The sequence below is a fragment of the Acartia tonsa genome, chromosome 9, assembly GCF_053477335.1.
Source record: "Acartia tonsa isolate MP-2025a chromosome 9, ASM5347733v1, whole genome shotgun sequence".
Taxonomy (NCBI): Eukaryota; Metazoa; Arthropoda; class Copepoda; order Calanoida; family Acartiidae; genus Acartia; species Acartia tonsa.
Window position 1 is genome coordinate 50,188,550 of NC_137268.1, and position 269,023 is coordinate 50,457,572.

Sequence of the window (269,023 nt, forward strand, 5' to 3'; positions counted from 1 at the left end):
TATAGAGTTGCTTAGCTTAAAATACTGTTCTTTGTTGTCCCAGGAATCAATATACCAAAAATCAGATCAAATGGATAATTAGATCACAAAAAAATTTGTTGTTAAAAAAGTAGAAAAATCAACATGTTTAAAATGGAGGTACGGACATTTTGGTAATGATTATAGAGTTGCTACGCTTTCTTATTTGTACCTAACTACTACAGGAATCATCATGCAAAGTTTGAAATCGATAGGACAATTCTAACATGCCTAAATTAACGAATAAAAGCTATCTGTCTCGGACGTACGGACGGACGTACGGACCGACCCTAATTATAGAAAAGCTTCGCTTTTAAAAATATAAAAAGTTTACAAATTTATCTGTACATTGATGCCTTAACCTTATACAAAACAGCCAGAGAAAGGGGACAATGGACTGTTTATTACACTAGTCTTCAAAGTTTTATCATAACGCTTCCTTTTTCTTTGACTTAACAACTTTGGGGACTTTAGTTGTTTATATTAGTTAATTTAGTGTTCAAACGTTTTAACCACTAATTTAATCTAGAGAAGGGGTAATTTTGTGTATCATCATTGGGGATGTACATTAATTTATTGGCCATTGTCTTATCCCTTTAGATCCCTCCACTACATTCAACGAAAAGATTTCATAGAGGGATTTTGTATTAAGATTTCTTGTATTGCGTGCATACAAACATACACATCAAATATATTTATATTATAGACATCTTTCCCCGGATATTAAAATGATAATTATAAGATTAAAATTAGTTTTGTTAGCTCCGAGGGGCAAAAAGCTTGGGCTAAAAATACTTATTAATTTTATGATTTCTATTTTAGTACTCGTGAAAAATTGTTTGTAATACGATGCTATACATTATTTTTTAGTATGGCTGAGAAACAGTTATGATAAAGCGAATATTAATCAGATTCAAAGCCATACTGGAAAGTTTTTTATTATTTTTCATCATTTTGTATCTTTTTATAATGAAAAACTGAACAAAAAATTGATTCAACAACAATCTTCGGACAAATTTAAAGTTTAATTTTAAGAAATATATTTTTTTTCAATTGTATTTGAAGCAGCAAATAGTGCCTATTAAAAAATGATGTCATACAATACAAATGACCATTTATAAGCCAGTATATATTTATATGGACCAATGGTAAAATATATACTGGCCTATTATTTGTCATTTGTATTGTATGACGTCATTTTATTACAAGGCAATATTTGCTGCATCTCGTATTTGTCATATTATCATTTTATTTTGCTATGGTGAAGACCTTTTTTTTGGTTGTTTTGTCAAGTAGATTCTGAGATATTAAAGTAGAAGCGATAATTGAGTAATGTCATAGTCCCAGATAGACAGATATTAACTTTGGATAGATGGATAGATAGATTATTAGATAGATAGAAGGATGAATGTTTCATGAATAGATAGATGAATAGATAGATGTATTAAAAGATAGAAGGACAGATAGATGGATGGATGGATAGATAGATGGATGGATGGATAGATAGATAGATGGATGGATGGATGGATGGATGGATGAATGGATGGATGGATGGATAGATAGATGGATAAAAAGATAGATGGATAGATGAATGGATATATGGATGGATGTATAGATGGATGGATGGATAGATGGATGGATAGATAGATGGATAGATTGATTAATGGAGGAATAGATAGATATATAGATGGAAGGATGGATGGATAGATAAATTGATGGATAAATAAATGGATGGATGGATAGATAGATAGATAGGTAGATAGATAAATAGATAGATAGATAAAAAGATAGATAGATAGATATATGGATAGATGGATGTATAGATAAATCAAAAGATGAAAAAATGGATAGACATTAGGGTGGGTCGATTTTGGACATTTTTTTTCTGAGGCCAAAGCGGGGATCTGCACTCAATTTATATAGATATAATACACCTCTGGATGATTTAAAATTTATCCTAAGTCTTAAAACCGCTGACGACCAGACATTCAATTGTAAAGCTATTTGTAAATGGGAGTCAAAAATTTATTGAATCAGAACTATGGCTTCGTGGTGCTCCCTGGAAAGGCCTTGAGGAGCTGAGTCAGGAACTTTTGTCCGTTTCAAAAAATCTCGTTCCTAGCCTGAGAAAATCTAAAAAACCTCTAAAAATTGGACAATTCTCAATAAACCTTAAAAAATTGTGGTTTTTTAGTGATTTCTAAAGCTAAAACGAGATATTTTGAAACGGACAAAAGTTCCTGATTCAGCTCCTCAAGGCCTTTCCAGGGAGCACCATGAAGGCATAGTTCTGATTCAAAAAAAATTTTGAATGTCGTCTTTGCATACTAATAAGTAACGAATTATATTTTTAAGTGGTCGTGTTCTAAAACTCAATTTTTTTAAATTCTTTTTCGGTCAGAAATGTTTGTAAGGTTAATTTTATCTGTTGCATATCCCCGCTTTGTCTAATTCCGATATGAACCCGCCCTAATAGACATGGATGAATTGCAAGATGGATAGATGGATTTCAAAATTGATTAGACTGGTTCTTTTTAGTTTATAAATATTAAACGCAGAATTTGTATGTTTGTTTTTTGGGCATCTATTAATATTTTTGTGCTTCTCTACTTGTGAATGTTACCATCCTTGTTAAATTACTAATTTATTAATACACTAGCGGCTGCTCCCCTAGCATCTAGGAGCTCTAAATTCGAAAGGATATGGAAGGGCAGAAAAATAGGTTAAAACCATACAAAGACTTAGTTATAAAAATAAAAAAATAGCCTAAAACCATCTAAGGGCCAATACGAAACTTCCCTCTAAGGGAGAACCATATCGGTTCAGTGGTTAGCGAGATCCTTCGCTACAGACAAAAAAGGTTAGTACTTTATATAATAGGATGGAAAGACAGATAAATAGATAGATAGATTATTTCTTTTTAGCTTCTAACAATTATAATGTGTTAAATTAACTGCAATGCTTTAAAAATTTGGTACTTTTACACAAAATGCTGGTTAAGCACTAATAGACCTTATTGAAATATTTATAATAATAAAAATATTAAAATAATTAAAATAAGGGGAATGAAGCAGTCTTTTCCCTTTATAAATTAGGCCTATAATCCATAGGCCTGCTATGGCCCTAAGCCTGCCTGGTATATACCTACGGTAAAAATTTACTCTACAGGGCTTCCCAGTACCCAATATAACCTAACCTAATCTAGATTAAGACACAAACAAAATATAGGGGGGGGGGGGGGGGGCAATAATTGCTCACAAGAATACTTTGTGCAAAATCATCAAAGTTTTATTAAAATTAAATTGTGAAAGTGTTGTATTTCTGTTCTAGATAATTTTTATTACATATCATTTGTGATTATATATTCCTCTAATATTGATCTTTAATCCTTTTTAATAAAGTAACAGGATCTGTGTCTGTGTGTCTGTCTTTCTGTGTGTGTATGTACTGAAGGATCCCGCAAACCGCTGAAACGATATGTTTCTCCTTTACAATGTAGCTTCTCATTGGTCCTGGGAAGGTTTATAACTATTTTGGTGAAGGGTAACACCAATCTTCCAAGAAAAATTTTACCCTTCCAAAATATTTTTTTCGCTAAATTTTTCTTTAAAAATATAAAATTAAGAAAAACTAGGTCTTCATATTCAATCCTCCCCCCTCTTTAAAGTGCTTCTAGAAGTATCTGGGGTCGTAGCTGCTATTAATATAAGCATTTGCTCAAGAAACCATTTGGTCCGTTGGTTAGTCTGTAATACTCTAGAAGACATTAAATATCTTTTTGGAAAAATGTTTTAATTAGTAATAGACTGTTTCAGTTTAATATGTTACATAAAAAAAAACACTGCTTTATTTTGATGTTAAAGTAAAACGGTGGTTTTCTGTATGTCTATATTTAGATTGATTGTGATCTGGTGTGAGGATATATACCTATTGGAAGGTTTTAAGCTATTTTAGATTATACAAAAGGGAGTTGTAATCCTTGTTTAAATTCAGATACAATGTTCCTGTGCCTTGTGGTAATATCTTTCGGTAAATGTTTGGATCTAGTGCAGTTCACGGTGAAACGATTATCTCTAAAAATCTATGGACTTTAGGGGCTTTAGCTGCCAAACGACTGAACGTACATGTCATACCCACAGAAGATGGTCTATAAATAATCTGCATAGCCACTATCCAATTATGCACAGGGAAAGCTTCACTGAAGAAAAAGCGTAAAATAAGCCTTTTTCGCGCATTTAGGTCCACTGTGAAAGAAAGACTATTCCAGATTATTCTTCTTTCTTTTGGTTAAAATTTTGTGCGAGCATAATCTATACGTTCTACCGTTTGGCCGATTACAGCCATGAAAGTTCATTGATTTTCGTAGATAATGATTACCATGAACATTTCACCGTGGATTACACAAAAATAATAGGATTTATAAAAGTAAACATCGAATTCACTTTTTAAACAGTATTTTAATGGTTTTATGTCAATATTAAAGTAAAAGAATAGAGGGGGCACAAGCTATATGTAACTCTAAGGAGTGAAGATCTTGTGCCAACTGTACACTTACATGTGTTATGCCAATGTACTTTTTAGGGTGTCTGTATATAAACCTAAACTATTTTTAATGATTATAGCCAGGAGTATATTATCAAATCTTTTTCCAGTATCTCTACGAACAAATTAATATCCAATGTATTGGAACCGGTTCTCAGCCATACTGAAAAATTATGTACAGCATTTTATTATATCCAGTTTTCTATGTAAATATGTATATAAAAATGTACAATCTTAAGATTAAAACCAGTTTTTTAGCCCATGCCTTTGTCATCTCGGGGCTAAAAAAATGGATTTCAATCTTATAATTTACATTTTTATTTCCGCGGAAAGCTGTTTATGATACGATGCGATAAGTAACTATTCTACCCCTGTAGGTTGTGCGTTTAGTACTACAGCCTATGGATGCTATGATATTTCAGTACGGTTTAGAACCGGTTCTAATCCAGCAGATATTAATCGATTTCGAGGCCATACTGGAAATCTTAATCTACTCCTGTAGGTTGTGTGTTTAGTACTTCAGCCTATGAATGCTATGATATTTCAGTACAAATTAGAACCGGTTCTAATCCAGCAGATATTTTTCGGTTTTGAAAGCCATACTGGAAATATTAATCTACTCCTGTAGGTTGTGTGTTTAGTACTTCAGCCTATGAATGCTATGATATTTCAGTACAAATTAGAACCGGTTCTAATCCAGCAGATATTTTTCGGTTTTGAAAGCCATACTGGAAATCTTAATCTACTCCTGTAGGTTGTGTGTTAAATACCTCAGCCTATGGATGCTATGATATTTTAGTATGGCTTAGAACCGGTTCTAATCCAGCGGATATTAATCGGTTTGAAAGCCATACTGGAATTCTTAATCTACTCCTGTAGGTTGTGTGTTAAATACTTCAGCCTATGGATGCTATGATATTTCAGTACGGCATTGAACCGGTTCTAATCCAGCAGATATTAATCGGTTTCGAATCCATACTGGAAATCTTAATCTACTCCTGTAGGTTGTGTGTTTAGCACTTCAGCCTATGGATGGAACCATATAGTTTCAGCGGTTAGCGAGATCCTTTAGTACACACACACACACACACACAGACAAACATCCTGTTACTTTATTATAAATCTTTGTTTACCCCTCTAGGTTGTGTGTTTAGTGCCTCAGTCTATGGATGCTACGATTTTTCTGGATACAAGTAGATTATTTTTTATTAGAGGAGCTTTTCTATATTACTGTCGGACCGTATGTCAGTCCGCCTGAATGAATAGGCAAGTTTGAATTGTCCTTTTCGAGTAAAACACTAGAGGGGCTAAATAACTGTATGTCCCCTTTTAAGGAGCTTATGCCGACTCTCAATTTTATCATTGAAAATTAACCAAACTAGTTAGCCAAGTAGCGGAAAATAATTTGCTAGCAGACGAAAAAGATCCTTGGAAAAGGTGGGCATGTAGTATATTCTATAGATCTATTATTGTCCTAACGATTTTAAACTTTTTTTTATATTTTGAATCCCGTAATAGATATTTGATTCAGAAAGCCCAGCAACTCTTTGATCGTTACCCTCCCCCCACCTTTCCTATTCTTGATATTATATTGAAATAGGTAGTTTCAGTGCTCAACAAGGCACTTTGAAGGAAAACATCAACCACATTGATATCTTATTAACATTTTATCAGGGCTCGGCAGCCGCGCGTAAGACTCATCAAAATCTTCATATTATAACTTTAAAATGCATTTGCATGTCAAAACCTTTTTCTAAACAGACAATCCATCTTTTTGAAATTTTTTGTTTGTACACAAGCGTATAGTGTCCAATAAAAAATGACGTCGGTCAATACAAATGACCAATTATAGGCCAGTATACAATTTACTATTGGTCAATTACATTGTATATATACTGGCCTATCATTTGTCATCAGTATAGTATTAATTCATCTTTTATTGGACACTATACGCAGTTTCTTTTTGAGGCTTATGTGAGACTTGTATGCCCTTATCCATCCTTCCTATTAACAATCTTTCCGTACCTGTATGGTTTTATCTAATGCCTATTATATTTTTGTCTTACTTATATGGCCTGTATGAAAACAATGTGTGAATAAACATTACTGCATAGTTCCTACCCTCTAAGAAACTGCCATATAAATGTATAAAATATTTATTCAATTAATTTATTATTGTTGTACACTTTAAAAGCAAAGCTTTTCTATGATTAGGGTCAGTCCGTCCGTACGTAACAGGTAGCTCTTTATGTTAATTAGGCATGTTAGAATAGTCCTATCGTTTTCAAACTTTGCATGAAGATGTCTATAGGAGTTAGGTACAAGTTATAAACCAAAGAAACTCTAATATCGTTACCAGAAAGTCCGAACGTCCATTTTAAACATGTTGCTTTTTAACTTTTTTTACATAAAATTTTTATGTGATAAAATTATCCGATTAGTCTGAATTTTGGAATACTGATTTCTAGGACAACAAAGCATATTGTTATAAGCGAAGCATCTCTATAATCAAGTCCTAAAAATGTAAGTCCTTAAACAATTTCCTTTATTTACATTTTAGGAGCTGCGGACGTGCAGTTTCAGACCTGTGTGAGAAAGCCCCGGAGGGGAGGGCCAGAACAACATGTCTAATCACCAGAGACATTGTCTGCAACAAATATTTCTGTAAAGGTACCAATTACAACATGGATAGAGGGCTGTTAATTACACCAGTCCCCAAAGTTTATAACACGTTTTCTTATTCAATGGCCCAACAACTTTGGGGAATTTAGTGAACATTTCAACCACTAAATGTAACCAAGAGAGGGGTAATTTTCTTTATCATTCATGGGGATGTACATAAATTTATTGGCCATTGTCTTGTCCTTTTAGATTCTTGCAATTACAAACACAATTTGTACAGGGTGTTTTTATATGTATTGCTTAATTTAAACCACTTACCAGTGACAGAAACTAATAATCAATATCTTATTTTCTTCGTTGGCTTTGGGAGAATGTATAAGAAAAAATATTTCAAACAAACATTTCATTTCATTTTTTTCCTTGCAGACAATGGAAGTAAAAAAGAAGGTTCAGGTAATTGGTTCTAAAAGTTTTATTTTCTCTCATTTGTTGGCTTAAAAACTTTGGAGACTTAAATCTTAATTAGTAGGTATAAAATAGCAGTGTCTAATTTTTTTCACTGATTTTTTAAATCTACTGAAGGGAAATAACATTAATTGAACACCTTTTTAAATATGCGCAATTTTGCAACAAATTTATATACGATTTGGTTTAGACTTATTCTAATTTATACTCTGCTTATTAAGTTTTGACACCCTACAATTGTTAATGTTTTAAAGCTTTGCTTATATGGATGTTTTCAACCCTGTTTTATCTAGAGTTTGTGATGTACCAAACTGTTAACGGAATCTTATTCCCAGGTTAAATCAAATTCAACACAAGCCCACTATTTTTTTGTGACTGTGACCTTAACACCCCCTATAGGCTGTTTTATGCGGATGATGACCCTTATGAAGGGGGTTTAGGGGGTGGACACATAGGGGAGTATCCTACCCTTATTTCTTTAGGTCTGGAGGTTGGATACACCCCCATCCTCCCTAAATTCTCTTATGTCAGGAATAAGATATAGCCAACAAGCGAAATTAATCTATTATAATATTTGGGGAGCAGATAAAAAGGTCGTCAATTCTAATAAATGTTACCCCCCCAACGACAGCTTAAAATCACATCTAGGTTTCGTGATTTTTTATCTAATTAATTTCATTGTTGGTTTTAGACATCGTGACATCGTACCTTAAGAGGCGATTTGTCGTATTTTTAAAATGGCTTTTTATAGGTTATTTTAGGTTAGGTTAGGTTATATTGGATTAGGTGATTGCCCCATAGGGTTAGGTAATTGGCCTCGCAGGGTTAGAGCTCCCCGCAGGAACTAGAAATAGGAGAAAACCTACTGTGAAAAATATGAAGAATCGCCCCTTAAGGTGCAATGTCACTAAAGGGACTATACCCGATGATTCTAAGTACTTTGTATATATCAAACTGCTTAGATTAATGAATAAATCAACTACAACCTAAAAAGATTATAGATTTTTAATGCATTTTGTTTTTGTTAGCCCCTAAGGGGCCAACCGTCAGTGCTAACCTAACTGTTAATCTTTTTCTTTCATATTAATATTCATATTTTTTGTAAATTAGATACATGCGATGATGCTTCTAAACCCATGGTAATAACTAATTTTATTTTCTAAAATTGTGGGCGGGGCGGATCTAAATTTTTGTTGATAAACCCTGCGGGGGAGTTCTAACCCTGCAGGGCTACCATACGTTCAATATAGATTGAACTAATCCCAAGAATAAGGAGACAAATAACACCAGAAAGAACAAAGCCCACCTCCTATTTATCTTTATTTTTCTTCAAAATAACTAGGGGTGGAAGGTAGGTTTCTGACTAGGTTTTTTGAGGGAAGTTGCCTATGATCCCCCTGAAGCATCCAAATTGCGCAACCCCTAGAATCTAGGAGCGCAGCCACTAGATAATATAAAAATTACTGATTTTACTTGAATAGATTATTCCACCAACAATGATGACATGTACTTCTTCTTCCGTTTATAGTAGGTAGTTATTTTCACTTTTGCCGATATCTTTTTACAAGCAAATCTACTCTATAATTTAAAATGTTCACCTGTCCGTAAGTATGTCCTTCTAGAACAGTTAGCTCTTTTTGTTAATTTAGACATGTTTTCGATTGATTTGAAACTTTTCGTAATGATTATTAAAACAGTTAAGTACAATTTAGGAAGCGTAGCAACTCTATAATTTTTAATTCTTCTTCGGTTTATAGTAGGTTTTTAGTTGTACTTTTATGGATATCTTTGTAAAAGTGAAGCATTTCTATAATTAGGGTTGTTCTGTCCATTCGTTACTGTTTGCTCTTTTTTGTTAATTTAGACATGGTAGAACTTTTCATGATGATTCCTATAACAGTGAGTATGATTTAGGAAGCGTACCAACTCTCCTATTGTTACCAGAATGTCTCAACATCCATTTAAAACATGTTGATTTCTAACCATTTTGTTATAATTGTCCTTTAAATTTCAAGCTTTGCATGATAAGTCCTATAATAGTGAGTACAATTTAGTGTAACAACTCTATAATTGTTACCAGAATGTCAGTACATCCATTTAAAATACAAAACAAAGAATAGAACTTAAATAGAGGAGATATTTCATAATTATGGGATATTAACATTATCACTGCGCTACTTATTTATATAATTATATCATTGTTTTAGTGTTTATACTTGTAACAAAGCTCTAAGTGGATCTTTATATAGAGGGGATACTACACAATTATGGGATATTAATAGTATTACTGCGCTACTTATGGATATAATTATATTATTATCTAGTGTGTATACTTGTAATAAAGCTCTAAGTGGATCTTTATATAGAGGGGATTCTTTACAATTATGGGATATTAATATTATTACTGCGCTACATATGGATATAATTATATTATTGTTTTAGTGTTTATACTTGTAATAAAGCTCTAAGTGGATCTTTATATAGAGGGGATACTTCATAATTATGAGATATTAATATTATTACTAGGCTACTTCTTAATATAATTATACCATTGTTTTAGTGTTTATACTTGTAATAAAGCTCTAAGTGGATCTTTATATAGAGGGGATACTTCATAATTATGAGATATTGATATTATTACTAGGCTACTTCTTAATATAATTATACCATTGTTTTAGTGTTTATACTTGTAATAAAGCTCTAAGTGGATCTTTATATAGAGGGGATACTTCATAATTATGAGATATTAATATTATTACTGTGCTACTTATGGATATAAATATATTATTATCTAGTGTGTATACTTGTAATAAAGCCCTAAGTGGATCTTTATATAGAGGGGATACTTCATAATTATGAGATATTAATATTATTACTACGCTACTTCTTAATATAATTTTATCATTGTTTTAGTGTTTATACTTGTAATAAAGCTCTAACATGATCTTTATATAGAGGAGATACTTCACAATTATGAGATATTAATATTATTACTGCGCTACTTATGAATATAATTATATTATTGTTTTAGTGTTTATACTTGTAATAAAGCTCTAAGTGGATATTTACATAGAGGAGATACTTCACAATTATGTGATATTAATATTATTACTACGCTACTTCTTAATATAATCATACCATTGTTTTAGTGTTTATACTTGTAATAAAGCTCTAAGTGGATCTTTATATAGAGGAGATACTTCACAATTGTGAGATATTAATATTATTACTGCGCTACTTATGAATATAATTATATTATTATTTAGTGTTTATACTTGTAATAAAGCTCTAAGTGGATCTTTATATAGAGGAGATACTTCAAAATCATGGGCTACAAAAGTAAGAATTACTTTTTATACATATATTCGTGATTGTTTTGCAGTTAATAGTTTAAAAAAAAGACTTACATTTCAATGAAATGGCATTGTGTCCAATTCTTAAAGTAATACCCTTCCAAAATAAAGATGAGATAAGATAAGATATGTAACTCTGCACACAGGGTGGAGACACTATCCTGATTAAGTATTGCATTGTTAAAATCAGCCAATAGCATCAAAAATATAAACACAGCCAAATTCATATAAAAAAACAGATAGCAACTAAAAGGTCACCACCACTTGGGTCAGGTACTTGACTATACATCTATACTTATACATTTATTGTTTATTAAAATTAGGGAGAAGGAGTAAATGCATGGATAGAATTGAAGTTTACCTCTCCAACTCTTATTAAGGTAAATTATAAAAGTAATAGGATGTTTATGTCTGTGTCTGTCTGTATAAAGGGATCTTGCTAACCTATGGACCGATAGGGTTCTTCTTTGCAGTGAAGCTTCTGATAGTTCCTAGGAATTATTTTTGAGGAACTTTTTAAAAATGAAAATAACAGATTTTATTCTTTAAATCATAAAAAAATTGTCTACAATACAATACGCTACATGATATTTCAGTATGGCTCGCAATGGTTGTAATCCAGCAGATATTATTAAGTTTCAAAGGCATACTGGAATAGATATTTATCGCATCTGCAGATATAAAAATTTACAATTATAAGATTTAGATAAGAATTATCAAATTTAGTAAATTATAACTTTTTTTTCTTTAATTAGATGGTCAGATTGATGCAAAAATATTGGGTTAACGAAAATGTCAGGTTATAGTTATTAATGATTTTATTTTTTTCTAAATTCATATTATTTGATAAAAAATTTTGTAAACCAATATTTTTTTTTTTTAATTTTAATTTTTTAGGAGAGTCAGATTTGATTTTGATGATGGAAAATATGAAGTATTTTTTTCTAGTTGCAAAGTTACTCTAATAAAATCTGAAGCTCTTTATAGTTCCTATTTAGAAGGGGGTAAATTTTAAAACTTTTGACCAAAAAAATTCCTTATGACTTCATATTAGAATGATGGACTAATCTAATATGTCGTCATTAGGGATACTTCAGTCAAAGGTACTATAAAGCTTCATAAAATTTGACTGTTTATACATCTGTATTGACTTTTAAGGAAATGTGATATTATTCTTACTTTACTGATTTTTGTAAAGTTTTCTTTAACCAATCCACTTGGTCCTTGAGTCATGCTAGAAAAGGCATTTCTGTACTGATACAAAGGTTTTGTGATTATCTATTTATCTTTTATATGTTAATTTTCGGCTATACTATTAGCATCTAAAAGCTCTGAGAACCAAACTTAGAAATAAGAATTGATGGCATAAAACCATTTAGGTACCTAGTACAAGTTCTCATAAAATGACTACAGACAAAAAAACCTTACTTCTTTTTTTCAATAGGATTTAACCAATAATGTGGTATTTTATTTGTTCAAATTATCTATTTCACTAAAACTAGGATGTGGATTTAGATCTGATGACTACATATGATTGGAATAATATCAGGTTAGCTTAACAGGGATCTAAAGGGATAAGACAATGGGTGATAAATTGATATAAAGTGTGTTACTTTATTTTATGTTTTATTATTATTTGGCCACAACTTGATCAAAAATGCTCACAAATCAGACCTTTTTTGACCAAAGATGCTCAAATAGTCCCTTTACAAGCCCAATCAATCAGTTTTAAGATATCTTTATATTTCAAGGAAAATTGATGAAAATACTAAAAAACTGCAAATTTAGGTGTTACCTTTTATATGCACAGATAACATAAAATCAACAGAAAAAATACTTATTTTTACTTTTCTGTCATTTTTAAAGTTTGATTCTGTTAAATTGGCTATTCTTGAAGGGATTTATGCATTGATTATACTGAAACATAATATTGGACAGAAATTAATGTATTTCAAAGAAAGAAATTTTGGAAAATAAGAAATTCGACCTCTATCACTTCAGAGGATAGCTGCAAACCTCCAGTTGACAGGATGTAGTTAAATACTTGTTAGCAATAATAATTAGCCCAAAAAGTAAAACAATTTTTTTTTTTTAATAGTGTAAAAAAATGCTAATCTAAATCTTAATTTTGGGGATGATGATCTTAAAGACCCTCTTGCTGTTGGTGATGATGACCCAGATGGTATTCAAATACATGAGCATTATGACAACTTATCTATTGAACTATGGTCCGATTTTTGTATTTGTAGCATTCTCCAATCAAGAGAAATCCCAAAACATACAATCATGGTTTTTAAATTCTCCAATTCATAAGGTAAATATAGTAGTTTTTAAAAGATGGTTATATTTCTTGTTACAACTTTTAATTGGAGGCTGCTACAAATACAAAAATTGGACCATAGTTCAATAGATGAGTTGTCATAATGCTTATGTACTTGGATACGATCAGGGTCATCATCACCACCAGTAAGAGCGTCCTTCAGATCATCATCCCCAAAATTAAGATTCAGATTATCATTTTTTTACCATATTAAAAAACTTTTTGTTTTACTTTTTGGGCTAATTATTATTGCTAACAAGTATTAAACTATATCCTGTCAACTGGAGGTTGGTAGCTGTCCTCTGAAGTGATAGAGGTCGAATTTCCTATTTTTAAATTTTCTTTCTTTGAAATACATTAATTTCTGCCCAATATTATGTTTCAGTATATTTGAATGCTTCAAGAATAGCCAATTTAACAGAATCAAACTTAAAAATGACAGAAAAGTAAAAATAAGTATTTTTTTGTTGAATTTATGGTATCTGTGCATATAAAAGGTAACACCCAAATTTGCTGTTTTTTAGTATTTTCATAAATTTTTCTTGAATTATAAAGATATCTTAAAACTGATTAATTGGGCTTGTAAAGGAACCATTTGAGTATCTATGGTCGAAAAAGGTCTGATTTGTGAGCATTTTTGACCAAGTTGTGGCCAAATAATAATAAAACATAAAATTAAGTAACACACTTTACATACGTACCCTTCTGTAGATTACTATACGTGGTTAAAAGGTTTGGACATTCAACTAAATGAACCAACCATTCAAATTCAATTGAAGTCCCCAAACTTGTAAGCTAACAAATATAAAACTTTTGGGACTAGTGTAAGATACAGCCCAATATAAGCATTGAAAAACATTGAAAAGCATTAAAAACAAAAAAACCTTGACAAACATTTAAAGCAAAAAAGCTTATGAGAACAATAAAAACATTGAAAACTAATCTCCATAGTAATTGCTAAATCTTGCTAGTGCTTGTAAAAATGTTAATGTTTCCACTATTAACAAAAAAACATTAATAATATTAATTCAAAGATTACAAAAATGGCACGAGCATAAACTCAATGTTAGGATATCCCTAAATATATCTCATTATTTCAACACAGGTTAAAATTGTAGGATGCATCGCTTTCTTCCAACAAAATCATTGAAGATAATCATTTTAGAGGTAAACTTTAGTTATTTTAGCCAGCTGCTACCATCACTTTATTAAAGTACATGAAAATATTTCATAGACATGACTTCTTAGATTTAACTAGATTTAAACACAGAAAGGCATGGCTTCTCTAAAATTAGTTTGTTCCTGATGATTCTAGCCTCTTCTTACCTCCCTCTTAAGTATTACTAGCGGCTACGGCTAGAGGCATCTAGGGACACGTAAAATGTTTTTTTTTAATCTATGTTAAAATCAGCTATTTGGGGCTAGTTATATTTTTATCCAATTGCCAAAAATATCCCCTAGTCAGCGTTTTTTATTTCTTTTTATTTTGGCGATTTCTCTTGGGAGGGTGGTGGAATCATCCCCCAAAGCAGTTATAAAACTTTCCATGATCTATGAGAAGCACCATATCGGTTCAGCGGTAATTGAGATCCCTTGGTACAAACTGACGGATAGACATCCTGTTATTTAAATTATAAGGATTTATATTTTTAGTTAGCACCATCGTCCTTGGGTAGCAATGTTGGATTTAAAGGAATTCAAATTGTGGGTTGCATGCATGTTAATGGAAATAAATATTGATTTTCTATTTGTAAATGATGAATTTAATTTGAAATAAATCTTTATTACACTAGTGGCTATTTATAATACAAAGTAGATTGATGTCTCTCCGTCCGTCCGTCTGTCCCTTAAGATCTCGATAACCACTAAACCGATTGGATTCTACTCTTTGGGATATACTCCTACTGGTCCTGTGGTGGTTTGTTTTAGGTTATTTTCTTGGGGGGTGGGATACCCACAACCCCCTGAAAAACAAAAAATCCCCCCCCCCCTCCCCAATTGTTTTAGGAAGTCAATTTAAAATGTGGTGGTCGCAGCACCAGAACTACTTCATTTTTTTTTTAGATTACCTCTTGGGGCAAAGCCCCGAGAGTCTAGGGGCGAAGCCGCTAGTATAATACAAAGCAAAACAATGTCTATGTGTCTGTCTCAAGCTTAAGATCTTTGTAACCGCCAAACTAATTTGGCCCCATTAATCATAAGCTTAAAACCAGCCCTTCAGCATCTCGAGGCTAAAAAACTGGTTTTAATCTATAAATTGTACATTTTTTCATATCCGCCGAAAGCTGTTTATAATGAGATGCGATAATTTACTATTATTTGTTTTTGAATATAGATTATTTTGAATATACATTTCAGGGACCTAAAGAGATAAAACAACGGCTGATTGATTAGTGTGAATCCCCAATGATGATACATAAAATTTCCCTCTGTAGATTACACTTAGTGGTTGAAACGTTTAGACACTTAATTAAATGAACAAACCAAACAGAATTTAAGGTAAAATATCATAAGAAAAAGCAGCTCTATAATCAAATCCTAAATTTTAAATTATGTCCTGATACAGTATCCTGTTTTACCGCAATTTTGCAAACTTTTGTTGAAATTACAAATTAATGTTCTGTTTATTATAGGAGTTACGGAAAGTGTCATGTGTGGCGTCATAAAAATCCGTCTAAATCCATTTCTGTTTTAGGGGTTTTCTTTCCCACTTCTCAACTCATCCTTCCTTTTTAGACGTATTTAGGCATATTAACCGGTTTGTGGTTGAATAATTAAACATGCTTCTTTTATGAAAAATAAAATACTTTGAGTTTCTTTTCTTTAATTGCGTCTATTTTGCTACTGTATTATGAAGAAATAAAAATATGAAGGGTGGGAACAATGGACGGTAAACTATATTAGTATCTAAAGTTTTATAGCTAAAAGACTTACTTTTCTGAAAGCTTTATTGATTGGCTCAAAACTAGAAGTGTGCAAATCTTTAAAACCAATAATTATAATCTAGAGAAGGAGTAATTAAGTGAAAAGCTAAGGTTACAAGTGGTAATTTCGTTGATTAAAACCTACGAGTAAAACAGGGAACCAGGTTATCTTTTTAAATTACTCTTATATTCCAGAGTAAAATAAAGAAATATATGGTGGGTAGCAAAAGTTTGGTCTGACCCAAATTTCTCAAGCTTTTTAGAAAAGTGTGTTTATTCAAAAATGATTGAAAAAAGAAAAATTATAAAGAACAGTTATTTTTCGCAACATATTATAAACAGCTTTCCGCGGATATAGAATGTACAATTATGAGATTAAACTCGCAGTTCCAAAAAAATACGTATACATTATGACCAGGGACTTCAAAGGATAAGACAATGGACATTATATTGATGACAACCCAGCACTTTGACAACAATTTCTATATAAAATCGGTGAAAAAAGTTTGAACATTGATTGTTCCACCCAATCATGAAGTTATAAAGTCCCCAAAGTTTTAAGTCCTTTTGTGGGAACACTTTTCTCGGTATTTCTGATTCAATTGCCAAAAATAATTGGAGTAATCATATGAAGAATATAAATATATTCAGGGAGGGAGGGGACATTGGGCAGTTTATTATACCATTCCCCAAAAGTCTTATGATAAAGTTTTCTTATATGTGGCCTGACAACCTTGGGGGCTTTTTGAATTTTGATTGGTTAGTTTATTTAGTTTAGTGTATTAACGTTTGAATTACTAATATTATAATATTTGAATTGTAATATACAGAAGGGTTAATTTTATGAAACATCATTGGGGATGTACATCAACCCACATCCAATGAATCAACACGTCTAAACTGGTCATTTAACCCTTTACAGTCGGGCCCCTTGCCGCACCTTAATCGGTCGGGGGAAGGGGGGGGGGGGGTGTTCAATGCCCCCCCTATTATCTCAGTTCCTATTAGAGCTAGAGGGCAAAAATATTTTGTGCAAGTCCCCTGTTTGATAATGAATTTCCGACCTTAAATAAGCCAGAGTCAATTTTCGCTTCCTTCACCCTTTTATTTAACAACCTTTGTTTTAGGTCCTTTTTTACTTAATAATTTCAAACGGCTGTAATTTTCTTATTTTTGAAGCTAGAAGAACAATTTTTTTTGCAGAAATTGTTTATCTTTATGTTAATTTTATATAAGAATTATCAAAATATAAATTTTAGCGGCCGCAGCTGTACTTGGCAGCCGCAGCCGGCGGGAAAAAAAACTACCTAACTGTTTCAGGAATCATTATTATGCAAAGTTAGATCGGAAAATTGTAACATAACTTACAATCAGAGCTATCCTTTACGGACAAACGGACAGTTTTTAAATAATACAAAAGCTTAGTTATAAAATTTATATACACTCTTCAAATATTTACTCTGTGTCTAAACTCACTAATTCATTTTGCAGACGATATAAAAATGTGCACATATATTCAGACTTTATGCAATAACAAAAATATGTCTTCATCTCTTGTTGGGTTAAAATATAAAAATGTGCACATATATTCAGACTTTATGCAATAACAAAAATATGTCTTCATCTCTTGTTGGGTTAAAATATAAAAATGTGCACATATATTCAGACTTTATGCAATAACAAAAATATGCCAACATATCTTGTTGGGTTAATAGAATGCAAAAAGAAATATTTCTTTTAGAAAAGATCTAATAACAAAAATATGACAATATCTATTGTTGTGTTAAAGATATGTTAAAATAATTATTCAGAAAAAAAATAGATAACAAATATAATATGGTTGTCTACAGAAAATCCTTATTTTGGGGAGTGGGTCATTTTCACCCTCCCTCCCAAATCTCAAAAAATAATATCAAACTGTACCTTTTAAGCTACTTTTTCTTGCATGCTCAAAATCCTTAGAGAGGAGAGCTTATCACCCCCTCAGGGGCTTCAGCCAATTAATTCCATTTGAAATGGCCCAAAATTTATTATTTTGTTGTTATAGAGATGGAGTAAAACTTGTTTTTTGTTGTAGTTATGGGGAAGTAGGTAAGAAGGGAAGAAAAAAGAAAAGAAATTGTGGGGAAATTTTCACTTATAATTGTTCGTAAGAATCACATTTCCTTTTCCTAATAGTACTTTTCCAATTTCCAAATGTTTACTAATACTCCAAATTAAAATGTGGAACAAAATTAATTGTCCCAACACAAGCTGTCGACTGTTTTCAATTTAGAATGAGCTAAGGAGTATCTCAGTAATAAAGGGAATAGAATTAATAATTTTTTCTGACAACTGCAAGAAAAGAATTGTTTGTAGATTAATTTCCCTTAAAGTACCCAACAGTACTGAAACTTCCTCCTAGCTTCTTTTGAAAAATGATTTTAAAACGAAAAGGAGGGGGGGTGGATGGATAGGGTTAGTTTTTTGATTGTTTGATTCTTTAGGTCAGGTTAGTTGAGGTTATATTGGGCACAGGATGTCCTAGGTTTACCAATCAGCCATGAGGCGTCATAAAAATGAGGAATTACCCATTTTTTTTTTAGGGATTTTCTTTCCCACTTCTACTCTCATTCCTAATTTTTTTGACGTCACATCGCTGATTTTTATAAGACACTTTGTAAAGCTTCTTTGGACCCCCCTACCGATTATTTTTTTGCTGTGACACTATCCCCTCCCTGGGGACATCCAGACCAAAACAAATTAAATTTGTTTCTAATCCTAGTGATGGTTACCGTTTCAGTAAGAATATTTCATTTAATCAGGGACATTAGGCCGTTTATCACTCTGGTCCCCAAAGTCTTGTAATAACGTTTTCTTAAACGTTGGCTTAACAACCTGGGAGACTTTAATTGAATTTGAAACATTATTTGAGGATAATCGATTTCAGGAACATTTTACCGTGAACATCACAATATCCCTTTTTAATCCTTATAGTAAAGTAACAGGATTTTTGTCTGTGTATTTGACTGTGTGTCTGTACCGAAGGATCTCGCTAACCGCTGAACCGATCGGGTTCTCCTTAACAGGGTAGCTTCTCATAGGTCCTTCATCAGGTTAGGTGTACAAGCTTTTTAACCACTAATTGTAATTTTCAAAAGGGGTATACCTTTAGGAATGTATAACAATTTATCGGCCATTGTCTTATCCCTTTATAACAATAAAGATCAATCCCACCCAAAAATCATTTTGATTAATTTTGTATCAAATTAACTGTTAAATTGCCAATTAATGGTCGGTAAAATTAGTAAAATGATCATTTGATGATAAATTAAATATCTATTTAATAAATCTTCATTTTTAGTAGCAAAGCTTCACTACAATTATTTTAGTCTATCCGTCCGTCAGTCCGTCTTTTATAAGGGAAATGTGATTTTCTTGGCTGCTAGTTGAGATAGACATCTCACTTTTTTTGTGAAGTTCCCTTTATTAAAAAAAAACAGTGTTTAACTTACTTGGTCTGTCATTCCGTTTGTCTACCTGCCCCTCTTTTCCAAGAACATTTTTCGTCTGCTAGCAAATTTTAGACGCTCATTTTATTTATTTTAGAATGATCGGAAATTTTAAATAACCTAAAATAAACAAAAACTTCATAAGAATATACTAAGGTAGTACATTAATGTTTGGAGATTTAACGCCCCTTAAGGAGAGTTTTTTCGTATTTTTGCAGTAACTTTTCTCCTATTTCTAGACCGTGCGGGGTGTTCTAACCCAGCGGGGCCAATTGTCTAATCCTGCAGGGGGAATCACCTAACCCAATATAACCTAACCTAACTTAAAATAACCTATCGAAGGCCATACCCAAAATACGACAAATCGTCACTTAAGGGGTGTTGCCAGTAAAGGGACTAAACCAGAGCTTTTTTATGTAAAGTTTACATAAAGATAAACATTTTCTGAAAAAAACTGTTCTTCTAGCTTAAAAAAATAAGGAAATGAATGCCTTTTAAAATTTAAGTAAAAAGGGCCTAAAAACAAAGGTTGTTAATTAAAAGGGTAAAGAAAGCAAAAATGACTTTGACACACTTACAGTCAGAAATTCATTATCAAACAGGAAACATGCACAAATTATTGTAGCACTCTAGCTCTAATAGAAAACGAGATAAAATGGAAAGGGGAGGGGGCCATAAATTTTGATTGGTTGGTTTATTATGTTTAGGTGTTTAAATGTTTCAAACACTAATATTACGCTACAGAAGGGGTAATTTTGTGCATTATCATTGGGGATGTACATTTATTTATTGGCCATTGTCTTATCCCTTTAGATCCATGGGCTCAAGGTGTGTCTTATAAGCAGATATTAGATGTAAAATTTGAAAGAAATCACGCAACCTTTCCAGGTTACCACTTTAATCTACTACGTATTTTTCAAAAACTAAATCAGTCATTATTTTTTGGGGAGGTGAGTTTTTAGTCTCTTATACTTCAGTTTATATAATGAAAGATGTATAATCCATACAACTACCTGCCCTAAGTGATGGAGATCCTTTACGTCTGCTAGAAAATTGCTTTCTGTTTTTTTGTAGGGACTCTGCTGTGTTTATATTTCCGACGTTTTAAGCCGGTTTCAAAGACCCAATACCAAATTCAGGACAGGGTCCCCGCCCTGTGAGCAGAGTTACATACAGCTCATGTTTCCTCTATTCTTTTACTTTAATAAGAACTCCATTGTTGACTGAATGCAACACAGGACGAAAGGACATCTAAAGGGATAAGACAATTACTAATAAATTGATGTACAATGTACATCTTCAATAATGATTCACAAAATTACCTCCTTGTAGATTACAATTAGTGTTTGAAACGTTTAGATACTCAAATTAATGAACAAACCAATCTAATTGAATAAAATCACACAAATATTATTGAGAGAAATCACCGACTTTTGTGACAGCCAAAAGACCATTTTTAATTATAGAGTAGCTTCGCTCTCGAACAATATAAAACAAAACAAAAACATAGCATATTTTATTTTAACAAAAATGGCACATAAAAATTATTATTTATATCATTATTATTTACATAAAAAAAAGTTTTTTAACATTAAAATCTCAAAAAAATATTAATTTTCTAAAAAAAATCCTTTTAATTTTTTTTCATAAAAAACTAAATGATTATGAAATAATGAAAAAAAGTATATACATAAAAATAATATATGATTTGTGATTTAAAATATAAGAACATAAAAGGTAACATATTAATAATTTTACATAGGTGTAAAAATTTAAAATCAATAAAAAACAAGGAATGATTTAAATGGAATGTTAGATAAAATAAAAATTTTGGAGGGTAACAAAAAAGTAACTTTAAGTTTAATTGGTAACATAAACAGTTTTTTTTAATAAACAGTTTGAAAAATCTAAAAATATAATTAATAAAGAACTTAAAATAAAAAATTATGATGTTTATATATGTACATAATTTAATTTTTACACACTTTTTACATAATAAAATAATAATTGATATAAGACTAGTAAATTCAGTGGTTTAAAGTAACAAGAAACAAAATAATAGTGTTCATAAAAAACCTATAAAAAATGTCCTTTTTAGTGATTTATTGGCACTTAATAAAAGAATAAAGGATAATTTGAACACTTACTTAAAAAATTACAAAATATATAACATTTATTTATCGTATCGTACAATAGACAATTTTTCAAGGATAGTAAAATAAAAGAATTTATGATCAATTCCAGTTTTGTGGTCCCAAGAGACTGGGTCAACAAAACAGGGGTTTTATTATTCGTAGAAAAATATCTATAATTTAATACTATACACGAAGATTTAGTGTGACTTAGAACCGGTTTTATTCTAGCGGAAATTAATTGGATTCCAAGTCATAATGGAGAATCAGAGAGTTTCTATTTACTCTTCCTCTAATTTCTTCCAAACAACCTAAAAATAAAAAAAATAATTATTAACGTCAAAGAAAATAGACCATTGATGATCAAACAAATTACCCCATCCAGCTTGCATTAACCAATTAAGGTGTTTTATAAATATAAATATTAATTAAATTGTCTTATAACGAGGTTTAATATCCCGTCGATAATATTCGAAATCTTGAAGAATAAGAATATGGACTTCACCAATGCTGATAATCAAAATTACACCGTCTGTTGATTGAATTATTGAATTGTTGTATTGTAACATTGTTTTTGCCTTTTTTTTGCTTTTGTTAAGAATATTTATAAACAGACATACAGACAGAAATTTGTAAAGAAAAAGTCAAATATAATAGTAATTTGAGCGCATCGCATTATAGACAGCTTTCTACGAATATTAAAATTTTAAGATTAAAACCAGTTTTGTTAGCCTCTAGGGGACAATGGTTAAAAAAACTGATAATGCTTTTATGATTTTTATTTGAATATTGATGGAAATATTGTATAGCTGAGAACCGGTTCTTATCCAGCAGATATTAATCGGTTTCGACGCCATACTGCACTGGAAAGATACTCACATAACACAGCGTATAATAGACAGCTTTCCACGGATATTGAAATATTAAAAATACTTACATTACACATCTCCCTGACAATGGCCCTCTCCCCCTCTCCCAGATCTGTGTCTGTATCAGTATCCAAGCTATCCATAGATCTGTCTAGTATCCGTTCCTGGATACTTAGTACCTAGATAGATAGATAGATATGTAGATAGGTAGATAGATAGATAGATATGTAGATAGGTAGATAGGTAGATAGATATACAGATCTGAGTCTGTATCAGTATCCAAGCTATCCATAGATCTGTCCAGTATCCGTTCCTGGATACTCAGTACCTAGATAGATAGATAGATATGTAGATAGGTAGATAGATAGATAGATAGGTAGATAGATATACAGATCTGAGTCTGTATCAGTATCCAAGCTATCCATAGATCTGTCCAGTATCCTTTCCTGGATACTCAGTACCTAGATAGATAGATATGTAGATAGGTAGATAGATAGATAGATATGTAGATAGGTAGATAGATATACAGATCTGTGTCTGTATCAGTATCCAAGCTATCCATAGATCTGTCCAGTATCCGTTCCTGGATACTTAGTACCTAGATAGATAGATAGATAGATAGATAGATAGATAGATAGATAGATCTGTGTCTGTATCAGTATCCAAGCTATCCATTGATCTGTCCAGTATCCGTTCCTGGATACTTAGTACCTAGATAGATAGATAGATAGATAGATAGATAGATAGATAGATAGATAGATAGATAGATAGAAAACAAAATAAAATAGATAACTAATATATAGATAGATAAAAATAAAATATACAACGAATCTAACCTTGAAAGCATTAGAAACGGCCTCCGGCCTCCGCCAATCGTCCTTCTCCATGTCCCCATCACATCCCTCGCCATCGCCGACACTCTTGTCACTAGCGACATGATGGTCCGCGGGATTGTGGTCGGTTATGCCAAGACGGTCCTCCAACCGACGGATGTAGTTTAATACATCATCTGAAATATAAAAAAAATCTTTTAAATAAAGTGTTTTATTTGTCTGAAGCTTAAGTTCCCGGATACTTTTCCGAATAGGTTGAAATTTTTAGGGGAGCTTTGAAAATATATCTTGGTGGTTTAAGGTTATTTTCCTGACCTACCACGTCTTCCTAGCGGCTAGGGGTGAAGAAACTAGTCTAATATATAAAGTAGTAAGGTTTATTTGTCTAAAGCATAAAATTCAATAACTATTCAAGACTGATTGATTTCTCCATTTTAGAGAAACTTTACACAGGTCTTGGGATAGTTTTAGGCTATTTTGTTTTTAGATCAGAGTATTTAGAAGTTTTTAGGCTATTTTTTTGCTCTTTCCTAAAACAACCGTCACAGAGCCCCAGGATGCTAGGGGCTCAATACTATTTAATAAGTTACACAAAATTAGCCCCTCTGAAGGTTCAATTTATGGTTGAAACGTATGAACAATGGAACGACTAATGAAAATTTGATAAAAGCACCCATAGTTTTTGATCCATTCAATATTATAATAAGGTTATAAAACTTTGGGTACTAAACTTAAAATTATTATCATTTTTAAGGTTTAAGACGTAAAGGAGGGTATTTAATTATTATGGAAAACCCAAAGAAAGACGGACAAACATATCAACTCATTTTTTAAATGTATAGCTTTATAGATTTCCATATATTAATGAATGGTAATTAGATGAATAAAGAATAAATTAGAAGATTTATAGTACTGTTTTACATCAAATTAAATCAAAATGGAATATAATTATTTCACCTTTTCAATGAACTTTGCATAATTTTATTCAAATCAAATTATCAATCTATGGGGATCATAGGGGATAAGACAATGTAACATTTTGTAAAATAAAATGTATGGTATACAAGTTTGAACATTATTAAATCGGAACAAACCAATCTCAGTGGAAACAAAGTACCCAAAGTTTTGGAGCAAACCAAAAAAATGGGGGTTTTATAAAACTTTGGGTACCAGTGAAATTTTAATTTAAGAAGGTGAAAGAACAATTATTGAGCATGTTAATTACGTAGAGGCTAAGATGAAGGGTTTTTATAAAACTTTGGGTACCAGTGAAATTTAAATTTAAGAAAAAGAAAGAACAATTGTTGATTTAAATTTTCAGGTGCGCTTTACGCATCCCCGTTGCAAAACCCCTTGCATGCTATAGGCTACCATGCTTTAAATAAGGTACCTAACTGCTACAGGAATCATGATCAAGGGAAATTGGGCTGTTTATTACACTAGTCCCCAAAGTTTTATATTATAATTTTCTTATTCTTAGGCACAACAACTTAGGGGACTTTTATGGACTTTAAATTGGTTGATTTATTAAGTTGAGTGTTTAAACGTTTCAAACACTAAATGTACTCTACATAAAGGGTATTTTTATATCATCAATGGGGATGTGCATCAATATATCGCTTATTGTCTTATCCCTTTAGATCCCTGAGTCGTCTTATTTTTTTTGATCATTTTTTTGTAAAAACATACTGCTAATAAACCTAGAACTCTGATCTTATGAATCCAAAACAGAATACAAAAACTTTTAAATTACATCAGAATTGCGTATTCATTTCAGGCTAATTAAATGTAATTATTTTAATTAATATTTCATATATCTACAAGATTTGTAATTTGTCTCAGGGGGTCTTAAGGGATAAGACAATGGATGATAAATTTATGAATGTACCCAGTTATTTTAGACGCAAATTGTTGTTAAAAAGATTGGGCACAAAAAGTTTGGATTAAAGTTTTGAATTAACAAGCGTGGTTAATAGAATTTGGGTACCAGTGTAATTTACAGTCCAATGTCCCTTCCTTCCCTTAGTATATTTGTACATATTACACCCCCCATTATAATAAACTAAGTTACCCCTAATTACGATTATTTCAAATAAAGTTTGAACACTTCTAGTTTTGAACCAACCAATCAAGATTCAATAAAAAGTACCCAAAGTATTTAGGCCAGCGAATAAGATAACGGGGTTTAAGAATATTATTTACAGTTCCTCTTTGAAGACTTGCTCAATGTACTTTTTCCCAGCGTTTAATTGTATTTTTAGCATTCCTCTTTATTATTTCTTCAAGGTCACTACCGTACTTAAAATAACCCGCAATTTCCCCAAGAGCTAAAATGGACCATAATAAAAACGGTTAAAACATGTAGCAATGGATATATTATTACGTGGATTTTACACCAGATTTGCATGTGCTCTAATACAGTAAAAGTAATAGCTGGCTAAAATAGCGATACATACCATACACCCCCTTTATCTTGAGAACTATTGTGTCATTATATCCCCATATTTTTTTAATGTCAAGTAATAAGGGGTATAATTTTTCTAATGGCGATTTATATTGGGAGGATGGAGATACCCTCTCTCTTAATAGTTGAAAACCTTCCCTAACCTATAAGAAGCTTCACTGTAAAAGAGACCCATATCGATTGAGCGTTTTTTGGTTAAGGGGGGTGTGTAGTACAATGCGGAGGGGGGGGGGGGAACGATTAGGCTAGAAAGTAAAACTTTTTAAATATCAGGAGGGGTGGGGCCTGAGATCCACTTATAACATCAAGGGATACTGCCAAACAACTATTTTTACACTTAACTTTAGGAAATTAAAAATGACCGTTTGACCCAAAGATAACATTTACACACAAGTATTATTTCAAGAAGGGAGAGGACATTGGACTGGAAATTACGCTAGTACCCAAGGTATTGTAACCACGTTATCTTATTCACTGACTTACTAGTTTGGGTACTATACATAGAAGTGTGAATGGTTTGTTGTAAAAATTAGTGTCTACATTTTTCAACCAATAATAAATACTATAGATGGGGTTAGTTTATCATAATTGGAGATGTATGTATATCAATTTATCGTCCATTGTCTTATCCCTTTATATCCCTGATCAAAGTTAATGTAATATATATTTCAAATTTTATAATGTTCTATAGACAGATGTCTGCGGATATAAAATGAAATATAAATAAAACTCAACAATAAACAATGGCGTGCTAACGAACGTACAAACCTCCCATTACTCAAAAACCATCAGACAAAATAAAATTAAGTTTTTGCAAAGCGCGATATAACCCATTAACCCACACGAGTTGAGATTCGGTTCTAGGGATCTTAACTGGCATAAAATAACAATAGATTATGCACTTATTTTAACCTAAATTTGTGCTGTTATAACATTGTAAAATAATGTATTTAGAAATGGAACTCTATAGTTTCATGTGTCCTCAATTAAAGACAAATTAGGTAAAAGTAATCCGACAAAAAATCATCAAATTTTCAAAAGCAAATCTTTTCTTTATTTGTTTTATGTTATACTAGCGGTCAACCAATAATAATAATGTTGAAAAGGTGTTTTGTTTATCATCATCGGGGATGTACATAATTTTATCATCTATTTTTTTTCTTTATTTGTAACATTGAATAAATGTCTTAATTGGAATTAAAGTAGAACATTGGTGTATTTAAACAGGGATCTTAAGTTATAAGACAATGGGCGATAAATTCGTGTACATCACTATATGATGAACAACAAAATTACGCATTCTGTAGATTACAAATATTGGTTGAAAAGTTTGGAATCAATTTTATGAAATTATGCAAACTTTTTGAGTCAACAAATAAGATAAGGTGGCTAAAAAACTTTGGGTACAAGTGTAATCTACAGTGCAATGTCCCTCTCCCTCCCTAGGTTATGGGATGATGTTAAATATTTATTAATGAGTCAACATTAATCTTAATTGCGGGGCCCACACAATTTTTAATTGTTGCGAAGCTCACATTTTCAGTAGCGAAACTACTCTATAATTTACTTTGGCCGTCAGTCCATAACGCTGTTGGGGAAATGTAATTTTCTCAGCTAATATTGAAGATAGACAGCTGATATTTTTAGCAAAGATTCCTATGACATTTGCGCATCTAATCTATACATTGCTTTGTTGGTATGTCTGTCGGTAATACTCTAAAGTACATAAAACTAATTTTTTGATGGTTTTGTGATTTCAGTTGAGTTTTGCTTATTTTCTCTCTTTTATTATATATGAGAACTGAACAGATGCTTTATAAATTACTTTGTCCGTTTGTCCATTATACGATTTTGTATGCTTCGCTATTTATGAATTTTGTCATCTTTGTCTCCTAAACTTTAGAACTTTTCTAAAAATTTAAAAATCTTTAACAACAAAAAAGGAAATCTTAACAAATGACCAAAAAGGCATTTTAAGCCTATAATATTAAGAGGGATAAAAAAAAGATGTTTAAATTGATAGATAGATAGATATGCCTACAATAGATAGATATACAATAAATAGAGAGGGAAAGGGTGATATATAAACAGTCAAACATATTTGATAATTTAGAAAACTAGGTAGATAAATAGATAGATTAACAGATTACATGGAGAGATAGATATAAAATAGAAATAGATAAAGTAGTAGATAAGTAGATAGAAAGTCACGGACAGATAGATAGACAGATAGATAGATGGATATATAGATAGATAGATAGATAGATAGATAGATAGATAGATAGATAGATAGATAGATAGATAGATAGATAGATAGATAGATAGATAGATAGATAGATAGATAGATAGATAGATAGATAGATAGATAGATAGATAGATAGATAGATAGATAGATAGATAGATAGATAGATAGATAGATAGATAGATAGATAGATAGATAGATAGATAGATAGATAGATAGATAGATAGATAGATAGATAGATAGATAGATAGATAGATAGATAGATAGATAGATAGATAGATAGATAGATAGATAGATAGATAGACAGATAGATAAGGAAGCTATAACATACACTTAAGAGAAATAAATTTCTTAGAATTGCTTGAAATTGTCATTTTTTTGCCAGTTTAAACGTTGAAGGACTTTTTCATCAACAGGGTCAAGTTTTCTACAAAAAAAAATATTTGACTGAGGAAAAAAATCATAAGGGAGGGAGGAGACATTGAACTGTAAATTATACTGGTACTCAAAAGTTTATAACTATGCATGCTATCTTAATTGTTAGCTTTAAAACTTTGGGTACTTTAATTGCATTTTGATTAGTCGCCGTAACAAACTAGTTGTGCCAAAACTTTTTAACCAATAATTTCAATATGCAGAAGGGGTGATTTTGTTTATGATCATTGTGGATGTAAGTCGATGTTATGTGTTCTAGTTTTCAGAAAATTTGTATCCTCAATTTTCTTTTACTTTGGACTTAAGCCGTTAAAATATAGGAGATTGGGTATACTCCAACATAAAAATATTAAAAAACATAAAAATCCCTAGAATTCTGGCAAGGATTTAGGCTATTTTACAGAAAGACAAAAAAGGAAACCTATCTTTCGACATCGAAATAGCAGAGTCTTAATATATTGCTAAGGCAATAGAAATAAATTAATATATACATCCCCAATGATGATTCACAATTGCCTTTTCTGTGTATATAAACTGTTGGTTAAAAAGTTTGGACTCTAATATCTATGTGCCATCCAATCAAGCTTCAAGAAAAGTACCCAACGTTTGTGAGCCAACTAATAAGATAACACTGTGTTAAACCAGTGTAATTTACAGTCTCCTCTCTCGCTGGCTGTTTGTAGTTGGCTGTAATAAACCCACAACCCCTCCCATGAAAAATGTTAGTTTACGCTCAATACGCATTCATGTTCCCTATATAGGTAGGATGCGTCACAAATTCTGCACTGGGTATATTTAGCATATTTACAGGTTTTTTTCTGTTATTTTAACAGCAAAAGGCCATAGTTCTTTTACACAAAGTGCTTTTTAAGCAATGATAACCCCCTTATATTTTATTTTCCATGTCAAACCCCTGCAGGAGTTTCCTTGTGGTTCTAACAAGTACCGGATAGAACCTAACCTAATCTGACCTAAAGTAAACAAACAAACAAAATTATCCCCTCCTACCATACAAAGATAGTGTTATACATAAGAATGTTGGTCAGCTATAGTTAAAAAATGGCCAACAACATGAACATTTAAGAGTTGATCCATAAAGGTCAAGTTTAAAGCTATTTTCTTTAGTTTTACAATAATATTAAATTCATATTTTGTAGATAGATTGTAATTATAATATTTAACATACTGTAATGAAGGTAAAGACTTAGTCTAATTATAGAGTAGCTTCGCTACTAAAAAAAAACATTTGAAGCTCCCTAGCTAAGCTGCTTATGTTTCAAGGGTCAAGAAAAATTATTTTTGTTGGTTTAGTGAGGGGAGAGAGAGAGAGAGAGGAATAGGGAGAGGAAGAGAGAGAGAGAGAGAGAGAGAGAGAGAGAGAGTAGAGAGAGAGAGAGAGAGAGAGAGAGAGAGAGAGAGAGAGAGATAGAGAGAGAGAGAGAGGGAGAAAGAGAGAAAGAAAGAAGGAGAAGAAAAGAAAGGACAACAATACCTTTAACAAAACAATTCTTTGGGGTATTTCAACCAAAACAGAAAAGCTTTTTGTCTACAACTTTTCCGACGGTCAAAAATATCATTAAAGTGAGAATCTTCAAAGACAGGACAATGGAAGATAAAGCATTTATTATAATAGACAAAATTAACCCTTATAAAGATTAGAATCATTGTGGTAAAGTTTAGGCAATGTTTCTTTGTACAATCCAATCAAGATACAATATCACCACTGACTGACGAATGGTAGAACCAGTTTAAATAATAATTGTCCCTTCCTTCCCTAATTCGAATGGTAAAATTAAGCTATTCAAATTATTTTGTTATTTTATAGAAACATAATCTTGGAATTTTTAGGCAAAAAATGTAAATTTTGGTGACACCAGAAAAAATTTTCTATTTGCACTTTCAACTATCTATCTATCAATTTAATGTTTTAAGAGCTTTATATATATACATATGTAATAGAGGTTTCGCCCCTAGAGGCCTCTTGTGGCACTTAAGGTAAAATTTAAGGACTTTATGCTCGAAAGTGGAAGATTATGATAGAAAAATAGCATAAAACTAACGTGGGACCTATGTAAAGCTTGCCAAAAATGTAGAAATCAATTTGTTCAATGGTTATCGAGATCTTAAAGGTATTAACATCTTTAGATATTTATCTATGTATTTATCTAATGTTTCAGAAGTTCTACCTAACTCTATTTATCTATTATTCCTCCTGTAGATCTATCTATCTATCATTTCTCCTATAAATATATCTATCTATCATTCCTCCTATTGATCTATCCATCTATCATTCCTCCTATAAATCTATCTATCTATCATTCCTCCTATAAATCTATCTATCTATCATTCCTCCTATTGATCTATCCATCTATCATTCCTCCTATAAATCTATCTATATATATTTCCTCCTATAAATCTATCTATCTATCATTCCTCCTATAAATCTATCTATATATATTTCCTCCTATAAATCTATCTATCTATCATTCCTCCTATAGATCTATCTATCTATATCTCCAACAAAAGAAATATTTGTGTTTGCGCTTTTAAAACAAATTTCTATTTGCATACCCCATACAATATCAGGGAGCTAAAGGGATAAGACAATGACCGATATATTGATATACATCCAAAATTTTGATACACAAATTTACCTTTTATATCGACTAAAATTAGTCGTTGAAACGTTTGAACACTCAACTTAATGAGCCAACCAATCAAAAACCCCAAAGTTGTTAAGCAAACGAATAAGAAAACATTATTAAAAACTTTGGGGACTAGTGCAATAAATAACCCATTATCCCCTCCCTCCTTGAATATATAACCCTTTTTTTCACAGTACAAATCCAAGAATTTTTAGTTAAACAATATTTTTGGTCATTTTTAGTGTTTTATCTTTTGCAAATATTTGAACTTTAGGGGAAAATACTGGAAGGGAGGGGACATTGGACTGTAAATTATACTGGTATCCAAAGTTTTATGGATACATTATCTAATTCATTTGCTTGTATACTTTGAGGACATTTTTAAAAAATGCATTTGTCATTTAACATATACCCAATAGTTCTAGGAATCATGCAAGTTTTGAAATCCTTTTGCTAGCATAAAAACAAGCAAACTAAAATTTATTTTTATTACATTAAAACATGAAAATTTTTAACACACACGTACTATTAGTGATTTTAGCATTAGACTGTCTTTTTCCAGGTAATATAATCTAGCTAAATGTAATGGAGGTTTTTAGAGTATTACGTCCATTAGCAGTTAGCTCTTTTCATTAAATTAGACATGCTAGAATTGTCCTATCGATTTCAAATTTTATATGATGATTCCTGTAATATGTAGGTACAATTTACAAACCGTACCAGAAAGTCTATACGTCCATTTAAAACATGCTAATTTTTTAACTTTTTCAACAACTTTTTTTATGATATATTCACCCTATTGATCTGTTTTTTGGAACATTGATTTAAGATTTTGATCGGTTAAGACTACTAGACAAAGGTCGTGAAGTCAACTGATTAGTTGTCTATTGGTTGTTACTTGTTATAGATCTAATTTTAGAATCAGATATATACAAAGAATCCAGAGCGAGAGGGGAGAATGGGCTGTTTATTACACTAGTCCCCAAAGTTTTACAATAACGTTGTCTTATTCGTTGGCTTAACAACTTTGGGGACTATAGTTATTTTTTATTGGTTGGCTGTTGAGTTTCAATCGTTTCAACTTATAATTTTAATCTAGAGAAGGGGTAATTTGGTTTATCATCATTGGGGACATACATCAATTTATTGGCCATTGTCTTATCCCTTTAGATCCTTGCAAATAATCAAGCCTCTCACTACTTTACTAGCTAGCTCTAATGATTGATAATAAATACTCTACTAGATAACTCTAATACTTGATAACAGACAGGGTAAAGAGAAATAAAGATTTCACTGATACCACATAATATTTATGATATAGTCAGATTAACCTTCAAAATAAAAATCTATCTATCCTTCCATGTTGTGTTATGTCTATCTGTTTGTCTATCTATCTATCTAATTGAAGATTTTGTTTAAATCATAATATTTATGATATAGATGGATTAACCTTCAAAGTATCTATCTATCTATCCTTCCTCCTTCCATTAGGTTTATATATATGTATCTTTCTATCTATCTAAATGTCTATATATCTATCATTTTTTCTGTAAATCTGTTTATCTATGAATTTGTCTATATGGCTTTCTTTTAGATATTGGTTGAAAACTTTGAACACAGCAAGTTTGAGCCAAAAAATCAAACTTTAATAAAAGTATCCAAAATTTTAAGTTAGTGAAGAAGCTAGAGGGATTGTTTTTAAAACTTTGGGTACCACCATATTAAATTACAGTCCAACTTTTTTATCTTATGTCTTATTATCTATCTTTTTTTCTCTCTATCTATCAACATTTTATCATTATTTTAGCTGGGTAAAAAATACTCAACTTTTACTTTGTTATCTAATTCATACGTACCAAATGATTATAAAAAAATGCACCCTTTTGTGGGATAAGATAATTGGTTGATAAGTTTGGACACTATTTTCACATAACAATTAATTGTCTCCTCCCTCCTTGCAAAAACCACAGTAAATAGAGAGATAGTCTAATGGATAAATGGTTAAAATAGATTGATTGATTGAAAGTTAAAGATAGAAAGCCAAAATAAACCTTCTATGTATAGACAGATATATAAATGACAATAATATTAAAATATAGATGAAATGATTTACAGCTAAAGAATGCGATCCTAGCATCTAAGGGCTCTGTATTCGAAAGGTGGAGAACAAAATCCTAAAACGATTTAGATACTTAAAATCTTAAAATTAAATACCCTAAAACCATTGGGGTCTATGTGAATTATCTAAAATTTGGCTTTATGGTTTAGCAGTTATTGTAATCTTAAGATACACACAAAAATCCTTACTACTTTAGTAATTAGAGATATAGATAGATAGACAGCAAAGACAATATAAAAACCTCCAGCTTGCAATGATGTTTTAAATTTCCATTGCCCCCAAGATATAAATTTTACTCTCATCATTTCTAGATTGGGAAAATAGAGATTTAAAATAGATAAATACAGAGAAAGTTAGGGATAAAGAAAGATAGACTTAAAGTTAGATGGATAGACAGATAAAAAGATAGCTGGTTAAATAGATAAGGCTTTAGTTGGATACATAGATAAAAAGATAGCGAGATTGCAAGAAAAAAAAGATAGATAGCTTGTTAGATAGACAAGACCTTAGTTGGAAAGATAGATAAAATGATAGCTGGATAGCTAGCTAGATAGATAACAAAAAAAATAGCAAGCTAAAGAGATAGTTAAAAAGATAGCTGGATTGTAAGAAAGATAGATAGATAGATAAAAAGGTTCATGAATAGATAGATAAATAGAATGATAGAAAGATAGATAGAAACCTATTTGATGAAATTGATGCCCCTTGCAAGGCCTTGTTTCCTAACTGATTGGCTAAATGGTAGGGCTACTAAAACCTAAGGAGTGAGGGAGGGGTTTATTAGTTGTCTAGACTTAATGTTATAAACTAGCAATGTCTTAACTATTTCACCTATAAATTTAGTTTAAATCAGGAATAACTTTGTTTATCATCAATGGGGACGTATATCAATCTAACATTCATTGTCTTATCCCTTAAGATTCCTGAACATTAGGTTTTTCGTAACAGCCTTACTGATTGGTTTCGAGTGGAAGCCAATTCATTTTATATATTTTGCAATATGAGTGCAAAAACAGTAAGCCAATACAGACAAGGGTGTAGAGACATTTTTCATAGGAAAAATAGCTTAAAACCATGAAAAGCAAAACCGGGAAAGCCTTATCGGTTCAGTGATTACTAAATAATGATTAGTATATCAATAATACAAAGTAGTACGATGTCTGTCTGTCTGTCTGTCCGTCCGTCCGTCTGAAGCTTAAGATCTCGGTAACCACTGAACCGATCGGATTCTACTCTTGAGGGTATATACCTATTGGTCCTGTGGTGGTTTTAAGCTATTTTCTTGGGGGGTGGGACACCCCTAGACCCCCCAAAAACAAAAAAATCCCCCCCTTATTTTTTATTTTGCTCTGCAACAGGCTGCCGCAGGCTGCATTTTTTTTTTTTTTTTTTTTTTAACCTTTGTGGAAGGTTTCCACACTTTTTTTACCATCTCTTGGGGCAAAGCCCCTAGAGGCTAGGGGTGAAGCCGCTAGTTTATTAATATAGCAGTAAGCCTAGGCTAGGGTGCTGAAACAGTTTTCCTATGAAAATGTTAAGATTCTTTTAAAAGCTGACCCTTATCGGTTCAGTGGTTGTTAAGACAGGTAGACGGACAGACAGTCACAGACAATGATAAATACTAAAAATATTAAATATGAAATGTCTCTTAATATGATTTTCTTAATATGATTGCTAATGCTAAAAACAGTAAATCTTGGCTAGGGTGCTGGAACATTTTGTTATTAGGATTTTTAAAATCCTAATATATAAAGAAACAAGTTTTTTTTTGTTGTGTTTTAGGCTATTCACTATTAAATTTGAATTTTGGGATGGTTTTAGACTATTTTTCTATCCTTCCGCAAAAGATCCCCTAAATGATAGGGACTCATAAAGGCATACTTTTATGAAAGATATCCCTAACATTAAACCAGTTATATTATCGATTTCGCTTTTTACTTACCAACCAAGTTTTTTTTAAAAATACCAGATTAAATTGATTTATGAACTTACCTAAAAATATAATTAAAAATTATTAGTAATTAATAAAAAAGATACTTTTTACTTTCCAGTTATAATATAAAGTACAATAAAATGATGTACTTACCCAATAGTTATAGTCAAAATTACCCCTTCCGTAGATATAAATGTTGGTTATAAACTTTAAAGATTTTGGGCCAACGAATAAAAGTTGTTATAAAACTTTAGGTACCAGTGTAATGTACAGTACATTATTACCTTCCTCCCTGATTACAATTGTATTCATAATGAAGGATGGACGTACGGACATATACTATATATAATTTAAATAGCAGGTGCGCTACTTCAAAAAGTTGATTGATGCGAACTTGCTTTTCAGATTTGAAGCCCAAATTGCAAAAAAAGAAATTTTGCAATTTTTCGGCCATTGGAAAATTTTATCTTTCAATATTGATCAGGGAGGGAGGGGACAATGGACTGTAAATTATACTGGTAATAGCTTGTTACAATAAACAATGTCCAAACCTAACAACCAATAATCTTATTAGAAAGAAGGGGTAGTTTTGTTTGACCATCATTAGGGATTTACAACAATTTATCGTCCCGTGTCTTATCCCTTAAGATCCCTGGTGTATAATGTTTGGTAATTTAAGTGGAAGTAAATATAAATGAGCTGGAAATTGAGTCTTTGTAGTGTGCCTTAACATCCTCCAGAAATAAGTTACAGGATGTCTGTCTGCCTGTTGGTTGATTAAGATCTCCTAAACCGTCAAGTTGCTCCTTCTTGTAGCTCCAAAAATTATATATAATATTGTTTTTAAAATAGAAACATCATGAATATAAATTGACGGTTTTGCTAGTATTCATTGTATCAACCAAATTTTCTCAGGAATCATAATGTCAAGTTTGAAATTGCTAGGACAATTCTAACATGCAAAATTTACGTCACAAACGGACAAATCCTAAATTCACAAAAGCTTAGTTTTTATGTGAAATTGATGTCTCACCGAAAATTAGCTATTTATGATTTACAACTTAATTTAGATAGTATATCTTTTAAAAATGCAACCAAATAATATTTTCTAATAATCAAAAGCGAAGCTTTTCTACAATTAGGCTGGTCTGTACGAGTGTCCATCCAAAGAATATTCCTATCAATTTCAAACTTTTTATAAATCCTGATATAGGGAAAATCTAAAATCCAATATAGTTTAAACCACAAGCTTCAAATTTGCCAGAGATTTGATTTCTAGGGCAATAAGGCACGCTACAAACAATTTCAAAACTCTAACACTAAGTTTAAACTTATGTTTTTTTTATCTATCTTTGTGGGTTTGGTCATCCTTGTTATTATATACCAATCAATCAATCATTTATAAAACTTTTTTCTTTAGTTATTTCGACTAAAATGTAGTATCAAATTAATAATTGTTCACTTGACTGTGTTTTAAAATGCAAAAACAAATCCTTTTGAGTTTTATCAGGGTGGGAGGGGACATTGGAATCTAAATTTCAATGGTACCCAAAGTTTTATAAACACATTTTCTCATTGGATAACTTAAAAACGTTGGGTATTTTCAATAATCAATAATTGTTTCATTCTAGTAGTTTCCAAACATTTTAAACAATAATTTAAATCTACAGATGGAGTAAATTTGTTTATCATCATTGGGGATGTAAATTAATGTATCGTTATTTGTCTTATCCCTTAAATGCCCTGCATATTAAGGAAAAATATTTTCTATAATTATGGCCTGAAGGTCAAAACGTTACTTTGACATGAAATGTACAATTTAATATTTAGCGTTTTTTAGTGATGATAGAATAGTCTAATTATTATTCAACTTTAATTTAAGTAGCAACCTTTGTAGCTTTTGATATTGGCATACTTGTTATTTATTTGTTTTATTTAAGGTCTAGTAATCTAAGCTCTTTTTGTATATGAGCTTTAAGATATTAAATATCATATGTATACTTTTTAAGAAGCTTCCCTTAGAGAATAAAATTATATTTATATTAATTTGTAGAAAAAGAGGGCGGAGGGGACATTGGGCTATTTATTACACTAGTCCTCAAAGATTTATAATAACGTTTTCTTATTCGTTGACTTAACAACCTTGGGGACTTGGTAAAATTTTATTGGTTGGTTCATTTAGTTAAGTGTCCAAACACTAATTGGTTTATACAGAAGGGGTAATTTTGTGTATCATCATTGGGAATGTACAAGAATTTATCAACAATTATCTTATCCCTTTAGACCCATAAAAAGGATGTCTATCTATCTATCTTGATATCATGTTGCCTATCAGGGAATTAATCTTTGCAGTGAATTAGTTACAACATCAATTCCGCAATTTATTTCATAGTCGTAAAAAGTCATAATAGCAAATAATTTAGTAAAATTTAACCCTATTTTAATTTTATTTTTATAATTTCTATTTTAATATCCGTGACAAATTGTCTATAATACGATGCTAGTAATGCTCAGAACCGGTTTCAATCAACCGGATATTGATCGGATTTGAAGTCATAATGGAATGATAATTGGCGATTATACTGAATTCATACTATATGGTGGAATTGATGGTCACAACAGACTTAATATGCAGGGAGGGAGATGACATTGGAATTTTTTTTACACTAGTCCCCAAAGTCTAATGATAGCGTTTTCTTATTCGTTGTCTTAACAACCTTGGGGACTTTTATTAAATTTTGATTGGTTGGTTCATTGTGTTGAGTGTTCAAACGTTTTAACCATTAATTTTAATCTAGAAAATGGGTTATTTTATGAATCATCATTGTAGATGTTCATAAATTTATCGGCCATTATCTTATCCCCTCCCTCTCTGCTTAATATGTGATGGTGGCTGGCCTTCTCTGCTAATTAAAAACATTTATTCATATGTTAGTTGTATCAGGGATAAGACAATGGACGATAAATTGATGTTATACTTTTGGTTTGAAAGTTTGGAACCAACCAATTAAAATCAAATTATGTACCAAGTTTTTTAAATGATAAGACAAATATAAAACTTTGGGCACCAATGTAATTTACAGTCCACGGTCCACTCCCTTCCAATATGGGTAATTTTTCTGGGAGGGATGGGACATTGGGCTGAAAATTTAACTGGCACCCAAAATCTTATGATTACGGTCTCTGATTAGTTGGCTTAAATCTTGATTGGTTGGTTAAAACTAACTGAATGGGCTAAATCCTCCATTGTCTTATCCCTTAAGATCCCTGAGTTGCGTCAGATTTTGAGGCACAGATTTTCAATGAAAATTGCTAGCAGAAAACATAATTTTTGTTTGCCACCGGGGGGCCGAAAACCCTGGCAAATATAACAAGTATTAATTCTAATGATTTTTATTTTATTATTCATGGAAAATTGTCTGTAATACGGTTAAAATTGATCGGTTTCGAAGGCTTACTGGGAAACATTTTTTTTAATTAAAAAAGTCCAAGAAAAATAGCATAACCGATATGGTTCTCCTTTACATTAAACTTTTTCATGGGTCCTGGGAAGAAATACCCCTCAAAAAAAAACTCTTTCTTAATCTAAAGTTAAAGGTCCTTCCACCGTCCCCTCAAGTGGTTCTAGTGGCCTCTAGGGGCTTAGCCGCTAGTTTCGAAGGTGATATGTAACTTGAAGATAATTTAATTTTAACAACTGAAAATATATTCTAGACCATTGTGTGAAGGTTACTACTTAACAGGGAGGAGGGGAACATTGGACTATATATTACAATGGTAATTAAAATTGGTGTAAATCCCCAATGATGATACACAAAATTGTCCTTTCTGTAGATTACAGTTAGTTATTGAAACGTTTAGACACTCAACTAAATGAACCAACCAATCAAAAGTCATTAAAAGTCCCCAAGGTTCTCAAGCCAACGAATAAGAAAAAGGTTCCTATAAAGAATTTTGGGACTAAATATAATAAACAGCCTAATGTCCCCTCCCTCCCTGAAACGAGAACACCCAATTAGCATCTGAAAACAAGGTGTGATAAGAAAACAACTAATAAAGTAAACCACACAGCAGGCTTTAATAACGCCCCCCCCCCCCTCCGATCATCCACTTATCTCCTACTGGATTAAGGTACTGACAAATAAATGATAGGGGAAATAGCAACCTTTCCCTGACATAATATCAAGTATATTCTACGTACATTACTAAAATAAATCTTGACTGCGCTACTGAAAATTATAATTACATGTAACTTAAGGGATAACTTAAGGAACGATAAATTAATGTACACCCCCCAAAAATTATAACCAATGATTTATCAAAGGTCATTAGTTGAAAAGTTTGGATAAATAGTTTGGTCCAATCAAATGAGAATTATAAAAGTCCTCCTCAAAGTTTATAGGCCATTTAAAGCTTTGGGTACAAATATAATTTATAGTCAATATCCACTCCCTCCCTGGTCATACACTATTTATAGAGAAACTGCGCTACTTTTAAATAGTTTATAATGTTATAGGCACACTCACAAGACAACCGCAATGGAAATTTAGTCTAAAAATATGGAAATATTTTTTTTTCCCGTTGGCCGTAGGGCAGTTTTCGCAATGTGTCGTTTAAAACTGCAAAATTAGATACATTAGCAGTAGGATGTATTTTTGTAAAACTGTTGATCTATCTATATTCATATTTATTTATCTATTTTTAATCTGTTTTTTCATATGGATACCTTTCTATCTATATTTATTTTAAGTATTTATTTTTAAGTATAAATTTATCTCTCTATGTATCTATCGAGCTATTTACATGTTTTCTTGCATATCATAAAAGCAAAAGAGTAGATTTGCTGTTTTGTATTCTCATATATTTTTCTCTGTTATTCAAACTCAGCATCGCTCATGAATAATATTTTTACAATTTTTCTTTTCTAGTTTAGTTTTAGTAGAGCAGCTATTCCCAGTCTAAGGGGTAAGCCCCCCCCCCTTAAAAATATATTTTAGGTCGAGCCTCCTTAAACAAATGTAAGGGCGCTTGGCGCAATTGTTCGAAGCCCTAGGTTTTTATAAATGTGATTTTTTTGCACAACACTCCTACCAAAAGAAAATACAAAGTTTGAGGGGGGTTATTATCCCCGGAAATATCTCATTCCACCCCCCTCAAACTTTAACTCCCCCCCTCCTCCCCCATAAATATAAGAAAATTTCATTTCATAGGAAATGCATATAAACATTTTTAGATATAATGCCTATATATAGAATTTTTAAGTTCTGCAATTTTTTTGGTTTTGCAATAATAAGTAATAATTTTTGGAGTTATTCTTATAAAGAAATTAGCAGTGCTCGGCAGCTAACTTATAAGTCATAGTGACCTAACACAGGGAGCTAAAGGGATAAGACAATGGTCGATAAATTGATGTACATCTGATGATTTACAAAATCCACCATATAGTCACAGTGGTCCTCAAGGCAAAAGAAGTTTGACAAAACCTACCATAAAAACGGACTATATGGCCATCAAATATACACATTGGAGGGCCAGGAACTGATTTTCTTAAAATCATAGCTGTTCCTTCTTGGGGTTTATTCCATTTTAAAGTTAACAGACCAAATTTCCTAAAAAATCAAGGTTGTTTGTCGCGATTTTGTTGCTTTGGATTCAAACCTATATAACTTTGGCTGTATGAAAGACTCATGAAAGCTAAACCTACCATTAGAAAGCCTATTGAATGACAATTTCAGACATAGCTTTAAATTTTTTGTAGCTTTTTTACTTTTTGCTCTACAAGGAAAATTGTAACCAAAGGGAGAAAATTTATTGATAAATCTATTCTCAGAATGGCTTTCACTAGGGTATTTTGATATAAATTTTTCAGGATTTTTCTTATGTTCAGTGATTCTTTTGATGACAAATGCAAAAAATACACTTTCATACATTTAATTTGGTATATTTGCATTTTTTCTACCTTGTGCCAAAAATTTTTTATAAAAATTATAAGTTGGTGTATATTTTTTTGTCCAAAATTGTACATAAATTTCAGGAATCAATATTAAGAACCATCAATTGCTACATTTTACATGTGTAGTTTTAAATTTCCTATATTTATGGTTGTGTAGGAGCCTCAAAAATGCTAAACCTACCATTGTAAAGCTTGTTGAACACTCTATCCAAATAAATCTAAGACTTTAAAAAAAATTTGACATAAAAGGCTTGCACAGGATTTATGTTAGGTGTAATAAATTTCACCAAAAATGTTTTCTTTCCTACAAAATTTGGAGTAGAAGGGAGGTTACAAACCAGTAATAGTTATCACATGTCCTGTTTCAACACCAATCTATGGAGGGGGTGTGCCCCCCCCCCCCAAAAAAAAAAATGGTGCAGGGCTTAGGTTCCCCCCCCCTTTCCCCACCTAAAAAGGGAGGGGGGTAACATTTTGATAGTTGAAAATAATGCAAAATTTAAAAATTAAAAAAAATTTTTTTTTTCCAAAACTCAACAAGATATAATATACCCCCCATCTGGACCCCCTCCCCTATCCCATATCTATGGGGAATAATTCACAGTTGGGGGAGAGGGGGGGGGGGGTGTAAAAAGTGCATGAAGAGTCATCATCATTGCCTCTTAGGCCATGCACAATGGTTCTCCAATCTTCCTTTGTTTGGGCACGTTTTGAGGCAATGCTGAAAGATGGAATTTTTAAATCTTTTAGTTCACTTAAAGGGACTGTAAATGTAAATTTTTCTCATCTTAATATCAAATCTTAACATTATCTCATTCCTAATATCTCACAGATAGAGCAAAATGTGCTTTTGTTTGGTTAAGAAACGGCTTTTTCCGACGATTATTATAAGGTACAGGGAAAGGAAGAAATTTTAATTATTATATAAAATGTGCATTAAATTCTTTTTTTCTCCCATTATAGCTAAAATTAAACTTTTTCACATAGTTCTTGATTTTTCCTAACAGTTAAGCTAACTTTTAACATAATCCTTGCTTTAAACCAATGTATAGTTACTTAGAAATTAATAAAATAAGCAATATTTTTTATTGAAAACCAAATACAATAACAAAGCTAGAAACTGTTTTTTTTAGTATCCAATTAACTTTAGATGGCCCATCTCATGCCCACTAAAATTACAAAATTTGTAAATAATAAAGATGCAATATTTCTTTATAAACAGTCTGATAAAAGTGTAAACTAATTCTCCAAAGTGGGTTGTTTATAGTCCAACACAATAAAAAAGGATATTATCACTTCAAATAATCTCTGAGATTCAACCCTTTGTAAACAGTAAGGTATTTTTTTGTCAATAATACGAACTTAAAATAAATCTTTATTACTTAATTTCTACGTTATTACAGCATGAATTACCAATTTTATGTCATAAAATAAATGCTTAACAGTAAGTAAATAGTTTAAAGTATATGTGTTAAATATCCCTACAAACATTTTAATAAAGAAAAAAGTTCAGATTTTCCCTGTTTTTCCAGTTTTCCCTCCCAAAATACCAAAAATCAAGGCTTAAATCCTTGATATTTTTGTTAATACGACGTTTTTAGTTGATCAGTTTATTGAAAGGTGCTTAGAAAATGTTAAGATTTGATAATATGATGAGAAATTTTTACCTTTACACTCCCTGTAAGTGTTCCCTCCTCCAGGTTGTTTTTGGTCTACCTGGTTTCCTCTTTCCTATTTGGGGGTTCCAAGTCAAGGCCTGGATTTATCATCATGCCCTCTCCTTAGTGTGTGCCCCAACCATCACCATTTCCTCTGTTTTATTGTCAGTTTAATGTCTGACATGTCACTGCGCTCTAGAAGCTCAGCATTAGTGATCTTATTTGGCCAAAAGATCTAGTGGATTCTCCTGAGACGTTTATTGATATATGTCTGTAGCTTGGAGACCACTGCTGTGTTTAGGAACTAAGTTTCAGCCCCATACAGCAAAACAGAGAGAACATCTTAACTTGGTCTTTATGGAGATGTTGCTGGAATTCCAAATTTTGTTCAGGCTGGCAAAGGCTGTCCTAGATTTGTTAATTCTAGCTTTAACATCTGTTAAAGTGCATCCAGCTTCATCAATTTTACTTCCAAGATACTCAAAACAATCTACATCCTCAAGAATTTGGTCTCCATTAGTAATTGGTTCTTGGGAATTTGCATTTAATTTGAGTATTTTGGTTTTAGGAACATTAATTTCTAGTCCAATTTTCTTGGAAGTTTCAGCTATCATGTTAGTCCTTCTTTGCATTTGACTTCTATTGCTTGTTAACAAAGCAATATCATCAGCAAAGTCCAGATCGCCTAAATATTTGGGATTGCCAAATAGCTCCCAACGAATGCCATCATTACTTTCACAGTTCTTCATGATCCAGTCAATGGCAAGGAGGAAAAGGAAGGGAGAAAGAAGGCATCCTTGTCTGACGCCTGTTACAATCTCAAAAAAGGTTGATAGTTTACCTTTATACATTACATTTCCACCTCCTTTATGAAAGATAGCTTTAATGATATTGATTATCTTTTCTGGAATGCCATAGTGTCGGCAGATTTTCCAGATAGATCTTCTGTCTAAAGAATCAAATGCTTTTTTGTAGTCAATGAAGTTTACAAAGAGCTCAGAGTTCCATTCCTTGGATTGCTCTATGATGATTCTTAAAGAGGTTACCTATCAATATTGGAACGGTTTAGTCTAAATCCAGCCTGATTAGGTCTTAGCTTTTCATTAACCTTTTTCTTTATTATATTAAGAAGAATCTTACTAAGGATACGGCTAGGTACTGAAAGAAGCATTATCCCTCTGTAGTTTCCACATTGGGTCAAGTGTCCTTTTTTGGCTAATAATGAGATATGTCCATTCTTCCAGTCCTCTGGGCATAACTCATCATTCCATATCTTTGTGATCAAAGGTAGGAATGCCTCAGCTGATGTATCTAGGTCTGCTTTTATGACCTCAGCTGGTATGTTATCAGGTCCGGTGGCCTTGTTATTTTTCAAATTTTTAATGGCCTCTTTGATTTCCAATAGATTTAGCGCTTGACAGTCAATGTCAAGTGCATCTAAGGGTGGAATCTCAGTTTCTTCCTCTAGAACTGGAAGATTTAGCAGTTCAGTGAAGTGCTCTGCCCATCTATTTGGAATATCTTCATCAGTTTTAAGGAGTGAACCATCCTTGTCCCTGATGTGTGATCCTGATTTGTGTACTTTACCTGCAATGCTCTTAGTAATCTCATAAACATCTTTCATTCTATTTTGATTAGCAGCATTTTCTCCTCGCATAGCAAGGTTTTCCAAGTGTTCTTTTTTGTCAATTCTGACACTTCTTTGGATTTCCCTGCTGAGCATCTTATACAGGTCTTTATCTTCTGGAAAGTTTATAGAAAGTGTCTTTTGTCTTACATCTCTTCTTTGGTCCATGAGATCAATGGATCTTTTAGTGATCCACGGCTTTTGGTTAGCCTTTTTGAAACCTAATTATTCTTGGCTAGTATCATTATAAACTTTTTTGATACTTTGCCCAATATCTTCAACTCCATCTTCCTCTTGAAGAGTCAACAACTCAAATCTGTTCTTTTGAGTGAGCTTAAACTCTTGTAGCTTTTCAGAGTTTTGACGGGTTGTTAAATTATATTTCTTCCTGGGGTTAGGGTTTGAGTCCTGCTTTTTAAATCTAAGCCAAACTTTAGAAGATAGAAAATAATAGTCTGAATGGTCCTCTTTCAACCCTGACATCAAGGAGAGAACCTTTTATACATCTAGATATACAGATGTGGTCTATCTGTTTAAAGGTTCTTTGATCTGGTGATCTCCAGGTGGCAGTATGAATCTTCTTGTGTTTAAAGATGGTTCCACCAATAACAAGTTTGTTTCAGTACAAAAACTTACAAGTCTATCACCATTGTCATTTTCCTTGCCATTTCTTAAGCCTAGGCCATATTTGCCCATGACTTCTTCTAAATTCTCATTATTACTCCCATCTTGAGCATTGAAATCTCCTAGGAGCATGGTCAGGTCCTTTTCTTTATGACCATTCTTAAATACAGAGTCAAGCTGGTCATAAAATTCGTTTTTGACCTCTGTATCTGCTTGTTCTGTAAGAGCATATGCTACTATAATTCTCATATTGATGTTTATATCTGAGGATTTGAAGTAAGCCTCCATGATTCTTGGACCATGGGGTTGGTAACTGATCATGGCCTGCTCTCAGGGTTGTCATTTTGGGCGGGCGCTTTTGGGCGGGCAGTTTTGGGCGGGCACTTTTGGGCCGCCCAATATAAGGTCCTTTTGGGCAGTTTTGGGCACCCCTCCTTTTGGGGGGAGTGAAAAAGGGGAGGGGGTGAAAAAAGAGAGGGAGGGCGGGCCTATTTTTTGGGTGATATTAACTATTATATAAATTAGAAAGCTTTTTTTTGTATCTTGAGAAGGATTTCGCTAACCGCTGAATCAATATGGTTCTCCTTTTCAGTTAAGGATCTTGCTAACCGCTAAACCGATATGGTTCTCCTTTACAGTGGAGCTTTTATAGGTCCTGAGATGGTTTTAAGCTATTTTATATAAAATAATAAGTTTCGGTATGATTTAAGGCTATTTTGCTGCCTTCTCATAACATTAAAGAAAATTTTCGAGGAGTAAAACTTAATATAAAATATAAATACTTATCCAGGGTCCAGGGAGGTTCTGTACTGTCATTGTTAATCAAGGTTGACAATATATTTTCTGAGTACGGTCCTCTTGGGCAGATATAGGCATCCCCCGTTTTTGGGGGTAAAAAAGGGGAGTGGGTAAAAAAGAGGGGGTGAAAAAAAGGGGAGTTGGTAAAAAAGAGTGGGGTGGGGCGGGCGTATATTTTCGGTGATATTAACTGTTATATAGATTAGTAAGCTTTTTTTTGTATTTAGAAAAGGATTTTGCTAACCGCTGAACCGATATGGTTCTCCTTTCTAGTGGAGCTTTTATAGGTCCTCAGATGGTTTTAGGCTATTTTATTTCTAATAATAAGTCTCAGTATGGTTTTAAGCTATTTTATATCCTTATTATATGCTTTTTACGACATTTGCCCAAAATCACTATTGGGCGCCTAAAACCCGCCCAAAACCCTTTTGGGCAATTGGGCCGCCCAATATAAAAAAAAGTGCCTAATTCGACAACCCTGCTGCTCTGCTTGCTTGGTCAGCATAAGAGCCACCCCTTGCTTATGTCCTAGATTCTCATTCATATGGCCTGAGTAACGTATTTTCAAGCCAGAATGATGTTTAAACTCTCCATTATTTGTCCACCTTGATTCGGTAGCCAGGATATCAACCCTGGCTTTAAGCATTTCTCAGCAATTGTTTTCTTTCTGGCCTGACTGAAACATTGTCCAAACATTCCAGGTGCAAATTTTTGCTGGTCTGTGGGAATTCAGAATCATCTGCCTGACTAGTCCTTTAGCAGTTTCCCAGCCAAACATCATATTGTTGTTTCTAACCTCTACTTCATCCCGAGCCCAAAGTTAAATTGGTCTTTACTTTGTGCAGATTGAACGTGAGCAGGTTTTTTTCTATGGAAGGATTGTTAGCCCCACCCAAACCCCTGAACTGGGGGAAGTTACCAGAATTTAGAAGGGGAAGAGTTAAAAAAGATGAAAAAAATTCCCAGAGATGTCTAAGGAGGTGGGGGGAGAGGTTGAAATCACCCCCCCCCCCAATTTTTTTTAAAAGATATATAGCAGATAATACCCCCCCACCCCATAAAAGTGTTACCCCTGGGGTAAATATATTTTAGGAAAATAAAACAAATTTCAAAACTTTTCATGCACTTTTTACACCCCCCCCTCTCCCCCAACTGTGAATTATTATCCATAGATATGGGGTAGGGGAGGGGGGCCGGGGGGGGGGAATGTTATATCTTGTTGATTTTTGAAAAAAATTATTTCTTTAAATTTTGCATTATTTTCAACTATCAAAATGTTACCCCCCTCCCTTTTTAGGGGGGGAAAGGGGGAGGGGCACCTAAGCCCTGCACCATTTTTTTTTGGGGGGGGGCACAACCCCTCCATAGATTGGTGTTGAAACAGGACATGTGATAACTATTACTGGTTTGTAACCTCCCTTCTACTCCAAATTTTGTAGGAAAGAAAACATTTTGGGTGAAATTTATTACACCTAACATAAATCCTGTGCAAGCCTTTTAAGTCAATTTTTTTTTAAAGTCTTAGATTTATTTGGATAGAGTGTTCAACATGCTTTACAATGGTAGGTTTAGCATTTTTGAGGCTCCTACACAACCATAAATATAGGAAATTTAAAACTACACATGTAAAATGTAGCAATTGATGGTTCTTAATATTTATTCCTGAAATTTATTTACAATTTTGGACAAAAAAATATACACCAACTTATAATTTTTATAAAAAATTTTTGGCTCAAGGTAGAAAAATTGCAAATATACCAAATTAAATGTATGAAAGTGTATTTTTTGCATTTGTCATCAAAAGAATCACTGAACATAAGAAAAATCCTGAAAAATTTACATCAAAATACCCTAGTGAAAGCCTTTCTGAGAAAAGATTTATCAATAAATTTTCTCCCTTTGGTTACAATTTTCCTTGTAGAGCAAAAAGTAAGAAAGCTACAAAAAATTTAAAGCTATGTCTGAAATTGTCATTCAATAGGCTTTCCAATGGTAGGTTTGGCTTTCATGAGTCTTTCATACAGCCAAAGTTATATAGGTTTGAATCCAAAGCAACAAAATCGCGACAAACAACCTTGATTTTTTAGGGAATTTGGTCTGTTAACTTTAAAATGGAATAAACCCCAAGAAGGAACAGCTATGATTTTAAGAAAATCAGTTCCTGGCCCTCCAATGTGTATATTTGATGGCCATATAGTCCGTTTTTATGGTAGGTTTTGTCAAACTTCTTTTGCCTTGAGGACCACTGTGTAGTAGACTAAAATTCGTTGTTGAAACATTTGAACATCATTATAAAACTTTGGGGACTAGTTTAATAAACAGCCCGTTGTCCCCTCTCTCTCTCTCTGTAATAAAAGAGAAAATAAAAGAAATAAGATAAAGCCAAAAAAGCAAATTTTTTATCGGAACAACATCGTAACCTAAGAAGCATGCCTTACAAATATCTATAAATATGCTTTTAAGCTTATCTTAATTTTAAACAACAAGAATGACAATATCAATGTTAGCAGAGCCCATAATACTATTAATGAATCTTCCAACTAAAGTTATAACCTTTTTCTGTCATTAGTGGCTAAAAATTCAAGATACTTTAAGATATGGGCTTAAAATGTAAATTTTCTATTCTTAAAAAAAACTAGTTCATGAAAATAGTCTAAAAACATTTCAAGACATTTATAAAGCTTCCATGAAAAGTGCAACCTATTCGGATCAGTATTTTCCGAGATCTTTAGCTTTAGAAAAAAGGTTTTTTACTTTATATAATGTTAAATGAACTAACATTTCAATGAAAGCCATATTGAGATTCATATATTTTGCATATCGTTCCAGAAATCATAATTGAACAATTGTAGATAGCTAGACAAAGTGTTTTATAAAAAAAATCAGCCACGTGACGTCATAAAAATGAGGGAGATGAGAGGAAAAGTAGGAAAGAATAAAAAGAGATGAACGTCAAATGGCTGATTTTTTGAGACACTTTGTCCAGCTACAATTGTAGTAATTGTAACATTAATGTTATCTGGTATGACGGACGGACAACCATAAATGCATAGAAAATCTGTGAATGAGAAAAAAAACCAAGATAGAAAATGGGCGTCACCAATGTAACTCAAAACAAGTTCGTGATACCCAAAAGGGGCGGGGACATTTATTCAAAAACTCAAGACTTTTTAAAAACATTAGATAAAAAATCATATATCCTATCGTATTATAGACAGTGAACATTAAAATATTTACATTAATACTAGTTTTTTAGCTTAAGTCTTCGGTTCCTCTGGGTGCTTAAAAAAACTAGTATTAATCTTATAATTTTTCAAAGCTGTCTATAATACGATGCGATAAATAACTATTAACATTGTCTACAGTGTTCTATAAATTTGTCTTTATCTTATAAATTAAAACAGAGAGGGAGGGGACATTAGCCTGTAAATATAACCGTCCCCAAGTTAAACAGACTAGCAGTATCTAAACTTTTCCACCAATCTAATATATATGAAGGATAATTTGTTCATCATAATTGAAGGTTTAAATCAATTTATCATTCATTGTCTTATCCCTTAAGATGTCTGTATAATCCCAAAGTACCCTAATGATAGCTAAATTATGGTTTAATTTGTGTCCTAATTAGGTTGAGATCAGAAGTAAAGCTACTCTATAATTCACTTTGTCTGCCCGTCAGTCAGTTTGTAACGCTAAGGGAGAAGTATGATTTTCTCGGCTGATATTAAAGATAAAAAGCTAAACATTTTATAACATATACTTTGTTTTGTTCTTTATATCAGATGTACTGAATTTTAGTTTCCAAAAGTTTTGAATGTATAATGTATAAATCGTTTATGCATTATACCGCTTTTCCCTTTGACCGGAGTAGCTGAAAATAGTGTTTGCAATAATTGGGTTATCTGCTGTACAACTTTGGAAATTAGGTAAGAAATAGGCAATCCATTTTCAGCACATCTTATATCAGTCAGACTACAAAAACAAGGATGACAACATCCATAAGTAGCGAAGCACAAAAAATCGTAGATGGGAATACGTACTGCTTAGATTTAAAAGGTTTTTACTAAAATCAAGAATAAATTTATTGGATAAAATAAATATGAAACCTTGTTTTATTTTGTATGATGACGATGGTCAAAGTAAATTATATTAAAGATGCTCATAACAATGGGAAAAATTATTTTGATACTGATATCCCATAAAAGTTTGAAAATTGGATCAAAATAAACAAAGATCTTGGGAAATATGTAAAACATATAAAAATAGCCAAAAACCTGATAAAAGGCAGTCTGGCCGCCATGGTTGTTTTCTTAAAACGACAAAAAATTTAATTTTTAAATCCTTAAAAACTTAAAAATTTGAAAAATCGGACCATATACACTGAAGATATGGAAAAAAGTGTTAAATATATTTATAAATAGCCTAAAACCTGCCAAAAAGGCAGTCTGGCCGTCATGGTTATTTCCTTGAAAGACGGGAAATTTAATTTTGATATCTACAACTGAAAAAATTTTGAAAATAAAAATGTTAAAAATATAAAAAAACAGCCTAAAACCTGCTGAAAAGGCAGTCTGGCCGTCATGATTGTCTTCTTTAAAAGACGGAAAATTTAATTTTGATATCTATAACTGAAAACATTTTGAAAATCGGACCATACACTGAAGATATGGAGAAAAATGTGAAAAATATAAAAATAGCCTAAAACCTGCTAAAAAGGCAGTCTGGCCTTCATGATTGTTTCTTTAAACGACAGGAAATTTAATTTTGATATCTGTAACTGAAAAAATTTTGAAAATCGGACCATAAACACTGAAGATATGGAGAAAAATGTGAAAAATATAAAAATAGCCTAAAACCTGCTAAAAATCGGTCCGACCGAAATGATGTCTTATAGTCAATTGTGCTCCTTAATAATGGGAATGTTGTCAAAAATTTTTAGCATTCTATCTTTTATAGGAGCTGAGTAAATCCCATTTCCCCCATAGCGTTACGGACTGACGGACTGACTGATGGACGGACGGACGGACAACGTGAATTATAGAGTAGCTTCGCTACTAAAAAAGATAAAACTATATAAAAGATTTCGTGATTTTTTTTGACTTCGCTACTTATGGATGTTGTGATCCTTGTTTTGTTATCATTTGTTATTACATTGGACTGTAATTTGCACTTGTACCCAAAGTTTTTTTTACTACGTTTTTTAATTTTGTCTCTTTATTTCTCGCTCGTTTCTCTTTTACTTTACTCTATCTCCTTTTTACTCGTTGATCTCTCTTTTTCATTCACTATTTTCTATCTATCTGTCTGTTTGTCTTTATGTCTGTCTATTTGTCTGTTTTTCTTCCTTTCTGTCTGTCTTTCTATTTGTCTATCCGTCTGTCTGTCTATCTGTCTATATGTCTAACTGTCTTTCTCTCTGTTCGCTTTTCTTTTTAGTTTTATCGTACTTACTATATTTATCTATCTATCTATTTTTATCTCTTATTCATCAATCTATCTTTCGTCATCTTTATGGCATATTATCAATCTATCTCTCTCAAACGTTTGTATATAAACATCCACCTATCATAAATGACATTTTAAATGACACGAAAATGAGGTCTAACGATGTATAGGACGGGTTCTGAGATCTTATAGTTATAGTAATATAACAGCATTTTTCAAAGCTACAATAGGTTAAGATTGTAATGTCATATTTTGTATTTTATAACTATAGGATTTGTAGATGTTTACATGTATATATAAACCAAGCCATAAAGAGGAAAGCTTTTCTTTAGACCCTAAAAAGATGTTATTTTATAAATATAAAATGTTTAAATTTCATGCATTTGTTTATGTTAAATTTGGGGAGGGATGAGGATTCCTGTAGCAGTTAGACACAATTTAAAAAGCGTAGCAACTCTATAATCGTTTACTGAAAGTCCATTTAAAATATGATAATAATTTTTTGATAACATTTTTGTATACTTTGATTATTCTATTAAATCTAATTAGTACTGATTCCTAGGATAACAAAGTACAATGTTATGAGCAAAGAATCTCTATAATAAAGTTCTAAACATAGACGTCCAAGCTTTTTTTTGGGGGGGGGGTAAAATTTTTTTAAGGGGGGGTAAAATGGCGTGCGAAGCACGCCGCAAATACCCCCCCCCCCCTAAAATTTTTACCCCGGGGGTAAAATGTGCTTGGGGGGGGGGGGGGGGGGGGGGTAAATTATCCCCCCAAATTTGTTTGGAGGGGGTAAACACCCCCTCCTAAATGGTTAGGGGTGCCTACGGCACTCCCAGAATAGGGGTAAATTTTAAATGGGGGGGGGGGAGGGGTAATCGTCCATTACCCCCCCCCCCCATGGACGTCTATGGTCGTAAAAATATAAGTATGACCTTAAACAGTATCTTGCCTTTAGACTTAATTTTTAGACTTATAATTTTATATTCTTCATATAAAGTGTTAATGTTTGTTTGTTCTACCTTCTGATTGCAGGGCATCGCTTTTATGGATGTTGTCATCCTTGTTCTAACATATATATATCATGCTCGAGATCGGCCTAGTTTTGATTAGATAGATAGACAATCTTTGGGTGGGATACATCAAAATACGTTTATACATTCAAGCATAATACAAATCAATCAATGTGAAAATTAATATTTTATAACAAAAAATGAGGTATTTGCCGCTTGTATTAGATTAAGTTACATCCAACAGACATCCAATCCTTTGATTGCACGACCTTTGTCTAAAATGTCCTAACTGTGTATGGCAATGAGTTGCGCGTGATTATGGGCCAAGGCATTCCCCTCTACTCTAACTATTTATGTCGCGCACCTGACATAGCAGCAGTAATAAAGTCTTTAGTTATGACGTGGTACCAGTCGCGAGTTAAATATCCCCAAATTAACTATTAATAAGAAAAAATCTACGGTTTTATGGAAATTCCTAATATAAAAAGCGTGCTCTTAACAACGAACCATTTGACTCTCTCAACTATAAAGCACAATTTGTTTAAAGGACTTTTTAGGAATTTAATATTTCCTCAATAACAAATTTAAATAGGTTACTATCATAGAATAAGGATCTTCTTTGGTTACTATAAGCGAAGCTATTCTATAATTAATTATACTTTCATTGTCTGCTAATGTTATGGAAGTAAATCAATTTACTTGGATGGTATATAGGATAGAGACACAGTACTTTGGAAAAACCTACTCCATAACTCACTTTATCCGTCCGTCCGTATATTCTAAACATTTTTAGAAATAACTTGATTTTATTGGCCGTTATATAGTCCTTATTATTGAATTTATTTTGGTAATTCCTCCTACCGATAATCTACTCTAAAACTCAATTTATCTGTTAATTTATCTATGCTATAAGATAGATTATAAATATCTAATGGCATAAAGACAAAAAATAACAACTTTTAGCGTTTGAAATAAAGACTTATACAGATGCTACGCTTTATAAAAACTGACCCAAAACGTATTTCAACATTTCCCAACCATTTCATTTTGTATTTAATCATCATGTCATTTTAAAATGTCGGTGGTTCTTTAAAACTACAAAATTTTACACTAGATAATATAGCTTTATATATATATATTATATGCTTATGGTTGCATCCTTAGAGGCCTCTAGGGGCACGTAAAATATTTTTTTTTCAATCTATGTTAACAAAAAATAGATTTTTAGCCACTAGATGTGGATAGTTTATTTTGCAAATTTTCCTGGGAGGGTGGTGGTGCCCTCCCCCAAATTAGTATAAAACTTTCCCAGAATCTATATGAAGCTTCACTGTAAGGGAGAACTATATCAGTTCAGCGGTTTGTGAGATCCTTCGGTACACACTAACAGACAGATAGACAGACAGACATCCTGTTAATTTCATAAAAGTATTAGTTGGATAAATTACTTGAAAACCATTACAAAACTTTGCAAGCTATGAAAGGCAGAATTACTTGTTACTTACCTAAAATAAAAGAATAATATGATATTAAATGATAAAATTGGCTGGGATAACACAATGGACGATAAATAGGTTGAAATGATTGAACACTGCTATTTAAAAACAAGCAATCTAGATTTGATAAGCCAACAAATGAGAGAGCGTGTAAATAAAAACTTTGGGTACCATTATAATTTACAGTCTTATATCCCTTTCTGTTAATAAGAGATTACAATTCATTGCATAAAACAAACTTACAAATCATTAAAAAGCATTATAGGTAGGGACGTCCAAGCTTTTTGTTTTAAGGGGGGTAAAATAAGGGCTTTCTAATGTATTTATAAAAAAATTAAGGGGGTGAAATAATGTATTTCAAGGTTAGAGAGGGGGTACTAAACATTCCATACATCTACCCCTCCCCCCGGAACGTCTATAGTTATAGAAAATCACAAGTTTAATGCTTTTTGCTTCAATTTTTAACCTTTTTTTAGCTTTTTTACAAATTTAATTTTGAATTTTTGAAAGAACACTTTTTTGAAATGCACAAAAGATTATAAAAGTTAATTGAATCTTTGAATTACATGAGAATCAGGAAAGATAATATTTAAAAAAAACAAGGATGACAACATCCACAATTGAAGCTCTGAAAGGGTAAGACAAAGGAACATTAACACTTGTAGAGTGTTAGAACTAATTTAATTTAAGTATGTATCAGTATATATATACAAAGTTGTATATTAACTTTTTTATGATATAAGATTCTTTTAAGGGGCATACATACATTTTTAGGACTTGATTTTAGGAATGTTTCGCTAATATTGTATCTTGTTATTTCTGGAATCACTATTCCAAATATAAATGAAAAAAAATAAGATAAAGTTCCCTAAGGTTTTAAGCCAACGAATTAGTCCTTTCCTTCTCTAGTAAAAATTACATTACATTTTTCTGCTTGTTTTATGTTTTTTTTTGTCTGCAACATTTTATTACATAAATGGGAGGGTGAAATGGTCAAGAAGGAAATAATTTTCCATATGCCAGCATAATATGTTCACACATTTAAGAAAATAAAATAATAATGAAAAGAGCAAAACAGACATACGGACAAAATTAATGATTGAAGGTTGGGGGGGGGGGGGGACATTTGACTGTAAATTATACTGGTACCCAAAGTTTTATAAACACATTTTTAAAAAGTGTATTACATACTTTTCAAATGACAAGTTTTTAAAGGAGTGATCAATTTATCATCCTTTGTCTTATCCCTAAAGATACCTGACTTTGACGTATCCTACATACAGACAGAAAGACAAACGACCATTTAGAACTATACAAAGACTTCGCTACAAATAGAAATATAATTTAGCTGTTTTGTAAGTTAACTGTAAAGCAGAAAAATAATTTAAATTCTTTGGTCTTTTCATTAAATATTTTTGCATAAATTAATTTGCCTAAGAAGGATTTAAATTATATCAAGGACAAATCTATTCAAAAGTATTGTAATTCTTATGGAGGGAGTGAACATTTCAGCCAGAAAGAGTGAGGGGACAATGGGATGTTTATTACACTAGTCCCCAAAGTTTTATAATAACGTTTTATTATTCGTTGGCCTAACAACATTGGGGACTTAAGTGAATATTGATTGGTTGGTTTATTAAGTTGAGTGTCCAAACGTTTTAACCACTAACTGTAATCTACGAAAAGAGTAATTTTGTGTATCATCATTGGGGATGTACATCAATTTATCGGCCATTGTCTTATCCCTTTAGATCCCTGCATTTAAGCTGTAGTTCGTACAGGTACCCAAACTTTTCACCCAATAATTTTAATATACAGAAGGGGTAATTTTAATATAATTAAAGAAGATCATTTATCGTCCATTGTCTTATCCCTTAAGATCCCTGATTATTTTAGGGTAGTTGAAATATATTTGATTGTTTAATTTGAATTCCAACTAATGATTTAAAGTTAAAATAATGATATTTCAAAAATATTAAAATTCATCCTATAATCAAAATCTTTACAAGAAATATGGGTCAATTAAATCATTAAAATTTTAAATATTTTTATCAGCGTAACTCCTCAACAATTTTGGATGTTTTTTAAAAGTACCGAATGATGTATATAAAATTAACTCTTCTATAAATAAATATTATACGTTAAAAAGTTTGGACACTGCTGGTTTAAATAAAAATACCCATTTTTTAAAGCTACATAATGAGAATACATGTTTGCAAAACTTTGGGTATCAGTATAATTTACAGTCCAATGTCCCCTCCCTCCCAGTTTCTTTTTTCTTATTATTGAATATATCATTCTCTACTGCCCATTTAAAATTCAAGGTTAAAAAGAAGCTCTTTAATTATTTAGATATTTTTTCTTAATAACAAGGATGACAACATCAATAAGTAGCGAATCACAAAAAGACAAACAGACAAAGTGAATTATAGAGCTAAATTCAGATTTTACTAAAATTAATAAATTCAAAAACCTTTTTTAAATAAGTACTTTGAAGAATAACCCACATACCGACGGGCCAAGAAAATGATAATTTAGTTCATCGTAATTGGGGGTGTACATCAATTTATCGTCCACTGTTTTATCCCTTAAAATCCCTGGCAATTTTATATTTCTTAGAAAACTTATCTGTTTAGCTGACCCATTAATATAAGAAAACATAATAAATATATAATACGTGGATATTGTAAAAGATTCTCACATACCCTGAAAAATGTATCTCTTAGCTTATGACTTAACACCAACCCTTCCCCTTGGAACGCCTGACCAATTAATGAGGACTATATTTGTAACTTAAATTGACAACAAAAATTTCCCCTTTCACAATATCCGCGTATTCTATATCCATTGAAGAAAACTTTTTACAGTCATCGTTTTAAATAAAATTTCATTGCTAGAATAAAAGAAGAGATATATGTATACAGACCAAAGACAAACATTAAGCATTATTTTTCCTGTATTTATAATTTAACCAGGTATCTAAAGGGATAAGACAATGACCGATAAATTAATCTACGTACCCAAGGATGATACACAAAATTACCCCAACTGTAGATCAAAATTAGTATTTAAAATGTTTAAATACATAACTTAATTAACCAACCAATCAAAATTAACTAAAGTCCTCAAAGTTGTTTAGCTAACATATAAGAAAACTTTGGAGACTAAATAGCCCATTGTTACCTTTCTATCTCTGAATTTAACGATATTTTAACAAGCCATTATAGAATCCATGTCCCAACTTGTGTATATAATAAGAATGGACATAACAACATATTTTAATTGCATTTATGTTTTATTACAGAAAAGCTACTCTATAATAAGCATTAGGCGTTGGTCTGTCCGTCATTTTGATAATATGTAGGGCATAAAAATACATTCCTATAAAATTTGGAGAAATAAATTAAAAATGGGGCAGGGTGGAATTTCAATTTATTTCACTATACATGTCAGGAGCCATATAAGGTTTTCTAAACATCCTATCATATAAAATAGTAAAGTTTTACTGGTTATCAATTAAGATCTTTTAAACCACTAAACCTTTTCAGTTCTCCATTTAATAGCATATTTATATAAGTTCTGGGATTATAATTGACTTTTTTATTTTTGAATCGAAAGTTTAAAGCTATTTTTCAACCCCTTCACCTTACAGAAGCTCTAAATTTAGGTTTTTAATTGTGCAGAAAAATTAATTTATGAGAAGCTTTGCATCTTAAAATGGCATTAAAATTATATTAATTGATGCCCAATGACTTGCGCCCCTTTTTTTAAACCCCATAGAATCATTTAGAAAACAATAATAAAAGAATTACATTTTCAATTTATAGAGGGGACTGTAAGTTTGCTCAAAACTTGTATTAAATTCTCATTGTTTTGTTCCAAACATAAAGGGCCCAAACTTTCCAATAATTAATTCAATCTTAAGATTGTATAACATCATTGGTAATGTACATAATATTATCGTTGATTGTCTTATCCCTTTATATCCCTGTACATTAGCAGATACATGACCTTTTATCTATTTTATTTGTTCTGTGTTTTTTAAGCACAGGCCTTTAATAAGCAGGGATCTAAAGAAATTAGACAATGGCCGATAAATTGATGTACATTCCCAATGATAATACACAAAATTACACCTACTTTAGATTACAATTAGTGGTTGCACACACAACTTAATGATGCAACTAATCAAAATTTAATGTAGTCCCCTAAGTTGTTGAGCCAACGAATAAGAAAACGTAATTATAAAACTTTGGGGACCAGTGTAATAAACAGCCCACTGTTCCCTCCTTCCCTGTTTAATAAGACTCCAACTTACTTTCCATTAATTTTTTATTCTTTTAATTTGATACAAGTATTTTCAGGGATATTAAGGGATAAGACAATGGAGGGAACATTTTCCAACCTCCCTAATGATAATAAACAAAATAACACGAACCCTTACCACTTTAAATTAAAATTATTGGTTCAAAAGTACCTAAAGTTTTTTAGCCATCGAATAAGAATCGTTATAGCAGGGAGGGAGGGGAAATTATACTAGTCCCCAAAGTTTTATAAACATATTATCTCATTTGGTTTATTTACACACTTTAGGTACTTATTCTTAGGTACATATCTGGAGTGTCCAAACATTTCCACCGATAATTTATTTTCATAAGGGCTAATTGATTTATTATAATTGAGAATAAATCCACTTATCATCCATTGTCTTATCCCTTAAGATCCCTGCGAATTAGCAAATTTTTTTTTCTGTTCAAACATATCATTTTTTATGATGTATTCAAGACATTCTCTTATTAATAGCAAATAAAGAGGTTTTTAAAAACATTTTTTTGTGAAAAATCATCATCATTTTATCAGAGAGGAAAGGGACTTAGAACTATAGTTCCCAAAGTTATCTAATAATGTTTTCTTATTCTTTGGCTTAACAACCTTGGGGACTTATATTGAACTTTGTTGGTTCATTTAGTCGAGTGTACAAACAAAAAAGAAATAATTTTGTGTATCGTCATTGGAGATGTACACCAATTTAACAGCCATTGTCTTATCCCTTTAGATTCCTGTCATTTTATAGCAACCCTCATGATATAGCTATAAAAATTTTACGAAAAAATTTACTATTTGTAGTATAATTTTATATGTTTGAAGATTGGCGATGTAAAATAAATATTAAATATAAAAATTCATACAGCTTTACTATCATATATGCTATAAATGGACTTAAAGGATAAGACCTTCTAAAGATCAAAATTGTTGTAGTCTGCTGTTTTGAAGGGATCTGAGGGGACGAGACAATGGCCGATAAATTGATGTACATCCCAAATGATGATTCACACAATTACCCCTGCTGTAGATTACAATTAGTTTGTTGAAACGTTAATGAACTTAATGAACAAACCAATCAAAATTAAATTAAAGTCCTCAAGAATAATAAGCCAACGAGTATGAAAACGTTATTATGAAACTTTGGGAACTAGTGTAATAAACAGCCAACTGTCCCCTCCCTCCCCGACTTTTTTTGGCCATTGTTATTACGACGTTTGACAAGTCATTACGTGTAAAAAGTGCTTAATAACTTTCTTTTAGCTTTGAATTATAATATTTTATTTCATTTCTTTTAATTTAAGTAATTTTTCTTTTGTTTTTACTATTTAATTACTAGCGTCTTCGCCTTTTATCTTTGTTTTAAATCTAACTAAGTAATAACAAGCAACTATTTTCTATATGACCCTGATTTTGTTACCCGAAGTTGTTCAAGTCTCTACGATGCCTAGCTATATTGCGTTAGAATCTTCTAGAGTAAAAAATTGATTGTGATTTCTCTTGGGAGAGTGGTGGTACCCTACCCTAAATTAGTTATAAACCTTCCCGGGATCTATGATATGCTACCCTATTAAGGAAAACCTATCGGTTCAATGGTTAGCGAGATCCTTCGGTACAAACATACAAACACACAGACAGACAAAAAGACAGACATCCTGTTACTTTAGTATATGGTTTTCAATAGCTGTACGAGAAAGAGAGAGAGAGAGAGAGAGAGAGAGAGAGAGAGAGAGAGAGAGAGAGAGAGAGAGAGAGAGAGAGAGAGAGAGAGAGAGAGAGAGAGAGAGAGAGAGAGAGAGAGCAAAGAGAGAGAGAGAGAGCAAAGAGAGAGAGAGAGAGCAAAGAGAGAGAGAGAGAGAGATAGAGATAATAAGAAATTTAAAAGAAAGAGAGAACAAGATGTATATTTTAGCTATAAAACTTGCTACAAATATCATGTTAGTAAAAACATCTTTCCAAAATGAAGAAATGAAAAAAGCCGCACAAAAACTTTTCAGGATAATATATATATTGTATATTTTCTTTGGATAGGATAATATTTCAGGGAAGGAGGGGACATTGGACTGTTTATTACACTAGTCCCCAAAATTTTATTATAACGTTTTCTTATTCGTTGGCTGAACAACTTTGGGGACTTCTACTAAATTTTGATTGGTTGGTTCATAAAGTTTAATGTTCAAACGTTTTTACCACTAATTGTAATATGTTTTTTTTTTGCGTAGCATCATTTTATTTGTCATTGTCTTATCCCTTTAGATCCTTGATAATATTCAGAGATAAAGCCATAGCAAAATCAATATGTTTGATCATTTGAAAAGAATTATATCCTTAAGAAGCGCAGCAATAACAAGCATATTTGATGAAAAAATAATAATAATAATGTATAATACAGCTTGAATAGTGAAATTTCAGATAACTATTCTACTTAACTCAATGATTTTAAATATTTCATACTGGAACAATGCCCCAAGAGGCCTTCCCTGGACCTATTAAAAGCTTCACTGTAAGGAAGAACCATATCGGTCCATGCAGTGGTAAACGAGATGTTGCGCCAGATGCACAGACAGACTCTTGTGACTTTTAAGGATTGTCCATAAATAACTTAAAATATTTGTTCTTCTTTTTTTGTGGAATTTTAACTAATCTTTAATTTCTGAAGTTGAATTGAGATGTTTTTAATTTTACAAGGAAATTAAATTCAACCTTTGCTTGTTTCTCCGTAGTGTCTAGGGATAGTTCCAAGGGATAAGACAATGGCCTTTAAATTTTTGTATATCCCCACTGATGATATATGAAATTACCCTTTCCAATTAGTGGTTGAAACGTTTGAACACTCAAATTAATTAAACAACCAATCAAAATTCAATAACATCCCTAAGATTGTTTAACCAACGATTAAGAAAGCATTACTATAAAACTTTGGGGACTAGTGTAATAATCAGCCCATTTCTCTCTCTGGTAGTTCTCGTAGTTTTTTTGTTTTTAAGCAAAGCTTTTTAAAAATTAGGGTCGGTCCGTTCGTCCGTAATGGTTAACTCTAATATTTAATTTAGACATGATAGAAATGTCCTATCGTTTTAAAAATTGGCTTGATATCTATCTTTCATTCCTCTATCTCAATATTCAACGTTAAACTCTCTTCTTAAACTCTACCTATCTACCTATCTAATTATCTATCTATCTATGTACCTAGCAAATAAGGAAATGAGATGTAGTAATTGTACAAGTTTTTATGTTCTAAGTGTTTAAACAAAATTCATGGCCTCTCGTTTCTTGACGTTCCCATAATGTAAATATTTTTATTTATCTGTCCGATTTTACTTTTTCTGTAATTTCAATTTCTAAATTTTTTTAAGGCAGTTATCTGAAGGGATAAGACAATGGCCGATAAATTGATGAACATCCCCAATAATGAAACACAAAATTAGTAGTTGAAACATTTGAACACTCAACTTAATAAAACAGCCAATCAAAATTCATTTAAGTCCCCAAAGGCATTAAGCCAACCTATAAGAAAACGTTATTATAAACTTTGGGGACTAATTTAATAAACAGCTCATTGTTCCTTTTCTCTATCAAAATTATTACACGAAAAATTTGTATAAATGTATCAGCACTTGTGCTCATTTCTCTGCTTAACACATTACTTTTATTTAAGCACAAAAGTAGTGTTCAAACATTATCACTTAAAATCATATAAAAGAAATTTTACAGCATTTAATGCGACGTTTTCCAGGGATCTTAAGGGATAAGACAATGCCAAATAAATTGATGTAAATCCCAAATGATAATATACAACGTTTTCACTTATGTATATTACAATTAATGGTTTTTACGTTTTGACGCTCAATTTAATGAACCTGCCAATCCAAATTCTATGAAAGTCCAAAAAGTTACTAATCGAATGCACAATAAAACGTTATTTTAAAACTTTGGGGACGAGTACAATAAACAGCCCAATATCCCCTCCCTCCCTGACGTTTTCCTCCTTTAAAATTTATGTATTTCAATTAAATGTTCTTTTTACTGCTATTATTGATGCTTGTAAACTTATGGATATACTTTTTAGCTGTTTTATTAAAATAAATTAACTGTTTTATTAAAATACTGTACAAAAACAGCAGCATATAGCCGACCTTCAATTGAGTAATAGGCTATGCTCTGAATAATACTTTTTGCTTATTTTTCTATCTATCTATCTATCCTTTTATATGTCCATCTATCTATGCATTGATTTATCTAGTCATGAATTGAGATAGTCTATGCTGTAAATTACACTAGTTCCCAAATTTTTTTTAATCACATTATCTTAACTAGGTATCTTTATCAAATCTTGATTTGCTGGTGTTCAAACTTTTCCACTAACAAATTTAATCTATAGAGGAGGCAATTTTGTTTATCGTCATCAAGTTATCGTACATTTTCTTACCCCTTAAAATCCCTGGGTTCGACATCACCAAAAAGTATATTAAGTAAGAAAAGGTCTTACATGCTTTTTGACCCCCATATCGATCAGCTATGAGCTTGTTATGGCTTGTAAAGCTAATCTAACCTTAATTATATTCTAAAGGGATAAGACAATGGACTTTTATGTATTCACTCAATTATGATAAACAAGATTACCACTATTCTGTTGATTAAAATTGTTGGTTTAAAATGGTCCCATTATAATTCTCAGTCCAATGTCTCCTACCACCCATAGTTTGAAAGATTCTATATGATAGAAAAGAATTTTGATAGTTAGATGGATAGATAGATAAATTTATGGATGTATGTATTATTGATTCAAAGATTGTTAGATATAATATAATTGATTGATAAAATGTTTTTGAAAAGGTATTAATAGGGAGGGAAGGGACATAGGGCTGTTTATTACGCTAGTCCCCAAAGTCTTATGATAACGTTTTCTTATTCGTTTCTGCTTACCAATGTTGAGGAAATTTAATAAATTTTGATTTTTTGGTTCATTTAGTTGAGTGTCCAAACATTACAACAACTATTTGTAATCTACAGAAGGGGTAATTTTGTGTATCATCAATAGGGTGTACATCAACTTATCGGCAATTGTCTTATTCCTTTCTACCCTGGGTATTAACGTGTTTAGAATTGAATAATTTTTTGGTTAGATACTCAATAATACAAAACAAACAAATAAATATACAAAAATAAACAAACATTTATTCAAAGATTTAATAGTTATTATCGCATCGTATTATAGACAGCTTCCCGCGGATATCAAAAGGCCGAAGGCCTGGCCTAACAAAACTGGTATTTTTAACTAGTTTTTTTTTAATTTTAATATTGAATTTAAAGTTTCTGTACTACGATGGTATACATAATTTGTCAGTAGATCTAATTCACTGGATATTAATCGTTTTCAAACCCATATTGGAAATAATTTGGGGTGTACATAAATTTATATTCCATTGTCTTATCCCTTTAGATCCCTGCTTAAAATAGAGAAAGTAAAATTAATTTCTCGATAAAATAGATTTTAAATTAAAGAAAATAAAAATGTTTAAGTCATAGAATCGTGTTATGATTAAATTGATATATTTATTGATTGTGAAGTTTTTCTATATTTAGTGTATGACAGTTTGTTGTTATAATTAAAATAGCTCTAAGACTTAAGGGAGAATTCAGAGATTTAAAAGGATAAGACAATGAACGATAAATTGATATACATCCCCAGTGATGATATACAGAATTATCCATTCTAGAGATTACAATTACTGGCTGAAACGTTTGAACACTCAACTTACTGAACCAACCACTTATATTCTATAAAAGTCCTCAAAGTTGTTAGACCAACGAATTAGAAAACATTATAATATAAGACTAGTGGGGACTAGTGTAATAAATAGCCCAATGTCCCCCCCTTCTATTTTTTCATAAATCTTGTCACTCTTGTTTCTATTAGTTTTTTTTGTGTTACACAGAGAGGGAGGGGACATTGGTCTGTAAATTTTATTTGTATTCAATGTTTTATAAATACTTGCTACTGCTATCCTAATTTGTTGGTTCAAACTATCAGTATTCAAATTTTTTAATCAATAATTTTTATGTACAGCATAGGTAATTTTTATAATCATTATTGAAGATTTACCTCAATTTATCGTGCATTGTCCTATCCCTTTAGATTCCAGGTGTTACCCAAATGTTTATATTTCTATTTCACGGTAATCAAAATAAAAAAATATATTTTTATTATTATCAAATTGGAGAAAATACTTACTTTTCCATCAATAATTGTAATCTTTATAGAGGTTAATTTTGTTTATCATGATTGGGGATGCAAAACTACCATTCTATGAAAAGGCTGCCTTAATATTTTGGTGTTATTTGAAAAACCCCAGTTTACTTTCTAGTAGCTTTTATAAATAGAAAACAAATATTATAAAAGAATATGTTTTTCCAATAAAGTAATTTTTTTTATTTTATTTTAGCAACAAAAAATTATGAATAAACTTAGCTTGAACATGGAAAGAAAACGAAGTAGCGGATTTGTCGTATTTTCACAGTAGCTATGGATAGGTTATTTTAGGTTATGTAAATGTTAATGATTGCCCAACATGGTTAAGAAATAAGTCCCAAAGGATTAGAGCCCCCACAGGGGCTATAAATAGGAGAAAAACCATTTGTAGGATTTTTAGAAAACTGCCCAACAAATGAAAAGACGTCTGCTTAGTGTCAAATCTCTTTTCAAAAGGTTATTTTTGTCGTTCCAGTAAAGTAACACAAAAAAGTCAAAAAGCTATAAAGATATTCAATTGTCTTTTATTATTATTATTAGAAGCAGCACTGCATTACTTACATCGTTTTATAGACAGCTTTCTGCGGATATTAAATTAAAAATTATAAGGTTAAAACCAGTTTTATAAGCCATGGAGGGCCGAAAGCTCAGGCTAACAAAACTATTATTAGTTACATGATTTTTGTTTTAATATTCGTGGAAAATTGTCTATAATGCCGTGCTATGAATGATTTTTCAGTATGGCTGAGAACCGGTTCTAATCCAGCGGATATTAATCGGTTTCGAAGCCACACTGGAGAATACATTTATATAAACACAATTTTAAGTTAAGCTTTTAAATTACCTAAAATTAATTTAAAAGCTAAGGTTTCTTAAAAGCACAAAGGCATTTAAAATATAAAACCAAAAAATTGGTTTTAACACCATAAATAAATATTTAATTATATCAATTATCTAACCCACCAAAAAAATTTTTAAAAACAAAAGGTTTTGTTAAAACTTAGCATAATCAAAACCAAAAATTTCTTAAATAAAGTGATTAAATTAATCTTAACCCCAATTACCCACCCATATCTTCAAAGACTCAGGAATCTAAAGGGATAAGACAATGGCAGATAAATAAATGTAAATCCCCAATTATAATATACAAAATTTCCCCTTCTTTAATTAAAGTTAGTGGTTGAAACATGTGAACACTCAATTTAATGAAACAACCAATCAAAATTCACTGAAGTCCCCAAAGTTGTTATACCAACAAATAAAAAAACTGTTTTTATAAAACTTTGGGGACTAGGGTAATAAACAGCTTTTGTAAACTATCTCTATCAAAAAACCTACTTTTAATTAGATTTGTCTCAACTACAAATTCACAAAAAAAACTTTTTAATTGTCACGAGATTCATGAGATTCATTATTTGATAAATAAAAGAAAAACAAAAATTTAACATTTTGAGAATAAAAAATTAAGTACCCTTTCTAGCAATGCTATGATGATATAGCAAATTGTTTCGAGAATCCTCGTGAAAGATTAATAGGAAAACAGCTTTGATATAACGAACGTACGTAAGGACAGAAGGACAGACAAACGTTAATACTAAAAAAAATCTTACCGTTGAGACCCGAATATTTGAGTTTTATAGTTTCCTTTGAGTAGAAAGATTCTCGGGCTTCCAGTAAATTTAGTTCCTAAAAAAGAAATAAAAATTATGTTTCTCGGTTGATTGAAATAACAGTATCTATGTGTGTCTGTCTGTTTCTACCAAAGGATCTTACTAACCGCTGAACTGTTATGATTCTCCTTTACAATGTAGCTTCATATAGGTCTTGCAGAGGTTTATAACTACTTTGGGGAAGGGGAATAGATTATAATTCTTGTACTAATTACAAAAGGCGGTTTAAGAAACCGTTCCCTATAATTATGAGAAAAAAAATTGAAAATAGTTTTTTATCTAGTCTTAACCCCCTGCGGGTCTACAAAATACCCGATATATACTAACATATTCTTACCTACCGTAATTAACAAATAAATGAAAATTTATTTCGAAGTAAACGAAGGGGAACCAAAAAATTTTAATTTATCTAGGAAACTTGAACGGTGAAGAAGTAGACATCGTAATTATAGATAAAATATAGCTTATTACTTTTTGTCTTATTCTTTGCAAATAAATAAAATGTGAGATAGTCAGGATTCCTAAGATCATCCATTGTCTTATCCATAAATCCCTGATATATTTATCAATAGGAAATTATTTTTAATTTCATGCCTCTCTTTCTTTCGCACATTCATACATAAGCAGGGAGGGGACATTGGATTAATTATTACTCTAGTACCTAAAGTATCCTATTATAGAAAGTCTTTTGTCTGTACCGAAGGATCTTGCTAACCACTGAACCGATATTATTCTCCTTTATAGTGAAGCTTCTTCACTCCCTCCCTCCAAAAAAAAAAAATATTTTCTCTTTTGAAATTCAAATATACAATGGGATAACGTCGACTTTTCACTATCCTACCTTTAGAGCCCCTAGAGGCTTCTAGGGGGCGTAGCCACTAGTAATAATATATATAGTATCTTATATGAAGACCCATAAATCTAGACCCAAACTAAAAGTGCCTAAAATGTTCAACTAATAAACCCTTTAGTAAAAGTTTTTTAATAGAGTAGCTATAGTCCTTGCTATCATAAGTATTAACTGTTAATTTTGATGAGATGCGCCTGTTTTAAGGCTAAGGCATTCTGTAATTTGTTAGATTATTTTTTATTGACTTAAATTCAAGAGCTAATATATTTATTTCTTTTTCCCCTTTTAATAACGGGCCTTTTTTGATATCGTTATCATGTATAGGGCCTATATAATGTATTTGTATACGGTTAGGTAAAAGAAATGTTTTCTATGAATTGGAACCCACAGAAGCTTTACAATAAAGGATGCCCATATCGGTCCAGCGGTTAAACAAACAATAGATATAATATTTTAGCTAAATTATGTACATTATGTCTGTGCATATACCAATACATAGTAATCCAATGCTGTATCTAACCGATACATGATCTAAAGGCGAATAAATTGAAATTTCTCTTTTAAAACAATGGAGGCCAATTTTATGGTATTTAAAGCTATTTTTATCAATGACTTATTAATATTTTTATCTATCTATCTATTTATCTATCCTGTAAGTATATTTATTGTGTAATAATCTATCTGTCTATCTATCAATTTGTCTTTCTATATCTTTTCCTAGTAGTCTCTATCTATACATCTGTCAATCTATCTGTCTATTTATCTATACATCTGTCAATCTATCTGTCTATCTATCTATACATCTGTCAATCTATCTGTTTATCTATCTATACATCTGTCAATCTATCTGTCTATCTATCTATACATCTGTCAATCTATCTGTCTATCTATCTATACATCTGTCAATCTATCTGTCTATCTATCTATACATCTGTCAATCTATCTTATCTATACATCTGTCAATCTATCTTTACATCTGTCAATCTATCTGTCTATTTATCTATACATCTATCAATCTATCTGTCTATCTATCTATACATCTGTCAATCTATCGATCTATTTACCTATACAATATCTTTACATCTGTCAATCTATCTGGTTATCTATCTATACATCTGTCAATATATCTGTCTATCTATCTATACATCTTTCAATCTATCTGTCTACCTATCTATACATCTGTCAATCTATCTGTCTATCTATCTGTACATCTGTCAATCTATCTGTCTATCTATCTATACATCTGTCAATCTATCTGTCTATCTATCTATACATCTGCTAATCTATCTGTCTATCTATCTATACATCTGTCAATCTATTTATACATCAGTCAATCTATCTATCAATCTGTCAGTCTATCTATTCTAACTGTCCATCTATATATCTTTATGTTTGCCTCTCTTTCTTTCTTTCTGAATTTCTTCCTGTCTGTCTTTATGTCTGCATGTCTATCTATCTATATTTTTATCGGTCTATCTAATTATCTGTCTGTCTGTCCATCTGTAACGCGCTTACCTCAACTAAATTGGAGCCAGATATTTCAGATTCATCATTATTAGTGGATGAGGAGCTACCATCCCCCTCATCTCTAGTCCCTGCATCAATGATGACTAGTAATGCGATGCCGTTTCTTGCGGTCGTACGTGTTCATACGCAATGTTGGGAGGGTTACGCAAATTTCGGATATCAGACTTAACGATTTGAGATATAGTTTCTTTATATTTTAGCGAGTAAAATAAACTTGCAAGAATCGTTTTTTTTCTTATAGAGAAAAAAGTAAATCAAAAAACGAAACGGAGGTCTGACATTTGTGTTACCATTCCAATATTGCATACAGAAAAAACAGACAGATAGAAAGACAAACAGACATACAGACAGAGAGAAAAACATACAGACATACAAACAGAAAGACAAACAGACAGTCAGACATACATACAGAAAAAGACAGACAGATAGAGAAAGACAAACAGACATACAGACAGTAAAAAATAGACAGACAGACATACAAACATATAGACATACATACAGAAAAACAATGAGACTGACAGACAGAAAAACAAACAGACATAGAGACAGAAAAACAAACAGACATAGAGACAGAAAAACAAACAGACATACACACAGAAAAAAGACAGACAGACAGAGAAAGACAAACAGACATACAGACAGAAAAAAAAACAGACAGACAGACATATATTACTAGTCATCCCTGTCAACAGAGAAACTCCTCCAGAGGGAGGGTGGGAGGGGAGGGTGGGGCCTCCACACTCACAACACAGGAACCTGCTGGCTCCCCTGGCCCCCACCCCCTCAACATCCAGCTCATCTCCGTCCCCTGTGGAGGGTGGCATAGCCCCCCCACCACCTCCCCTTTCCTCATCCAAGTACAAGCATAACTCCTGAAAATATAGATAACATTTAAAATCGGAAAATTAATAAGTAACTTTACAAAGTGTCTCAATAATCAGCCATGTGACGTCATAAAAGTTAGTGATTATCCATCTCTTTTTTAGGGATTTTTTTTCTCCTATTAACTCCCTTATTTATATGACGTCACATGGCTGATTTTTGAGACACTTTTTAAAGTTACATTAATAAAGAATAAGACAAATTATTAATCAGGAATCTTAAGGGATAAGACAATGGATTATAAATTGATGTATACCCCCAATAATGATATACAAAAATATAATAAAATCATTGTACTAACTAATTGTAATAAAATTTTAGTACTAACATATTAAGATGTATTATGGTAATATTAGTATTAATAAAACTTTGGGTAGCACTTTAATTTACAGTCCAATGTCCCAACCCTCCCTCAATCTGATTAATATAAATTTCTTTTATAATGATAAGATTCATATTTTTGATTAACTATTAAGGGGTAAATATTATCGCATATTTTGGATAAATTTTACGTTATAAAAAATAGGGATCTACAGGGATAAGACAATGGCTAATAAATTAATGTACATCCCCAATGATGGTACACAACATTCTCTATCGTAAGATTAGTGGTTCAAACTTTTTAACACTCAACTTAATAAACCAACCAATCAAAAAAGTCCCCAAATTTATTAAGACAACGAATAACAAAACGTTATTATAAAACTTTGGGGACTAGTTCTCTGATATAAAAAATACTATTTATGTCTAATAAAAGTAAGAAAAGCAAAAATATTTAACTATAATACAGTAATAACAAAGAAAATGACAAAATAATGTTAATAAACATAAACACCCCTGAAAATATTTCCAATATGAGTATTTAATAAAATCTGTCCATCTTACAAAATTTCTCTATCTCACAACCAGGGAGAGAGGGGAAATTGTATTGTATATTATACTGGTACCCAAAGTTTAGTAAATATATTCTCTCACTCCTAAACTTAAACACTTTGGGTACTTGTAGTGTGTAAAATTTCCAAACCATAAATCTAAATATACACAAGGGATAACTATGTTTATAATAAATGTGTATGTACATATGGATCTATAGGGATAAGACAATGGCCGATATATTGATACATCTCCAATGATGATTCTCAAAACTACCTTCCCTTTAGATTAAAATTAGTGGTTGACACATTCAACTTAATAAATTTAACCAATTAATATTCTCTAAAGTCCCTAAAGTTATTAAGCTACCAAATAAGAAAACGTTATTATAAAATTTTGGGGACTAGTGTAATAAACAGCCCATTGTCCCCTCTCTCTGGTATGTACATTATTTATTTTTAATTGTCTTATCCCTTGAGATTCCTGCTGACAACTGATTTGAGTGGTTTCCAAGAAATATATGATACACTATCACAGTAACTGTAGGTTAATAATCTACTGTAATACTCTAATATTTAATAGCTATAGGATCTTTAGGTTTTAAGTTAACCCTTCAAAATTGATAAGTTTTTACAATAATGAAAATTACACATAATAGCAAAAATTAAAAATAAAAAGAATTATATAAATTAGTTTTCAGTATGGCTTGGAAACCGATTAATAACCGCTGGATTATAATCGGTTCTACGCCATACTGAAAAATCCTGTATCGTAACGTATTATATCTAGTTTTCTGCGAATATAAAAATGTGCAAACAGTCTTATGCCTTAAGATCCCTATACAAATAAATATTTTGGTATGTTTGATAATAAAAATTTTTGGCAATATTATAGAAATACAAAAATAAAAATTCTTACAGAAATCAGATTTAACAATGGATACAGAATATACGTGGATATTATGACAGGGGAAATTTTTTTTGTAAATTCTAGGTTGCTAACATGGACATCCCTTATTGGTCAGTTCGTTCATCAAGTGGGAGGAAAGGGAATAGGGTTGATGGAGGGTATCGTTATTTTAGCCAGCTGTGAGCATCGTTTCTTTAGAGTACATGATAATCTGGAGCAACATCCAAGAAATAATATATCCATTGATTTAACTCATTCCATCTAGGTCAAAATTAAGTGTTTATATAGAAATGCTATCAAATAAAATAATGAATTATTGGTTTGATTTACAAATAAACAAAATTACCCTAATGTAGGTTGAAAATATTAGTCGGAAAGTTTGAATTAAAAATAATTTTACCCCAAAACTATTTTATTTTTACCAAAATAGGACAGTGAAGTGTAATACAGTGAAAATATATGTTTTTAAAAGCATTGTCTATAAAACAATAATGAGGTTTGATGGCACTCTTTATTTAAAGAATTAAGTTCTTTAGACTGCATGATATAGTGTAAAAAATCTGCCATTTGTTGCTTATGATTAGAGGAGGGAGGGGGTGTAAATATTAATTAATCTAACATTGTCCCCTCCATCCCAATTACCTCAATATCAACTCATTTAAACAAACATCCATCAAAATTGTCAGGGATATGGCGGGATAAGACAATGGATGATAAATTAATGTACACCTAAAATATTGATCAACAAATTCACCCCTTTTCTAGATTTACAATAATAACCCAAATTTTCAAACAAACGTAAAATTTAGGGTGCTTATTAAACTTTGGATACCAGTATAATTTACAGTCCCCAATGTCCCCTCCCACCCTAAGCATTTAACCCAACATCAATCATAAACTTAACATTCAAATATTGAAAATTAAGCCGGGGGATGGAGGAAAAAATACACAAAAATTGACAAAGATTATTAAGATTAGAATGTTGTTTTTTTCATTTTGGGGGCTTTTTTAGTTGATGCAAGGAGGAAGGGGACATTGGACTATAAATTATACTTATAATTAAATTTGTATAAACACATTATCCTATTCGTTAGCTACAAAAGATTGAAGAAATTAAGATTGTTTGATCAATAATATAGGCTTTAAACTTTTTAATACCAATGAAAATTGATTTACAGACATACTGGAAAATCATGTATTGTATTGCATTACAGACAATTTTCCAAGAATAATAAAATAGAAAACTGTCTATAACAGGATTCGATAAATATTTATTCTATATTTTTATTCTATGAAAAAGATAGTAAATTTTTGTCCTAATTATGTGATGGGAGTGTTTTAGTGTTCTTCCTTTAAAATCAAAGTGTTCAAAAAATACAGTTTAAATTAAATTTTCCATTTTTGGGTAGCTTCACAGGGGAACCTGATTGGTGTTAGGATGTTAGATTTCTAAATTAAAGTTTAGCAGTTTAGATAACTGGATTTATTATTACTTGGATCTTACACCAAATTACCTCCCCTACTGAACGAACTGACCAATAAATGAAATAATAAAAATAATATCCCTTATTATATAGTGAATGAGCTTTAATTATTTTGCTGTTTTCAGAAAAGTTTTGTAAAAAAAAGATGCCTGAAAGCATTTTAGAATTATGATTGAACAGTATGGATGCTAACTTTTTTTAGACAGACACACCTTTTTCAAGGATACAAGTGCTAGGATGTGCGTCTGTTTGCAGAGATCTATAGGGATAAGACCATGGCTGATAAATTGATATTCATCCCAAATGATAATAGAAAAAGATTACCCTTCTAGTTATTAAAAATAGTGGTTGAATCGTTTGGACACTCAACTTTTGAAATAACCAATTAAAATTCATTGAAGGTCTCTAAAATGACTTGACAAACAAGTATCAATAGGTTTTAGGCTATTTTTCTGCATGTTTATATATATTTTTTCCGAGGATATCTTTAATATCTCTAAATTTTGTTGCATATCTAATTATAAAATTTGACCTTTGAGAGGTAGCTTTGTATATTGGTTATGTGAAGGTTTTAGGCTATTATTGAGAATATGTAAATCTTTTTTTGTTTAATTGATTTGAGATTTATGGTTAAGGTGGCTGATATATAGCAAAGCCTTGTAATAGTGAAATACAGGTTTTTGACTATTTTTGGTTAAAAAACGTTTTTAATCGTTTAAATAATTCATAAGAATGGACAATTTTTTTTAACTTCTACAACAAATGTTTATAATATATAATTATCCTATTCATCTGATTTTTGTAAGAATTATTCTTTGGACAACAAGGTACAGTATTATAAACGAAACATGTATTTACATCTTTGAACTTTTTAAAACTTGTTTAAGAGTGGCTGCAAGTACTTTTGCGAAAGAAAAAAAATTGCGCCTTAATGCGATAATAATTCTGTTTGTTTAGGAATGACAAACATATTTTATTTTCCGTAGATAATAGACAAATTTTAGACTGTTACACTTTTTAAAATTTGTCAGTAAAACTACTAAAGACCCAGCGATCTAAAGGTATAAGGCAATGATCAATAAATTGATAAACACCCCCAATGATGATACACATAATTTCCCCTTTTGTAGATTACAATTAGTGGTTGAAACGTTTTGACACTCAACTGAATTAACCAACCAAAAAAAGAATCAGTAAAAGTCCCCAAAGTTGTTGAGCCAAAGAATAAGACAACGTTATAATAAAACTCTGGGGACTAGTGTAATAAATAGCCAATTGTCCCCTCCCTTCCTGGTAATGAACACTTTTTTGTAATCACTATAATCGACTTAAGTTGTTAGAATTGCATATGGCTTTGATTTTAGGGAGGGGACATTGGACTGTTAATTATACTGGTCCCCAAAGTTTAATAAACATATTCTACCCTTAGTTGGCTTCAAAACTTTGGTTATTTACTTTAAATAAACAGTGTCCAAACTTTTCAACCAATATTATTAATCTATAGAAGAGATAATTTTGTTTATCAACATTAAGGATGTATATTAATTGATTGCTCATTGTCTTATCCCTTAAGATCCTTTGATAAGTATGTCTAAACTAACTCTAATGAAACATAGAAAGTTGTTTTTAATCCTTCAGCATTAAATCAAATAAAGTGAAAATTAATTATCGTCATTTTTAGGGTTATTAAACATTTTTCCAAGTATGGCTTCCAAACAGATTAATATCCGCTGGATTAGAACCAGTTTTCAGTCACACTGAATAATCATGTATAGCATCGTAGTACAGAAAAATTTCCACTAGTATTGTCTTATCCCTTAAGAAACCTAATGAAGGCACAAATATATCAGCCAGTACCACTTTTACATATAGTTATTAGAGTCGATTAAAAATCCATTTAAAGTTGAAATTATTGGTTAAATGAAAACCAACCGATTAAAATAAAAGTACCCAAAGTTTCTGAGCTTATAAAGAAGGAAAAACAACTTTTTAATAAAACTTTGGGTACCAGTGCAATTTACAGACCTATGTCCACTCCGTCCCTGATAAAATATTTATTACTAGCGGCTACGCCCCTAGAGGCCTCTAGGGGCACTTGAGGAGGAGAGAGTCGAATTTGATAATTCAATTTCTTATTTTAGATTTTAAAAGAATAAGTTAAAAAATATTTTACGTTTGATGTTTGTTTTTCGTTGAACTCTCTTTCTAAAATTGGGAAATTTTAAAAAAAATTATTTTCTCTAGGGAGGGTGGTGGTACCCTCCCCCAAAATAGTTATAAACCTTCCTGGGACTTATGAGAATCTACCCTGTTAAGGAGAACCCGATCGGTTCAGCGGTTAGCGAGATCCTTCGGTACACACAGACATACAGACACACAGACATCCTGTTACTTTAGTATAAGGATTGTTTTTTTTCAAAGCATTTTTCTTTGAGGTAACCCAAAAATTGTCCAAACGAGGGAAAATCTGTCAATAATTTTTGCCGAAGGCGCTTTTTTTATCAAGCAAAGCTTATCTACAAATAAACCCTAAAAGTCCATTAATTTTGATAGAATCTTTCTATTTTGTAGGATGATTTTTGTAATAGTCAGATTTAAGGCATAAAACATAATAGGGCTTCGCTTTTATGGATGTTGTCATCCTTGTTTTAATATGATAACAAAAGCAATATCCCAATAACCTTTAGAAAGTTTAGTAGCAAATCTTTTGGACTATATTACATAGTTTTTCATAATGTGAATTATTAAAATTTTAAACGTATTTTCACAAAATGATTGTTGGTCCCTAAGTTGAACACTGTAATAGTGTCTGACTGATTATGACGTAACAAAAAAAATTAGCCAATGAGAGGCCGTTATTGACCAATATGGTAAAATTTTTTTGTTACGTCATAATCAGTCAGACACTATTACTGTGCTCCCCTAAGTTGTAAAGCCAACGAATAAGAAAACGTTATCAATTACCTAAACAGTCTCTTCTCTCTCTCTGGGGATTAACTATCTATTAAAAATAAAAATGGGGGGTTTTACATTAGGACCTAATCAACCCAAAATGATATTGCAGCTTAAAAAACAGTTTTCTAATTTGGTTTACACAAACCATTTAATGTTAACAATACATTTGACAGCTTTGGTAGCTAGTATCTATCTTTCTATCTATCTGTCTGTTTTCTACCTAATTATGATAGCTTGGGTAGCTACTAACTATCTTTCTATGTATTAATCTATTTAATGTTAACAATATATTTGACAGCTTGGGTAGCTAGTATCTATCTTTCTATCTAGCTGTCTGTTTTCTACCCAATTATGACAGTTTGGGTATATAGCTACTATCTATCTTTCTATCTATATATCTAAAAATATATCAAGTAGCTTTAATGTTAACAGTAGATATGAGACAGTTTTGCAACTAATATCTATCTATTTAATAGGATCTAATTTTCTATCCTCTAAAAACTAATGTAGTAGATAAAAACACAATTTTTGAGGTAGATCTAAGAGGTAGTATAACTATCTATAGATAAAGATAGGTATACCTAAGTACATACTTCTAAGTAATATGGAAAGATAAATAGATTAAATATAGATAGTTAACGGCCTATTTTTAAGCCTGCCATAAAAAGACAATGATTTGTTTATTTTGCGCCAGGGATCTCCCAGGATAAGACAATTGACAATATGTACATTTCCAATGATGATAAACAGAATTAATGGTTGAAAATTTGGACGCTAATAGTCTGGAACCAATCAATAATAGTACCCGAAGTTTTGGGCTATACTGGCTATACAAGTTTGGGTACCAGTAATTTTTTTAGTCAAATGTACCCTCCCTCCCTGATTTTACCCTAAATGGAAAGAATCAAAAATTTCTTGACATGTAAAGTAAAAGATTTTCATCTTTTAATTGTCATCTAGAGCGCAGCTACTTTATAACAAAATATGTTCACATGTCCGTCCGTAAGTCAAAGTAACATACACACTTTCGCAGAAAATGACCCAAGACTTATATATGAAATAAAATAGCATAAAACCATCCCGGAACCTTTGTAAAGCTTTCCCTACAACGTAGATCTCAATTATTTAGTGTTTTATGAGATCTAAAAAGATAAACTACCAAACAGTTTTCAAACGGTTTTGGACAATGGACATTTCATATTATAGAGTAGCTGCTACCCGGAAAAAATAAGTTAATTTTTGGTAACTTTTCCTATTTTGTTTAACTTTTAAACAGATGGCTTTTTTTCTAAAAAAAAACTATGTACGGAAAGTAATTGAACTGATGAAAAATAAATAAACATACTTAAAATTCTAAGATTTTATGGTTAAATTATAATGCTAGCAATTTGGATATTCTTAAAAAGCAAAGTTGCATTGCATAAAAATTTAGGAAAGTTGAAATATTTTGTAACACCCTTATATATATACTTAAAAAATAAAAATTGCAACATAGAAAATTTTTACACATTTTTAGCAAGACTTATTTTAAATTAAATTCAAAGTTTTAATTTTTAGAGTAGCGTTATCAATCCGTTTGCCCAAATAAAATCATTTACCAGAAAAATGGTTTTCTAACGGTATAATTATAAACTATTAATTATCTCAAATTAATTAAAATTTTTAAGGATAAAAAACACCTAGGAGATAAGACAATAGAAAATAAAATGATGTACAACCGTAATTATGTTAAACAAAAATACCACTTCTATAGATTAAAATTATTAATTAAAATGAAAGATAATGTTTATAAAACTTTGGGTACCAGTATAATTTACAGTCTAATATCCCCTTCCTGACTATTCAACTAAGACAAGAAAATAAATGAATGCATATCCCCAATAGTGATGATAAACAAAACCAACCCCTTTGTAGATTACACAACTAAGTTCAAAAGGTTTAAATACTGTTAATTTGGAGCAACCAATCACGAGTTAATAAAAGTACCTAAATGAATAAATAAGAAGTAAAGAAAAAGTCACCTTGAGTTCTAAATTGTCTTTAACCAAAGCTTGCTGCTTCCCGTCTAGATCCCTAAAATTATGAGAAAAGTTAGTTTAAAAGTTAGTTAGTTAGTCTGTCTGCCCGTCTGTCTGTCCGTCTGTCTGTCCGTCTGTCTGTCCGTTTGTATTTCCGTCTGTTAGTCTGTCTGTCTGTCCTTAACTTAGGTAAAGTAAGTCATACTAAACGACTAAATACTAGCAATCCATCTATCTATTTATATCATAATCTATCAATTTATCCATCTATCTAAACATATCATAATCTATCTAAATATTCATCTTATAAACAACTCATCTTTTTAAAAATCTATACATCTGTCTATCTATTCATTCATACATCTATTTATCTGTCCATACGTCTATATATGTATATGTCTATCTATCTATACATTCATTCATAGTTCTATCTATATGTCCATCCGTCTGTCCATCTATCTATCTATCTATCCATTCAATTTTATTTCAATTATCAGTCCATCCGTCTGTCCATCTTTCTATCTATTCATTCATATTTCTATATATTAATCCAACCGTCTGTCCATCTATCTAACTAACTATTGATTCATATTTCTATCTATCAGTCTATCCGTCTGTCCATCTATCTATCTATCCCCCTAGCATGCTGTTTTTCATCAAAATGTGCGAAAAAGTTCGCAAAAAAAACTATCTTCTCAATTTAATTTCACAGCTTGGAAATTATTACACTCCAGAGTTCTAAAGGGATAGAACAGTGGCCGATAAATTGATATACATCCCCAATGACGATACGTAACAAAGATGACCCGTTTGTAGATTAAAATTAGTGGTTGAAACGCTTAGACACAATGTATTTAATGAATCAAACTTCAATAAAAGTTTCAAATGTTGTATAGCCAACGAATAAGAAAATTTTTGGGGACTAGTGTAATAAACATACCAATGTTTCCTCCTTCCCTGATTACATTCCATCTTTTCATACATATCATAAGTGTTTTCATAAAAAGACCAATTTTTGACCCCTAAAATATCCAAAATTGTTGCTTATTTTGAAGAAAATCATATATTTTCACCTTTTTATTGTGTGTATAGTTTTTTTTTCTTCGTAATAACTCGACGAATGCAATAAAGTAAAGCAGTTGTGAAAGTTTTAGACTATTTTATATTGTATTATATCAATAATAGGTCAAATACTACAATAGTTATTTATCGCATCGTATTATAGACAGCTTTCCGCATATATTTAAATGAAAAATTTTAAGATAAAAACAGTTTTGTTAGCAACGAGGAAAAGAAGGCCCAGGACCTGTAAGTAAGGAGTTTCTTAGCTATAGACAAACGTATAGACTTCCTATTTTTTTGCTATGATGAATTTTAAAGCAACAATGTAGGAATACCATATATGTTGAAAATGTATTCATTCTTTCAGTTTTTCGTCTCTCCCCTTTCCTTATGCACCAAAAAATGCAGATTAAGGGTAGAGTTGGGTAATTTTCCTATGGACATTAAAATCTAGTTTGAGTACTGAAGCACCTTGCTAACCACTGAACCGATATGGTACACCCTTAGTAGGTTCTAATTTGCTCTTATTTGGGTGAGGGTACCACCACCCTCCCAAGAGAAGTCGACCTTAGAAAAAGTCGCCTAGATGCTGCAAGTTTCACTTCTTTTTTATAATAAACCAAAGAATGTGAAAAAATAACATGTTAATTTAATGTCTTTCATTTTTTTCAATTATACAAAACATTAAAATTTAAAACTTTTTTCGGTAGAAATTGTAATTGAATCTCAGAAAGTCGCCTTTCTATTTAAATTTTATTGTATTCTAACTGTCTAACTAACAATCTTGCTGTCTTTCTGTTTATCAATTTCATATTTATCAATCGATCCAGCAAATCATCCATCTATCAATCAATCTATCCATAGAACAATTTACTAATCTGTCAATCTATCCATCTTTGTTTCTATCTAGGTATTTATCTACCTATCTATTCATCTATATATCTATTGATATATTTATATCTTATCTTCTATCAACCTATTTATCCATCCTACTTTATATCCAACTTTCTATATTTATCTTCCCATCTGTCTATCCATCTATATGTATATCCATTATCTATACAAATATGCATCCATATATATATACATCTATTAATTCATTTGTCTATATTTTTGTCTATACATCCTTCTAACAATTAAATAAACTTTCTATCATAATAAATGTTTACCTCAATTTAGTTTGATAATTGGAGACCTCTTGCCGCATAACTGACGCGGTATATCTGCCAAACCGCTGCCATTCGCGGGCCAGTTTGCGACCCTTCTGGCGGTCGTCGTCCAGGAAGCAGCACAGGTCTCGCAGCTCCTAGATAGATAGATAGTTAGGGAGATGGAGGGGTGAATAGATAGGTGGATGGATGCACAAATAAATAGATAAATATGTATACATAGATAGATAGTAAGATACATAGTTAGAAAGATAGTTGGATGTATAGATAGATTAATAGATAATTAGTTAGATAGATAGATAGATAAACATATAGATAGTTAGTTAGATAGATAGATAGATAAACACATAGATAATTAGTTAGATAGATAGATATATAAACAGATAGATGATTAGTTAGATAGATAGATAGATACACGCATAGATAAATAGATAGATAGACACATAGATAAATATATATATAGTTAGATAAATAGATGAATGGATAGATAAATAAATATAACGTTATATAGGTAAGAAACATATAGAGTTTGATAAATAGATTTTAAAAAACTTAATTACATCAACTTATGTTATAGCATATAAACCAAATAAACAAATAGGTCATTTAAAAAGAAATTAAAACGACCATTTTATTATCAAAACAAAAAAAATTTTAAAGCAGCTATTTTAATAGAACTAAGACAATTATATCCATTAGTAGCTTATAAAACAATACATTTGAAATATTAATAAATTTTGATTGGTTGTTTCATTAAGTTGATTGTCCAAACGTTTCAACCACTTATTATAATCTACAGAATGGGTAATTTTGAGATGTAGTTCAATTTATCGGCCATTGTCTTATCCCTTAAGATCCGTGAAATGGATTTGCATCTATTTGAATCATAGCATGCTGTTACTGTTATAAACAAAGGAAAACATAGTGATGATTAAAAATTAACTCCAATGTTCCCTCCCCAATTATGATACACAAAATTACCCCTTCAGTATATTTAAGAAACGTCTGAACACTCAACTTAATGAGTCAACCAATCAAATTGACTAAATTCCCCCAAGTTGTTAAACCAACAAATAAGAAAACGTTATAATAAAACTTTTGGTACTAGTATAATAAACAACCCATTGTCCCTTCTCTCTCTCTGGTATTTAATACTAAAATCATGCTCTTAGGATTTAAAAACAGAGAAAGTAAAATAAATTTAAGATAGACAGATATCTTATTACATAAACAAAATTTTGTCTTTTCAGCTAAAATAAAGATTCCCCCTTTCCACCCCCTTTACCCCAACCTCACCCTCCTAGTAGATGAATAAACTGACCAATAAATAAGGTCTATATAAGTCATAATGAAGAATATAATAAAGAGGGCTAAAACCTTGCGGGGGCTCAGAAAACCCTAACTAAGCCAATGCAGATACCACAAATTTGCACATTTAGTTATCTTCCATTGAATAATCGCTGTATATGATGCAGAAACCCAGAAACCACTCTTAAAGATAAAAATCTTAGTTGTAAAGTTTTGATAGTGTAAACCCACAAATTAAATATTCGTCGCCAATGTTTCAAAGCTAACGAATAAAGTAACGTGTCTGAAAACTTTGTGTACCAGTAAATTTTTGTTCCAATGTAACCTCCCTACAAGGAAAAGCCTTAACCTGACCTTGTGTTAAAAATATTACTAAACTGCAATCTTTTATGGACATATTTTACACAGGGAGGGAGGGAACATTGGACTGTAAATTAAACTAGTACTCAAAGTTTTATAAACACGTTTTCTTATTGGCAGGCTTGAAAACTTTAGGTATGAATTAATTTGCAGTGTCCCAACAAATTATTGTTATCTACAAAGGGGGTAATTTTGTTTAACATCATTGGGGTTGCATTAGTTTACTTTTCATTGTCTTATCCCTTTAAGTCCCTGCATTTTACATCCTATGTTGTAAGACATACAGACCAACAAATATATTTATTTAGCGTAGCAAAGCTATACTACAATTTTGTGTAGTTTTGTAAGTCAGTTGGTTTAGAGGATTCTAAAAAGGTCAGAGGGGAGGGGAGATTGGCATGTTAGTTACATTGGTTCCCAAAGTTTTAGAAACATGTTCTTTTATTTGTTGGCTCATTAGAGTAAAACACTAGAGGGAGAAAGGGTTAAATAACTGTATCTACCCATCACAACCACCTTGTGCAACCTTTCTATTGGGTCATTGAAAATCAACCAATGGTGTCGTTTTTTTAACACAGCCAAGTAGCAGAAATTTATTTAGAAGCAAACGAAAGAGGTATTTGAAAAATAAAGCGAGGTAGTTGTCTGTATATATGTACATCTATACTATTGATCTGTTGTAGCAGTATCCAAACTTTTCCTTCAATAATTCTAAACTACAAAAGGGGGTAATTTTGTTTATCATAATTGGGGTTGTACATCAATTTAATATCCATTGTCTCATCCCTTAACATCCCTGGTAGTTTTAGTTTTTTTTTACTAGGAGCTCTGTTTCCGAAGGGGATGAAAAAATAGCCTAAAACCAACCCAAGACTTTTAAATAAATATGGCAACATTGTTGAAACACTGCTACGCTCATTGTGCAAATATTTCGCGCAACTTTTGCGAACTTTTTGCGTGCAAAGTTGCAATATCATTGAATTTTTTAAACTTAGGGGCTAAATTATTATAGTATAGGGTATACAAATTTTTAAAATAAAAACAGCCAATTATAATTTTAAAACTATAAAGTAAACTATATTATAGTAAGGATAAAAACTTATATTTTTGATGTTTAAAATAAATACAGTAAACTTATTCTTAACAATCTTTGAAAAACAAAAAGACAGACATATATTGTAGCTTATTATAAAAAACTAGCAGATAAGCTTCAGAGCCTAAAAATAGTCTAAAACCACCCCAGGAGAAAAGTTTATAAAATCATAGCTTAAAACCATCATGGGATCTTAACCAACTTACAAATAAAAAACCTTACTACTTTATATATTATGATAAGTATGGAATAAAATAAAAAAATATATATAATTCATATAAATTCAACAAAATTTAAGAAAAAAGATAAATAGTAAAAAAGTATGAAGGAATCAGGATTTAGGGAGGTAGGGGACATTGGACTGTAAATTATACTAGTTTTATAACCATGGAATTTTATTCGTTGGCTTAAAAACTTTGGGTAATTTTATTAAATTGTTATTGGTGGGTTCCAACTAATGATTATAATATACATGTTGTTTATTATATATCATTTAGGATGGACATCAATTTATCGTCCATGACTTATCCTTGGAAGAATCAAAATATATAATAAGGACCACACTTTTTGTTAAGTTTCTTATTAAGCATAAATTGCATAACTTCTTTATTTATTTTCATACTCAATGACAATTAACAAAATTACCTATTATGTAGCTCAAAATTACTTCTTCTGGAGATTAATATTAATGATAAAATCAAATAAAAGTAACAAAGTTTTTAATGCAATTAAAGAGATATTAAATAAAAAAACTTTGGTTACCAGTATAATACAAACCCCCATACAAAATAAATTTTATAGGGAGGGGGGGGGGGGGGATGGATGAAATATGTTTTATATTCCCCTTAATGGGGGGGGGGGATTAACAAACTCTTCCCCACCCTTCCGAAGATTTTAAGATGGTATTTATTATCATTATAATGTGGGTTTACTATTTAACTTTCATTTTAACAAGATTTTTAAAAATGGATCTTTCTTCAAAACAGCTAAAAATCTAACTTCATCAGGTAGTTTTTTATTAAACCATGATTGTTTGGTTTACTAGCATTGTCCAAACTTTTCAATCAATAATTTACTCTAAAACTTTGATTTATTAACATTGGGGGTTTACATCAATTTCTTTGAGAATCGAACCCGACACTCTCTAGACAAAAAGATAAACGTGTTGTTTTAAATAAACACCGATTAAAGCGCTCATAGGCTTAACTTTTATGACATCTATAAATTAGAAAATCTTCACATACAAGATAATATGACGTCCAATCACTTCTGCAAATGAAACACATTATAAAAATAGACTTTTCTCTTTAAAAATGAGATCTGAAGTGATTATACAATGGATGATAAATTTATATAATCCTCAAACAAAATTGCCCATTCTGTCGCTTTAAATTACTGGTTGAAATAATTGTGCAACCAAAATTTTAACCAACCAATCATGATTCAATAAAAGTATTTTATACAATAAAAAAAACTGAACTTCTTTGTATTTTAGCGACTATAAACCTAGGGATCTATGGCCGATAAATTAATGTATTCACAATGATGAATGATGATACACAAAATTACCCTTCCTGTAGGTTACAATTAATAGTTGAAACATTTATACTAAATGAACCAACCAATCAAAATTCAATAAAAGTCACCAGGTTGTTAAACTAACGAATAAGAAAAAAGTTAACATAAGACTTTGGGGACAAGTATAATAAACAGCCCAATATCCCCTACCTTCCTGCCTTAAACCTGATGTGTTAATTTGCGGAAAGCAATGCACCCCAGATGTTTCAAAGGGGAATCAAAGTCTTATGTATTTGCTTTATATATCAGCCATGGATCTTAAGGGATAAGACAGTGGATGATATTTATCCAATATATGGTAAAACTTAATATAATGTCCAAACTTTTCAACCAATAAATTTTTTCAACAGAAAGGACAGTATCATAATTTGAGGTGTCAATCAATTTATCATTCATTGTCTTATCCCTTAATATCCCTGCTTATTTACAGAAATTCCTTTAGGGCTATTAGTAACCCTAAATTTTTATTGGCGCTATAAAACTATTAACTACATACCCAAACTATTTAATTTACTAACAGCCATTTGGTTTGTTATCAAATAACTTTTACCACTTTCCCTTATAAAAAGGTTAAAAGAGGTCTGATTTAATGGATATAGAATATACATAAATATTATGACAGGAGAAAATTAGTGGTCAATTTAGATTGATAATATGGACTTCATTTATTAGACAGTTCGTTCATACAGTATGAGAGGAGGGGATAGGGTAAAGGGAGTAAATGGGGGGTATCGATATTTTATCCTGCTGCGAATATTACTTTATTAAAGCACATGAAAATGAACATCCACGTAATAATATATCTATTTCTGTTTATTTATTTTTCTTTAAAGTATTTTAATAAAAAACGATGGAGGTCCATATTTTAGGGAAGCATCACAAAGGTCCTGGGATAGTTACAGGCTTTTTTATTGTCCTACCTCATAATGCTAGAGGCGCAACTGTAGTTTTCTACTGTTTTATACTGAATTTATATTAACATACATTTAAAAGGTCCAAACGATCGAATAGCTTTAATTTTAGAAAAGCATAACTTTTAAAAATCTCAAATCAAATTTGAAATCTGAAAAAAGTATATGACAGCCATGCTTAAAATATCAAAAAGAAAACAAGAATATGCTTAATATTATCTTCATAAGTAGCGGAGCTATGAAAAAAAAATAAAATGGTACCCATCTGGCTGATAGTCTTTTGGGTACTTTAAATAAAATCTTCATTGCATAGTTGAAACGAGCATTGTCTAAAATTTTATATTATGCAAAGGGTAATTTTGTTACTCATCATTGAGAGTGTGCATCAGTTTATTGTCCATTGTCTTATCCCTTAAGATCACAGATTAATAACTGTTATTTACTAAGTATATTTGCGATAACTTTTATTTAATAGATTCTTCCAATTTTTCACATTTACAAAAGGGCCTGCTTTATTGCTTCAAGATCCATGACAGATCTATATAGGAAATAAATGTCTATAAACGAGCTCAAATTTTCCAAGAAATAATCGTTTAAAACTCATAGTGCTCCCATAATCGATAATAAACTCTCATTGCCCAGAACGATAAGACCCATTATTTACTTTATTAAAAATAAATTCATTTTTTTCATTTCATGTTGCTATTTACATTATATTGATGTATTTAATTTATAATCATAAAAAAGAAAATAAAAATTAATAATATAGTAAATTTAAGAAAACTCTGTTTTAAAAGAATTCTATTGTGGCGACACTTCCTGTGTGTTCAAATATTGAAACTAAAATTTTAATCATATTAACCCTTTGATGATGGTAAACTGAAAAAAATATAATTGAAGAAATCTTAAAATCATTTAAATTATTAAATATTCACTACTTTCTTTTAGATAGTAATGTCGGGGGCTGAAATTTTTTTTATTGAGAAATAGATAAATAGATATATACTTATAGAACACTAGCCAATAGCGAGAGAGTTATATCGAGCCAACTCTAGTATTTTATAAATGATAATTTTTTTAATTGACGAACTTACAACTAATTATAGAGTAGCTTCGCTACTAACATGTAAAAATCGGAATGTAACACTTCTAAAAAAGGGCATTTTAATTCTACACGTTAGAATTGTATATATAGGCTTTGAGAACCCCGCATTTTCTTGCCAATGGATATACAATATACGTGGATATTATGACAGGGGGAAAATTGTCGTCAATTCAGGATGCTAACATGTACAGCATGTATTGGTAAGTTCGTTAATCCTGAAGGAGGGGATCAGATGGGTTAATTCTATTTAGGCCAGCTACAAGTTTCACTTTACTAGAGTACATGATAATTTGGTGTAAGATCCATTTAATACTAAATCCATTTTCTTGGCCGATAAAGACTTTTTTCTGCATTCTTTATTATGGAGAAATAAATGGATAATTAAATATGTTACAAAATGTCGGCTTGTCCGTAAAAAAATGTAAATTTTTCGGCAACTTTTTAAGATATTTTAATTGAACAATTCGTATACCAATGAGCATCAATAAGCCTGTCAATTTGTCAATAATGCCATTAAGGACTTTCGACATTTTTTATTTACTCGGCTGCTATTACTGATAGACGGCTGATTTAAGTGTGTGATGATTCTCTAGGTCAATGAGAATCTATTATATGACTAACATTCAAAATTAATGTAAAATAATTTAGGGGGCATGAGTTATATGTAACTCTGCCCACAGGGCAGGGACACTAATCCGATTTTGTATTGGGTCTTTGAAATCAGCTAATAGAATTGGGAAAAAATATACACAGCTTAGAAAAAATAGTTATTTGCTAGGAGACAGAAGGATCCACACTACTTGGGCTAGGTAGTTGTCTGTAATATACATCTTATATATTTATACATTTATGTCATTGGAATAGATATAGTAGATTTTTTAGCTATTTACATACAAATATATTCCAGTGATTTGCTATTTAAACAGTTCTTAAAGTTAGTAGTAATGTAGTAACACAAAATTCTTATATCACGAATCTGTGAATAAACAAGGATGACAACATCCATAAAAGCAAAGCTTAACAGAACCTTTGGACAAACGTGTATTAACAAAAATAGTAATCTATATACAGGATTCTTAATTTGGACATTTTAAGACATTGCTTTGATTCTTATATTGTGCCAAGTTGTTTAGGGAATCCCCATTAAAAAATTAGGATAATCTATCTCATAAAAAAATCAAAATGAACTTTACGGATATTCTCTTAATGACAAACATAATGAGTTGCTACGCTTTTTAAATTATTTCTTATTGTTAAAAGAATCATAAAATACAACAAAAACGATCGTACCAACGGACCGACCTTAAATATACAATAGGTTTAAAATCTTTATAAAAATTGGGTTAGCCCTCTTTTCAACAAGTGCCAAATACTTTTCCTTTAAATCATTTTTTTCACAGAGAAAAAGGAATCAGAAAAGTAGTTTTTAATTATTTAATCGTAACAGGATGTGCTTCTGTAAGCTATAAAAGATCTCGCTAACTGTATAAGAAAAGAGTCTTATTGGTCCCGGGAAGGTTTTTAACTAGCGTTGGGGAGGGTACCCCCATCTTCCAAAGTTAAATAGCCCCTATACACCCACCCACTCCAATTTTACACTTTTCAAATTCAAATAAAACATTTCAACCCCCTTTCCCTCTCCCATTTCAAGACTCTAGGGGCGTATCCGTTTGTAATAAAAAATACTTTGATATCCATTAAACCATGGTTTATGTGAAACATTTTTGATGAAGCTTTTTTGAAGCATTGAAAAGCATTTTTTCCACATGTCACAAATATAAAAGAAACTTGGAATGCAGTCGTAATCAAGGAGGAAGGGGATATTGGACTGTAAATTATACTGGTACCCAAAGTTTTGTAACTGCATTTTCTTAATAGCTTTCTTAAAACTTTGGGTAAATTTGATATGTTTACTAAGTTTTTCAACCAATAATTTAAATCTACAGAAGGGGTAATTTTGTTTTTCACCACTTGAGATGTGCACCAATTTATTATCCATTGTCTTATCCCTGAAGATCCCTAAGTCGTAATATATTTGTAGAAAAAAATGGGTATTTAAAAAAAATACTTGATAAGTAGATATAGATATATGAATAGATAGATATACAGATAGATAAATAGATAGATATATAGATAGATAAATAGATATATATATATATAGATAGATAGATAGATAGATAGATAGATAGATAGATAGATGGATAGATAGATAGATAGATAGATAGATAGATAGATAGATAGATAGACAGATAGATAGATAGATAGATAGATAGATAGATAGATAGATAGATATATAGATAGATAGATAGATATTTAGATAGATAGATGGATAGATAGATAGATGGATAGATAGATAGATAGATAGATAGATAGTTAGATAGATAGTTAGATAGATAGATAGATAGATAGATAGATAGATAGATAGATAGATAGATAGATAGATAGATAGATAGATAGATAGATAGATAGATAGATAGATGGATAGATAGATAGATAGATAGATAGATAGATAGATAGATAGTTAGATAGATAGTTAGATAGATAGATAGATATCGAGATAAATAGATAGATAGATATAGATAGATGTATATAAAGATGGATAGATAGATAACAAACCTGGTTATCTTCAGTTAGCCTATGGTTCAAATCCTTCAGATTTCTGATTTCAGTTACTTGATCCTAAAAAAAACAAAATCAATTTAAAAAGTAATGTCTATAAATCACAAAAAAATGATATTTTGTTGATATTTTAAACATTTCAACCAATAAAAAAAGAATTAAAGACATGCGGACTTTCTAAAGCTATATGGAAGCTAAAAAATATCAAAATATAAAATTTATAAATGAAATCGAACCCAAGGCTTTTAAATTAAAAGGATTTCTGTTATTTGACACTTTTATATCTATTTACAACAAAATATTAAGAAAAATAGCTTTTAAAACCTTTATTTTTAATTTATATCTAAAGTCAAAACTATCGGTAAATATTTGCTTTTCGGGATAGCTTTGATATTGTCCTTGACAGGTTTTAAGCTATTTATCAGGAATGAAGAAAAAAGGGATATAAGTAAATAATATTACTGGAAGCTCTTTAATATATGACATCACATTTCCTCCATAGCTTTACATTCCGTCATTCAGTTATGTACAGACAAACAAAGTAAAGTATAAAGTAGCTTCGCTACTAGATTTACATATTGTACCTGAATCTTTTTATTCAGCTCCGACACATAGTTGTTATTCTCCGATGCTAGCTTCTTGAGCTCTGTCTTGCTGGCAATGAGCCTCCGGCAAAGGTCAGGATGTGCTACCATGCTCAAATCCTCGCCCTCGTACCGTATGGGCTCTCGAGTTGGCGGCGGAGCTGCCGCAACCGCCGTTGTATTTTGCGCATTTGCGCTAATCGGGTTTGGCGGATTTATTTCTAGATTGGATGGAGTCGGGGGTGGGGGTTGGTAGGGTGGTGGGGTAGGGTGGGCGGGGTGCTGAAGAATATGGCCGTTGTGTGTGGCTGCCATAAGAGAGACGGCGGCTGAAAGAGAGGATGGCGGGTAGGGCTTGGATGGTGGTAGACCACCACCGGCCGACTTGCTGTAGGCCGACTGGGGGTAGGACGTTGATGTGGTCGGTTTCATCATTGAGGATTCATTAGCCTGGGTGAAAACCGGTTTGCTCTGCATGTTACCTGCACCGGCCATTGTAGAGCTGTTGTTGTTAATAGATGATACAATTGTAGGTGTGGGAGCATTGCTGTTGCTATGATGCTGTTGCACATAATTGCTGGGGGCAAACGGATGGTGTCCCCCGTTGAGGCCAAAATTGGGAGCTCGATAAGTTGGCCCTGAGTTGCCAGGTTCAACACCCATTTTACTATTATTATTATTGTGATACTTTTGCTGTTGGGATGGGTATTGCAGGTGACTTGTGACTTGCTGTTGGTTATTATGCCCATTGTGTTGTTGATGTTGTTGAATTAGCTGTTGCTTATTGCCACTTGTCGGCAGTTGACTAGGTGCTTGAGTTTGGGTTCCCGATTGACTTTGTAATGTCATATGATTGTTCGACGACGACATATGATTATTCGTAGACGACATATGATTATTTGAAGACGACATATGCGTGTTGGAATACGACATTTGCGTGTTTGAAGACGATATATGACTGTTCGAGGACATAACTACATGGCCGCTGTGCGGGGTTTGATACACTGACGATTGGCTGTTATTGGGCGCTGATGAAGGTATCGACTGCGCATGATGGTTATGGTGGATTGAATTATTCAAAAACTTCCGACTGCCGTTTATATTGTCATTGGGATGACCAATTTGTTGACCGCCATGATTCATAGTCATCGGCATGTTAGGACCGTTGTGATGACCATTGCCCCCCGTTGAATGCCCATTTTGACCGTTAGAATTATAGCTAGGCCCGTTGGGGTAGGACGCGTGCTGGGGAATATTTCCCCCATAGCTACCCCCGCCCTGTTGGGGGTATGGGGAGGGTTGGGAGGAGGGCGGGGGTGGTGGATTGTGGGGGTGGGTGTTGTTGTGGGGGAAGGGGTGTTGGTAACTGGGATGCGGAGGATTGTTGCTGGGGGTGGGGTTGTTGGGGGGTGAGGGGGTGCTTGAGGTTTTCATTATACTTTTTGTCGTTGGACCTGAAACAAAAATTTCATTTTAATTTTTCTTTAAACTAATATACAGCGCTCCTAGAATCTACGAGCTCGAAATCAAAGGGACTGGGAATGTAAAAACAGCCTAAAACCTAAAAAAATTGCCAATAACATTAACTATCCCATATTTAATCAAGTATTCATTTAAAGATTGCTAAACTTATTAAGTAATAAAAAAATATGCATTTTATGATGGAAAAATTAACTAGTACTAACTACTTAACTAACAACTTACTATGAGAAAATTTAATTGAAAAAAACTTTTATTTCCTTTTTAATATGTTTAATAGGTGCCGAAAGCAAAATTAATTTATTTTTGCGTAATTAGATTACGCGGTGTTCCTATAAAAAAAAGAAAAATAAGTTGTTTAATTTCTAGTTGAAATCAGGGAACAATGGCTGGTAAGCTGATGTACTTCCCCAATGATGATATATGTACAAAATTACCCCTTCTGTAGAATTTATTAGTGGTTAAAATTTTTTAACATAAACTTAATGAACCAACCAATCAAAAATAGTCCCAAAAGTTATAGAGCCAACGGAAATACTGTTTTAAAAAACCAAGGATCTTAGGGAATAAGACATTTGACGATATATTGATTTTAATTATTATGTAAAATTTACCCTTTGTGTAAATCATAAAAGCAACACAAGTTTTTAATCCAACAAATAAGAGATCGTATTTATAAAATTTGGACACAATTTAACAGCAAAATATCTTCCCCCTGTCTAAATCTGACACCCAGTTTAAAAAAAAAAGATAAGTATCCTTTAATATAAAGTAGTACGTTCTTTTTGTCTGGAGCTAAAGATCTGGAAAAATGCTGTTCCCAATTAGCTGTACTTTGTATGGGAAGTTTCTTGGGATGGTTTTTGGCTATTTTCTGACTCACCCCTAATGACCAAGAGCGAAGCAACTAGTTAATCATAAATTAATATCTGTAATAAAATCATAATCTGTATTTTGCTAATATGAAAATTTGGTCTGCAATGAATAAACATAAGTTTGCTCTACTTTAGCCTCGCGAGCCATTTACAGCGTTTCTGCATTTTCGCCAAATATTTGTATTGCAGAAAAAAAGCAAAAAACAGCATTTAGTTCAACGTTCATTGATGACATATTATCTTAATGTTGCTAAAAGAGATTCATCTGATATTCATATTGAAAAATCCCTAAACCCTTTTTTACTTTTGCTTTTTAAACTAACATGAAAAGTAGAGGGTTGACTCCCACTTCCCCCAAATCTCTCAAGGAGCCCGTAAAGGCCTCTAGGGGCTCTGCCGGCACTAAGAGAAAAATACAATTGTATAAAAGTACAAATATTCGACCAATAATTTTACACTTTACCTAATTTTATAAAGTGTAATAATACACAATCTAGAATAAATTACTATTTTTAAATGGTGGAAAACATAAGGGAAAAAAGCTATTTTGTAATTTCAAAGAAATACTAAATAGCATGCAGAGTTATTAATAGGACTCCGTTTTTATCAGCATGCTACTTTTTAAATACCATCCAGTTTATCTATCTATCATTTTGAGGAGGGAGTAGACTGTTCATTATAGAAAACTTTGGATACTTTTATCAAATCTTAAAGGTTAGATCCATCTAGTAATAACAAAACAATTTTACCAATAGTTATAATCAACAGAAGATGTAGTTTGTTTATCATAATTGAGGATATACAACAATTTATCGTTCATTGTCTTATCCCTTAAGATCCAAATATCAAATTAAATTTGCATTTTTTTATTTAAATTTTTTTTGAATTGTCCTAATATACCCCCATTACAGTATAAACTGAATAGACTGCACACGGTTGGTTTTTTATTAAATGAATAAGTTAGGGTACAATGTTTGGCACTTTCGATATAAGTAAATGATAATAACAAAGCCACAGAATACGATAATACCTTCAGAAAAATCGATGAAAATAGTTTTCATACTAAATTTTGGTTTTTTATATTTTTTCTAAAATGTCATGACAGAAGATGCAAAATGTCGTCTTAGTTTTTTTGAAAGGATTAATCTTCTCTGAAATCTAAATTATCAAAATATTTTTTTGGTAAATGATTATACGATATATGTCAAACATTTTATCAGAAAGAAATATTTAAAATTGTGAAGTAGAAACCTGAATAATTTTTCTTGTGGAAATAGTTTTCTGCAAATGTTGATAAACATATGTCTGCTAGCATTAAGATGATTGTACTGTCAATACACGTTGGGTTTTATTTAAAGAATTTCTTTAAAATGTTTTTTTTTTACATTGTATACCAATAACGCAATATTTGCTATCAGAAAACCCCCGACTAAGACTCGCCTACGACCCGATCTTTTAGGATTGCTTTGTAATTTACATTTTTGAAAGTCTTTCAACAGTATACACAGCAAATTCTCTCTTTTTTAACTAACTTTCCGAATAATATACCTAAAGCATTTGAATTAACAAAGGCTATGCTAATATTTTTACCATTCAAGTTTATTTAATATTCTAATAAATAGCGCAACCCTCCAAGTTTATGACTACTTTTCATGAACATATGATCTAAAGAATAAGCTCTGACACAATGTCATATAAGGATATTATAATATTCAATAAAAAAATTGTTATTTTTGCATATATGTTACATTTTACAGTGTTTTGTGGCTCAAAAGAAAGACAATTAAAAATTATTTCATATTATATAGTTTAAATTACATAAGATAACCTAGAAATAGTAAAAAATTCCCTTTCTTTTTTTGTCGCAAAAGAGAATTCAACAAAGATTTTCATTAAAAAACACCTTAGTGTAAAAATTAAAAAGTTTAAACATGGTCACAAAAAGATTCAATTAGTTTATTAAATGTTTTATTTTCAGCAAATGACGATTAATCTCTATTACAAAGAATAAAGTGTAAAAAGATATTCTCGTTTTAATTTTAAGCAACTTAAAATGCATTTTAATACCTTTTAATGATTTATTTTTTAAAACATCATTTTATAAAATGTTATTGATTTTTAAAGTTATATATTAGAATGTTTTTAAATTTTGTTAACATTTTGTTTTAAATGTAGAAAATTGGTAATTCTAAACATTCAAAAAATGATTTTATTAAATTTTCATCACTTAAATTGCATGTTTGATGAAATTTTCAACTGATAATTCAAGAAAAATCGTTTAAGTTTTATTATATTTTACTTTGAAATGTTAAAAAAATATATTATTATCAAAAATGTGGAAGTTATACTTTCCTCAAAAAAAGACCTAAAACATGCAAATTAACACGTGTAATGAGATTTTTTTTTTTTCAGGTTTAATTTTAAGTAATTATTGATATTTTTTGTAAAAAGGATTTTATATAAAAAGTTTTAAAACTCGAGTTATGTAGTGGTTCTAAAAAAGGTTGCGAATTTATGCAATTTTCTTGCAAAAAATTTTTTCTAGGATTTTAAAAATAGCAAAGGGTATTATTAGACGTACTTACAGATACAATTGCTAAGTCATTTTGGCCAAACACTAAAATAAAGTTTTGACATCTGAGGGTCCAACCGTGTGCATAAATTCGTTTGGGAGATTTTTGGGGTTATTATATTTAGTTTTAGCACAGCATAATTCTTGTAACAAAGTAGAAGGATCTCTGTCTGTGTGTGTACTACTGAACCTATATGGTTCTCCTTTACTGAGTAGCTTCATATTGGTCCTGGGAAGGTTTGTAACTATTTTGGGGGAGGGTACCACCTCCCATCTAAAAGAAATCAACAAAAAAAATTCCCCCTTAAAAAGATTTTTTTCTTCGCTTTTTCTTTTTATAACTACACTTCCCCCAAGAGCCCCTAAATGCCTTTAGGACTAGCTTCTTACTTTTATATAAAATAGCTTGTTTTTCTGTTGTGATACTATTGTAAATGATATCTTTAGAACCGAATAAGATTTACATACATAGTTTATTTAGGCCCATAATTCACAAGTTATGCTTTTAATGTACTGTATCTTTAATGTATCAGTCTCAACTTACTGGTACCCAAAGTTTTTTTAACATGTGCTTTGGGTACTTTTATTAATCTTGATTAGTTGGTTAAAAAAGCAGAGTATAAAATTTCTATTTTAGAAGGGTATATGTTGTTTATCATCTATTGGGCTGTAATATTGAATTTTATGTGTATAATGCTACTTAGGTTATTATCATCCTTGTTAATTCATTCATAAAACTCTAAAGGTAGCTATCTATAGTGACCTAGCAAAATGGATATAGATGTCACTGCTTTCGGCTTACCTATTCAATTGACGTCAGGAAATACCCTATATTCAATCTCTTTTCTAGATGGTTTATTATCCCCTTTATCTTCTCTTTCCTTCTTACTATGACGTCAATAGAATAGGAAGGTCAAATGCAGTGACATCTATCCCCATTATCCTAGGGCACTAAACACAGCTACATCAAAAAGAAATAGTTACCTAAAGAGGAGCTATGATAACCATTACTCAAAGATCTGTTAGAATAGTTACAATTTTGATAGGTAGATAAATAGTAAGATATTAACATAGATAGATAGAGAAGAAGATAGAAAGATATAGTTAGATGGATGGTAAGATAGTTAGAGAGTGAGAGCAATAGACAAAGTAAGAGCGAGAGAGAAATGCTGAGAAAAAGCGATATATAGATTATAGGTAGACAAATAGATAGAGAGAGAGAGAGAGCATAAAAGTATCTAAAAAAGGAAAAAAGATAATTGAAATCATTTCAAAATTGTAGCATTCCTTGAAGATGGGGCCGAACTGGCCGTAGTTGTTGAAGTAGACGTGACACTAGCAGTATTGCCACTAGCAGACGAGGAAACATGGTCACTAAACCTCACACTAGAGGTCGTCGTTGTACTCTGGGAAACAACTGACTTGCTATTGTTGCTACTGGAACCGGTTTTCAGTCTGAAATAACAAATTTAGTTTAGGAATTAGTCACTAGAGGGCAGTCAATTCAACAATCCTTAGTTCAATCAAGTTATCAAATTAGTAATAAATCAATGTATTTAACAACCAATTCATTAGGTAGGTAGAAGAAAATAGCCTAAAACCATCCAAAGACCTTAACTTTAAATCAAATAGCCATCAACATCATGGCAAAGCTTTATTCAATTAATAACTCAATTTATCAATTAATCAACCAATCAATCAATCTATTAATAACTGTTTGTCCCCTTCCCGAGGACCTTGTGTAGACTCTCAATTGGGTCTTTAAAAATCAACCAATAATGTCGGGAATATTAACACAGCCAAGTAGCAGAAAACAATTTGCTAGCAGACCATAAATATCCTTGGAAAAAGGGGTTGAGGTAGTTATTTAAATACATCTATACTATAGATCTGTTAATTTATCAATCAATTAATCAATGGATGATTGATGTGAGGGTATGAAGCTGAGAGTTTGAGACCTCTGTTGGGAGGGCTAGTGCTGAGTATTACTACTACTGCTATCTATCTATCTATCTATTAATCAATGAATGAACACACCTGGATGATTGATGTGAGGGGATGAGACTAAGAGTTTGAGGCCTCTGTGGAGAGGGCTGGTGCTGGGTATTACTACTATTATCTATCTATTTGTCTATCTGTCTATCTATCTATCTATCTATATATCTATCTGTCTATCTGTCTATCTATCCATCTATCAATCTAATTATATATCTATCTATCTATCAATTAATCTATCAATCAATCAATCAATCTATCTATCTATCTACCATCTACTTATCCATCTATTTATCTATCTATCTGTCTATCAATCAATAAATCAATCAATGAACCGACCTGGATGATTGATGTGAGGGTATGAGGCTGAGAGTTTGTGACCTCTGTGGCGAGGGCTGGTGCTGGATATTACTACTGCTGCTACGTTGGGGAGATGACGAGCGGAATGCCAGGTTTCTGAAAAAAATAAAAATATTGTTTGAAAATTAAATTTTGAATATGTTTATTACGGGATAAGAAAATGCATAATTAATGTACACCCCCCCAATTATGCCAGGTTTCTGAAAAAAGATAAAAATATTGTTAGAAAATCAATTTTTACCATGGATTTTTTTTAGGGATAAGACAATGGATGATAATTCAATGTACATTCACTATAATAATAAACAAAATTACCCTCTAGTAGATTATATTATTTGTGTAAAAGTTTAGATACTGTCAGTTTGTACTTTTAATATATTTCTCAAAAGTCTTATAAGCCAACAAATGAGAAACGTGTACTTTGGGGACAAGTATAATTTACAACAATCACATCTCTGATTAAAATTGGGTTGAAGATTGATTTAACATCCATTGTCCTAAATCCCCAAGGAGGTTGGGGACATTGTACTGTAAATTATACTGGTACCCAAAGTTTTTAATAAGTTTACACTTTCGATGACTCAAAAATTTGGCTTTTTGATTTAATTGTAATTGGTTGGTTTAAAAGTTTAAATCCAAAGAAGGGATAAATTTGTTTATCATCATTGGGGAAATAAATCAATTTATCAACCATTGTCTTATTCCTTAAGACCCCTGTTAGAGTAAGAACAAAAGGCGTTGTCGATAATAAAGAATACAGATCTAAAATATTCATGCTTGATAGTTATTAGGTAGAGTTGAAATTAAGTTGTGCAACAATACAGGGAGGGAGGGGTCATTGAGCTGTTTATTAAACTAGTCCCCACAGTTTTATAATAACGATTCTTATTAAACAACTTTGGGGATTTCATTGAATTTTGATTGGTTGGTTTTTTATGTTTAGTGTTCAAATATTTCAACCACTAATTGTAATCTACAGAAGCAGCAATTTTGTGTATCATCATTGTGGATGTTAATCAGTTTATCGGCCATTGTCTTATCCCTTAAGATCCCTGGCAACAATAACATATAAAAGGGCCATAAATTGTAATACAGTATGAAAATCATTCATTTGAGAATTGTCTATTTATCTATCTAACCCTCTATTTAAAGTATATCTAATATATAAAGTAAAAAAGCGTGTTTAATTGGATGTATACCATTATTATGGCACGCATCATACCTATCTGTCTGTCTATCTATCTGTCTTCCTAGATATCAAAAAAGCATAGTAAATTGAACGTATATTATTATAATGGCACGCATTATACCTCTCTGTTATGAAATGCAAGTTGCAAAATATTTTTTTTTTGCAAGGAGGCTAATTTTATATATCGGTACTTTTCAATAAAATAGTTATAAACCTTTTATAAACCTTTTTTTGAACCTATTAGAAGCTTTGATGTGAAAGAGAATCATATCGGTTCAATGGTTAGCGAGATTCCTTTGGTTCAGACATCCTGTTACTTTATTATATGGATCATTGGATATGTATTAGTATAAAGTTGACATTGGAACTGTTTCCCAAAGTTTTTTTAAACATGTTCCATATTTCGTTGGCCTTTTTTTAAAATTTGATTGGATAGAGAGGTTATTATGTGTATCATCAGTTGGAATGTACACTGATTTATCGTCTCTTAAGGTCACTGATTTTTTCTTAAGAACAACTAGTAGTATGCAAAAACGTAAGTAGGAATGAGTAAGCCATGGTATTTCCTAAAACACTTTGAAAGCTTTTAAATACTGCCCTAAAAAGCATTTGTAGGTATGCTTTTAAATAAGTATATTCAAGGCCATAAGTAGTACAGGTTTTAAATCAAATAAGTTTTGAATATTTTTTTGCATAAAACATTTAATATAATAATCATATTAATGTAAATATCCTCTAATGAATAAGGAACAGTTCTGACTGAATAACATACGGACATAATTATAGAGTAGCTTCGCTACTAAAAAGTATTTGACTTTATATTTATGGCTCTAAAAAAGTTAAAGTTATGAGTCACTTTAGTAAATACTTGGAAGGGTTGAATCATATATCTATCTATCTATTTTTCTATCTATCTATTGATTTGTTTATCTATCTATCTATTCGTCTATCTATCTATATATCTATTTTTCTATCTATTAAAACTATAAAGAAGACTAAATACATAAGATATCTTATTATGTTGTATGCTTACGCCCTTAGAAGTGTTTCCCACCTCATCGAAATATAGCCCAAAATCACCACAGGACCAGTAGATATATTCCCTGAAGAGTAGAATCCTATCGGTTCTGTGGTTACCGAGATATTAAGAGACAGACGGACGGACAGACAACAAGCTAATTTTAATTAAAGATTATGTATCTAAAAGTTCTTTATTCGTACGGGGTAGAAAAATAGACTTAAACCATGCCAAGACTTTTATAAAATGGAGCGCTGAATCAGATCAATGCAAGATTTAAAGAAAACATTACTACTTTATACAATATGATTTTACAATAATATATATTTCTAAAAACATATTAGAATTGTTATCAAAGATTTATTGAAGATTTATTACTACTGCTCGGTGGGGTGCATGAATTATTTAAAATCAGGGATCTAAAAGGATAAGACAATAGATGATAAATTTAAATACATCCTTAAGAATCCCGTAGGGCCACTTTAGTAGATTAGTTGCAATTTTGGGCACTGCTAGAAGAAACCATTAAGTTCCAATAAAAGTACCCAAAGTGTTTATAAAACTTTGGGTACCCGACCAAAATCACCTTATTTTTTTCTACAATTTATTTTCCAAAAAAAATAATCCCCTATTATATCTATTCTTCTGGGCATCTAATCCATTATCTATCTATATGTCCGTCTGTCTATCCATTTATTTATTACTACAGCACAGTGGGGAGTCTTAAATTCCATTTATTTTAGAATTAAACTTGATATATATTTATTTTAATACAATCAGACTCGCGGTGTAAGAGATAGAGATATATTAAAGTAACAGGATGTCTATCTATGTGTGTGTTCGTCTGTAACCGCTGAACCGATAAACCGATATGGTTCTTCCCATTCCCCCCTCCACCTTCTCTCAAGTGTCATTAAAGGCCAAAAAGGGTTTGGTTTAGATATGCAAATTTAGGGAAAAATACTTGATCACCCATTGTCTAATCCCTTAATCCAAGAAGATAATTAATATCAGAGAGAGACGGGACAATGGGCTATCCCCAAAGTTTTTCTTATTTATATGATTAACAACTTTGGGGACTTTAGTGAATTTTGATTAGTTGGTTAATTTAGTTGAGTGTACAAACGTTTCAACCACAAACATTAATCTAAAAAATAATTAATTTTTGGATCATCATTGGGCATGTACACCAATTTATAGGCCATTGTCTTATCGCTTAATCCTTGAAGATAATAAATATACAAGATCACTCTATCAATGTTTATAAATGTTAATCTATCTTGATATCATAATAATAAGTCCTTGAATTAAATCATTAGGATGTGAAGGAGGTGACTTTGCACTGTGAATTGCAATAGTACCCAAATTTATAAATAAGTGTCTTTATACGTTATCTTAAAACTTTTAATGATGGTTATTTCAAAAAACAATAATCAGTCAAAAGAAGGGGTAATTTTGTTTATTATTATTGGAGAAGTACACTTATTTATCATCCATTGTCTTATCTGGATGCTAATTGATACAGGGAATCTTTATAGAAAAATAGCTGGCTTTCTTAATATCATCAAAGAAAATAACGCAACGGACGGACAGTCGGACAAAGAAGTAAATTGTAGAATAGCTTCGCTGCTTAAAAGTATTTTACATTTACATTTTACAGTCTCCTAGTTTAAAAATACAAGGAAAATTGCTACATAATTGAATATATGCACTTTTTAGTAGCGCAGCTACTATATATATTCATTCATGTACGTCTGTACGTCTAGCAGACAGCATTACATGTAAGAATTGTCCCATTAATTTTAAACTTTGTATGAATATTCCTGTGACAATAATGTAAGAAGTGTAGCAACTCTACAATCGATATAAGAAAGTCTATTTTCGTGATTTATAAATTGATTAGGCATAATCCTTAAAGCAAAACAATTATATAATACTAGGCTATAAAGGTAAGTATGGTAATGTTAAGTTTAATTATCTTTAAGTAAGATTTTGTAATAAATTTTCTTTGCTTTAATAGCTTGAACTATTAAATTTTAATTTGTTTGTTTCTCATGGATTTTGTAATCCTTGTTATATAAACATCTTTTACTGCGGTGCACACTGCATTTAAGTAAACACGCCCCAATCCCAACAATTTGGACAAGAATAAAATATATTTCATAGCTTTTGATTCCAAAATTTATTTATAAATCGAACTATTAGTGTAAAACACTAGAAAGAGAAGGGATTAAATAACTATATTTTTCTATCGCAATGACCTTGTGCCGACTCTCAATAAAGTCTTTGAAAATCAACCAATGTTGTCGAGAATATCAACAGTAACACAGCCAATTAGCAAAAAACAATTTGCTAGCAGACTAAAAAGGTCATTGGAAAAGGGGTGCTGGGCCGATGTAAATTTCATTTACAGTGAACCTTAAACATTTTGAGGACTTATATAGAAGCTTCACCCCTACTCCATTCACAAAATAAACCTTTGGGGACTTATATAGAAGCTTCACCCCTCCTCCATTCACAAAATAAACCTTTGGGGACTTATATAGAAGCTTCACCCCTCCTCCATTCACAAAATAAACCTTTGGGGACTTATATAGAAGCTTCACTCCTCCTCCATTCACAAAATAAACCTTTGGGGCCTTAATTTGTACAAACAAAGATTAACTCACGGATGGAGATACTTTTTCTTTTAAATGATTAATATATGTTTTAGAGATCTTAAAAAAACTTTTTCTCGTATTCATTCGAATCCGATTAGGAAATATCTAGTGGATTAGAACCGGTTCAATACGAAAAAATTATGTCTAGCATCGTATTATATCAAGTTTTCTACGAATATAAAAATGTGATGATACGATTAAAACAATTAAAACAATTTAATAATATAATTGTACATTTTATATCCGCGGTAAGCTGTTTATAGTTCGATGCGAGAAATAACTTTTCTTTTATCTAAAGAAAAACTTCCACCCCCCACCCCTAACTCAAGCGCCACTAGTTTATACATATTTTACTTAAATTTTCATATATAATGTTTTACTACTTATTTTTAAGATTTTAATTTCATGTTCTTCTTTTAGAACAATTTCAAGTAAATAAATTGTTAAAAATTGTGAAAGGATTTTTGAATGTAAAGTTTCTTTAGTAAATCTAGGGCAGCAAAAAAATTGCACTTACATTTAAGTAGCGAAGCTTCTCTATAATTAGGGTATATGTCCGTACGTCCTACGGAAGACGTGTCCATTAATGCAGGGATCTTTAGGGATAAGACAATGGATGATATCTTTTTGTACATCCTCAATTCAGGAAGGGGACATTGAAATATTAATTATACTGGTACCCAAAGTTTTATAAACATATGTTGGCTTAAAACTAATGCTTTCATGAGATATTGATTGGTTGGTTTAGGTTAGTAGTTTAAAACCTTTTAACCTATAGGTTTAAAATCTCGAGAAGGGGTAAACTTGTTTATCATCATTCCTTGAACAGAACTATGCCAGATGTAGATTTATTGCATAATAAATTCATAAATTTGTCCTCTAAGATTTCTTATCAAAAGCGTTGCTATAAAACACAATATATGTTTGGTTTCAGATTTATTTTTGGTTAATCGGTAACCCCTAAGAAAACATCATTAATTGGTCAGTTCGTTCAACAAGCAGGAGGAGAGGGGATATGGTAAAAGGGGTGAATGGAGGGTTGGGGGTCGTTATTTTAGCCAGCTAGGCGTTTAACTTTATTAGAGTTAATGATAATTTGGTGTAAGATCCAAGTAATAATATATACATTGTCAAGCAAACCTTTGATAATGGGACCTTTTTATATAAGATATGGTAATAAATTGCACCCGTTTATGGCGAATACATTCTCCCTATTAAGCAGTTGATGCGATGTTTACTTTTGCCAGGAAGGGGAGGGAGGGGACATTGGGCTGTAAATTATACTGTGACCCAAAAGTTCTCAATTGTGGGTTTTGGGACTTATAAAAAATCTTGATTGGATGGTATAAACACCACATAAATGTGAGTCAAATGATAACAAATAATGTTATCTGTAATTTTATCTCTGAGGACAAATTCACTACAAATTAAATAATTACTTTAAACCAATGAATATATAATACGTGGATAATGAGACAGGGAAATTTTGTCATTAATTTAGGTTGCTAATATAGTCATCAACTATTGGTCAATGCGTTTTTCCATAGGCAATGTAAGGGTTGGGGAAAAGTCATAAGCAAAGGGTGGATGGGGGGAACTGATATATTAGCCACTTGAAACTATTAATTTATTAGGGTAGGCCAAAATCTGGTCCAATATCCAAATAATTATATATCCATTTTAAAACCAAACTATTTATGAGTTCATTATAAGCAAAGAATATTCTCTTTAGCTAGAGAATATTTGAATATATCAAGACAATAGCCGATAAATTGATGTACATCCTAAATAATGATACACAAGATTACCCCTTCTGTAGATTTAAATTAGTAGTTGAAACGTTTGAACACTCAACTTAATAAAATAAACAATCAAAATTCACTAAAGTCTCCAAAGTTGTTAAGCAAACTAATAAGAAAACGTAACGATAAAACTTTGGGGACTAGTGTAATAAACAGTCCAATGTTCTCTCTCTCTGGGGATTTCTTTAGTCAAAAATTAAACACCCATTGCTTGAAATCAAATGAGCAACCTAACAAAATTGTCATAGTTAGTGATTTATTAACAATACCTACTTTAAGTTTCATTTTTAAAAAGTAAAACTCTGTTTAAATTAAATCAAAAAAATAATTTAACACTTAACTTAAAAACCTATCATTTTATTTTTGTAATTTCTAAAGTCTTTTTATAACTGAAATATAATCTATAAATTGAAGTTTGGGTTAGGTTAAATCCCTACTGTAATTTTAAGGCTAAGTTTATGGGGTGTGTCCTCTCCCCTCCCACCCACCCTATCATTATTTTCACTTTGCTACTTATCACTTTAAGCCAAAAAAAAGGTGACTCCCTTGTGATTTTATTGGTATTTTCTTTTCTCGTATTCATTCGAATCCGGTGGATAGGAACCGGTTCTCATCCATACGAAAAAACTATGTCTAGCATCGTATTATATCCAGTTTTCTACGAATATAGAAATGTACAATCATAAGATTAAAACCAGTTTTTTTAGCCGGTGCCTCCGGCACCTCGGGGCTAAAAAAACTAGTTTTAATCTTATAATTGTACATTCTATATCCGCGGAAAGCCGTTTATAATACGATACGAGAAATAACTATTCTAGTATGGCTTCGAATCCGATTAATATCCGCTGGATTAGAACCGATTCTTAGCTATAATGAAAAATCATGTACAGCATTGTTTTACAGACAATTTTCCACGAATACAAAAATAAAAGTCATAAAATTATTACCTGAGTTGCTGAGGCACGGGCTAACAAAACTGGCTTAAATCTTATATTTTTCATTTTAATATGCGCAGAAATCTGTCTATAATACGTTGTGATAAATAAATATTACTTTTTTTATGTCGATTGATATCGTAGAAACAACATTTCTTTCAATGGGTAAAAATTTGGAATAAGACAATGGACGATAGTTTTATATAAAACCCTAACGATTACTAACAAAATTACCCCTTCTTTAGATTATCAGTATTAATTGAAGAAATGGAAATCTAACCAATCAAATTTCAATAAAATACCCAAAGTTTTATGAAACATTGGGTACTAGTATAATTTACACTCTAATGTCCCCAAAATACGATATAACATTTTTTAAAGAAGTTTATATTTTAAAAAATCTAGTCAAAACAAACATTTCTAGCAGTCTAAACAATATCAAAATATATAAACAATAAGAAGTACAGTAAAGCTTAGAGGGATGGAACATGGACTGTAAATTACACTAGTACTCAAAGTTTTTAAAGTTGGATTAAAACTTTGGGTACTTTTATTCAAGCTTGATTGAGTCATTCAAAATATCATTATCCAATATCCCCAATAATGATAAACAAAAATTACCCCTTCTGTTGTTTAAATTTATTAGTTTGAATATGTTAGTAACTAATAATTTGGAATCACAAATCAAAGTTTTATAAAAGTATCCAAAGTTGTAGCAAATAAAAAACATTTGGCGAATGTGAATTTCTGCGGATTTGAATGAACATCATAAAATTTATTAGGTTTCCATTTAAGGCTTTTCAATTTATTGATTCGCGCGTTTTTGGCCGTGGTATATTGTTCAGGGTTTTATTAGTAAAAGTTTATAAATTTTACGGTTTGTTAGCACATTCTTAAAGTAGTAGCGTTTTCTGTCTGAAGCTAAATATCTCGGAAATTGCTGGTCTAAAAGTAAAAAAGGTCATCGGGTAGTTTTAAGCTATTACCTCCCCCGCCATCTCCTTGATGCTAGGGGCACAAAGAATAGCCTAAAACCTTCCCTGAACAATGAACATATATGTACCTTTCATAAAATGGAGCAGTTATTGAGATCTTAACATACAAACCTAAAAACTTACTACTTCAAATGATATAGGACTTCTAAACAAAGTTTTTACAAACAATGAGTTGGTTGTCTGTTTTATAACTTTTAAGTAATTATACTAAATTTTCACCCAATCGATTAATTTCATTTCTTTTTACACCTTTCCTTTATTTATAGGCATCCTATTAAATGTTTCATAGGTTTCATTTCTCAAAAATTAAAAGTTTTTTTATTTTTATTATTCAATACGAACCTAGTAAAGGTGTCTGACTCTGATTATGACGTACAAAAAATTAGCCAATGAGAGGCCAGTATACACTGTAATTGACCAATGGTAAAATTTATAGTGGCCTCTGATTGACAAATTTTTTTTACGTTATAATCAGAGCCAGACACTTTTACTAGGTTCTTTAATACCTATATTTGCGACAACTTTTATTACACAAGAACTTCTAATTTGAAACATTTATAAAACGGCTAACTTTATTGCATCAAGATTTATTTCAGATCTATATCCTATCATATAAAGTAGTAAGCGTTTTTTGTCTGTCCCGAAGGATCTCGCTAACCGCTGAACCGATATTGTTCTCCATTACAGTGAAGCTTCTTATAGGTCCTGGGAAGGTTTTAAACTATTTTTGGAGAGGGTGTCTTCACCCCCCTCCCCGCCAAAATTTTTTTCAACTCTTTTGAAACTCAAATTTAAAATGGGCTGAGATCGACTTTTCCCCCTCCTACCAGTGCCCCTAGAGGCTTCTAGGGGCGTAGCCGCTAGTAGAAAATAAACTAAAATATGGTTGAGCTCGAGTTTAAAACTCATATTGGTTTATATTGTTAAATGTTGGTTAAATTATAAATTAAGTTTCACAATCGTTGACTGCTTAGATAGAAAAGCTTTGGTACGACTAGTTGGGAACCAGTCAATTAGAAGTACCCAAAGTTGTTGAGCACACAAACAAAGTGTGATTATAAAAATTTTGGTACCACTGTAATTCAAAGGCCAATGTCACCTCCCTCCCACTAATCAAACAAAATAACTAATAGTACAAATTAATTTATTATTATGTAATATACTATAAATTGTTATAAAAGATGTTTAAATAAAGGAAATTAAGTATTTACATTTTTTACAATTAATAACATAAGAAACAAGGATGACAACATATATATGAAGCGAAGCTTAAATTATTTGGACTATTTAAGTAAACAAATTCTTATTGACACGGGGAATATTCACAAAAAATAGATGTATATATCAAATGGCAGCTAAGTAAATCCAAAATAAATTCTAGTGTACCTTAAGACGAAAGGACAGGTAAGTTGTCAGAAAGAGAGGGGACAATGGGCTGTTTATTATGCTAGTCCCCAAAGTTTGATAATAACGTTTTCTTATTTGTTGGATAAACAACTTTGGGGACTTTAGTAAATTTTGATTGGTTGATTTATTAAGTTGAATTTCCAGACGTTTAAACAATTAATTGTAATATACTGAAGGGGTACTTTTGTGTATCATCTTAGGGGATGTTCATAGATTTATCGGCCATTGTCTTATCCCTTTAAATTCCTGAGGAAATGCTAATTGACACATTGAATATTCATAAAAATGAGATGCCTATATCAAATAGCAGCTGAGTAAATTCCAAATAAATTATAGTAAAACTTTAGATGAAAGGACAGATGAATTGTATAGTAAATGATTATTAATATGAAGTTTTATGTCAGACGAACGGACAGATCAAAGCAAGTTACAGAGTAGCTTTACTTTAAAAAAAAAAGAGCAAACACAAAACGTATTAACTTTTAAAATTAGTTTCTCCTCAACCTTGAAAATGAACAGGCTGAAAACTTTTAGAATTCTAGGAAAGTCGAAAATACAAATAGGCGAATTTTTTGGTCAAATGGTCAGTGCCTTAAAATTGTAATAACCACGTAATCTTATTCATTAGCTCAAAACTTTTATTGAATTTGATTTGTTGGTTAGAAACTAGCAGTGTCCAACAATTATACAGGGGGGGGGGGGGTAATCTTGTTTATCATCTTTAGGGATGTATATACATGTATCCCCCATCCCATAAGATTCCTAGCTATTCCAGATTATTTTAGGTCTTTTTGAGAAAAAGCTGTTTGACAGAAGGGAGCTTTTAAAAAACATAATTTCATAAATAGGTTTCATGATATAATATTATAATATAGGTTTCTAATACTCTGTAGCTGGCTAACGAACGAACCAATACTGATGTCTATATTAGCAACCTCAATTAAAGACAAGTTTTTCCCTGCCATAATAACTACGAATATTCTACATCCCTTATTTAAATTTCTGACTTGATACAGTATTGGTTGTGTCTGTTTGTTTCTTTCTGTATCAGCTGAATACAGCTACCCAGCTGTTGATGAATAGACCAATAGTGGATGCTACCCAAGATTTGGTAAGCTTTTTTCACAAGGATCTAAAGGGATAAGAAACATCTAATTGGGAGGGGGGGGGGGGTGTGATAACCCTTCTCTAAAACAATTTAGGATTGTCTTAGTTTATGGAAGGGTTAAACCACCCAAAACACTTTGAAATCCCAAATATTTTACAGAATTTGAAGACGTTGTTTATGAGTTTTTAATTTACTCCAATGCATATGAATTTTTATTAATTATTCAAGTAATAAACTAAATGTATTGGAGATGCCTAGTAACTTATTTTTCTCTTAGCAGATGAAAGAACAATTCTCAAATTTCTATTATTTTTATTTTCTTTTTAGGACATTGGGGACCTTGAGTTTCCAACAATTGTGTTATGTCCTCAAGATCAAACTAAGGAGGTATGATAAAAACTTTGGGTACATGAATTCGGGAATTAAAGTTATTGGTGAGAATTTAAGAATATTATGTAATGTAATTTGATTTAGGGAAAAAGTATTTTTGATATCATCAAAGTCTTTGCTGGAATAACCGATAGAGGAAAAATTGCTTGGAGTGATGAAAAATTCAGTGCTATTGTTCCTTACCTGGATTTTTCTGTTCTTTCTAGGAAGGATATTGATAAGGCAGAAAAAAGTAAAATTTTGAGTAGCAGTATAGGATTTAAAGTTAATACAATATACAATTCAGTAGTTACTCAATTCTCATTACTAGCCAAAACTCATTCATTACAGTGACTTTATTTGGGTAACCTGCTATAATTGCCTATAGAAGAATTTCTCTGTAGACAGCCTAGTGGCAATAAAAAGTGTAAAAATAGAAAATATTTCATTAATTAGTCCATTACAAAATATTTCTGGCCCTTATTTGATAACCTTTCAAAAAAGTGTTCAGGCTTCAAAAAAAGAAAAAGAACTTGAAACCATATTCTTACCAGCTATTGGATTTTGTAATATTCTGCAAAAACCAAGTAAGAACACAGTGACGTTAAGATTTGATAACGGAAGAAACAAATCTATGGGCATATACATAACTGATCCTACTTATAAGACCAAGTACAGTATTGACCATGGTTCACATATTGGTTCTGTAATCAATGTAAGTATTACAGCATTTACAGATAAACACAGCAAAAATGGTCAAAAACATTATTTTATTTCCAGAATGTAGAAATTTCATATATTTCTCAGGGATGTATATTCATAAAAAGGATGCGTACCAACTTTACAGTTTCCCCAACGGACAAAAAATAATCAAAACATAAGTCACCTCAGAGACCAAAGAAATTGCATCTACTTTTAAAACATAATTTCAATTATTTGTACCTATTTGAATGAATTAATATAGTAAATATTATTTATTACAGATACCATATGACACTGAATACGGACTAATATATAAAGTCAATGTGGAGCAAGTAAAGCATAATATAGAGGAAGAAAACTCAGATGAATGTGAATACTATCTTGAGAGGAGCTATGCTGATTGTGTTGATGAGGCTCTGTGGAAATATTTCAAATACGACGTTGGATGTGTACCACCTTATCTTTCGGATCAGTAAATATGCATTATTTTCTATATTACTAGCCTCTAGGGGCTTCTCCTATAAGGGATATGAGTAGTCCCCCAACTATAAAGAATTTTTCTAAATTATATTTATAACAACTTAACAGCACACTTTTTAGGAATATGTGTAGTGGAAAGTATACAAACGAGTCTCAATACAAGTTTCTGGAGAAACATATTAAACAGGAAATATTAGATGCATTGTGGGGCTTCAGGTGACCAAATACATTGATTTAATTTTTGTTGTTAGCAAATTGGCTTAAAAATATCTATCAAATGTTCTAAATCCAACACTATTTGTGTCTTATTTTTAAAAAAGACAAAAAACTTTTTAATATTTTTCCAAATTAGATTCAGTTTCTATGAATTAAAACCAGTTTTGGACTATAATGTATCATACCATTTATATAGAAATTGTGTCTCTTTGGGGCAAACAAATTTTTCTTAAAAGTTTCTATTTTCCTATCCACAGAAAACTATCTATAATAACTTTGAGCTAAATAACTATTATAGACAAATCCCAATTGTCAATTCAATGTGCAAGAAATCCTGCCTGGAAACTAAATACTATGTCAACACCCTGGCTTCTTACAGAGCAAAAGTAGCATTAAATACTCAGGTAAACAGAGAAAAATATATAAACACAGCTTCAAGACTGATAAATATCCTGTTGATTAACCATATTGAAAAATTATGGCGTTCTCCTCTTAAAATTTTTTTTTCAGTTTTGAAAATTTAAGCTAGGCAGGCTAGGGGGCAGAGCGCTGTGGCTAGAGTTCATAGTCTTGTTGGGGAAAATTCTAAGAGACTATTAGCATTGTATTATATCCAGCTTTCAATGAATATAAAAATTTACAATCATAAGATTAAAACCAGTTTTTCAGCCCATGCCTTTGGCATCTTGGGGCTGATAATAACTTGTTTGAATCCTATACCCGCGGAAAACTGTTTATAATATGATATGACAAATGACTAGTATTCAATGCAGCAATGAAAATTAGTCTGATATGTAGTTTTCATTGTCAATTAAATTTATTTTTATAGGTAGTTTTGGAAATTCAACCAAAAGTTGTGCGCCATGTTAAGCTGTATGGATATGATATGTTCAAATATGTGATTGATGTCGGTAATGCTTTAACTTTACAAACAGATACCAATTAACACATGTTTTATTTAATTTCGAATCAGATTTTCATGTACTCAAATAAAGTGATACTCCCAGCCGGCTAAAATAGCATTTCCCTCCATGATCCCCTAAAAACCGTCCCTTCCCCTCTTTCTGGATTAACAAACAGACCAATAAATGATATCCATATTATCAACCAAAATTGTTGGCAATTTTTCCCTGGTAATATTTCCCTTTATTCTAAATTCATGAAGGTACCCTAGTGTAAACCTTATAAGTTTGTAATGCCACCTATTTTATTTATTTAGGAAGCAGTCTTGGGCTATGGATTGGGTTATCTGTCCTAAGCATTTATGACATTTTGGCTCAATTTGGAACCATCATTTGCAACTGTAGAAAATCATATTTTAAGTAATTTTTTAGAAAACAAGGATGACAACATCCATAAGTAGCGAAGCATAAACAATTAAATAAGAATTTAGATATTAGTTGACAAAAGCATGCATATTAGGAAAAAATCACGAAACCTTTTCAACATTTGTTAATTTCTTAATATTTATTTATATTTCAGTACTATGACTAACAGACTGACGGTCAAAGTAAATTACATACTGGATGCTCAGAACAACGGGAAATTTAATTTTGATATTTTTAACTACAAAAATTTAAAAAAAAAAACGGACCATAAACACCAAAGATATGGAGAAAAATGTGAAAAATAAAAAAATAGCCAAAAACCTGCGAAAGGCAGTCTGACCGCCATTAATGTGTTCTTGGACGAAAGGAAATTTAATTTTGATATCTATAACTGAAAAACTTTGGAAATTGGGCCATAAACACCAAAGGTATGGAGAAAAATGTGAAAAATAAAAAATAGCCTAAAACCTGCTTAAAGGCAGTCTGACCGTCATAGTTGTTTTCTTGAAACAACAGGAAATTTAATTTTGATTCTATAACTGAAAAAATTTTGGAAATCGGACCATAAACACCAAAGATATGGAGAAAAATGTGAAAAATACAAAAATAGCCTAAAACCTGCTAAAAAGCGGTCCTATCGACATTGATGTTTTATAGTTAATTGTGCTCCTTGATAATGGGAATGTTGTCAAAAAAATTTAGCCTTTTATCTTTTACAGGAGCCGAGAAAATCACGTTTCCCCCAAACTAAGACGGACAGACGGACATACGGACAGACGGACATTTCAAATTATAGAGTAGCTTCGCTACTAAAAAGGTAGCAGCTAATAAAATTTGACGTCATACAATACAAATTACCAATGACAGGCCATTATACATTTATTTTGACCAATTATGAAATGTATATTGGCCTATCATCGATTATTTGTATTGCCTGACGTCATTTTTTATTAAGCTGCTTCAAAAAAAAATTTATTGTTTAAAAAATTACATTTCAATAAAAGGAAATATATGCATATATATACAGAAAATGTCTTTTTTCGCCAGACTATCTTTATGTTATACTTTTTTAATTACTTAAATCCTATAACAAACATTCAATTTTGACAGACATACCCATGGTTATAGAGAATCTGTGCTTATAATATCATAAAATTAATTACATTAATTGATTACCAAACATGTATTAACCATTGTACATTTGTTAAAATTTTTTCAAGGTTTTTTCAATGCAATACATATTTGCTTAAGATTTATAAATGACTTTTTTGCTATTTGTTTTTTACATTCCCCATTTTTTTCCTTTCATATAAATCTATCAATTTGGTAAATATTAAGTTGTATTACGAAGCAGGCGTAGGACAATTGGTGATACATTTTCTGGATACCAAAGGTTTAAAACTAATAAGACAATTCTAACATTAATACTTTTATTTCTAAAAGGTGGTAGGGGCATAAAGGGAGGAGTAGGTTGCGCTAAAAATCCGTAAAGGTTGTGAGTTTTAAGTTAAATACAGAAGTAGATCGAAAAAAAATTGTATAGGGTTCTTTTCAATAAAAAATACACATATTTAGTGAATAATATCGTTCTACTACTATTTCTAAGCCTTACAACTTACACCTCTAGGGGTTTTTAGCGCAACCTACTCCTCCTTTTATCAAAACCATTATTTAAATTTTTTGAATGAAATTTTGTCATGGGCTAATTTATGTTGTAAATGAGTGAAGGGAGGGGGGCGGTGACACAACTCCTTCATAAAACTTGCAACCGCCAACAAAAGTTTTTACCAATTAGGCTACTATGAAAAAAAAACCTGAACCTTTTTAGAGTTATGCTCATATACTTAAATATATACTTAAAAATCTGTAGTAAGTTTAAATCTTATTGGACACTTCTAACATTAATGTCTTTAATTTAAGGGGCAGTAGGTTGGTCTATCATTAATAAAAAGTATCTCTGTGTGTGTCTCTGTCTGTACTGAAGGATCTTGCTAACCGCTGAACCGACATGGTTCTCCTTTACAATGTAGCTTCTCACAGGTCCTGGAAATGTTTTAGGGGAGGGTACTACCACCCTCCCAAGAGAAATCGGCCCCAGAAAAGAAATACCAAAAAATAAATTGAAAGCCACCGTCCCCCCCTTCCTACTGAAGGTTTCATAAAAATCAATTTAACTTTTTTAGACTCAATATGCTTAAAGATAAGATATCTTTTTTAGACTTCTAAATACCCCTTTTCTCTTTAGAATTTGCAATTTTTAAAATGGTTTTACCGCTAAGATTATGCTTTTTCAATTATTTTTAAGTAAAAAGAGATAAAAGAAAAAAAAATAAGGGATCTTAAGGGATTAGACAATGGAAGATAAATTGATGTACATCCCCATATTTATACAAGGTTCTTAAGGGATAAGACATTAGAGGGTGAATTTGTGTACACCCCCAAATATGATGAACAATATTAACACTTTTATTAAACTTATTGGTGGAAAAGTTTGAAATCTGCTTGTTTTTAAGATTTAATATGAGTCACCAAAGATTTTAAGCCAACGAATGAAAAAAACGTGTTTATAAAATATTGAAGTTATAAAAGATTAAGATGATATTTGGAAAGCAAGAAAGAATGCGCTAAGGGGGGGGGATAGATAGATAAAGAAACAGAGAGAAGAGGATATATAGATAAAGACAGAAAGAGAGAGAGAGAAAGTAATAGAAAAAGAACAAGAGAGAGAGAAAAAGAGAGAGAGAGAGCGAAAGAGATAGAAAGGGGGGAAGAGAGAGAGAGAAAGCGAGAGATGAAGAGAAAGAGATTTTTTATTAATGGATCAAAATTGATAGGTAGGGCACCTATTCATTATTAATAGACATATAGATAGATAGATAGACTAATAGGTATAGATAGATAGATAGATATAAAAACATGCACTAATCTATAATTAATTGCACTATTAATTAGAACCATCCTTTAATAGATAGATAGATAATAAGATTGATTAATTTGACCAATTATGAAAAGATAGATAGACAGTTAGAAAGATAGATAGCTAGCTAAAAAGATAGATAGATAGATATCGTATTACGTTTTTATGATAAATTGGACCTATAATTAAAAGGATAAATAGACAGTTAGATAGATAGCTAACTAAGAATATAGATAGATAGATATCCTATTACTTTGCTATGATAAATTGGACCTATAATTAAAAGATAGATAGCCAGTTAGGTAGATAGATAGATATCCTATTACTTTGCTATGATAAATTGGACCTATAATTAAAAGATAGATAGACAGTTAGATAGATAGATAGCTAACTAAGAAGATAGATAGATAGATAGATATCCTATTACTCTGCTATGATAAATTTGGCCTATAATTAAAAGATAGACAGTTAGATAGATAGATAGCTAGCTAAGTAGATAGATAGATAGATATCCTAATACTCTGCTATGATGCATTGGACCTATAATTAAAAGATAGATAGACAGTTAGATAGATAGATAGCTAACTAAGAAGATAGATAGATAGATATCCTATTACTCCGCTATGATAAATTGGACCTATAATTAAAAGTCCGACCACGCGTCCCTAAGAACCAAGATATAGGCAGTGGGCTGGATTTTTAAACATTGGTTGATAATTTTGTCATGCATGTTTTTTTAAATAGAGGGGAGAGAGAAAGAGCAAGAGTGAGAGAGCGAGAGCGAGAGAGAGAAGAGAGAGAGAGAGAGAGAGAGAGAGAGAGAGAGAGAGAGAGAGAGAGAGAGAGAAAGAGGGAGAAAAAAATAAGAAAGAGAGAAAGAAAAAAGAGAGAGAGAGAAATTGAGATAGATAGATGGATAGAGAGAGAGAGAGAGAGAAAAAGAAAGAAAGACAGTAAGTGACAGAAAGAGAGAGAGAAAGAGAGAGAGAGAGAGAGAGAGAGAGAGAGAGAGAAAGAGAGAGAGGGAGAGAGAGAAAGAGAGAGACAGAGAGACAGAAAGACAGACAGAGAGAGAGACAGAGAGAGAGAGAGACAGAGAGAGACAGAAAGACAGACAGAGAGAGAGAGAGAGAGAGAAAAAGAGATATATAATAAGACAGAGATAAATAGAGAGAAAGAAAGAGAGAGAGATAAAAAATTTTCACAAAAAAATAGCTTAATTAAAACATGCTGCTAAAATATTGTATATGGTCCAAAAAATTAATTCGCTATTTTCTAATGTAAAAGTTTCCATAATTAATGAATACAAATTTTCTCTTCTACAAAAATATATAAAATTATAATAAATTAAATAAGCAATTAAAAATCATCCTAGAAAATTGCAAAAATATTTATAATTATGTTAATTTTCATAGTTATTTATCCGTTTTCCGCGGATATTAATATGAAAGCTTAGAGCTTACAAGACTAGTTTTAATTTTATGATTATATTCATGGAAAATTGTCTGTAATACGATGCTTTACAAGATTTTTCAGTGTGGCTGAGAACCGATTCTAATCCAGTAGATATTCATCGGTTTTGAAAACTTACTTTAAAAGATTTTCTAAATTTTTAAACCAAACTTAAGGTATAAGACAATGAACTTTAAATTAATGTTTAGATCCAATGAGGTATGAGGATAAACAAAATTACCCTTCTTAAGATTAAACATATTATCAATGAAATCAAGTTTATTATTTTTATTTTCATTTCCGCGGAAAGCCGTCTATGATATGATGCGAAAAATTTTTTTATGTTTAAAATAAATGTCCTACCTGTTAGGATAAAGTTTATCGTTGACCAACGTTTTGCCGCCTTTATACACTAGCCCCGATGCGGCTGAACTGCCGCCGTACCGCAAACTCGTCTCGCCGCTACCGCCGCCATTTCTCATCTCCCCGCTGCTATTTGATGTAGAGCTTCTTGAGTGGTGGCTCCCACCGTTCGATTCATGCTTACTACTGCCGCCCGCTAACAGCTTTGTATTAGTCCGAACCGCCAATTTTGACGGTGAATTTGTCATGTGGGGGCGGGGTATACCCCCGCCGCCGTTTGTCGCCGCCAATCCCGACGAACTTTCGCGCCGTTCACCACCGCCGGTCGAACGGTCACGGCTCGAACGCGATTCCGTAGGGTTTTTCATTTTCACTATATTTTTCTTCTTTTGGTTAAAAATGGTTACTTTTTATTTCAAACCTTTTTTTAAATCACTAATTTTTTTTAATTCACATTATTTAATATTTTTGTATAACTTTTTAGATTTCTTTTTCTTATGGTTTCACATTATAACCTGAAATAGAGAAAACAGAATTAGTTTTTATGATATTAAAATAATAAATGTATAAGTATAGATGTATAACCCAGACAACTAAATAGTTCCAGTGGTGGGCGCCTTTTTCGTCTGATAGTAAATTGCTTTCCCTTTTTGTAGCGACATGGCTGTGTTAATAATTCTGACGCTATTGGCTAATATTCAAATATCCAATTGAAAATCGGCACAGAGTCCCCCCAACCCATGAACCTAATGTTATAACCACTACCCGGTCCCCTCTATTCTTTTACTTTAACATTAAAAGCTTCCCTAAAAATACAAATTAATCACATTGATTAAAAACTACCTAAATTTTTCGTTTAAAAGTTATGGGTTCGATTCTTGACACAACTGAAAATATGAATATTCTGCATTAACAATAAGAGTAGAGGGATAGAAGGCCTATGCTCATTTTAGAAAAAGGTCTTATAATAAAAGAGTTGGTTGTCTGCAATTGTAAGGATGTTATTGCCTTTGGACCTACATACATTTTTAAACTAAACAAAAAAAATTAAAAATCAATTTTCGCTGTTTCATGAGGACATGATAAATTGTAATCTCGCTTCTCTCTAGTAAGAATTTCCAGGGATCTAAAGGGATAAGACAATGGAGGATAAATTGATGTACATCCCCCCAATGATGATACACAAAATTATCCCATCTGTAGATTACAATCATTGGTTGAAAAAGTTTTGGCGCTTACTTAATAAAGTTGTCAACTCAACAAATAAGAAAACGTTAATATAAAACTTTGGGGACTAGTGTAATAAACAGCCCATTGTCCCCTCCCTCCCTCCCTGAATAATTTCTCAATGGCTAGTATAAAGCGCCCCTTTATGTTTAAACAAAGATGTTTATAAAATAATGATAATATTAGAATTTAGCAATTATAATTTTTTAGAAGAACATGTAATATATAATTGCGTATGCATTATACGTTTTTCTGTATGCTTTGTACGTTTTTATGTACGTTAATATTATTATTCAAAATAAAACTTTATACTAAAAAGCTTTAATTTATATTTTACAAATAAATCTATTAATATCATCATTATTTCAGGTGGATTTGAACCAGTTCTTAGCCATAACGAAAAATCATGTTCAGTATTGTATTACATAAAAATCATAAATCAATACTAGTTTTAACAAAACTGGTTTTAATTTTTGTAATTGAATTTTATTTTAATATTCTCGGAAAGCTGGCTGTAATAACTATTCTTTTTTTTCCAATGGAAACCTTTTTTGCAGTAAAATAATTCAATTTAGCTTTTTGAAATGTGGTAGTTTTATAAGAAAACTAAGTTAATATTTCTAGTTGGCCTTGAGAGTATATAATGGCACTTATGCCCATATACAAGGTGTTCCAACTTTCCAACCAATAATACTAATAATCTTGAGAGTATATAATTGCACTTATGCCCATATACAAGGTGTTCTAACTTTCCAACCAATAATAATAATAATAATCTTGAGAGTATATAATGGCACTCATGCCCATATACAAGGTGTTCTAACTTTCCAACCAATAATAATAATAATCTTGAGAGTATATAATGGCACTTATGCCCATATACACGGTGTTCTAACTTTCCAACAAATAATTCACTAATCCCTAGCTGTAAGGGACAAAACAATTTTTTTTTCTCCAAATACTACTCCCTCCCCCCGTTTATCTCTTACCCAATGATAAATTGAAATTTAATTGAATACATAGAAATTCTATACTAGCCATGTGTCAATGTAATAATACAATGATAGATTGATAAATTCATAGTTTAATGGATAGATGGATAGATTCTTATTTTAAGAATAGATAGATAGATAGTTAAATAGTTTGATAGATAGATGAGATAGATTCATAGTTTATTAGATAGATGGATAGATTCATAGTTTAATAGATAGATGGATAGATTCAAAGTTTGATAGATAGATGGATAGATTTATAGTTTAATTGATAGATGGATAGATTCATAGTTAGATGGATAAATAAGTAGATTCATAATTTAATAGATAGATTCATAGTTTAATAAATAGATGGATAGATTTATAGTTTAATAGATAGATGGATAAATTTATAGTTTGATAGATAGATGGATAGACTTATAATTAATAGATAGATGGATAGATTCATAGTTTAATAGATAGATGTATAGATCATAGTTTAATAGATAGATGGATAGATTCATAGTTTAATAGATAGATTGATACATCCATAAATTAATAGATAGATGAATAGATTCATAGTTTAATAATTAGATGGATAAATTTATAGTTTGATAGATAGATGTATTGATTTATAGTTTAATAGATAGGTGGATAGATTCTTAGTTTAATAGTTAGATAGATAGATATATGTAGAATGTAGATAGATATATAGACAAAGGTCTAAGCATCCAATGATATATTACAATATAATTGAAAGTATAGAAATTCTTAAGTATATATCAACTAACAACAATCTCCCCCCCCCCCCCCTCAATTATAAATGACTCCAACCCCCATTTTGACTTGATTTACGCCTATGTGCGTATATACGTAATGCAGGGGTTTTAAGGGATAAGACAATGAATGATAAATTGATATACATCCCCAATGATGATAAACAAAATTACAAAAATTTCATACCAACCAAACAAAAATTACCCAAACTTGGATAAGAAAACGTGTTATAAAACTTTGGGTACTAGTGTAATTTCCAGTCCAATGTCCCCCCCCCCCTCTCTGGTACCTATATTGTATATAAGTAATGCGTGTTTCTGCTAATGATGCCCTTATTAAGAATTTATCTTTCTATTATGATGGTCTATTCACAGAGAGAGAGAGAGAGAGAGAGAGAGGAGGGAGGGGACAATGGGCAGTTTATTATACTAGTCCTCAAAGTTTTATTATAACGTTTTCTTATTCGTTGGCTTAACAACTTTGGGGACTTTTTTGACTGAATTTTTATTAGTTGGTTCATTAAATGTTCAAACGTTTCAACCAATAGTTTTAATCTACAGAAGGGGTTATTTTAAGTTTCATCATTGGGGATATACATCAATTTATCGGCCATTGTATTATCCCTTTAGATCCCTGGGTCTATGGCCATCCAAACATTTGTATAGTTGATTTACAGAACTTTAACTGGATTATACTTTATTGGTCTTTTTCACCCAAAAAACCTTTTTATTGCTAGAATTAAACTCATAATGTATAAACTTTTCAACCATTAATTTAAACCTACATAAGAAGTAATTTTGTTTATCATAATTGGGAGGTATACATCAATTCAACGGCCATTGTCTTATCCCTTGAAATGGAACAAACGAAAGAAAAATCATTAAAAAGATTTGAAGAAAAAAGTTCCAAGTCACTTTTTCTTTCGTATGAATAAAGTCTTAATGGTCAAATAGCCTTAAATTTACTAGTCGCAAGATTTTGTGTTTGGGCTAAAAATATTTATTTTAAGGACACTTATGGCTTTAAGTAGCGAAGCACAAACAAGTTCTTTTTATAAAATAATTGCGCATTTAGTTCAAGAAAAAAATCTAGGAATTTTTAACCCATTGAAGAGTAACAGCGGTGTGTGAAATCTGCCTGTTTTTATGAAGTTTAGAATTCAGGGTTCCTCCCTTTAGATGGATAGGTAGATATATTTTAAGGATATATTGTGAAAGATGTTTTGAAATAGGTAGATAAATAGATAGATCGATGGGTATTTAAATAGATAGATGAATAGACATATTAATAAATACATAGATATTTAAGTATGTATATACATAGATAGATAAATTGACATTTAGGTGATAGATAGATAGACAGATAGACAAAAAGTAGATTGATAAATGCATGTATAGATATAAAGCTAGATAGATAGAGATGGACTGATAAATAGATAGACATTGGGATAGATAAATAGATAGAAAGATTGATGAATGGATAATAAGTTTTGGGTGCCACCCTTTCTTTTGGTCATTTCATTGTTTAATTGAAAATTTGATGGCCATTACCCGGCGGTTTCTCATTGTTTGATGTTACAATAAAACCGTCAAAAAACTGGATTTTATCAAAATTAACAACAAATGAGCATTTTTTCTTGGAGATCTTTACGGATAAGACAATGGACGATAAATTTATGTTCTTTTTGATTATGATGAAAATAATTACCCCTTCTGTTGATTAAAAGTTTGAAATGTTTCGACAATCATAATATGATAAAGTACCTAAAAGTTTTGAGCCAACTAATAATAAATCTACTCCCAAAAGACTTACAAAAGTGGTTTCAGAGATCTTAATAGACAGTCACACACAAACACACATCTTGTCACTTTCTTGTAATATAATTGCAATATCATTTGAATACTTATTCATGTTGATTTTCTTCATTTAATATTATAGACGCATTAGAAAAGAACCCTCATAAATATATTCATTAATAAGACAAAGTGTCTTCTTTTAGTTTGATTTGGAAAACCTTTGATGTCTACACTTTTCCGCCAATATTTTCAATATACAGGTGGGGGTGACTTTGTTTATAGTATTTTAGGGTTTTCATCAATTTATCGTCCATTGTCTAATCCCTTAAAATTCCTGGCTTCGCTTGTTATAAATTTACCTTTTTTTATCAAAAATTTGAAAAATGCTATTGCAGTATTGCTTTAAAACCGATTAATATACATTGGATTAAAACCGGATCTTAGCCATACTGGAAAATTATATAAAGCATCGTATTATAAACAGCTTTCCGCGGATGTAAAAATGTACAATCATAAGATTAAAACCAGTTTATTTAGACCGTGCCTTCAGCATCTCAAGGCTATAAGAACTGGTTTTAATCTTATTATTGTACATGTTTATATCCGCGGAAAGCTGTTTATAACACGATGCGATAAAAAAACTATTCTAGTATTTATACCTCAATTATTTTAAAGCTATAAAAGGTGGAGCCCAAAGTAAAGGCTAAGTTGAATTATATTCAAATCAATTTTATTATTAATTATAGATAGAGGGATAGATAGATAGCTGGATAGATAGTTAGATAGATGGGTAGATACATATAAGAATAGCTAACAAAACTAGTTTTCATTTTATGATTTTTATTTTGTTTATAGTTAAAAAGTGTCTCTAATACGATGCTTTATATGATTTTCCAGAATGTCTAAGAATCGGTTTTAATTCCAGCGGATATTAATCAGTTCCGAAGCCACACTGGAAATATATATGGATATGTACATAACTTTTAAATAATTTATCTAGATTTCTTATCTTTTTAATTTCTAACTCTTTAGACAAATTTTAATAAATTATTGATTGAATATAAAAATTAAATTGGATTTTAAAACTTCATTTGAAATAACGACAGGCAATAAATATATGTAAATATAAATAAAAACTGGTATTATTTTTGATACTATGCTAAACATGATTTTTTAGATGAGAACTGGTTCTAATCCTGCGTATATTATTCGGTTTCGAAGTCAAACTTGAAATATAAATACAGTTAGGTTGTAGATAGATAGATAACTGTCGGCCTATGTGACGTTTTCTTTAGGATAGTTATCAGCAAGGCTCGGCAGCCGCGACTAAGCCGCAAACTCTTGATAGGTTATTTAAGGTTAGGTAAATAGTAATGATTGCCCCGTAGGGTTAGGAAATTGTTCCGGTAGAGTTAAAGCCCCCCGCAAAGGCTAGAAATAAGAGAAAAAAAAAACATGTAAAAACATGACAAAACTCACTATTTTGTTTCTTTTCCTGATCCAATTTTTAAAATTGTAAAAGGGATGTGTTTCCTGAGGCTTACAGGCGGCGGACGATGGGCAGCTGCCGAGCCCTGGACTTATCAGTGGTTTGAAAAAGTCGTTGGTGACATTTTAAAGTCATTTTCTTGGGGGATACAAATGTAGGACATTGTTAATTCATTAAAGTCGATTTATTTCAGAAGGGAGCGGATATGGCATTGTAAATTTCACTGGTTTTAGAAACGCATTATCTTATTTCCATGAAACTTACAGGCGGCTGACGCGCAGCTGCCGAGCCCTGGACTTATCAGTGGTTTGGAAAAGTCGTTGGTGCCATTTCAAAGTCATTTTCTTGGAGGATAAAAATGTAGGTCATTGTCAATTAATTTAAGTCAATTTATTTGGAGGGAGAGGATGTTGAATTGTAAATTTCACAGGTACCCAAAGTTTTAGAAACCTTTTATGTTATAAACTTTGTGTACTAATATAAACTTTTTAAAAAGTAGTTTCCAAGCTTTTCAACTAATAACCTTAATAAAATATCAATTTATCGTCCATTGTCTTATCTCTTAAGATCCCTGATTTATTTACATGGCTGGGAAAAATATACCATTGGAATCATTGGTAAAGGGAATCTTTACAAAAAAAAACCAGCTTTATATCTTTAAGAGCTAAGAAAACCAAGGGATCTAAAGGGATAAGACAATGGCCGATAAATTTACGTACATCCCCAATGATAGCACACTAAATTATCCCTTCTGTAGATTAAAATTAGAGGTTGAAACGTTTGAACACTCAATTCATAACCAAGCAATCGAAATTCATTAAAGTCTCCAAAGTTGTAAAGCCAAAGAATAAGAAAACGTTATTATAAAACTTTGGGGACTAGGGCAATAAACAGGCCATTGTCCCCTCTCTATAGAGAAAATCACGTTATCCCCAAAACTATATACAGACTTACATACGGACATTTCGGATCATAGATTAGCTTTGTTACAAAAATTCTACCACTTTATTTTCTTGACTGTGGTTTTAAATGTATGAGATAAAAGTGTGTCTCATAGTATTGCTACAAAATTACCTAAACATTTTTAACATCAATAAATACTTTTCCATTTAGGGAGGAGAAATTGAAGAGTAAATTACACTGGTACCCAAAGATTTATGTATAGACACGATCTTAAAAATTTGGGTACTTTTATTGAAACTTGATTAGTTGGTTAAAATTAGCATTATTACTACTTTCAATGAATTAACAAACTCTTTATTTTGCACCATTTTTGAGCCAAGGCATTCTCCATAATCAAGCTATTTAAGTCGCCCCTCTTGCATAGCAGCTCTAAAAACAATTTTTAACGTCTTTACTTATGACAAGTTGTTGGCCCAAGATTCGAATCTATCACCTTCTCGACAACGAGCCGATTTACTTAGTGGTATTCCACAATTGCAGGTTTTAGGCTATTTTGTGGCCCAACCTGTACATTAGTATCTTATTTGTCTCTATCCACCCCTTCCATAGAATTCTAATGTTTTTAAGACAATATATTAGAGCTTGTTTTAGACCCCCCCTTCCATAGAATTCTTTTTTTTAGACATTATATTAGAGATAATTTTAGACCCACTTTCCACATAATTATAATGTTTTTAAGACAATATATTGGAGCTAATTTTAGACCCTACTTCCACAGAATTCTAATGTTTTTAAGACAATATATTAGAGCTCATTTTAGACCACGTCATAATTTGAGACGTTAAAAAAGTAACTACTGCTGCTTTGTCAGATTCGTCTCTTTAATCAGGATGGGAGATGATATTGAACTGTAAATTACACTGGTACTCAAAGTTTTTTAACCTCGTTATCCTATTCGTTGGCTTAACTACTTTTGTTGAATTTTGATTGGTTGTTTAAAAGTATTTTTATCCCAACATTTTAACAAATAATTATAATCTACATAAGGAAATAAAACAACAGTTAAGACTTTCAGAAAAAAGGTATGCAATGAAAGTGTCAATCTAGTAATGTTGCGTCTAATGTTTAAGTTACAAAGATATAATCATTTAAACAAACTACATGTCTTTACTCAGAGTGATATGCAGAAATAAAACAGGGATCTAAAGGGATAAGACAATGGCCGTTTAATTGATGTACACATCCCCTATGATGACACACAAAATTACCCCTTTTGTACATTTTTAGTGCTTGAAAACTTAAAACGTCTGGGCACTCAACTTAATGAAACAAAAAGCGTGTCCTACCAAGAGTAATATGCAGAAAATAAAACAGGGATCTAAAGGGATAAGACAATGGTTGAAACGTCTGGACACTTTACTTAATATACCAACCAACCATAATTCAAGAAAAGTCCCTGTTTAGACAACGTACAAGAAAATGTTGTTATAAAGCTTTTGGTACTAGCGAAATAAACAGGCCATTGTTCCCTCTCTCTGAGAAAAAATACTTAACTCTATTTGAGTGGGAATGGTCATACTTTTTACCCCCAAGGGTTGAGGGTAAAGGGGTGTTTAGTGTTTACTTTGAAGCCCGTCATTTTACCTCTCTAAAATTTTTAAAAATGCATTAGATTTGTAACTTCTCAGTTTACCCCTCCTCAAAATAAAAAGCTTGATTGGTTGCTTTTTTACGTTAAGGGTCCAAACGTTTCAAACACTAACTGTAATCTACACAAGGGGAAATGTTGTGTACCATCATTGACGATGGCCATAAATTAAGAACCCAATCGGTTCAGTGGTTAGCAAGATTTTACATAATATGATGTAAAGAAAAGTCCAATTTTCATTGACCTATCCTTGTTTGCTAAGCTTCAGGGATATTGAGGGATAAGACAATGGGCGAACAATTGATATATGTGCACGATTATGATAAACAAACTTATCCTTTCTCTAATGATGAAAAGTATGATACTTCAAATTTTTTACCAACTAATCAAAACTCAACAAAAGTACCCAAACTAAAAATATGTCTTTGAGTACCACTGTAATTTACAGTCCAAAGTCACCTCCCTACCTTGAGAAGCATTCAGTTTGATGTGTAAAAAATGAGCGATCATTTTTTTTCTCATTCATTTGTATGATGACAACTTTTAACCCTTTAATTATAGGCATTAACACACAGAGATAGATAGATAGATAGATAGACAGATAAATAAATAGATAGACATATAGAAACATAGGTAGATTGACTTATAGATAGATAGATGTTTGAATAATGACAACTTTTAACCCTTCAATTATAGCCATTAACACATAGAGATAGATAGATAGATAGACACATAGATATATATTTGAATTATGACAAACTTTAACCCTCTAATTACAGACATTAACACATAGCAATAGATAGATAGATAGATAGACAGATAGATAGATAGATAGATAATTGGATAATTAGATAGACAGATAGATTTTAGAATTATGACAACTTTTAACCCTCTAATTACAGACATTAACACATAGCAATAGATAGATAGATAAACACATAGATAGATATTTAAATTATGACAAACTTTAACCCTCTAATTACAGACATTAACACATAGAAATAGATAGATAGATAGATAGATAGATAGATAATTAGATAGACAGATAGATTTTTAAATTATGACAATTTTTAACCCTTTAATTATAGGCACATTATATTAACACATAGCAATAGATAGATAGAAAAATGGATAGACATATTGATAGATAGATAGATATTTTAACACTCTAATTACTGACATTAACACATAGAAATAGATAGATAAATAGATATATAAACATATTGATAGATAGATAGATATTTGAAATATGACAAATTTTAACCCTCTAATTACAGACACTAACACATAACGATAGATAGATAAATGAACTGTAGATATGTATATTTGAAATATGACAAAATTTAACCCTCTAATTACAATATTAACACATATCAATAGATAGATAGATATATGGATTGATACATAGATAAATAGATTGACATATAGATAGATAGATAGATATTTGAATTATAACAAATTTTAACCCTTTAATTATAGTCATTAACACATAGCAATAGATAGACAGATAGATAGATAGATTGATACATAGATAAATAGATTGACATATGGATACATATATATAGATATTTGAATTATGACAAACTTTAACCCTCTAATTACAGGCATTAAAACATAGCAGTAGATAGATAGATATATAGATTGTAGATAGATAGATAGATTAATAAATCGTAGGAGGTAAAGATATGAAAATAAATAGATAAAAGCAAATGCAGACAGATAGATAGATAGAAAAAACAAGTATTTAGAATGCTAGATAGATAGACATACAAGCTCAAAAGTATATCTTCCGCAAGTTTTAAGTGTCAAAGCAGATTCAATTTTGCACTATGGCCTAAAAACAAAACAAAAAATTGTTTGCCCGTTAAGATCTCGCAAACTTCACTGAATAAATTAAATTTCCATTTTAAGCAGGGTTTATAAAGATGGTTCTAGGCTACTTTATTTCTGTATTGAAGCCATGCAATCGATTTAGTCTACAATAAGAGTTTCCAAAGTTTTAAACATACAATAATGGAACATGCTTATAAAACTTTGGGTACAACTTTAATTTACAGTCCAATGTCCCCTCCCTTCCTGACTATAGTGTAAAAGCGCAGATGAAATGTAACATACATAAAAAAACGATTCCTAGCGTCGATTTGACAACAAAATATTGGCTTCAAATACTACAAATATGCTCTCTTACAAACAACTACGCCACTAGATGCCTCTAGGAGCACAAAAGAAAATTTTAACATCTACTATTTTAATTTTTGGGGGAGGGATGATTTCTCTTATAACTTAAGTTTTACTGTAAAAGAAAACCATATCGGTTCATGCAGCGGTTATTGGGCTACATAGCTATAGACAGACAGATAGACATCCTGTTACTTTTATATAAAGAATAACGTGAAAAAATACTAAGGAACCAATGCTATAGAAATACAGGAAAAGGTCGTCAAAGGTGAAACATTAATGGATATATTATTACTTGGATGTTGCACCAGATTTTCATGTATTCTGATAAAGTGATACTCGCAGCATGCAAAAATAACAATACCCCCATCCATCCCATATACCCCATACCCTTCCCTCCTAATGAATAAATAAACTGAACAATAAATAAGGTCCATATTAGCAACTGTCAATATATCCATGTATTATATATCCATATTAGTGAAACAGTAATGGCTGTTAATAGGGTTAAAACATGTCGTTGCATTGTCTTTCTACATATCTATCTATCTACATATCTACATATTTATAAATCTATCTATCCATCTATCTGTTAATAGGGTTAAAATATGTCATAGCATTGTCTTTCTATCTACATATCTATCTATCTATCTAGTGATATGTCTATCTATCTATCTGTTAATAGGGTTAAAACATGTCATTGCATTGTCTTTCTATCTACTGTCTATCTATCTATCTAGTAATATATATCTAACTATCTAGTGATATGTATATCTATCTATCTGTTAATAGGGTTAAAACATGGCATTGCATTGTCATTCTACATATCTATCTATCTACATATCTATAAACCTATCAGTATATCTATCTTTCTATCTGTTAATAGGGTTAAAACATGTCATAGCATTGTCTTTCTTTCTACATATCTCTTTATCTGTATATCTATCTATCTACATATCTATAAATCTATCTGTCTATCTATCTGTTAATAGGGTTAAAACATGTCATAGTATTGTCTTTCTACATATCTATCTATCTGTATATCTATCTATCTACATATCTATAAACCTATCAGTCTATCTATCTATCTATCTATCTGTTAATAGGGTTAAAACATGACATAGCATTGTCATTCTACGTATCTATCTATCTATCTACATATATATAAATCTATCTGTCTATCTATCTCTTAATAGGGTTAGGAAATGTCATACTATTGTTTTTCTACATTCTGTCTATATGTCTATTGTCTATCTATCTATCTGTTAATAGGGTTAAAACATGTCATTGCATTGTCTTTCTATCTACGTATCTATCTATCTGTATATCTATCTAGTGATAAGTCTATCTATCTATCTGTTAATAGGGTTAAAACATGGCATAGCATTGTCATTCTACGTATCTATCTATCTAGCTACATATATATAAATCTATCTGTCTATCTATTTGTTAATAGGGTTAAGAAATGTCATACTATTGTCTTTCTACATTCTGTCTATATGTCTATTGTCTATGTATCTATTTGTTAATAGGGTTAAAACATGTCATAGCATTGTCTTTCTTTCTACATATCTACTGTCTATCTATCTATAAATATATCTATCTATCTAGTGATATGTCTATCTATCTATTTGTTAATAGGGTTAAAACATGTCATAGCATTGTCTTTCTTTCTACATATCTATCTATCTGTTTATCTATCTATCTGTATATCTATCTATCTACATATCTATAAATCTATCTGTCTATCTATATATCTATCTGTCAATAGGGTTAAAACATATCATAGCAATGTCTATCTATCTAACTATCTATGATCTAACTATAAATCTATCTCTCTAAATAATAAGAGTCGACACCCTCCCAATTTCAATTTTAGTTTTAAAAAGAAACCAAAATTATTTAGGGGATCTTTTTTTATCAGGGGCTACTTCTCTTGGGAGGGTGGAGGTATCCCAAAAAATAGTTATAAACCTTTCCTGGATCTATAAGAAGCTTCAATCCAACGGAGAACCTTATCGGTCCGACGGTTATTGATATCTTATTCTAAAGAAGACAGACTTCCTATTACTTTTATTAACAATTTGTTAAGATGGAATTTTTTGTTTTATTTAAAATGCCATAAAACTGAAATATATTTAAATTGCGCGTTTGGTGCATTTTAAATTGGTGTCTTTTTATTGGTTTATTCATTCTTAAAAGCGAAGCTTTTCTATAATAACTATTCATTTGTCTGTTTGTCTGTCCAATAATCATTTTGATTTACCATTTAAAATCTCCAAAAATACCTTGGAGGAAGAGGACTTTGTACTGGTACCCATAGTTTTAGTTGATATTTTCCTTTCTAAAGTTCTATACATTATGGCAGGGATCTTAAGGGATAAGACAATGGACATTAATGAAAAAAGAAATTACTGCTGTATCGTAAAATTATTGGTTGAAATGTTTGGACCAAACAATCAAGATGTATTAAAAGTACCCAAAGTTTTTTATCTATGATACACATGTTGTATATATAACGGAAAATTTATATTCCATTGTCCCCTCCCTCCCTGTATTAAAATGCAGGGATCTTAAGGGATTAGACAATGGCCGATAAATTGATGTACATCCCAAATGATGATAAACAAAATTACCCTTTCTGTAGATTAGAATTAGTTGTTGAAACCAATCAAAATTTACTATAGTCCTCAAAGTTGGTAAGCCAACGAATAAGAAAACGTTATTATAAAATATTGGGGACTAGTGTAATAAACAGCCCATTGTCCCCTCTCTATAAGATAAATATGTATGAAGTAAGTTTTAGATTCTTTTTATTATCGCTACATGTCAAGATTAGGGAAAATCAGAACTTTTCAAATTTTAGGGGGGTGGGGGAGGGGGCCAAGGTCATTATTTTGCCTTATTTTACATGTTTTAATGCCCCCCCCCCCCCCTAATCAAATGATGTTAAAATTCAAGCAAGAATAGGTATTTATCGCATCGTATTACAGACAGCTTTCCAATGATATCAAAATTTAAAAATTTTAGATTCGGTCCCTCGGGGTTAAAAAAAACTGGTTTTAATTTTACGATTTTATGGGGGGGGGGGGGGCTTTTTAAACTAATGGGAAATTATGATTAAGAATAAAATATTTGGAAATGGTCAACGAGACCCTTTTTGTATGATTGAGAGGGCGAGAAAATTAGATAACAAAATAGAAAAAGAAATCTATAAATATTTCTATTTAATATTCTATTATAAAAGTAGCAGGATGTGTATGTAGCAAAGGAACTTACTGTCCGTTGGATAGTTAGGGTTCTCTTTTACAGTGAAGCTTTTCATAGGCCAAGAAAAGATTTACAACTTATTTAGGGGAGGGTACCTTTCACCCTCGAAAGAGAAATCCCAATTTAAATTTTTTATTAAAACTAAAACTAAGAACGGAGCCTCTAGTCCTATTATATAAAGTAGTAAGCATTTTTTTACTTTAGCGAAGGATCTCTTTAAACGTTTAACCGATATGGTTCTCTTTTACAGTGAAGCTTCTTACGGGTCCCGGGATGGTTTTAATTTTATAAAAAGTCTTGGTATGATTTTAGGGCTATTTTTCTAAAATTCCATATCCTTTCGAATAAAGAGCTCCTAGATGCTAGGGGTGCAGCCAGTAGTATATCTATCTATCAATATTTCTAAATTAAGATAACAAATAAAGTTCCTGAAAAAATAGTCACAGTAGAAAAATAAGCTTAAGTAGGTTAAACCTACTGTAAAACAACGAACTTTTAATATCTTTAAAACCAACTTCAAATGAAAAATGTTAAAAATTTAGAGAGTTAACGACTCCACATTACTTTATATAGGCCCTAGGGGCGCACTATTATATTATATAAGTAGCTAGTAGTAGACATCTATTTATCTATCTATCTATTTTTCTGTCTATTTATATATCTATCTATCTATTTATATTATATCTTTGTATTTATAGAAAAAGTTTTTTTTTAAAAATTCGTACCGGTATAATTATCAGTCCAAAGTACCTCTCCTGCTTTTTGCTCAGAAAAAATGAAAATAGGGTGAATTGATGACACATCGACTTTTGATATTGCCTTGGGGGCAGAGCATGTTTAGAGAAATCTCCGCGAAAATGCGCTTTTTGCCATTTTTTGGCGGGTGTTGCTACGAAGTAGCAACTTGTACAGTTTTAAAAAGCGAATGTGAATATATTCTATATTAAAGACTGCATAATGCTGAAAGTTTACTGATTTTACTTTATTTTAGGTTTATAAAAAACAATGTTGGGGGGATTCCTTGGCCCAAATTAGATATGGTATTACAGTGAAGGTTTTCTATTGAAAGTTTTCTAAAACGACCAAGCTAATATTGCTTGATTGACTTCTACAAGAGACAAGATGAATTAAAAATGATTGCAAAAATCGAAATATATCTTCATGTCTTAAAACAGTGTATTTTTTTTAAAAAGGTTGAAAAACATAACTTTAAAATATAAAAAAAAAACTATTGGATGTTACAATAGAAAAAAAGAAAAAGCTTTGGCCAAAAAAATGGTATAATAATTTTGATCCTTCAGAAAAAGTCGTGCAATCAAAGTGTTAGTTTTCTATTTATAGTAATAAGAATAGCCTAAAACCATCTAAAGACTTAAATATAATCAAAATGGCTATTAAGAAGAAAAAAAAAATGCATTGGTTGAGAAAAAAAACGGCATAGCAATTACATAATATAAATGTACACCACTTCCTGAGTATGTCTGAGCTTTTTACTCACATTTTACCCAGGGATCTAAAGGGATAAGACAATGGCCGATATATTGATGTTCAGCCCCAATGATGATGCACAAAATTATTCATTTATATATTACAAATAGTGGTTGAAACGTTTGGACGCACCATCAAAATAAAATGAAAGTTGTTAAGCCAACAAATTAGAAAATGTTATTATAAGACTTTGGAGACTAGTGTAATAAACATCGCAATGTTCCCTCCCTCCCTGCATTTTACCCAACCAGAACATGTATACACCAGGGAGGGAGGGGACATTGGGCTGTTCATTACACTAGTCCCCAAAGTTTTATAATAACGTTTCTTTATTCCCTGTTTCAACAACTTATGTTGAATGTCCAAACGTTTCAACTGCTAATTGTAATCCATAATTACCGTTAAGTCGTTAAAAATAGCATAAAGCAATATAATAGCAGACAAAAAAGGTCTCCATCATTTGGGCCATGTAGTTGTTTGGGTTATAAATTTATTATATACATCTACATTAAATGCCAAATAAAAACATACCTAAAAAAGATAAAAAAATATAAGATTTTTAAAGAATTACAATTTAAAAAAAATTAGATAATAGTAAACTATTAAACAGTGAAAAAATGGTTATGATTATAAAAGGATATAATAGGGTTTAACCATTCTACAACTAATTTTAAATTATTCTAATTAATAACTATATAAATTCTTTCGATTTTATTCTGCTTTATTTTATGGATGTTATCATCAGGGATCTAAAGGGATAAGACATTTGCCGATAAATTGATGTACATCCTCAATGATGATATCCAAAATTACCTCTTCTGTAGATTACAAATAGTGTTTGAAAGGTCTTAACACTTAACTTAATGATCTAACTAATCAGGATTCAACATATTCCCCAAAATAGTTGAGCCAAAGAACAAGAAATAGGTCTTATAAAACTTTGGGGACCAGTGTAATAAACAGCCCAATGTCCCCTCCCTCCCTGGTTATCATGCTTGCATAGAATTAAAAATTAAAAAATCTTGTAAAATTTTTTTATTAATTTTTAAGTTTTCTCTTCCGTCTTTTACTTCCTTGAATTGAAACCACCAAATTTTGTTTTTATTTTAACCAAAAACTTTCTTAAATTTTATCCAATTTTAAATCAATCAAGCTTCTTTTTCCTTCTTTCTTTTTTTAAACCAGCGGCTACGCCCCTAACATTTATATTGGAGGGAGGATAGTAAAATAGCATAAAACGATACCAAGACCTAAATTTAAAAACGACATGGGACCAATGTGAAACTTCTACAAAATGTTTTAACGGAGAAACAAACAAAACCTTACTACTTTATATAGTAGGTTGAGTCAATTATTTTTTGTTTCATTATTAACTTGTTATTGCTGCGTTTCTAATGGATATAATTATCCTTTTTGCAATCAGGGATCTTAGGGGATAAGACAATAGACTATAAAACAATGTTCATCCCCAATAATGAAAAACAAAATTAATCCTTCTTCAGATTAAAATGATTGGTTTGAAAGTCTGAAATCAACATTTAAAGACCCATTGGAAGCACCAAAAGTTTATGCGCAATACTAATAAGATTAATGTGGTTAAACAACTTAGGATACCAGTGTAATTTCCAGTCCAATGTCCCACCCCTCCCTGGGAATTAGAATTGAAACATAACAAACATCCTTTCTCAAATTTATGCCCATTAACCTTTCATGGCAGGGGGTGTACATACGATGTAGATAATACAGAGAGGGATAGAGGGGACAATAGGCTGTTTATTACACTAGTCCCCAAAGTTTTATAATAACGTTATATTATTCGTTGGCCTAATAACATTGGGGACTTTTACTAATTTCGATTGGTTGAATCTTTAAGTTGAGTGCCGAAAAGTTTCAACCAGTAATTGTAATCTACAGAAGGGCTAATTTTGTGTATCCTCGTTGTATCAGGTGTATCATGTATATTAATTTATCTGACATTAAATATCCCTTTCGATTAGCAATGAATAAATATATTTTTTTTTAGTCTTATAACCATTTAAAAAGGCACCTAAAGGTGCAATGGATGTAAAATTAATTCATAATTTTTAGTTCTTAACATCTTTGCTTTTAAGTGTCTTGATATCTCTTATAGTTTCTGAGAAATAAGGTGGTGGAGGGTGCTTGATAAGCCCCACCCCCTAAATGAAAGATCAAAGGGCACATTGGACTGTAAATAAATTATAAGCTACCCAAAGTTTTATAAGCAACATCTCTCATTTGATGGGGACTTATTAAATCTTGGCTGCTAGTGTCTAAACTTTTTCATCAATAATAATAACATGTCGCATTGATAATTTTGTTTATCATAATTTGGGGTATACATAAATTCTCTATTGTCTTATCCCTTACGATCCCTAAGGTCAGCTGGATATTGCTGCGCTACATATGAACATAATTGTCCCAAATCTCAAATATATTAATTTTGTAGTTTTTCGGGGACTGTTACAAATTTTTTTGGTGCCACCTCCCTTCCCTTTCTCATTTTTCCTACTTCCTCTCTTCAGGGATCTAAAGGGATAAGACAATGGCCCATAAATTGATGCACATCCCCAATGATGAAACACACAAATATCACTTCTGTATATTGAAACAACAAATTAAAATACAGAAAAAGCCCCCAAAGTTGTTGAGGATACGATAAAACTTTGGGGGACTAGTTAAAAAAATGCCACCTCCCTTCCCTTTCTCATTTTTCCTACTTCCTCTCCATCAGGGATCTAAAGGGATAAGACAATAGCATCATAATTTAATGCACATCCCCAATGATGATACACAATTTGCCCTTTCTGTAGATTGCAATTAGAGGTTGAAATGTTTGGATACTCAATTTATTGAACCAACCAATCAATATTCAGTAAAAGTCCCCAAAATTGTTGAGGATACGATAAAACTTTGGGGGACTAGTGTAATAAACAGCCCAAATGCCACCTCCCTTCCCTTTCTCATTTTTCCTACTTTCTCTCCTTCAGGGATCCAAAGGGATAAGACAATGGCCTATAAATTGTTGCACATCCCCAATGATGATAGCCAAAGTTACCCTTTCTGTAAATTCAACTTACTGAACCAACCAAGTCCCCAAAGTAGTTAAGGATACGATAAAACTTTGGGGGACTAGTTAAAAAACTGCCCAAATGACACCTCCCTTCCCTTTCTCATTTTTCCTACTTCCTCTCTTTCTTAAACTTCACCCATAGAACAAAAAAAACTGTAGAATAGTTATTTATCGCATTAGACAGCTTTCCACGAAAATTAAAATTAAAAATCATAACATTAAAACAAGTTTTGATAGCTCAGAGGGGCTGAAGGCCCGGCTAACAAAACAAAGGCAACACATGATTTTTCAGAAGCTTTATGTAGTGCCTCAAAAACAGCCATATTACGTCATATAAATGATGGTTGAAAGGAGAAGTAGGAAAGAAAACTCCTAAAAAAGCGATGAATAATCCTTCATTTTTATGACGCACATGTCTGATTTTTTTAGACACTTTGTAAAGCTTCAATTTTTCAGTATGGCTGTAACCGTTTTTTAATCCTGCAGATATTAATCGGTTTCGAAGCCATACTAGAAAACAATAACAAAATAACTAAAAACGTTGTTATTCTAACTAATAATTGTCTATGTATAAAATATGAAACTATGGCTTATTAAACAACCTATTGTTAGAAATTTTATTGTTTTAACTAAAAGCCATTTATGAAAAGAATTCTTTTTATTATTATTTTAAATTTTAATAGATTTTTTTATTTTATCAACCCAAAATCTTATTCTAGAATCTTAAGGGAATTTAAGGATTACAAATTGATGTACATACTCAATAATGATAAACAAAATAACCCCTGCTTTACATTAGGATTATTGGTATAAACAAACCAATCAAGTTTTTTTTTAAAACAACCAAAGATTTAAAGACAACAAATGAAAGAGAATTTGGTATAAAGTTTGGGTTCTAGGTCCGAAGATGAAATAAGACTTTAAATTCCACTGGTACCCAAAGTTTTGTGAATGTAAAAATCTGGGTACTTTTATGAAATCTTGATTGGTTGGTTGAAACTAGCAGTGCCCAAAGTTTTCATAACGGTAAATTTTATTCATAAATGGGGACGTACATTAATTTATCATCCATTGTCTTATCTCTTAAGATCCCAAATTTTCTAGCGAAATTCTCCTGCACTGCGGAAGAAGGAAATACAGTTTCCGTAGATTTACTAAACTTTCATACGCGTTCAGAGATATTGGGGATAAGACAATCGATGATAAAATAATGTGTACACTCCAAATTATTAACTCTTTCAATTGCCAAAAATTATTGGTTGAAAAGTTTGGATAGTACTAGTTAGTAACCTAACTAATTAAAATTAAATTAAAGTCCCCAAAGTTTTATTGCTAAACACTGAGAGATGTTGGGTACCAGTGTAATTTAAAGTTCAATGTACAATTCTCCCCCCAAACTAATACATTTTTTAAAAGAATATCTCTCTTTTTTGTATTCTGTATGAAGTACTATTCTAAAATTGAACTAATAAAGTTGTATATTTGTGTCTTAGTGGGGTTTTTACATACTTAATCTGTTGAAAATATTATAGTTTGTTTCAATAATGATTATTTGGCTGCCTAAAATAGTTTTATTCAGTTGCTATTCTCTCTTTTTTTTTGTATTATGTATGAAGTTCTATACTAGAATTGAACTAATAAAGTTGTATATTTGTGTCTTAGTGGGTTTTTACATACCTCCATCTATCTATCTATCTATTTATTCATATAACTTTATGCATATTTACTTGTCTATCTATCAATCTGTATAGGTTTATCCATCTTTTCATTCGTCCATTTATCTCTTTATTTTTTATCTATCTATCCCTTAAAATAGGATTAAATATTTTTATCTTTTTATCCATCTATCTATGTTTATATACATCTATCTACATTCTACCTATCTATTCATTCCTATATATGTCAACATATCTATCCATCTATCTTTCTATCTCTCCATCTCTATATCTGTAACTATCTGTCTAAATATCTATATCTTACTAACTATCTATCTATCTAACAACTATCTATATATATATCTATCTAAATGTCATAATATACTGAAGAGGTATGTCTATGTCCTGCTGTCTATCTATCTATCCATCTATCTATCTATCTATCTATCTTCCTATCTATATCTATACATCTATCTATCTAAATGGCATAATATACTTATGAAGTATGTCTATGTCCTTCTGTCTATCTATCTATCCATCAATATTTATATCTATTTAACTATCTATCCATCCATCAAAATGTCTATCTCTCTATCTAAATGTCAGAATATACTGATGAAGTATGTCTATGTCCTTCTGTCTATCTATCTATCCATCAATATTTATATCTATTTAACTATCTATCCATCCATCAAAATGTCTATCTCTCTATCTAAATGTCAGAATATACTGATGAAGTATGTCTATGTCCTGCTGTCTACCTGTCTATATATTTTCCTTTCTACAGTCTATCTATCCATCTTTATGTCTATCTATCTATCTAAATGTTATTCTATACTGATGAAGTATGTCTAAGTCCTGCTGTCTATCTATCTATCTTACTATCTATACAGTATGACCCTCGAAAAAGTATTTTTTAGCATCTGCAGCCCTTATTTCTCAATGAATCATCAAAAAATGTATATGTCCTTGTTCTCTATAGATTTCCACATAAGTAGATATAAAAATATTTTTTTTACCTCCATTAACACCGGAGATTTTTAGAGCTAAAGTTTTGAAAAAATGACTGAGGAAAAAGTAACTTTTAACATGAAACGACTTTTTTAGCAAAATTAAGGTAGAAATCCTTTTATTTTTGTTACTAGCAGAAACTTTATACAAAAATGAAATAAAAAATTTAGGTTTTGAGAAAAAAGCATTTTTTACACATTTTTTTGAGTCTTTTTAGTTTAATGATATTTTGAAAAACTTACTTATTAGGCAAAATTGTTTTAGATTAACAAACCAAACAAATCTTTATGAATATAGCAGGAAAATTGTTTTTGTTTCATAATCCTAACTTTAATAACAAAAAAGTTATAACGAAAATAAAATTACAATATAATGATTTTTTAGTATAAAAAGCTTAATCAACCCCCTATTAAATGATTGAGATGTCATAAAAGGGGGCGGAGCAACTGTCATAATTAATCCTTTTCATAAATCAGGGTAAATAAATAACCTAAAATTTGCAAATAATCAATTCATTTAGCAGTATTTTTTGCCATTAAAAATTGAAATTTTTTGGTGTAATAAAAAAGAAATAATTAGTTAACTTGTTTTTCTTTGTGTATCATTATTCAGTTGCCAGAAAAACATAATATAACCATCCAATAATAATGAGAAACAAAAAAAAAGTCTTTTTCTCAGTCACTTTTTCAAAACTTTAGCTCTAAAAATCTCCGGTGTTAATGGAGGTAAAATTAAAATTTGTATATCTACTTATGTGGAAATCTATAGAGAACAAGGATATATACATTTTTTAATGATTCATTGAGAAATAAGGGCTAAAAATACTTTTTCGAGGGTCATACTGTATACCTGTATCTATCTATCTATCTTACTATCTATATATCTGTATCCATCTATCTATCTAAATGTCATAATATACTGATGAAGTATGTCTATGTCCTGCTGTCTTCATATCAATCAATTTTTTCACATCCATACAAAAATCATAAAAGCTGTCTTTTTAAAATAAACTAAACAAAGTTTAAGTTTTTTATTGTCAAATAATGTCTATAAACCATTAAAAATGACAAAAAAGTGTTTAATAAAAAAGCTGACTCCAAACAGTTGAATGACAAAAAAATCGGTAAGTTTCATAGAAAGATGGATGGAAGGGAGATATGTCAATCTTTCATGAGAACGCCAGGAGTGTAAGGGATAAGACAATGGGTAATAAATTGATGTTAATAAACAAAATTCCTCTTTCTAGAGTAAAAACTTAGAGATATAGAGAAAGGAAGAGAAAGAGAGAGAGCGAGCAAGTGAGAGAGAAAGGTAACAAAAGAGAGTGAGAGGTAAAAAGAGTTAGAGAGAGACAAAGAAATAATGAAAGAGAGAGAGAGAGAGAGAGAGAGAGAGAGAGAGAGAGAGAGAGAGAGAGAGAGAGAGAGAGAGAGAGAGAGAGAGAGAGAGAGAGAGAGAGAGAGAGAGAGAGAGAGAGAAAGAGAGAGAGAGAGAGAGAGAAAGAGAGAGAGAGAGAGAGAGAGAGAGAGAGAGAGAGAGAGAGAGAGAGAGAGAGAGAGAGAGAGAAAGAGAGAGAGAGAGAGAGAGAGAGAGAAAGAGAGAGAGAGAGAGAAAGAGAGAGAGAGAGAGAGAGAGAGAGAGAGAGAGAGAGAGAGAGAGTGAGAGAGAGGGATAGATGGAGAGAGAGAGAGAAAATAAAAGAGAGTGAGAAATATATATTTTCTTGCTAGACGAGCAATCCCTCTAACATTTGAATAACATATGTATATGGTAAAAATATTTGTTTTTCTGTTTCAAAACATCATTAATACATTTTTTTTAAGTAGCGGAGCTACACTATCATTAACTTTGACTGTCTGTAAGTGCGTGAGTTATGCTAGGAGAAAAACGCAATTTTGCTCAGCTATTATTTAAGATACATAGTTGAATTTTTTTGTGAATATTCCCTGTCTCAATGAACATCCAGAATAAGCTTGATTGGTTGGTTTAAACTAGTGTGTCTAAAATTTTCCCTTTTAATCTATTCTTAATCTACATTAAAAATTACATCAATTTATCGCCTGTTATCTTATCCCTTAAGATTCCTGCTAAATAATGCTGCTTCTAATCTGCTTCTAATTCAATTGTAAGAAGTTTAAATTATTTTGAATATTTAAAATATCTAGAAAATTAGAGAAAACCATAAAATATATATCAAAAACTAACGCATATGGTTCACTGCCATTTTCAAGGAAATTTGGGAAGGCAGGGAAATTGGGCTGTTTATTACACTAGTCACAAAAGTTTTATAACAACTATTTTTTATTCGTTGGCTTAACAACTTTTGGGACTTTTATTAACATTTGATTGGTTGGTTCAATAAGAATGTCAAAATGTTTCGACCACTATTTGTAATCTACAGGAGTAACTTTGTTTAAATTCATGGGGGATGTACATTAAGTTATCGGACATTTTCTTGTTCCTTTAGATTCCTGCTATCATATGCATCAAAAACACAAATAAAAATACTAATGCATATGGTTCACTGCCATTTTCAAGGGAAATTACCCCCAATGTTTTGATAATGATTTGTGTTGACAATAACAAGTTGGTCCCCAAAGTCTGGGGCCAAAAATAGTCCCCAAAGTTATGTTAATGATTTGTGTTGACAATAACAACTTGGTCCCCAAAGTCTGCGGCCAAAAATAGTCCCCAATGTTTTGTTAATGATTTGTGTTGACAATAACAAGTTTTACCCAAAAGTCCGGGGCCAAAAATGCAGCACGATTTTTTTAAATGGTGTTTTTACATTATGAAAGAATTGCACTAAGATTATGAAACTCTGTTATTGAACTACATAGTTGCATTGAGCCTCTAGGTGCGCTTTGCCAACAGGAGGTTTGAAAAATGGCCTAAAACCAACTTTTACACAACTAACTACTTTATGATTTAAAACTAGCTGCTGCGCATCTAGGAGAAGGAAAATAGCCTAAAACCATCAAGGGACCTATAAGAAGCTTACATAAATGAAGAACTTAATCAGATCATTAATTATCGAAATCTTAAGCTACAGACGAAAAAAAACATACTACTTTATTTGATAGGATAATATAGAAAATTTTTATCAAAAGCTCAATAGGCTAATCAAAATTTATGATAGAACGTACAAACGCTTTGCGACGTCTTGTAGATTTGACATAAAATTTCTGAATTTCATAAATCATCAAGTTTGTCAAAGATTATTTACTTAAAACCTGAAAACTGTATTCCTCCCCCCCCCCCCCCCCCAGCAACCCCACAGTGAGGGAGGGGACTTTCAGATATCTAAAGGGATAGGACAATGGCTGATAGATTGGTGTACATCCCCAAAATTATCTCTTCTGTAGATTAAAATTTGTGGTAGAAACGTTTGAGCACTCAACTTAATTATTTGTTAAGCCAACGAATAAGAAAACGTTATTATAGGACTTTGAAGACCAGAGTACTAAACAGCCCATTGCCCCCTTTAAATTGGACTGGTACCCAAAGTTTTATAACTGCGTAATATTTTCCTAGGCTTAATACTTTGGGCACTTCTATTAAATGTTTATTAGTTTGTTTTAAACAACTGATGTTCTAATATCTCAAGATTTTTTTCCTCTACAGAGGGGGTAATTTTGTTCATAATCATTGGGGATATATGACAATGATCCATTGTCTTATCCCTTAAGATCCCAAAATACCCCATGTTGTTTATCAACCTTTAAGAAAATCATTAACAGTCTAAATGAAAACGAATTTACATAAATAATTTTTCATTTAAAAATTTTGGAGAATTTTTTTTCTTCAAAATGATTATAATAACGAAAATCTAACTTTTGACCTTTAAAAGGTATGAAAACATCTATAAAAAGCGAATCAGATTAAGAACGCAATAAATATTTAATATTGTTTTTAAAAAATCTGTAAAAATCTATCCCAAAATAAGAAGTTTAATAATATGCACATACTTACATTTTAAGACTTGAAAATATATAGGGATGCTTTGTCCATAACATTATAACTAATAGTCCTAGGAATCCATATTAAAATATCAAGTTTATCGTATGCTTACAATGCTTTCTAAATGATACCTTTTTGTTACAGGAATCATAATGTTAAGTATAAAATCTACAGGACAATTACAACATCCATAAAAAATATTGATAAACCTTTCCGGAAACTATAAGAAGTTTAACTGTAAATGAGAACCATATCGGTTTAGCAGTTAGAAATATTATAAGCTACAGACACTTAGAAAGGCGTACATCCTATTACTTTATTTTAAGGATATAATTTTAGTTTAGGTCAGTGCTAAGAATTAAGCAAAAACATAAAACATAACAATAAATAATATCAAAATTTTGGGCTATTTGCAATTTTAGGTGTGCTTTGACTTTCGCAAATATACTTTTGCAGATAAACTTATAACAGAGAGGGAGGGAAGGGACATTGGACTGTAAATTACACTAGTTCCAAAAGTTTTAAAACCACAATATCTTATTTGTTGGCTTAAATACTTTAATTTAATTGTTTGAATCTAAATTAGTTATGTTTAAACTTTTCGACAAACAATTTTAATCTACAGAAGAGGTATCCTTATATAAAAATAACAGGATCTCTATGTGTCTGTACCGAAGGATCTCACTAATCGCTGAACTGATATGCTTCTCCTTTACAATGTAGATTCTCATAGGTCCTGGGAAGGTTTATAACTATTATTTGGGGATTTTACTTTTTCATTTTTGAAAATAAAAATAAAATGGGTAAGGAGGAAGGGGTCGAATTCAACACTACAACCTCGAGTGGCTGTAGAGACATCTAGGGGAGTAGCCGCCGCTAGTGATTTGATATGTAATTTACGGTAGAAAAGCTGCACACTAAAATTTGACCTACATACATTTGTTTCAGAAAGGGAACTGTTATCTTTGAAATAACATTTTGCTGTTAAAATATCAACATAAAACTGGGATCTAAAAGGATAAGACAATAAATCGATGTACACATCCATTGATGATAAACAAAATCACCACTTCATTATATTAGAATTGTTGGTTGGTTGGAAACCCAAGTTTGAGTACAAGTGTTATTTACGTTCCAAATGTCTCCTCAAAAACAATTCATTATTAATTATTATACAAACTATTCTTTTCCTAAGAAAATCTAAATCTTTTAATATTATTATCTAGTATTTATTTTTCAGTATTTAAGTCTCTTGGTCCGTAAATATGTTCCGTAATGAAATGCTAAAAACTTGAAATAGTTAATTTAAAGTATGTTCATTTAAAACATACTAATTTCTTTTTTTAAGAGTAGCATTTAACTAAAACAAAAAGGCCTATTAGGGCTAACAAAACTAAACTTAACTCTGTGATTTTAAATTTTACTATCAGTATTATAATATCTAAATTACAAAACGATCTATGATTTTTCAGTTTGGCTTAAACTCAGTTTTAATCCAATGGAAAATAAAACTTGTCCGAAACTTTGGGTACTATTATTGAATTTTAATTGGTAAGTTAATTAAGTTGAATGTCTAAACATTTTAACCACTAATTGTGATCTACAGAAGGGATTATTTTGTATATCATCATTGAAGATGTACATTAAATTATCAGTCATTGTCTTATCCCTTTAGATCCCTGGTCATACTATTTTGCTACATTTAATGACAACCATTTAAAATTTTAAATTCAGAATGTTTCTTTTTTGTAATTAGCTAAAAATTTAATCCGCCCTTTATTATTTCACAATATCAGGGGTATTAAGGGATAAGACAATTTGACAGTTAAGACAGTTATTAAACGTTGGGTACCACTAAAATTTACATTGCAATGAACAGTCTAGTCCCTGCCTACATAATATTATAAAACAATTTTACTACTTTCAATTAAGGAAGGGGGGGGGGGGTACTTTTGAAAATGATTATTGTAGTACCCAAAGTTTTCTAATCACGCTTTCGAATTAGTTGGCTTAACAACTTTGGGAACTTTTGAAAATTTTGGTGGTTCATTCATTAAGTTGTGTGTTCAAACATTTCAACCACTAATCTACAGAAGGGATAACTTTGTGAATCATCATTTGTGAAGTTTATCAATTTAACAGCCATTGTCTTTTCCCTTTAGATCCCTGTAGATATATAGTTGGATAGACAATAATGTTAATATACTGATGAAATTAGCTATATTAGGAGGGAAATTTTATATTAAACCTTTATGCAATACAACTAAATTTATATTATAGCCAGATATCTTAACAATAAAAGATAAATTGATCATAATAAACAAAGTACCAATTTCAAGGATTAAAATTATTGGCGGAAAAGTTTGGGCACTGCTAGTACCCAAAGTTGTACTGTGCAATTTTTAACGTTTTTGAGAGGACGTCATTATATTTTATAACTTTGACCCGCCCCAAAAATTCTTAATTATGTTTTGAAATGGTCAAAAAATGGAAAGGGGCGAGGTGAAAATTTGTAATGAAACTTTTTGATAACATCATAGTGTTATCAAAAACTATGATAATAAAATGAATGTAGATTTGATAGATTTTTATATAGACAGATAGAAGGAAAGGCAATGAAAAAATATCTATAAATAAGGATGACAACATCCATAAAAGGGAAGCTCTGAAATCGATAGATCAATTCTAACATGCCTGAATTAACAAAAACAGGAACACAGTAATAGTGTCTGACTGATTATGACGTAACAAAATGAAAATTAGCCAATGAGAGGCCGTTATTGACCAACGTAAAATTTATAGTGGCCTCTCATTGGCTAATTTTTTTTGTTACGTCATAATCAGTCAGACACTATTACTGTGTTCCAAAAACAGCTAACAGTGACGGTCGTACGGACGGACTGACCGACCCTAGTAATAGAAAAGCTTCGCTTTTAAAAATAAACAGATGGATAGCTTGAAAAAAAATCATCTTACCTGATTATAAAAATCCATATAATAATAGATCCAATATTCTTTTTTTTATACAAAATCACTTTTCAACTATTCTCACTTTTTTTCATTAAATATTTAAACATTATTTAACTATCATTTTATATCATTGTAGAATAAATCTGAAATACATTAGAATTATTAATACAATTTTAATTTTATGATTTTTTAAAACATTATTGAAAGTCAGTCAGATATATGTAAATTTTAGGTATATTAGCAGCTACGCCCCTAGAATTTAAGGAAGGTTGGGCTCTGGGAAGAAAAATAGCCTAAAACTTTATAATAACGAATTTATAGTTACTTCACTTTCAAAATCGTACCTAACTGTCATAAGAATCATCATCTAAAGATTGAAATCGATATGACAATTCTTTCTAGCATGCCTAATGAACGCAAAAATACTTGTCAATTTACGATAGCTTTTCACTTAACGTTAAATTTACTAAAAGGGAGAAAGGGGAATAGGTCACTTATTACATTGGTACTCAAAAGATACAAAGCCAACGAATAGGATAATATGTTTATAAAACTTTGGGTACCAGTGTAATTTACAGTCAAATGTCCCTTTCCTCCCTGAAATAAAGTCCATTATTAGATGGATAAATTATACACTAAGAGGTGTCAAAAAAGGAAAAAAATTATCAAAAATGAAAGTTTGGAATATTTTAGATAAATAAAGGACTGGAGATTTTTAAGCTATAGCCTAATGGTCAAAATGTACATTTTTTTTGCAGGAAGATAGGGAATGAAGCTTAATAAGTAATAATAATTATAATAATTATCAATAATACAAAGTAGTACGATGTCTGTCTGTCTGTCTGTATGTCTGTCTGTCCGTCCGTCCGTCCGTCTGAAGCTTAAGATCTCGGTAACCACTGAACCGATCGGATTCTACTCTTGAGGGTATATACCTATTGGTCCTGTGGTGGTTTTAATCTATTTTCTTGGGGGGTGGGACACCCCTAACCCCCCCAAAAACAAAAAAATCCCTCCCTTATTTTTTATTCCAGCATTTATTTTGAATGAAAGAATAGCAACATTCTCTCACTAAAAACAATAAATATTATTTTTTTTATCACCTCTTGGGGCAAAGCCCCTAGAGGCTAGGGGCGAAGCCGCTAGTATATGTATAATCCAGACAACTATCGGGCCTAAGAGGTTGATACCTTTTCGACTGATAGCAAACTATTAAATATTTTGTGGGGACTCAGATGTGTTAATATTCCGACGCTATTTGATGATTTCAAAGACCTAATACAAAATCGGAATTGGGTCCCCGCCCTGTAGATAAACTTACATATAGCTCATTCCCCCCTTCTCTTTTACTTTAATGTGGTAATGTAGGTTTTTAAAGCTATGTCATATCTTTTAATTTGGAATCGTTCATCTATCCCCCGATTCCTGAAAAAATTGTGTATGTGAACAAATTATTGTTAGATTATTTATTTATGCATACAGAGGTGTTTCCTCCTTTCAGCTAAGTATCTTTACAAAGTGCCTAAAAAATCACCCATATGACGTCATCTTTCATCTCCCTCATTTTTATGACGGCACATGGCTGATTTGTGAGAAACTTTGTAAAATTACGTCAGCTATGATAATTTATTTTTTAAAAAGCAGCTACTTCTATATAAATTAACTATGGGTTATACGTCCGCCTGTTCTTCTGTCTTACTATACATTCCTTATTACTCAAGGAGGGAAGTGGATATTAAACATTACAATAGTCCCCAAAGTTTTAAACACGCGCTCTCTCCCTTTGAAGGCTTCTACCCAATATTTTAATCTACAGTAGATGAGTAATTTTGTTTATCATTATTGGGGGAAAAACTGCTGAATTGAGGCAACGTTTGCATATTTAGTTGGACCTTGCTATGTGATTAATCAAGAGGGTATTCAACAATACCCAGGGAGGGAGGGAGGGAGTGGACACTGGCAACTGGTAAATTACACTGGTACCCAAAGTTTTACATGTTATTAATCAAGAGGGTATTTAACAAACACAACTGCAAAATCAAATGTTGTTTTTTTACAGAAGGGGTAATTTAGTTTATCATCAATTAGGATATACATCATTTTTTTTGAATCCCTAGCAAAATATGCATAAATAGTTGTCGCGCAAGGAAACCTATTTTAAAGGATAGCATGCCCGTACGTTTGTCTGTCCCGAGTTCTGTAAATATAGACGAAAACTGCGACAAATATGGATAAAGTAAAAGTCATTAATTTATCTCTATTATCTTATCCCTTAAGATACCTGCGTTTGTAAAAGTAACAGGATCTGTGTCTGTGTGTGTGTGTGTGTATTGAAGGATCTCGCTAACCACAGAACCGATAAGATTATCATTTACAGGGTAGCTTCTTATAGGTCCTGGGGAGGCTTAAAGCTATTTTGAGGGAGGGTACCATCCCTCCCCCCATAAAAAATCTCCTACCTAAATTTTTTCCTTTTTAAAAAATGGGAAATTGAATTTTAAATTCAACCTCAAGTGCCCCTAGAGGCCTCTAGATCCTTACCCGCAAGTTTTTGATAACAGACCATCCAAAAAATTGGCTGTATTGAACGAATACATGCGTATTCAAAATATGATAGTTTAACAAAGGCGAGAATCGCATTTTTCAAATGGTCTTCAAAAATGACCATTAGAAAATCCTAGTATGTAAATATTTTTCCAGTTTGGCTTCGAAACTGATTAATATCCGCTATATTATATCCGGTTCACAGCCATACTGGAAAATCATGTATAGCATCGTCTTACAGACAATTTTCCACGAATATTAAAATGAGAATCCTAAAATTAAGACCAGTTTTGTTGGTCCCGACCTTTCAATGCATTGCTATCAGGGATCCTAAGGGATAAGACAATAGACAATAAATGAATTACATTCCTAATGATAACAAACAAAGTTTTCCCTTTGTATATGAAAATTATTGGTTGAAAATTTTGGACACTGCTAGTTTGAACCAACCAATCAAATATCAAAAAAAGTACCCAAAATCATTAAGCTAACTAATAACGTTGTTTATCATAATTTGCGGAGGGGAAAATAAATTTTCGTTCATTGTCCTCTCCCTGCCATCCCTGCGGGGTGAATATTTCTTAATCAAGTTCTTTTCAACAAAGAATTGACATTACCACCTTGATTTCTCTATTCACAACCAGGGATTTCAAGGGATAAGACATTGGAGGAGAAATCTATGTACATCCACAATGATAATTAACAAAAGGACCCTTTCTGTAGATTAAATTTATTGGTTGAAAAGTATTGAAACAACCAATTAAGATTTTCTCTATTCATAGTCCAGGGATTTTAAGGGATAAGACAATGGAGGATAATTTAACGTACATCCACAATAATGATAAACAAAATTACCCCTTCTGTAGATTAAATTTATCGGTTGAAAAGTTTGAAACAACCAATCAAGATTTTCTCTATTCATAGTTCAGGGATTTCAAGGGATAAGACAATGGAGAAGAAACAATGTACACAAACAATGATGATATACAAAAATACCCTGGCTGCAGATTAAATTTATCGGTTGAAAAGTCTGAAACAACAAATCAAGATTTTTAAAACAAGTATCCAATGATTACTCTATTCATAGCCCAGGGATTTCAAGGGATAAGACATTGGAGGAGAAATCTATGTACATCCACAATGATAATTAACAAAAGGACCCCTTCTATAAGTTACAATTATTAGACATTGTTATTTAGAACCAACCGACAAAGAATGATTTAATAAATACCCAATGATTTTATTTCAGCGATATTTTGGGTACCAATATAATTTAGAATCCAAAGTACCTTCCTTTCCTGATTTATAAATAGTGATGCACAAATTTTTATTTTTGTTTGTTTGTCTGTAAATCTGTCTGTTTTTCCGTCTGTATGTCATTATATCTTTTGAATAGTTGTCTAGCAGTCTGTCTAACTATTTGTCAATCTATATTTTTGTTATTTTAGTTCCAAACTTTTTTGCTGGTCTAAAAACCTTTTTTATGGTCTAAAACCTTCCCTCAACCTATATCAAGCTTCCCTTAATTGGAGAACTCAATTGGTTCATTGTTTAATAAAATCTTATTTTTTTACATAAATATATACATAATTTAAAAAGTATGAATTGGTCAGTTTTGATTGGTTGATTAAAGTATCACCACCTATACTTCTAATCTACAGAAGGGGTAAATTTGCTTATAATTATTGGAGTTATATTCAAATTTATCGCCCATTGTCTTATCCCTTAAGATCCTAATTCAAAGTGAACAATAATATACGTATTTTAAATGAAATATAATTTTAAGGAATTTGGAAAATTTAAAACTCCGCCCCAGACTTCTTAGAAATTAGGGATAGATAAAAGGATGGATAGAATGATAAATATAAAGATGGATAGATAGATAGATGGATAGGCGAATAAATAAATAATAGAAGGATAGAAGGATGGATAGATAGGTAATTAGGTTAGAAGATGAACTGAAAGATAGCTAATGTATAAAGATATAGATAGATAAAAAGTTAGACAGACAATTGGTAGCAAGTTAAAGGATAGATAGATGGATACATAGACATAAAGATGGTGACAGATAGATAATTAATAGTAATTTAACAGACAGACAACAGATAGATATACAGACAGACAGATATATATCAAGATAAACGGTAGCAAGTTAGACAGAAAGATATATACTTAGATAATGTATAACAATCTAACAAACATATAAATAGACAAACATTGTATAGATGGACAGACAGACAAATAGACAGACAGACAGACAAACAGATAGACAGACAGACAGACAGAAATAAAGACAGAAAGATAGATAGACAGCCCAGAAAAACAGACATATATAAAGATTAACAGACAGATAGGCTGACAGACATATAGATAGACAGACAGATAGCAGGTTAGACTGAAAGATAAATCTATAGATAATGGATAGCAATTTAACAGACAGATAAATAGACAAACAGGTAAAAAGATATACAGACAAATAGATAGATAATTAATGGATAGCAAGATAGACGGACAGATAGCAAGTTAGACAGAAAGATAGAAAGATGAAAAGAAATTTTCTAGCCATCCCAGACTTCTAGGAAATAATGCAGGCAGATCAAAATTTATCAGGGATCTTAAGGGATAAGACAATGGACGATAAATTAAAATATACATAACCAACCAATGATGATTATATGTAAATTTTGGACACTTCTAGTTTGAAACTAACAAATCAACTTTCATTAATAGTACCTAAAGTTTTTATGTAAACTTTGGGTACCAGTATAATTTACAGTCCAGTGTCCTCTCCCTCCCTGAAGTTTCTAAACCAAATCCCGACAAAGTTCCTTTTTTTCAACCAAAACATTTATTTTAGCGATTTTTTGTGTTTTGATTGATTATTTATTGGTGGATAAGATTGAGCATTGACTCAATCTTTTTTTTATAAAAGTACCCAAACTTTTATCCGACGAATCTTAGAACCTGCATATAAAACTTTGGGGAACAGATTGTAAAAATATATTTTTGGGGTGGATTGTGGAAATACCGACCCCCCATACAAATGTGCATAGTCCTATATCATATCTATACCCCCTTGAGCGTTTTATACATTTAAAAATCCTTTTAAATTTTAAAAGCTAAACTATTCTAAATTAGGTCCAGTCTGTGCGTTCGTTAAGGTTAGCTTTCATCGTTAGGTTAGTCATGTTAGAATTGCCCTATCGATTTGAATCTTAGTTAGGTACGATTTAGATAGCGTATCAAGTCTATAGTCGTTACTATGATACTTCTAAGAATTTTAAAGTATACAAAAAAAACATTCATCTGGTTTTTGGAATATTGATTCCTAGTATAACAAGGTACAATATTAAAAGGATTAAGAGGGATAATAATGACCATTTCTAGCGAAGCAGGAAAACTAAAGAAGATTGATTATACATATCTCATAGTTGTAAATATAGATTTTCAACTTCGCCAGGGTATGTCTATAAATATCTATGCATGACATTTTAAACTATGCGTCAAATAATCTGAAATTCTATCTCAAAAAAGAATATTCGTTTATTGAAGAGGTAAAAGGTTATCTAAAATTTCATAAACGGCTTGACCTCGTTCATCGTTCATTCGTTGGATCAAAACCTTTGTAGAAAAAAAAGTGTCCTAACTTTTCCATCAATTTTAATGTAAAAAGGGGGTAAACTTATCTTTCATAGTCTTATCCGTTGAGAAAATTGGTTGGAAACTTGTATTATTTTTACCTAAGAACAATAAAAATAACTCTACCAGCTGGACAGACGGAATACATTTAATAAAGAGTAGCTGCGCTTCTTATAAAATGCTTGGAGTCAATTGTATAAGAAATATCATATGAAAAGGAATTAGATATCCATTCAAAACTACAAATATAAAAATAAGTTTGCTACTAGTTGGAGAGGTAGGTTCGAGATAAAGGATAAGACAATGGATGATAAATTGATGTACATACCCAATAATGATTAACAAAACTATCTTTGTGTAGATTACAATTCAATAAAGTACCAAAGGTGCTTTAAAGTGGTTGTAAAACTTTAGGTACCAGTGTAATTTACATCCAATGCCCCCCCCCCCCCTCCCTGCTAACATTATAGCAATTGGGAATGCAATGGCTGATAAACAGGCCCTGGTTAAATCAAATATCCCTAAAATTTGCGACACCCAAAAAACACGCGAAAGGAATTTTAGATTCAGACATTGCTTGGTTGAGAATTGATTGGTAAGAAATTTGGCATCCACTCACATATATATAAACTCATTTTTGGGGGGGATACAATTTTGTTAAAAATTGAAAGGGGAGACATATGACATTAGAAATTGCAATGGTACCCAAAGTTTTATAACCAAATTATCTTAATCGTTGCCTCAAAAACTTTGGATACTTTTGATTCAAAACTGGTAAAGTGTCTAAACTTTTTAACAATAATTTTAATATAAAGAAGGGGTAATTTTGTTTATCTTCAAATAGGATGTATATTGATTTTTCGTAAATTGTCTTATCGTACATTGTCTTCTAGTTTGGAACCAACCAATCAAATTTAATAATAGTACCCAAAGTTTTTAAGCCAACAAATAAGGAGACGTTAGTATTTGGGGACTATTGTAATAAACAGCCCAATGTCACATCCCTCAATGTATTTAAAATCAAGTTAAAATCAATTATTTACTTATTGAAATCGGTCAATAAACAAAAACTGCTCTACTATTCAAAATTGCTAATTTGTAGCACTTTAATAAAAACATTTTTGATAGTCTGGAATTTTTAAAAGTTAACCCATTTTTAATTACTTCATCTTGATTTCTACAATTTCTGTTTATTTTGAGAAAAAATTTGAAATCGCTATTATGAATTTTAAAACAATTTTATTGATAATTCATCATAGTAAATTTCAGAGATCTAAAGGGATAAGACAATGGCCGATATATTGATGTACATCCTTAATGATGATACAAAAATTACAACTTCTGCAGATTACAATTAGTGGTTGAAACATTTGACAAAATTCAAATAAAATTCCCCAAAATTGTGAGACTAAGAAAACGTTATCATAAAACTTTGAGGACTGGTAAAATAAACAGCCCAATGACCCCTCCCGCCCTGCTAAATTTGAATATGTAATAATCGCCCCATCTGTTTGAAACCTTAAAATATGTTAAAAACGAAGCTTTTACATAATTAGGAGAAGTTCTTACGTTGCGTCCGGGAGGGGACATTGGTCCCCAACGTTTTATAATAACATTTTCTTATTTGTTGGCTTTACAACTTTTAGAACCTTTATTGAATTGTGATTGAATGTGCCATTAAGTTCCTAACGTTTTAAATCAATAACTGTAATCTATAGAAGGGATAATTTTGTGTATCATAAATGGGGATGTACATCAATTTGTCTTATCCCTTTAGATCTTTGGATAAAGCTAAACGTTTATGGATGTTTTATCCTTGTTTTCATGTAATTTTACTAAAAATTACCCAGAAATTTCAAATAATCAAAAATACAAACAAATTCGTTGACCTTTGTAGAAAAAAAGCAAATAATTTTTCAACAATTTTTCCGTTTGAAATTACTGGCACGCACTTTTGAATCAAGGATAAGTTTTCTAAAAAAAATAAAATTCCGAAAAAAAACTACTTAACACTTCTAAAATAATAGATATTTATCGCATTATAAACAGCTTTCCGCGGATATCAAAATGAAATATTAAAGATTAAAGTCATTTTTGTTATATCCGAGGTGTCGAAGGCACTCGCTTACAAAATACAATGGAATACATGATTATTCAGTATGGCTGAGAACTGGTTCAAATCCAGCGGATATTAATGAATTTCGAAGCCATACTGGAAACAAATTTACCCCTTCTGTAGATTAAAACTATTGTTGAAAAGTGTGTACACTTTTCAACCAACCAATCAGGATATATTAAAAGTACCCAAAGTTTTTAAGCTAACGAACAAGAAAACATGTTTATAAAACTTTGAGTACCAGTGTAATTTACAGTCCAATTCATGCTCAAAATCAGTTTTTTAGGATATTTTACCCAATTCTAAACAGTCAATTTATTTAGGAAAGCCAAAATTTTACTTTTAGGGTTTATAAGAAAAGCATTTTTGGTATAGGGGCAATTTTCTGGAAGGGTATAAACTCATGGAGGGAGGGGACATTGGGCTGTTTATTACACTTGTCCCCAAAGTTTTGCAATAACATTTTCTTATTTGTTTGATCAACAACTTTGGGGTCTTTTATTAAATTTTGATTGGTTGGTTCATTATGTCTGCTGTTGAAACGTTTCTACCACTAATTGTAATCTACAGAAGAGAATTTTTGTATTATTAGTTATTTGTTTGTTTCCAAACATGAATTTTTTATTTAAAAACTTTAAATCTAGATTGGTTGGTTCAAACTAGAAATGTAAAATCTCTTAAACTAATAAATTTAATCTACAGAAGGAGTAATCTTGTTTATTATCAAGATAAAAAGAATAAACGGAAAGGGTGAATTTAGATTTATAAAATAGTTGAGTGTGCATCAAATTCCGTTCAGTGATTCATATTCGCAATTAGACATATAAAAGTTACAGGATCTGTATCTGTTTGTCTGTACCGAAGGATCTCGCTAGCAGTTGAAATGACATGGTTCTTCTTTACAATGAAGCTTCTTATATGTCCAGGGAATGTTTATAACTATTTTTGAGGAGGTTACCTCCACCTTCTCAAGAGAAGGGATGTAACCACTAGAAGCTACTAAAGGGATTAGACAATGACCGATAAATTGATATACATCCCTTAAGATTATACGCAAAATTGCTCCTTCTGTAGATTAAAATTAGTGGTTAAAACTTCAGTGGTTGTAACGTTTTGACACTCAACTTAATAAACCAACCAATCAAAATTCAGTAAAAGTCCCCAAAGTTGATAAGCCAACGAATAAGAAAACATTATTGTAAAACTTTGGGGACTAGTGTAACAGCCCATTGTTCCTCTCTCTCTCTCTCTGTGAAAAGAGTGGCCCTTAGTTAGAGGGCAGTTTGTGCTGTTGTAATAATTTGCTAATATGATACACATGCGTAAGAGTATGCACAAGATGGTTGAAATATAAAAAAGTTGATGCTTACATTGCATGTTTATCAATGAAACCAAGATAAATCTCAGTATTCTTTAGGGATAAGACAATGGATGATACATTGATTTACATCCCCAATGATGACATACAAAATTGGACGCTAAACTTAATGAATCAAGCAATCAAAATAAAATGAATGTCCACAAAGTTGTAGAGTCAACGAATAAGAAAATTCTATTATAAAACTTTTGGGACTAGTATAATAAACAGTACAAAGTCTCCTCCCTTCCTGTATTGAAACCAAGATAAATGCCACGGAGCTTGTTATTCCACATGTACGTCTACATGTCATACCTGAAAATATAACAATACGTCAAAATATGAATATATTAATACTATTATATAAAGTAGTAAAGATTTTTGTTTGTTCGTTAATATCTCGCTAACTTCATAAGTTTTAATGAGAACCTGGAAGGGTTTTAAGCTATTTTCCTGTCCTATCCCCTATCTCAAACACAGATAGGCAGATAGATAAATTAATTTATCTAGGTATATAGATAGATAGATAGTTGATTGAATAGGAAAATAGATAAATAGATTACGGCCATTTAAATAAACATTAATAAATAAATAAATAGATAGAAGGATAGACCTAAATTTATCTAGGTTATATATAGATAGTTGATTGAATAGATAGATAGATAAATAACTATCCTCATTATGTCAGTGCATTTGAATTAGCATAAATAGCGTTTTACCATTTTTGTTAATCAACAACCTTTCTTTCCCCCACTTTTACTAAAAAAAACCTAAAGGTTGAAACAATTGATGATAAACAAGATTACCCCATCTCTGTAAATTTAAAAGTATTAGTTGACACTTTTGATACTAATGAATCACAATATAATTAAAGTACCCATTGTTTTTGAGCTAACTAATAAGATAACGTGGTTATAATACTTTGGGTACCAGTATAATTTACAGTTCATTGTTGCCAAAAAGTATTTCTGCCATTTTGGAGATATTTTTCTTCAAATTTCAATACATAGTATAAAATGCTAAAAAGGGGTATTAAATAAGTCTTTAAAACACAATTTTGTGGGATATTACCGAGAAATTTTTTGCGCTTCATAAACGTTGCAATTTTAGTGGGCGAAATGGAGTTTAAAAGTGCAGTGGACATAAAAAGTGTCCAATTAAAAAATTTGAAAAGTATAATATTTAGCACTATTAGTTAAACAAATTATATTAAACAAGCGGGTACACCCCTAGAAGCCACTTTTCAAAAACAAATAGTTTCTGTACCCTTGTACAAAGGGAAGTCCAGTAAGTCATTCAGTGGCGATGCGATGGTAATGATACCCTTCCATAAGAAAAGAATTATCCTTCCCAGAACCGATCAGAAGCTCCATTGTAAGGGAGAACTATTTCAGCGGTTTACGAGATCCTTCATTACAGACAGACAAAAACAAACAGATCCTGCTACTTTTATAAAAGGATTATGTTTTTGATTTACTGAGTTTAAATTGAAGATATAATTTTATAAAAGTTTAATAACTATTTTGACAATGTTCTGATATTTCTATTTTTAATATTCTTACTGTATTACAATTGATTGCCCTTTTGAATTATTTGTTATTTCATATGAACGTCTAATTTAAAAAGTAGAGCAAAATTGAGCGTTGGTCAATAGATTCTAAATTATGACATATTCTTAAAAATAAAGATATAAATAGAGGGTTTAAATCTTGCTATTCATATAGCTTTTTACTTTGGGAAAATTTTAAATAGATTCTGGGATAGTTTAATGCTTTTTGTGTGGTAAAATAAAAGTCTCTATATATTACACTAATCCCCAAAGTTTTATAATACAGTTTTGTTATTTGTTTGCTTAACAAATTTAGATCCTTGGGTATAAATGTATAATCCAGACAACTCCCATGCCAAAGTGGTGGAAACCATTTTCAAATTGCTTTATGTTCTTTTGTAGAGACTCAGCTTTGATTATTTACAAAATCAGGAAAGGGTCCCCACTCCGTGGGTAGAGTTACATATAACTCATGCCCCATCTATTCTTTTACTTTAATCCAAAAAATAATAAAGGTTCAAAAGACAATAGAATATAATATTGATTCTCTATCTATCATAGCTTAATTATTTCGGGCTATTTAAGTTTTTGGCTGCACATTGCATACTGATCAAAGCCTCGGTGTTTTTACGATCCTACTGATTGATTAAATAGCCAAAAAGATTTTAAACTTTGTCTGATTGATATAAATTTATTGCTTGAAGGAGAGCATTCATAAGTAGCGTAGTACAAAAGAAGGTGGGGTTATTTTTGACTTCTTGGTGGCATCCTCTCCCAAAATAGCCATAAACCATTACAGGAAATATGATTAGCTACATTGTACAGTTCAGCGTATAGGCTAACAAAATTGGTATTATTTTTCAGATTTTTATTTAACATTCGTGGAGGATTCTCTGTTATTGATTTTTTAGTATAACTCAGGACTAGCTTTAATACAGCGGATATTAACCGGATTGGAAGCCATACTGTGGAAAATATTTGGCTGCTTTGTCAGACGCGCCAAAATAATAGATGCCAAAATATAAAGATAGATAGGTGAAGTGCACTTTTTTTATTTAACATTCTCAAGGTTTTTTATGTAAGGTATTGTCAAAAAAAGATATTTTTTCATAAAACTTTTTCCTATTGCTTGGATTGCTCTTTTGATATTGTGATTGGTTGCTCCAAACTATTAACAGTGTTCAAATGTTTTCAAGAAAGGTACATTTGTCTGTAAATTATACTGGTACCCAATAAATATGCTCAAACGTTTGGGTGTTTGTATAAACCATCCGTGTATAAAGGTTTCCAGAGATAACTTTTTTTTAATACAGAAGAGGTAATTGTAAATCAGATAATCATCTTGACCCTAAGAATTAAAACAACATTATGAATAATTAACCCTTTTATTGTAGGACCTTTCTCTAGAAGATAAAACTGAGAAAGATAATTACAGGGTGTTTTTTAATAGGACAAAAGTATTGCTTAATATAACCCACTTGCCATTGACAGAAATTACCCAATAAAGAAATTATCCTTAAATTTAAAAACCTTGGCAGATTTTTTGTCCCAAGTGCATACGTTGAGTACAATTTTAGTCACGTTGGGGCCCAAGTATAGATATTATAGGCCGGTCCTATGGCCATTACAATCACTCCAAAACAATAGAATCACTAACTAAACTAACCTTATAATTTACTGTTATATTGATGTTGCTTAAAATCCTTGGAATTGCCCCAAGATATTGATTTTAGCCCCCGGTGTAATACGAATTTTGGTGGTGCCTAAAAATCAACATCTCAAAAAATTTCGCTTTGTTCAGCTCTTACAAAATTGTCATTAAAATGCGGATATTCTAGGGTTAAATTGCATAAAGAGTATGCCAATAAATCACTATATTTGACATTTCTTATTGCATAAGCATATAAGGAACTATTCTACTACATTATTGATTAGAAAGAGTACACAGTATAATGAGTATTTTCAAATATCATCTATCCTTATAATAAAGTAACAGAATCCGTGTGTGTCTGTCTGTCTGTGTGTTTGTACTGAAGGATCTTGCTAACCTATGGTTCTACTTTACAATGTAGCTTCTCATAGGTCCTTTCGGACATTTTATTGAATTACATATGATTGAAACAAAAATCTTCTTCTCCTATAAAACTACCGGATATTTTTGTAAAAGATTTATTGTCGAATTAGAACTAATAACAACTTATATTGACTCAAAGCAGTAGCTGTGTTTAGTGCCCTAGCAAAATGGGGATAGATGTCACCGCTTTTGGCCTACCTATTCTATTGACGTCACAGTAGAGGAAAGGTGGAAAGAAATCCCATAGAAAAGACAAGGGGTATAGGGTTTTTCCTGACGTCTATAGAATAGAAGACAGGCCAAACGCATTGACATATATCCCCATTTTGCTAGGGCACTATAGAAAGCTACCTCAAAACATTTTTTAATAATTTGAAGAACCCCCTAATTTTTTAGGATGCATAAAGTCTAAACAAAATGCGCAAGCCCAAAGAATTAATCATACTTATATACATTTACATGTACAAAATATAATTAGAGTGCTTGAAACTCAAAATTAAGTTCGTAAACTCAGTCTTAGGTTAGCTGTTTTTTTGTTAATTTATACTTAGAATTGTCCTATCGATTACAAACTTTGCATAGGTACATTTCATAAAGCGAAGAAACTGTATGCTCATACCAGAAATTCTGTATGTCCTATTTTTCACATTTTGAAACATTTTTATATGTAATATGGCTATTCTGATTTATTTAATAGTGATTTCTGGAACAATTAGGCACTATTTTATAATTTTTCACAGAGAAAGAGAGAGGGGAAAATGGGCTGTTTATTACACCAGTCCCCAAAGTTTTATAATAACGTTTTCTTATTCGTTGGCTTAACAACTTTGGGGACTTTTATTGAATTTTGATTGCTTGGATCATTGAGCTGAGTATTCAAACGTTACAACCACTAATTTTTATCTACTAAAGGATGATTTTATGTATTATCATTGGGGATGTTCATCAATTTATCGGCCATTGTCTTATCGCTTTAGATCCCTGAATTGAATGGCATTCTATATTATGATTTTCTATGCACCAATATAACTTGATAAAACAATTTAGCTACAGATTAGTAAAATTCAAATAATTTCGGACTAAACAGAAATTAAAATTAGGTTTTTTTTCTAAGGGGTAAGAAAATAACCAATAAATTTATGTACATCCCTAATGATAATATACAAAAATAACCCTTCTGTAGATTAAAATTAGTAGTTGAAACGTTTAAACACTTATTCTAATTAAACAACCAAATCAAAATTCACTAAAGTCCCCAAAGTTGTTATATAACTTTAGGGCAGGTTATGTATAGTTATATTGGGTACTGGGTGGTGGTACTTTCCCCCAAAATAGTTATAAACCTTCCCAGGACCTATGTGAAGCTACATTGTAAAAGAGAACCATATCGGTTCGGCGGTAAGCAAGATCCTTTGATACAGACAGACACACATACATTATATTATTTTAGTATATAGACATATCCTAACTTACCAAAAGTTTGCAAATTGATTGAGACGTAAATCTTAAAAGCCTTTCAATCGACTCGACATTGACTAATTGGATGATAAATAGTTAGATAGATAGATAGATGGATAGACAATTAAAAATAGATAGATAGATTGAATTCTACAAAGAATATTTAGTTTATACCAGAATAAGAGATTGGGAGGGGATAAAAGGCTGTTTATTACACTAGTCCCCAAAGTTTTATGATAACGTTTTCTTATTTATTTAACAACTTTGGAGACTTTAAATGAATTTTGATTGGTTGCTTCATTAAGTTGAGTGTCCAATCGTTACAACCACTGATTGTAATCTACAGAAGGGGTAATTTTGTATATATCATTGGGGATGTACAATGTACATACATTTATGGGTCATTGTCTTATCCCTTTAGATCCCTGAGTATTTACAAGATGCAAATTGCAAAACGCAGAATTGGAGTAATTTCAATTCATCTTTCATTGAACTATCTCTGGTTTTATTTTGGACCAGGGATCTTCAGGGATAAGACAATGGGCGAAAAATAGATATAATTACTACCCCTTAAAAAATTTCAATCGTTGGTTGAAAAATTTAAACATTTCTTGTTTTAAACAAACAAGTACTCAATGTTTTAAGCCAAAGAATAAGATAACTTGGTTATAAAACTTGGGGTACCAGTGTAATTTACAGTCCAATGTCCCCTCTCTCCTTGAATTTTGACTGAGCAAAAATTGACAAAGATTAATGGATTAAGACTTTGCATTCTAGTTGATTAATTGATTATCAACTTTTAGTGCATCTTAATTACATAGATAGTTAGACAGATAGATAGATAGATAGATAGATAGATAGATAGACAGTAGATAGATAGATAGATAGAAAAATAAGTAGACAGATAGAGAAATACTAGATGTATAATCATCTAGTTTTTTGATTAATTGATTATCAACATTTAGTGCATCTTAATTACATAGATAGTTAGACAGATAAATAGACAGATAAATAGATAGATGAATAAATAGATAGATAGATAGATAGATAGATTGATATTTAGCTAGTTTTGTTGATTAATTCACTATCAACTTATAGTGCATCTTAATTACATTGATAGTTAGACAGATAGTTAGCTAGATATATAGATATATGGATAGATAGATGGACAATTAGCTAGTTTTGTTGATTAATTGATTATCAACTTACAGTGCATCTTAATTGCATAGGTATTTAGAAAGATAGATAGATAGATGAATAAATAGATAGATAGATAAATATTAGATAGATAATTAGCTAATTTTATTGATTAATTGATTATCAGCTTTTAGTGAATCAATATTATATAGATATTTAGACCGATAGATAGATAGGTAGGTAGATAATAGATGGATTGATTGTTTATCAACGTATAGTGCATCTTATTTAGTTACATGGATAGATAGACAGATATATCCTTATAATAAAGTAACTGGATGTCTGTCTGTCTGTCTATCTGTGTGTACTGAAGGATCTAGCTAACCGATGAACCAATAACTTTACTTCAGTTATTTGTACTTCCAGCTTTACTACTTACCTAAAATTTAAATCAAAAAATAATTTTCAATAGGTTTTAAAAAACAAAGCTTTTCTATATTTAGAGTAGGTAGGTCCGTCCTTAATTATGTGTATGTTGTCATCCTTGTTTTCTTTAAAATTAGTAAATTTCCGTAGAAAAACTTGTTAATAACTTAATTATAAGATGCTTTTCGTAAAATATAACCAATACAAATATCAGAGATTTGTGTCTTCAAAAATGCAATAATTATGTAATTTGCAAATAATATATTTTTTTCAATAAAATAATAATATTGTCCTTCTTATAAGAATAAATAAATATTTGGATGCAAAAAAAGATAGACAGAGAGATAGATAGACAGGCAGAAATACAGATAAATAGACAGATAGATAGACAGATATATAGACAGATAGATAGACTGATATATAGACAAATAGATATACAAATAGATAGACATATAGATAGACAGTTAGATAGACAGAAAGATAGACAGATAGAAAGACAAATAGATAGGCAGATAGAAAGACAGATAGATGGACAGATAGAGAGGCAGATAGATAGATTGATACAGATAAATATATAAAATGAATATAAAAACTTAAGACGGAAAAGGAAGTAGAGAAATATGATTTTCTTTACATACATGAATTAATTATTATGGATTATTAACAAACAAGAACAATATTATATCCATAAGTAGCACAGCAATATAAAAACATTTTTGACAGGTAATGTAAATAAATCACTACTTATGAGAATTTCTAAAGATATGTAGATTAATAAAATTCAAGTCAAATATGTCAGTCAATTAATGAGAATTCATACTTAATTTTGCATTGGACGTACGTACGGACTTAAACAAGTTATAAAGTAAATATGCTTCAAATCATTTTTTGCATTTCAAAAGTTGTATCAGGAGAGGAGGGGACATTAGACTAATAATAATACTAATACCCTTAGTTTTATAACATGTTTGCTTATTCGTGGGCTTAAAAGCTTAAATGAAGTTGTATTTATCATCATTGAGGAAGTACATAAATTTTCATTGTCCTATCCCTTTAGATCCCTGGCAAAAAAAATGTATACATATTTAAATTTGGGAGGTATAAAATTTCTTTTTGAAACGGGAGACGCTTAATTAAGTTTTAATCGCTTCAACGAAGATTTCATTTTAAACAACGAAAATAAATATTAGCTAGAATTCAAATAAATGTATGATATGATTGATTTATCTGATTTTAGGAAATTTAATTCCTAGAAAAACAAGGTATAATGTTATAAGCGGAGCAACTCTATAATTAAGTCTTTAAAATGTATGTCCTTAAATAGAATCCCGTCTTATCAGTGTCTCATTGGGTTCGGACACTCTACAAGGGTAAATTTTTTTTGTTTCGATTTTATGCTTGTTTTCCTTCTTTTTATTATGTTATTTGCTAGCACTTCAACTAAAGTTTTGAATAAAATTTTAGTGTCTTCTAGAGGCATAAGACAGTGGCCGATAAATAGATGTATACCCAATAATTATACACAAAATTACCCCTTCTGTTAATTACAAATTAATAGTTGAAACGTTTGGAAATGAAACTTAATCAACCAACCAATCAAAATTTAAAAGTCCCCAGAGTTATAACTTGTTAAGCTAACGAATAAGAAACCTTATTATATAACTTTGGGGACCAGTGTAATAAACATTCTATGTATTGCTGGCTATAATTCCAAGCAGAATTTTTTTTATGAACTAACGGTTTTATGCTATTTTTTCTATTATTTCTTACTCAACGAAAAAATATAACTCTAAAGAAGAATATTATAAAACTTTGGGTACCAGCATAATTTACAAGCCAATGTCTCCTCCCTTCCTCCCAGAAAAAAATCATTCAGCAGAAAAATTTGTTTACAAAACATTCTAATTAATTTTTTATGAAAGGCGTAAAAACCCGAAAATAATTAATTAGACCTACTTAATTTAGAAAAAGATTTTATTTTAAAATTCAAAACATTGGATATATTGGACTGTAAATTTCACTGTTACCCAAAGTTTTATAATAACGTTTCTCATTGTTCCCAATTATTTTAATCTAATAAAAGGGTTAAATTGTTTATTATCATTGGAGATGTATTTATCATCCATTATCTTATCTCTTGAGATCCCTTTCTCACATAAAATAGACTGAAACGTGTCAACGACATGAAGCTTCCAATTATTAAAAGAAGTATCCAAACGGTTAGTGAAATTTTGGGGAAATGTTCATTTATTATACATTGTCCTATCTCTTTTTTTTATTTCCTCGGTATTTTAAGCACAATGCCAGAAGCAACGATAAACCTTACTTGGAGAAACCCACAAAAAAAACATACAGGGAGGGAGGGGACATTGGGCTGTTTATTACACTAGTCCCCAAAGTTTTTATATCAACGTTTTCTTAATAGTTAGATCAACAACTTTGGGGGCTTTTATTGAATATGCATTGGTTGGTTTATTAAGATGATTGTCCAAACGATTCAACCACTCATTGTAATATAGAGAAGGGATAATTTTGTTTATACTCATTGGGTATGTACATCAATTTATCAGCAATTGTCTTATCCCTTAAAATCCCTGTAAAAAATATATAAATACAAACAAAACTATTGAAATAAAATCTTTTGAGTATGGCTTAAAATCCTATTAATATCCGCTGGATTATAACCGGATCTTATCCATACTGAAAAATCGTGTAGAGCATTGCATTACAGACAATTTTCCTCGAATATTAAAATCAAAATAATTAAGTTCAGTAGTTTTGTTAGCCCGGGCCTTCAGTATTGATAGGCAGGTTTAGGCATATTTGAAAAGCGTTGGTCATAAGTAGAAGGATAGTTAGATAGATATTTAGGTTAAAGGATGAATCGATAGATAGATTAGATAGATAGATACATAAATTAAGTAAAAATGGTCTAGTAAGGCTACGTGTATAGCACATATATATTCGCTTTTTAAGGTCACTTTTTTGCGGGGGTTTCTGCGTTTTCACCAATCTTTATAAATATATTTTTATTTTTAAATATATTTTTCTCTGTTTTCTCTCTCTGTGTCTCTCATTTTCTCTCTCTCCTATTTTTAGTTAATTTTTAACAATGGTTGTTTTCAGGGGGTGGGAGGGAGTACACTCTTCCAAAATAGTTATAAACCTTCCCAAGACCTAGGAGAATCTAAAATGTAAAGAAGAAGCCTATCGGTTCAGCAGTTAGCGAGATTTCTCGGTACAGACAGACATACACAGATCCTGTTACTTTTATATAAGGAACATCTATATGTCCATCTATTTATCCATCCATCCATCAATATTATTGGTGGATTTAATTGGACACCTTTTTGCATACTCACATAAAAGATCGTGCTGCCTTAAGTCCGTACGTCCATAATGGTGTTTCTTAAAAGTAGCATGTAAATATTTTGGGGTTTTAGCAATGCATACTAGAATTGCTTCTCTATAATCATGTGTAACAAAAATTTGTTCAAATAGTATTTATATTTAATGAAAATGTTTTCTTTAAATTGCCTTTATATAAAAGCTACATACGATAAATCTAGCCATAATTGTCAGGAATCTAAAGGGATAAGACAATGGCCGATAAATTGATCCATAATGAAACACATGATTCTTTATATTACAATAAGTGGTTAAAACGTTTGGACATCTACATGAACTAACCAATCAAAAAAAAAATATTTATTACACAATCTTTCCGTTGTATTGTATAACCATACCACGGCCGTTTGTAGTTTTCACGCTTTTGGTTCTGATAACTTTAGACACTTTACTAAGAAATATGTTTCAACATTGAAGTAAAAGAATAGAGGGGACATGAGCTATATGAAATTAACCCACAGGTTGGAGAAACTGTGCTTACATTCAATATCAGCCTATAGCGTAGGAAATATTAACACAGGCAAGTCCCTACAAAAGAGCAGAAAGCAATTTGCTAGCAGACGAAAAAGGTCTTCACCACTTAAGCCAGGTAATTATCTGGGTCATACATCTATTGTTTTCACTATGGTATTAAGAAAAATATTTTGCCACCTACTTTTCCACCAATGAAATGATGATAATTTAGAAAAAAATTGTTTTTACTGTAAATTATACTGGTACACAAAGTTTCTATTTAATTATTAAACTTGATTGGTAGATACAAACTAGCAGTGTCCAAACATTTACACCAATAACTTTAACCCAGATTGTCTTATCCCCTAGGATAATACATCCCCTCTTGTTTTTTTTACTATTGCTATTATGAATGACTTGATAATATGCGGAAATAAATTTACACCGCGCCACAGTTTACTAAGATAATTTATTGGTGCAAAAACTGGGTTGCTTTAGATGCAGGGATAAGACAATGGACGATATTTTGACCCACATTTCCATTGATTATAAACAAAGTTACCCTTCTGTAGATCAATATCTAGTTTAAATCAATTGATCAATTTTTAAATTTAACGAAAAAAAGGGGCTTAAAAAACTTAGGGTATCAGTATAATTTACTGTATCCTTCCTCCATAGATCCTTTATAATAATTTATGAAAGGATAGGATGTAATTAGAATCTTTCATTAACCTATGCCCTTTTCCCTGGATTGAGTCCATTTAATTTTTTCCCTTAAGGATGCTATGAAAATCCCTATATAAAAATAACAGGATGTGTGTCTGTATCAAAGGATATCGCTAACCGATGAACCGATATGGTTCCCCTTTCCATGGTAGCTTCTCATTGGTCCTGGAAGGATTATTATTATTTTTGGGGAGTGTGCCATCACCCTACCAAGAGAAATCAACCCTAGAAAAAGTTGTCTTACTTTGTCTTTATAAAACTAAAAAAAATTTAAATTCAAGTATTGTAATCTGCAGAAGGGTTAATTTTGTTTATCATATACATTAATCCCTTAAGATGACAATTTAGATTGCTTCATACAAAAATCAAAAGTATAGTCTTTTTCTTATTTGAAGAAGTGTTAATTTGAAAAATACAGTCTTTTTTCCGTTTGGACCTTGCAATACCATTGAGGGAATTGTTCAAAATATTTATGAGTTAAAGAGTCGATTCTAAAGTTATTTTTATTCTTTATATTACAATTCATTAAAAGCATAAATGAAAATGATACTAAAATGTTATTTTGTAGTGATTTAAGACCAAAGAAATGAACAAGTATGTTTCTCTAGTTTCCAAGGGAGGGAAGAGACATTGGCTGAAAATTACAATCATACCCAAAGTCTTATAACCAAGTTATCTTATTCGTTGGGTCTTAATTTCTTAAACTTAATTTTGATAGGAAAGTTCAAACTTTGTCCAAATGTTTCAGTCAAAAAAAGGAATATTAATGTCTATTTATCGTGCATTGTCTTATCCCTTAAGATCCTGTATGATTTTCAGATTGGCAATGATTTTTCATGCACAGATGCACAACCGTCCACAAATTAGAGGGTTTCGTATTTATGATGCTTTTGATTGTATAAACTTTGCCAGGAAGTCCTAACTGCATGGATTTAAAGGGATGGGAAAATTCAAAATACGATGTACGTTTTGTAGTGCTAGTTTTTGGTTCAAGGGATAGAGGGGACATTTGGTTGTTAATTACACTAGTCACTCAAAGTTATAATTATTTTTTTATTCTATGACTTAACAACAATGGTTGGGTGTCCAAACGTTTCAACCAATATTTGAAATGTGCAGAAGGGGTAATTGGGGATTTATCGGCCTTTGTCTTATCCTTTTAGATCCCTGGAATAATCCTCTATTTGAAAGCTTAGGAATGCTCGTGCTTGCGAATGTATTTTGCTTTAGTGTTTGCCTTTTATGGAAGTAGGGAAATTTAAAACTTTATCCTATCTATGTATCTTATTTGTCTATATATCTTTCTATACGTTAATCTATTTGTATTTCTATCTGTCTATACTTGTATCTATTTTTCTATCTATCTATCTATTTAAACTTTTATCTATTTGTCTATCTATATATCTATACGTTTATCTATTTACCTATCTATCTATCTATCTGTCTATACTTTAATCTATTTGTCTATCTCTCTACCTCTCTTTTGTCTTTTATCTTTCTATGTCTGTACTTTTATCTATTTATCTATGTACATGTCTATATAGTGAAGTTTATTTTATCTATCTATGTACGTGTCTATCTGTATATTGAAGTTTATTTGTCTATCTTTCTGTCTAAAATTTAATCTATTTGTCTATCTATCTATGTTTTTTTAAGCATCTTAAGAAATAAGACGTTAAACCTGTACATTAAAGTATTGGTTGAAAAGTTTAGACGATAATAGTTTTAGTACCAGCTAATCACAAATTAATAAAAGTACCCAAAGATTTTTAGCCAACTAATAGCTAATATACCATTGTATTTTACAGTCCAATGTCCCCTCCCTCCCTCTAAATATTAATTGGTAAAAGATAAACTATGCTCATTGATAAGCTAATGAGAGAGTTTAGAGGCATTTAATGCACCTCACAATGTTATCATAATTGAGGTTGGTCTTTAGCATCTTAGGGGATAAGACAATGAATGATAAATTGATATATAGCCACAATGATTTTCAGCGCTACAAGCTTGAAGCTAACAAAAAAAATTCAATAAAAGTTTTTTCGCCAAAAAAAATTGAGAAAACGTCGTTATAAAACTTTGGGTGCCAGTGTAATTTACAGTCCCCTCCCTCTCTGTGTTTTATGTTCGATCCTTCCGTTCGTGCGGCAGTGAGTTTGTAACGCATTTCTATCAATCTAAATCTTTGCCATGTGAATGTTTTAAAAATTATTTAGAAAAAATATAAGAGCAAACCTATAATATTTACCAGGAAGTCCATTTTAAACATACTGAAATTGCTCAAGTATTCTAAATTTACCGGTACCCAAAGTTTTCGTTATAGTAATCGTTGGCCCAAAAAACTTGGGATACTTTTATTGAATTTAAATAAAAAGTTCCAAACTAACTGTCAAATTTTCCATCAAAAATTTAAATATACAGAGACGTAATTTTGTTTTTCATCATTGGGGATGTATATCATTTTATCTCTATTGTCTTATTATCTTAAGATCCTTAAATTATTCTACCTGGCTAATGAATTTTGCTAATTTTAAAAAATATAGATTGATAAAGCCTGTATAAATAATCTTGAAATGTAGGCTAATGCATTATAATTAAGAACACCTAAGGTTATTTTATATCAACTTTTTGTTTTATTTATCTTTTTATCTCAATATTTATCTATCCATCTATCCGCTTGTCCCCTTTCTATCTATCTATCTATTCCCTTGTCCCCTATTTATCTATCTATCTATCATTATAATAGGTTAGGTTATATTGGGTACTTGGATAGCCCCGCATTGACAGTGCCCCCGCCGGGGTTATGCATAGGGCAAAATCCCCCCTTCCACCAATTAGAGTGTTCGACAAGCACTTTAAGGGGAAGCACCAAAATATTAAGATAATTCTTACCTTTTTTTTGTTTTCAAGACGGCCATATAGATTTTTCACATTAACATTAACATTTTTATTTCACTTATGCAAAAACCATTTAAACATTTTGATCTGAAATAAAAAAATTAAATAAGAATGAATAATAATAGTAATAATTAAAAGTCAGTGTTTTGCTTCAAACTATTCTGTCAGTCAATTACTTATATTTTTAAGGCTGTAAGTTAAATTGATTAGATAATCTTTATAGGATTATCTATAAAATTGTTCTTTTAAACTTAAGCCATAAGGGCTCGGCAGCCATCCATTGGCGCTATTACACAAAGAACTTTGTTGAACATTAACCCTTATTTTTAAAATAGATTACAATAGGAAAAATTTTTTTTACTTAGGAGGGTTAGGTTAGGTTCTAATGGGTACTTGGTAGCCCAACGGGGCTAGTGAACCGCAGGGCCAGGGTAGGGTTGGGATCCCCTGCAGAGGCTAGGCATCGGAAAAACACTACTCCCAACCTCCCATATTTTCAATTTATTAAAAAAAATAGGGGGTTATCAGCACCTTATAACAAATCTAGTCATTCATGTATCAAATCCACTATTAAATGCGGCTGCCGAGCTTTAAAAAAGACCTTGAAAAATCAACGAAAAGTGCATCTAAAAATCAATTCTTGATGCAATGAAACAAAAAAAGAATACTTAAATTGGCTTAGGGATCTAAAAAGCATTGAAACGATAGCATCACAAAAAGTGTTTTAACATTTAGATAAAAAAATTAATATATATTTGAAGGTATAACACATCTTCAAAATCAGTTACAAAATTATATTGCTATGTTAAGTTTAATTAACATGTTCTCTTATTCGTTGAATTCAAAACATTGTTGACTTTTATTAAATTTTGATTGGTTGGTTTAAACAGTGTCCAAACTTTTCAATTAGTATATAAATTTATCGTACATTGTAGTATCCCTGTAAATACCTAACCATACATCAATATGATTTTTAAAACTTTGGGTACCAGTAAAAATGCACTGTCAATTGTCACCTACCTTCCTGATTTAATCTCATTAGCTGATATAGAGAGAGGTTTAATTCAAGGATAGGAAAATGGAGGACAAATTAATCCTCCTCTAAATTCAGATTGTGATATTTTAACAAAGGCCGTGCAATTAAAGGGTCTTCTTTTATGTAAATTTATGTCTGGCCTCTTCAAAAAGATAAATATATGTATTTTCCAAATTATGGTGAACAAAATAATAAACCCTTTCTGTAGATTAAAATAATTTGTAGAAAAGATTAGACAAAATAAGATTAAATAAAAGTACCCAAAGTTTTAGAGCCAAAGATTATGAGAACCAATTTAAAAAGTTTGGGTACCAATAAAATTTTAAATGTAGCCCTGCCTCCCTCCCAATAGCAATAATGCAAAAACCCAAAAGATTTAATCAAAATCTAAATGGCATGGTCGTATTTAATAGTTATGAACATTTCCAGGCCCTAGATCTTGGAGCATTGTACTTTATAAACACACCAAAATTTCGACTTACTATGGCCTATTATAGAACTGTTAATATATAGTAACAAAATGACTTTAAAAACCACCCTAAATGGTAATTTTTATCAACCAAATGCATTTATAAATTAAAAGACAAATATAATACCTACCAGGTTCTTAAGGAATAAGACAATGGACGATAAATTGATGCACATCCACAATTACGATAAACAAAACTTTCCTTCTAGAAATTAAAGCTACAATACCGTTTTTTGGTAACAACCAATCATTATTCATTTATCTAGACCAAGTATAACCAAAAAAAGTTAGCTGTCTATCTAGAATTGAATATAAAATACAGACAAACGGACATTCGTGTTCTAGAGTAGCTCCACTCACAAAAACTTATATTGATTAATATTATTGGTGAAAACGTTTGGACACTCAACTTAATGAACCAACAAATAAAAATTCAAGAAAAGGTCTCCAAGGTTGTTAAGCCAATAAATAAGAAAACGTCATTAAAAGGTTTTTATGGAAGGGTGTAATAAACAGCCCAATGTCCCCTTCCTCCCTGACAAAAGACAGACAGGCGGACTGACATATATTAAAATTATAGAGTAGCTTCAATCCTAAAAAAACACTGAATAACTTTCGCTGTTTATATACAAGCATTATTGAAAAATAGGTTTTTAAAGCTTAAAGTCTACAGGATAGATAGATAAATTTAAATTTATAAGATAGATAGATAAATTTGAATTTTTAATTTTGTAGATAGATATTCAAACAAGGAAATTTATTTTTATAAGTAGCACAGCAATAACAACAACAATAAGTAGCGAAGCTCTTAAATATAATAAGTAAGAAGAATATAAATGCTAATTTGTTATTTTTTCAGCAGTCTAGCTTTATTAAAAGCTGAGTAAATTGCCTAAAAAATAATTGATCAAAAGCTTATAACCTACTCATGATTATAGAAATCTAAGATTTAAGAATAGATCATTATTGAAAAAAAATAGATGAATAGAAGAAAAGATAGAAATATAAATAAATAAATAGAAAAAGATAGAAAGATAGATAATTCTTTAAAAGCCTAAGATCTTACTACTTCAGTACTTACACTACAATCTAAGAATGATAGATAAAATAAAAGATAGAGTGATGGATATAAAAAAGATAGAAAATAAGATAGAAAGATAGATAATTTTTTAAAGCCTAAGATCGTGCTAACCCCATCTCCTATGTGCTGTAAACCTCTTTCCCTTCATTTTCTATTTTAATACAGCATAGTGTCCATACCATGTAGTTTGCATTTATATCCTTTTTTATATAGAAGCCTCTAGGGTCATTTGAGATGGGGTTGGGGGGGTAGAACAAATTCGCCCCCCGATTTTTTTTTATTTTAGGTTTAAAAATAAAAATATAGAAATATTAAACCTTCCAAGGACCTAAGAGAAGTTACACTGTAAAGGAGAACCATATTGGTTTAGCGGTTAACAAGATCCTTGGGTACAAACAGACAGACAATCAGACAAATATTCTGTAATTTTATTATGAGGAATTTTGTCTGTAACTTAAGATTTTTATAGCTATTAAATAGCTTAAAACCTGATCTTAATAATTTCCAGAGGTTGCTGTCCGAAAAATGAAGTGTTTTTGAAGAACACCATTTTGTGTTATTGCAATAAATTGTAAACTGTCTTAGCACCTCCTAGCTAGACTAAGAGAAAAGATTGCTCAACACCAGGAATATTAAGGAATAAGACAATGGAGAATAAATTGTAAACTGTCTTAGCACCTCCTAGCTCAACTAAGAGAAAAGGTTGCTCAACACCAGGAATATAAATGGATAAGACAATGGAGAATAAATTGTAAACTGTCTTAGCACCTCCTAGCTCAACTAAGAGAAAAGGTTGCTCAACACCAGCAATATAAAGAGATAAGACAATGGAGAATAAATTGTAAACTGTCTTAGCACCTCCTAGCTCAACTAAGAGAAAAGGTTGCTCAACACCAGGAATATTAAGAGATAAGACAATGGAGAATAAATTGTAAACTGTCTTAGCACCTCCTAGCTCAACTAAGAGAAAAGGTTGTTCAACACCAGGAATATAAAGAGATAAGACAATGGAGAATAAATTGTAAACTGTCTTAGCACCTCCTAGCTCAACTAAGAGAAAAGGTTGTTCAACACCAGGAATATAAAGAGATAAGACAATGGAGAATAAATTGTAAACTGTCTTAGCACCTCCTAGCTCAACTAAGAGAAAAGGTTGTTCAACACCAGGAATATAAAGAGATAAGACAATGGAGAATAAATTGTAAACTGTCTTAGCACCTCCTAGCTCAACTAAGAGAAAAGGTTGCTCAACACCAGCAATATTTAGGAATAAGACAATGGAGAATAAATTGTAAACTGTCTTAGCACCTCCTAGCTCAACTAAGAGAAAAGGTTGTTCAACACCAGGAATATAAAGAGATAAGACAATGGAGAATAAATTGTAAACTGTCTTAGCACCTCCTAGCTCAACTAAGAGAAAAGGTTGTTCAACACCAGGAATATAAAGAGATAAGACAATGGAGAATAAATTGTAAACTGTCTTAGCACCTCCTAGCTCAACTAAGAGAAAAGGTTGTTCAACACCAGGAATATAAAGAGATAAGACAATGGAGAATAAATTGTAAACTGTCTTAGCACCTCCTAGCTCAACTAAGAGAAAAGGTTGCTCAACACCAGCAATATTTAGGAATAAGACAATGGAGAATAAATTGTAAACTGTCTTAGCACCTCCTAGCTCAACTAAGAGAAAAGGTTGCTCAACACCAGGAATATAAATGGATAAGACAATGGAGAATAAATTGTAAACTGTCTTAGCACCTCCTAGCTCAACTAAGAGAAAAGGTTGCTCAACACCAGCAATATAAAGAGATAAGACAATGGAGAATAAATTGTAAACTGTCTTAGCACCTCCTAGCTCAACTAAGAGAAAAGGTTGCTCAACACCAGGAATATTAAGAGATAAGACAATGGAGAATAAATTGTAAACTGTCTTAGCACCTCCTAGCTCAACTAAGAGAAAAGGTTGTTCAACACCAGGAATATAAAGAGATAAGACAATGGAGAATAAATTGTAAACTGTCTTAGCACCTCCTAGCTCAACTAAGAGAAAAGGTTGTTCAACACCAGGAATATAAAGAGATAAGACAATGGAGAATAAATTGTAAACTGTCTTAGCACCTCCTAGCTCAACTAAGAGAAAAGGTTGTTCAACACCAGGAATATAAAGAGATAAGACAATGGAGAATAAATTGTAAACTGTCTTAGCACCTCCTAGCTCAACTAAGAGAAAAGGTTGCTCAACACCAGCAATATTTAGGAATAAGACAATGGAGAATAAATTGTAAACTGTCTTAGCACCTCCTAGCTCAACTAAGAGAAAAGGTTGTTCAACACCAGGAATATTAGGAGATAAGACAATGGGGAATAAATTGTAAACTGTCTTAGCACCTCCTAGCTCAACTAAGAGAAAAGGTTGTTCAACACCAGGAATATAAAGAGATAAGACAATGGGGAATAAATTGTAAACTGTCTTAGCACCTCCTAGCTCAACTAAGAGAAAAGGTTGCTCAACACCAGGAATATTAAGAGATAAGACAATGGAGAATAAATTGTAAACTGTCTTAGCACCTCCTAGCTCAACTAAGAGAAAAGGTTGCTCAACACCAGCAATATTTAGGAATAAGACAATGGAGAATAAATTGTAAACTGTCTTAGCACCTCCTAGCTCAACTAAGAGAAAAGGTTGTTCAACACCAGGAATATTAGGAGATAAGACAATGGGGAATAAATTGTAAACTGTCTTAGCACCTCCTAGCTAAACTAAGAGAAAAGGTTGCTCAACACCAGGAATATTAGGAGATAAGACAATGGGGAATAAATTGTAAACTGTCCTAGCACCTCCTAGCTCAACTAAGGAGAAAAGGTTGCTCAACACCAGGAATATAAAGGCATAAGACAATAGAGAATAAATTGTAAACTGTCTTAGCACCTCCTAGCTAAACTAAGGAGAAAAGGTTGCTCAACACCAGGAATATTAAAGGATAAGACAATGGGGAATAAATTGTAAACTGTCTTAGCACCTTCTAGCTCAACTACGACTCGAGTTTTACTTTATCAGAGTACATGAAATCTGGTGCAACATCCAAGTAATAATACATCGATTACTTTAATATATGGTAAACGATGAGCGTAGGCGAAAAACGTTTAGGATATAAAAATGGTCATAATAATTTCACCCATTTCTACACCAGGGATATAAAGGGATAAGACAATAGCTGATAAATTGATCTACATCCCCAATGATAATACATAAACTATCCCTTTTCTAGATTAAAATTAGTGGTTGAAACATTTCAACACCCAATCTTACGAATGAATCAATCAAAAATTATTAGAAATCCCTAAAGTTATAAATAAAACGTTATGATAAAACTTTGGGGACTAGTGTAATAAACAGCCCAATGGCCCATCCCTCCCTGTGAAAAGGAACATGAAATATAAAATCAGGGAGGAAGGGGACATTTGAATATAAATTATGCTGGTACCCAAAGTTTTATAAACATGATTTCTTATTTGTTTGCTTGTTAACTTTGATTTGTTGGTTTAAACTAGTAATGTCCAGGCTTTTCAACCAATAATATTTTGTTTATTATCTTTGGGGCTGTACATTAATTTACTGTCAATTTTCTTATCCTTTAAGACCCCTGAATAATCTTGATTAGATAGTTCCAACTAGCAATGCCCTATCTTTTCAACCAATAATATTGTTATAACATGTTTTTAAATCTACTATTTTCTCATATATATCCAATAAAATGTTAAAAAATTCTGTTTACACATTTTGGTGTAAAATATGGTTTTCTTCCAAAACAATAAAATATTTAAAAAGGCAGACATAAGGAGGGAGGGGACATTGAATTGTAAATAACACTAGTATCCAAAGTCCTATAAGCAAATCTTTCATTTGTTGGCTTATAATTTTTAAAAATTCAAATTAAAGCTTGATTGTTTGGTTCAAATAGCAGTACACAATGGTAATTTTATTTATCATAATTGGGGAAGTACGTCAATTCATCGTTATCATAGAAAAAAATGGAAAAATGGCCACCTTTAATAAATGCCATAAAATTGACATATGCCATTTTTATTTTTTGTAGTTATGTATCAACATTTTAAAATATAAATATGCAAAAATGTTTTAAATTGTTTGAAAGGCCTTATAACCCAAAGCTGGTCTTAAAGTATCTTTATCCTAGTAATATAACAATACAGTTGTAAGCTGGTATAGTATTATATTTTACTGTTCTATGTAATAACTTTAGAAATGTACACTTAACCTCCAGGGATTTAAAGGGATAATACAATGGCCGATGAATTGATGTATGAGGTAAAAATTACTCCTTCTGTAGATTACAATTTGTGGTTAAAACGTTTGAACACTCAATTTAATGAACCAACCAATCAAAATTCAATAAAAAGTCCAAAAAGTTTTAAAGCCATTGAATATGAAAATGTTATTATAAAACTTTGGGGACTAGTGTAAAAAACAGGCCAATGTCCCCTCCCTCCCTGCTGAACCTCACACAGACATAAACCAAACTTGGGTTATTTCACAAAAAGTTTGTCTATTAGGGCTCTTTGTCCAGGGATCTTAAGGGATAAGACAATGGAGGATAAATTGATATACATTTCTATTGATATTTAATTCAGCTGTAGATAAAAAATAATGGTTGAAAATTTTAGACACTAGAATTTTGTATCCAACAAATCAAAATTCAATAAAAATACCCAAAGTATTTAAGCAAAGCTAGACATAGTAGAAGATAGACTCCTTTTTCAACGTCTTTATTATGATGCAGGTTATTCTAAACCTTATTGTATAGCAAACAAACACACACACACATTTAGGAAAAATTTTGCACTTTAAAATGTGAAAATTTCATGCAAATTTTTGGGTGCTGCTATGAATTGCCATTTTTTTCAAATAAATTTTTTTGCAGAGATATTAAAGGAAAAAACAATGCAGGATAAGTTAATTTACATCCCCAATTATGATAAATATATTCACACCTTATGTATATTATAAATATTGGTTGAACAGTTAGAACACTGTAAGTTTTAACCATCCAATCAATATTTAATAAAAAAGTACCCAAACTCACTAAGCCAGCGTATAAGACTATAATTTGAAGTCCAATGTCTCTTCCCTTCTTGTAAGTTACTATACAGTTACATCAGAGAGGGAGGGGACATTGTGCTGTTTATTACACTAGTCCCCAAAGTTTTGTAATATCGTTTTCTTTTTCGTTGGCTTAACAACTTTAAAGAATTTTGATTGGTTGTTTCAATAAGATGAGTGGTCAAACGTTTTCACCACTGATTTAAATCTACAGAAGGGGTAATTTTGTGTATAGTAATGGGGGATGTGCTTCAATTGATCGGCCATTGTCTTATCCCTATAGATCCCTGCATTCTCATGATGCTATTTCGTAGCCCACCTATATATCTTGAATGGGTAGAGATGGTTATAAAGTTAAATAGATACATAAGTATCTCGCTCATGTACATATGTTAATACGATACTACCAAAATTTTGGAATTAGCGAATAAAATTTAATAGGAATTAGAGATAGAGGGGCATTCGACTCTAAATTACATTCGTACATGAAGTTCAATAACTTCTTATTAGTTGACTCAAAAATTCTTTATAGACATTTTGAATTTTGATATGTTGGTTTCAAACTACTATTGTCCACACTTTTCAACCAATAATCATAATCTACAGAAGGGGTAATTTTGTTTACCATAATATCAGTTACACAGCTGCTGAAGCGTAATAATCTGTAGTTTTATTTGAGAATGCTCTAATGTACATAGGTAAAGTTATGATAGAAGCGATATACTTTGTAAAAACGAACATTTTTAATTTTTGGTAATTGGTTGAATTAGAAAAACGGTTTACAATACTGAATTGTATATATCACATTAGTAAAAAAGATCACCCAAGTATTTTTTGGAAGAAATTTTGATTCGTCTGTCTGTCTATCTGCCTGTTTGTCTGTATGATTTCTATTAGAAAGAGAAGAAATAAAAAATTAGAAACAGAAATAGAAATATAAAGTTATTAAGAAAAAGATAAAATGAGTGAACAATAGAATAAAAAAGACAAAAGGACGTATGACCATACTCCAATCATAAAGTAGCTTCGCTACTAATATTAGTTTGAACTAAACCCAACTTAACCCTTCCTAAACTTAAGGTAAATTAGAGAAAGAGAAAACTAAAATATATATATGAAAAATATAAAAAAAGGAAAAGGCAGAAGAAAAAGAAAGTAGAACTTACGGCCATACTCCAATCATAGAGTAGATTCGCTCCTAATAATAATTTGAACCCAACCAAAGCTATTTTAACTAAACTTAACCCATCCAAATATAAAGGAAAAACAGAGAAAGAGAAAATAGATAATAGAAAGATAAATAAAGAGAAGGGAGAAGAAAAAGAAAGGACGGCAATACTCCAATCATAGATTAGCTTCGCTCCTAATAATAATTGGAACTTAACCCATCCTAACCTACAGGAAAAATAATGAAAGAGAAAACTAAAGATGGAAATGAGAATATTTAATAAAATGAGAAGAGAAAGATAGAAAGAAAGACGTATGACAATACTCCAATCATAGAGTAGCTTCGCTTCTAATAATAATTGGAACTTAACCCATCCTAACCTATAGCAAAAAACAGAGTAAGAGAAAACTTAAGTTAGATAAAAGAAAGTTAAATAAAGAGAAAGATAGAAAGAAGGACGTATGACCATATTACAATCATAGAGTAGCTTCGCTTCTACTAATAATTGGAACTTAACCCAACCAAACCTATGCTAACCAAACTTAACCCAACCTAACCTAATTACTATAATAATGCGGTTACAGTCAGGGAGGAAGGGAGGGGACATTTGAATGGAAATTACATTTGTACCCAAAGTTTTATGAATCTCCTCCATAATTTAAAGGCTTTTAACTTTGGGTATCAAAGCTTTTTGGTTGTATATAAGAATTTTAATCTACAGGAGGGGTAGTTTGTTTATCTTCATATGGATGTATAACAACTAATCGTTCATTGTCTTATCCCTTAAGATCCCTGGGTTTAAGTGGTCATTTAATGTTTGTCTGTTTGTGTTTATAGATACTCTATGTATTATTAAATAGATTTTGTTTACAGTTTAAATACTCGTTTTCTGTTCCCTATTTAGAGCCTATTTTCAGCAATACTGAAAAATCATGTGGAGCATCGTATTAATGACAATTTTCCACAAATATTAAAATCAATATCATAAAATTAATACCAAATTTCTTACCCAAAGCCTTTAGCCCCTCGGAGCTAACAAAACTGGTTTTAATCTTTTAATTTTTTATTCTAATATCTGCGGAAAGCTGTCTTTAATAAGATGCAATAAATAACTATTCGCAATCTCTACTACAAATCTGCTCTAAAACTCACTTTGTTCATTTGTCCATCAATTACTTTTTTTGAGCTTCGCTACTTATGAACGTTATCATCCTTGTTAGATCCTAAATATAATGCAATTTTTCTAAAATTTGACCTCATACGTAAAAAGTTCAATATATGATGCAAAAATGTAATTTATTTTTTTTATATTGAGGAACGATAAATTGTAGAATATAACTATCTATTAAGATTCATTTATCTATCAGGGATAAATTGATATACATCCCCAATAGTAATACACAAAATTTTCCCTTCTGTAGATTAAATTAGTGGTTTAAACGTTTGAACAGCAATCAATCAAAATCCCCAAAAGTTGTTAACCAACGAATAAGAAAACGTTACTATAAAACTTTAAGGACTTGTGTAATAAACAGCCCATTGTCCCCTCTCTCTCTGTTTATCTATCTATCCATCCATATATTCTCTAAATAATATATAGAATTATAATTAAATTAAGAGAACAGTAAATTGTTATAAAGTATTTTCAGAGTAATTTGACAATTAATTGTTATATATCCCAAATGATAATAAACAAAACTATAATATAACACAAAGAGTTTGGGGGAAGATTTATTTAGCGTCCCTAAATGCCTGAGGTATAAGCATTATAAAGTTTATTATGCATGTAAATAATTTTTCAAGCTACATAGTTCAAGATGTTTTTTCAAAACAGATTTATATTTATCACATTTTTGCAGGGATCTAAAGAAATAAGACCAGGGCCAATAAATTGATGTATATCCCCATTAATGATACACAAAATTACCCCTTCTGTAGATTTTATTTAGTGGTTGAAATGTTTTCAATAAGAGTGACAAAAGTTTTTAAGCCAACGTTATTATAAAACTAGTGTAATAAATAAACAATTTTACAAACTAAGATTTTTCTATATATAAACATTATTTACCTCGCTTTGTAAGGACACTGTTTAGGCCAAAAGTCATAACATCATGTGAGAAAAGAAGAGTTAGTGCAAAAACATTGCTGCGATTTTCTTGAAATAGCGCGGCTATGAATAAATCCTATCAAATCAAGTAAAGTAAAATGACTTTTTGATAAATACAAGCATAAATATCTAGCAATTTTTAAAAAAATTCATGATCCTAAATTTATAAATTCCTTATAGATAAATAATTTTTTTCACAAAAACCTTCGACTTTCAATTCATTTTGTAACATCTTTCAAATTCTGAAAAAGAAATAGATTATTTAACAAAATAAAATTATTAATATTAATACAAATTATTAAAATCATCTTCTTTTAATTTTCTTATATAATTAACCTTTCAAAATAATAATCCTGTAAATCATTGGTGGGAAAGTTTGGACACTGAAGGTTTGTACAACTTAATCAAGATTTAATAAAAGTGTCTACAGTTTTTAAGCCTAAGAATGTCAGATCGGGTTTGTAAACCTTTGATGACCAATATATTTACTTCCCCTAAAGATGTCATAATGGACGATCAATCCAGGGATCTAAAGAGATAAGAAAATTGCAGATAAATTGATGTAAAACCCCAACTATAATACTCAAAATTACCCCTTCTTTAGATTACAATTAGTGGTTGAAACTTTTGGACACTCAACCTAATGAACCAAACAACTAATAAGTAAACGTTATTACAAAACTTTGGGGACTTGTGTTTACCCCCTCTCTAAATAAAACAAATCTTTTTAAATGCAAAATTCTGCCTTTGCCTATTAAAATATTTTTTGTTTCTGTTTTGTCTGAACATGAATGGAGAAGATTTTTGAATGGGACATAAATTTTTAATTCGGGTAGGAGGGAAGAGATTAAAGGAGGGGGACATATTTTATTACACGAGTACCCATAGTTTTTTAGCCAATCATCTTAATTGTGCAATAAAAACTTTGGGTACCTTTATTGAATTTGGTTGGTTGGTTCCAAAGAAGTAGTTTCCCTACTTTTCAACCATTAGTTTTAGAAGGAGTAATTTAATTATAATAAGTAGCATGAAACTCAATTTATCTTCATTGTCTTATCTTTTAAGATCCCTGTATATAGTAAAACATAATAGGTTAAATAAAAGTAAGGAAGAGTCCCGCATGGACAGTGCCCCGAAGGATTAGGACCCATTAAGGTTACACCATATGTATTGCAATAATAGTAAAAGTAAGGGAATACCTTGGCCCATTCTTATTATTAATTTCTAAACAAATATCATATAATCAAAGGTTGACTTTAAAAGTACTATTGCCACGTCAAACTTGGCATTTGTCGAAAAAAGTATTAAATACAAGTAGTCATCCCTGATACACAAAATTACCCCATCTATAGATTAAAATTAGTGATTGAAATGTTTGACCACTAAACTTAATATACCAACCAATCAAAATATCTTTCTAATAATCCTTATTCCTATTCATAATATAAAAAGGTTAAGGGGTTGGAGAAGCTATTAAACAAAGTAAAGTTATAACAAATAGATCATTCTTTATTTGAAAAAAATACAATAATTTTTATAAATAGCGCAGTAACAGTAAGAATGTTCTGACTTTAAAATAATTAAGTAACATAATAGTAAACATATTGAACTTTCATTGGTAGGTATTAGGTATTAGGTCCAAACGTTTCAACCACTATTTGTCATATACAAAAGAGGGTAATATTGTATATTATCATTTACACATCAATTTATCGGTCATTGTCTAATCCCTATAGACCATATACTCCCATGGAACACAATTGGACGATTTCAACCTCTATATGAATGCCTGTAATGTTAAAAGTTGATATTTCTTATTTATGTTCCTATCTGATCTCCTTGCATTTCTCATAATCTATTCATTTAAGTCTCAGGGATCTAAAGGGATAAGACAAAGGCTAATAACTCCATGTACATCCCAAATGATGATAAACAAAATTATTATCCTTTCTATAGGTTAAAATTCACTGTTATTTGAACACTCATTTGAACACTAAACTTGATAAATCAACCAATCAAAATTTTAAAAAAGTCCCTAAAGTTGTTCAGCCAATGAATAACAAAAAAATATTATAAAACTTTGAGGACTAGCGTAATAAACAGCCCACTGTCCCCTCTCTCTCTCTGTTTCACACGAGTCTACTATTTTTGGGAGGATTCCTTTGACTACATATATTAAAGTACAAAAATAGAGGGGGCATTGGATATATGTTACTTTGCCCACAGGGCGGATTTCCTGTCCCAATTTGTATAGGGTCATTTGCAAGCACACAAAAAAGGTCTCCACCACTTAGACCAGTTAAGTTGTCTGGATCATACATCTATACTTATACATTTATTTCTGCGGTTTTAAAAAATATTTAAAAACTGTTATGAATTAACTATGTAAAAAAATGCAAAAAAAATTATTTATTACAAAACAAGCACATTATGTGAAAAATATCTTTTTATTCATCTATTCTTTCTATCTATACATCTATCTATCTAAGCTTAATTTAATTTTAATATCCGTTGAAAGCTGTTTATAATATGAAACGATAAATAACTATTCTTTTTTTTCTATTTCTAATTATGCAACTGTAAGAAGTGAAATTTCAGACAGACAGGCAGATAGATAGATAGATAGATAGATAGACAGACAGACAGAAGAAAAGTGATTTTATATAAATTAGCATAATAGTATAATACATATTTATAGTCTTAGTCTACCCCCCTTTAAGCCAATATTACACTGACTAAAAATTACATAGATTTTCAACATTTTTTCCAGTAATAGCTTCGAAACCGATTAATGAATGCTAGATAAGAACAGTTTCTCAGCCTTGCTAAAAAATCATGTATATCATCGTTGTGCAGACAATTTTTCACGAATATCAAAATAAAAATCATAAGACTAATACCATTTCTGTTAGCCCAGTACTTCAGCCACTCGAGGCTAACCAAATTGGTTTTAATCTTATAATTTTTATTTCAATATCCGCGGAAAGTTGTCTATAAAACTTATTAAATGTATCATGATTTGAGGCATGAAAATAGCCTAAAACCATCCCAGGACTGATATCATTACTAATAAACACGGTTTTCTACATGGAAGGAGGAGACTGTAAAAACCTCTCGTACCCAAAATTTTATGAATAAGCTTTCTCATTTGTTGGTCGAAAACTTTGGGTGTTATTGTTAAATCTTAATTGGTTACTTTAACACTTTTCTACCAATAATTGTAATCTACAAATGGGTAATCATTATTGGGGATAAAAATAAATTTAACGCCCATTGTCTTATCCCTTAAGATTCCTGGTTATTATTTCGAATATATTGAATTCTTTATCTTAGAAGTTTCTCTGACTCTCTTTCCATGAATATTTTAATCATTTTTCTTTCAAGGTGTTCATTGAAAACTACAAAAATCTTCTAAAAAATAAGTAATAATAGATTTGATTACTAAGAAGAATTAAATTAGCATACAGTAAATAAAAAAAAAACTTTTTGTCAACATTTTAATAATAACGTATGTTATGAAACTATGACAATTTGATTTTGATTTATTAACTTTATAAAATTCGTTAATTAAAAGGGATTTTACATACAATAATGATAAGCTACTGAATTAAAATATTATCTTATTAGATGCATATTCCCTGTATACTAAAGTAACAGAATATCAATATGTCTGTGTAAAATCTGCATTAAAATCTCGGAAGCGGCTGGATAGATTGTTCAACAATTTTAGGAGGGGTTTAGTAATAGTCTAGGGCAGGTTTCATGCTATTCATAGGGGGTTATTAGAATGAAGTCCCAATAGCAAGTTATATATCTAGGGACAAGTTGAAACAAAAATATGTGCAATTTAAAAAATCTGCTAATTTATAAAAACACTCTTTATTTTCTCTCTTAACCTTTCCAAATGTAAATTGTTTTTTATCTTCTTTCTTTTTTTAGACTAACCCATTTCATTAAGCCGTTTTATAAAAAAAAAACTGGTCATATGGTGTATTGTGTCATAAATTTAGCCAAAAAAATAAGACAAAAGCAACATTAGATTAAGTAAATTGTAAATAAATCACAAATTATGATATTTTTGAAAGACAGGCTTTTTGAAGCATTCAGTTATTTTTCAAAAAAATCTAAAGTCAATTAAAGAGAAACAAACTGCCAAACGATCGGACAGCTAGATATTATTTTAGAAACATCTGCAAAAAAATATTTTTTAACTATTTTATTAGACAGAAGAATATAATAGCCTAAAACTAACCCAAAAAAAATATAGAAGTCTACAATAGAATACAAAATAAGTATAAATATACACATTTTTTGTAGCCATATAGCTCCCCATTTTTTTACCAAAACCATTTTACACACGAAAGACAAAAAATGTGTAAAAAAAATAGGGTTTTTACATTGATACCAAATTTAATCTTTATAAAAAGTTATATAGATATATGTAGAAAGGGGAATAGATTGATATTTATGTAGATAGATAGATAGATGGATGGATAGATAAATAGATAGATAGATTGATGGATGGATGAAAGAATAAATAGATGTATAGATTGATGGAGAAATATTTAGATAGATGGATGGATGGATAGATGGATAGATTGATGGATGGATGAAAGAATAAATAGATGTATAGATGGATGGAGAAATATTTAGATAGATGGTTGGATGGATAGATGGATAGATAAATAGATAGATGAAAGGCTAGATAAAAAAAATATTTAAAAAAATCGCTGAAATAAACAATTTTTGGTATTACAAAAACACCAAAACCGTTTTCCTTACAAAAAGAAAGATGCTTTAACCTTTTACCTCAAAAAGAGAAAATCTTTTCTTTGCCATTTTTAAACATTTTATTGGTGAATTTTTCTACATATGTTTCTAGTTTATGTAATTGCAGGTTAGAGGTATCATTCAATTTTTTAAAAAATTGAAAATCTTCTAAAACATTTTTTAAAAATCATCTAATTGTTCTGAAAAATCTTTTTGAATGTTGCAAAAGCATGAAACTTTCAGTTAAAGATAAATAAAATAAAACTTTGAAAAAAAATGCTTTAACCAATAATTTAAGTCTATAGGCGGGATAATTTTGTGTATACTCATGGTCAAAATTGGTTTTGATTTTAATTTGAAAAACTGATACTAAGTCATAATTGCCAATTTCAAGATAAACTACAAATAATCTATAGAAAATGAATACGTTGATATTTATTGATATGCATTAAAAAGTTGGTGAAATTCATTAAACCGATTGGTGTACACCCCTCGCCTCCCCCCCCCCCCAATCCTTATCCTTATTGAGAGAAAGGACATTGGGTGGTAAAATACACTGATACCCAAAGTTTCATAATGACGTTATCTTATTCGTTGGCTTAAAAAATTTGGGAACTAAATTTTGATAGCTTGGTACTAAACAAAACTTTTCAACCAAAAATTTCCATCTACAGAATTAGAATAATTTTGTTTATCATCATTGAGGATGTACATCACAATTCATGATCCATTTTCTTAACCCTTCCAGATACCAAAATAAATCCTCCAAAATACATTTATGTTAAAAAGCTTGGTGAAGTTCCACTTTCGATTCAGGAAAAACTACTAAAAATCTTCTTTATATCTTTTAAAAGGCCATTTAAATTGACTTTTTGGCACTATATATCTTTTTAATAGATAAAGCTTTCTATGAATATAAAAATCTAATATGAAATGAGTAAAAAAATATATCCAAAGAATTGTAACTAAGTTCGATACATTAAAACATGATGTTAATTAAGTTTTTTAATTATATAATTATCCTATTCATCTGAATTTTGAAATAATGATTCCCAGGACAACAAGGTAAAATATTAGAATCCGATTCATCTATATAATTAAAACGTAAAATTGATATCCTTTTACTATATCCTGTATTTATGCAAATTTGCATCAAATTTTTGTACAATTTTGTTTAGACTTACACGTTAATGTTTTGCTAAAAGTTTAGAGTTTGTATGTCCTTTCTTCCATGGATCTAAAGGGAAAAGATAATGGCCGATAAATTGATGTACACACCCATTGATGATATACAAAATTACACCTTCTATACAGTAAAATAAGTGGTTGAAACGTTTAAACACTCGAATTAATGAATCAATCAAAATTCACTTAGGTCAACGAATAAGAAAATGTTTAAAACTTATTGTAAAACTTTTGGGACTAGTGAAATAAAAAGCCCAAAGTTCCCTCTATTTACCTTTTTGTCTGATTTTAAAGCTTTGCTTTTATGGATTTTACCATCTTTGTTAAATTATCGTCTATATATGTCAAATGATAAGAAAAGAGAAATCGATCATTAATATGATTCTTTCATCTTTAAGATAGGGATTATTCTTATAAGAAAAAAAGTATTTTTTTAATGGTATAGGAGGATATATTGTAATAGATGTAAAATATAAGTGGATATTATGACAGGGAAAAAATTGTCATCCATTTAGCTTGCTAACATGGAACTTGTTTATTGGTCAGTTCGTTCATCCAGTAGTAGGGGAGGAGATAATGTAAAGGAGGTGGAAGGGGGCAATCTTTTTTGGCCCGCTGCAAAGTTCACTTTATTAGAGAACATGAAAATCTGGTGTAATATATCCATTTATATTAGTGATACGTTGTGTAATCTCATGCATTGATAATAGAAACATCAATCTACCAAAAAAAGCTATTTTAAATATCATAATCAGTGTTGGAATGTAAATTATACTGGTCCCAAAACACCATCTCTTATTAGTTGGCTAAAATTCTTTGGATACTTTTTTTTGGTTGGCATTTTAATATACATAAGAGGTAATTGAAGATACATCAATTTTTGTCAATTGTCTTATCCCTTATAATCTCTGCATTATGAATACCAATATTATGTTAATAAAATAACAGCAAAGATTTTTGGATTATCTATCCATGTGTTTTTCTAAGACTTTTGAATCCAAAAATTATAAATGCTGTCAAAAACAAGGATAAAAACGTCCAAAAGTGGCAAAGTACAAAAATGATATATAGAATTTATCTAATATCATCAAGGAGGGAGGGGATATTGGACGTATCTGGTATTCAAAGTTTAAAAACCACATTATCGTATTCGTTGCATCAAAAATCTTTGAGAAAACATTGATTGGTTGGTAAAAACAAACAACAGCTGAATAACGAGAATAATAAATTTTAAAATAAACAAATTGTCCTTTTACACCTAATTACAGCTAAGCAAATAGTTTATTAGTCTTCTGTCTATCTTAAATAACAGCGGAGATAATCACAAAAAGTTACAGACAAATAGACATGCCTCTTTTGAATTACAAAGTAGCTTCGCTACTAGAAATAAAGAACGTATAGACAAGCAAGATGTTATGGGGAGAATTTGGCACGGGGAAGTATTTGGCCACAGGGGGAAAATATGTCTGGGGGATGGGACAAAAAAGCATTTGTTGGCACCTTGCACACCAATAAGAATTTCCTCAGGGAAGGAGGGAGGGAGCATTGGACTGTAAATTGTTCTGAGCTGGATCTTTAAATCATTTTAGTGGTGAGCCAGATCGGGGTGAGCCAACTTTCCACCAATGAGAGCACAGCATTTTATGAAATGCCGCGCTGTGATTGGCTGAAATTTATAATGATACTTTCTTATTATGTTTGGTGTGTTCAAACTTTTCAACCATTTTTTTCGACACCATGGATAATTTTCTTTGGGGATGTATACATCAATTTATCGTTCATTGTCTTATCCCTTAAGTTGCTGAAATTTACTAATCTCTATATTAAGGCCCTGAATATGGGCCTTCTGTAGTAAGCATCGATTTAGTAAAATTATCACAAGCCTATGTTTTTATGTTGCTTATGATCTCATAAACTTCTTAAAACAATTGTAGTCGTAATGCCATGAGAATGGCGTTATGACGAAAATATGTGAACAATATAGTCAGGGGTCTTAAGCGATAAGACAATAAACGATAAATTTTGATATACACAAAATTGCAAAAATCTGTTAAAAAGTTTGGACACTGATAGTTTGGACAAACCAACCAATAAATAGTTCCCAAAATTTTAAGCAAACGAATACAATAACATGTTTTAAAACTTTAGGTACCAGCGTAATTTACAGTCCAATGTCCTAACTCTTCTTGCTTTTTTGGCAGGTATTGTAAATAAATCACTAAACACCACAATATTAGATTGAATTTTATAATTTATATTTAGACCTAAAATCCAATTTTTCTTTAATCTATTTCAACATTCCATAACGAATTGATTAATATATTGAAGCCCAATTCTAATATATAAAAATTTTAGTAGCGAAGCTACTCTATAACTATGATGGTATGTGTGTTCGTCTGTCAGAGGTCATATTTTGTGATTTATTGATAATAATCTCGTTTTATATCTTTTTGCTACTAGATGCTTCGCCCCTAGCATCTAGGGGAGGGCGGGGCGTGTGAAAAAATAGCCTAAAGACTTTTATAAAGCTACAACCTATTTAACCCAACAATTTTTGAGATATTTAACTTCAGTCAATCAAAAACTACTTTATATAAAAATTTTAAAAAATGTTGTCATGTTTAAACATTAGCAGGTGCACCTCTAGCATCTAGGAGCTTTTTATTCGAAAGGTGAAGAAAACCAGGGAAATAGTCTAAAACCATCCCAAGACTTAATTCTAAAAAATGAATAACCTAAAACCATCCTGGAACCAATATAAAGCTTCCATAGAATGGAAAATTCAATCAGCTTAGTAGTTATCGAAATCTTAAACTACAGAAAATAAAATTTTTCTACTTTATATAATAGGATGATTAATTTAAATAAAAAGTTTTAAAAAACTTAAGTTTTGTCTGCGGGTTTGATTTAAATAAGCAAAAGCAGACAAATTATTTTTTTAAGGGTATTTGTACAATAATTCAAATATTCAAATTTAGCGAAACAACGTATAGTGTCCAATAAAAATTATGTCATACAATACAAATGACCAATGATAGGCCACTATACAATTTAAAATTGGTCAGTTACAATGTATACTGGCCTATCGTTGGTCATTTGCATTAAATCAGGTCATTTTTATTGGACACTATACGCTGTTTCAACTTTAGCAAAATCAATCTATATATTATTACTTGGATGTTGCACCCGATTTTTATTTACTCTCTTTGTGATGCTCGCTGCTGGTTAAAATAACGATACTCTCCTCCAACTCCTTTACCACATCCCCTCCCCTTCTACTGGATAAACGTACCTAACAATAAATGGGGATTATATTAGCACGCAGAATCAGGTCCTAACGGCCAACAAAATCAATTTTAATCTTATATTTTCCATTTCATTATCCGCAGAAAGCTGTCTATGATAAGTTGCAATGTGATAAATAACTATTTAAAAATTTTCTTGTATAATAAGTATCAAGATGCTTTTTTTAAAGCTGAAATGTATAAACAGCAGCCACGTATAAAGATTGTATCAGAAAATGATACAGCCCATGTGTGTGTGTGTGTTTGTATGTGTGTGTGCCCAAGCATACAGCCAAAGAATCCTGTGCACGAAGTTTGAACCCCTTTTCCTCATGTATATTAAGGGATAAGACAATCAACATTAAATTGATGTACGTACAGGTACCCCTAAGGGGGGGGTAATTCGGTTTTGGGGGGGGTAAAATGGCGCGCTAAGCGCGCCGCAAATTTTTTTTACCCCCCCCAAAATTTTTACCCCGGGGGTAAAATTTGCTTGGGGGGGGTAATTACCCCCCCTGAAATCTGTTGGCAGGGGAAAATTTGTTTACCCCCCCCAAAATTTACCCCCGGGGTAAAATTTTTTGGGGGGGTAATTTAAATTTGATCAAAAATTTAGTATTAAAAATGCCTACGGCACCCCCAAATTCGTTTGGGGGGGGGGGGGTAATCGCCCCATTACCCCCCCCTCCTTGGACGCCTATGCTAAGGAGTATAAACAAAAGTAACCTTTCTGAAGAATTTTGGACCTAACTAATCAAAATTCAATTGCCTACGGTTTAAGATAACGTGTACCAGTGTATATTACAGCCCAATGACATATCAATAACTGGATTTACTTAGCTACTATTTATGATAGACATAGGAAATTTATTTTGATAATTTGCTAATTTAAATACCTAGGCTTTTTAATGAATAAAATTATAAAGAAGCTGCTTTTCTAAATGTATTTTCAAATGTGGGTTTTAGGGGGATCAAATTGTTTGGAATGGGAAATTGTCGCGAGCATTTTATTCCAAGCAGAAATTAGTTTCTTCATTGATTTCATCTTGAATATGCAATATGTATATCAAATCTTAAGGGATAACACAATGGCTGATACAATGATGTACAACCCCAATGATGGCACACAAAATAAACCATTCTGTAGATTAAAATTTCTGGTTAAAACGTTTGATCACTCAACTTAATAAACCAACCAATCAAAATTCAGTAAAAGTCCCCAAAGTTGCCAAGCCAACAAATAAAAAAACGATATTGTAAAACTTTTTAACTTTGGGGACTTTTAATTAATTTTGATTGGTAAGTTCATGAAATTCACTATTTAAATGTTTAAACCACTAAGTATAGTCTATAGAAAGGTTTAATTTTGTATATCATAATAGGGGATGATTAACAATTTGTTGGCCATTGTCTTATTCCTTTAAATCCCTGAATTTAACCCGTGTTCCTAATTTAATAAAATTAATTTTACTACTCATTAGCTTATCTATAAATCTATCTAATTCTATGGATGCATGGCTGCTCAATAACTAGGTATGTCTGTTTGAGGGGTTTTTGCATTTAGTTGCTCTGCATTCCAATAGGGAGAAAAAGGGGGGGGGGTAAAAATAGCCTAAAACCATCCCGGGATAATGTACAGCTTCTTTGAGCGAATACAAAAACGATTCAGTGGTTAGCGAGATCTTAACTGATAAATAATAAAAGAATATTAAATATTACTTTGAAACTCAGGGATCTTGAGGGATAAGACAATGGAAAACATGTTTTTTATCTTCAATCCTAATAGGCAAAATTACTCTTTCTTTGGTTTAGTTAGGAACCAACAAATCAAAACAAAATAAAAACCATATATATATTTATAGTTGTGCTCTTATATTACTAAATATAAAATACAAAAAAAAGGGCAAGGATCTAAAGTGATAAGATAACGGCCGATAAATTGATATACATCTCTAATGATGATACACAAAATTACAACTTCTGTAGATTACAATTTGTGGTTAAAAAGTGTGGACACTCAACTTAATAAATAAAAATCCTCAATCGAATGATAAATTGTTAAGCCAACAAAGGAGCAAAACGTAATTATAATTTTTAGGGACTAGTGTAACAAACAGCCCAATGTCCCCTCCCTCCCTGGCAAAAAGCAGTTCACATAAATCATTACAAAAATGGGTTTCATTTTCTCCTATAACTAGATAGCTCAGTTTTTTAAAATTATTTTGATCTATTTTTATTAAAAAGTTTGGATACTCCTAGTATGTACCAACCAATTACGACTTAGTAAAAGTCCCGAAAGTAGTTAAAACGTGTTTTAAAAATCATGAAAAGCAATTTTAGTTGAATACATTGAAAAAATGGATAGATAGATAGATTGATATAGACCCATAGATAGATAGATACAAAATTAGACGGATAGATTTAAAGATAGATAAATATATATATAGACAAACAAACAAAAAATATTTATAAAAACTGGCCCCAAAAGGGTTGCGAAATACCTAATGCAATAAATTCTTTTTAATTCGCTTGCCCCTAGCAATAGCCTATCAGATTGACGTTAGTACAATACTGCGAATCGTCAATTTTTGTTTGATGAATTATATCGACTAAATAAGTTAAGGAAACTGTATTATACAAAGTAGTAAGGTTTTTTGGCTGTAACCACTGAACCGAATGAATTAACCATTTTAGGGAAGCTTCAAATAGCTCCTTTTAGACTATTTTTAACCTAAATTAAGGCCTTAGGATGGTTTTGGTCTATTTCTTTTAATCCTAGATAATTAATTAACGGGTTTCCAAAAATGTTGTAATTATGAAGAAACACTAAGATTGAGCAATTAGATAGTTTAATAATGCAATGGTCAAGTTTTTAAATTTAATATCTATCTTTCTGTTTGTCTATCTATCTATCCATTTATATATTTGTCTATCTATCTATCCATTTATTTGTTTGTCTATCAACCTATTCATTTATCTGTTTTTCTATCTATCTATCCATTTATCTGTTTGTCTATCTATCTATTTATCTGATTGTCTATCTATCTAATCATTTATATATTTATCTATCTATCTATCCATTTATATGTTTGTCTATCAACCTATTCATTTATCTGTTTGTCTATATATCTATATATGTATCTACGTATGTATCTATCTGACTATCTATCTATTTTTTACATTGCGACGTTTTTCTTTATTCGCGTTAAAGTCAATTTTAGTGATTCTTATTTTGATTGCTTTATCCTTGTAATAAAGTCTGTACTGTCTGTACCGCGTATGATCTTCTCATATGTCATGGGAAGGTGTATAACTATTATTGCGGAGTTTACCACAACCCCCCCCCCCCCCCCACCCCGATCCTTAATCTCCATTTCCTTCCTTTTTGTTCATTAATTACTAAAAGTAGACATGAAGTGGTACTAAAATAATTTACATCATTTAAGCAAATTTAGAGAAGAGAGCGCTTTTTTGAGTCATCTCCCATTAGAGAGATTTTTAGAGTTAGCATAATAGGTTTCCTAAAATAACAATATTTTTCTTTATAGAAATTTTAGGATCTTTAAATTGTCATATATATGGATTTAGTGACAAATGTCTGAAAAGATATTAAATATAATCATTATCAAATCAAAAGTTGAGTTATTTTGTATCCTTCTAATTACATTGCCCCCAGCCTCTAGGGGAGGGCGGAGGATTTCTGAAAAATATCTTAAAACCATCCTAATACATTTTAAAAGCTTCCCTGAAAATAACAAATATTCGACTCAGCATTTTCGGAGATTTTTATCTTCATACAAAATAACAAAAAAGTAAGCAGTAATAATTATCAATGCAGAAAAATAAATATTTCTTGATTAGTCGAATGCAACTCTAATGTGTTAATCTAATGAGCGGGGGTAGCTATTAACCACAATTAACTCTTTCTAAAGATATCCAGCTAGCTATCTAGCTATCTGGATAGATAGATAGTTATCGAGGCTTTTAATCAGGGATCGGGATAAGACAAATTGTTAATATTTTCTTTATCCCTAAAATATTGGATGAAAAGTTTAAACACTGCTAGTTTGTACACCTTTAGAAAACTTTGGGTACCAGTATAATTTACAGTCCAATGTCCCCTCCCTCCTTATAATTAAATATAGGCTTTATTTAGCTAAATCACGTTCTTACAGGATATATGTATATTGAGAGAGAGAGAGAGAGAATGAGATAATTAAATAATGAGTGGAAAAAAAGGATAACATTGTAAGATAAAAGAGATATAAATAAAATAAAAAGGAAAAAAATAAAGAAAAAAAGATAATTAAAAAAAGAGATATTAAAGATATAAGACATATCTAAAAATTAGTAAGAAATAAAAAGAATGTCAGCCAAACAAAAGAGAAAGAAAAGAGACAGAGAAAAAGAGAAAGAAAGAGAGAAAAGAGAGAGAGAGAGAGAGAGAGAGAGAGAGAGAGAGAGAGAGAGAGAGAGAGAGAGAGAGAGAGAGATAAGGAAAGAAAAAAGAAAAAAATAGAGAAACATATAGAAATAAAAAGAAAAATACCTATAAATAAAACAGAATGGCTAATAAATTCATTTTAAAAAAAAACAACTTTATTGTAAGCACTTTTTTGACTATAAATAATAAAAAAGCAAAAAGTTAAAAAATCACGACGCGACGAAACATGATTTTTTTCCAGCCAATTTTACTAAATTTACAAAATTTGCAAAGATTTTTGGGGAAAGCTTTTTCTACATTTAGACGTTGTCTGTATGTAAGTTTGACCTTATTTAGAAACATTGATTTATACATGTTTTGATCGTTTTTTGTATAAACATTCCTGTAATGATTTGGTATTATTTTGAACGCTATATCTGTATCATGATGATATAAATAATTATAGTTTGTCCATTAAGATTTCGCTAACCACAGAACCGATTGCTTTAATAATTTTAGGGGAGCTTTACATGGGTACCAGGATGGTTTTATGCTACTTTATTTACAGATCTAAGCCTTGGGAAGGTTTTAGAATATTTTACAGTCATCCTCTAGATTCTACAGACAGACAAATAAGTTATATAGATAGCCAATCTATCTAAAGATAGAAAGATTGTAGATAGATAGTCGGATAGAAAATGAAAGTTGATGTTATTATGCCATAAAGAATGTTATAATAGGCCTGGTTAGATAGATAGTTGGTATAACAAGGATGACAACATTCATAAAAGTGAAGCTCTGAAACGGTAGGACAAACCGACATTAACACTTGTATGGTGTCAGAACTGAATAATCAGAATATAAATGTACAAAAGTAGAAGCAAAATTTTAAGTAAATTTGTTAAAAAACTTTTTAAATACAGGATAATGTTTAAGGACATACTTACAATTTTAGGACTTGATTATAAATATGCTTCACTTTGTTGTCATAGGAATCAGTATTCCAAAAATCAGATCAATCGGATAATTTTATCACATAATTATTTGTTATTGAAAAGTTAAAATTCAACATGTTTAAAATGGACGTACGGACATTCTGGTAACGGTAATAAAGTTGCTACGTTTTTAAATCGTACCTAACTACTACAGGAATCACCATGCAAAGTTTGGAATCGATAGGACAATACTAACCTGCCTAAATTAACAAAAAAAAGTTATCTGTCTCGGACGGACGGACCGACCCTAATTATAGAAAAGCTTCGCTTTTAAAATCTAGGTCCATTTTAAAATAAAGGCCATCTAGTCATAAAAATTATGTTTATAAGTAGCACAAACATTTATCCGGAGAAAATAATGTTTTTTTGCAGTTCGGGAATCGTAAGGGATAAGACAATGGATGATAAATTGATGTACATCCCCAATGAGTTACAAAATTATCCCTTCTGTATTTATTTTTAAACACTGCTATTTAGTACCAACCAATCAAGTTTTTAAAAAGTATTAAGAGTATCCAACTATTTCACTAATAATTATAGTCTACATATGGTTTCATTTTGTTTGACATCATTTTTCGTCCATTGTCTTATCCTCACCTATCCATCTATCTAACTATCTATCAATCCATCCTTCCATCTGTTTATCAATCTATCTCTATATCAATAACAAGTATATTATAACCTATAATTTAGAAAACTAAACATGATCTTTAAAATGAGACATTTTATTTTCAGATCCTATAATTGAAATCTTTAAACGACAATAATATATTTAACAAGGATGACAACATCCATAAAAGCGAAGCACTGAAACGGTAGGACAAACGGACATTAACACTTGTATAGTATCTGAACTGAAAAATCGGAACATAAATGTATAAATGTCGAATCAAAATTGTAGGTAAATTTGTTGAAAAACTGCTTAAAAACAGGATAATGTTTATGGACATACTTACATTTTTGGACTTGATTATAGAGTTGCTTCGCTTATAATATTGTTCTTTGTTGTCCCAGGAATCAATATACCAAAAATCAGATCAAACGGATAATTAAAACACTTGAAAATATATTGTTAAAAAAGTAGAAAAATCAACATGTTTAAAATGGACGTACGGACATTCTGGTAATGATTATAGAGTTGCTATGCTTTCTAAATCGTACCCAACTACTACAGGAATCATCATGCAAAGTTTGAAATCGATAGGACAATTCTAACATGCCTAAATTAACGAATAAAAGCTATCTATCTCGGACGGACGGACGGACGGACGGACGGACCGACCCTAATTATAGAAAAGCTTCGCTTTTAATAATATTATTTTAGAGTGATAATACTTATTTTGGAAACCTATTTCCAGTACGGCTTCAAAACTGATTAACATCAGCTGGTTTAGAACCTGTTCTCAGCCATAATGAATAACCATGTATAACATCATATTACAGACAATTTTCCTCTCGGGGCTACCAAAACTGGTTATAATCTAATGTTTTTCATTTTGATGAAATTTTTCTGTAATACGACAATGCGATAATTGACTATTCAAAAAATTGAGAATCTCTCTAATTATAATTTTGGGAGGTTTGAATTATCTTTGATTGGACTATCCTTTGTTCTAGAGCTCTCAGATAGAGAGTGGAACATTGGAGTATAATTTTTACTGGTACCCAAAGTTTTTTAACACATTTTCTCATTCGTTAGCATAAAACTTCGTGCTTTAAGGTTGGTTTAAACTGAAAATTTTCAAATTTACTGGTACCCAAAGTTTTATAAACTCATTCTTTACCTTAAAAACTTTGGGGCTTTTAAAAGATCATAAATTTTTAAATTTTCAAACTTTTCAACCAATAATTTTTTATTGGATTTTTAAAACTCTAGAAAATATCTTTTGCTTTCAACACCCCTTGAAAATTATAACTTATTTTTCAATAATAGGCAACTATCTGAACCCGGTATTAGTGTCTTAGAAATTATCTTAGTGACGTAACTAAAAACGAGGGATTAGAGGGGAGGTGGGAAAGGTAACCCCTAAAAAAGAGATGGATAATAGAGGTGATTGATAATTGATAATTGATAAAGAAAATGTAGGAAATAATTTATACTCTCTGTACTTTCTACCATAGATTAATTAATTTGTATTTTCTAGACAAGGATGACAACATCCATAAAAACGAAGCACAAAAATCAGAAGGTAGAACAAACGCACAATAGCTAGAGTGTCAGAACTTAATAAGCAGAATATTAATTTTGAAGTCTAAATGAAATTGCACATAAATTTGTTGCAAAATTGCGTAAATATAGCATACAGTAAAAGGACATACTTCCGTGCAAAATTTGAAATCAATAGTATAATTCTAATATGTCTAATAAATGTTGTCAAAAAAAGGTTGAAAAAAGTCCGCATATTTGATTAAATTTTTCTTAAAATCCGCATATTATGTTGATATAAACTATAATATATTATCACTAGCAGTAACATCACTAGAAGCTTTTAGGGTGGTAAGGGGGAAAGTTCATTCTTCCAATTTTCAATTTAAGTTTTAAAACAAAGAAGTAAAATTGCGGAGATGGTACTTTTTTTCTAGGTGTTATTTTTTTTGGAGAGTGGAGAGCCCTCTTCCTAAATAGTTATAAACTTCTCTATACCTATAATAAGCTTCACTGTAAAGAAGAACCCTTTAGGTTCAGCGGTTAACAAGATCCGTTGCTACAGTCAAAAAAAGCTTAGCTTACTAATTTATATAATAGGATATAATAAAGTAACAGGATGTCTGTTTGTCTGTCTCTTTGTTTGTTTGTTTGTCTTTTTCTTTTAAAATCTAGAAAAATAAATTGGTTTATTAAATTGGACTCTCTCCTCCTCAAGTGCCCCAAGAGGCCTCTAAGGCGTAGCCGCTAGTAATAGGATACAGTAACAAAATGCTAATCCTTATATCAAAGTAAAAGAATGTTTGTGTGTGTGTGTCTATTTATATGGAAGGATCTTCCTAACTAATATGCTTCTCCTTTGCAGGGACATAGGTCATAGGTCATGGGAAGGTTTATAACTATTTTAGGATAGGGTACCTGCACCCTCACGCGCTTAGAAAAAAAACCACCAACATTTTTTAAATTTTTTTCTTTTAAAACTAAATTGTCCTTTTAAGTATATCTGTCAGACAGACAGACAATAAATATATGGAGCAGATCTGTATAAATATAAGGTATCTTGACTAAAACTTACAGCTGGCTATCTAAAAAAGCAGTTAAGAAAATAACATTTCTCCAACAATAAGGTTTTTTAAGCATGACCGACAGTCAGACAGACAAAATAATGTATAGAGTAGATGCAGGGGGGGGGGGGGAAGGGGTGATTACTTGAGGGCACCCTCAAATTTTGGAAGTCGTTAAGTAGATGCACATATATCTTGGGTATAGTCCCTTTCATGACAATGCCTCTTAAGGGACGTTTCTTGGTATTCTCACAGTAGATTTTATCCTATTTCTAGCCACTGCGGGGGGGGGGGGCTCTATCCATGCGGGGCCATTTTCCTAACCCTGCAGGGCAATCACCTAACCTAACCTAAAATAATCCATCAAAAGCTACTGTAAAAAAAATACATTAAAACACCTCTTAAAAGACATTTTCACTTAAAATTTCAGTTGTCTTTCTTCAATAGCCGCCAAAAAACACACAAAGCATGTTTTAAATGGACGTACTGACTTTCTGTTAACAATGATAGAGTTGCTTTCTAAATTATACCTAACTGTCATAGGAATCATCATGAAGAGTTTGAAATTGATAGGATAATTCTAACATGTCTTGTTTAATAATCTAAAATCAATTAATAATTTTATCTAATTTCAATTTCAATTTATCTATGAAATAAATGTAAAGCTGTACAGGTTAAGGCTACTATCTGACTCAATACATTTCTTTTTCTCCTCTTTTTAGCAACCGAATGAAAGTAATTCTTTTCAATTCCAGATAATTATAAGAATTGGTAACATTTGCTTAGATATTTATTTTATAAAAACATAGCAAAAAAATAATAACCGTATTATAATACAGGTATTAAATATTTATATACAAACAATAAAATTGAATATGAATAAAAATTAAGGATAGATCAATCAAATAATAATTATGTACAGTGTCAAAGGACTAAACAATCTTGTGAGAGGTAATATAACTTATGCATTTTAAAAAGATATTTGTTAAATAGACTGATTATTTAAAGACATATTTGTTAAATATGTTGCTCTACTGGATATCATTACCCTTGTTAGAATGTACCATTCATAAAGAAGGTTATTTTTTAATGGCAAAACTGTTTAAGCTAGCTTTTTTAACAATTACATTCAAATTCCGTTAAATTTATTGATATAAATAATCTAATAATTGATTGTTTTGTTTTTATTCGTAATTGTCTTTTTTATATATACATTATTATGCTTAATTAAAAATTTCTGATAAACATCTCATTATATTTAAAGAAAAATTAGCTGTCTCTAAATTTAATATAGAAATAAAATTATTATGGAAAATCAATTGATTTTTCATGGAAACAAGTATAAGTTATAAAATACAGACGAATTTATAGATATAATCTTGAAAAGATAGCTTTAATTTAAAATGATAAATATGCGTTATTTTTACCAAAAACTAGACAAAACCCTTTTTTGTTGTTGTTGATAGCAATATCTTATTTCTTTACTCTCGTTTATATATAGTTTTAACCTAATATCTTTTGATTTAATTGTTATTGGTTTGAAATTTTGACTAAAAAGCTGGCTTAAAAAATAGCTCATATGTGATAAAATATATAGCAGCTTGCGCTAACTTATGAGGTGTTTATACAATAAGTATAATTATAAAAGCAAATATTTGAAAATTATTTAAAATCATTCAATGTTTAATGTAAGATTAAGCCAATTATTAATCATGAAATTACATATAGGTTTTTTATTATTTTGCTAAATAATCTATAAAATATTTACACATTGTAAGTCAACTCTTGAGTTATGTAAGAAGTACAATATCAGCTGATAGATCTTATTTCAATTTTGAAAGATAATTTTATAAAAAAAAATAAAAAAAAGTTGATTTTGTTTTTTAAAAGTGAGCAAAAATAATGTAGAATTTTTAGAAATATTTTAAATATTTTTTAAAAGCACAACAAATCTTGATTTCAGGCCTATATTAACAATCTAAAAATCCTAGTAGTATCGACACATCCTATTTTTTTTACGTCACTAAGATAATTTCTAAGACACTAATACCGGGTTCAACTATCTTAGCAAAGCTACACTATTATTAGTCCGTTCGTAAGTATTCTTTTGTCCGTATGTCTGTCGGTCATGCTTCAAAAGGTTTTAAACATTTTTTTTAGGGTGTTTTATTTTTTTTTTGTAGTTTTATCATATTCTCTCTCTTTTTTCATTGTTATGAGAACTGAACATCTGCTTTATAATTCACTTTGTCTGTTAGTCCATTCAAAGATTTTTTGTGCTTCGCTATTTATGGATGTTGTTATCCTTGTTTTTGTTAGAGCGACCTTAACCTTACTCTAATAAGTTAATGTGATAATAAGTAGCTTTGAGTTCAGGGAAATAGGGATAAGACAATGGATGATGATTTAGTCTTCCTTAAAACTTTGTCTGACTAAAGCTTTACTTGTGATAAATGCAGGGATCTTACGGGAAAAGACAATGTACACCCATAATATGATCAACAAAAGTAACCATTCTGTAATGGAAGAGTTTGAACAACGGTAGTTTGAACCAACCCATAAAAATTTAATAAAAATCCCAAAAGTTTTTAAGCTTTAAACGAATAAGAAGAAAAACTTTTGGAACCAGAATAACTTTCAGTCTAATGCCCTGCACCCTTTCTGTAAAAAAATCATAAATTAGGACATATTTTTTAATTAGAAAATTTTCGGTTTTCAAAACATGACGGAAAAAGTTCTAACAAGGTCTAAAACGAATCCACTTAAACTAATAACGTTTACACAAAGCTACAAAAAAATAACAATAGTTCAGCTACTCTATATTTACGGTTTGTATGTCCGTACGTCTTACTGTACGACCGAATTTGCGATTACGGATTATCAATATTCAAAACAAAAAATAACAGATTTTCCCTGTAGAATTTTATATTATTATCAGAGCATGACCGATAAACCGATGAACTAATAGGTAATTTGGTAATAGGACTCTTTTATAAAAAATGTCGCCATCTTTCTCAAATAGCATCCAAATAATTATCCCTCATTGCGTTACGGACAATTAAGAGTGATAAAATGTGATATTTAGGGATTTATTAACAATACTTACCAAAATTTAGTTAACTTTTAAAAAAACATTCAAAGTAAAAGTAAAAACGCCACTTATGACAGTTACTAGTGAAAGATCTTTATAAAAATAAAGGGAGTGGGTTTAAACGAAAAAATGAAAAAGCTACTTTTTGGAGATATTTTATGATGTTTTCAGTAAATGTGCTGTAATAATAGAATAGTTGTTTATCGCATCGTATTATAGACAGCTTTTGGTAAATAGTAAAATTGTCTTTAATACAATACGATACATGATTTTTTCAGTATGGCTCAGAACAGGTAATCGTTTTGAAGACATGTTGTAAAAAAAATTAATGCTAATTTTATTTTTGCTTTTAGATTCCACGACTTTTTCCACTAAGTACCTTGCTACCAAATAAGGAATTGGATATTTCAACAGTCCATCATCTCACAGAGAAAGGGGACAATGGGCTGTTTTTTTACACTAGTCCCCAAAAGTATTATAATAACGTTTTTCTATTCGTTAGCTTAACAACTTTGGGGACTGTAAGTAAAGTTTGATTGGTTAGTTTAATTAAGTTGAGTGTTCAAACGTTTCAACCGCTAATTTTAATCTACAGAGTAATTTTGTGTATCATTATTGGGGATGTACATTAATTTATCGGCCATTGTCTTATCCCTTTAGATCCCTGATCTTCTACATTTTTTATCATACTTTTATTTAAATTTACACAGGGAGGGAGAGAACATTCCACTGTGAAATTTACTGGTTTTCAAAGTTTTACGAACACATTATTATTTGGGTCAAAACTTTTAGTACTTAATCAATAATTTTAATATACAGAATGGGTAATTTTGTTTAATATAATTGGGGACTAATAAACAGCAATTTATCATTGTCTTATCCCTTAAGATCCCTTATTGGTAGATATTGTAAATAAATAACAAAATAGGACATTTTTTTCGATTCTTACTTCAAAAACTTGTATTTTAGCATGCTATATTGGATAAAGAAAGGGGTGTATATTTATTTAACTTCCATTTTCCTCCCCCTCCTTCTGTAAATATATGAAACCCAGGAAGAAAGGGGACATTGGGCTGTTAAATACACTTGTCCCCAAAGTTTTATATTAACGCTTTCTTATTCAACAACTTTGGGGACTTTTATTGAATTATGATTTGTTTCTTCATTGAGTAGAGTGTCCAAATATTTCAACCACTAATTGGAATCTACAAAAAGCGTAATTTAGTGTATCATCTTTGGAGATTTCCATCAATTTATCGGCCGTTGTCTTATCCCTTTAGATCCCTGTATAAAACTAGTTCAATACACGGTCAATATGTGAAAATCAGACATTTTTCTCTCATGTTCTTCCCATTGATAGCTAGATAGATGGATAGTAGGATAGCTACTAGGATTGATAGATAGATAGATAGATAGATAAACTTTGGAAAATAGATTAATCAACAGCCAAATGTCCCCTCCATCACTTGATTTTCTCCCAATTAAAATTTTTTAAAATGATATGCAAACTATCCTTGTATAATTTCCCAATAAACAAGATCAAGCACAAAATAAGTAGCACATCAATAAAAAGATTAACAATTTCATAAATTTTTAACATTAACTCAAGTGGACTTTTAAATTAGTTAGCTTTGAAACTTTAGAGACCTTTAATGTTCAAACTTTTCCACCTATGATTTTGATTTAAAGAAGGGAAAAATTTTGTAATCATAATTAGGGGTGTATATGAATTTGTCCTTTATTGTCTTATCCCTTAATAAAAGTACCCAAAGTTTTTAATACAACTAATACGATAACAAACTTTGGATACCAGAATAAATTTACAGTCCAATGTCTCCTCCCTCTCCCCTAAGTTATGTAAAAGTCCGTATGTTTTGTTTTGTTAAATAAGATTATATTTTAGCCATAGGCGAATATCAAAAAGTGATGTTCAATCACGACCGCTATTTATAACATCGTATTAAAGACATCTTTCCGTGGTTATTATGCAGTAGTATGGCTGAGAACCGGTTCTAATCCAGCGGATATTAATTTTGAAGCCATAGTGTTTAATATTCAACAAAAATACTCAATCTTTATGAAAAAGTAACAGCATGTCTGTCTGTAAATATGTCTGTAGCTTAAAATCTTGCTAACCGCTTGAACAAGTTGGTTCTTCTTTACGATAAAGTTTCTTAAAGATCTATGGAAGGTTTATATATATTTTGGGGAGGGTATTTACATCCTCCCAAGAAAAAACCTAAATGTTGAGGCCTCTAGGGGCATAGCCATCAGTATGTGATAAATTACAGAAGTTGTTTAGCTATGATAACTAATTGAATTGTAAAATTTTAATTTGTGCGATTTTAGTGATTTGAAAATTTATAAAAATCCGCGGAAATTAATTCACAACCCAATATAAAAAAGTTAAGAGAGAGAGAAATCGATTGACATTGAAAAATAGAAAACATGTTAGATTTTTATAATTTATAATTCTTATAATATTATAACAGGATGTCTATTTGTCTGTTTTAAATATTCGAAGAGACTTGAACGAAATTTTTCTCTTAAAAAAATGGCCGTTGGAAATCAACTCTTCTCAAGTGCTCGTAGAGGCCTCTAGGGGGTGTAGCCGCTAGTATTATATAAAAGTAATAGGATGTTTATCTGTCTATTTTTCTGTGTGTATCTAAGGATTTTACAATATATACAAATAAGCAGTGAGGGAGGGGACATTGGGCTGTTAATTACACTGGTCCCCATAGTTTTCTTATTCTTCGGTTTAATAACTTTGGGTGTCAAAACGTTTCAATAACTAATTGTAATCTATAGAAGCGGTAATTTTGTGTATCCTCAATGGTGATATACATCAATTTGTCGACCAATGTCTTATCCCTGTAGATCCCTGATAAATAAGGGTAGTTGAATTGTATCCATAGGTAGAGCAGCTACATTAGGTAACTCTTTTAGACAATAAATTACTCCAAATTATCAAATTAATCTTAAAGGGCGAATATAGGTTCGATATGATATGAGCTTATATCAAAGGTGCCATTACATACTTTTAGAATATCTATGCCAAATTTAAAAATTCAAAAAAATCCTTAAGTAGATTTTGCAATTTTCTGTTTCAATTGAACATATAATAAATGAGATTGCCGACAAAATTGTTTATTTTAGCCCTTTACAAGACTTTTTTTTGACTATTTTGCTTAAGTTTGATTGACTATTACATTGGCACGCACCTTAAAAGATAATTTAAATGTTTATTATTTTAGATTATTTACTAGTTTATTTGATTTTTTAAAAAGCATAAAAATAATTTGCGTAGAAGGGCGTCAGGAGTATTGACAGGGTAAATAATACGTCTTAAAGTTTATTTTCTGTACAGAGATTTTTGATTAATTCATGATGATATAAACAACCCTTGTGTACGCATTTTCAACACACACACACACGGCCATTTTTTTACTTTTTACATTATTTGATGTTTTTTTTTAACTTTTAAATAATTTACTTTATGAAGGTAGAAGGAGGGTATATTTACCCCTGATTAATTGGTTTCCACGTTATTACGACTATCATTTAACGAAAGCTTTTTAATTCAACCTTGCCACGAAGCCTTGTGTGATGCTAGGGTGTTTGAGTTCTTAGGGAACCACACTAATTACAAAATATTTTCTTCGAGATTGACGGGTTTTAAGCTATAAACAGACTTATACAATTGAATATGACAATATTTTTAAGTTATTTATAATCTATGGAATTGCACCTTTGATATAAGCTCATATCATATCGAACCTATATTCACCCTTTAAGGCTTATTCAGAAAATTTACGTATTTAAAGTTTATAATACATGGATCTTTGTGGATACGACAATATGGTAGAAAAAATAATGAACAATTCTAATTATGTTAACCAAAGTTACCACAACTTTCTACCAATGAGAGCACAGCATTTTACGAAATGCCGCGCTGTGATTGGCTGAAATTCGGCGCACCCCGATTTGGCGCACCATTGAAATGATTTAAAGATCCAGATCTGTTGATTTAAAATAATTGATAGATAAGTTGACACAATGCTACTTTGTAGCAACAAATCATGGTTTTAAATAATATTTGAGAAAGTGATAAAACTTTGGGTACCGGTATGATGTATGTCTGTTTGTAAAAAAAGATCTCACTAACTGCAATACAATCAAGAGGTGTCCACTTTACCTACCCTTAAAAGTATTCTGGGGGTGAGTATGGGGTGACTAGCGCCCTCTTCGAGCGAATAAAACAATCTTAATATCTAAAATTATTTACGCTTTGAACTAAAAAATGTTCGAGTAACGTTTTAAGCTGTTTGAAACAAATAGGTTCAAGTTTATCATTAAAAGGTGTTCATAAAAATAATACAAAAAAAAAATTTTAAGTTATTTTTAATAAATATTTAAAAATAAAGGACAGGAGGAAACATTGGACTGTAAATTACACTGGTACCCAAAGTTTTAAAAACATGTTCCCCAATTCGTTTTCCTAAACCTTACACTAAATCTTTTATATATACTTTTCTATTAGTTATAATGTACAGATGGGGTAATATTGGCAATCATAATTCGTATTTGACATCCCTGCCCAAAACTAACAATTAATTGTCCAATTTTAACTGTAATGTATGAACATGTGGAATAAAAATGGGCTCGCTCAATGCATCGATAATTTTATGTTGTCAGTGGGTTGGGATACAAACCGAATAATTTTTTGTGGCCATTTCATTGTACTAAAAGAAACAATCCGACTATGTTGGTGGTTTCATAATGTACACATATTTTGGTACAAAAAGCAGTCATCAAATATAAACAAAAAAATATTTTTGCTAGAAACTCCTTTTTTGTTTACTAGTGACTACGTCCCAAGAAGCATCTAGGGGCACAATGTTAATGGGGGGGGGGGGGGGAGGAGTCGACTCTTCCCCCCCCCCTTCCTGTTTTTTTTACAACCAATTTAAGTAAAAATAAATTAGGGGGTCGATTTATTTTCGGAGTTTGGAGATACACTCTCACAAAATAGTTTTAAACCTTCTCTGGACATTTAAGAAGCTTCCTGGTAAAGGAGAACTATATTGGTTCAGTGGTTAGCGAGATCCTTCGCTACAGATAAAAAAAAAGCTGGCTACTTTATATAATAAGATTATTAATTAAAACCTGCATTTGACCCAAACAAAACAGATTTCAAATATATATAAATGTTTGAATGTTTTTTCGTATCACCATCGCATTGTTTCGTGGCCTCAATATTTTATTTAATGTAAAATATTCAGTCATCAAAATAATTCCAATGACCAATACTGGGAATAATAGTTATATCAAGAACAATTATGTTCATAAGTCGCGCATCAATAACAAGCTAACATCATTATAAAGTAGAAAAAAGAGAAAAAAGTTTAATACAGTTCTTGTATAAAAAATCGCTGAAAATAAATTGTAAAAAAATAATAAAAAAACAATTCATTTTATAAATATAATGATACTTTTAAAAGTTAATTATCCTATTTTATAAAGTTGTATGGTTTTTTTGCTGTCCATTAAAATCTCGCCAATAACTATACTGAAGGAGTTCTATAATTTGGGGAAGCTTTACATAGGTTTTAGGCTATTTAGTTCAGAATAAAATGGAATAGTTTTCGACTTTTTATGTGATCAAATTAAATGTACAGAAAATCAATGCTAAAAGTTTGCCGCTAAAAGCATTATGGGTGTGATTTTTGCTTGTGCTTTAAAAGTATTATTTAGTAGCGAAGCTACTCTATTGCTCTGTAATGCTATACGTTGTTATTCTTAGTTCAAATGCCACAATGTCTATATACTTTATTGACACTATCTTTTATTCATTGCCTAAAAAAAATTTGTGAACTTTTATAAAATCTTGAATTGTGTCTTAACCTTCCTACAATAATTTTATCGTCCATTGTCTTATCCCATAAAATCCCTATTGAAGATATATCCCTTTTTCTCTCATAATTCAAACCCCAAAGGACATTTAAAGTCCTTCAAAAAAAGTCTAACACAAAAAGCAATTAAAATGCTTTTGATACAAATCTTTTATAAAATTGAATTGCGGTTTTGTCTGGTGGAAGTTAAATAAAAATTAGGGTTGCAAGTATAGGATAATAGTAGAGAGAATGACAGGGATTTTAAGGGATAAGACAAAGGATGATAAAATTATATACAGCCCCACTGCTGATGAACAAACTTTACCCCTTATGCTGATTAAAATTATTGGTTGAAAATTTTCAACAGTACCAAATATCAAAATTTAACAAAAATGCCCAACGTTTATGGACCAACCATAAGACAAAGCGGGCAAATAACTTTGGGTACTAATCTATTTTATATGGTTTTGAAGCCATACTCGAAATTTCTATCCATTAATCCCTGCTTACTTTTGGTCAAGGGCAACAATGGTAAAAAACGGAAACATACTTCATTTGATACAATAGTAATATTAAATCTTATTTATATAGGCTAAAGGGTGATTCTGAAACTTCCTTAAGTTGTTATTATTTCAACAAAATACATAAATAAGGTAATATTGTCATTATCAGAATAGCATCAAAGGGGTATTTAAGTATCTAGTGTTAGGGGGACATTGGACTGTAAATTACTCTGGTACCCAAAGTTTTATAAACACGTTTCCATATTTATTTGGTTAAAAACTAAGGATACTTTTATTAATACAAATCTTTCGTATTCAAATTTTTCCATCATAAGGTTTAATCTACAGAAGGGATAATTTGCACTGGGGTGTGTATCAATTTATCGTCCATTGTCTTATTCTTTAAAAAAGACTCAAAAAATCTTTAAAAGTTAAAACTATAGAGATGCCTTTTTGTTACAATATAATAAAAACCAAAACAATATTTCTTGATTATCCTAATAAATAAAGTTTAACGATGTTCTTCAGGGATAACACAATAGAAGATACGTTAATGTACACTTTAATCTTATGATTGTATATTTTTATATTCCTAGAAAGCTGGATATAATACGATGCTAGACATAGTTTTTTCGTATGGATGAGAACCGGTTTCTATCCACTGGATTCGAATGAATACGAGAAAATAATTTACAGTCCAATAATCCCTGTTTGAATTGAAAACTCTAATGATTGGGTTGTACTAACTAACAGTATGTAAACTTTATGAAGTTTTTTTCAATTTATCGTCTATATTTTATTTCTTTAAATCTTATTCTACTTTATTGGGGTTCTAAAATCATCAGATTATCTAATCAAATAATAATAACTCAGGATTATAATAAAAAGGCAATTATATCCATAATTAGCGCAGCAATAACAAGCTAATAATAGGATACTACAAATCACAAAAACTCAATAATAAATATAGAAAAATTCAATCAATAAAATGTTACAAAATTAGGGTATAGTCCCTATATTCGTCGTATTTTGTAATTGGCTTATGATAGGTTATTTTAGGTTAGGTTAGGTTATATTGGGTTATGTGACTTCCCCTTAGGGTTAGGCAATTGGCTCCACAGGGTTAGAAATAGGAGAAAAGCTACTGTGAATATACGTGGCCACAAAAGGGACTATACTCCAAAATTGTCTTCAACTTACGGACAGACAAACAGACAGACTGTCATACCTTACTTAAAGAATAGCTGCGCCCCTAACAATGGAAGAATAAGTCAATTTGGTTTGAATTCTATCTTTTAAAGAAACAATCTTGATCAAGAAAAAAATCCTTGAATATAAACTAGGAAAAAATAGGAGATCATGTCGGGAATAGGAACTAGTAACTACAAGGGATCTAAAGGGATAAGACAATGGCCGATAAATTGATGTAGATCCTCAATTATGATACACTAATTTACCCCTTCTGTAGATTAAAATTAGTGGCTGAAATGTTTGGACAATCAACTTAAATAACAAACTGATCAAAATTTAATAAAAGTCTCCAAAGTTGTTGAGCAAATGAATAAGAAAACGTTATAATAAAACTTTGAGAACTCTCATTTTACCCCCCTCATAAATTTTTAAAAATACATTAGATTTCCCCCCTTATACCTTTGAAATCAGTTTATATTCCCTAAAACTAAAATAAAATATTATTTTCCTATGTTATACATGATCTACAATAACCATTTGACCAAATCTTTAAAAATAATCTTAAAATCAAAAACTACAAAATATAGGTTTTTTCGAAAAAAGGATTTTGTAAATTTCGAAAAAAAACATTTCAAAAAATAAAATATAGTGTAATACAGATAAGATGAAATTAATTAAATCTAAAAATTTAAGTTTACAATTTATTCAAGTTTTGCATATTTTTTAGGCCTTATTCCTAAAGCTCTGATGTTTTATTTTTAAAACTACCTATAAAGCACCAAAAAAGGATACCTTTATAACAATAAAAAAATCTTCAAAACCAGACAGACATAAATCGTTGAGAAAAATTCCCTATTAGACATGGAGGAGTTTGGTTGACATATTTTATGTAGATAGAGGGAACAATAGGTTGTTTATTACGCTAGTCCCAAAAGTTTTATTATAACGTTTTCTTCTTGGTTAACCTAACAACATTGGGGACTTTGTTCAAACTTTTCAACCACCAATTTTAATCTACAAAATGGGCAACTTTGTGTATTATCACTGGGAATAGCATCAATTTATCTGCCATTGTCTTATCCCTTTAGATCTTTAAGTTTTATGTCGTAATTTAACACGCTCTCTCATATATTGGCTCAAAAAATTTAGGTACTTTTTTCAAATCTTTATTGGCTGGTTCAAAAAAGCATTATCCAAACTTTTGAATCAATAATCATAATTTGGGGATGAACATCAATTTATCGTCCATTGTCTTATCTCTTAATATCCCTGGATGGGTACTATACAGGAAAGGTTGTAAAAAAGGTAAATTTTCAAGATAATGGCAGAAAGACACATTGAGTTCAGTAAATTTTAACAAGGGCAAATATATGCATAAGTAGCGCAGCAATAGCAAACTAAAAACAGTAAAGATCGACATTCGTTGGTTTAGAAAGACTTGGGAATTAATTGGGTTGTATAAATTAGCAATGTGTAAACTTTTTTGAAACAATTTAAAGTACAGAAATAGTAATTGGGGATTTATTTAAATTTATTGTTTATTGCCTTAATCCTTAAGAACTCTGATAAATTCAGATAATGAATAAATATTCCAAAAATTAGATGAATAGGTTATATGTCATAAAAACAATCTTGTCAAAATTATACTCTAATTATAAAACAGCGTACAGTGTTAAAAAAAATGACGCCATACAATACAAATGACCAATTATAGGCCAGTATACATTGATATTGACCACTGGTAAATTGTACACTGGCCTATCATAGGTCATTTGTATTGTATGATGTCATTTTTATTGGAAACTATATCCTGTTTCCTAATTATAGAAAAGCCTCGTTTTTTAACAAGTAAGATAAAAAAGACCTATACTTTAAAAAGTTGTAAAAAACCTAAAAGACATTGAAATAAGAAAAAATGGTTTTTATGTTATCTAATTTCAAAACAAGGACAATTTTATCCAGAAATAGCGCAGCAATGTCAAGATTGTATAAAATAAGAAGTAAATTTCTAGCAAAAAACTGCAGAGCTGGATCTTTAAATCATTTTAGTGGTGAGTCAGATCGGGGTGAGCCAAGTTTCCACCAATGAGAGCACAGCATTTTATGAAATGCCAGCTCAGAATAAATAATGAAATACATTTTTGCAATATTAGAAGGAATAAGATTATGAATGAAAAATTGGTATATATACTAAATGATGAGAAAGCAATATTACATCATCTATAGGATAAAATTATTGGTTGAAAAATTTGTGTACTGCTAGTTAGAACCTAACAATCAAAATCTAATAATAGTACTCAAAGTTTGTGATCAAATTAATTAGGGATAGTGTTTATAAAACTTTGGGTACCAGTATGTCCAATCAATGTCCCCTTTCTTTCTAAGATAACTCACAATGAATAACAAAGGGACTAACAGACATACTAATAAAATTATATATATACTTTTTTTTTAAAAACCTTTATTAGTAGGATAATTTAATCTATGATCATATGGATCAAAAATCGATTACCAATCAAAATTGTAAATTATAATTATAGGTTAAAAAGTTTGGTAACTTCAAGTTTTGACAATTTTTAGTCACTTGACCAAATATGTATGTGCTATTTACTAATATTTTCTTTAATTTACTGTTTAGCAGTTTATTTTTCTATTTTCTTCAATATTTGCATTGATTATGAACTATATGATTTAAATGATAGATAGATAAATGGACAGATAGATAGATAGATATGTATGTAGATTATAGCCAAAATTTCCATTAAAATGTAGATTTTCAACATTGTTATGCTAATAGTCCATGGAATGTTTCATTATTATTAAACATTACATCAAAATTCATTTAATTTATAATTAAAATTCACTTTTTTTATCTCATTTTAAGATTATAAACATCAATTTAAAAGTATTATTATATCACTTTTTATGATATAAGATCACTTTCATTAATTTTTATTGAAAACTAAAATTTTCACAAGAATGAATGTGACCTAAGGCACTGAAAGTTTTATTTCAACTGCTTTAGAGAAAATTTTGGGGGGATGGGGGGGGGCTGAGGGAAGAGTTGGGGGGGGGGAGTTGGTATTGTATAGGGCGCTTTGAAGTGTTTAGACGTTTCAATAAAAAATATATATTTTAAAATAGCATTGAACTTTTAAGTTAAAACATAGTTTTATAAGATACTGTATAGAATACTAGCAGCTGCCCCCATAGCACCTAAAAGAAGGCAGGGCATTAGAATAGCCTAAAACCTTACCAAAATTCTAATTTTGAGATAAAAAAGCACAAAACCCTCCCATGGCATATATTAAAATGTAGAACTCATTAGGTTTTGTGGTTAGCAAAATCTTAACTGATGAAAAAAATTATATAAAAAGATTACAAAATCATTTATAAAAAAATATAGTTGTTAAAACTTTTGCGGATTTTTTTCAGGTTTTTATGGCTCACCATCTATATATACGCACACCTTAAAGGTATGTGGTGGTGGTATATAAATGGGGTAGTGGGGGGAAGACAGGGACAATAGGGTATGGGGGAGGGGGTTGTACAGGTACCCCGTAACTTATAATACACACACACACACACACACACACACACACCTAACTCAGGCCCTTATATACATATCTTTAGCAGAGCTAAGCCGTTCTTGAACATTCGGCCATATACAGGGTTTTAAAATAGATAGACAAACACATCAAAGCTTTAAGGGATATTCACTTTTTATAGAAACCATTTTTGTGTTAAAAATTAATGCATGAAAAAGAAATTGGCATTTTTTACTGGCTAAAACTTGTTGGCATAACAGTTTTCTATAAGTGATTTAGATAGATATAAATTTGTTAGAATACGCAAAAATGTAATTTTTGTCAGGGTTCTAAAGGGATAAGACAATAGCAGATAAACTAAAAAAACACAAAATTACTCCTTCTGTGGATTACAATAAGTGGTTGAAACGTTTGAGCATTCAATGATCCAATCTAAAGTTCCCAAAGTTGTTAAGCTAACGATTAAGCAAACGTTATTAAAAAACTTTAAGGACTTGTGTAATAAACAGCCCATTGACCCCTCTCTTTCTTAATTATGGCAACAAGGTTTTTGACAGTATGAGATGTATTTTTTTTCATGGAAAATAAAATGAAATGGATGTATAAATGCCAGTGTTAGATGTATTTATCGCATTTAAATTATTTATAATTATGTTTTTTACAAAGCTTTTAAAGACATTTAGACTAAAAAGTAAAAACACCTATTTTTTGGTAATTTGTAAACAGGGAAGCGTCCATAGGGCTATGAGGACGTTAAGTAAATCATCCCCCTATGTTTTTTGCGTCTAAATCTGTATTTGGGTGATGTAAATATCCAAGGGATTGCCCCTCTAAATCTAACCTATCTATTATTCAGACTACGGGCTCAACAAAAAAGGGCAGGGGGGAGGGGTCGCTTTTAGGAAAGGGGGACAACAGAAATAATACTACTACAACTTGTTGAGTTAAAGGGGTGGGGGGGGGGGGGGGGTAGTTTGGGTACCAAACGGGAATGGGGAATTCGTTGGTTTTTGGGCGCCAATCGAAAGTGAGATAGATGGATAGAGTTCTGGTTTAGGGAAGGGAATGGATAGGGCAAGGGTGGGGTAATAAGGGTTGTGGGGATGGGGGGGAGGGAGGGGTTGGTGGTTACGTCACGAATCTAAGGATATGGGGAGCAGATTATTTTATCAGTTTTCTTAATCTATAAATTTAATCCTTATGTTTCAATTTATGTTTTTTTTTTAAATTAATTTTAATACCAGGAACGAAGCAACTCGATAGATAATGTTTTTACGTCCGTAACTATTTCAAAGTATGGTAAAGTATAATCATTGTTTAATGTTTATTGCTGGATTTGAAAAGTTTAAAGAAAAAAACAATTCTATAATACAAAGTAGAACGATGTCTGTCTGTCTGAAGCTTAGGATCTCGGTAACAGCTGAATCGATGAGGTTCTACTCTTCAAAGAATAAACCTACTGGTCTTGTGGTGGATTTAGGCTATTTTTATGGGGGGGGGGGGGACATTAATTCACATTTTTTTACTGTATATTATAATACTTTTCTATTATGGAATCTCTGTAGCAAAGTTTTAATTCGATAGGACGCTTCTAAATCAATGACAGACCAACGTTAAAAGAAAAACTTCTCTTTGTTTTTCTTGTTCAGCTTTGAAACCGATTAATATCCGCTGGATTAGGACCTGTTCCCAGCCATGATAAAAAATCATGTATAGAATCGCATTACAGACAATTTGTCCTAAATATTTAAATAAATCATAATACTAATACCAGTTTTGTTATCACAGGCCTTCGACCCCTCGGGTCTAACTAAACTCTTTTAATCTTATTCTTTTGAATGTTAACATCCTTGAAAAGCTGTCTATAATACGATGATAAAAATAACTGTTATTCTTGAAAGACATAAATAGAAATAAGTTTTTAGAGGTTGCGTGATTATAAAAGTGATTAATCTTAAATAAATGATGCAATATTTATCTATAATACAAAGAAAAAAGATGTGTCTATCTGTCTGTCTGTCAGTCTGTCTGTGTGTCCGTCTGTCTGTTCATATGTTTGTTGGTCTGTTTTTCCGTCTGCATGTCTGTCTGTCTGTCCGAAGCTTAAGATCTCGGTAACCACTGAACCGATTGGGCTCTACTCTTCATGGAATATACCTGCTGGTCCTGTGGTGGTTTTAGGTTATATTTTGGGAGGGATGGGTCACCCCCAACCCTTCAAAAAAGAAAAATTGCCCCTAGAAAAAATTACCCTCCCCTCCTAGATAGATAGATGGATGGATATACATATACATATTTAGAGAGATAAATAGATAGATGGACAGATAGAATAATAGATAGACAGACAGCAGATAGATAGATACAGATAGATAGATATATAAATAGACAGTGGTTTACTGGACAAGATATCACTACATGGAGTATTCTTTTCACTAGATATAGACATACAGACACAAATATACATAGATATAAAGTGTGTTACCTTTTTTTATGTCTTATTATTATTTGGCCACAACTTGTTCAAAAATGCTCACAAATCAGACCTTTTTTGGCCGAAGATACTCAAATGGTTCCTTTACAAGTCCAATCAAACAGTTTTAAGATATCTTTATATTTCAAGGAAAATTGATGAAACTTACCAAAAAAAGGCAAATTTGGGTGTTACCTTTTATATGCACAGATACCATAAAATCAACAGAAAAAATACTTATTTTTACTTTTCTCTCATTTTTAAAGTTTGATTCTGTTGAATTGGCTATTCTTGAAGGGATTTATGCATTGATTGCATTGATTATTCTAAAAATAATATTGGGTAGAAATTAATGTACTTTAAAAAGAAAGAATAATTGGAAAATAAGAAATTCGACCTCTATCACTTTAGCGGACAGCTGCCAACCTCCAGTTGACAGAATGTAGTTAAATACTTGTTAACAATAATAATTAGCCCAAAAAGTAAAACTAAAAGTTTTTTGATAAGGTAAAAAAATGATAATTTAAATCTTAATTTTGGGGATGATGATCTTAAAGACACTCTTGCTGTTGGTGATGATGAGCATTATGACAACTAATCTATTAAACTATGGTCCAATTTTTGTATTTGTAGCATTCTCCAATCCAGATAAATCCCAATAGATCTAATCATGGTTTTTAAATTCTCCAATTCATAAGGTAAATACATTAGTTTTTAAAAGATGGTTATATTTCTTGTTACAGCTTTTAATTGGAGGCTGATCCAAATACAAAAATTGGATCATAATTCAATAGATGAGTTGTCATAACGCTCATGCACTTGGATACCATCTTGATTCATCATCACCACCAGTTAGAGCATCCTTCAGATCATCATCCCCAAAATTAAGATTTAGATTATCATTTTTTACCATATTTAAAAACTTTTTGTTTTACTTTTTTGGCTAATTATTATTGCTAACAAGTATCTAACTACATCCTGTCAACTAGAGATAGACATACTGACACACAGACAAATTTATAGTAAGATAGACATACACACAGACAGATAGACTAATATATAGATAGATAGATAGACATACAGATAGATAGACAGACATAGGTAGACTAATAGATAAATAGATAGATAGACAGTAGTTTATTGGCCAATATATAACTGCATTGGGTATTCTTTTTCACTAGAGATAGACATACAGATAGACAGATACATAGATAGATAGATGGATAGATAGATAGATGGATGGATAGACAGTGGTTTACTGGCCAAGATATAACTGTATGGGGTATTCTTTTCACTAGAGATAGACATACAGACAGACAGATAAACTAATAGATAGATAGATAGACAGATATATAGTTAGATAGATAGATAGATAGATAGATAGACAGATAAACAGTGGTTAACTGGCCAAGATATAACTGCATGGGGTATTTTTTTTCACTAGAGATAGACATACAGATATACAGATAGATAGATAGATAAATAGATGGATAGATAAATGTATAGATAGATAGATAGATAGATAGATAGATAGATAGATAGATATATATATAGATAGATAGATAGATAGATAGATGGATAGATAGATAGATAGATAGATAGATAGATAGATAGATAGATAGATAGATAGATAGATAAATAGATAGATCGATAGATGTATAGATGTATAGATAGATAGATAGATAGATAGATATATAGATGGATAGATAGATAGATAGATAGATAGATAGATAAATAGATAGATAGATAGATATATAGATAGATAGATGGATAGATAGATAGATAGATAGATAGACAGTGGTTTACTGGCCAAGATATAACTGCATGGGGTATTCTTTTCACTATGTCAAATATTAAATAGGCACAACTCATTAAACATCCATAAGTGTATGTTCGTCTGTATGTATGTATGAAGCTTAGAATCCGGCTAACCACTGAACCGATTGGGTTGTGATTTTCAGAGTATATTCCTCCTTTTTTTACGAATGTTTTTGGCCATTTTCACTCCCAACAAAACAATAATTAATATGTAAGATACCATTGAAAAATATATACCCTTCTCATATGCCCTGGGAAGGTTTTACTATTTTGGGTTGGGTACAATCTCTCAAGATAAAAACAAACATCCCAATTTTTGTTTTGTTTACTGTAATTAAAGGTGTAGGGTCGACATACCTCTAAGTGCATCCAGAGGCCTCTAGGGGCGTCGCCTTTAGTGCTCAATACATTATTATATTAAACAATTTAATGAATTGGACCCTAAATCTCATTAAGGTCTAGTATATGAATTATTAATCATTACAAAGTTTCTTGCTGGTAGAGAAGCTACTCTAAAACCTGATGTCTGTACGTTAATACGTTTGTCTTATACTTTATGAATACAAGGGGATCATAAGGGATAAGACAATGAATGTAGATTCCCCATTATGATAAACAAATTTCCCATTCTTGACAAAACTGTAAATGTTTTTCCTACTGTAATCTTCAATAGACATTGTTCTCCTTTACCATGAAGCTTTTCTTAGGTCTAGGGAAGGTTTATAACTATTGACTTTTAGGTATAAACTTCCAGTTTCAAACAAAAAGAAAAAGTCTCTAGAAAAAAATAAAATAGTAGGACAAAGTGACTCAGAAATCAGCCATGTGACGTCATAAAAAAGAGGGATTATCCATCTCTTTTTAGGAGTTTTCTTTCTTACTTCTCCTCTCATCTCCCTTATTTTTATGACGTCACATGCTGATTTTTGACCTCTCCATTTTTTTATATCTTAAATTAAATTTGATTGAAGGTCTAACCCCTCCATATCCTACATAAAGTGCTCCTAAAGGCATATAGTGGAAATACTATGGAAATAATCAAAAGGCTGTGTTGCTTTCATGAATGTTGTCATCCTTGTTTCTTGTTGAAATACGAACATGTTATCTTATTTATTTATCTAGGTTTCTGTTATATTCTAGGAATTATTTTTTTACAACTTTAAGGGTTCTGTTTTCTGACCTTAGAAATTAAATTAGAAAACAAGGGTTGTTTAATTGCAACTTTAGCTAGGAGTGACTTTGTTATCATTCTTAGAATTCATATTTTTTTAAAACAAGTTTTTTTTTTAAATTTATTTTTTATCTGCTTTTCTAGAATTTAATGTCAAATAGTAAAATTATACCTTTGAATATAAAATTTGTAAATATAAGGGGACTAGGGTTTTATTCAAAGGGTAAATACAAACTAGATAAAGTTCCATTTAAAATCAAAGAATTAACAGCTTCAGCTAATTATAAACCACATATTTATGTCTGCTTGGAAACTAAATTGAAATGCTCACACAAAGATATTAGGTTGCCAAATGGTTGTAAATATGGGGGTGAAACTAGCGGCAACGAGGCTAGTGGTGGTATTTTTGTTTATCATGATAATTTATATGAAGTAATAGAAACTAAAACAATTATTTCTAAATATGCAATGTATTTAAAATATAAAATTGGAGATCGGACGTATCATTTTATACCTGTTTATTTACCAACTTGTTCAGCTAAAGACCTTGAAGATATGCTAAGAAAAATATCTATTTTTATTCAAGATCACAATTTAACAGAATTTAGCTTTTTAGGAGATTTAAACGTAGATTTCAATAAAGTAGAACATTATTCAAGAGCAAAATTATTGGACAATTTTTTAACCAAATATAATATGTATAATCTTGCTAACAAAGTAGGTGTTAACCCTGGTTTTACTTGGATAGGATCAGGCCAGAGATTTAGGTCAAAAAGTAGTTTAGATTATTTCTTTTGTAATTTTGAATATTTTAATTATATAGAGTTTAACTTTAATAGTTTTAGTGACCACAAGAGTGTAACAATTGGCAGAAAAGAAAAATTTAGATATCAAAGTCCTAAATGGAAAACTTTCCTTTTCAAAAACAAAAAATTCTTGGAATTAATGAAAGATCAAACAGATCAGTTTTTAAAGCAAAATTCTGATTCCAGTCCAGAAAACTTGACAAATGTTACACTCGACAATCTAACTTTCATTGAAGCAAAGAATCAATATACTGGTGTTATGTTTAATCTTATACAACATCTAAAACAAGAACATGATAAATTCTATTCTAAATTAAGACAACAAGAATTCCAAAAAACAAAAGATTTTGACCTTCAGATGGATATGTTGTATAAAAAGATTGAAAATAATGACAGTAATAATTATATGTTGCAAATTAATGAACTTATTCTAACACAGCAGCAATACTTCAAAACGTTAGTTAATTATAGAGCAGAGACATACTACATGAGAAATTTAATTCTAGATGGAATGCCGAATTCTTTGACATGTCAAGATGTAAGGCCTTTTAAAGAGAGGAATTACAATTTGATAATAGACAATGAATTGACTAATTGTAGAGAAAAAATTGCAGATAAACTGTGTGATATCCATGCGGAAAATGTGTGTCCAAATGAAATACCAAAAGCTGATTTAAGTGGTCTTTTAAAAACATTTGATCTAAAAATAGATGACATATTTCCAAAAATACAAGATGTAATTTCCCCATACAGTTCTTGTGATGAATTTCTTAAAGTTATTAAATCTATGAAAAACAGTTCTAGCCCAGGCCCAACCTCTGAACCGAAAGCCCTATATCTATTTTTATTTCAAAATGTTCCTAAGTTTGCCACAAATGCCTTTAATCAAATTTATGATATTGAAAATATTGATAATTCAGACTTCGCATTTATTAAATTAAAAAATGTTTGTTTTCTTCCTAAAAAAGATTTAGACTCATCAGAGCCTAACAATTTAAGACCAATTTATTTATCAGAAGTAAGTCAAAAAATTTTGGACAAGGCACTTAACAATAAAATATCAAACTACATGACAAAAATAGTACATGCGGATCAATTTGGTTTTATTAAACAAAGGCATATGGCTACTGCAACTATTTCTATAACTGCTATTATGAACTATATAAAAACCAAAGAAATAGATTCCCAATTAGTATTTTTTGATTTGAAAAAAGCATATGATAAAACATTATACGAAGTATCTGATGCAATATTAGGTCATATATTCTCAAAAAACTTTGCCAAAATTTGGGCATCTATTTCAAACGGTGGCAAATTTAGGGTAGTCGTAGATAATTATGTTTCCAAAGTACGTGAAATAAAATTAGGTTTTGCACAGGGAGCACCAAGCAGCGCTAATAAATTTGTTATATATAACCATTTATTTTTTTCATGTTTGAATAGCAATCTGCTATCTCATTTAATGCTAAAAATAAACAAGCAAAATCTTCCAGCAATATTTTTCGCAGATGATGGTTTCAAAGGTCTCAAATTAAAGTCAGAAAATGATGTTCACACCATTTCTAATGTTCTTAAAAAATTAAAATCAACAGTAAATATAGAAGTCAATTTTAAAAAGACAAAAATACTCGTTTATGGAAATAGCCCTGCAAACCTTAATATTTTGGGTGCACCCTGTAGCCATGTAAAACATTTAGGCGTATATCTTTCCTTTGACTTTAAAAATGCATATGAATTAACATACAAGGAATTATTAGAAAAGTTTTCAAACCGTTCTCGACAGATATCTTTCAAATATGGATCAAACATATTTAAAAGAAGAAATGTTTGCCTTGCTTTCATGGATTCATTAGCATTTCATATTTATAGAATTTATAGTCCAAATGAAGCAATGAACAAACAAATTTGGAAACATACATCTAAATTTCTTTGGTCAAGTCCTTCTGGCTATAGATTTAAAGTAGCTAAAAAAAGAATAGAGTTAGATTTTTTTGATGGGGGACTTAATATGCTGTTACCAGAACAACAGAGCTTTTCAATCTGGTTAACTAGTTTTTTTAATGTATTAAAACATGCTGAAAAGTACCCAAAATCAAGTCTAGCTATAATTCTTGCAAACAAGCATGTTCCAATTTCTTCCATAACTAAAAATTTTGGCTCTAAGACTATTAGAAAGTACAGAACAAAATTCGATTTGCTATATCCAATGCAGGATAAAAAAAAACTTCAGAAAACTATGTGTTTTTATGGAAGAATTGGAAAAAAAGCCTTTAACATTTCTTAACTCAACTATCTCAACATCTTATTGGTCTAAAGATATTAAATTTACTAACGCAGAAAATAGAATACTCACTAACTCTAATATTGTTACATTAGCATCAATTATTAAATGCATGCCAATTAAACATAAATTTCTCTATCTTCCTATTATAAACGAAAATTTAAAGCAAACCTTGTCTGGACATAACCAATTATATGAGAAAATAGCAAAAATAGTTAAAAATATATCAAATGAATTTGAGTTTAATACTTTAGAATGTATTTCTTCAAAACAAAGCAAAAACTCAAATAAAACTATTATGACAATGTCATTTAATTCTCCTTCCATTTTTGCCCTTTATTTTAAGCAAATGCACAAGAAAAAGATTTGGTCAGCACATCCTTCTTTGAATTCACGAAAAATTGACAAAAAATGGTTCCCAGACATGGAAAGTTTTAAATATAGTTTTAATATAATACTTAACTTGCCCATAACTATGTATTTTAAGAGTTTTCTTTTTGAACAATTTACTCGTACATTAGTTAGCTCTAACAAACTTTTTAAATGGAATATTATTGAAAGCAATTTATGCAAATCATGCAAAGTTATAAATGACAGTGAGCATGCAATTTTTGAATGCAAGTTTGCAAAATATTTTGCTCACTGTATGGCCACATTTTTGGATAAAATATATAATAATGAATGTCCTGAATTTATCTTTCTAAAAGAAAATTTTTATTTATTTAATATTTATTATGATTGTTTTAAAGGGGATGACTTCACACAAATAACTTTACTTATACTGATAGCAAAAGATAGGGCTTTAAAAGCAAGCAAGGAAGAATGTATTATAAGATGGAATGAGGATAACTTTTTCTCTCAAACTTTACTGTTAGCACAATTTACCATAAAACTACTTAATTCCATCGGATTAAATTACAGTTTAGTAACTAATTTTATAGATTTTGTTTTAGGATATAAGGACAATACAAAGTATTTTAGCTGTTAGATAACGTCCGATCTCCATTGTTTTTAAAAAAAGTAATATGAAATCAATATGAATCAAAATATAACATTATGTTTTAACATGTATATATATAAATATGTTTATAATATGTAATATTATCATTTTTAATTTGTCTATGATTTGTTTAATAAGAAAAATAAATCATTTAAAACACACAACTCTCAATAATTAAGATATCTAAACTAGTGGCTACGCCCCTAGAGGCCTCTATAGGACTTGAGATGGGGGGAGTTGAATTCAATAAACTTTTTTTATAATTTAGATATTTAAAAAAGTAAAAAAAATGTGGGTTTTTATTGGGGGGGGGGGGGGTATTTCTCTAGGAAGGTTGCTGGTACCCTCTCCCAAACCTTAACAGGACCTATGAGAAGCTACCCTATCGGTTCAGCTATTATAGAGAACCTTAGGTACAAACAAACAGACATAAAAACAGACATACTGTTACTTTATTATAAAATAGGATAAAATGTATTAATTAAAAGCGAAGCTTTTCTACAGTTATAGTATGTCCGTCCGTAACTGAATTTAGAAAGAATTTAGAAAGAGCAACTCTTAAATCATCAAAAGTCAGTAAGTGATTTATTATATAGATAGACAAACCTAAAGAAATTTTAGAATAAGAAATGATCCACATGGAGCAACAGGGATAATACAGTGGCTGATAAATTAATTTACATACCTCCTGTAGATTACAATTAGTTGTTGAAACGTTTGGACACACAACTTATTTAACCAACCAATCAAAATTTAACAAAAGTCCCCAAAGTTCTTGAGCCAACGTATACGAAAAATTTAATATAAAACTAGTGTAATAAACAGCCCAATGTCCCCTCCCTCCCTGAATTATTTATGAATCTATAAAATAAATAGATAGATTTTTATTAAGAACTTTAAATTATTAAGATTTAATTCCTTATAAGTCTTAAAATAAAATTTCCCAAACCTTTATATTTAATAATCTTGTAAAGTTTTAACATCAATGGGTATATAATATAGGGATCTTAAGGGATAAGACAATGGATTATAAATAGACGTACTTCTCCAATAATGATCAACAAAATTACCTCTTCTGTAGGATAAAATTAATGGTGAAAAGTATACAAAGTGATAATACAACATTGGGTACCAGTGTAATTTACAGTCCAATGTCCCCTCCCTCCCTGGGTATATAACAACAATATACCACAGCAGGGTTTAATGAGTGTTCAAGAAATATAACTAATGATTTCTTAGATTTTAATTATTTATAATTAAAAACTAAAAATATTCCCAATGATGATGAATCAAATTACCCCTACTGCTCACAAAAAACTGCCAGTTTGAACCAATCATACAAGATTTAATAAAAGTCCCCAAAGTTTTTAAGACAACGAATTAGAAAACGCGAATGCAAACTTTAAAGTTAAAAAATGTCCTGCTCTGTTTCTTAAACAGATCTATAGTATAGATGTATCTACAGAACACTACCTCCCCTCCATTTTCAATGACCTTTTTCATCTAATACCAAATTGGTTTCTGCCAATTGTCTGTGTTAATATTCCCGTTATTATTGATTTTCAAAGACCCATTTGAGAGTCAACTTATCCCATTGCGATAGGGAGATACAGTTTTTAAAAACTTTCTCCCTCCAGAGTTTTACTCTAATGTTTCTGACAAAAAGCTTCCCTTTTAAAAATTTGCGAGATTAAATGAGCATACTATTGGTGGGGGGCTTAAATGAAGAAGTACTGCAAGGGTTAAATAAAGATACCCCACCGAGACGATTCCTAGGGTTAAAGCCAGCGATCTAAATGGATAAGGCATTGACCAATAAATTAATGTACATATTCCCTAATGATGATACATAAAATTACCCCTTCTTTAGATTACAATTCTTAGTTAAAAGGTTTGGACACTCAACTTAATAAACCAACAAATCAAAATTCCACAAAGTTGTTAAAAAAATAAATAAGAAAACTTTGGGGACTAGTGTAATAAACAACCAAATGTCCCCTTCCTCCCTGGGTAAAAACAGAGATAGGACACTAGAAATTAGGTTTTATGATTTATATATATACATTTGTTTTGAAGAAGAAACAGTTTAAAAGTAAAGTTTTTCAAATATTATGAACAGTCGCTTAATAGTAGATGGATAGATAAATAAGTATATAGATATACATATAGAAAATCAAAAACATAGGTAAATATAAAACCAAAGATGAGAAAATCGACGATAAATTGATTTACATTAGCAATGATAATGAACAAAAATTACCCCTTTTTAAATCAAAACTATTGGTTAAAAACTTTTAGATACTTATAGTTTGAAACCTAACAACATAAAACTTTGGGTACTAGTGTAATTTATCAGTGATCTAAAGGGATAAGACAATGGACGATAAATTTAAGTACATCCCCTTGATTATACATATAAAATTACCCCTTAATTTGATTATACTTAACGGTTGAAACGTTTGAACACTCAATTGAATCAACCAGTTAAAATTCAACAAAAGCCCCCAAAGTTGTTAAACCAACGAACAGGAAAAGTAATCATAACACTTTGGGGACTAGTGTGATAAACAGCCCGATGTCCCCTCCCTCTCTAATAAATTACAGTCCAATGTCGCCTCCCTCCCTCTGCACATAAAACCATAAATGTAAATGCACATTAACATACATATATAGACAAGCGGAATGCCATTTAAAATCTGGTTCAATAGTCATAATATCCTTATCCTATTATATAAAGTAGTAAGAATTTAATGTCTGAAGCTTAAAATCTCGAAAATTGATTGCTGTTCCGAATGGGTTGTACTTTAAGGGAAGTTTTGTAAATGTCTTGGTTTGGTTTTAGGCTGTTTTCCTGACCTCTCATCCCCCTCCCCTAGAGGCTAGGGGTAAAGCAATTAGTCCTTATAATAAAGTAACAGGATGTTTGTCTGTTTTGTATCAAAGGATCTCGCTAACCGCTGAACCGATATAGTTCTCCTTTACAGGATAGCTTCTCATAGGTCTTCGGAAGGTTAATAACTATTTTGGAAGAGGGTACCACGACCCTCCTAAAATAAATCGCCTCTAGAAAAAAAACTTCCCCCTCCCCTACATTATTATTTAGATTTTCTTATTAAATCTAATATAAAAAAATGTTTTTTCCAATTCAACTCCCCACTTCTCAAGTGCACCTAGAGGCCTCTAGAGACGTAGCCGCTAGTTACAAAATTAACAGGATATAATTATTATGTTACACAAGAATAAAAATGAACCAAGGAAACGGCCCTAAAAGTTTAAACTAGATTATATCTTAATTCAGATTGTTTCTCTACCCACAATGGATATATTATTACTTGGATGTTGCCCCAGATTTTCATGTACTCTAATATAGTGATATTCACAGCTGGCTGAAATAATAATACCCCCTATTATCCCCCTTTACACCATCTCCTTTCCCACTTACTGGATGAATGAACTGACAAATAATTGAGGTCCATATTAGCATCCTAAATTAACGACAAATTTTCCTCTGTCAATATATCCACGTATTCTATATCCATTGTCATTACCTACAGGAATATAAAGGGATAAGACAAAATGTTACTTTTTTACCAAGAAAATAAATTTATTAATTTTTTCAGACAATGATTTCTATGACAATTAGGTATTATGTTGCAAGCATTGCATCTCTGTAATTAGGGCTCCCAGTATTGATTTTCAAAAGCGAAGCTTTTCTATAATTAGGGTCGGTCCGTCCGTCCTTCCGTCCATACGTCCGTCCGTCCGTCCGTCCGTCCGTCCGAGATAGTTAGCTTTTATTCGTTAATTTAGGCATGTTAGAATTGTCCTATGGATTTCAAACTTTGCATGATGATTCCTGTAGTAGTTGGGTACGATTTAGAAAGCGTAGCAACTCTATAATCATTACCAAAATGTCCGTACATTTTAAACATGTTGATTTTTCTACTTTTTTAACAACAAATTTTCAAGTGTTCTAATTATCCGTTTGATCTGATTTTTGGTATATTGATTCCTGGGACAACAAAGAACAATATTATAAGCGAAGCAACTCTATAATCAAGTCCAAAAATGTAAGTATGTTCATAAACATTATCCTGCTTCAAGCAGTTTTTCAACATATTTACTTACAATTTTGCTTCGACTCTTATACTTTTAAATTCTGATTATTCAGTTCAGATACTATACAAGTGTTAATGTCCGTTTGTCCTACCGTTTCAGTGCTTCGCTTTCATGCATGTTGTCATCCTTGTTTTGTTCAGAATTTAAAACGTTTTGGCACTAAATTATAAATGTTCGTTTATTTGTTGGTTCAGCATTATTAATTAAATTAAAGCATCAAAATGATTTTTTAGTAACATTGTATGATATCAGACCAAATCGGAAAGGATTCAGGGATCTAAAGGGATAAGACAATGGCCGATAAATTGATGTACATCCTCAATAATAATACACAAAAAAAAACACTGCTGAAGATTACTAAAATAAATAACCAACCAATCAAAAGTCTCCAAAGTTTTTAAGCAAACCAATGAGAAAACGTTATTATAAAACTTTGGGGACTAGTTTAATAAACAGCCCAATGTCCCCTGCCTCCCAGAAAATGATTACATCTTAAATACTTTTCATACTTTTCATTTTCTCTTTAGACATTAGAAGGATAAGTAATAGATGATCAGCTCCAAATGGATTTCCTATTCTAGCCCTAGTTTCCTAAAGTGTACAGCAGATAACCCAATTATTGCAGACCCTATTTTCAGCTACTCCGGAAATTTGTGAAAACAAAGCGATTTATACATTATACATTCAAAATTTTAATGTTTAAAATTTTAATTTTTTTTTGGACGTTTAAAGCTTTTTTAGCTAATAGCAAATTTCGAGATAGGACGCGGACGCTAGGTACACTTTCGGAAACTAAATTGGAGTTCATCTAATAGATAGATAGATAGTGGATATATTGACATGGGAATAATTTGTCGTCATTTTAGCTTGCTAATATTTGCCTCAAATATTGGTCAGTTTTTTTTCATACAATAGGAGAGGAGGCGATGGGGTGAAGGGAGTGGATAGGGTGAATCGTTATTTTAGCCAGCTTCGAGAATTACTTTATCAGAGTTCATGAAAATCTGGTGCAACATCCAAATAATAATATATCTAATTAGAAAGATATACACATATTATATATATTCACTCTATAGGTAGCTTTTTTATTCGCCCATAGCCTCAATGGGAAGGCAGGGGAGATTAACCCTTACAGATCGGGGGGGGGGGGGGGCTCAAAGAGCCCCCCCCCTCTAGTTTTTTCAATCTCATTTTTTTTGTAGGTAAGATAGAGAGCTGTAACTTCATGACTTTTTAAGTTTAGTAATTATACGTCGGCAAGAGTTGATTTTATTAGGATATCTGGTCTGTGTCGGTCGTGGTGTCCGGTCAAAGTCGGTTGGGTAGCAAAAAAAATTAGAAAAAATTCTAAATAAATCTTAATTTCTACATTATGACTTTTGTGTATAAGGTAGAAACCTAAAATTTTTTTGGTGAATACTTAGATATCAATGACCTTCTGAGAAAAGTGGTGTTATGACCGTTTGACCGCTCCCTGACCGACTTTATGACCGATTTTTGTCCGGCTTTTACTACAGATATAAATCATGAATATCGTGGCTTCTATCACAGCTAGAGACCTATAATTTTTTTTGGTAAATCCTTGAGCAATAATAAACAGATAAAAATATTAATTTGCGCCGCCAACCGCCGTTTTACCGCCGCAACCGCCGAAAATGGCGGTTTCCGGTATTTGCCGTTTTCGGCGATGATCAGAAAAAGTAATTTTTTTGTTATGAAAAATAAAAGTTCGTCCTAAAATTTGGTCATCCTAGCTGCAAAATTAGCCGCTCTACAGCTGTTTTAAAATTTAGCGGCTGGCCGCTAAAAAGCGGCTAAGGAGCGGTCTGACTGCTATGACTAGAAAAAGTAATTTTCTCTAAAAATACACATGAACCACCAGAAAAAAAATTTACGTCTTTATCTGTACCAGGAGCCGAGATAGAGGGGGGGGCTCTTTGAGCCCCTCCCCCCCGATCTATTAAGGTGGGAATTGGGGCCCGATCTGTAAGGGTTAAGAAAATAGCCTTAAACTAACCCAACACATTTACGAATTTGCAGTATAAAGTTCTACCAATGGATATCAGCTTCAGTCAAAAAACCTTACTACTTTATACTATGGGATAACAAAAGTTGATAGTTGGATAAATTGATTATTGATAGATAGTTAAACAAATAAACACTTTGGATTTTTTTAAGGATACAAAATATTTAAGAAAATAGACGGCAAGAAAAAATAGATAGATAATATTAAGATGGACGAATTCAGAGATGGATAAACAGATGAATTGACATTTTAATAATAGTAAACCTTTTTTAAAAGAAAGTTTGTTAAATGGTTAAATAGTAAAGATTTATAGATAGATAGACAGACAATTACAATGATTTATAGATAAATTGATAGATATATATCCTTATGTAAAAGTAACAGGATCTCTGTCTTTCTGTACCGAAGGATCTCGTTAACCGCTGGACCGATATGGTTCTCATTTACAGCGAAGCTTTTCATATTCCAACTAATTTTAAGAATCGTCTCAGAAAAAAAGAACCCCTCCACCAAAACATTGCTTTTAATTTTTCAAAAGTAAAATTAAAAGTGGAGGAAAGGTGACCCCCCTAACCTTACACACACAAAGTGCCCCTAGAGACTTCAAGGGGGCGTAGCCACTAGTAATCTTTTAAGTAAAGGTGTGTAAACTAATTATTTGCATACATACTTAAGTGCCCAAATTTACCCTAGGGGTAAAATGACCAGAGATTTACAGGGATAAGACATTGAGAACAAGAAATTTATCTGAAGAGAAACAAAATTACCCTCTAGGCTGAAGTTATTATTCGAAAAATTGGAATAAACCTATTAGGATATATTATAAGTACCCAAAGTTTTTTAGGTAACAAATGAGAGAACATGTTTATAAAACTTTAGGTACCATTATAATTTACAGCCCAATGTCCCCTTTCTTCAGGAAAAACCTTATAGGTAAAAGCGAAGCTTTTGTAGATTTAGGATAAAAAACTCCACCCAATTAATCAAAATTTTTGCAAAATGATTCTTGTACAAATTAGGTATAAACATGAAAGCATAGCTACTTTACAATCGTTGCAAAAGTTTAAATTTTTTAAATCATTTTGTGATAAAATTGTCCTTTGAAATTTGAAATGAAAGGGAGAGGTCTTTGAGCTATCTATTACACTAGTCTTGATAACGTTTTCTTATTCGCTGGCTTATCAACGTTAAGGACTTGTATTGAATTTTGATATCTTAACGTTTCAACCACTAATTGTAATCTGCAGAAAAGGTAAATTTATTTATCATCATTGGGGATGTACAATATATCGGCCATTGTCTTATCCATTTAGAACCCTGGGCATAAAAGCAAAATTTTCTATATGGATGTTGTCATCCTAGTTAGATAGACAGATAAGTGGATAGATTGATAAATAGATAGATGACCAAACTACCCCGGGGGTAAAAATCCTTATTCATTGTTCTGTTCATTATAATGAATATATTATTACTTGGATGTTATACCAGATTTTCATATCTATAATACAAAGTAGAACGATGTCTGTTTGTCTGTGTGTCTGTTTCTTTGTTTGTAGCAAAGGAACTCGCTAACCACTGAACCGATCGGGTTCTCCTTTTCAGGGTAGCTTCTCATAGGTCCCAGGAAGGTTTTTAACTATTTTCTTGGGGGTTGGGACACCCCCATCCTCCCAAAAAAATTAAAAATATCCCCCCACCCAAAAAAATTTTCTTTTTAAAACTAAAATTGAAATAGTGGAAAGGACTACCCCCCAAACCAATGAAAAAAAATTTCTCCCCCCCAAGAGAAATTTTTTTTTTTAGATTTATTTTTTAAAATCTAAATAACGAAAAATTGGTTTAATCAAACCTCTTGAGGCAAAGCCCCTAGATAGAGGCTAGGGGCGAAGCCGCTAGTTCTCTAATAAAGCAAAACCCACAGGGGGTATAATATTTATAACCTCATCCATCCCCTTTACACTTACCCTGACCACTCCCCTCCTACTAAATGAACTAACTGACTAATAAATAGTTTCATGTAAGCAACCTATATTGACGACAATTTTCCTGTGTCATAATATCCACGAATATTCTATATCCATTTTCGGTAGCTAAATATTCAGTATCTTTGGGTGTACGATAAAGTTTGTAAGAAAAAAGAAAATAGCAAAACTAAATTTAACAAAACATCGTTACAATAAAGTAAAATGATCTCTGTCTGTATGTGTGTGTGTACCGAAAGTACCACTGAACTGATATGGTTCTCCTTTACAGGGTAGCTTCTCATAGGTCCTGAGAAGGTTTGAAACTATTATAGGGAAGGGTACTAACACCCTCCCAAGAGAAATCGCCCCTAGAAAAAAATTATTCCCCCCAATTTTTAAAAAAACTTTTCCTTTTTTACATCACATTTAAAAAGGGGTGGTCGACTCCCCCTCTCCCCTCTCAAGAGCCACCAGAGGCCTCAAGGGGCGTATCCGCTAGTAGATATATATTGTAGCGCATCTACACTGTAACTAACTCTGTATATTCGTCCCTAAGATTGTTTGCAACTTGATGAAATCAAAATGGCAATATTGAATTTTTTGCTAGACCTTTTACTTGATATTGAAAATGTTAACATCCAAAAAATCGAAGCTCTTAAACGGTTGTTGAACCAACGAACATTAACACTAGTAGAGTGTCATGTACAGACTAAACAAAATTGTAAGTACATTTGATTTGATTATAGAGATGCTTCGCTCATAATATACAACAAGGTTGTAAGAGAAATCAGCATAGACGTCCAAGGGGGGGGGTAATGGGGTGATTACCCCCCCAAATTTTTTTTCATTTTACCCCCCCCCCCCATTTAAAATTTACCCCCAATCATTTAGGAGGGGGTATTTACCCCCCCAAAATAATTTTTGGGGGGTAAATACCCCCCCCAAAATAAAAAATCTCTAACAAAAAAATTTTTTGCGCGCTTCGCGCGCATTTTTAATACTAAATTTTTAATAAAATTCAAATTACCCCCCCCAAAAATTTTACCCCGGGGGTAAATTTTGGGGGAGGTAAACAAATTTTACCCTTGTCAACAGATTTCAGGGGGGGTAATTACCCCCCCCCAAGCAAATTTTACCCCCGGGGTAAAAATTTTGGGGGGGGTAAAAAAAAATCGCGGTTCGCTTCGCGCGCCATTATACCCCCCCCAAAACCGAATTACCCTCCCCTTAAAAAAATTTTACCCCCCCCCCCAAAAAAAAAGCTTGGACGCCCCTGGAAATCAGTATACCAAAAATCAGATGAATCGTATAATTTTAACATACAATAATTTGTTGTAAAAAAAGATAGAAATTATGGATTTTCGATTATAGAGATTATACACTTTCTAAGTTGTACTTACCTGTTATAGGAATCATCATACAAAGTTGGAAATCGAATAGATTAACAAAAAGAGTAGAAAAGCTTCGCTTTTAAAAATGTTTTTTTTTTATTGGGTTTGTTTTTTCAATTGGCGATTTCTTCCGGGAGGGTGATAATATCCTCCCGCCGAATAGTTATAAACCTGACCTAGACCTATAAAAAGCTTCACTGTAAAGTATAACTAGACATACGCACATCCTTTTGCTTTTAAAAGTATATCTATAGAATAGATTTATATATAGATAACTAACTTCCTCTCTTTTCAAACGGTCTTTTATCGTCTGCTGGCAAAGTGTTTTCTGCTACTTGGCTTTGTTGAAATTCCTGACACCATTTGTTGATTTTCAAAGACCCAATTGAGAGTTGGCAAAAGGTCATTGCGATGGGGAGATACAGTTATTTAATTTACCCTTCTAATCTTTTGTACATGGATTTGGAAATTTTGTAACTTTAATTTGAATAAATTTTCTAATGTAAAGACGACATTTGTAAACGTTTTCTTGTCTCTGTTTAGCAAAGGATCTCTCTAACCGCAGGTCAAAAATAATTATCCTATTCAGTAAGTTTACTTTTTTTAAAAATCTGTTATGAAAATTGAGGAGTCTAATTTCCCCCAAATGATGATTCACAAAATTATTCCTTCTCTCGATTACAATTAGTGATTGGAACGTTTGGATATTTATCTCTTTGCGGATACGCCCCTAGCTTCAAGGAGCTCTATATTTTGCATGTAAGGGGAAGCAGAAAAAAACAAATTATATAACTTAAATAAATAAAAACTTAAATCTAAAAATTAAATAGCCTAAAACCATCCTGAGACCTTTGTAAAGGTAAAACTAACAGTAATAATGCTGATATTTTATTCATAATTGGCAAATTTTGCTGTTTAATTTCAAATTACAAGTAATATAATTATCAATCATTCATATTCACTGTATACTCTTAAAACTACAAAATAATAGTTACAGAAGTGCTTTATATTTTAAAGAAATTTTTTTAAAAAATATGAAAGATTGTTTTTTTATTATATGTATTATAATTGGAATCTAATTGGAAAATATTCTGTACCTATTATTCAGGGATGAGGGAGGACAATTTATCTTAGTAAATAATATTTGATTGTCCTATCCACCTACCCTTTAGAAACCTTACATCTAATAACATAACATTTATAAATAATAATAATTATATCATTGTATATATCCATAGTTTACATACAAAATATAATTTTGATAAGGGCGACAATTCTAAATTACAAAAAAATTATTAAATATACAACATTCTAATTAATAAACAAGTCAAGACTTTAAAGGAAGGTATAGATTCCAACACCCTGCTAGTACTTTATTAGCTCAGTTTTTAACATTGTAGGATTTATATATAACTGGTTGGTCAAAATGATAGTGCTAATAATTGTTAATTATAACTAAGCCATTAGATGTGGTAATCATACTTTGTCTAGTGCATACTAACTAATTATAAACAAGAATCAATAACTAATATGGATTTATTAGCTTTTAATAATAATGTTAATAATTAGTTGCTGCCACAATATCTCCAACGACAGTCTGGTGTGTTTTCAAGATAATAAACAAAGTATGAACCACAATTAGTGACCTTAACTTCATTTGATCTCCAACAATCAAGGGCATTACCATTATCTTCACTATCATCAAAGCAAATCTTGATATCCACACTAACACCAGGTGTATCTGGTAGTGTGGAATTTGACCAACCAGTTACACTTGTCCCACAATAATCAAAACCTGGAGGTGACTGAGCTAACTTTGCACCAGCTGGGTGTTGGAACCTATACCATCCTGCTCCCTTCCACCTGGGACTAGTTGTAGCCCCCTTTGTGACAGTAGAATCACAATATCCTTCACTAGCAGAAGAAAACTTTTTATATGTTCCAATTCTTCTGTCAGCTTCATCTAAGGTAAGATAGGTGTCACACTCGGGTCTTCCCAAACCTATAATAATAAAATATTTCTGATTCTTAAAATACTTTTTTGGCTGGATAACGGATATCTGGCTGATTTCTACTACCTGATATCCATTATCTGGCAAATTACTGGATATCTGGCTGAATAATTGGTTTTCCGGTATCCTGAATTATTAATCAGCCAGATATCCATATCCATCCAAAAAAGTATTCAGCTTAACCATATTATACATATATGTATTCAATTTGACAATTTTGACTTTGGAAGATTACTTGCTACACCTTCATATGTTATAATTGAGATGGCCCCGAGGGATCTAAAGGGATAGGACAATGGCAGATAAATTGATGTGTATCCCCAATGTTGATACACAAAATTACCCCTTTTGTAGATTACAATTAGTGGGTGAAACGTTTGGACTTTCAACTAAATGAACCAACCAATCAAAATTCATTAAAAGTCCCCAAGGTTGTTGAGCCAACGGTTAAGAAACAGTTATTTTAAGTTTTTGGGGACTAGTGTAATAAACAGCCCCATGTCCCCTCCCTCCCTGGATGGCCCCCCTTTTTTGGTAAAACCTTTGCAGTGCTTGTACCATCACAATTTTTGGCTGGGGGCTAAAATTTCAATTAGGATGCTTTAATGTACAAATATATATTAAAAATCTCACTCTCTATGTCCTTATATCAATCTGTGTAGCTGTAATTCAATATATTAATCTATCTATCTTTCTATCTCTTAAACTATCTATTTATTTATCAATCTATCTATCTATCAACTTATCTATCTATCTATCTACATACAGTTTTTAAAAATATCTATTAATCTTTAAAACTGCCAATAACCCAATAACTTGAATTAGTACTTTGATAATATATCACCATCTCAATGAAAGTTCAACCTTTCTGCCTCTCCTTTAAATTTATTTTTTAAAAATCATCCTTGTTTTAAATGTTTATCTAATAGAAATAACTCACCTTCAGCTACAGATTCATACTCTTCAATAGTCAATCCATTAAGTGCAAGTACTGCCAGTCTCTGAAAAATAGATACATTTTAAAAAAATAAATTATTTATTATACAGGATAAAAGCTATCCATAAGTTGCGAAGAAAATAACAACCTATATAATCTATGATGTGTCCAATTTTTAAAACTTAGGACATAAAGTTTTTTGTTATGTTTGTTCTCTTGATAAACTTGACATAAAACTCTTGACTATTTTCTGATATTATCATACTGTTTTAAAATTAGGAGACAAGGGAATCAAAAATAATTTTGAGTTTTTTCTCCTGAAACGTAAAAAAAAATTGGTTGGGAACCACCTCCATTTATCAATTTATTTTTCGAAAGAAATTTTTTAAAAAATGCATAAAAAGCCAAATTTTAAAATAATGCTTGGGGGGAAGATGTAAGGTCGTCAATTCATGTGTTGGCCCCTAACAACAGCTAAAATTACATATAAATTTCTAGATTTTTTTTTCAAATTAATTTCGCTGTTGGTATAAGCTGGTTTTTGACTTCTGCTTCTTCTTCTATATAAAACAAAAGGCTGATTGTTTTGCTAACCACATTGATTCTACCTTAAAACAATAACTTTTTACCTGAATAATTTTCTCCATTTTCGAAATCTTATCCCTGTTTTCCTTTAACTGGATCTAAATACAAAAAAAAAAATTATCTACATATAACTTTCGGTTGTAAAGAATTGGAAAGGGGGAAAAGGATAAAAAAATATGTCACACTGACAATTTCTATAAGGATGGGGGGCACAGTAGAATTTTTGGTCATTTTTTATTTTTCCTTAATTTGAGTTAAATGTCCTAAAGGCTAGCATTACCATTCAAAAGTTGCCATACAACAGATTTTTTGTTATACTACAAAATTAGGCAAAATAAAGCCATTTTGCTGAACATGGTCAAAGAAATATTTAAATGAAGTGAATTTTTTCATAAAAATCATCATACATTGCTTTTCCTACTTTTTCCTAGGACAAATAGGTGTAAAAAGCTGATTAAATGATATGTAACAATATTTCATTGATATAGACAGATATTTATAATTAAAAATAGAGAAAAATTAGAAAAGTTGTCATAAATATAATTTAAATCCATGAGCACCTCAAATTGCATCTTAAAATAACATGTATTTTTTTTACAGTTAAAGGAAACCTGCAAGAAATACCACGCTTTAACTACTTATATACAATGAAAATTTTGAAAGATTTTCTATGCTCATGTTAATAACTTTGAAATTAAACAATAAGCCTAAAAACAAAATTATAAGCTTATTTTTGTTATAAATTTAGGTTGCCAGTAACTAATATATTTTTTAAAGAAATATCTATTTTTTTAGTCAAAATCGTTAAAAAAAATGATGTTTAACTTACATTGTACTGAGAGTACTGTAGTATATCCAGCTAATCAGAGGGCTGAATCAGCTCAACAACCAATCACAGCTGAGCTTGATTTAGTTTCATTTGTTTCTGCTATGATTTTATGCTTACAAACCCATATTAAACCAAATTTTTTTCTGAGATTTTGACTATGAAAAGTGTTGTTTTTATTGTAAAAAAGTAATCTAAGCATGGCAATCTCAGCATGGCAATCTAAGTTTCTGACAAAGATAAGGTTATAATTTTGCATCTAGGCGATGAAATTTAATATTGAAATTTCTTTTATAAGTAATGGAAATCTTTCAAAATTTTCATTGTAGTTAAAATGTAATTATTTAATGCTTAGAACTTTTTTGATATTGAAGCTGAAGGCTTCAAATTTGGGGTATTGATTCTATTTGATTTTACTTGTGGCAGTCTTTCAGCAGTTAAAGCGTGTTATTTCTTGCAAAGTTCCTTTCAAGGATTTTCTAACTTGGAGCAGAGTTTCCAAAATTTTTTTATGCCCTAATTAAATTCAAGCATAAGGGTAGTTCATATCTCTTGGAAACTCGGTTCCCCAAAATAGCAATTTAGATTTGAAAACATACATTTATTGTTTTATTCTTATAAAACACTATTATGAAGTCAAAGGAAGTTATATTGCTTTTGAATAATCTATTATATAAAATACACATTAAAACCTTTCAATAAGTTATATTACATAAGCCATAACCTGTATGTATAAGGTTTTAACTTTGTTTTTTGATAAAATAATCTTTTGTTGGCATTTGTGACTGGAAAAGTTTAAAAATCCCCAAGAACAGCTGTGGGGGGTTGGGTTATCAGTGCTCATATCGCCTATTCAGCATACCTTTCTTCTAATAGTAAAATATTCCATATGAAATAATATGTCAAAACTTTAGAAAAAGACCTTACATGATGGTCGAATTTTTTACATTGATTGCAAAATAACTTCAGACATTAAAAAGTATTCCTAATGCTGCTATGTCAGGTGCGCAACATTAATAGTTAGAGTAGGGGAAATGCCTTGCCCCAAAACAGGCAAACTCATTCCCTCACACAGTTATGACTTCTTACACAAAGGTCTTGCAATCAAAGAGTTGGTTGTCTGATTAGTTTGACTCAAACTAATACCCCAGGTGATTGGATAGAAAACGAGACATTTTGTTCCCCCCAGTTACACTGGGTTTTTGGACATGTAAGTTAATTGTATCTTGGAAATTTATATTTTCTTAATTTTTAAATATGATTCCTATGACACTATTCTAGACAAACATTATATTAAATAAGAATAAATTAAATACCTGATTAGCAGAAATAAGATCAGTATTATTGGAAATATAACCATTGAAATCCCACACACTGTCTGCCAATTTGTTAATTTCATCCCCTCTCAAGTTATACAGATCTTGAATTGCATTTTTTAAGTGCTCATTTTCTCCTCTCAGATTTGACACTGCCTCTAGTAAATCTTGATATTTTGACTGAAAAGTATATCTAAAATTATTTTTAAGCTGGCTGATTAAGAAAATAATAAATGTATGAATTACAGTATGAAAAATATCATACAATATTAACTAGTTATTTATCACCTCTTATTATAAATAGCTTTTTGCGGATATACAAATGTAGAATTTGAAAATGAAAATCAGTTTTTTAGCACTGAGAAGTCAAAATCTTTGCTTAGCACCACTTATTGACTACAGAATTTAAAAATGGTTATTTCTGCTACTATATCAGATTCCTAACGCTAATTGCCTTGGCCAAAAACAGACACAACTCATTACCATGTACAGTCAAGGACAGTCAGACAAAGGTCATGCAATCAAGGAGTTTGTTGTCTGATGGGTGTAACTTAACCTAATACCCAGGGTGCTTAGACAAAAAGGAGACATTTGACTGAACCTGGCATTGGAGTTTCATGAACAGCATCCCCCCCTCCCCTTATGAGGTAATTGATGGATCAATATTTCACCTGATAGTTCCCATCAACTTCCTGAGTTTTATTGTCAAAAGAGTCCACATGTTCATCCACAGTATCACCTAGCAAATGTGAATAGACCTATATAGTATATCTAGATAGTACAGCTGAACCCATTTTGCATCAAAATTAAATACGGAATTTTTTGCAGACATGGTTGTTTACATTTCCTAATATACCAGGTACAGGAAAAGAAATTTGAGACAAATTTATTTGATGATATAATTTCTAGAAAGCTAACTTTATAAAAAAAGATATAACTAACTTGATGTTTTCTTATATTTATATATGGGAAGGTCCTTGACATTAGGAATACCATCAATATTATCATATTGTTCTTGGTCCATGGCATCCGGAATTCCATTATTATCATCATCAAGGTCCTTGTCATCAGGAATACCATCATTATCATCATCAAGGTCCTTGTCATCAGGAATACCATCATTATCATCATCAAGGTCCTTGTTATCAGGAATACCATCATTATCATCATCAAGGTCCTTGTCATCAGGAATACCATAATTATCAGCATCAAGGTCAATGGCATCTGAAATTCCATCATTATCATCATCAAGGTCCTCGTCATCAAGAATACCATTATTATCATGATATTGGTCCTCAGGAACAGGAAAACCGTCCAGGTCATTTTTGGCGGTTACGGCGTTAAAACAGTGGTTTGCGGCGCCAATTATTATTTTTATTTGTTTATGATCACAATAAAAGACTACATACAAAAATTGGCTGGTCTAGAGCTGTTTTAAAATTCGACAACTAGCAGCATAAAAATGCAAAACTACAGGTAGGAAATAGAAAATTGGTCAATATTAAGTCAAGGAGTGGTCAAACAGTCATGACCTTACTATTCACCAAAGTTCATTATTGCTCAAGAATTCACCAAAAAAAATATTATATGTCTCTAGCTGTAATAGAAGCCACGATATTCATGTCTTTAGTATAAACCAGACAAAAAATCAGTCATAAAATCGGCCAGGGAGCTATCAAACGGTCATAACACCACTTTTATCAGATAATCTTTGATATCCCAGTATTCACCAAAAAACATTTTAGGTCTCTACCTTATACACAAAAGTCATAAATTAGAAATTAAGATTTATTTAGATTTTATTCTAATTTTGGTGCTACCTAAACGACTTTGACCAGACAACACGACCAACACAGACCAGACCAGACATCCTTATAAAATCAACTCTTGCCGACATATAATTACTAAAGTTAAAAAGTCATGAAGTCACAGCTCTCTATCTCACGTACCAAACAAATGGCATTGAAAAAACTAGAGGGGGGAGGAGGGCTCTCCCTCTATCTGTAAGGGTTAAATAGATAAAATTGCAATGTACAAAAATCTTTCCATCTTGTTTATACCTGAATGTGGAGCATCATCCACTTCATCTCCATCAGTGTCTCTGGCCTATAATTTAACAACATTGAAAGTAATGCAGCTTTTCTGACACTAGGATGTGTCTGTGTGTTTTTTCCGTCTTTCCAACATCTTTGTAATTCTACTCTGTGAAGTCTACTGTTGGATCTACTGCAGTTCACGGTAAAATATTGCTGGTAACGAATATTGCCAAAAATCTATGATTTTTAAAGGCTGCTAGCTGTCAAACGGCTGAATGTACAGATCATACCCGCACACCATTTTAAGCGGTATAAGAAGGCCTACAAATAATCTGGAATAGCTAAGATCCAATTATGCACAGGGAAAGCTTCACTGAAGAAAAAAACACGTAAAATAGGTCTTTTTTGCGCATTTCTCTGCACTGCGAGATAATTATGCATTATTGATTTATGGCTATTCCAGACTATTTGTAGGCCTTCTTATGCCGCTTAAAACAGTGTGCGGGCATGATCTGTACGTTCAGCCGTTTGGCAGCTAGCAGCCTTTAAAATTTATAGATTTTTGGAAATATTGCTTACCAGCAATATTTTACCGTGAACTGCAGTAGATTCCTACTGTTTCTCATGGAAATTATTTATAAGATGAAACTTTTCTCTTTGAGGCAAAATTATTTTTCTAAAATAAAAACTTTAAATAAGATATGTTTAGGAACATTGCAGAAGTACAACTAATATTAGTTTTTATCATTTGTTTTACTGTTTAGTGCCTAAAATGATGTAACATTATATAATGCAGATGTACATAGTATTTGTCTTTAATTGGTTTGATTGGAAAATTCACATTAGTAATGGGTGCATTTCTGCCGGTTGTACTTCTGTCAGCTACATTGTATTATATTTCTGAATCTGTTTACCTGGGTAAGAACTGCCAGGATCAACATAACAAATGCAATCAGTAGAGAGATCCTCAAAAGCTTAGAATAATCCATTTTAGTTTGTCTGAAATTTTTACATAGCATTTAACAAATTGATAGTTCTGCCTGATATTTTAGTAGTGTTCAATTCTAATATTCTAAACAAATCTTACTTTAGCCATTAGAAAATATTGTTACATAAATGTATGCATAGACGTCCAAGGGGAGAGGGTAAAGTGGCGATTACCCCCACCCCCCTCAAACGAATTTGGGGGTTCCGTAGGAAAAATTTTTACCCCGGGGGTAAACAAAATTTACCCCTGCCAACAGATTTCAGGGGGGGTAATTTCCCCCCCCTAAGCAAATTTTACCCCTGGGGTAAAATCTTTTTTGGGGGGGGGGTAAAAAATATTTGCGACGCGCTTCGCGCGCCATTTTACCCCCCCTTAAAAAAATTTTACCCCCCCCCCCAAAAAACAAACAAACTTGGACGTCTATGAAAGCATGTTAGATAGAGCGTCATGGACCTCAAATATAAAACTTGCCTTTTTATTTCCATCTCATGGATCAGTTACCTTCTGTGGATTGCAATTATTGGTTAAATCGTGAGGACACTCAACTTAATGAACCAACCAAATAAAATTTAATTAAAGTTCCAAAGTTGCTAAGCCAATGATTAAGAAATTATTATAAAATTTTTGGATAATAGTATAATAAACAGTCCATTGTCCCCATTTTTAAAGTTTATTTTTTCCTAATTTTAACTGTACTGACAATATTTTATAACTTTTAGAATATGATTTGTTTACTAAAACTAAATTTTAACACTAATTTGCCAGCTCTTTGAAGAAAAAGTGACATTTTTACCAAACATTAAAGAGTATTTCTTATATACGAGTATTTTTTCTGCTAAGTGTACTATAGAACTAACTAAATATGAATTTAAATTCAAACATTTGTCAAAATTATGTTTTTTTTTAATTTAGGATTTCAGTTCACTACAAATTGATATTTATAACTAAAAAAGGATACTTCTGTATTTCATTTTTATTTATAATATGATACATTTTGAATTTGGTCCAAAAAATAAAAATAAAATGCTTTTTTTGAACATTTATCTGCGCATATTTTTAGAATGTTTTAGGAAATGTGTAGAAAATATTATCTTGTGAATAAAAAAGTATAAAAAGTTAAATGTTTGATCTTGCAAGTTCAACAAACAAACAATAAACATAGTATATCTAGATGACCCATATGACCCAATTTTTTGTAAAACTTAAAAGAGATTTTTAGCAGACAGAAACCTTTGTTTACTTTTTGTTATATACAAGATAGGGGTAGCATTGTTTACAATGATTTTTTTCTACGATACAATTTTCAGAAAGCTAATTTTATTTCAACTTTTCATAACTAAATTTTTATATGTTTTGTCATATGCTTCACATAAGAGGGAATAAATTAACAAATATATCCTAGAATTATTGATGAAACAATTTATAAATGACTCATAATGCAAATGAAATGAAACAAGTATGAAAACATCCATAAAAACGAAGCACTGAAACGGTAGTGAAAACGAGCATTAACATTTGTATAGTGTCAGAACTGAATAATCAGAATATAGATGTATAAGAGTCGAACCAAAATTGAAAGTAAATTTGTTGAAAAACTGCTGGATACAGGATAATGTTTATGGACATACTTACATTTTTAGGACTTGATTATAGAGTTGCTTAACATTATACTTTGTTGTCCAAGGAATTAATATACCAAAAATCAGATCAATCCGATGATTAGATCACATAAAAATTTGATGTTAAAAAAGTAAAAAAATCAACATGTTTAAAATGGACGTACGGACATTCTGGTAATGATTATAGAGTTGCTACGCATTCTAAATCGTACCTAATTATGATGGTGCTAAAGGAATCACCATGCAAAATTTGAACTCGATAGGACAATTCTAACATGCCTAAATTAACGAAAAAAACTATCCGTTATTGACGGACGAACGGACGAAACGACCCTAATTATAGAAAAGCTTCGCTTTTAAAAATGTTGCCCATAGATACCAAGAACTGTAAAATGTTTCAACCAATGAGATGTCAACCAATGTTATTTTAGTATACTACTATTGGCTGATTTAGACAGTATGTCTACAGGTTATCTCTATTAATCAAACATTGAATGGCTTTGAACTAGTCCCCAAAGTTTTATAATAATGAAGGGGTAATTTAGTGCATCATAATTGGGGACGTGGGCCATAGTCTTATCCTTTTAGATCCTTGAGATCTGTCAATGACAGCAAAGGGTTAAAGGGAAAAATGAAATCTTGGATTATCTCTTTGTTACAAGTTCATACTAAACTTTCATATGTTTTTCAACAATAAAAAATAAATGAATTGACTTCCAGAGAAAGAGGAGACAATAGGTTGTTTATTATGCCAGTCCCCAAAGTTTTACTATAATGTTTTCTTATTCGTTGGCTCATCAACTTTGGGAACTTTTAATAATGTTGATTGGTAATTTTAAATTAAGTGCTCATATGTTTCAACCACAAATTTTAATCTACAGAAGGGGTAATTTTATGTATAATCTTTGGGATTGTACATCAATACTGCCATTGTATTATCCCTTAGTTTTCTACTCCAGCACATCTATGCATTTATGGGTTGTTTAAGCACATGTCTGTTCTGTCTATGACCTTCTAGGGACATAAAGGGATAAGACAATTGCCAATAAATTAATATTTATTCCCATTCCCCAGATATACAAAATTACCCTTTCAGTATTTTAAAATTAGTGGTTGAAATGTATGAACTGAACACTCAACCTAATGAACTAACATACCAATCTTTAATAAAGTTCCGTATGCTGTTAAGCCAACGAATAAGAAAACGAAAAAATAAAACTTTGGGGACTAGTGTAATAAACAGCTCATTATCCCCTTTCTTCCTGCTTGTTTAAGAACTTGTCTGTGCTGTCTACGACCTTAGTTTTGGAAAAAAATATTTGAAATGGAAAAGATGAGATCTTTAAACACATCCACTATAGTCTAAAGTCATAAAATTTTTTAAAAAAGGTTGGAAATACTTTTCCAGTATCGCTTTGAAACCAGTTCATTAGAACCAGTTCTCAGCCATACTAAAAAATTATGTATAACATAATATTTATATTGTGTTTTCTACTAATATAGAAATGTACAATCATAAGATTAAAAACAGTTTTTTTAGCTTGTACCTTTAGCATCTCACGCTAAAAAAAATAGGTTTAATCTTATAATTGAACATTTTTATATCCAATTTTATACTCGCATCCTAACGTGTTTTAAACAAGGATGACAATATCCATAAAAGTAAAGCACTGAAATTATAGATTGTAGAGTTTCAAACTAAATAATCAGATCAAAAATGTTTAAAGTCGAAATAAAATTGTTATATAAAATCGATATGACATTGTAAAGTTGCCATAATTAACTAAAAAAGCTATCCGTTTCGGACGTATGGACGGACCGACCCTAATAATAGAAAAGTACATCCTAATTAAGGATAAACAAATTACCCCTTCCGTAGATTACAATTAATGGTTGAAACGTTTGTACACTCAACTTAATGAACCAACCAATCCCAATTCAAGAAAAAGTACCCAAAGTTGTTGAGCAAACGAATAAGAAATCATTATTATAAAACTTTTGGGACTAGTGTAATAAACAGCCCATTGTCTTCTTCCTCCCATCCTGGGCCTTTTTTCTGAAAATTCCGACGGTACATTTATCAGGGAGAAAATTGATATTTTGGGGTGGAATTCATATTGGTACCCAATGTTCTGTAAAATAGATAAATAGATAGATAGATAGACAATTAAAAAGATAGATAGATAGACAATTAAACAGATAGATAGATAGACAATCAAAAATATATCCTAATATATAAAGTAGTAAGCTTATTGTCTGTAGCGAAGGATCTCGCTCATCGCTAAACCGATATGGTTCTCCTTTACAGTGAAGCTTCTTGGAGGCCCAGGGTAGACTGTTAGATCTAATTTGGGAGGGCATCTCTATCTCTACCCCCTCCCCCCCCCAAAAAAAAAGTATTTTATAGTTTTTCTTTTTAATACTCAATTTGAAAATGGTGGGGGGGGGGTTGCATTTCTCCTCCCACCTTAAGTGAATGTAGAGGCTTTTAGGGGGCGTAGCCGCTAGTATATACATATATATAATTATAGACAAGCTAAAAGATAGATTATAAACAATTATGTGTCCTATTTTTTTATTGAATAAAATATATCCTATTATAAAAGTACAAGGATCTCTGTCTGTGAATTTGTCTGATTGTAATAACCGCTGAACCAATATGTTAAAGTGGAGTGGATCAAATCCCCCCCCCCATTTCAAGGGCCTCCAGAGGCGTCTAGGGAGTAGCTGCTTGTAATCTGATAAATGTATTAGACAACTTTTTATATTTATAAGAGTTTCTACCTAGATGACGACATATGAGATAGGAATTTATATTTACAATGTATTTTTCCCCAATCCATATATTATTACTTGGATGAAATTAGAACCTAGTAATAGTGTCTTTTTATCTTTGTGACGTAACAAAAAACGAAGATGAGAGGGGAGGAGGGAAAGGAAACTCCTAAAAAAGATATGGATTTTTGTTACGTCACAAAGATAAAAAGACACTATTACTAGGTTCATGAATTATCTTTTACTCAAAGTTTTTAAATACGCTTTTTCATTCGTTGGATAAAACACTATTATTAAACGTTGATCTATGGAAGAGGATAATGTTGTTGTCTATTGTCTTATCCCTTAGAATCTCTGATTGTACCATCTAAATAATACAAAATAGAACGATGTCTGTCTGTCTGTTTGTCTGTTTGTTTGTCTGTCTGTTTGTTTGTAGCAAAGTATCTCGCTAACAGCTGAATCGATCATGTTCTCCTTTACAGGGAGCTTCTCATGGTCCCGGAATGGTTTATAATTATTTTCTTGGGGGGTGGGATACCCCTACCCCCCCTAAAAAAAAAAAATTAACCAAAATTAAAATAGTGGGGTCGACTAACCCCAATCCCCCCCAAAAAAATGACCCCCCCCCCCATTTTTTTTTTCTTTAAAATCTAAAACACGAAAAATTTATTAATCAAACCTCTTGGGGCAAAGCCCCTAGAGGCTAGGAGCGAAGCCGCTAGTAATATTAATAGAAATAACTTAATTATAACTTTTATGTTTGTTTACTATGTTTCCTTTAAAGAATTTTTCACAGATGGGAACGTAAAATAAGATAACAGTTGCGTAAGATTTTTGTTTTGTTACTTTTTTTTGTGGCAGTCAAGTTGGACAGGGGGTAGTTGCTGATCCTTTCTCCGGGTCGGAGGGGGGGGGGGTCTGTGTTCAGTAAGCATTTTGAGGGAAAGAAAAGGTTTGGATCAAGAAAACGAAGTAATGGGTTTCGTCGTATTTTCACAGAAGCTTTTAATAGGTTAGGTTATGAAAATGTTTATTATTTCCCCCAAAAAGTCTGGTAATTGGCCCCGCAGGGGCTATAGATATGAGAAAATACAACGATACTGGTTACTTCGTTTTCTTTCTAGATATCTATAATAGACTGACTTTCTATGTATGTGTATGACATATAATTGAAAGTTTTTTTTGTATCCCCTTCCTTGCAGGCACAGGATGCTTGCATATCTAGCATCCAAGTAAAGAGCAAACATATTTTTTTCTTGAGCATTTATGGTACCAAAATACTAAAATATCCTATATCCTTACACCCTTTCAGGAAATTCAGAAATTTAACCCCTTACAGTCGGGCCCCTTGCCGCACCTTAATCAGTCGGGGGGGGGGGGCGTTCAACGCCTCCCCATGTTATCTCAGTTCCTATTAGAGCTAGAGGGCTAAACATTTTTGTGTAAGTCCCCTGTGTTATGATGAATTTCCGACCTTAAGTAAGTCAAGGTCAATTTTCGCTTCCTTCACCCTTTTATTTAACAACCTTTGTTTTTAGGTCCTTTTTTACTTAAAAATTTCAAACGGCTGTATTTTTTTATTTTGAAGCTAGAATAAAATTTTTTTTGCAAAAAATGTTAATCTTTATGTAAATTTTATATTTCAAATATCAAAATATAAATTTCAGCGGCCGCAGCTAAACTTGGCAGCTGCCAGCCGCCGCAGTCGGCGGTCGGCGGGAAAACGGCGGCGGATCTTTATGAAATTTTAATACTTTATGTAGACATGTAAGAAAAGCTTAAGTTAAAAATTTGAAGTCTCTGAGTCAAAAATTGCGGCCACAGGAGCCTTTTAAAGATTTCTGGAGACCTGGAGGATCAGGACCTGCAGGATCATACCTGGAACCTGAAATTGACTTGAACACCTGTATCTAATATGAGGATTTACTACTAGAGGATATTTTAGTATTTTGGTAAGATAAAATGCTTTTTTTAAGTCAAAAAAATATTTTTGCTCTTTACCTGGATGACCCTGCCAGGTTTGCTGGCATCCTGTTCCCGCCAGGATGGAGATATTCAAAAAATTCCAACTCTCGGTTATGTGTCATACCCAAACTTAAAAAGTCACGCAGTTTGGGCTCTTTATCTTTCACACACAGAAAATGAGATAGAAAAAACCGGATGGGGGGGCGTTCAACGCCTCCCCCCCCGACCGTTAAGGGTTAATAAAAAGAATAAACACACACAAACTTACATTCTTTGGTTTCTAATATTGTTTAAAATTGTACTAGAACAATGTAATTAAATTCTTAATATGTTCAGGGAGGCATAGAGTATGGTCGGTAAATTACATTGTCGCCCAATGTTTAAAAAAAGATATAAGCAGAAAAATTTTAATGGACAAAGTTAGTTAAAGAGTAGGAGTTCAGTTGTTGATAAGAAATTTGGGTTGTATGTATTCAATTGTAAAAGGTTAGTATCTGGTTGAAACTATTACATGCACTGCACAAGTTATTGAAAACCAATAATTTCATAACTTCAAAATAACTACCTAAAACACCTTATTCCAATAAAACAAACACCAATTAATTAAACAAGTTGGTTTATTTCGCTGCAATGCAAAAAAGGCTAACTTTTTATAATTCACTTGTAGTTTTGTACCTAGCCTGTATAATAGGGGGGATTGTTGAGGTCAGAAATAAAACCCCTAAACCACAAAAGCATTTATAAAGCTTTCCTAAAAATAACAAAAATTTGGACTAGCAGTTTCCAAAATTTCTAGACAAAAAAGTATACTTCTTAAGAAAATATTGTAATCATTTACAGGACTAGCCGCTGCACTCCTAGCATCAAGGAGCTCTGTTTTCGAAGGGTTGGGAAAAGAAAAAAAGCCCAAAACATCAAAATGATTTAAATAGCCTCAACCTAATCCTTGCTACTTATATATTTACTAGTGGATGCATCCCTAGAATCTAACGGCTCTGTATGTGAAATTTAAGGGAAAGACAAAAAAAATTAGGAATAGAAATCTTAAAGATCGAACTTTACAAAGGATTCTATACAATTTATTTTATTGATTTTTTGGTGATTCATTATTGTTATGGATAATATTATTCTTGATAATTAGTGGAAACAAGAGTCATTACTCATTTTATTGCCATTAATGTTTGGAATAAAATTGTTAAATTTAAATATGTCAAGATCTTGAATTTAATGATCAAGTTGAATAGTAAAAGAAAGGAAAGAAAAATTATGGACAGCTCTTTAAAGAATTCTTGCAACGAAATCCCATTTTTACTATGGTAGACAAAATAATAATTTGTTTAATATGCTTGAAAAAACCCTTTTAAAGATATAACTTACATTTTAAATCAACCTCTTTATTTATTGTTAAAGTAAAAGTAAGATCATATTAATGTTTAATAATATTAGTTTTTTTCAATTTGATTCACTAAAATGGAAAGTTAATTTATTTTTAAGAGTCCTCGAATGTTCATTATCAATGTTTGGGTAAACTTTACCTTCTACCACAAATTGAAAATTGTGTTTGTCAAATCAATATCTCTACAAAAACAGCTAGAAATTAACAAACACTTAAAATTAATTAATTTTTATCCACGTGGCAAAACATTATAGTTATCTGGTAAGCCGAGCGTACTCGGCCCACGGGGTAACGAGTTCGGATTCAACGGGCCCTAGCCTTTAAGTATTCTACCAAACAAACAAGCAGGATTCAATCATACAGAATTATATATTTAAACTGAATAATATTTACAAGTTATGTTTACTATATATATACAACAAAATATGACAATAGTTAGGTTTGAAGGGGGTGTGGGGCGCTAGGGCTTAGCGCCCGACGGTAGACAGGCTGTGGGGGCAGCGGTGGTAAAAGGGGAGGCAGTGCCTCCCGATTATATAAGTGCATGATGGACTCGTGATAGTTGCATGTTCAAGTCCCCTCCCCACATTTAGGCAGGCTTAGTTTGACCGCCGGGTGCGGGGTTAACAGCGGTCATGAGATGGATAGTGATATAATAGGATTAGTGCGGTGGGTTTGTTATCATAAGTCACAGCGAAGCAACTCTGCATTCGGCCTGTCCGTATGGGTGTCGTATTACCACAACCTCCCCTTCAAGGGTTGCGTGGCTCCTGAGCCACCAGGCCTTGAACCTGGGGATACGACAGCCGGCTCCTGCGCCGGACAGGCAGTTCCTGGGGCACAGCTCGATGGAGGACAGCTCGGGCTACACAGGCTCCTCGGGACACTCGTTGCTCGGTCTGACTGTGGTTGGTGATCAGCATTGTCAGCTCCTGGTTGGCTTCTAGGCGTGGGTTGGCCACGGCCAGGCCTCGCCGCTGGAAATTTTGCCTCGTCTGCAGGATCAGTTCTGTCTCGGCTGGTAACTGGACACGGAGGCCTAGGCAGATTCTGGTGGTTCCTAAGGGTGGAATGGTGATGGCAAAGGGCGCATAGAATTCCATGGGGGCGCCTGCTTGATTCAGGTTGCTTGGCCTCCTAGCTCCTACCCGGATGGGGATGGCTGTCATCAGCAGGGGGCACATGGCTTCTTCTTCTTCTTCTGGGGCGGCTTCTTCCATCGCAGTGGCTGGCTCTTCTCCTACAGGTCCGCTGCCGGCTGGCAGGTTCTCCATGTCTGCATCAGGGTTCCAGATGGCATCTCTGAGTGGCTCTGGAGCGGGCGGCGGCGGCGGTGGTTCGTTGGGTTGCTCCTGCAGGTTTTCCTCCACTGGGTCACGATCTTGGCCGCTAGGCTGTGGGGCGGCTGCGGCTGGCTGGTGCACTGGGAACTCCCCTGGGTTGCTAGCTGCGGGCGCCGCCGCTCCAACTGGCAGCTCGGTGGCATCCTCGTCGCCGTCCACGTCAACTTGGATGTCTTCTGGGATCTGGTGGGCAGTCACATCTCCAGTGTATTTGCGCAGTCGGCCTACATGCGCGGTAACTTCTGAGATCCTGGCTACTGGAGAGGCAGGTTTGATGACATAATGGACTTCTGTAGCTTTCCTCACTACTTTCCAGGGGCCAGTCCATCTCTTGGTAATCTTGGCTGCCTTTCCTGGCACCAGGCGAGGGGCCAGGTACCAGACCAAGTCTCCAACCTCATACTTGGCCGTGCCTTCGTAAGCTGCCGCGCTCCTCCTGATGGCTCCCTCCTCCTTCTGCTGGATGGCATCATAAACTGCATAGTAGCGCTGCAACAGAGCTTGGACGTTGGCTGGAACTGAAGCATATTCGGTCTCTGGCAGCCGTAGCACCATGTCCACCGGAAGTTTGGCCTCTCTCCCAAAGAAGGCCAGGAACGGGGTCACACCAGTGGATCTACAGGCCTTGGTGTTGTAGGCAAAGGCGATGGCAGGCAGGTGGGGCTCCCAGTTGTTATCGTCTCTGTCTAGGAACAGGCGCATGCCTGTGTTGAGCGTCCTATGAAACCTCTCCACTCGGTTGGACTGCGGATTGTAGGGTGGTGGATGTGTCAGGCCAATCTCGAGCCGGGAGGCCAGTTCCTGGAATACCTGGCCGGTAAATTCCATTCCATTGTCGGAATGGATCTTCAGGGGGCATCCGAACGTGGCCAGGTGGCGGTGCAACAGGGCTTCAGCCACCGTGAGGGTGCGCTTGTTGGGGATGGCGTAGAGGCTGACAAACCGGCTAAATCCATCTTGGCAGGTGAGGATGTAACGGTTCCCAGCTGGGGTCTCTGGCAGTGGCCCCACCAGGTCGATGAATAGGACTTGCTGTGGATACCCCTGGCGGGAGGGCACGTGGATCCCCTGCTTCAGCCTCTCCTTGGTAACTTTCTGGACACACTCAGGGCAGGTCTGTACCATCAGGCGGACGTCACGGGCCAGGTTGGGCCACCAGAAGTGCATGGCAACGCGGGCGATAGTTGCGTCCATCCCAAAGTGCCCAGCCATGGGGGTCCCATGGGCTAGAAAGAACGCATCCTGCTGGAGGGCCGAAGGCAGCAGGTATCTTGTCCTCTCTCCTGTCAGAGTCTGGTCAGTGGTGGTGAGGCAGCCATGCTCGTCAAGCCCCAGGGCTGAGAAGCGGCTGGCGTACTGCTGCTCGTCTCGTTCCTTGCCACGCAGCTCAGCCTTGGTTGGGGCCTTGCCATCAGCCACCCATTGGCGGACACGGAGCAGGAGGGGGTCCTGTGTCTGGGCTTCCAATACTCTAGCTGAATCCAGTCGGGCGGCAGGAGGCCGGCTAGCTGCGGGCTCCCCTAGCTGGGCCAGGTTGTGGATATACTCAGCCTGCTCTGCTAATTCTTCGGCGCTAGCCGTTGGCATGTTGGCATCTTCCCGGCGGCTGAGGGCGTCGGCGTTGGTATTCTGGGTGCCAGGCCTGTGGCAGACGGTAAAGTCTAAGGCCGCTAGCTCCTCCTGCCAGCGGGCCACCATCCCTGTGGATGTGTTCAGTGATTTCATCTGTAGCAGGGCAGAGGAATCAGTGTTGATCTGGAAGCTGCGGTAGGACAAGATGCCGTGGAATTTTCGGATCCCATAGATAATGGCGGCCATCTCTCCCTTCCAGGACGGGTAGCGCGTCTCAGGGTCGGTTGTCTTGCGCCCCACGGCGGCAATCAGCCTCTCCTTGCCCTCCTGGCATTGACTCAGTATGGCAGAGATGGCGCGGCTGCTGAAATCTGTGGTGAGCTGGAACACTGCTGGTAAATCAAACCTGGGCGGCGCTCGGATGGGGGCCTGTCGGAACTTGTCCTTGAGTTGCAGCAGCTGGGCTTCCATCTCAGGCGTCCAGGTTAGGGCCTTGGCCGTCTTCTGCCGATTCATCTCGTAGGTGAGGTCTGCATACTCTGGGATGAACAGGCGGTAGTATCCAAAGAAGCCCAGCAACGCCAGCAAGTCCTTGGGGGTGCTAGGGGCTGGCCAGTCCAAAATGCGGTCAATATAGTCCTCTTGCATGGCTATCCCCTCTCGGCTGAGGGTGTGACCCAGATAATCCACCTTGGACCGGAACAACTTGGTCTTGGCTGGCTTGAGGCGGATCCCTCCCCTGCGGTGGGCTTCCAAGACCTCTCGGAGCCTGGCCAGGTGGGCCCAGGTATCCTGGTGGAAGGTCAGGACGTCGTCAAGGTATGACTGGAGGTTGGCCGTGCCTAGTGGGTTTAGGACCCCTGCAATAAACCTGGAATAGACAGACGGTGCCGTAGCCAGGCCAAAGGGCATCCTTTTCCATTGATACAAGCCCCTGGGGGTGGTGAAGGCGGTGCAGGGCCGGCTATCCTCAGACACACGGATGGTGTAGTATGCGGCCACCGCGTCTAGAGCACTGTAGACACGGTGCCCGCCAGCTCGTTCCACCAATTGCTGGATCCTAGGCAGGGGGTAGCTGTCCAGCTCCAGACACTTGTTGAGGGCCCTGTAGTCGACGGCCCAGCGGGTGCTCCCGTCCTTCTTCTTGATGGGCACCAGGGGGCTGCTCCAGGCGGAGTCCGACGGCTCTATGACTCCTTCCTGCAGCCAAGTGTCCAGTTGTTTCTCCAGTTCAGCCTCTTGCCGCGGGTTCAGATCCCTAAATCTCTGGCGGATCGGCTGGGTCCCTGGCTTGAGGCGCAGCTGCAATTCAACCACATCTGTGCAGCCGGGGGTAGAATTGGAGAAGACGTCCCTGTACTCTGACAACGTAGTCCAGACCTCCTTCTTGAGCAAGGGGTCCTTGCGTAGGAACTCATTGTCTTCCATCTCCAAGGCCTCCCACAACTCTTGCATGTCTATAGGCTCAGCAGGTTCTTGGACCGAGTGGAGACGCGGGGGAGGCGTATCAGAGACCTCCAGAATGTCAGGTTTGACCAGCTCCCCTGCCACTGGGAGGCCAGCATCCAGCAAGAGGGGCACCTCCCCCTCATTGACCACCAGTACTCTAAACACAGTGGCAGAGCCAGGCCTGTGGGCATACAGGCCCTCTGGAATAACAAGGTCCTCCCCAAACCTCTGTTCTGGGGCAGCTAGTTGAATGGCATCCTTGGTGCGATGGCCCACTAGCTCAACAGGGACTGCCATAACCCCGCGGCCAGGCAGGACCACCCGCTTGGCTGTGCGGAGCTGGGGTGGTTGACCGTCAGTTGGAGTGACAGCGCTCAGCCTATACGTGGCTGGTGAGGGGTCAGCCTTGGCTCCGGGACCCACCGGCCGCGACTTGACGGGCACGGCGCCGGGAGAGGCTGGGGCCTGAGAGTTGAGTGTGGCTCCAGGTACATCAGACCGCGACTTGACGGGTCTGGACTCGGGCTTGGCTGGTGGACTGGCTGGAGGTCCCAGGTAGAGGGGGCCAGGTGGACACGGCTGGCCGTTGATAAAAATGTCGGAGGAGAAGATTGGTTCTGGAGGGCTGGCAATCTCAGGAAATGTTGTTGGCAGGCTCTCCCTTGGCACCTTGGGCACTGGGGGCAACCCCATGGCTAGCAGGTTAGCGCCCTTGTGTGCGTTGAGCTCAGCGTCCACCCAGTGTGTGCCTTTCTCAACCACACGCGGCTGCTCAGGCAGGGGGCCTGGCAGAGGCCCCTCATAGCTTAGCTCTCTCTCGGCTGTCTCCCGGTCAATGGGGACGCCACGGAGTGGGATAAACTCCCCACGCGCCCACAAGCAAGGTGGTTGCATGTCGAAACAGAGCCTAGTTCCGAACTCCTTGAGAAAGTACCCACCCAAGTTCAGAGGGTGGGAGAGATTTCGGACCACAGTCACGTGGTATAGATGGAGTATAAGAGTGTGTGAAACTGCCATATATAACTCTTTTAATTTTCCAATTACCTGGAGGGGCTGGCCTTCCTCATTAGCAGTCAGGATCTGGGTGTTGTCCGGAATCAACATGCGTTGCACGCCCATCGCGTGCATGAGGTGCTCAGAAATTACAGCAGACCCTGGTACACGGTTGCCAGAATCAACCATGGCATCAACCTGTACATGCTGGGCAGGGTCAGGAGTAGGAAACCTCACCCTGATATGGCAGGGGAAGTGGAGGTCCTGCCCTTGAGACAAGGGGGCCTCTCGTTCGGCTGGGGTTGGCAGAAACTTTGGTGGTGGCCGCACCGCAGCTATGGTGGTATCGCTTACCATGGTGGCTTAGACTGTAGCTTCGAATCACTAGAGCTTATTAATTATCACTTGGTCAACAATTTTATATTTATTTTTATCACCTGGTTGACTTTTTATACACAATGATGTGTTGTTATCACTAGGAGCTCTAGGTGTGATTCTGGAAGCACTGGCAGCAGGGAATGTCCGTCCTGCAAGGTTCAGAGGGGTGACGGCGGTAGGGAATGACCCGTCCTACAGCGCCGCTGGTTCGAATCCCGACAAATGGCGGCAGGGAATGGCCCGTCCTGCAGCGCCTCGGGTTCGAATCCTGGGAGGCAGCGGCAGGGAAATGTCCCGTCCTGCCGTGCCTGTGGCTCAAAATCTGCTATCCGTCGCAGTGGTAGGGCTTACTTGTGTGCTGAAGCTTCGCAGCCACACATTGCCTTCTTAGGGAGACCAGCACACAGCTGTCTGTCTCGTAGGTTTGGCCTGGGTGTCCTGGGGCTTGTCCCAGCTACACTTGCCAATTTAGACTCAGTTTTGTAGCCGTCTGAGCTAAATTATCCGGTTGCCGTGGCTGCGCACCTAGCGCTACTCCTACACGACACGGAAAAAGCGTCTTAACTGGCGCTTTTAGCAGGCTAAATCTGCTTGCCGTAGGCCAGAGGCCCACATATTGCGTTCAAAATGATGGAAATTCGACCTAAAAAGGCCGTCTCACGGGTCAGTTGGCGGCTGATTGTCCCCTTACTTGCCAAAGGGTCCAATCAGAGGTAGAATAGGCTAGTTTCTGTAAGGCTCGATTGAAACACGCTGACACCAAGTTCTGGTAAGCCGAGCGTACTCGGCCCACGGGGTAACGAGTTCGGATTCAACGGGCCCTAGCCTTTAAGTATTCTACCAAACAAACAAGCAGGATTCAATCATACAGAATTATATATTTAAACTGAATAATATTTACAAGTTATGTTTACTATATATATACAACAAAATATGACAATAGTTAGGTTTGAAGGGGGTGTGGGGCGCTAGGGCTTAGCGCCCGACGGTAGACAGGCTGTGGGGGCAGCGGTGGTAAAAGGGGAGGCAGTGCCTCCCGATTATATAAGTGCATGATGGACTCGTGATAGTTGCATGTTCAAGTCCCCTCCCCACATTTAGGCAGGCTTAGTTTGACCGCCGGGTGCGGGGTTAACAGCGGTCATGAGATGGATAGTGATATAATAGGATTAGTGCGGTGGGTTTGTTATCATAAGTCACAGCGAAGCAACTCTGCATTCGGCCTGTCCGTATGGGTGTCGTATTACCACAGTTACACTTACACCAATGAATCTTTTCTATGAATGATAAGTCTGCACTTCAATTTTCATTTTTTGTGGAATAAGTAAATTATTAGTATCAAAAGATGATTTAAATTGGTTTATCAATTAAATAGTCTTTTACTAAAGGTAATATGTAAACCTTTCTCAACAAGTAATTTTTTATATAAAAATATTGATTATTGAGTAAAAAGTGTTGAGTTTAGATGTGTGAGTAAAATATGAAAGTTGAATTTTAGACCCAATCAAAACTCAAATTTTATTTATTGTTATCTTAAACAAATGTATCAAATGTAAGAATTTATTGCTCTTGTTCCTACAAAAATGAGGTCTTGTTATTCTATTTCCTTATATTAATTCAAAATATCATTTTCAGCCAAACTTTTTAAAACCTTACTCCTCTTCAGCTGGAAGCAAAGCATTGTGAAGATGTTTAATTAATGAGTAACAAAATTATAAACAGTATATAAAATGTTTTTATATCAAATATGAAATAGGGCTGCCTAATTATTCAATTAAATTCTTTACACAACAGATTATTTTGATATGCTAAGCCCATGAATAAAGAGGAAATAAGATGCTGTATCCATAGACCCATTCATGAGAGTCTATTATTGTAATAGGTTTAAAGGTTAAACTAAACCAATAAATAATTATTTTCAACATATTATGATATAATAGGTCTTATGTTTGAATATCGTATACTAATACCCATTTATGAATATCAATACATTGAATAATAATATTTTAGGAAAATTTTACAGGCTCTTTCATAAACCCAACATCAAGGTAAACACATTATAAAGTGCCTGTGGTTCATAATTATAATTAACTTCTACACCTAGGGTTGTGAAGAAGTTGATATTATTATGACACTAGAGTTGGCTCGATATAACTATCTCCCTATTGGCTAGTTTTCTATCACCTGGCATTACTATCTAAAAGAAAGTAAATAGTAAATAAACAGAGTTTTCTTAAATTTATTACATTATAAATTAAAATTATCTTTTTTATGATTAAAAATTAAATACTTCAATATAATGTAAATAGCAACATAAAATAAAAAAAATGAATTTATTTTTAATAAAGCAAAATAATGGGTCTTATCATTCTGGCCAATGAGAGTTTGTTATGGATTATTGGAGCACTATAAGTTTTAAACATATATTCCTTGGAAAACTTGAACTCATTTATAGACATTTATTTCCTAAATAGATCTGACATGGATCTTGAAGCAATTAAGCAGGCCGTTTTGTACATGTTAAAAATTGAAAAATTTCATCAAGTAAAAGTTATTGCAAATATACTTAGTAAGTTATATTTTTTTTGTCTCCTTAACCATTGTAAAATGTAAACCTAACCTTTGTTTAATATAATTCCAATTTTTAGGTAGAAACCGTTTTCCTCTTTTAATTTTTAATAATAATTACTTCACTATGTTATTCCTTGGCTTGGTAAGTCTCTCATGATATAATCTTCAATTATACATTAGGGTGGGCCCATTTCCCCCCTTTTTTTAGATTTTACTGTAATCATAAGTTGTGGAATTATATATATGATAAGCCCCATTCAAGTTTCAAAAGTGACTTGGCTATTATGGCTGCTGGCGCGCGGAGGGTATAAAAAGTGCCCACCCCCTTATAAAAACAAAAATTTAAATTCCTTCAAATACAGGCAAGTTGAATATCAAAATTACCGCATTGAAATGCTGATTACAAATCTGAAAACCGTTTTGAAAAATATTACCTAAAAAGTAAGTAAGTACCTAAAAACAGCTGATTTGGTCAAAATTGTTCATTTTGGTAGGTTATTTGAAAATTATTTCAGACTGAATCAATATTTTTCAAAACGGTTTTCAGATCTGTAATCAGCATTTCAATGCGGTCATTTTGGTATGCAACATGCCTGTGTTTGAAGGAATTTCAATTTTTGGTTTTATAGGGGAGCGGGCACATTTTATACCCCCGCGCGACCAACCCTATTATACATAGAGAAGAACAATTTGTCCCCCAGTTAAATTGTTGTTGTGTGTTGAGTATTATGTTATTCTGCCACAACCCAATTGTTACTAATGTGTGTAACTATAAACATTTATTTCCATGGTCAATATTTACTTAAAACACCAACATTAACATTGAAAAGTTTCATTACACATTCAGTCTTCTAATAGTAAGGATAATCTTTAGCCAAATAATATAGTTATCAGAAATAGGGTAGAACTAACAAACAAAAAAGTCTTTATAATTGAAGCCAGATAATTCAAGTAATTAAATATAACATTGGGAGGTTTGGTGCTAATTGCGAATCTCCTTTCACAGTTTCAAGTTGTTGTGCCTGAAATTAACCCTAGTTTTATTGACTTAATTTCTAATTGACTCAAAGATTTGCAAAAAAGATTGTAATGGATCTTCTGAAAATCCTCAAATGTCTTGTTTTTATAATTTTCTTGGTTATGTTTTGTTATCAGCTAAACATTGCCACAATAAACTTGGTGGACCCTCCTACAGTTTTGTCACAGTATGAAAGAGCTGCCACTTTTGATGATATGCCTCTAATTACAGTATGTCCTTCAAATCATACCAATCTCACAAGAATTAAGAAACTAGGTTATTCTGATTATGATAGAATGCTTCTGGGAACTACTAAATGTAATGAAACAAATTGGTGTACATCTTGGGGAAAACATCTGAATCTTACTTTTGATGAGCTCAGAGAACAAGTATTTGATTTGAAGAAAGTAAAACTTATATATATGATTGGAGGAAGATTTAGTCCAGTGTTTATACCAGGTTATGGAGTATGCAAGGAATCCTCACTTCTGAATTATACACAAGAAATAGAATTAAGAAATATCTATCCAGAAGAAGCAATGGTGTTCATTACAGATAAAAACTACAGAAGCTTTATCTCGCTTGACAAAGCTTCTCATGTAGGAAAGGAAATCTTTATGAAACCAGACAAAGTACATTACATCAGTGTTAATATCAATCAAAGAGATAACTGTAAGGATGAGGAAATTCCAATGTCTGAGAATGATTTCAAGAAGTGTGTTGATGACAAAATCCAAAAGGAATTCGAGAAGAAAAATATTAGTTGTGTTCATCCATGGTTGTCATACAACGAACAATGTAACCAAACTTACCCTGATTACAACACATTTTATGGTAAATTTTTGTGGGACTTTAAAAACTATGTAGACATGGTGGGTATATTGAGTAATATCCGATTTGAAGAGGAATGCAGACAATCTTGCAAGGAAACAATTTATGTTGTAACTGAAATGGGATCAAAGAAATATAGACGCAGTACAGCCTATATTACCTTCAATCAGAAAGTTATTGTTACAGAGAAGGTGCCAAACTATGACCTGTTTAAAGGGCGAATATAGGTTTGATATGATATGAGCTTATATGAAAGGTGCCATTTCATACTTTTAGAATATCTATGCCAAATTTAAAAATTCAAAAAAATCCTTAAGTAGATTTTGCAATTTTCTGTTTCAATTGAACATATGATAAATGAGATTGACGACAAACGGTTTATTTTAGCCCTTTACAAGACTTTTTTTGGACTATTTTGCTTAAGTTTGATTGACTATTACAATTGCACGCACCTTAAAAGATAATTTAAATGTTTATTATTTTAGATTATATACTCTTTAATTCAATTTTTTAAAAGCGTAGAAATAATTTGCGTAAAAGTTTTGACTAGGGTAAATAATACGTCTTAAAGTTTATTTTCTGTACAAAGATCATTGGTTAATTCTGGAAAATATAAAAACCCTGATGTACGCAATTTTAACACACACTCACACGAACCTTAAAAAAACAGGGATTTGAAATCATTCTTCCTCCAAGAAAATTTTATCAATTATTTTTTTTTTACTTTTTACATTATTTGATGTTTTTTTAAACTTTTAAATATTTTACTTTATATAATTTGTATTAAGGTAGAAGATGGGTATATTTACCCCTGATTAATTAGTTTCCACGTTATTACGACTATCCTTTACGAAAGCTTTTTAATTCAACCTTGCTACGAAGCCTTGTGTGATGCTAGGGTAATTGGGTTCTTAGGGAACCACACTTATTACATAATATTATCTTGAGTTAGAAAGGTTTTAAGCTATAAACAGACTTATACAATTAGATATGTCAATATCCTTAAGTTATTTATAATCTATATAATGGCACCTTTGAAATAAGCTCATATTATATCAAACCTATATTCGCCCTTTAAGTACATCATTGATGTTGGCAGCAGCTTGGGACTCTGGTTAGGACTGTCTGTCTTGGGACTTCATGATCTGGTTGTCTGGGCTGTTCAGTTTGTCAGCAACAGATTCATCATCAACAAGATCAGATCTGCTGTCACTAGATAAGATAGAGGTATTTTTCAAAAACCAAAGCCATTAGTCACTTTAAAATATCTTATTTTATACAATGTTTTCAAATATTCTTTTCAATTTCAAAAACTTATGGTTAAAGATCCTATCTGTAATAGGCAGAATATTATTACAAATATATAATTTAACTATTTTTGATTTTGCTTTATAAACAAAAAGGGTTAATTTATATTTTTATGGAATTTAAAATTTTTTTCAGATTTCAAATAATATACCCTTTGATTGAAGCTATCTCTTAATCCTTAGTTTTAAATACTAAAAGATCTTTACTATTAGTAAACTAAGGTATCCAAATCAAGTATTTAATTGTTTGCAATTCAAAATGTAAACAACCAATATAAATTTATCATTATGCATGTTATAATAATAAGTGAGGACAAATAACTGACACATTTAGTTTTTTACCATTTCTATTATTTAATATTTTTTTTATTTTTAGAAGTTGTTGCTATCCAGCAAATGGCTGAAAAGTTCTAATAGTTCCTTCAACTGGTAACCGATTACATTTTATGATAAGTTCAACCATTCTTGTTTATTTTTACTTCTGATTATTTATTTAGAACTATTTTTAAAACTTGGAAAACATTCATTAGCAAGGATTTATTATGGTGAGTAGTGTGGTCATGTATGTGAGATATTTACCTTTTCATGAGTGTTAAAGGGTGTGCAAAAAAATGCGGACCTTTTTAAAATAAAATTGTGCGGCTTGAGTTGTTTTATTAGTAGAAAAAAATTATACATACCATTAGAATTTCTATAAGCTGTATTTTTTGGAATTTTAATAACAATTCCTGTAATGCGCATAGTTTAGGAACTATGTGTTAAAATGTCCCAACTGACTTTAAACTTGACTTGCGACTTTTATATACAAAATGTTATAACTATTGTTCAATTAATAATTTTTTTTAGTAACGCCCAAAGAATTTTTAGACTTTGTAGTTTTAATTCCTATTACTTACTGTATAATTTAATTATTTTAAGAAAATCTCAGTTCTTGTTGTTAATAATCTATAATAAAAAGTAAAACGATGTCTCTCTGTCTGTCTGTTTTTTTGTACCAAAGGATCTTGCTAACCTTTGAACTAATTGGGTTCTCCTTTACATGGTAGCTTCTCATAGGTCCCGGGAAGGTTAATAAGTATTATCTTGGGGGAAGGGACACCCCCAACCTCCCCACAAAATGAAAATACCCCCCACCCCATATTTTAAAAAAATATTTTTCTTAATCTAAAATATGAGAAATTAGGCTGATCATATTTCTTAGGGGCAGGGCAAAACTGCTAAAGGATAGGGGCGAAGTCATTAGTATACACAAATATAATTATAGGAAAGTTAAACAATTTCTATAAAAGTCAGTAAGATTGAATATTAAATAATGACAGATTTGCAATGTTTTTATTATTGTAATAGTATAATTGTAAATGTATGTTCATATTCTTGTACATATCTTTTATGCAGAATCTAATCATAACAATATTTTTATTAGCACTTATACAGGATTTAACATTAGATAGGCTAAGCTTTAGTTAGGTTAGGTTTTTGGTAGTTAGGTTAGGTTAGGCATTGATGCAGTCAGGAAGTTTAATCCTGTGTTGGAAAAGTTTTAATTGCATTTTTTTATGCACAAATTGATTAATATATATTTTTTCAATATAACTTAAATTAATGTTTTCTTAAAATTTTATACTTTTTCTTCTTTATAAACACATGTCATTTTAATACTCTTGTTATGTATGCTGTAATCATTATGAATTTAAATTATCTTTGTGTAAATTCAAAACTTAGATATTGTACAAGAAATTATGTATAAGAAATTAAAATTAAAATCAGAAAAGAAAAAATTCACAAAAATATATAAGTTTTTAAATATTTGCAATAAAAAATAATTTATATGTAATTAATGTTGGTTTTATAATAAAACAAGAAAAACAAGCAAAAGCTTTGGTAATATCAATTATACAAACTATATTTAATACAAAGTTAGTATTTAGTAATAATTTAACAACATAATTTGTATTTTTTTGTTGGGGGGGGGGGGGGGAAGGAAGGCCAATATATTGCAAAATAGTCAGATATTTTTTTATGTGTATTCGCATATTTACCCAACTTAGTTCTAAGTTTTAGTACAGTTCATTTAGAAAGATCACAACTTTTGTATTAGAAATATGATATTATGTATGATTCCATTCCTATGAACAACTACAACTGTTGAATAACAGTATGGTTACTGTTTTGACTGACAATGAAATCTGCTGTAACAGAATTGTAAATACAAAATGACCTTGAAAGGACATTCCTAGATGTTTTAAACTTGAATAAACTATGACTATATCCAAGCCTAAATAATTATGTTGAATATTATTATTACATCCTTATACTAAAGTAACAGGATGTCTGTGTGTGTATCTGTGTGTCTGTACCGAAGGATCTCGCTAACTGCTGAACCGATTGGGTTCTCCTTAACAGGGTAGATTGTCATATGTCCTGGGAAGGTTTTTAACTATTTTGGGGGAGGGTACCACCACCCTCCCAAGAGAAATCAAAATAAAATCGGAAAAAATTAAAATATTTAGTTCTGCCGCTTAGTGTCACTAGCATAGTCTCGCTAGCTTAGTCGCGCTGCGTAGACTCATGAATTTAACAATTGAGAACATAGACAAGTTATTTCTCAAATTAGATATTTAAAATAAAATTTAAAAAATTTAAAGGCCACTAGAGGCCTCTAGGGGCGTAGCCGCTAGTTCTATTCATAAAACGATATTCCTCTAAAGTTCTCAAAGGGGCACTTTTATTGTATTTTACTTTTAAAAATTGTTGGTGGTAATTTTTTTTTTTTGAAGAAGGGGAGTAGGTTCGTTTTCAAGAGGTGTTTTCTCTTGGGCTGGTGGTGGTACCCTCCCCAAAAATAGTTATAAACACCGTTAGATTCAACAGTTATTTCCCCACCCACTTTTTTAAAAGGTGGGAGAATATTTATTTTTTAGGGGGAATAGGGGTTGTAGCAGATCGGACGTAATAGATAGCTTTTTAAAAACTATTAAAGCCCGCCTCGAGCGGTGTGGCGGCACTTCACGTTGGAATGGTAACGTTGTGGCTGAAGCGATCCAAGAGCGAAGCAACTCGTTCCCTTCGTTTGTACGTCTCCGCTAAGTTAAATAACGAATACTACACGCAAGCACCCACAGGGGATTTGATATGTTTCTGGATAATTAATTGCAGCTAGGATTAGCTGCCCACAAATTGGAGTTGATACTCTACTAACAACTGTTTGTGCGGAACTGATGTATTTTCAATAGACAAGTATAGTTTACACAAAATTAATGAATACATATTATATCAATATACATATAGGAAAATTACAGAGAGTATTGAAGTATTGAGGGGGCGTTTCTGATCATACAGGGATGGCAAGGGATACACGTAGGTCTGCGTAGGATATATCAGCAGGCCGGAGTGTATGTTGAGTTTCCCGTTTAGTCACGTTCAGTTGTGCATGGAAAATCTCCGTGATGCATTGAGGATGCCAAATCCCTGGATAACTGGAGCTCTCTTCTACAAAAGTACATAAGTTAAATATCGCCTAAAACCTACACGCGTAGATGATAGAAAGGTCAAATATACATATAAATGCGGAGCATTATATGTATATTGATTTCTTGGAAAAATATGGCCTCATATGAGATATCACAAGATTATCAAGATTTTAACAGAATATAATAAGTACAAATGTTTCATAATTAAAACTCGAGATCCGTCATTTGTGGGCTTAAAAATTCAAATAAAAGAAAAATCAATAGAGAAAAATTAACGCTTTAAAATGGTACTAATTTCATAAAAATCTGTCCACTCGTTTAGGATCACGAAAATGCCATTCTGCTTATTTTACAAGTATCTCAAGTAAGACCCACTACATTTTCTCCCCTTTTTATCTGGCGAACAGACGTGCCAGATAACATAACGCTCAAATTGGCAAAGACAATAGACTGGTCGGCCAATATTACCTATTGCGATGTCATGGTATTAAGGTGGATAGCCTAGATGTTTTAGTCGCAGTGTTGTATGATGGCAAGGATGCAGGATCTAACATGATGGGCTGTATCTCTGTCATCTGGATCTTCGGGGTTGATGTCGTTGGTAATAGCGACGTTGTCTCCGCGGTTGTCGTAGGTTCTCGCCTCTCAGGTCTGGTGTCGGCCTTCTTCTTTCTCATAAGCTTCTGGTAGGAATGCTTGTTATAAAGATAAAGGTGAGCAATTAAGGCGATGGCGGCTCCAGGTCCTACACGTAGAAATGTGAGGATAATGCATATCAGATCAGTGATAAATTTTAGCCCTAGGATGACCAGGCATGCGAATGCCATTAGGTCGCCATATTCATGGAGCCAGCTCTTGACGCTGCTCCACAAATCAAGTTTGCGTTCCATGTCCGGCACCAGGTTCTCAAGGGTATACAGGGGTAGGTTGTTGGTGGAAAGCTGGTTACAATTTCCATCTCCGATGCAAAGTCCGTAGGTGATCTCCTTCAGGCTTGCCTCGGTGTAGGAAGGGAAGGTGAGGGTGTGTAGCCATTCAGCTCTCTCTCTTTCCGTGTAGATTCCTCCATGGCTGAAATCCGTCCAGTTAACTAGAGGGGTGTCGATGGTCATTTCCATGGGGGCCTGAGTCTTGATGATGGCGGGAGTCAGCTGAATCCAGCCTTCTTTAGACTTGACAGTTAGGGGGAAAGTTGCTGAACACGTTACCCTTGTAGAATGCAACTTATAATGTTTAGTTGCAGCATCTGCATAACCATCAGGATCTAAAGGTATATCTTGATAGCAATTGATGTCGTCCTTGATCTTCTGAGTCCTCTCGGTGCACTGGAAGGTCATCAACAGGTCTCCCTTCAAGAGTCCGTAAGTCTGCTCGTGTAGCAGCACTGGTTGGTCTGACTTTCCATGGTAATGGGTTTCGCATATGGTCTTCCGTAGTGTTACATCTAGTTGGCTGAAGGTCTGGCGCATACTGTAGGCTAAATAATTTAAATGTACTGCAGCTTGAAGATTTACATCTATTTGTCCGGGGTCAATGGTGGCGAGTCTGCTGAGTTCGCTGGTCTTGCCCAGGTAGATGCCGTCGTGGTCCGTGGTGATGACATTAAAGGGGCAATGCATTAATTTCATTGCGCCTGTAGTGTTGAGTAAAACTTGCTGCTGGTGGTCCACTAGGTAGGTGTCCATGGTGGTGAGGGGGTTGATGGTGTTGACCATTTGTAGAGTGCAGGAACTGTCGTTGATATTCCAGACGAATGTCGCGGCGCCAGTGATGCACTCCCCTTTATGATATGGACATGGTAGAGATAGATGATCCGTTTCACTCTCTACCTTGTTGTTGCTAACCAGAAAAGTTTCTTCTTTAAGTAGAATCTGGTACTCAGCTAACTTCAGGGTGTTGTAGTGGATGGTGTCGCCCATGCGGATGGTCTGCCCAATGCAGGTGATCTTGTCGTCTTCCATCTTCAGGGATCCGGCCAGGGTTGCCGAAACGTAGGTTGGGCGGTTAAGTTTCACTTTGATAGGGTCACCGTAGCCAGAAATTTGATATTCCTGCACTAGGGACATGCGGCGGCAATTTTCTGCAGTAATTTCTTCGTGCCTCATAGTTTGGGGTACCTGTTGTAACTTGAGGTGGCCCCAAACTCCGCACTTGAAATGGTATAGGGATACCCTCACTTCGCAGGAGTATCCGTGTACCTTCGTCAATGTTGGCCTCTGTAGAATTGTGTAGCGCTCCTTCACTGGAACTTCTTGTGTAGGTTCCTCTGCTCTGCATATTGTTTCCTTGTTGAATTTCTTGATGGTGGAAGGGTTTGTGCAATCTACTATATCTATTGAATATGCCTCACTGGTTGGTGCTACCGAAGCCGTTAGCACCGCGATCAGTGGTAGGAAGATTATCGACATGATAAAATTCCACCTCGCGAGTCTCTAGGATCACCGCTTGACACACTCGTTGATTCTTGTTGAACTCCACTGCTTCGGTACTCAAGTTCCAGAAGACTGCTTGTATCTCGCCGGTGTAGTCGCTGTCCACTAATCCTGCCAGTAAAATTACTCCCTCCCGTTCTATGCTTGAACGGCCAAAGAGTTTCAGAAAATATCCGGGGGGTACACGGGTGTGTAGCTTGAGAGGGACGCAAGTCTGTTGCCCAGGGGGAAGGATTGTGTGGGCGGGGCAGTATATGTCATGGCCCGCACTCTCTTTCGTACCCTTGTACGGCAGCTTTGCTCCGCGTTTGACGGGGATTCTGATTGTCCGCGCAAGTGTAGCCACTGCAGGCGGGTCCATATCCTCGTCCGAGCTATCTAGCACCTCTTTGCTCTCTTCCACTTGCTGTTGCCAAAGTGTCCCACTCCTCTGCTTCTTTCCTCCGGATTTAACCCTCTCCCCTTTTTCGGGTGAGTCCGTGGACGGCTCTTCATTGTCGCTCAGAGCGCGCTTCTCTACCCGGGGTGCGGAAGGGTATGTGTACGTAGCTCGCTCGCGCTCTCTATCTCGGCGCGGTGTCTGCGGGGGCGAGCTTCTTCTCGGGCTTCTCTCTCTATCGGGGGTTCGCTTGGCATCTCTCCGTTGAGTGCCCGAACCGGACGGTTCGCAAGATTGATCTCTCTCCCTCCCTCTCCTCTCACTCTGTTCTCTGCGCGGTGTGCGCTGCATCGTTGGTGATCTGGGCGGTGGTGTATCCGGTAGGGGAAGGTTGAGGGGGTCAATGTTGGGCGGTGGTGGTGGTGCTCCTCCCGGTCTATTGGGGGGTCCTCCCTCATCATCGCTGTCATCCCCATTTGAGAAATCAACTCTTGGATTAGGCGGCTTCGCCTGCCTTTCTGGATTCAAGGGAATTTGCTCCCCTGCCTCATCTCCGTCTTCTTCAAATGGTTCTGGGGGAGAAGTTGGGTCTCCATCTGTCATTGCTGGGGGGTAATATGGTTTTAACCGACCAACATGTACAACCAAGTCCTCCTTTTCTCCCGCTGGTATTGTCTGAATCTTGTATAAAACGTCGGCACACTTCTCGGTAATTAAGTATGGTCCACTCCAATGTTTGGTCATCTTCTTCTTTGCTTTACCATGGTTGGGTGCCAAATAAAAAACTTTGTCGCCTACTCGAAATTCGCGACTGCCGTGATACTGCAAAGCATTTCTTCGAATGGTGCTTGTTTGACTCTTCGCCATGGCTTCATACATGGTCGTATATCTGTCCAATAAATTTCTCACGGCTGTGGGAATATCCTTGTCATCGTCAGGGTTGGGTAACCGCAAAATCAAATCCGCGGGTAGAGTAGCCTCTCTACCCTGGAAGGCAAGAAAGGGGGTCACGCCGGTGCTGCTGTGGATCCTCGTGTTGTACGCCAGGACAACTCCAGGTAAGTACTCTGGCCATAGAGTCTCCCGTCCTTGGATCACGGTTCTCAGCGTCTCTTCCATGGTCCGGTGCCACCTCTCTATAAGGTTGCTCTGGGGGTTCGCCACGGGGCCTAGCTCGTGCTTAACACCGAGCTTCTGCAAGAGTTTCTTCATGATGGTGTTGCAGAACTCTTTTCCCTGATCACTGTGGAATGCCTGTGGGCATCCAAAGGTACAAATGAACTTGTCCATAATCGTCGTGGCGACCTCGTCGGCGGTCTTCTGTCTCAAGGGGTACGCCTGAACGAAGCGTGACCATCCGTCCTGTAAGGTCAGGATAAAATTGTATCCTTCTGTAGTTGTGTCGAACTTGCCCACCACATCCATATAAACTGTCTGGAGCGGGTACCCGTTTTGAATGGGTACGTGCGCTCCTATCTTGATGTTGGCCTTGATGTTCTTCTGGACGCAGTCATGACAGACGGCGATCCTCAGGCGGATGTCTGCTTGATGTCCCACATAATAAAAATTCCTCAAAAATTTCGATATGGTGGAGTGCATGCCAAAATGCGCTCCTGTGGTAGTTCTGTGGCAGTGAGTGAACACCTCTTCTCTTAGGGACAAGGGGACCATGATTCTGCGTCGCTTCCCTGTGAAAGTGTTGATCTCCTGCTCCATGACTCCATCTTCTGCAATGCGCAGAGTGTCGAAAATCTCAGCCAGCCGGTGCACGTCCCTACTCTCTCCACGCAGGGTTGCCTTGTCTGGTGCACGCCGGTCAACGCCTATCCATCTACGAACCTTTTCCAAAATAGGGTCGTCTAACTGATGCCGGTACACTCTATCTCTGTACCGTTCTCGGCGGTCAGGAAGCTCGTCAGCAGGATCATCCACAGCTCCGACGTACTCTTCCTGCTCAGCCTCTTCCTCGGCTGTGGGGTCTGGCATGTCAGCATCGGTACGCCGGCTTAACGCGTCGGCGTTGGTATTGAGTCTCCCCGGCCGATGAACCACACGGAATTCGTAACCAGCCAGCTCCTCAGTCCACCTGGCCATCATGCCAGTGTTCTTCTTCAGTGACTTCAACTGCTTGAGGGCGCTGTTATCCGTATTAATTTGGAACGGCTTGAAACTCAGGATTGTCCGAAACTTTCTGATGCCATAAATAACTGCGGAGGCTTCTCCTTTCCATGAGGGATATCGCTGTTCCGCGCCAGTCGTCTTACGTCCCATGGCGGCGATCAACCTTTCGGCGCCATTCTGAACCTGACTCAGGATCGCACTGATTGCTCTTCCGGAGTAGTCGGTGGTCAGTTGAAATGGGGTATCCGCTTCAAAATCAGGCACAGCGCGGATGGGGGCATTCTGGAACTTGTCCTTCAACTGCTGGAACTGCTCATCCATCCCTGGGGTCCACTCTAGCTTCGTGGCTTTCTTCTGTGCATTCATCTCACACGTCAAGTCGGCGTACTCCGGTATGAAGGTCCGGTAGTACCCGTAAAAACCAAGGACACTATTCAACTCGGCGACGGTTGAGGGCGGCGGCCAGTTCTTGATACGCTCCACATACTCTGGCACCATACCGATACCCTCGTGACTTAGCATGTGGCCAAGATACTGGATCTTCTTCTGGAACAGCTTGCTCTTCTTAGCCTTCAGCTTGATTCCAGCCTTGCGGTGGGCCTCAAAAACCTGTCGCATCTGTGGTACATGATCCGCAACTCTCAGGTTGTATGATATTACGTCATCGAGGTAGCATTGCGCTACCTCGCTCCCCAGCGGGTTCATTGCGGTGCTGATGAATCTGCTGTATACCGCTGGTGCTGTGCTGATGCCGAAGGGCATGCGGCGGAATTGCCACAAACCCGTTGGCGTGGCAAAGGCCGTCAGCTCCCTGGATGCTGGATCGATGGAGATGTTGAAGTAGGCGGCTGTGGCATCTAACGTTGAATAAACACGATGTCCTCCTGCGCGGTCCAATAGCGTCTGTATCCTCGGCAGCGGGTAACTATCTTGCTCTAAGCAACTGTTTAACCTGCGGAAGTCCACTGCCCATCTGATCTTTCCATCCTTCTTGCGCACGGGAACAAGGGGGCTCGCCCATGGCGATGAACTCGGCTCAATCACTCCTTGGTTGAGCCAGTCGGCCATCTGTGCCTCCAGATCCTTCAACATCTTAGGGTTCAGTTCCCTGTATCTCTGCCTGATGGGCTCCGTCCCTGGCTTGAGCTTCAACTTCATGGTTACCAGGTCTGTGTGCCCAGGGGCCTCTCGACTGAATATGTCTCTGTATTCGTAAATGAGCTCCTTGACTTGCTTCTTGACATCGGGGTGCTCGTTCAGTAGCTCGTTGTCCTCCATCTCCAGGTCCTCCCAGACTTCCTTGAACGTGGGGTTCTCCATCTGCTCCTTCGTCATGGGCTTGGTGGCGTCGCTCGTCTTGTTCTCGGACATCGACTGAATAACTTCATGGGGCTCTCTCAACACCAAGCTCTCGGTGTTGATCACCATACTGCTGTCCTCACAAATCTCGGCGGTGAACACACACCCGGCCGATGCAATGCACGGCGCCTCCTGCAAGTTGACGACAGGGATGCGGACTATCCCATTCTGCTGGGCTCTGTATACTCCTTCCAACACACGCACTGGACTATCATCTAAAACGGTCTCTTCTACCATGACAATCGCTTGCGGTCGGAGTTCTCGGCTAGGAAGAAAATTCACGACAGACACTGACTCTGGCGCGAGAATCCTAGTCGCTTGGACGGACAAACGGACAGGACGCGGCCGCTTACCTACTGCGACGGTTTTCAAACGAACGGCCGGCCCTTGGGAATTACGAAGCGGTCCCTTGACATTACGTGTCCAAACGTTTTTGCGCTCAAAGTCTGCTTTTGCTTTGTGCTTAAAAGAAAGTTGCGCAACATATGATTCGACGGAATCCGGTTTAATGGCTAAAAACTCACGTGAATGGTGCACATTACCATTCGCAAAATTATCTTCTGCTTTACATAAATCTTTAAAAGTGGGCGTACAAACATTTACAGCATTACTATAGCTACTTATTTCTGCATTCAGCTCCTCGAAGGCTCGTAATGAAACACTTATCTGAGGGTTGGGGGGCGAGTGCTCCCCCGGCGGTTTTCCAGACCGCTCTTCGTCTTCTGAGGTACTTGGAACCTCGTAGTCGATGGACTGTACAAGCGGGACTCTCGTCTGCTTCACGACCAACGCCGCCTGCACCGGTGATGAGTAATCTAGAACTCCACGAATCTCCTCGACCCACTTGCACCCAAGATTGATGGGGGTGCGAAGCTCAGGTATAACCAAGGCCTCTCGAATGTAGCTAGGACAGTCGTCTCCCAAGATAACGCTGATGTTGTAAACACGGCCGATGACGTCCATATCGCCGCCATTCGCCGCTGTTCCCACTGATAACTCGCAAGGAACGATCGGCAACTGTAGTTTCCGGGCTAACTCCTCATTTACGGCGACTCCTTCGTGCAACTTGTTACCGGTATCGATGAGACCATAGGTCCGCACAGTCGGTCCATTTGCACGCAGGCTGATCTTAACCATGGCCCGGGCGCCTCTCCGTCCTTGCATCTGATTGAGGGTGGTAGGGTCTACAGCTGCTGAGGGACTCCGACCTACCGACGGGAG

At 32.3% G+C, this 269,023-nt stretch overlaps 4 protein-coding genes and 1 long non-coding RNA gene across 5 annotated transcripts; 2 read left to right on the forward strand and 3 right to left on the reverse strand.

Moving 5' to 3' along the window:
* Positions 1-4,015: 4,015 nt before the first annotated feature.
* LOC145327948 (uncharacterized) lies at positions 4,016-15,107 on the forward strand. Its single transcript, XM_080171472.1, has 14 exons — positions 4,016-4,047; positions 5,702-5,753; positions 7,121-7,230; positions 7,609-7,635; positions 7,941-7,982; positions 8,758-8,786; positions 9,129-9,178; positions 10,914-10,986; positions 11,324-11,380; positions 11,756-11,799; positions 11,898-11,934; positions 12,503-12,549; positions 14,439-14,487; positions 14,974-15,107. Exons 1-14 carry the CDS (start codon positions 4,017-4,019, stop codon positions 15,058-15,060), a joined length of 735 nt encoding a protein of 244 aa, XP_080027598.1. The 5' UTR covers position 4,016; the 3' UTR covers positions 15,061-15,107.
* Positions 15,108-21,238: 6,131 nt separating this feature from the next.
* Positions 21,239-95,505, reverse strand: Ccdc85 (coiled-coil domain-containing protein 85). The gene is made up of 11 exons (XM_080171145.1): positions 95,468-95,505; positions 89,558-91,011; positions 88,971-89,033; positions 80,000-80,136; positions 77,772-77,823; positions 69,321-69,519; positions 68,636-68,715; positions 66,211-66,286; positions 23,573-23,745; positions 22,805-22,915; positions 21,239-22,178 (listed from the first exon to the last, which is right to left on the reverse strand). Exons 2-11 carry the CDS (start codon positions 90,989-90,991, stop codon positions 22,149-22,151), a joined length of 2,355 nt encoding a protein of 784 aa, XP_080027271.1. The 5' UTR covers positions 90,992-91,011; positions 95,468-95,505; the 3' UTR covers positions 21,239-22,148.
* Positions 95,506-95,748: 243 nt separating this feature from the next.
* LOC145327607 (uncharacterized) lies at positions 95,749-144,358 on the reverse strand. The gene is made up of 4 exons (XM_080171146.1): positions 144,220-144,358; positions 115,780-116,294; positions 96,818-96,934; positions 95,749-95,938 (listed from the first exon to the last, which is right to left on the reverse strand). Exons 2-4 carry the CDS (start codon positions 116,145-116,147, stop codon positions 95,749-95,751), a joined length of 675 nt encoding a protein of 224 aa, XP_080027272.1. The 5' UTR covers positions 116,148-116,294; positions 144,220-144,358.
* LOC145327949 (uncharacterized) lies at positions 110,022-111,336 on the forward strand. Its single transcript, XR_013882282.1, has 3 exons — positions 110,022-110,123; positions 110,549-110,630; positions 110,939-111,336. It is a non-coding gene; the product is annotated as an uncharacterized LOC145327949 (long non-coding RNA).
* Positions 144,359-231,081: 86,723 nt separating the features above from the next.
* Positions 231,082-238,828, reverse strand: LOC145327951 (uncharacterized). The gene is made up of 8 exons (XM_080171474.1): positions 238,748-238,828; positions 237,858-237,903; positions 236,740-237,021; positions 236,469-236,536; positions 235,798-235,977; positions 233,700-233,753; positions 233,074-233,134; positions 231,082-232,123 (listed from the first exon to the last, which is right to left on the reverse strand). Exons 1-8 carry the CDS (start codon positions 238,820-238,822, stop codon positions 231,687-231,689), a joined length of 1,203 nt encoding a protein of 400 aa, XP_080027600.1. The 5' UTR covers positions 238,823-238,828; the 3' UTR covers positions 231,082-231,686.
* Between the last annotated feature and the right edge of the window lie 30,195 nt (positions 238,829-269,023).

What these genes read in the sequence shown, in the direction of transcription:
- LOC145327948 (XM_080171472.1), top strand. Translation starts at nt 4,017, where the DNA reads ATGTTCCTGTGCCTTGTGGTAATATCTTTCG. An exon ending in TACGATTTTTCTGGATACAA is followed by an intron (nt 5,754 to 7,120) that starts GTAGATTATTTT and finishes TTTACATTTTAG; the next exon opens with GAGCTGCGGACGTGCAGTTT. An exon ending in TTGATGATGGAAAATATGAA is followed by an intron (nt 11,935 to 12,502) that starts GTATTTTTTTCT and finishes CACTAAAACTAG; the next exon opens with GATGTGGATTTAGATCTGAT.
- Ccdc85 (XM_080171145.1), bottom strand. Translation starts at nt 90,991, where the DNA reads ATGAAAACCTCAAGCACCCCCTCACCCCCCAACAACCCCACCCCCAGC. An exon ending in GGCTAACTGAAGATAACCAG is followed by an intron (nt 80,137 to 88,970) that starts GTTTGTTATCTA and finishes CTATCTATCTAG; the next exon opens with GAGCTGCGAGACCTGTGCTG. An exon ending in AAGACAATTTAGAACTCAAG is followed by an intron (nt 69,520 to 77,771) that starts GTGACTTTTTCT and finishes CTATATTTTCAG; the next exon opens with GAGTTATGCTTGTACTTGGA.
- LOC145327607 (XM_080171146.1), bottom strand. Translation starts at nt 116,147, where the DNA reads ATGAAAAACCCTACGGAATCGCGTTCGAGCCGTGACCGTTCGACCGGC. An exon ending in GATAAACTTTATCCTAACAG is followed by an intron (nt 96,935 to 115,779) that starts GTAGGACATTTA and finishes TATTTTTTTCAG; the next exon opens with AAACCTGGCATTCCGCTCGT. An exon ending in CCCTCACATCAATCATCCAG is followed by an intron (nt 95,939 to 96,817) that starts GTCGGTTCATTG and finishes TTGTTATTTCAG; the next exon opens with ACTGAAAACCGGTTCCAGTA.
- LOC145327951 (XM_080171474.1), bottom strand. Translation starts at nt 238,822, where the DNA reads ATGGATTATTCTAAGCTTTTGAGGATCTCTCTACTGATTGCATTTGTT. An exon ending in GGATGATGCTCCACATTCAG is followed by an intron (nt 237,022 to 237,857) that starts GTATAAACAAGA and finishes ATGGAATTTCAG; the next exon opens with ATGCCATTGACCTTGATGCT. An exon ending in GTATGAATCTGTAGCTGAAG is followed by an intron (nt 232,124 to 233,073) that starts GTGAGTTATTTC and finishes TTATTATTATAG; the next exon opens with GTTTGGGAAGACCCGAGTGT.